Source organism: Garra rufa, chromosome 15 (assembly GCF_049309525.1).
Source record: "Garra rufa chromosome 15, GarRuf1.0, whole genome shotgun sequence".
NCBI lineage: Eukaryota > Metazoa > Chordata > Actinopteri > Cypriniformes > Cyprinidae > Garra > Garra rufa.
Window position 1 is genome coordinate 34,406,248 of NC_133375.1, and position 263,533 is coordinate 34,669,780.

Genomic DNA, 263,533 nt, shown 5'->3' on the forward strand with positions numbered 1-263,533 from the left:
TAATGGTGCTAAAATTGTATATTGGGAATTTACAAATATTCCTGTCTGTATTATTTTTATTACAGTCAGTATTATTAGTAGTAGTATTTTTTATCACTTTAGCAACCCAGGCCTAAAGGCAGTATTTGTTAAAAATATGATCTTTAATTTACATATAATTCTGATACCAGAGAATGTTAATATGTGAAAGTATTATTGTCAAATCAATGTAAGATTTCTCATGGAGGATTTTTAAAGCATGCCAAGTTGAAATTGTGCTTATACTCAGTTCTTATAATATTAAGTATTAACCTGATACTTAAATATTAAATATGTTTTCAAGCTTTTAAAAAGGCCTTGGGGTCTCTTAGAACCCAAACAAAACATGCCAGGTTTGGATTGTTATATTCATTCTGAAATGCATAATAATAATAAAGTGGGGTCTGATTTTAAAATATTTCAAATAAATGTTAATAAATTAATAAATGTAATCAATTTAATAAATATATAATATCAAAAATATAGTAAATGTAGTTTTAGTGGTCGCACCTCTTTATTTGATTGTCATTTTAGAAACTGGAATATTTTTATTAATAAATTATTTTTATTATTAAAGTATTAAAAAATAATACAGTTAAGTTATTATAGTAAGGACAAAAAATATTTGTCTTATATAGTGTGGCAGTAATCTATGATAGCCCGTTTCCACCACTGAATAAAAAATTATTTTTAATCTCACAGTTCAGACTTTTTTCCTTGCAACTGAAGTTTACATCTTACAATTCTGCTGTTTTTTTCTCAGAATTGTGAGATTTAAACTCTCAATTCTAACTTTTCTCAGAATTGCATTATACAAACTTGCATTTCTGATTTTTTTTCTCAGAATTGTGAGATATGAACTTGCAATTCTGACTTTTTTTCTCAGAATTTTGAGATGTAAACTTGCAATTCTGACTTTTTTTCTCAGAATTGCATGATACAAACTTGCAATTCTGACTTTTTTTCTCAGAGTTGTTGGATAAACTTGCAACTGATTTTTTTTCTCATAAGTGCATGATACAGTTTTGCAATTCTGACTTTTTTTCTCAGAATAGTGAGAGAAACTTGCAATTCTGATTTTTTTTCTCAGAATTTCATGATACAAACTTGCAATTCTGACTTTTTCCCCAGAATTGTGAGATATAAACTCGCAATTGCAAGTCCACAATTCTGACTTTTTCACAATGGGTCACTTGGATATTTTTGTCAATGGCACACTGTATCAGTAAGCGTACTGATATTTGTCTTGTCTCCTGGTAATGTTTTTCTCTCTACCTAGCCTTTTTAGGCTGAATGATCACATTCTGAGATGATGTCAGTTGTCAGTTGGGTCATTCACACCATACAACCATCCCCCTTACCTTTGAGACTTCCTCTGACACTTCTCTGCTGCCGTCATGTCTTTTGGCAACACTGACTGAGAGGAAAGAGAGACTGAGGGATCTTGGCAGCGGTGCCAGGAAGACTACAAATGCCCCTTCCACAGCAGTGGGAGTTCAGTGGTTCACACCCACAGGGCATGCACTTCCAGATGGCCCAGTTGGCAGGCCGGAGTGATCTGTCACCGTGGGGGCTAAATCGCTGCCAGGCCCTTCGTCGGACGCGCTTTTCTACGGTGCTCAACAAAGTGTTCAGAAAAAAAAATGGACAGTTTGATGGACAGTTTGTGCATGTGGAAACAAAGATTACAAATTTTGAGTTTGAGAGGTTTTTCCTAATTCGTCTTTTTCTAACAGGAAGAGGACGTTTTTGTCATCTAATTGCTTTTTGTCTTTTTAGAACAGTGGTTCTCTTCAGATTTTATTTGATTTTTTTTTTGAGCATCAAATTCAAAGGACTTTTAATTTTTATCTTTTTTTATTTTTTTAAATGTAGTTTTTATATTATATTTCATATTCATAAGTTTCTGAGTGGTTCTCATTTGATTTGATTTTGTTTTATTTTTTCATTTGCATCCAAATCTTATTTTTATTATATATATATGTATAAGTTAAATAAATATGTAAGAAATATTAATAAAAATAAGACTAATAAAATAAAATAACATTTAAAATAGAAAAATAGATTACAATTTTGTATCTTTTGAATTTGATGTTCAATGCAAAGAATATACATACATATATATATGTGACCCTGGACCACAAAACCAGTCTTAAGTCGCTGGGTAAAATTTGTAGCATTAGCCAAAAATACATTGCATGGGTCAAAATTTTTGATTTTTCTTTTATGCCAAAAATCATTAAGAAATTAAGTAAAGTTCATGTTCCATGAAGATTTTTTGTAAAATTCGTACTGTAAACATATCAAAATGTAATTTTGGTTTGTAATATGCATTAAGAACCTAATTTGGACAACTTTAAAGGTGATTTTCTCAGTCTTTTTGATTTTTTTGCATCCTCAGATTTCTGATTTCAAATAGATGTATCTCAGCCAAATATTGTCCTATCCTAACAAACCATACATCAATAGAAAGCTTATTTATTAATGATGTATAAATCTCAGTTTTGTCAAATTTAACCTTATGACTGGTTTTGTGGTCCAGGGTCACATATAGATATATATATATATATATATAATATTATTTATTTTTGTTTTTTTTTGTTTTTTTTACTTTCTTTGCATTGAAAGTATTTTATTTTGTTATTTAATTATTTTGTTTAATTTTACATTAATTTGGCTTTTCTTTGCATTTAACATCAAATCCAAAAGTCCTTTTATATTGTTTTTATATTATTCTAAATTTTATTTTGTTTAATTTTATTTTTGTTTTATTTTATTAGTGTAATTTAATTTACCTACCTTTTCATTAAATATCAGATCCAAAAGTGCTTTTTTTTAAATTATTTTTTAATTTTACATTTATTTTGGCTTTTCTTTGCATTGAACATCAGATCCAAAAGTCTTTTTTTTGTTTATATTTTATTTTGTTTAATTTTATTTTGCTTTTCATTGCATTGAACATCAGATCCAGAAGTCTTTTTTTATTGTTTTTATTTTAATTTAATTTTGCATTTGATTGCATTGAACATCAGATAAAAAATTTTTGTGTTATTTTATTTTACCTTCCTTTGCATTAAACATCGGATACAAAAGTTTTTTTTATTATTATTATTTTATTTTATTTTATTTTACATTATTTTGGCTTTTCTTGCATTGAACATTTACATTGCTTTTATTTTATTTTATTTTATTTTATTGCTCACCAGTTGAGAACCACTATATTAGAGGTGAACTTATTGTTAGTTTGTGTTTCTGTCCCTTTTCTGTAGGTGTACAAATAGCTGTGAATGCAAGGGAGGGTTAAAACACATCACAATGTGGTACGCATCTGTCTTTTATAACAAGAGGCAATCAAGCTCTCTCCGCAGCAGTGCTGCATCTCTTTAAAATCAGTTTTGTAAACAGGCACGGCTGTGCAGAGTGCGATGGCATTAATTGGGGCACGGGACGGCTCTCTACGGGCAGATTCAGCCTAACAGCCTCGCCCGACCATAATTAGGGGATGTTAATTAGCATGGAAAATGCATCTTTCTCAGGCCCTCTACCTGCTTTCCTTGGCCCTGTAATTCCATTAGCTTAACCTCGCACCCTGCTCCATGACAGTTATTAACTATATGCAGAAGCGTGATGTACAATATCCTTTTTTTTTATATTTATTTTTTCCAGAGCAGTGTAGAGATGCATTTTAGATCTTAAATCTGACTTTTAAATGTGCTGCCACAAACTGGAGCTTGTCACTCCTGCAGCAGTCTGGATCAAAGTGAGATACGTACGTGAAACGTCCCACAGGGTTCTGCCTAAGTTACAGATGTAGAGTGTGTATGGAGATGAACATGCATATAGGCAGTTGCACAGAAATGCTTTTAACTGGCTTCAGTAGAATATATAGTTTCTTTGAAGCCTCTTTACCGACAGTAGTGATTTTGAGCTTTAGATTATAGAAAGGTCTTTCATGTCACGCATATTCATACTTCTGCATCGCAGCATTTGTTTACTACTCTTCTTCTCCCATTTTATTTCTTGTCTCTCTGGAATCTTTGTTCTGATTGGTCAATTATAGCATTCTGGAGTTACTTTTTTTTTTATGTTTGTTTTGTTTTTGACAGCTAAACAGCACAGTTTACACACACTTTACAAAGTCACAATTCCTAGAAATTCGCAATTCTGAGATATAAACTTGCAATTCTGAGAAATAAAATCATAATTCTGGGAAATAAGGTTGCAATTCTGAGAAATAAAGTCACAATTCCTACAAATAAAATCACAATTCTGAGAAATAAAGTTGCAATTCTGAGAAATTAAGTTGCAATTCCGAGAATTAAAATCACAATTCTGAGAAATAAAGTCACAATTTCTAGAAATAAAATCACAATTCTGAGAAATGAAGTCGCAATTCCGAGAAATTAAGTTGCAATACCGAGAATTAAAATCACAATTCTGAGAAATAAAGTCACAAATTCTAGAAATAAAATCACAATTCTGAGAAATGAAGTCGCAATTCCGAGAAATTAAGTCACAGTTCTGAGAAATATATTCGCAATTCTGAGATATAAACTCGTAATTCTGAGAAATAAAATCATAATTGAGTAATAAGGTTGCAATTCTGAGAAATATATTTGCAATTCTGAGATATGAAATCACAATTCTTGGAAATAAACTTGCAATTCTTTAGAAATAAAGTCAGAATTGCAAGATATAAAGTAACAATTCTGAGAAATAAAATTGCAAGAAATTGCAATTCCAAGAAATTAAGTCACAATTCAGAGATGCGATTCTGAGATATAAACTCACAATTCTTTGGAAATAAATTCAGAATTACAAGATATAAAATCGCAATTCTGAGAAATAATGTTGCAATTCCGAAATGAAATGAAGTTGCGATTCCGGGAAATGAAGTCGCGATTCTGGGATATAAATTCACAATTCTTTGGAAATAAAGTCAGAATTACAAGATATAAAGTCGCTATTCTGAGAAATAATGTTGCAATTCTGAGATATAAAATCACAATTCTAGGAAATAAGGTCACAATTCTGAGAAATACATTTGCAATTCTTTGGAAATAAAGTCAGAATTGCCAAGATATAAAGTAACAGTTCCGAAAAAATGAAGTCGCAATTCCGAGAAATGAAGTCATGAATCCGGGAAATGAAGTCGCGATTCAGAGAAATAAACTCACAATTCTTTGGAAATAAAGTCAGAATTACAAGATATAAAAACGCAAATTCTGAGAAATAATGTTGCAATTCTGGAATATAAAGTCACAATTCTAGGAAATACGGTCGCAATTCTAATAAACAATTTTGCAATTCTTTGGAAATAAAGTCAGAATTGCAAGATATAAAGTAACAATTCCGAGAAATGAAGTCGCAATTTCAGGAAATGAAGTCGCAATTACAAGGAATGAAGTCATAATTCTGAAAAATAAAGTTGCGAAATCTGAGAAATGAAGTCAGAATTACAAGATATAAAGTCGCAATTCTGTGAATTTAAAGTTGCAAATTCTGGGAAATAAGGTCACAATTCTGAGAAATACACTTATAATTCTGAGAAATAAAGTCACAATTCTCTAGAAATAAAATCACAATTCTGAGAAATTAAGTCGCAATTCCGAGACATTAAGTCACAGTTCCGAGAAATATGTTCGCAATTCTGAGAAATAAAGTTGCAATTCCTAGAAATAATATCACAATTCTAAGAAATTAAGTTGCAATTCTGAGAAATTAAGTTGCAATTCCGAGAAATTAAATTGCGATTCCGAGAAATTAAGTTGCAATTCCGAGAAATTAAGTCACAGTTCCGTGAAAAATATATTCGCAATTCTGAGAAATAAAGTTGCAATTCTGAGATATGAAATCACAATTCTGGGAAATAAACTTGCAATTCTTTGGAAATAAAGTCAGAAGTGCAAGATATAAAGTAACAATTCTGAAAAATAAAATTGCAGTTCCAAGAAATTAAGTCACAATTCCAAGAAATTAAGTTGCAATTTATGGGAAATTAAATTGTGATTCTGGGAAATGAAGACTCAATTCTGGGAAATAAAGTTGCTATTCTGAGATATAAAATCACAATTTCGAGATATAAATTCACAATTCTTTGGAAATAAATTCAGAATTGCAAGATATAAAATCGCAATTCTGAGAAATAATGTTGCAATTCCGAAATGAAATGAAGTTGCTATTCCGGGAAATGAAGTCGCGATTCCGGGAAATGAAGTCACGATTCCAGGAAATGAAGACGCGATTCTGAGATATAAACTCACAATTCTTTGGAAATAAAGTCAGAATTACAAGATATAAAGTCGCAATTCTGAGAAATAATGTTGCAATTCTGAGATATAAAATCTAAATTCTAGGAAATAAGGTCGCAATTCTCATTAATACATTTGCAATTCTTTGGAAATAAAGTCAGAATTGCAAGATATAAAGTAACAATTCCAAGAAATAAAGTCGCAATTTCAGGAAATGAAGTCGCGATTACGAGAAATTAAGTCATGAGTCCGAAAAATAAAGTTGCAAAATCAGAGAAATGAAGTCAGAATGACAAGATATAAAGTCCCAATTCTGTGAATTAAAGTTGCAAATTCTGGGAAATAAGGTCGCAATTCTGAGAAATAAACTCGTAATTCTTTGGAAATAAAGTCAGTATTGCAAGATATAAAGTTGCAATTCCTAGAAGTAAAGTCGCAATTCTAAGAAATAAACTCACATTTTTAAAATATAAACTTGCAAGTCTGAGAAATAAAGTCAGAGTTATCTCTCGCAGTTCTGATTTTATAACATGCAATTGCGAGTTGTCAGAATTCAGAATTGTGAGATATAAACTTATTTGCAAGAAAATAAAATCAGAATTGCGAGTTTTTAATCTCACAGTTCTGACTTTATTTCTCGCAATAGCAAATGTTTATGGGAGTCTGATCCACACCTGAGTCGTCCATATGAACACTTCACCTTAGTGTGTCAGAATCCGTGCGCTAGCTTGCTAGTCCATGCGACTCTCTCTGGCTACTTCCCTTCTCACTCCCTTGTGTTCACTTTCCACCTTGACTGAATCATTGTGGACTGGTTGTGTCTGGTTGGTCAGCTCAAAGGTTCACACTGGAGCAGAGTCAGACAATTGTTTAATTGAATTTTAAAGTGACCTTGTTCTGCTATTGATCTACATTAAAAATATTTTTCCCGCCTCAAGGTCGCTGCTGCCACGGCAGTCAGAACCTCGGGGGCGGATGGGCGTGAGGCAGCGTTCCGACTGCGGAATATTGACGGTATTCCAGAACGAACGACCTCTGAGTGTGGGATTGTGCTGATGAGGACAGAAGCGGCATGAGGTGGAGAGGTCAGAGCGGGTCGTACTCAGAGAGGTGGAAGAGGCTATTGGAAAACACCCCTCTTTGCACTCAGGGGTGTTATGGTGTGTCAGCTTGTTCCTCATATTTTTTTGATGGTACAGTAAGCTGTGCTGAAAGCTAATGAGGTGGACACTCTCAGAGACCTCAGCAGTGGTGTTCAGATTTCCAGGATTGTCAAAATAGTGCAATTTGTGCACCTCAAAATCTGTCGAACTGACATTTTTCCCTAAAAACAGCTCCCCCCAGTGCTATTTGGAGCACAGAACCCTGTTAGGTATAAGATGAGATGCCATCTTTGCATCTGCCGTTAACATGCGTTCACAATTGTTTCGCATTTGACAACATTAAAAGTGTTCAGGGAATGATTCTTAACACATTTGTCTATATCATGCTCTATTTATTTTGCTGATTCTTCGCTTTTTTTCTTTTTACTCAGTCCCCGCAATGTGAAAAAGACAACATGTGATTCTCCCTTGGGATCTGGTCATCCGTTTTAATGAACAATATGACATGAGTTAGTCCACTGGACTACACTTGGAATCTCTTTATTTATCTCCCCAAATCCTCCCTCACATCTTCATCCTGGTATATTTTTGCAGGATTGCTTTAAAACCTTATTTTTGCCACTTTTCTTCAATTGTAATCCTTTCTAATAAGGTTCCAAAGAATAAAGGGAAAAAAACACTGTATACACATTTTTTAATTGTAGAATTTTGAACAATTCTTTAAATGAAAGAAAGTTTTCAGTTAGTATTTCTAAATAATATTTTTTCCACAAATATTTTATTTTATTTTATCACCCCTAAAATGTTTTTTACATTTTATTTTATTCTGAAAATTATTTATAATTAGCTAAAACTTAATCTAGAACTTTCTTTCTTACTTACTTTCTTACTTTTAAATATTTATTTATTTATTTATTTATTTTTGTTTAGAGAGGTTTTTGTTTGTTTGTTTGTTTGTTTGTTTGATTTTGGGGGAGGGCCCATGTTCTCACATTTTATTTTATTTTTCATTTGTTTTTGCTTTGATTTTTTTTTTTTTATCACCCCTAAAATGTTTCTCACATTTTTAATCTGGAAATATTTATAAATGAGCTAAAACTTAATCTAGAAATTACTTACTTACTTTAGTTATTTATTTATGTTTATATTGTTTTGTTTATTTGTTTGTTTTTTGGAGGGAGAGGCCATCATGTTCTCATATTTTATGTATGTATTTATTTATTTTGCTTTGATTTTTGGTTTTGTTTGCGTTTTTTATTTTATTTTGTATTTTAATTTCACACATTAAAATGTTTCTCACATTTTATTTTATTCTGGAAATATTTATAATTAGCTAAAACTTAATCTAGAAATTGCTTGTTTATGTTTAGATTGTTTTTGTTTGTGTTGTTTGTTTATTTGGGGGAGGGACCATCATATCCTCACATTTTATTTCGGTTTTTGTTTGTTTTTGCTTTGATTTTTGTTTTTGTTTGGATTTTATATTATTTATCACTCCTAAATGTTTCTTACATTTTATTTTGTTCTGAAAATATTTATAATTCGCTAAAACTTGATCTAGAAATTACTTACTTACCTACCTACTTAATTACTTAATTTTTTTTATCATTTATGTTTTTTTTGAGAGGGGGGCCATCATGTTCTCACATTTATTTATTTATTTATTTTGCTTTGATTTTTTTTTTTTTTTTCATTTTATTTTATCACCCCTCAAATTTCTCAGATTTTATTTTACTCTTATTATTACTAAAATTAGCTGAAACTTAATCTAGAAATTACTTTATTTGTTTGATTATGTTTTTGCGGGGGCATCATGTTCTCACATTTTATTTTATTTTATCCATTTATTTTGTTTTGATTTGTACTTTTATTTTATTTTCACCCCTAAAATGTTATAATTAGCTAAATCTAGCTAATCTAGAAATGACTTATTTATGTTTGTTTTGTTGTTTGTTTTTGGTTGGAGAGGGGCCATGTTCTCACATTTTGTTTTATTTTTCATTTTTAGTTTTTGCTTTGCTCTTTCTTTGGAATTTTTCAAAAATAATTTTTTGGAATACATTGATTTATTTCCCATTTTGCACAATAATGTGCAATCAGATGCTAAAGCTAAAGAATAAAAGTGGTCTCATTTCCCCCAGTTCTGCTAAAGTGAATGCCGTCATGTTTTAGAAACAAGCTGAAAAGCGTACAGTAGAACGGTTCGGCTGAAGACGAAACTTATTTTAGTCTCGAGCAACTTGAATGAGGATCCATTTTTCTCAAAGGAAAGGTCATGGGGAGCAGGACGCTTGGCCACGTTCTCGCCTGGCTTCTTTCCTTCCTTGTTCGCAGCTGATTTGAGATCTCACTTGTTGCTTAGAAACTGTTTCTTTTTTGTCCAATCTCACAGTTTTTGCCACTTTCCCCTCCCTCTCCGCGGCCCACTCTCACTCCAAATAAAAAATACCATCTGCCGTCATTGCGATCCAGTCGGTCGGGGATGCACTTAAGATCAGCTAATGAACCTTTCTTTGACGCCTTGACGTTTACCACACTCGAAGTCACCTTCTTTTCTTTCTAGTATTTATGTTCCCCTGGCTCTAAGCCAGAAACATACTTTCCCAATAGCTTATTGCTGAAAAGTGTGCCTAGAAATAGCTATTGACGCTACTAACTGGCTTCACACCTAGAAGTACAGCGAGGGATTTGGCTTTTTTGGTTTCTGTAGATCATGAGAAATTGCTTGAGTCACACTGGCGAGCTACTATTTCTCTTCTGCTGAAAAGTTCAGGTTTGATGAGCGCAAGTTATCGCTTTTTGAGGTTGTTTTTCTTTTAATATGTCTTGCGTCGGTGATTCACGCATCAACGGTGTGTTTTAGGAAGCTGGGATATATTAACCTCGCTGTAGCAGTGCGGTTTCATTCGGAGGCCTTTGATCAACTCCTGAAATCCTGCTTTAAGGGATCACGGTTTTTGGGGAAGGCAATGGAGATCAGTTGTGCTTTTCTGCAAAACAAAATAGTTTTATCATAAATTACAATTTTAAGTTGAGTGCGCAAAAACTAAAAACTAAAGTCATTTACATAATTTCCAGTATGTGTGTAGGTAGAGATGTGTACTTTTATATAAGGTTTTGTATAAGTCACAAAAAGTTTAAGTAATTGTGTATTAAACAATAAGCAGGATGTCATTGTTTGACAAGCAGACAATATGAAAACAGTGTGTGGTGTCCTCTTTCCACGGCCTCTATAAATCAGTTTTTTTTCTAAATCATTTTGTGGTGAAACAAGACAAAAAGAAAAAGATACTCAGCATGTGGGGAAAAAATGTGTGTGGAGTTTCTGTGAAGTTCTGTGCCTCCACCGGCTGGTGATCAGTGGTGGTTTTATTGCTGCAGCGCTCAGCAGGGCTCTCATGAAACGAGAAGAAAGACCAGAAGGCACATGAGAATTCAGTCTATATGAGAATCTAACAAAACACTTTTATTTCTTCCTTTTTTTGTATTAATTTATATTATTAATTAATTTATATTTTATTTTATTCTGTTTTGTTTTTTCTTTGTTTTGTTTTATGTTATTTATTCATTCATATGTCATCCCTGTTGGACCATCATGTTCTCACATTTTATTTTATTCTGAAAATAGTTAAAATTAGCTAAAACTTATTCTAGAACTTATTTTATTTTGATTAATCGTTTTGAGTTTTTTTTTTTTTTTTAAGTGGTCATCGGATGCCCATTTTCCACAAGTTGATATGATTCTTTAGGGTCATAATGAGAAGTCTATATCATACTTTGGTTAAGATTTCTCAATGGTAGTGTAAAAAACACTCTTTTTACCAAAATCAGCCCTTTTAAGAGCGAGCTATTCTGTTGCATGTTCCTTTAAATGCTAATGAGCTCTGCTCGTCCCGCCCTTCTCTGCCGTGGGATGACAAGTCGTAATGTTTGCTTTAGCTTTTAGTTGCAAAACTTGGTAACTAGCACATTATTAAGAAAGGCCATTTGCAAAGATGCATAAAAAACCCTTCTACTCACTTCTGCTGTGGATGAAGCTGCTTCACGAATGATTTGCACAAACATAGACGCATATGTAGATCGGGATTGGCGCTTTTCTTTTGAAAACGAAAGTAACTTTAATCCTCTGCGTCTTCAGCGGCTCAGATGTCGGGAAAATGGCTACTGCTATGTTCATTATTATACATCCAACAACAGAACCCCTCAATCACTTAAGCGGACACATTCTTGTCTTCCCCTGCACCTAAAGCCGGGCGCACACTGTGTGATTTTCGCCGTGATTTGGCCGTCTGAGACCTATTTTAAAAATTCTAAAAGATTCCTATAATCATAGGCTAAAATCTGTAGTCTTTGATCATTAGTTTGACATGTTTACCAGCAGCTGATTATTAGCCATTGCGATCAAATTTTACCCCCGACGAAATTCATTTATATATCATATATATATTTATTTAGGAAATATTTAGAATTAGCTAAAACTTATTCTAGAACTTGTTTTATTTGATTAATCCTTAAGAGTTTTTTTTTTTTTTTTTTTTTAGTTGTATTTATATTTATTTTACTTATACTGTATATTACCTATGTTGGGCCATCGTATTGTCATATTTTTATTTTATTTTTGATATTATTTTATTGTTTTTTTTATTCTATTTTTATATTTTGTATTTGCTTTTTTGTTTTTTGTTTTGTTTGGAATTTTTTTACTTTCATTTTATTTATTTGTATATCACCCTGTTAAGCCATCATGCTCTCTGATTTTTTGTTCTGAAAGTATTTATAATTAATTTAAACTTATTCTAGAACTTATTTCATTTTAATTTAGTCTCTTTAAAATAATAAGTGTTTTTGTTGTTGTTGTTGTTGTTTTTTCTTGTAAGATTCATGTTATTTATTCATTTATATCACTCCTGTTAGACTGTCTTGTTCTCACATTTTATTTTATTCTGGAAAGACTTATAATTAGCTAAAACTTTTTTTTACTTTTTTTTGTATTTATTTATTTATTTATTTATTTTTATTTAACTTATACTGTATATTACATCTGTTGGGCCATCATATTCTCATTTTATTTATATATATATATATATATATATATATATATATATATATATATTATTTATTTATTTATTTATTTATTTATTTTATTATTTTTTTGTATTTGCTTTTTTGTTTTTAGTTTTGCTTGGATTTTTTTTCTTTCATTTTATTTATTTGTATATCACCCTGTTAAGCCATCATGCTATCAGATTTATTTATATTTATAATTAACTAAAAATTATTCTAGAACTTGTATAATTTTAATTTAGTCTCTCTAAAAGAATAAGTGTTTTTTGTTTTTTGTTCTGTTTCATGTTATTTATTCGTTTATATATCACTCCTGTTGGACCATCATGTTCTCACATTTTATTAGCTTTATTATTTTTTAACTGAAACTTATTTTATTTTGATTGTTGTGATTTTTATTTAGATTCATTTGTATTAATTAATTTATATATCACCCACCTTTCAGACATAATTTTCTCATATTTTCTCATATATAGTTTCATATAAAGTTTCATTTTATTTATTTATTTATTTATATATCACTCCTGTTGAGTCATCATGTTATCAGATTTTTCTTTTTCTTTTGTTCTGAAATTATTTACAATTAACTAAAACTTATTTTAGTACTTATTATTTTAAATTTATTTTAGTCACTCTAAAATAATCTGTGATTTAATTTTATTCTGGAAATATAATTAGATTAAAGTCATTCTAGAACTTATTTTATTTTGATTAATTGTTGTGATTTTTTTATTTATTTTTTTATCATTATTTATTCATTTATATATCGCCTCTGTTGGGCCATCAAATTCTCATGTTTATTTTATTTTTATATTTTGCTTTGTTTTTACTTTTATTTTATTTATTTGTTTGGGTATTTGTTTATATATCACCCCTGTTGATCCATCATGTTCTGTTTTTTTTTTTTTGTTTGTTCTGAAAATATTTATAATTAAAATTTATTCTAGAACTTAAATTATTTTAATTTGGATAGTTTTATTTAACTCAACTTTTGCTTAAAATGAACCCAGAATATATTGGAAATTAACATTTATTATTAATTTATTTATAATTTACAACCTATTTTGGGTTCATTTAAGCCAGCCATATAGTAATCTTTATTTATTTATTTATTTATTTAGATTTATTTTATAGTTGAGTTAAATAAAACCCAGATGGTTGGGTTAAACATTTGACCCAGGTAAATGCAGAGTTTGTCCATATTTTATCCAGCACTGTGTAATTCTTTTTAAAGTGTAGAATATTTGTGCTTGTTTTTCTTTACATACTAGCTTTCTTCCCTAAATGAGTGTTTATAAGGCAGCCGTTATAAGTGAACAAAAATAACTGTTTTCGTTTTTGGGCATCCACCCTCTAAGTTGCCTTTCTGGCAAGAAAAATAATATTTCAATTTACATTTGGGAGAACTATGACTTTAAAGGCTGTCAGGGGTAATGGATTCAGGCTGTGAGTGCTGGTGTCGGCTGCCAGCGCCAAGCGGCTCCGGGCAGAGGCCAGGCGTTCAGCTACTCTGACAGACATGAATTTAATAAGCAAACCTTAAAGCGGAAAAAACATGTGTTGTGAGGGCTCACGGAGTACCAGTGCGTCTGAATGGGTGTTTCTACTGGATCTTGACATGATTGATCATGTCTGCAGAATTTCTTTTTTTCCCCACTGTTGAGTTTTGAAGGTCTTGAAGGTGTGTGTGTGTGTGTGTGTGTGTGTGTGTGTGTGTGTGTAGGATACCTGTACTCTCTTGTTTGTTTGATGTTAGGTGATTGAAGGAGCCTTGTGTGGTTTCACTTACTCATGTTGTCTTCAACCCTTATGACTTCCCTTCTTCAGTTGCACACGTTTTTCTGTATTCCCAGTATGTTATTCTTTCTTTGTCTAAAAATGTAAGTGCTTGTTTTTGAGGTTTTTTGTTCTTAATTTTTCCTATCCACCTGTTTCCTGAATGTGGAAAGTCTTGCTGTCTCATACTGAAACGATGCTTTATATTTTTGATCTCTGGTGTTTCTAGTCGAATTAACATATTTTCCGAGCCATGGTTTTACCAATTTTTTTCTATTTTGTATTTGCTTTTTTGGTTTTGGTTTTGTTTGGATTTTTTTTTACTTTACATCACCCTGTTAAGCCATGTTCTCAGATTTTTTTATTTTTTTGAAATAATATTTATAATTAACTTATTCTAGGATTCATATAATTTTAATTTAGCCTCTCTAAAAGAATAAGTGTTTTTTGCTTTTAGTTTTGTTTGGATTTCTTTTTGTCTTGTAAGATTCGTGTTATTTATTAATTTATATATCACTCCTGTTGGACCGTCATGTTCTCACATTTTATTTTATTCTGGAAATATTTATAATTAGCTGAAACTTATTATAGAACTTATTTTATTTTGATTGATTGTGATTTTTTTTTTTTTTTATTAATTTATATCACCCACCTTTCAGGCATACTTTTCTCGTATTTTTATTTTATTTATTATGTTTGCTTTTAGTTTTGTTTGGAGTTTTTAAAGTTTAATTAATTAATTATTTTTATTTCGTTCTGAAATTATTTACAAACAACTTTTCTACAAACTTATTCTAGAATTTATTATTTTAATTTAATTTTAGTCACTCTAAGGATAAGAAATCAGTCTTTTTATTCTTTATATATATATATATATATATATGTATATATGTATATATGTATATGTTTTGTTGTTTTGTCTTGTATGGTTTTGTTTTTGTGTTCTTATTTTTTCCTATCCACCTTTTTCCTGAATGCGGAAAGTCTCATACTGAAACCATGCTTTATATTTCTGATCTCTGGTGTTTCTAGTCGAATTAACATATTCTCCGAGCCATGGTTTTACCACTTTACAGTGTCACAATGACCTTTTTGCAGTAACTCACCTGTAATGGTTTAATAAATGGGTAGATGACATGAATCGACCCACAGTTAATGGCACTGAAAACACATGAGCACTCATATTCTACATACAGCTCTCGGATTTACACATTATGTAATTATTTCACCACAGTATATTAACATAGGCACATGCTTGTTTTCTTATGTCAGCGTAAGAAAATAAGAATCAATAAGAATGCAATGCATACAGTGCCAGACACAGACAGATTTGTTGGTGCACAAAACAAATACTTTACAGGGATTTCTTAAGTTTCTTGCTGTTACTTTATCGTTCCAAACCCACAAGACCTTCGTTCATCTTTGTTCAAAACTAAAACAGGGTCAAAAAGCTCTCGGATTTCTTCAGAAATATTTTAATTTGAGTTCTGAAGATGAATGAAGTTTTTTCAGGTTTGGAACGACATGAAATAGTAATAAAAGACAGAATTTTCATTTTTGGGTGAACTATCCCAGTCTATAAGCAGTGTTCTTATTGTTAACTAAAGCTATTAAAAATATTTTTAATCATATGAAATAAAGCTGATATAATATAAATGTTAGATGATTAACAAAAATAATAAATACTACTAAATTACTAAAACTAAAAATTAAAGCCAAATAGTATAAAATAAATAAATAATAAATAAATAAAACAGTCCTATAATAGTATGTAAATAAGCAGTGTTGCGAAGGTTACTTCGGAAATGTAATAGAATGTTCTACATATGTGACCTGATCTGGCAAAAATTGAGTTGGAAGTCACAACGTTCTATTTTAAGATCTGGCCGACAATGTGGAAAAACAATGAAAAAATCTTTTTTTTTTTTTTTTTAGCTAACTTCAAAGAACAGACATTCAAAAATAATCTCCCAAAGTTTTGTAGTCCAGATAATTGAGTAAAGGTATTCAAATGACTATTAAAGTTGACTTAAAGGTGCCATAAAATGCATTAATACAATGCTTAAAATTGTTCTCTGATATCTACGTATATGGCATAAGAAAAGGGCAAAAATTCTCCAGAAATGGTTTTACAGGTCCATTTACAACCCTAGAATTTGTCCCTAGAATCAAATGGTCTGTTATTACCTTATTTGGAAGGTTCATGAATAATAATGATGTGCTCTGCTCTGATTGGCTGTTTCACAGAGCGGCTCATTTCAGTAGTTCGCTTCAGATCATCAAACTAATTTAAATATTAATCAAAGATAACACAAGTAAACACAACATGCAGTTTTTGAATGAAGTTTTTTTATTATGTTTGCCTCCTGAACTTAACTGGTTGGGCCACCCTTAGCAGCAACAACTGCAATCAAGCGTTTGCAATAATCGGCAGTGAGTCTGTTACAGCGCTGTGCAGGAATTTTGGCCCACTCATCTTGGCAGAATTGTTGTAATTCAGCGACATTGGAGGGTTTTCGAGCACGAAGCGCCTTTTTAAGGTCATGCCACAGCATCTCAATAGGATTCAGGTCAGGATATTGACTAGGCCACTCCAAAGACTTCATTTTGTTATTCTTCAGCCATTCAGAGGTGGATTTGCTGGTGTGTTTTGGATAATTGTCCTGCTGCAGAACCCAAGTTCGCTTCAGCTTGAGGTCACGAACAGATGGCTGGACTTTGTTCTTCAGGATTTTTTGGTAGACAGCAGAATTCATGGTTTCATTTATCACAGCAAGTCTTCAGGTCCAGAAGCAGCAGAACAGCCCCAGACCATCACACTACCACCACCATATTTTACTGTTCTTTTTCTGAAATGCTGTGTGTTACGTGTTTGATGTATAAAAGGGATGATAGCGTAACATTTAAGTGAGACAGTTGTTGTTGCGTTGTGAGGCAGATCAAAAGATGACAGAAACAGAGTACGTTTAAAGTATTTACTAATTAAGTTGTATTATAATTGTACAATTAAGTGCAAGCAGAATGACATTAACATAAATAGCAAAAGAAAAGATGAGTGTCACCCAAATCAAAGAAATAAACAGAACAAAACAGCCTTAGGTCTAACCTCTAAACTGCTTAAAAGAAAAATAAGAAAAGAAAACCGAAATCTTCAGCGTATGCGACGCTCTAACTAAACTCAATTAAACTAAAAAGCAGAAATACAAAAGTGGCATGACACACACAAAACTAACTAACAACGTACAAACTAAACTCACAAGAACAAAACAAACAGGACTATGGCGGTTGACTAATTGTTCTAATTGTCACAAAGGCAGTTATGGTTAACAAACTCAATGCTCAGAAATCTCAAGAAGGTGCATTCTTAACTTTAAACTTAGCATGAGGTACTAAAACTCCATACGGGCAAAACAACCTCTCTCTACATTCGATACAAGTCAATAGCCAAAACAAATCTAATCAATAGATCAAATTACACTGCACAAAGCATTACTTCGAAAATCAGGATACTCTAAGCATTTGAAGATACTGGTGTAGCACACGAGACTGAAAGCTGACCGCGTTGGAGCACAAGGTACGCTGGCGAGGCGCACAAACACAGACTGAGCTCGAGGCCTCAAATGCAGCGGGCAAATCAGCGGATTGGCGGAACGTGATGACGTCATAACGATGACTGACAGTCCGGTCAGCCAATAAACAGAGACCTGGAAATTAGTAAGAAAATAACACAGAAATGGGGAAGTAATGAGAAAAACAAAATATACACAAATGAGGAAACTAAACATACACAAAACACACGTGGAACGTAACACTGTGTTACTTTTACGCCAGATGTAATGAGACACACACCTTCCAAAGCGTTCAACTTTTGTCTCGTCAGTCCGCAGCATTTTCCCAAAAGTCTTGGGGATCATCAAGATGTGTTCCGGCAAAACTGAGACGAGTCTTTATGTTCTTTTTGCTCAGCAGCAGGTTTTCGTCTTGGAACTCTGCCATGCAGGCCATTTTTGCCCAGTCTCTTTCTTATGGTGGAGTCATGAACACTGACCTTAACTGAGGCAAGAGAGGCCTGCAGTTCTTTAGATGTTGTTGTGGGGTCTTTTGTGACCTCTTTTTAAGTCGTCACTGCGCTCTTGGGGTAATTTTGGTCGGCCGGCCACTCCTGGGAAGGTTCACCACTGTTCCATGTTTTCACCGTTTGTGGCTCAAACACTTTTTCACACAGGGCCATGTGCGTTTGGATTTTTTTTTTTCCATTTATAAAAAAACCCCTTCATTTTAAAAACTGCATGTTGTGTTTACTTGTGTTATCTTTGATTAATATTTAAATTTGTTTGATGATCTGAAACATTAAAGTGTGAAAAGCTTGAAAAAGAAAAAAGAAAATCATTAAGGGGGCCAACCTTTTTTCACACCACTGTATATACAAATGTCTTTGGCTGTGAAATATCTGTACAATAAATAGTTTATGCAATAGATTTTGAAAGATATCAACAAAAAAATGGCCAAAAAACTTTAAAAGCGATTTTCTCAGGTTTTCAATTGGAAAAAGAGAGCAGACGACCATAATTCAAATGGACATATCTTTAAAACCATTCAAGGTAGGACATCAGTTTAAAGCTTACAGTCTCCTCTTTCCATTGATACCAAAATTTTGAAATGTGACTGTGACTCATTTTGCTGGGTCAGGTCACATATAGTGGACTTATATGGTGCCCGCAACTTTGAACTTCCAAAATGCAGTTTAAATGTTATTTTCTAAAATGTATATACAATTTATATACTTTTTATTCTCAAATGCTCGTCTTGTCTAGCTCTGTGTGAACTCTATGTATTCCTGTTCATGACAGTTAGGGTATGTCAAAAAATTCTTATCTCATTTTTCCTCCCAACTTCAAAATCTTCCTACATCACTGTTTTACCTTTTTTTTTGTAAAAGCGTTTGACCCTGCTTGTGCGTTCACTTTCTAAACTCTGGGTCAGTACTGCTGCAGCGATGTAGGACGATTTTGAAGTTGTAGGAGAAAATGAGATGGGAGTTTTTCGACATACTCTAACTGTATTAAACCAGAATAAACAGAGTTCATGCAGAGCTAGACAAGCCAAGCATTTGAGGTTTAAAAAGTATATAAATTGTACTTTTTTTTACTTTACAATTGTTTTACTAAATAAGACCCTTCTTACTCTGATGGAAACGTTTATAGCGCTTTGAAGCTGCATTTAAACTTGATTTTGAAAGTTCAAATTTGCAGGCACCATAGAAGTCTACTATATGGAGAAAAACCCTGAAATATTTGCCTCAAAAAACAATTTCTTTACGAATAACATCTTTGTTGACAAGGTGGTGAGTAAATTATCTGTAGATTTTTGTTCTGTAAGTGAACTTCTCCTTTAAATTACATAATTTTGTTACATGCAAGTAGTTACTCCCCAACACTGTAAATAATACTAAAATAATACAGATTGTAAGAGAAATTAATTGAAACTTATTTACTTAGACTGCTTTTTATCTATCTATTTGGAGACCAAATTTACATACAGTAATGAAGGCTGAAAAGTACATCTCCATTTCTCATAGTTAGACCCAATTTCTTCCATAAAAGTTTTCCAATTACCAGGTGTGGGAGTCTAAGGCACTGACATCTCTTTTAACTGATATGGTTTGGTGTTTACAATCAACTCTTTCACCCAAACAACAAATAATTTCATATTCATATTTTTATTCATGTATGCATTGAACCTCACTAGACTCTTTCGTTGGACTTCAGTGACATGTTTGCTTTTCTTCATTGACTGCCAGACAATCCATCCCTTGTAATGCTTGTGGAATCTCATTTTAATTCATTTCTTTCTTTCTTTCTTTGTAACGAGGTTTCACAATAGTACATTCAGCTCTGCCAAACTAAACCCCTCTTTATAATAGGCCTAGCGGTCCCCTCCATATTGCATTATTGGTTTGGCATTTATAAAAACTGTGCTCTGAGGAGCCTGAAAACTCTCCTCTGAATCTCAAATGAACTGATATTTCATTTCTTCTGATTCAGAGTTCCTTTTCATGTCAAACTTTGTCACTCGGGTGTTATTTTAGCTGAACTTTATCACGCTGGTCGCCATTGTCCCTCTTTTTTCAGACCACCTGAGTGCGTTCCCCTTCGCAGTCAGTGGTGGGGTCAAATCTAGCGGCTTCTAAAAACCTCAGAGGGACCACAAAAAGAAACGTCACCACCCTGCCAGCATTCAGACCTGGCCCAGACTTTCCCAGCATCCCTTACTGTGCCTGATACATAAATTATTCAGCAAGTGGAGCTCAGGCGAAACCCATTGCAGTTTTGTTCGCGGGACGGAGTTGATGTTTAAACAGCTTTGACAAATACAGCGAGGGGTTGGTTTAAAGATCCTCACCTCTCTTTCTGTCCATGTTGTACAGTGTCTGTCTTTCTCTCAGAGGTGTGCGTAGTCTGAAACCTAAGTGAATGTGAGGATTTAAGAATATTGTACTGGGATTTCCTTCTTTGCCTCAGATTAAACCCATCTTAAGCCAAAAGACTCAAGCGAAACCCCTCCTGACAGCAGATGGTTTCAGACTGGAGTGTGAACTTTTTTTGGCATTAAAAGGAAAAGCCAATTCTCGGAAGAGAAGAGTTTTACGCTGTGTGTTTGAGTAATTGAGAAAAATTGGGCAATCCAGCCATTTTTGATTCGCAATTTAACTCTAGAATAAAATATTTTGGTTGAATAAATATTAATTACGGGCACCTTTGTGTCCCAAAGGTTGATTGTTATTAAAATGAACAAATTAACTTTTAACATTTTGTTTATGAAGGTCCCATTACTATAATTTCTTTTTGCACATTTTCTTCGTGTTTTATGCATAGATTTATGCTAATTTAAGCATTTTTAAATAAATACTTGACACAAAGAAAAATCTAAATATTTTTTTTTTTATCTGAATATATATATTTTTTAATTTCATAATTTTTAGACAAGCTGTAATTTTGTCAAATAAACCAAAAATGTGATGATATTTAATTGTGTATAGGTGCTCTTTATGTCCCAAAAGTTCATTTTTATTAAAATATTACATATAGTTTATAACTTTATAACTTTTTTTATAACTATTAACTAAAAGTAAAAGTATTTTTTATTATATTCTGTAATTTTGTCAAAAAAGCCAAAAATGTGACAACATTATTTAATTGTGTGTATATAGTATAGATGCCCTCCATGTCCCAAATGTAAATACTTATTAAAATAAACAAATTACATGTTTCTAATTTTGGTTGTAAAGGTCATATTAACATTTTTTACCTTTTAATTTTTTGCATAGATTTATGCATATTTTATGCAAATTTTCTGTCTTAAAAACATTTCAAAATAAAAATATTGCATTTTTATCATTTTTTTGTCATCAACAAAGTATGAAATAATCAAACCCATTTCAGTATGTATCGTGAAACTGTATTTTAAATAAATATTTGACATAATGAAAAATCAAGAATCTTTTTATTTTACTTTTTTTTTTTTTTATTCATAATTTCCAGACAAATTACAGATTTGGTCAAAAAATTAAAAAATGTGAAAATATTTAATTTTGTGTATTTAGTATACATATAAAAAGTTTAGCTATGAAATTTTCCTTAGCAAGAGAAAGGAGATGGCAATTTTATTTCAAATGTCATTTGCACCACAGAATATCAGACATAACACAACAAAATGCATAATTTGAGAAAAATGGTTTAGAAAAAAGTCTCAAAAATTTTAAGCAACAAATAAAGTTATTTTTTTTAAGCAATTAGTTGAGTTAAATAAAACTACCAAAAAACAAAACAAAACAAATCAAGCTTTTGGTTTGTCCATACAGTATTTCACCCAGCACTGGGTTGTTTTTAACCCAGCATTTCTTAGGGTGTATTAGTGTATTAGTATTTTTGTGAATGCCACAATTGAAGAAATGCTCAAATATCATCCACTCAACCTATCTTCTGTTGTCTTTTTTTTTCTTTCCAGGTCACCCTGGGGAAGGTTTTGAAAGCCATCGTGGTAATGAGAAGCCTTTTTATTGACCGCACGATTGTCAGAGGTTATCATGAGAACGTGTACTTGGAGGACAAAAAGGTAAAACATTTGATTTCGATGTCCAAGTCTAGTTTAAAACTCATCTTCGTTCATTTTTTCCCAGCTGAACCTTAAAAATGAGCTTGAGTACTTCTGGCTTAGGTAAGGACGTGAAATCCCTGGATTTTTAGCTATTGATAAAAGTCTCTGCACAGCTGTTTAATAATTCACATGATGTGTTCAGCTCTCCCTTGAACATGAAAAGCATGTACGTATGCGATACCCTCTATCCTCACGTCCCTCGTGTCAGGTTGAGCAGCGTCCTCTCATTCATTCTGAAGCGATCTGTACGTCTCTGCGAAAGCCGCAACGTTTGAACGCTCTTTGGTGACACTAATATGAGGTGGCCATCAAAGCTGCGGAGAGGCTTGATCACAGTTAATTATGGCAGCGAATGTGAATCTTCTGAACTGCTTGCCAGGCCGGTGCTTTGTGCCGTGCGCCGCTGGGCCTCTGCGTCCAAACGTGTGTGGTGAGCAATTGCATATTAACCTCAACTGCTTCATAAAAAAGCTCAAACTGACAGTTGCAGCAACGCTCGCACCAGGATATCAATGGTGTGGCCTAAACTGCTCTCATTATGGTGGTAAAAACACATTAGTTAATTGCTGAATGTAGATGAGAATGGAGTGGAATGAGTGCTTGCATGCTGTTAACTGTATACTGTCCAGTTTACACTGTATACTGCTTATTTTTGTACAAATGAAACTTGCCATAATGGTCACTGCACACTTTTTGTATTTGTTTTTTCCTATTTGTCATCCAGATGCGAAAACTCAAAACCTGATTTAAAATTTTTATGATGGACGAACGTTTCAGAGGCAGCGTGTAAACGTGATTGACACAACTGAGGTTGTATTTATTTTTTAACGTGTGAAAATTGCGGGCAAAATTTTCAGACTCGGTGTGCAATGACCTTAACATTTCTAACCGAGGAGCAGTATGCCAGTATGTTGTTATAAATGTATTATTTGTGGTAATTTTGGTAATAAAACATTGAAAATTATTATAGTTGAAACTGAAACTGAATTAAATTAAGATAAACTAAAATACTGTCTGATTTAGTACGGAGTCAAAAAAAGAAAATAGCATTCCAAGAAAAATTAGATGGTCAAAAATACATTTTAATTACATTTTAAATACAATATAATTTTTTTTTTAGGGTTTTATGATCGTTTAAAAAAGTATGTCATAATCACAAACCATTTAAAATATTTATTGTCAGTGTGTGTGCAATAAAAATTCTGCGATCCATAAATATTCAGTCTTTAAATATGTAAATCCATCATAAAAATATTATTGCATTTTAGCAATATTATGAAAGATTATTGTAAATTGTAATAGTTGTCTGTTTTTAATATACTTTAAAATATATTTTATTTGTGTGATGAAAAGCTGAATTTTCAGCAGCCATTACTGCAGTCTTCAGTGTCACATGACCTTTCAGAAATCATTCTAATATGCTGAATTTTTTGTTGATCAGTTAAAAGTTAAAAAGAACAGCATCCATTTCAGATAAAAGTCAGTTAAAGTCTTTATCAAGTTACTTATCAATTTAACACATCCTTGCTGAACAAAAGTTTTTTTAAAAGAAAGAAAACAAATTCTGACCCCAAATAGTGTATATTGTTACAAAAGATTTCTATTTTAAAAAATGCTGTACTTTTTGAAGTTTTATTTATCAACAAATACTAAAAAAGTATCACAGGTTCCCCCCCCCCCAAAAAAAAACAGCACAACTGTTTCCAACATTGATAATATATCAACATATTAGAATGTTTTCTAAAGACTAGAGTAATGATGTTAAAAATTTTTTTAGAATTATTATAGTTGAATATAGTTGCTGTCTGATTTAGTAATGAGTCAAAAAAAGAAAATAGCATTGCGATAAATTCAATGATCAAAAATCTTGATTCATGTAAATACATCTTTTTTTTTTTTTTTTTGCATTTTTAGGGTTTTATGATCATTTAAAAGTATATCATAATCACAAACCTTTTCAAATATTTATTGTGAGTGTGTAATAAAAATTCTAGTCCAAAAAAAAAGATTTAGTCTTTAAATATGTAAATCCATCATAAAATATTATTGCATTTTTAGCAATATTATGAAATATTATTGCAATTCATAATAACAGTTTTCTATTTTATTATCCTTTAAAATGTAATTTATTTCTGTGATGAAAAGCTGAAATTTTGCCAGTCGGTACTGCAGTCTTCAGTGTCACATGACCCTTCAGAAATCATTCAGAAATCATTTCCCTTCAGAAATCATTCTATGCTGATTTATTATCAGTATTGAAAACATTGGTGCTGCTAAATATTTTTTGGAATAGGGTTTTTTGATTAATTTAAAAGTAAAAAAAAAGAACAGCATCTATTCATTTTTAGCAATATTATAAAATATTATTGCAATTTATAATAACAGTTTTCTATTTTATTTTACTTTAAAATATAATTTATTTCTGTGATGAAAAGCTGAATTTTCAACGGCCATTACTCCAGTCTTCGGTATCACTTGACACTGAAACTGCTAAATATTTTTTGAAAACTGTGATACTTTTTTAGGATGTTTTGATGAATTTAAAGTTTAAAAACAGCATCTATTCAAAATAGAAATCTTTTCTAACAATAAAAGTCTTCACTATCACTTTTTATCAATTGTACACGTGCCTTGTTTGTATGTTGTTACAAAAGATGTCTATTTTAAATAAATGTTTTTAACATTTTATTCATCCAGTATTTCTAAAAAAAAAAAAAAAAAAGTATCACAGGTTGCAAAAATAAAGAAATAATCATAATTGAGCAGCACACCTGTTTCCAACATTAATAATAAATTGGCATATTAGAATAATTTCTGAAGGATCATTTAACGCTGAAGACTAGAGTAATGATGCTGAAAAATTCAGCATTTCATCACATAAATAAATTCCATTTTGAAGTATATTAAAATAGAAAATCACACCAATCATTTCACAATATTGCATTTTTTTCTGTATTTTTAATCAAATAAACGCAGCCTTGATGAGCAGAAAAGACTTCTTAAAAAAGCATTAAAAATCTTACTGACCCCAAACTTAAGTAATGTGTCAAAGAGACTATAGCTGATATTATTTCCTGTTCTTTTGATATATTAGGAGCAATAAGTAAAATATAACATCTAATTTATGGCAAGATATTTATATTCAACCATTGTTTGCAGCTATAAATAAACACGGCAGAGAACAGAAACGAGATTGAGTTTAAGTATCTGCTCATCTTCAGGAAGGAAACTCAGCCTCTCAAAAACAAGTTAACAAACAGTAATTAATTCCACTTCATTATAGATTTAAAATTATGGAGCTTTAAAAATGAGACGAGCTCTTTCTGGATTTTAAAAATACATATTGCTTATTTAAAATTAAACACTGGTTTGAGCAGAAATCAATCAGAGGACACAAACAGCCAGAAACACATCTTGAGGAATTCTGCCCAAAATATTCATTCAGTCCAGATCCACCCCAGACAGTATTAAATTGCTTTTAGTTTTGTTTTATTTTATTTTACAATTATCTGTATAAAACCCTGCAGAAAACTCCTGCCCTTGAATCGACCTCAGAGGTCTTTTTGGGTGTTTTTGCGAGGTGTCGATTCAGAGCAGAATATCGACAGGCTTTTTTCTTTAAACCCCCTCTCTGGTCCTTACAATTCAAATGATGCCACATAGCTTACCATAACCACATGCAAGAGGTCCAACAGAGCCCGCCTGAACCTCCAAACACACAAAAAAAGCGTGAGGAAGGGGTAGGAGAAGGGAAACTATGCTATCAAAGTAGGGCTTCAAAGACTATCTCAGACATCTCTTGGGTAATTTGCGATCCGGCATTCTTTTTACTTCAAAGGGCAGCAGTGTATGGAGGTGGGTTTGAGGACAGAGGGGAGATGGAGTCTGATTTCTCTGATAAATGCTGACACCGGGCCTGTTTGATATTAGAATCAGAGAACATTTTGATTTGTTGTCGTCTTTGAAAACTCTTCTGATGACCTTCGCTCAACGGCTTGATTAGTGATGGGTTTTCTCACCTCTGTACAACAGCCCTGACATCAAATGCCAGGCTAGTCGGAACTGACCTTTAAACTGTCAAATGAAGTGTATACGTTTTCCAGGTCCTTGTAATATTTCGGTACTCTTTATGCATGCTTAATCTACACCTCTGACTTTAATTATTTTTCTGGGTCTTGATGAACAGTGAAGAGCACAAGTCTTGAGCTCTGGTGTTTTACTCTTGTTGGCAGGATTACAAGCCATGCTTGAAACCATGCTAGGCATCACAAGATATGTTGAAGTATAGGGATGGCCTGTATTTCATTTAATCGAACTTTGTTCATTTTTTGCCATTTGGCTTTTGTTTTTATATTAATATATGTGACCCTGGACCACAAAACCAGTCGTAAATAACATGGGTGTATTTGTAGCAATAGCCAACAATACATCGAATGGGTCAAAATTGCCAAAAATCATCAGGATATTGAGTGAATGTTTTATGTAAATATTTTGTAAATTTCTTACTGTAAATATGTGAGACCCTAGACCACAAAACTAGTCTTAAGGTATATTTAAAGCAATAGCCAAAAAAACACTGTATAGGTTAAAATGATTGATTTTTCTTGTGTGCTAAAAATCATTAGAATATTAGGTAAAGATCATGTTCCATGAACATATTTTTTTAAATTTCCTACCATAAATATTAAAACTTAATTTTTGATTAGTAATATGCATTGCTAAGAATTTCCTCTGATCAACTTTAAAGGCGATTTTCTCAATATTTCGATTTTTTTGCACCCTCATCTTCCAGATTTTAAAATAGTTGTATCTCAGCCAAATACTGTCCTATCCTAACAAACCATACATCAGTGGAAAGCTTATTTATTCAGATTATTCAGATGTATAAGTCTCAGTTTTAAAAAAGAAAAAAGGTTTTTGTTTTCCAACGCTTTTGTTACTTTTGGCTTCTGGACACCCTGGAGTCGTTAATTGTAGATTGGGTTTAATTCTAAATGTAATATTTAAATTCTAATTTTTAGACATAATAAATGGTGGATCCTCTGAGATTTGAACCTTTGGACTCTTTTACAATGCCTAGGGTGTTATGGGGCAATAATAGAATTTAGACTCTAGAAAAAAATTGGAGTAACCATCTTGGGTTAAAATAAAAGTAAAATTACAGAGAAAAATGTAACAAACTTCTTACATGTGGCAATGCTATGAAATATGGAGCATGTTGCATGGTGAGCAACAAAAATATGAAAACCTGTACTTTAGTGAGAATCCATGGAGATCAACGCATGCTACTGACTGATCACACGATTCTTGTTAGAGGCAGGTGAAACACTCATCCACACCTACAAAGAAATCAGCACAGGACGAACACAATACATGAATACTGAAAACAGTATTTTAAGGCAGTCTTGATTGTTTGGGTCAGTTTTTTCAAATTATAAGTAAAATAACACTTGATACGATATGTTGAAGGAATAATTCCTTCAAGGAAAAGCAGCTTCTCAAAAACAAGTTAACAAATAGTAATTAGTTCATTCCAATTCATTATAGATTTAAGATGGTGAAGTTTAAAAATGAAATGAGCTCTTTATGGATGTTAAAAATGCAAACTGCTTATTTAAAATTAAACCTTGGGTTGAGCAAAAGACTCTTACACAAACAGCCAGAAATCATCCTGAAGAATTCTGCCCAAATATCATGTTTTTTTTTTTTTCTTAGTCTTTAGATACAGTGGGGAAAGTAATTATTTGATCCCCTGCTGATTTTGTGCGTTTGCCCACTGACAAAGAAATGATCAGTCTATAAATTTAATGGTAGATTTATTTTAACAGTGAGAGACACAATAACAACAAAACAATCCAGAAGACCGCATTTAAAAAAAAAAAAGTTATATATTGATTTGCATTTTAATGAGTGAAATAAATATTTGATCCCCTATCAATCAGCAAGATTTCTGGCTCCCAGGTGTCTTTTATACAGGTATTGAGCTCAGATTAGGATCACTCTCTTAAAGAGTTTCAGTTTGTTACCTGTATAAAAGACACCTGTCCAGAGAAGGAATCAATCAATCAGATTCCAAACTCTGCACTATGGCCAAGACCAAAGAGCTGTCCAAGGATGTCAGGGACAAGATTGTAGACCTACACAAGGCTGAAATGGGCTACAAGAGCATCGCCAAGCAGCTTGTTGAGAAGGTGACACAAAACACAAAATAACTGTCAATCTTCCTCGGTCTGGGGCTCCATGCAAGATCTCACCTCATGGAAATTCAGTGATCATGAGAACAATGAGGAATCAGCCTAGAACTACACTGGAGGATCTTGTCAATGATCTCAAGGCAGCTGGGACCATAGTCACCAAGAAAACAATTGGTAACACACCACGTTGTGAAGGACTGAAATCCTGCAGAGCCCGCAAGGTCCCCCTGCTCAAGAAAGCACATTTACAGGTACGTCTGAAGTTTGGCAATAAACATCTGAATGATTCGGCGGAGAACTGGGTGAAAGTGTTATGGTCAGATGAGAACAAAGTCTAGCTCTTTGGCATCAACTCAACTCTCTGTGTTTGGAGGAGGAGGAATGCTGCCTATTACCCCAAGAACACCATAACCACCGTTGAACATGGAGGTGGAAACATTATGCTTTGGGGGTGTTTTTCTGCTAAGGGACAGGACAACTGCATCTCATCAAAGGGACGATGGATGGGGCAATGAACCTCCTTCCCTCATTGAAAATGTGTCGTGGATGGGTATTCCAGCATGACAATGACTCAAAACCCATGGCCACAGCAACAAAGGAGTGGCTCAAGAAGAAGCATATTAAGGTCCTGAAGTGGCCTAGCCAGACTCCAGAACTTAATCCCATAGAACAGTGATTCTCAACTCCAGTCCTCGAGGCCCACTGCTCTGCACATGTCTCCTTCATTTAACACACCTGATTCAGATAATCAGCTCGTTAGGAGAAAGATCCATGAACTGAAATGAGTGTGTCAGATTCAGAAACATACAAAATGTGCAGAGCAGTGGGCCCCGAGGACTGGAGTTGAGAACTACAAGAAACCAACTACAAGAAACATCTGACCTCTGTGATTGCCAACAAGGGTTTAGCTGTGTCATGTTTTGCGAAGGGGTCAAATACTTATTTCACACATTAAAATGCAAATCGATTTATAACTCTTTTGCAATGTGTTTTTCTGGATTTTTTATTCTGTTTTATAGACTGATCATTTAGTTAGATAGATAGATAGATAGATAGATAGATAGATAGATAGATAGATAGATAGATAGATAGATAGATAGATAGATAGATAGATGGATGGATGGATAGATGGATAGATGGATAGATGGATAGATAGATAGATAGATAGATAGATAGATAGATAGATAGATAGATAGATGGATATATGGATAGATAATCGATAGATTCAAAATTCTATTATAAAACTGCACACATTTGCTGAACAAGCAAACATGTTTGGCACCAGGGCTGTCACTAATTATTATTTTGGTGATTAAGTAGTCTGTTGATTATTCTGGCAATTTAATCAAGTAATTATAAATAATAATTATTAAGACCTTTTTGTAGTAATACAAATAGAGTGAGCAATAGCCTTTAAAATTACTTAAAATACATATAGCAATTAGGCAATAAGAACTACTTTAAAGTATCATAAGCAAGTAATATGGTTTTATTAAACAAAACTGTTAAAATACATAATTTATCATAAACATATGACTGCAGAGGGCGTTAATGGCCAGACAGTTGTTTTTACACTTTACTGCGTGATCTAATCCTTGTTCAATATTGACCAACCAACGTTTAAGTCAAATTTCCACTTAACCTTACCATTTCTTTATGACAGAATTGCTTCAGCCACAGTAATTTCTTGAATATGTGGACATCAAAACATTTAAACTCAGAGTGAGGGTTTGAGCTTTTATTTTGAAATCGCGATGAACAGTTAGCACACTATAGAAAAATATTGTATTGTATTGATATGTATTCTTCTGTGTTTACGGTAAGTTTAAAAAAATTTCACCTTACAAATCTGATGAAATGGTGCACATTGCATTCCCAGATGAATGTTATAATACACCTAAACTCAAGCAATATGCAGAGTGATAACAGTTTGTGTGGAGCAGCATTTACAGTAAACGGAGCTGCTCTGAGACGCACATATGTAACCTACACATCCATGTAAATATTTAAAAGCGCAAATATTCAACCAGCATTGCATAGACTTATTTGATTGAATTGTAAAATTCAAAATAGCATTATTCTTTATTATGATTTTTAATTGGTTTTTACATGTGCAGCCTTGAAAAACAGTCTAATAATTTGTTTCATAGATTCTCGTCCATGGAGTACTCTAATTGAATCGAGAAATCATGACAGCCCAAATTTGGCGCACAAAGTACCTCTAGAATTACCTCTTGAATTTGAAAAGTGGAGTGTAGAATGCAGAGGAGCATTCAGGTCTACACAGATGAAAGACATTTACTAAGAGGTTAAAAGGATTCTTGTAACGGTTTAAGAAGGGTATACTAAGGGTAACATTTTGGTACCATGTGGTTATTTTGAATCAATTTATGACCAGGAAATAAGTATCTGCATTCATTACATGATGTTTACTTTTCTTGTGTGCTTTTTTTTTTTTTAGCTTGACATCTGGTCAAAGTCCAACTATCAGGCATTTCAAAAGGTGAGTAAACCAGCAAACGCATCACAACAAACATACAAAACTCAGTTTAATCATCAGAGCGTGTCTTTCTCATTACCCATAGCGTACATTGGGAAATATCGGAACAGTAATTAAATGATCCTGTGGTTGTCTTTCAGATTGAATTTGAGCCGTGTGATAAATAAATAAATAAATTCAAATCGCGTGTCCGTGAAATCCTAATGAGATCTCTCTTCTCAATGACGGTCGCATTTCTTGTCACCTCTCCACTGCCAATCCTTGCCTTTCATCCCTCAGACATCATTTGTCCCCGTCCCCGTGTTTTTTGATTTCATTTCACTCCAAGCCACTTCGCCCTCATTTGACAGCCCCCTAAACATCTGGGCTCCAGTCGTCTTCTCTTTACCCTTCCTGAATCTCATTAGGCTGGAATTAGAGAGCAGTCAGCCTCTGGGGTGGATGAAACTACCTAGTCCTGGTAATGCTGATGCACCTTTCAAAGAGAGAGAGAGGGAGAAAAACTTGCTTTCCTTTCAAAGCAGAGAGAATGTGTATGACGAGCTGCCTGGAACTTAAAGCGAGAGGTTGCGAGAACCCCCTCGCATTGTAACTGAGCTTATCGCATCTGCACGGGCTGATCAAAGAGCAGGCCTGTTTATTTCTTTATTTCTCTGCTAACTCGAACCCGGGCTGCCTCAAACTGGAGGGACGGGCCGCCTCTCATCTTCCCCTCCCTGCTGTCACTTCTGTATTCCAGTTTTCCGTGCTCGCTTAATTAATCGTTCTTTACTCTTCACATGTCCCCGCTGTCCAATACTTTTCACACAGATATTTTTGTGTTTGCAAAAAAGTGTCACTTTGCTTTTTTACACTTCAGTTGTAACCACTTGAGTTTCTTTTCCCATGGTGCATCACTATTCAGATGTATTAACTGGACAGTTTCCCATAAGGACTTTGGTCAGCATTGGCAGTTTAATGAAACGATGACGGGAGATTGAAGTGGTTCACTTTTTAGTCCCTTTCTATAATTACATTAGTGATGGAAGATGGGATTTTAGGGAAAGTAATAAGGTTATGGTGTTCTTCTGCAAAATTGGACTTAAAAGTTAATCTGAGAGTAGGTAGACTGATGTGAAAATGGATTTTAATTAGGATTTCTTCAAATGTGTGATCATGCATGCAAAGAAAATTTATTATATTTTCAGAACCATTATGCATATATACAGTTGAGGTCAAAAGTTTACATACACCTTGCAGAATCTGCAAAATGTTAGTTATTTTACCAAAATAAGATGGGTCATACAAAATGTGTTGTTGTTTTTTATTTAGTACTAGCCTGAATAAGATATTTTTACATAAAGAAGTTTACATATAGACCACAAGAAAAAATAATAGTTGAATTTATGAATATGACCCTGTTCAAAAGTTTACATACACTCGTTTCTTAATACTGTGCCTGAATGATTCACAGCTGTTTTTTTTTTTTTGTTTGTTTAGTAATAGTTGTTTATGAGTGTCTTGTTTGTCCTGAACAGTTAAGCTACCCGCTGTTCTTCAGAAAATTCCTTCAGGTCCCACAAATTCTTTGTTTTTGTTTTTTTTAGCATTTTTGTCTATTTGAACCCTTTCCAACAATAACTGTACAACTGAGGGACATCATCATTCTGTTCAAAAGGCTCCTAATGCATCATTTTTCCTTCTGAAGCATGAAGTGAGCATTTGAAACTTCTGTAATATGAGTCCCTCAGTTGTCCTCAGTGTGAAAAGATGGATCTCAAAATCATACAGTCGTTGTTGGAAAGGGTTCAGATATACAAAAATGCTTAAAAAAAAAAAAAAAAAAAAAAAAAAAATATATATATATATATATATATATATATATATTTATTTATATATTTATTTATTTAGACCATCAATTATAGACCATAAATGTCATGCTGGCTGTAAAATATATTTATGCCCTTATGACGATTTTGTTAACCGGTTCTTCATATTTGCAGTCATATGTTAATTTACTCATTGTACAGATTCTGTTATGGTTCTCAGTGATCTTTATGTTCTCTCAGGTCACTGATCATGCAACCACAGCCCTCCTGCATTACCAGCTCCCCCAGATGCCTGATGTTGTAGTTCGCTCCTTCATGGTGGGTTTAGTACATTGCTTTTAAAATTCCAATGACTCTCTGCAAGAATTATAATATGCAATTATTACTTTTTTGCCTTTGGCTGTGTGGTGCTGTTTAACGAGAGAGTGTTTTCCACATTCCAAGAATGTATGCAAGTCCATTCTTACAAAAATATTCCTGTAGCTCAACTGGAGGAAGGTAATAACAACATCAAGGTTATGGGTTCGATTCCCAGGGATCACACATACTGAAAATCAATAACTTGAGTGCACTGTAAATACTGTAGCTTTGAATAAAAGCATCTGTCAAATGTATAAAATGGCATAGAATGTACAATAACCTCAATCGCCAACTTCTGCCCTGGAATATGTAAAAAAAAGTGTTGATTTTGTGTTTGAAATATTTAATAGTTTTACAAGTTAACCTTATCGTGACTTGTGTATTTGTGTGTGATGTTAAGCATCGAGTCTGGTCTATCTCTAAATAGTCTCCCGACCTCTGCTCTGAGCTTTGAAAAGAGAGGAGAGATTGATTACTTCTCCGTAAGATCAATGCAGAGCTATTCTGATCATGAATGGAATCGTGTGCTTTCTCCTGTACACGGATTTAAACAGTACAGTTAATGCACTTCACTCCGAGGCCATCCCCAGGACAGCTTATTTAGAAGCTAAAAACCCATCACCAGTCCTTAGTCTCTCCTAATAAGAGCTTTGAGGTTACTTAACTTCATAAAAATATTTTTATTGTTGTTCAGGTAGGATAGATAGTTAGTTAGTTAGTTAGTTAGTTAGTTAGTTAGTTAGTTAGTTAGTTAGTTAGTTAGTTAGTTAGTTAGTTAGTTAGTTAGTTAGTTAGTTAGTTAGTTAGTTAGTTAGTTCAGGTAGATAGATAGAGGTAGATAGGTAGGATAGATCAGGTAGGTAGGATAGATAGTTTGATAGTTTAGTTAGTTCGATAGTTGGGTAGGTAGGTAGTTCAGATAGGTAGGATAGATAGTTCAGGTAGTTAGGATAGATAGTTAGTTCAGGTAAGTAAGATAGATAGATAGACAGACAGACAGACAGTAGGGGTGTGCAAAGCAGCCGGTATTTGTATCTGTATTTGTATTTGTTGAGGGGGGAAAAGTATTTGTATTTGTATTCGAGTAAAATTCAAAATAGGTGTAAAATCCTGTTTTTTGTTTTTTTTGTGCGTTACACTTATTATTTACGTTATAGTGTAAGTATTCTTTAATTATATCCATTATAATAATTATGTATATGCAATATTGGTTGATGTTTTTGAACGTAACAAGGAACGCCATTGAAAAGAAAATAACATAACAGCCATTACCTCATCCATGGTTAAACCAACAACTAATAAAATACCATTGTAAACATTTTCATATTTCAACATCTTTAATAACAACAAGTTTGATCGCTATTGACCACATTCAACATCAGACGACAGTGACACTTATATTTCATTATGTACTTTACATTATACATTATTGCTCTGCAGTAAAGCCATTCAAGCCAGTTGCAGATAATATTATTTGTTTTATGCCGGTAATGTGTTTAATGCCGGTAGCGGTAATTACGAGTAAAAAAAAATCACGCCATCATTATGTTTTAAACAGTGCCACTTTGAGGAATAAATGTGAATTGCGCTCATTGATTCTACAGACGTGTAATTGTTGTTTTACGTTTAATCTTTCTTGCTGTTATGAAGCAGTCCGGCGACATGACAAAGAAAGTTGATCCTGATTGGTCCTCTTTTTTGCATTCGAAGTGCTGATTGGCTCACAGATAGAACCTTATAGAACCAAGTTATAGTTCGACTTTGTAGATAGAACCCTTTTCTTTTCTAAATAAAAAGTCCTAAAATGTACACAACTTAAAAAAAAAACATCACATAATGTAAATAAGGTGTCACAGAATAAGAATATGTGAATAACTCAATTTTGACAAAAATGTCAGATAGAACCTTATAATTCTAAGGCGACGAGCTGTCTTCATTCGATGATCACACTACGGTGACTTACTTTCAATCTCCCCGCTGAAAGGGGAGGGGTTTCGTGACGTTTGATCCAAGGAGGTGTGTAAAGGGCGGGCTTTAGGTTTGCGCAGCGAGGCTACTGGCTCGATAGTGGAAATGCAGCTTACTTTTGGCCTTGGTGCTTGCGACTCGAGGCTATTAGCCCCGCCCGGCACGCTCTTAGCACTGGCTCGCACTGGCCCGACAGTGGAAAAGCGGCTATTATGAACCCCACCACCACCTGTCCTTGTTGGAGGACGCTGAACAGACAGAATAAAAACAAATAATACTTAAAAGAACTGTTCTTCTTCTGAATGAACTTCTTTCCCATGGTGTCTGCCGTTGCTAAGCAACCATGACCTGATCTCTCCATGAAGACTCGGAAGCTTCAGCAAAGCATCAATGGATTTCCAGCATTAAAAATCGCTTGCAGTAGCTCTGCTATTAAATTTATTTTAAAATGGTTATTCCTGTACAGATATGATAAGCTGTTCCTCCAACTTGGCTGTTTTTCAATGTTATTAAGGGAAAGCAGGGGCGCCGCTAAGGGGGAGAAACTTAGGACAATTCTAAGGGCCCACGCACTTTAGGGGCCCCCAGAGATCTGCTTTTGTGTGGTAGGGGGGGCCCAACCTCATATTTTGTCATAGGGCCCAAAATTGCGAGCGGCGCCCCTGAGGGAAAGGGTGAAGCCGATTGGTTGGTTCTGGTCACATGACCTGCGCTGTGCTTGTGGCATTCTGAAAAGTTGAGATGTATTTTATCTGGATGCGGCGCTTCCATTATGAGTGCGCATACCGCGCGTCTACATGTGAAACAACGAACTTGAGCGCGCGTGTGAACGGCCCCTAATGGAATAATCTCCCGATCAAACTCTGCTTCCCAAAAGCTATAAACTACCTCCAGAACCCAGTTAAGGTACAAAAATCTATTCAACAAAAATAGTGATGCAGTGAAGTCTTTTTTCACCCAGCTGAGTCTTCTCTGTTGCTGTGTGGAGCAGCCTGTGTCAGTCATCTCTTTTAACCCCACCCCCCGACTCCTGAATGTCACTCACTCATGCGGGCATGCACTGACTGCAGACAGACAGACAGACAGATAGACAGACAGATAGATAGACAGATAGATAGATCAGGTAGGTAGGATAGATAGTTTGATAGTTCGGTTAGTTCGATAATTGGGTAGGTAGGTAGTTCAGGTAGGTAGGTTAGATAGTTAGTTCAGGTAGGTTGGATGGATGGATGGATGGATGGATGTTTGGTTCACAAAGGTAGGATAGGATATATAGTTAGGTAGGTGAATGGGTGGGTAGGTATATAGTTTTTATAGGATGGTGCTGGACTTTTGTGTGTGCTAATTGGAGTATGAATAACAGGATATCAGTGGAGGGTGGTTTGGGCCGGCAGATGAATTAGGAAAGACAATGCGTCCTGACAGGTGCAGGTAAACCCCAACTGTGCTGAGTGGCCCACTGAAGACGGGTTAGAGAGAAGAGCAGACACACTCCTCCTGCTGTTAATCAATGTCGAGTTGTGACTGCTGCGAGAGCCCACAGACCCTCATGCTGCTCTCACACGTCCCATGCCAGTGTAATGAGGCCAGCCAGAGCAGGGTGAGGGTGTCCGCCACAGCATTGTGGCCAGGAATATATACTGTCTTGTACTATGTTTCATTTTGGCCAAAATGTTGTTATTCAAATCACTTCAGACTCAGTTGAACTCTTAAATATTAATCTTTAAATACATGTTTGGAAGTTTTAAAAAGTCTTGGATAAAAAAAAAACCTTCTGTCAAATTGTCCACTTTATGTGTTCTTTGTTTGATCAGACCTGGCTGAGGAGCTACATCAAGCTCTTCCAGACCCCGTGTCAACGCTGTGGCAAGTACCTGCAGGAGGGCCTTCCTCCAACATGGAGGGACTTCCGAACTCTGGAGGCCTTCCATGACACCTGCAGGCAGTGACGCGGTCACGGATCACACAGTATGCCATGGCTAGGACTCAGAGCTCCTGTTTCCAGCGCCGTGTTTTTGCAGATATCAGTAGTTTGGACAGTTTTGTATTCGCCACGAAGACATTTTCCAGCCTATTGATTTTCACAGCTCTGCTCCACCCTTTTTTAGAAGAACATTATTGTCCCGATAGATATCACATAATGTTTTATTGCATTTGAAAGGAGAAAATGTTAAATGCTAATGGGTTTCAAAATGTAAATAGCTAGAAGGTTAACTTCTGCAAATAGGTCATAATCTTTAATGTTATAGGTGGAAACTGCTCCCTGATGGGATGAAAACTATGTCCATTTTTTGACCTTCAAATAAACTGCCTTTGCATTTCTTTTTCCACATCTTGTCTCATGATTTTTTTTTTCATAACTCTTATTTATTTGTTCAGATCTGGGTTTTTATTATGTGTTTCTTTGGTTCAAATAGGTAAGGTCAGCACTGTATTTGCTGGTCTGAAAATTTCTGCAAACTTTTCCTGCATTTAAATATGCTTGTAAAAACTTCAGAAAGAAATGCAAAATGTACATACAGTTCATGAAAAATATATTGCAAACTGGAGTGTGTTCTTATAAGTCTATGACCCTGAAATCACAGTTGCTTTTTGTTTCTTATCATGCAAGATTTACACAAAGTGACAAATGCTCTCAATGAGTGTTTGCATGGGAAGTTAACTTTTGTTTTCTAACCCTGTCTGACATGAATTCACTTTAGCCATCACACATTGTACATGCAAGTTTAAATTATTGAACATACTTTGTTTGAGCCATCAGGACCAGAAAAAGTGACTTTGAAAGCCAACCTTTCGAGTGTTTCATGTTTATCCAGAACCTCAAGTCAGTTTAGTTTCAACAATGGTGTATGTTACCGTTTTACTCATTTCATGTTTGTAATATGTTGCTATATACACGTTCATTTAAGCTTGTGAGGCTTGAATTTGATCTTTATGGAGCCAAATAGATTCTCATTTGAACATCACCCATAATTTAATCACATGAACTGGAGCTACAGGGCTGACTGGGATCTTAATGTACTAATGTACTCTGAAAGCTTGATATGGCTTTCAGCCTGAAAAGCCAGCCTAGTAGAATCTAAACCATACTGTCTGGCAATGCATAAACATGTATAAAAAATGCTTAAAAGGATGAGAAAAATGTATAATAATACATGAACTGAATATATTTAACTTCATAATTTTGCATTAAGGAGAAATATAGATAGATGGATAGATGCAGTTGTCTTGACATTTTGTATGGTTAATATGCAGGTTATAATTTATATAATTGCTATGATTTAATTCTCGTAATTTTGACTGTTCTCGAAACATTTCAACTTTATTTTCGGAATTTCGACCTTATTCTCGAAACATTTAGACTTTATTCTCGGAATTTCTACTTAATTCTCAAAATATTTTGACTTTATTCTTGAAATATTTCAACTTTATTCTCGGAATTTAGATTTTATTTTCGAAACAATTTCATCTATTTTTTAAAAACATTTCAACTTTATTCTCGAAACATTTTGACATTTCTCGTAATATTTTGACTTTATTCTCAAAATATTTTGGCTTTATTCTCATAATTTGGACTTCATTCTTGAAATATTTTGACTTCTCGTAATTTCGGTTATTTATTCTTGTTATTTCAGTTTTATTCTCAAAACATTTTGACTATTCACAAAGTATTTTGATTGTATCGTAATTTCAACTTTATTCTCAACATTTCGACTTTGTTCTCGAAATATTTCGACTTTATTCTTCTAATTTCAACCTTATTCTTGAAATATTTCAACTTTATTCTTGTAATTTCAACTTTATTCTCAAAACATTTTGACTATTCTCTGAATATTTTGACTTTATTCTCAAAATTTTGACTTTATTCTCAAAACATTTCGACTTAATTCTCAAAATATTTCGCCTTTATTCTCGAAACATTACAACTTTATTCTCGAAATTTCGACTTCATTCTCGAAACATTTTGACTTTTCTCGAAATATTTTGACTTTATTCCCGTAATTTCAACTTTATTCTTGAAATATTTAGACTATTCTCGGAAATTTCGACTTTGTTCTCGAAATATTTTGACTTTATTCTTGTAATTTCGACCTTATTCTTGAAATATTTCAACTTTATTCTTGTAATTTCAACTTTATTCTCAAAACATTTTGACTATTCTCTGAATATTTTGACTTTATTCTCATAATTTTGACTTTATTCTCAAAACATTTCGACTTAATTCTCGAAATATTTCACCTTTATTCTCGAAACATTACAACTTTATTTTCGAAATTTCGACTTTATTCTCAAAAAAATTCGACTTCATTCTCAAAACGTTTTGACTGTTCTCGAAATATTTTGACTTTATTTTTGTAATTTCAACTTTATTCTTGAAACATTTAGACTATTCTCGTAATTTTAACTTAGTTCTTAAAATATTTTGACTTTATTCTCGAAATTTCGACTTTATTCTCAAACCATTTTGACCTTTCTCGAAATATTGTGACTTTATTCTTGTAATTTCAACTTTACTCTCAAAACATTTTTACTTAATTCTCGAAATATTTCGCCTTTATTTTCTAAACATTACAACTTTGTTCTCGAAATTTCGACTTTATTCTCGAAACATTTAGACCTTTCTCGAAATATTGTGACTTTATTCTTGTAATTTCAACTTATTCTCGAAACATTTAGGCTATTCTTGTAATTTTGACTTTGTTCTCAAAATATTTTGACTATTCTTGTAATTTCGACCTTATTCTTGAAATATTTCAACTTTATTCTCGTAATTTCAACTTTATTCTCAAAACATTTTTACTTAATTCTTGAAATATTTCGCCTTTATTTTCTAAACATTACAACTTTGTTCTCGAAATTTCGACTTTATTCTCAAAACATTTAGAATATTCTCGTAATTTTAACTTAGTTCTGAAAATATTTTGACTTTATTCTCAACATTTTGACTTCTCTAAATATTTTTTGCTTTATTCTCGAAACGTTCGACTTGATTCTCAACATTCAGACTATTCTCGTAATTTCAACTTTCTTCATGAAATATTTTGATTTTATTCTCATAATTTTTACTTTATTCTCGTTATTTTGACTTTATTCTCAAAACATTTAGACTTTTTATTCTTCCTGTTGTTTCCCTGTATGATGATAATGATAAGACTTTTCGCATATAGGCTTACTTCCTCGTTGAAGAATTAGGTAGAAAAGTTTATGCGCATATTTTAAGATTTTAAGATCATCTTGGCATTGTGGATGAAAACACAACTAGGGTAAGTCAATGAAATCTTATTTCTTAAGACCTATAGCATAAGTTTAAATTGAATGTGTATGTTAAGCAATTTGGCAGAATTAATTGCAAAACTTTCATGCGTGAGGAGTTTCAGTACAGCGCTGCTATGAAAGCACTGCAATAAATTAAACCATATAGGCTATATAAATGTCTGAATTTTCAAACCTGCTGAAAATCCTAATGAGCAGGCTTATATTCTCACTTTCACTTTATATTCTGAGCTTTTCCGAAAAAACTCGAGGAGCCGCGGTGCTTTTGCATGATCCGCTTTGATCAAGTGAAAATCATCATTGCCTTCAGATCCCACTCGGGCTGCCGCGTGTGAGGCTTTGAATCGAGTTAGTCGGTGAAGTCTCGAATGCCTCCGCAGCCGTGCTGGAGTCACACTATTTCTCCCTTTCTCTCTCTCCGACTGGAAGTGAGACTCAAGGGCTAATTCATACACCTACTCGTCACTCCACAGTTAACATAGCATCTGTTCCTGAAAACAGTTGGTGAGCTTCAGTCTTTGTTACAGCCTAGTAGATTTAATAAGCCTTCAGGCTTCATTCTTTAGAGCGTTTTGCCTTCTTTCATCAATTCAAAGGTGAGAGAGGCTACAAGGGTTAAGGGAATATTATGTCTTTCTACGTTCCAGTTCTTTAGAAAACAAAAAAACAGTACAGTGCTGGTGTCAGTAATACCGTGGTACTTTGATATATGGTATGGGACTGAATTAGTATTAAAGGTCAACCAGTATGTGCTTATCCTCCTAATTTTCCCTCTAAGAGTTGGTGCGGCAATTTTTGTAAAATGTTATGGGTCAGGTTTACGGTCTCATCCGCGTCCAGCTATTTTTAGCTGTACAAAATGGCTTGTTTTGCTGTTTGATATTGCAAATTGGTGTCTTACCATATTATTTTCATGTATTATGTTAATTAAGAACACACTGGTTTTTAGTGCAAAAAGTTTAACGTTGTTGTTATTCTCATTATTTCCATATAGCGGTCAATGAACCTGGAAGTCTCACCCATAGGCTCACTTCTGTGTTGAAGAAGGTGGATAATGACAGACACCAATATCTGGTGGCTCATTTAATGCCAGTTTATTTATTTTTAAATTTACTCAAAATTCTTTACAAATGTGAAAAAGTGTTGGAACTGGCAGAAATAATATTATTATTAATTATTGTACTATTATATATTAATGGTGTTAAACAAATGACATGCTTTACCATGGTCTTCCAGAAGGACAGGCCATTCCTTTGCCTTACTTCCTACAAAACAAAAATAGCACCTCAGTTCTCAAAGCTTTGTTAGACTGTCTATGTTACAGCACATTTTTCAGCCTGACCTCCTTGGGTGTTGAATCGTATGTTTGTGTACTGTGCCTTATAATTGCAGCGTGTGTTCTCTCTTCTCGCCGCGTGTGTGAAGTTTCCCGCAGCGCCGGCCGTTCACCCCTCCCCAGCCCGTGGCCTCATTAACTGCTCCTCGTCACCTCGTCCCACACGCTCCCTCCTGAACGCCTAATTACCGCCCTCGACCCATGCTAATGATTGATTTCGAGACCAGGTGCCTTGCATACTCCCTGTCCTTGCCCCAGTGTAAATTTGCCAAGGCTGCAAATAGGGGGATTACACTCATATTTGGCTGTACTGTTCAGATTTGAGGTGATTGTTGTATTTATTTCAATGATACTGGACTTCCACAGTGAAAATGGTTTCAAAGAGGTTTAATATAGCTGGTGAAAGTGGTCTGATAGCATTAGCGAAGCCATTCATCTCTATGGTAGTTGCTCAACTAGAACATTCAGTCTAATGAATATCCAATATGGATGCTGTCATATTTACCATAGATATGTATAGAGTGTTTTCATAATGCGTCATCAGTCGGCCATATTGGTGACACTGAATTTAAACAATCTGACCTGAACAAAACTTGCTTATTTAGCTGATTATTGCTGCTGTAAATAGTCAGTTATTGTCATGTTTTGGGCTGTACTAATTGGTCAGACTGGGAAAAACATTTGGAGTACTATAGACTGCCTAAAGTTATAACAAATCAAGGAGAAGAGTGCAAAAAACTGTCTGAGGAACTAAACGCGTTTGTGGTTGGTCAGATTGAAGCAGGATTTCCAGGGTAAGAATCTTGACAACATTTGTGTTTGTTCTTATCATTTCTGGTCAGGTAGGTCAAATATTAGGATAATATATGATTTAGCAGCTTCCACACATTTTTTCCGTGATTTAGACAGCATAAATTAGCAAAACAACGTATTTGATAGTACATTAACTGTGCAATCAGTGCTGTTGTTTGACAAAATCTTTATTCTCAATATTTCAACATTATTCTTAAAACATTTAAACTTTTTTCTCGAAAAATTTCGGCTTTATTCTCGTAATTTCAACTTTGTTTTTGAAATGTTTCGGTTTAATTATTAGAACTTTTTGACTATTCTCGAAACATTTCGACTTTATTCTCGTAATTTCGACTTTATTCTCGTAATTTCGACTTTGTTCTCGTAATTTCGATTTTGTTCTCAAAATATTTTGGTTTTATTCTCAAAATTTTGACTATTCTTGAAATATTTTGACATTATTCTCATAATTTTGACTTTATTCTCGAAACATTTTGACTTTATTCTCGAAACGTTGAACTTTATTCTTTAAAGTTAACATTTTGACTATTCTCGTAATTTCGACTTTCTTTTTTAAATTTTTAAATTTTATTCTCATAATTTTCACTTTATTCTCGTAATTCCGACTTTATTCTCGAAACTTTCAACTTGTTATTCTTCTCGTTGTTTGAATTTTCGCCCATAGGCTTACTTCCTCGTTGAAGGATAAGGTAGCAGGATTTCCAGTGTAAGAATTTGTGAAACATTTGTGTTTGTTCTTATAATTTCTGGTCAGGTAGGTGAAATATTAGGATAATATCTTAATTAATACTGTACATATTTATCTTTACCTCTTATTAACTTTGGTTTGTTCAAATGTTGTGCCCTTTCCTGCCTACTAAGTCCGTATTCGATAGTACATTAACCATGCAATCAGTGCTGTTGTTTGACAAAATCTTTATTCTCGATATTTCAACTTTATTCTTAAAACATTTCAACTTTATTCTCGAAAAATTTTGACTTTATTCTCGTAATTTCGACTTCGTTTTTGAAACATTTCGGTTTTATTATCAGAACATTTTGACTATTCTCAAAACATTTCAACCTTATTCTCGAAACATTTCGACTTTATTCTCGAAAAATTTCGACTTTGTTTTTGAAAAATTTCGGTTTAATTATCAGAACATTTTGACTATTCCCGAAACATTTCAACTTTATTCTCGAAACATTTTGACTTTATTCTCGTAATTTCGACTTTGTTATCAAAATATTTGGTTTTATTCTCAACATTTTGACTATTCTCTAAATATTTTGACATTATTCTCGTAATTTTGACTTTATTGTCGAAACATTTTGACTTTATTCTCAAAACATTTTGACTATTCTCGTAATTTCGACTTTCTTTTTGAAATTTTGAAATTTTATTCTCATAATTTATTTTATTCTCGTAATTCCGACTTTGTTCTCAAAACTTTCAACTTGTTATTCTTCTCGTTGTTTTCTTATAGCGGCTAATGAAACGAATTTTCGCCCATAGGCTTACTTCCTCATTGAAGGATAAGGTAGCAGGATTCCCAGGGTAAGAATCTTGTGTTTGTTCTTATCATTTCTGGTCAGGTAGATGAAATATTAGGATAATATCTTAATTAATACTGTTCATATTTATCTTTACCACCTATTAACTTTGGTTTGTTCAAATTTTGCGTCCTTTCCTGCCTACTAAGTCCGTCTCTATTTGATTTAGCAGCTTCTACACGTTTTTTTTCTGTGGTTTAGACAGCATAAATTAACAAAATAATGTATTTGAAAGTACGTCACGACTTCACCACTTTTTTGGAGATATAATGTTCCAACAAGCCTGCTTGATCAATTACTAACGAAGAATGTCAAAATTATTCAGCAAAATAAGATTTTCTTATCAAAGTGATAAAATTTTGTGTTGCAAAAATGAGTACACCCTTCTGAAAGTTACTAAATAAAATAAATAAATAAAAAGTGTAGGTTTAAGGCTATTTTTGATCAACAGGTAAGTGTATTGAACCAAAACTTTTAAAGACAAGTAATTTCCTGACAATTGAAAGTGTTATCTAGTCCACTGAGTCATACTCAGACTTAATGCTGGCAACAATGAAACCACTTGGGAGAGAACTGCCAGGTGACTTAACTCTTAGCATAAAAGAGGACAGTGGTATAAGACGAAAACCGAATTATTGTTTTAAGTGTGAAAATATAGCAGAAGTAACACCAACATTCAAAAACAAAGGACTTGTGACAAGGCTCCTGAAATAATCAGGTCTTCCCTTTAAGTTTTCATTTAGTGATGAGTGAATTCTTGCTAGAAAAAGAGCAGGAGAAATACATGCAAGTGTCACAGAGCCATCAAAAGTTATGAAAAGAGTGACACTTCATCTCAGGGAGTACGACGCAGCAGAAGTGATATGCGTGGTTGTTGTCACAACTAGAATTACCTACTGTAGCCAAAGCACAATAAACTCATTTAACCTCTTCCAAGGTCCATATTCACAAAATATAGACTTCTGGGAATCCATACTCTGATCTCAAGAGGCTAAGTCAGTCATTTCGGATTCAAAAGCATCCAAAATGTTCTGGTGTTGCTATAGGAGGAGTACAGTGACAAGTGCCTGGTTCCCACAGTGTCATTCAGTGGTAGTAAAAATCTTTTATAGGGATGTAGGAGTGCTGAAGGTGTGAGGGAGTTGTGCTTTATCAACACTGTCATGAATTCACACACCACTGTGTGACGTAATACAAAAACCTGAAACAGAAGATGCTACCCTTCCCTCATTCCCTGCATTATTAGGATTTTTTTCAGCATGAAAATTAAGATATTCATTCTCCCAAGGTAGAAATCTTTCAGTGGATGTATTTAACTCAATCTTAAAGCTCTTGAGCAGCTGTGGAGGATTCTGTAGAGACGAGCTGAGCAAAACAACCCCATTAAAGACCAGGGCATTTAAGGTGCTTGTCCTCCAGGAGTTAAACAGGACAGATGTGAAAATTTGTCATGAACTTGTAGTGCCAAGAAGGGTCAGAGTTGTATAAGTTCTGGAGGACATACTAAGTACTAGAATATTATACATTTGCTGAGTTAAATATAGAGTGTACTCATTTCTGCAATCCTTCATTTAAATAAAATTGGCTAATTTAGTTATTTTACGGAAAATATTGGCATGTATTTTGTTGTTTTTATTAAGCATAAGTTTAATACATTTCAATTTTGCCATCTTTCCATGAATTATATTAGTGATCATAAAGAAAATACATCTTTTATATTTTTTCAGAGGGGGTGTCATGTGTATTTCGTGACATATTCGATGTGAAAGGTCCAAGGAGTGGCGCTAATAGAGTGTTTTTTTGGTTTGTTTTTTTTGTTCCACCCCCACCCCCGGGAACAGATTTTTTTTTTTAATGTGATGCTGGCTTTGTACATGTCACCGCAGTTCTGACTTGAAATGTCAGTTGAGTAATGCTTAACTTTAATGGTTGTTTTAAAATAATGTACCACTACACCTAAAATTGTGAAATGTTAGTATTGTGTTTAAATTATGTGGATTTTGTTTAATGGAAATTGGTAGTTTTGATTGATGTTCAGTTGATGCAGTTTGATTAATGTTGAATGGAATGGCTTGTTGAATATTAATTTAACTAATATCTTTATTTGTATTAATGCACATTTTTTGTTTGTATCTAATTTAAAGGTTATCAACCTTCTACTTCTACCTCAATTATTGTGATTCTACTGTTACTTTGCCAGGCCTTTGCAAACAGAATTAAAAGAGACAGTAAAGACAAGTTGTTCTCTTGCGTCCTTCAGTACTTGAAGCCATTTATCAAGTTTGGGCAGAGCTGAAAGGGAAAAAACTTAAGAAACTTGACAACAATGTTCCTTGCATTAACTTAAATCAGGCTACTAATCGATAATTGGGATTTAAGAATTGGTATTGTTTCGTAAAAATGAGAATTGATTGAAAGCGAGAAATCAATATTTTTTACCCAGCCCAAATAATGAAGAGTAAAATAAATTCTCTCTCTAAACTAATCATTTTAGACTTAAGGTCACTGCACACTGAGTCCCAAATTTTCGTACTTTAAAAATATAAATACAACCTCATGTTGTGTCAATCATGTTTGCACACTGCCTCCGAAAAATTTTTGGACTCAAGTGTGCAATTACCTTAAAAAACACTTTTTTTTTTCAGAATTATGTATAGTATTTCACTGAAAATGCAATTCATTATTGTTTATATAGTTACCTGTGACAAAATAAGTTTGAAACATTATCCACAACCAGATAAAAGTATTAAAATGGCATTGTTTTATCAACAATACTGCTTTTTACAAATTTGGAGGCTCCTATTGGATTGATAAAGGTAAATGTTGTGGAACAAAAATATACTTTATGGAGAGCTTATGAGCAAACAAATTACAGAACTAAAGGATTAGTTCACTTCCAGAACAAAAATTTACAGATAATGTACTCATCCCCTTATCCAAGATGTTCATGTCTTTCTTTTTTCAGTCGCAAAGAAATTGTTTTTTGAGGAAAACATTTCAGGATTTCTCTCCATATAGTGGATATGTATGGTGCCCCCAAGTTTGAACTTCCAAAATGCAGTTTAAACGCAGCTTCAAAGGGCTTTAAATTATCCCAGGGTCTTATCTAGCGAAACGATCAGTTGTTTTTGAAACAAATTGACAATTTATGTACTTTTTAACCTCAAATGCTAAGCTTGGCTTGTCTCTGCGATGCGCATGCGTTGCTCTGTGTAATCCGGGTCAATACAGTTAGGGTATGTTGAAAAACTCCCAATTAGTTTTTGTCTTCAACTTCAAAATCAATTTCTTCTTTGGCTGGGATTGTTTAGAGCCCTTTGAAGCTATGTTTAAACTGCATTTTGGAAGTTCAACCTTGGGGGCACCATACATATCCATTACATGATGAAAAATCCTAAAATGTTTTCCTCAAAAAGCAATTTCTTTACGACTGAAGAAAGAAAGACATGAACATCTTGGATGACAAGGGGGTGAGTACATTATCTGTAAATTTTTGTTCTGAAAGTGAACTAATCCTTTAAGAATCGATTCCATATTGAACAGTTTGACGCATTCACACTGAAACCGAATTCACTCCTATTTGTGTTCTTCATCAATGGCCTAATTTCTGGCTCTGCTTTGTGTGCATTTAGTAATTCTTCCTGTTGATTCACACAAGTCTGGCGAAGTGAACGTCTCCAGTTAACAATACCGTGCCGTCATCTGTTTTCATAGACTTAACAGGTGGTGCAGATGATCCAAATAGAATTGTCTTATGGTCATATTTGCTCACCCAAGACAAACGGTCCGTGAATTTCATTGACAGGCGTCTGCGTTTCTCCGTGCTGATGAGCACAGGGGTGGCGGGAGGAGGGGAAGGTCTATGTTGGGAGGTTGTCCTGGGAGACAGATGGTGACTAGATCCTCTTGATGCCAAGAATGTTCTGGAAGATCTCCATGCTAACAGTCCCAGGCTTATGTAGGAGGTGCGTACATCGGCACCATGTTCAGGCACAGGCCACATCCACGTTCCATCTGTTCCCTGCTCATCTTATCTGCATTGTGCCGAATGCCTCTGGGTTTGCAGCACGTACCTGAAAACTGTAGCTGTTTACCACTGTGTGAACGCTTGTTTTCCTGCACTAAACAAAGCTTTAGCCCTTGCTTCAGCGGTGTATCCAAAATCACAGATTGAAAGTAGCAATGGGCAAATCTCAGAGTAAATCCAATGTTCCTAATGCATAGATCTGACTAAAAGCATTACACAAGACAGCTTAAACATTATCAACAAGAGCAGACACGCACAAGCATCTATTTGCACAATTCTCTGGCACCGAATTGTGCTTTGCGCTGATGTGTCATTGATCGGTGCCGGGAACTAAGATTCACGCTTCGCTCTGAAATTATGGAGCTCACCCTCCTGGCATGTTGAATCGCCACCCACTAGAACTGGTAACGAGACCTACTATGCATCAGATGCTCGAAAACTAGCACTTATACAGACAGAATTTTTAACAGCTTATCGCAGATGGCGAGAACTTTCTCATGCACTAAAGTTGAACACGCAAGTCACAGAGACCAGGCGCAGAGTAGTGCCAGCATTACTCATGGTTTTAGTTAAATGTTATACGTGGAGAAAAAAAAAAAGGAATGGATGTTTGACTTGACACTGCTTTGCGTAAATACATGTAGCAAGTGTCACATAGACTAATGAGGATAGAACTGACCCCTTAAAAGCCCTGTTTGGTTGGAACTAGTTTTTTTAACGACCTTTACAATTCTTTAAGAATTCATTTTCTGAAACATTTTAGCTGGATGTTCATCTCACGTTTTATAAATCATACTACTTCTTTCATAACGTTCAATAACATTCAAAAGTAATGCTTGCAAAATGACAAATTGGAATGTTCCCAAATTGGATTAGTTAACTTTTAGAATAAAAATTTCCTGATAATTTACTCACCTCCATGTCATCCAAGATGTTCATGCCTTCCTTTCTTCAGTCAAAAAGAAATTAAGTTTTTAAGGAAAACATTCCAGGATTTTTCTCCATATGGTGGACTTCAATGGGGATCAACGGGTTAAAGGTCCCAATTGCAGTTTCAATGCAGCTTCAAAGAGCTCTACACGATCCCAGCTGAGGAATAAGGGTCTTCTCTAGGGAAACAATTGGCAATTTTCTAAAAAAAAAAAAAAAATTACAATTTATATACTTTCTAACCACAAATTCTCATCTTGCACTAGCTTGACCTCAAGCATTACAAAATCACACACCTGTGATGTAGGCAGGAGTACCAACCCAGTGTTTACAAAGCGAATGTTCAAAAAAGGTAAAACAACGTTGGAGGAGAAAATGAGATTTTTTTTGCTCTACCTTACATTTTTTAACCCAAAGTACACAGATGAAGACCTAACCGTGCGTGACTTTACCAATGTGATTACGCAATATGTGAAAGCGCGAATGCGCATCACAGATTTAGTGCAAGATCAGCATTTGTGGATAAAAAGTATATAAAATGTAAAATTGTGCTGCATTGAAATTGCAATTTGGACTTTCAACCCTCTGATCCCCATTGAAGTCAACTATAAGAAAAAAAATCTTGAAATGTTTTCTTTGAAAACCTTAATTTTTTTAACTGAAGAAAGAAAGACATGAACATTTTGTATGACATGGGGGTGAGTAAATAATCAGGATTTTTTTTTTTTTTTTGGAAGTGAACTAATTCTTTTACTTTTGCATAATCAAGAAAAAAAATAAAAGTGGATTTGTTAGCTGGAATTAAAATACTTAGTCTTAAAGTTTTGATGGTTCTTGCTAATTTTATATTCATATTTCTATTATATTACTTTTTTGTCAGATGACTGTCCTTATTGAAAAATGCAACATGCAGAAGATTAATGTGCAAGCGGTAGGCCAGGTTAAAAACATGGAAAACCGTTGCGATCAGAAATCACAGACATTTACATTTAGACAGAATTAGCTTCCTCATGGACTTTAATGTGATGTAAACTATGATATGATGGCTCATAAATGTGACCCTGGAGCACAAAACCTGTCACAAGGGTCCATTTTTTTTAAATTGAGATTTATACATCAAACCTGAGTAAATAAGCTTTCCACTGATGTGTGGTTTGTTAGGATAGGGCAACATTTGTCCGAGATACAACAATTTAAAAATCTGAGGGTGCAAAAAAAATCGAAATACTGGGAAAATTCCCTTTAAAGTTGTCCAAATTAAGTTCTTAGGAATGCATATTACTAATCAAAAATTAAGTTTTGATTTATTTACAGTAGGAAATTTACAAAATATATTCATGGACCATGATCTTTACTTAATATCCTAATGAATTTTGGCATAAATAAAAAAATAATAATTTTGACCCATACAATTTATTGATTGCTATTGCTACAAATATGCCCATGCTACTTAGAACTGGTTTTGTGGTCCAGAGTCACAAATGTGTTTTGAAACGGTCATTTTAGACAATATATAACACTTATTCTAATGGTAGCAGCATTAGCAAAAAGCACAAAAAGAGAGATTTGATAATGAACAACTTTGTTCCCATCTAAAAATGACAGAGTACTAAAGAATTGTTGGCTCTCTGTCTACATCTGTGGTTGAAACATAAAATTGCAAGTTACTTGTGGAGGGATATTTTATTTCTTCTGCGTGCATTAATCTGATGCTTTGAGACAAATCTAAGTAGCTACGCCAAGAGTCGCTGCTAGAAATGAATAGAAAATGACATGAGAAATACTCCATAGCATACCTTTAAAGATGAGATCTGAAATTGTGGCTTTTAGCTCTGAGGCCATCAATATGCTAGAGTTATCCAAAAAAAAACTAACTTTTAACTGATATAAAAGTAGCAGTTTTCCAGAAAACAAAGCAAAATTATTGATGACTCATCCTGCACTCAGGGGCATTGCAAATGTTTGGCCAATCAAATGCTTTCTAGAAAGAAAATGTCCCTCCCCCTGAATTGTAAATGCCAAATGCCTATGACAAAAAATAGCATATATTTATATTTTCTAATTCTATCATATTTCAAAGAAAATGGGTTCACAGTTACATGAGGCAAATTACGTTTGAAAAATCAACCACCAGATTAACTGAAATGAGTGACTTATTGAATCAATAAAGTAAACATTTTACTTCATGGAAAGCTTTCGAGCTACTAAGCAAGCTTTGCTTTAAGAGCAAACTAATTAATAAACAGAACTTTGCAGCCCTATTTAAGAAATCAGCACAAAACAGAAAACATGCTATTTAATGGGTTTTGAAGAGTGTACGGTTCTGCTGGGAGGATGGAGCTCTTTAAGATGTTCACAGATAATAACATTAGCAACTGGCGACTGCGTGACCTGTCATCCGTCTGCATATTAGAGCATATCATTTCGCAGCGAATGAAAATATCAGCCCTGTCTTGTTGTTCTTCCGAATATTTGTTTTATTAGATATATTCAAATTAAAGTCCCGAGGCCTATCTATTCAAAAGCAATGCATGCTCTCGGTACGCTGCTCTTGTCCTTCTGCTGAAAATAAATGTCTCGTTGTTTGTTGATGGCAAGGATTGCAATATTGAAATAGCAGTCATGCGGTGTGTTTGGACTGATTCAAGGACGCAGAGGTTGGCCAGCTTATTGCTAATGTAAATAAATGCAAATATTAAAATGGAGCTTTGCGCCCATGATACGGCATTAGAGCGCTGTTTTATGTCCGTCGGGGGTTAATAATGTGAATTCCATCGATTTCTGGCTTTTAGAGAAGTGTTCACAGATTTTCTGTCCGTGGCGGGATTGTTGTGCTTGTTAATCCATTTGAGTCAGAGTGCGGTGTGTCTTGCTAGGTATAGGTCATTGCTAATGGGATGCTAATGAGAGCCTGCTAATCAATTTGTGCTTAATCAGCCAATCAATGTTTGCTGGAGCTGGCAAGCACACAGAGCGCAGAACGGCAGCAGAGCCGTGAGAAACTGCAAGACTTCTTGCCCCGGGTTTAAACTCGGTTTGTTACTTTCCTTCACACTGATTCCATTGCTTGAAGGAGGGAATTCAAGTGGTGCTTGTCTAATTTTACACAGACAAAGAGACAAAAAAATGAAAATATATATAAATATCTATCCATATCTACAGGTAGGTCTCTCTCATGTTGGCTATTCTGTTCTAAATAACTTGCTTCATTGGATTGTAAGGGTTCATCCAAAAAACTGAAAATTCATTAACCTAGTCTCATGTCATTTCAAATTACATTCTTTCTTCGGTGGAACATATTTTAAAGAATGTTGATACCTAAACAGTTTTGGGTCTTATTAGCCGCGTTTCCACTGTCGGGCCAAAAGCGGGCGTGCTAGTGCGTGCCAGAGCCAGTCGCGTTTCCACTGTCACTTCCGGGGCCTGATCGTGCCTCGTCGGTGCTTCCTCAGGGCCAATGGCCCGGGTTTTTCGGCCCGACGAAAACCTTGGGCCAAAGCGGGCCAGCCGGGGCTTGAGGCGTGGTCAAAGTGAAAGGCGGAGTGTGTCTGCGGTAAGATGCGCATTTCGCTGTATTACTAATACAGGGCTCTTCTATGTATTTGGGCCGAGGACAATATACAACGCCAGTTTGACGGCGTCTGCAGAAACAAAGACGTGATAAAATACATCGTTGCTGGACTCGCAAAGCTAAATATCCAGCGCACCACAATGCAAGTTCAAGACAAGTTGAAGAAATTGCGGGCGCAGTACAAAGCCATAAAAACGCACAATGGACAAAGCGGTGCCCAGAGAAGACACTTACATTAGGCAGATATTATATGGAAATGCAGTTTTGATGGGCACGTTACTTAAATGGTTATCTGATGGGGCACCTTTTGTGTCCTGTGTAAATCAGGTCCTATTCAGTAAAAGTTACACTATTAACTGTTGTTACAGACAACTATGTGATGAAAACATTTAAATGCATGTCTGATTAGTATCTACTCGTATTTAAATTTTGAAAAATGCAAATAAGATCCTATAAAAATGAGATCTGATGTATAAGTTTTTTACATCGTCCAAAAAACCCCAAAGAAACTCACCAGCACACCTTGATAAATTGTTAACATACACTGTACCTGTATCTGTACCTAAATAAAAGCATAAAAAATTATACTAGAAGTACAACTGTGTAGTTATTTTTTGCAGTAGTGTGTAGATAATATGCAACATTTTGTTTAATGTAATACCAAGTTAGACGAAAGATTTGTGTGTAGGTCATAAAAACAAAGCTTCTTTTCAAGTGATTTATTGATGTAATATATTACAAATATTGCTGCTGCATAAACAACTGTTGCAGAGCACTTCTTGCATCAGAACAGACATCACCAACATTACAAGACGTTTCTGCATTCGCTGTATCCGGCTTCCACGACGCTTTATTGTTCTTTTTCGCCTTGCAGCTAATATAAGCTTTCGCCGTAAACGCTGCTGAGCCTCCGCCTTCGCATCTTGGTTTCGCTGCCTCATCTTCCACCAAGAAAATACAGAGAGGAGCAAACAGCCGCTTCGGCTCTCTTCCTTCGATAATCACACTACGGTGACTTACTTTCAATCTCCCCGCTGAAAGTGGAGGGGTTTCGTGACGTTTGATTCAAGGAGGTGTGTACAGGGCGGGCTTTAGGTTTGCGCAGCGAGGCTACTGGCTCGATAGTGGAAACGCAGCTTACTTTTGGTCTTGGTGCTTGCGACTCGAGGCCATTGGCCCCGCCCGGCACGCTCTTAGCACTGGCTCGCACTGGCCCGACAGTGGAAAAGCGGCTATTGACTTCTTTTGTATAGACAAAAATAATAATGGAAAAATAATGGAAGTCAATGGTAACCAAAACTGTTTGGCTATCGACTTTCTTTAAAATTAATTATTTTATGTTTATGTTACGAGAGAATTTTGATTTTTGGGTGGATTATCCTTTTAAAGCACAAATAAAATCATACGTTTTATGATTTTATGCCATTCAGTTTGCTAAATATTGTTAATATATTGTTGCTTGCCTAAATATGTTAGTTCAAAGTTAATAATGTTCATAAAACATTAGCACATAAATATTATTTAAACCATTTACCCTTATACAGTTTTAGAGGGACATTTTTTTAACATTTAGCTAATAATTGTCTCAAATCATTAGCACAAACATGTTATTGAGGTTTTTTTTTTATGACATGTTATCAATTGGCCATATTGGTGGCACTGAATGTAAACAATGCCACTGAACCGAACAGAACTCGCAAATTTAGCTGATTATTGCTGCTGAAAATGGTCAATTATTGTCATGTTTTGGGCTGTACTAATAGGACGGACCGTGAAAAGCATTTGGAGTACTATAGACTGCCAAAAGTTATAAGAAATTAAGGAGAAGAGAGCAAAAAACTGTCTCAGGAACAAAATATGGTTGTGGTTGGCCAATCTGAACCAGGATTTCCAGTGCAGGAATCTTGACAACATCCGTGTTTGTTCTTATAATTTCTGGTCAAGTAGGTATGGAATTCAGTTTCTGCCACTAAATAAAATTAAAAAAAAGGGTATTGTGACATCTCACAATTCTGACTTTTTTCTCTCAGTATTGTGAGAACTCACAATTGCAGGTTATAAAGTCAGAATTGCAAGATATAAACTCGCAGTTCTGAGAAACAAAGTCACAATTGTTAGTTTATATCTCACAATTCTGAGAAAAAATATATTTTTTTTTATTATTCTGAGAAATAAAGTGAGAATTGCGTGATAAACTTGCGTGATTAACTGTGCTATCTATGCTGTTGTTTACATCCGAGTATCTCCAATATGGCTGTGCATCAGTGACCAAACCGTGATGTAATTGCAAACCCTCTATTCATCTTTCATGGGACTTTTTTGGAATTGTTTCAGTTGGTTTGTTTAACATTTTTTTACACATTTCTAAGGTTCCCATAATACTTCCAAAAATCTAAAATGGAATGTTCCCTTAATGTTTGTACAACCAAAAAGAAAAAAAAAAACATTTTAAAACATTCAAAAAAAAGGAGCGATATTTTGAATGTTCAAAGTAGTTATTATTGACCAATTGTTTTAAGTGATTTTGGTCTATAAAATGGTTATAGGCTTTTTAACCACTTGTGCACTAAATTATAGAGCAAATAGTGCACACTATGTGTTACTGATGCTTTATTTAAATATTTTTTTTTTCATTCATGTGATTGCAGAGAATTGTAGGATATGTAGTTTTCTCACACAAGAATTACGCCTCATAAACTGTCCAGTAATATTTTATTTTCTGACTATTTTTGTTGGTATTTTTTATCAAATTGCACAAAATGCATATAAACTAAGAGCTAGATTTACTAAACAGGGTAAATTAGCGTTAGAGCGCAATTCCATAAAAGCACCGATGGGAAAGGAAAATTCGGTGTGTGATTAACTGCAATGCACACATTAAAAGACACAGATCATTTCCAAAATGACCAGCATTATCTACCAGTGCAAATTACCGCCTGCTTTAAGGGGGGGGGGGGGGGTAAATAATGGCATTAAATATTATTAACTTGACAAACGCAAACATTACTAAATCATGTTGCATGATTCATTTTAATACTCTCCTCCCAAACATTTTGCGTCTGAAAGGGAAACTCCTGCAAATGCATATTCAATAAGGTCAGGTGCGTCCATGCCTTTTAAGCGCTAATTCTTCACTGTGCTAAATTGCATATTCACATTCACAGACTTTTAAATATCAATATCACTTTTCTTTCACAATGATTCTTTATTTACATGCCCCCAATTCATAAAAATCCCACTGGTAATTATGACTTCAATGCTGGTGTCCATCTGCATTCATTGTCTCATTGACATGACTTGAAGGAAGCATTTAACCTCTGTTTGTGACTGGTAACTTTCTTGTGACCTCCAGGCTGTTGTTTACAATTTATTTTCCCAGTTCCATGTCCTCTGAGTTCCTCATGATTCATTTTTTCGTTTATTTTTTTGTAAAACATCAATCTGTACTTCCATTCAACCTCATAAGACATGTTGATCGATTCTAGGTGAAACATTAATCCTTGTTTTAAAAACTCTCAGAAAAATGATGTAAGCCACTCCATTTTCTGCCGAGCTCTTGTAGCTGAAAGCACATTTCCTTGAAAGGAAAAGAAGACAAATGCAAGAACCCACACGCGCACAAAACAAGAACTAATCCCTGACCTGACAGGCGGGAGAGGAAAAGCTATGAATTAATCTAAGAGAAAGATCACAAATAAAATCAGCCTAGTGGTGACCGTTCACTGGCAGGCAACTGTTTCCCATATGTCTCTCTTCCTTTGAAGAAACGGAATGAAATTGCAGAGCGCTATTGAATGTAATCATACATTTGTTAAAGAGTGTGAGAGAGGCAGTCACATCCCATAACACACTAATCTATATCCCTTAAACGCTGCCCGGCTGTCAAGAAAAGGAGGAAATGAGAGCGTTTAGGAATTTGTGCTGAGTCAAGTGCTTTTCTCCATAAAAGAGCCGCGCTGAAGAGCTGACAGCGATGACCTCCACCTGTCACCTGTTATGACAACCAGAGACAGAGTGTTTCTTATTTTGCAGCTGTTTGGAAATGAGTCATGCACTGATTGAAAGCACTAATGTAAAAAAAAAAAAAGAACCACAATTCTCATCACTCACCAGTGCATACAGTATCTTGGTCCTTTCCCAATCACTAGCTAGTTTGCCAGTGTGAATAAAAAGAGTTATTGGTGCCAATAAACAATGTTGATCTGTTCTTCACACAAAGCCAACAAATGATTTGGAAAATCAGAATAAAGTGTTACAGAAGGTCACAAAATAGTTATAGCTATAGTGACTTTATAAGAAATGTATTTATTAAGGACAGTTAGTAGTGACTTTTAATGTAGTCCATGACTAAAATAATCACAAAAATGAGAAAGATTTTACTGTGTTCTGTGCTACTATCGTTTCACAACAACGAACACAGCTGCGCAAGCCATGGTGTCCGATTCATGAAAATTATGAGATTTTGCCCTCAGCCAAAACTATTTGCTTTGGAACAAATAATAGATTAATGAGACCAAAGACTGCCTATTAGATTACCCAAAAACAAATTGTATCTCATGTATAACCACTGACATCAGAGACATCAGAGCCAGTGGCAAATTCCAGAAAATCTGCCCAAGGCAAGGCTGCTCTCGGCAGATTCATGAGTGCTGAACGGCCACTGATGACTTAGAGCTCACATCTCCAAAAATGTTGAAGAAAATTTTCCAAATACACGTTTATTAACAAACCGTGTATTTGAAGTCTAAACAAGTACATTCTTAAAAAAAAAAAAAACTAGAACTACATTGTGTGACACAAAAAAGTATTGTTTATAAAATTATAGTGGATTTGGGCTTTCGCCATGACACTCGCTGTGAGAAATACTGCAAGCAGAGTGATGGTTGGAGTTCTGTTAGCACTAGATTGTCACACTCCTTTTAGCCAATCAGATTTGATGAACAGCAAGAGCTGTTGTGTAAATTGATATTAAAAAATGACATTTACAGTTGAAGTCAAAAGTTTACATACACCTAGCAGAATCTGCAAAATGTTAAATATTTTACCAAAATAAGAGGGATCATACAAAATGCATGTTATTTTTTTATTTAGTACTAACCTGAATAAGATATTTCACATAAAAGAGGTTGACATATAGTTCAATTCAATTCAAGTTTATTTGTATAGCGCTTTTTACAATACAAATTGTTGCAGAGCAGCTGTACAAAAGTTTTAGGCTACTACAATATATTTAGTAGCTTATTAGTGGTGAATACTGTATGTTGAGTCGATGTACATACATATAGTCCACAAGAAAAAATAATATTTGAATTTATAAAAAAAATACCCTGTTTAAAAGTTTACATACACTTGATTCCTAATACTGTGTTGTTACCTGAATGATCCACAGTTGTTGTTGTTGTTGTTGTTGTTGTTTTTTCATAGTTCATGAGTCCCTTGTTTGCCCTGAACAGTTAAACTGTATGCTGTTCTTCAGAAAAATACTTCAGGTCCCTTTAGGGTTTTTCAGCATTTTTCTGTATTTGAACCCTTTCCAACAATGACTGTATGATTTTTGAGATCCATGTTTTCACACTGAGGACAACTGAGGGACTCATATGCAACTATTACAGAAGGTTCAAACGCTCACTGATGCTTTAGACCAGGGGTCCCCAAACTAAGGCCCGGGGGCCGGATGCGGCCCGCCCCCACATTTGGACTGGCCCTCTGAACAATGCCAGAGACATTTCGAAAATGTAATTTTAAATATGTTTTACTTACATCATGTTGGTATTTGATAAAAAAATTTGGCTTTCAAACTAAAATTTCTCTTAGTTATTAACATAGCCTAATTATTTGTTAAATTCACCAACAGAATGGTACATTCAACGTAACGTGTCATCGCAATCGAACAGGTGATGCACGAGGCAGCTAGAAAATTCAGAGCGATGACAAAATGACTCAATAGCATTTGAGGAATTTGACGTGTGATTAAAAAAACACAGTGGACCAACACCAGCAGATGACATTACACCCCAAATCATGACAGACTGTGGAAAATTAACACTGGACTTCAAGCAACTTGGGCTATGAGCTTCTCCAGACTCTAGGACCTTGATTTCCAAATAAAATACAACACTTGCTCTCATCTTAAAAGAGGACTTTGGACCACTGGGCAACAATCCATTTATTCTTCTCCTTAGCCCAGGTATGATGCCTCTGACGCTGTCTGTGGTTCAGGAGAGGCTTAACAAGAGGAATTCGACAACTGTAGCCAAATTCCTTCACATGTCTGTGTGTGGTGGCTCTTGATGCCTTGACCCCAGCCTCAGTCCATTCCTTGTGAAGTTCACCCAAATTCTTGAATCGATTTTGCTTGACAAGCCTCTCAAGGCTGAGGTTCTCTCGGTTGGTGTTTTTCTTCAACACTTTTTCCTTCCACTCAACTTTCTGTTAACATGCTTGAATACAGAACTCTTCTTTGGCAATGAATGTTTGTGGCTTACCCTCTTTGTGAAGTGTGTCAATGTTTGTCTTCTGGACAACTGTCAGATCAGCTGTCTTCCCCATGATTGTGTAGCCTAGTGAACCAAACTGAGAAACCATTTTGACAGCTTGACGGAAACCTTTGCAGGTGTTTTGAGTTCATTAGCTGATTGGCATGTCACCATATTCTAATTTGTTGAGATAGTGAATTGGTGGGTTTTTGTTAAATGTGAGCTAAATCATCAAAATTAAAAGAACCAAAGACTTAAACTACTTTACTCTGTGTGCATTAAATTTATTTAATACACAAGTTTCACAATTTGAGTTGAATTACTGAAATAAATTAACTTTTCCATCTAATTTGAGATGCACCTATATATCTTTTGAAAAAAAAAAAGATCATTTGTATGTGTGGTGCTTAACAAAATAATAAACTATTCTAGCATTAAAAGGTATAAAAAATACAGGTAAAATCATAATAAAATAATAATAATAATAGTAGCCAGTCCGGTCCATGGAATTTTCTTTTATAAACCGACCCGGCCCCCCATTAAAGAAAAGAAAATTATGTGGCCTGCTCAGAAAAAAGTTTGGAGACCCCTGCTTTAGACAAAAAACGATGCATTAAGAGCCAGGTGTGTAAACTTTTAAACGGAATAAAGATGTGTACATTATTCTTATTTTGCCACAATATCATATTTTTTTCATTTAGTACTGCCCTTCAGAAGCTACAGAAGGTACTTACATGTTCCCCAGAAGACAAAATAAGTTAAGTTTACCCTGATCTTCAAATTCAAAAGGTTTACACCCCTGGCTCTTAAAAAAAAATTTCCCTCTGGAGCATCAGGGAGTGTTTGAACCTTCTGTAATAGTTGCATATGAGTTTTTCAGCTGTCCTCAGTGTGAAAAGATGGATCTCAAAACCATACAGTCATTGTTGGAGAGGGTTCAAATACACAAAAATACCTGTCTGAATACCTATCACTAAACAAAACAGTTGTGAATCATTCAGGTAACAACATAATATTAAGAATTAAGCATATGTAAACTTTTGAACAGGGTCATATGTAAACCTGTTTTACTGTATTTAAATTATCTTATTCAGGTCAGTACTAAATTGAAAAAAACATGCATTTTCTATGATCCCTCTTATTTTGGTAAAATAATTAACATTTTGCAGATTCTGCGAGGTGTACGTAAACTTTTGACTCCAACTGTACATATTCACCAATATATTGTAAAATAATAAAAGTAGTTTTTAAACTTAAATTGTCACAGATAAGATATAAAAAAACACCCAGAAATTGCTAGTAAATTTCCCAAGTAATTACAAACATGAAATTTTAAAATAGAAAGACTGAAATTGTATTTTCTTTTTTTTTTTTACAACTTTTTCATCAATCTTTTTTTTTTACCGTGTACGATAGAAATGATACATCAAGAAGCCCTAAATAGTTTTTACACAGAATATGTACAAACTGTGCCCACTTGACCAAAAGCGCTGCCTCGTAATCGTACTTTTTAAAGGTGAAAATCTTTTCAGTGTTTCTCCGCACTATGATTACAACGTGTGCTCCGTCCTATCCATATTGAATAGTAAGCGGGGAGTGAAACCAGCCCTGCAGAGACGGCATTCCGATGAGGGGGAGTCATTACAAATTCTTTTTGATAGGAAATGTATTTGAATATCTTTCAAGCTGTCCCACTCACACCCCACACCTTTTATTTTTTCGTATATTATTTAATCTTAAGTTTGTCGTTGCGGGGTTTGATTTTGCAGTGTACAACGAATTCACGCTAAACAAGCAATTTCCAAAAAAGAAAAATTACCTCTTGGCCTCATATACATCGGAATGTCGTTATGATCTGAAAGCAGCCGCCCACACTGTCTCCGACTGTGATTTTAAACTTCAGGAGATGAAATGTGGGATTGTGGGTGTTTGGATTGAATCCCTGTCCATGTGTCTATTCTTGTCATTTTTAGCTCTGTTTTTTTTTTTTTGTCAAATACAATTAACTAAATTATGCCATCAAAGAAACATTAGATGGTGTTTAACACTAAGAGTAAATACCTAAAAGTAATACAGTATTAGCAAGGCTGCCACATAAGTACATGTAATATTTACATCTAGTCAGCTGAAGTTTTAGCACTATTCTAATTCCAACTAGTTCCAATAAAATCAATACATACACTCTTAAAAATAAAGGTGCTTAAATGGTTCTTCACAGCAATGCCATAGAAGAATCATTTTTGGTTCCACAAAGAACCATTCAGTCAAAGGTTCTTTAAAGAACCATCTCTTTCCTACCTTTTTATAATCTAAAGAACTTTCTTTCGCCACAAGGAACCTTTTGTGAAACAGAAAGGTTCCTCAGATGTTAAAGGTTCTTTATGGAACCATTTAGACAAAAAGGTTCTTCTATGGCATCGCAAAGCACCTTTATTTTTAAGAGTGTAGCCATATAGTGATGGATTTTAATGCTGTCTTGTTTGAGGCTTGAAAGAATCACCAAAATTACAAATTAATTTAGGCCAATGGGGGGCAAAAGTGACGTTTTTATGTACCTTTGAGTTAGTTATTCAGTTATTAGTTATATTTTATTATCAAATAGAGGTCGACCGATCTATCGGTTTTGCCGATTAATCGGCACCGATAGTTGATTGGCCGAGCTATCGGTTATCGGCAAAAACCCTTGCCGATAGTTTTTCCGAGTTGCGTTCTTTGCTGAAGCGCTCATGCTCCGCTGTCTTAGAGTAGAGGTTAAGCCACAGACCAATGTTTAATGTCAGGATTGTTACCATATATTTGTATTGATTTATAGTCATATTTTTAGCCAGCAAAGTTGTAGATTTAAAGACCTGACATGAGAAAGCAAACTGTGTTCATTCAGCCGACAGAATCCTGCCAAGTCACAGCGCGCCATAGTTTTACATTACATCATATCTGTCCAAAATCATTGTTAATGTTCATAAAGACTTGACCCTGGGCTGGAAGATTGAGTATTGTGCATTTCAGCAAAATATTTGTATTGCTGAAGCGCTAATAATGTCTGTATGCTTCATATAGAACTATAATTTATGTTTTAGCCTTTTCTTCAGGCCCTTAACGCATAGGCTTGCATCTTGTTACGCACTTTATTTCACAATCCCATTTTCCTGTTCTTATTTGATTTAAATAACTGATTAACAGAAATGTATATTAAAAATTAAGATAAAAATTATACAAAACGAAATTCGTTTAAGGAGGGATTTTCCACAAATAAAAACGTACGAAGTGGTCAAATTGTGTCTGACCTTCTCCAATTCTCCCGGCGTATTTTCGTCCAATTCATACCACGTCCGACATTTACAAATAACACAAACTTCTTTCGTAATTAATATATTAAACTGAAACAATCACAAACAAATAATATTTAAACATAAATGTAAAACAGAAAATAAATTGTTTCTGAAATGGCTGCAATTAACGATATAGATCGCAGTTTCTCTTTCCGTTTAATCTGTCTAGACTAACCTTTGCTGGTTTTTTGATCTTTCTGGAGGTAAACATTTGCCCGTTTGGTGATTAAATAAACTGTTTTAGATTTCTGCTTGAACTACACGCGACGCGTCTTGTGTGTGTGAGAGAGAGAGATACCTGCCAGTTGTCCGCGCAACGCAGCGCTGCACTTTTGTCCGGTTGAGCTTGTGTTTTTCCCTCACATGGCACGTGTGCGCGCCAGAAACGCGGCAGGCTTCGTTGCACAGAATTTGCACTGTAAGCTACGTGTGCATTGTTTGACAGTGTGAGCTTTCAATCGCAGTGTTTTACTTTAGATATGCCTTCATTTCTGCTGTTTGTAATGCAGTACTATAAGATGCACTAAACTCGCGCACTGACGGACTTTCACTTTCTCTTTGTGTCTGTTCGTCTTAAAAAGCTTGTTTGCAGAAGAGGTTAAATGCACATGGATTTTCGAATACTTTCGATGTACACACAGTCAGTTCTGTTTTCAGAGCAGGACAAAACATCTGATACATCGAAATAAATCTGTGCATTTGTTTGAATGCAGCCGGTTAAAGCAGCGACTGTCCGTGATCTCATCGGTAATAATCAAACGAAAAAGAAAAAACAATAACTATTTTCTGTAAACTTGCCGACACTTAAAGAACGCTTATTTTAAATAAGTAAATGTTTAAAAAAAAAAGTAGCCTGCTTATATAATAAAAAAAAGTAAATTTTGCTCAAAATAAATTTTATATATATGAAAATGGTGCAATGTGCATTGAAAACTGAGAATGTGAGGCATGGTTATATTTAGTTAATATTGAAAATCGTAATTTTAAGATGGCAAATATAAACAAAAAGCGTAGAACCTGCAATTTTACATATTGTTAAAATGTAAAGATGACAATGAGTCCATTTGTAACATCAACTAAGATTAATGAAAGCTGTAGAATAGAAGTGTTGTTCCTTGTTAGAGTGTGTTAATTTCAACATTTACTGATTTTTTTAACATTAATGAACTATGAAATAACTTTAATTATCAATATATAATAAATAATATTTTTATTCATTTACAAAGTATGGTTTAGTATTTAAAAAAAATAGTAGATCACTATTTTTAATGCTGTTCAGTATCCATTTTCAAAAACTATCGGTTAATTAATCGGTATCGGCCAGTGTGGTCCAACCTAGCTATCGGTATCGGTAAAAATCAATATCGGTCGACCTCTATTATCAAATATTGTTTCTTTAATATCTCTATTGATAAATGGCAGAATTTTGTGGGTCTTTACAGAAAAAAAGCCAACAATGTTACTAAGAGGTTAAGTATAATACTTTTTAACTTGCATAAATATAACAGCACAAATTAAATGTTAAAATGTTGTTTTTGGAATGAAACATTAAACTAATAACTGACATAAAAGGTTAAATGTCAAACTATTATACTTTTACTGGTCTATCTCTAATTAAAATAAACTGAAACATTTAAAACAAAAAAGGTTTTTGGGGAAATGAAGAAATTAAAAATTAAATATTAATATAAAATATGAAACAAAAATATAAACATTTGCATTATTTTTAGGTCACTATTTCTACTTGACATAAATATAAACATTAAAATCAACGAAGGTTGATGATGTGAAATTATTAAATATAATAAATTATAAATGTGACCCTGCACCACAAAACCAGTCATATGGGTTTTTTTTTTTAATTGAGATGTATACATCTTCTGAAAGCTGAATAAATAAGCTTTCCATTGATGCTATGGTTTGTTAGGATAGGCCAATATTTCACCTTGATAGAACTACTAGAAAATCTGGAATCTGAAGATGCAAAAAAACTAATTATTTAGAAAATCGCTTTTAAAGTTGTCCAGTTGAATTTCTTAGCTATGCATATTACTAATCAAAATTTAATTCTGATATATTTACAGTAGGAAATGTACAAAATATCTGCATGGAACATGATCTTTACTTAATATCCTAGTGATTTTTGGCATAAAAGAAAAATCTTTAAATTTTGACCCATACAGTGTATTTTTTGGCTACTGCTACAAATATACCCATGCTACTTAAAACTGGTTTTGTGGTCACTTATATAAGTCAGCAAGGTAAACATGTTTGCAGTGGTGGGAAACAAAAGACTTGGTGACTAGAGCTATATCTAGACATACTTTTTTGGGGGCTCGTCATTATTATCAGTATCCAAAAACTAAATAAGAACCAGCCTAGACCTGCATTCTTGCTCTGCGAGCTTCTCTGTAAATGAGCCGCCCCGTGGATCTCTTTCTCTGCCGCCCGTCAAATGCTCTCCGTCTTTCCCAGAGTTACTAAAGGAGCTGTTCTCCTCTGCCTATCAAATCCTGTTTAATCTCTCTTTAAGAACACAGCCTTTCATCTCTCCAGCCCCTCATGGGAAAAGCCCATTTAGGACCATCACCATAGGGTCATTCCAGAAGGTCGAAGAAGACGTGCTGTTCGATGCACACCACTCTCGCCAAAGTGACAGTTAGGACGGCGTGTGTCCTGATATTAACCGGGGACAAAGGACATCTGAAGTGTCATTGGTCTGTGTTCTGATGGGAGGTAAAGGTCATTGTGGTGCATTTCAGCAATGTGCATCTGAAAACTGGAAGAAGATGGTCTTAAAAATCTTCGACAAATTAAGGCCTCAAAGGGATATTTCACTAAAAATTTAAATTCTGTCATCATTTACTCAACCTCAAGTTCTTTCAAAGCTGTATGAGTTTTTTTCTTCATAAAAAATTAGATATTTTGAACCAAACTGTTGTTGGTCCCCATCGACTTCCATAGTATGAAAAAAATATTATGGAAGTCATTTGGGCTCAGAAACTGTTTGGTATGGAAGCCTGTGCAAATTTATATTTCGCATATATAATTAGTTTATATTTTTTTTGATGTAAACTTGCAATCCTGACTTTTTTCTCAGAATTGTGATACAAACTCACAATTCTGACTTTTTTTTACAGAATTGTGTGATACAAACTCGCAATTCAGACTTTTTTTCTCAGAATTGAGATACAAACTGACTTTTTTCACAGAATTGTGATACAAACTCACAATTCTGACTTTTTTTTACAGAATTGTGTGATACAAACTCGCAATTCAGACTTTTTTTCTCAGAATTGTGTGATACAAACTTGCAATTCTGACTTTTCACAGAATTGTGATACAAACTTACAATTCTTACTTTTTTCTCTGAATTGTGATACAAAATGATGTTTCATTAACAAAGTTCGGGAGAAGCGCGTCAGATACTTAGCGTAAACAGCACAAGAGGAGCCCACTCAAGTCAATCAGCGCCATAGGTTAAATACAGCTGACTCACCTCCATTCACTTGATGGTTTATCAGTAACTGGTTCGCCCGTCCGCTACTACGTCGCAAAGACAAACTGCCACAAGAGAAGACGATTCCGACTCTCCTCCGGCCGGCTCCAGGACCGTGTCTTCCCCGCATTTCGCTTCAATTGAGCCCCAGGCCTCATCTCGCGGCCGCCGCTCGGCCCAGACCGCCTCACAACGCCTCGGCCTGCCCTCGCCTCCATCGGCGAGAACACCAGCCGATTCCCCAGCATCATCCGCTCGGTCAGGCAATCAATTCCGCCCATAGACAAACGGACTATGGCGAGTATGAAACTAGCGCTGGCCAAATCCGATGTCCAGCCTTCACGCAAGTTAAACAAAACAGAATTATTTAACTTGTACAATAATCTGCAACTAACTAAACCTCTAACCCCAAAGTCGACCAAAAGGAAACACAAACCTCCGGCCGCGCCGACGCCAATGTCTTTCTCCCGTGCGAGGCCTCTCACAGGGCTGGGAATCGATTCCAAAGAATCGATTCCGAAGCATTAGGAATCGAGAGTCGATTCCAAAGTTTGGAATCGATCCCATCAAGGGGAATTGACTCCTTATTCAGAGCCGTGTTCAGTTCAACAACTTATATCTATGTATATAGATGCCTGTCAAACGAAAGACTGCATCCCACGAAGGCTGCATATCTCAGCTGCTAGTCATCAAATGTTGCCGAACGTTTTCGGCGATTCATGAAAATAAACTGAATGAAACGATCATTACAGAGCTCGTCTGAAGCACCCATTAATTCGGCTCTTGCTCACTGATAATTATTAAAATTCTGTTAGATCGTTTTAATAAACTAGTCCAAAAAAACTATAAGTTATTTTACGATGGTAGTCACCCATGTTGTCCACAAATTTGAGCGCTGCACGACGGAATAGACGTGAGAATGCAGAGAGCACCAATCAGTGGTCTCTAGAACGCACCTGATTGACAGCTAATCCACAAGCTCTAACATTAGTGTTGTTGTTAAAGTTGTTTATTTTGTTTCACTGTATCGTTTGCTAATTTTGTGCGACGCATACTGTTAAAGTAAATATCATTCAGCTGAACTGTGGACATTAGACACTTCATGACTTGTTTTAGTATTGCAATAAATGCATGTCCACTGCTGAGCCCTGGGTTATGACTAATTCCATGGGCAATGCAGACAAATTACAATTTAAAATCTGTCAGAGCTACAAAAATATTGTACATTTTCATATTTTTACAATGAAGCTTCATATTATGAGAAAGCTACTTTCTTTGACTTCAATATCCTGCAGTCATTGCAAAATTAGCTTCATCCAATTTAAATGGCAAGAATTGAAAACAACAGTGAGGAAATCGATTCTGAACCAGGAATCGAAATTGATTCCAAAAATTTCGGAATCAAACAACCCTACGCAGAACAATGGCCGCAGCCCAGCCCTCCACCGCAGCTCCTCCTCAAGCAATGCCTGGGCCCGCAGCCCAAGCCAGCGTTTGGCCGCTTCGTCTGCCAATCGCAGCCCTGGCCACCAACCTCTTTTCTCGTGGAGTTCGCAGCCCAAGCAAGCGCTTGGCCACCAGTCTCAGCTCCGCCGCCCGCCCCCGGCAGCTCGGGGCTCGCAGCTCAAGCGAGCGCTTGGCCACAATGGCCGCCTCACACAGCCCCGCCTCTAGCTGCAGTCAGCTCGGATCTCGCAGCTCAAGCGAGCACCTGGCCGCACTGGCTGTCACACACAGCCCCGCCTCCAGCTCATGTCGGCTCGGATCTCGCAGCTCAAGCGAGTGCTTGGCCGCACTTGCCGCCTCACACAGCCCCGCCTCCCGCTGCCGTCAGCTCGGATCTCCCAGCTCAAGCGAGTACCTGGCCGCACTGGCTGTCACACACAGCCCCGCTTCCCGTTGCCGTCAGCTCGGGGCTCGCAGCTCAAGCGAGCACCTGGCCGCACTGGCTGTCACACACAGCCCCGCCTCCCTCTGCCGTCAGCTCGGGGCTCGCAGCTCAAGCGAGCGCCTGGTCGCACTGGCTGCCTCACACAGCCCCTCCACCAGCCTCCTACAGCTCACTCCTCCAACCACAGTACTCGCTCTTCACTGCAACACCAATGCCCGTGCCATCAAATGCCACAGCTTCAGAGCCTCCCCAAGTGGCCCACAGCATCCGAGCACAGATACTGGCAGTAATTCAGGATGCTGGCTCCAGAGGCGGAACAATCCCCAACTCCAGTTCCTCATTATTCAGGATTAAGATTCCCCTAAACCACCCACTGAAACCCCTCCTCGACGCGTCCCTCAACACCATCCTCCAAGCATTCTCTCCATGAACCCTCCAGTCATACATAACTGCGTGGAAATGCTTCAAAGCTTTCTACCTCTCATACAACACACCCTTCCCGGATTTTTCCCTACTCTCAATCACCTCATTCATCTCTTTTCTCGACAGGATCAAGGGACTCCAAGCCGGGCCCATCAAGGGCTACCTGAGCGCATTCAATTTTTCCACAAGCTGATGTTCGGGGCACCCTCTCCCGAAATAACTCACAAACCTCTCTACTGATCAGGGGTTTCAACGATCCAGGCCCACCCGGCCCTACCCTAGACTTCCCATAATGCTAGACATCCTCACACACACTCCGCACCAGTTACCAGCCTCTCAGTACTGCCCGGACAGTCGATGCCATGTTCATTTTAGCCTTCTTCGGGTTCCTCAGATGCTTGGAACTCACCATCTCTTCTAAATTTGATCCAAATACCAACCCCACCATTTCAGATTTAACAGTACTCGATAACGGTACAATTTCCTTCCTAATTAAACAAAGCAAGACAGACCAAGCCAAAAAAGGCCACCTCATCTACATCTTCAACCTCCCTTCTCCAATCCAACCCTACCAGTCCATCCTTCAGTTTCTCTGCCTCAGAAATACCCAGGCTAAATCCCCCCGCGAGCCCTTGTTCTTAGACGAAGCCAAAAGACCTGCTAATAGCTTCTGGTTCCAAAAACATCTCAAGTCCGTCCTGCAATCATCAGGCATCCCAGCAGGAAATTTCTCAAGCCACTCTTTTCGCATCGGGGCAGCAACATCAGCAGCCCAGAAAGGCCTCTCCTAACAGCAGATCCAAACCCTAGGAAGATGGACATCAGAAGCCTTTCAGAGCTAAATCAGAACTAGCCAGTCACATATCAAAGAAGCCCACAAACCCTCATCGGCCCATAAGCCATCCAAAGTAACCTTCCCACTCCAGGTCTCCCTATCCCCCCCCCCCCCCCGCCTGGTGCAATGCTAGGAGTCTTGATCTCCCATCGTTGCCATGAGAGCCCTCCCAGGCGGGTCTTTTCTCCCTCCCGGCCCGGCGGGCCTAACCCTACACCTTCCCCTGCCTGGTGCAACACTAGGAGTCTTGATCTCCCATTATTGACATGAGAGCCCTCCCAGGCAGGTTCTTTCACTTTCCCTTCCCGCCCGGCCGGCCAGACTCTATGCCTCCTCCCCCCGCCTGGTGCAACGCTAGGAGTCTTAATCTCCATAGCTGCCATGAGAGCCCTCCCAGGCGGGCTTGTCTTTCCGCCTCCCGCCCAGCAGGCCAAACGCTATGCCTTCCTCTGTCCGATGCAATGCTAAGAGCCGTGACCTCCCATCATTGCCACGAGAGCCCTTCGAGGCAAGTTTTCCATTCCCGCCCGGTGGGCCAGACTCTACGCCTCCTCCCCCCGCCTGGTGCAATGCTAGGAGTCTTGATCTCCTATCATTGCCATGAGAGCCCTCCCAGGCAGGTTCGTTCATTTTTCCCTTCTCACCCAGCGGGCGGGCCAAACGCTACGCCTTCACCCTGCCTGGTGCAATGCTAGGAGTCTTGATCTCCTATCATTGCCATGAGAGCCCTCCCAGGCAGGTTTTTCTCCCATCCCCCCCACCCAGGGGCTAAACTCTCCCTTCCCCCCGCCTGGTGCAACGCTAGGAGTCTTGATCTCCCATCGTTGCCAAGAGAGCCCTCCCAGGCGGGCTTTTCATTCTGCCTCCCCGCCGGTGAGAGCCCTCCCGGTCGGGCCTACATACTCGCCGCCCACAAGCGAGACTCATCTATCCAACGCCGCGTGCCATAATCTCCCGCCTATCATCTCAGTAGTCCTTCCGACCCCAAACCACGTACTTCAGCATCAACAGCCGGCAGGGCCTACCTGACTGTAGCCTCAAACCAGAGCACTCTGGCCTGCCTACCTGCCAACTTCCCGATCATCAGCCCCCGTCACATTAGTGCCTATTTTGGGGGGTGTCTTTAATCCGGCGGCTGTCCTTCTATTTGCTTTTTGGGGGGTACTCTGGATTCGGGCCATCCCCGAGCTCGGAGCCCTTCACCGGACAGCACGCCAAACATGCATTTCTATTCTCCGGCTAATTATATGTAAGCGCGAACTCGTGAACTTGCAATTCTGACTTATTTCTCAGAATTGTGTGATACAAACTTGCAACTCTGACTTTTTTCACAATTGTAATATAAACTCGCAATTTGCAAGTTTTAAAGTCAGAATTGCTAGAAATAAACTCTCAATTCTGACTTTTTTCTCAGAATTGATACAAACTTGCAAATCTAACTTTTTTCTCAGAATTGTGTGAAATGCGCAGTTCTGATATTTTTTCTCAGAATTGTGATAAACTTCAGAAACTTCAGTTATAAAGTCAGAAATTCAGAGAAATAATCTCACAATTCAGAGAATTAAACTTGGAATTCTTCCTTTTTTCAGAATTCTAAGAAATAAACTCGCAATTCTGACTTTTTTCCTCAGAATTTTGATACAAACTCGCAGCTGTGACTTATTTCTCAGAATTGATACAAACTTGCAACTCTGACTTTTTTCACAATTGTGATATAAACTCGCAATTTGCCAGTTTTAAAGTCAGAATTGCTAGAAATAAACTTCCAATTCTTATTTTTTTCTCAAAATTTCTTGATACAAACTCTCAATTCTGACTTTTTTCTCAGAATTGATACAAACTTGCAAATCTAACTTTTTTCTCAGAATTGTGTGAAATACGCAGTTCTGATATTTTTTCTCATAATTGTGATAAACTTCAGAAACTTCAGTTATAAAGTCAGAAATTCAGAGAAATAATCTCACAATTCAGAGAATTAAACTTGGAATTCTTCCTTTTTTTCAGAATTCTAAGAAATAAACTCGCAATTCTGACTTTTTTCCTCAGAATTGTGATACAAACTCGCAGCTGTGACTTTTTTTCTCAGAATTGTGAGATATAAACTCACAACTGCAAGTTATAAAGTCAGAATTCTTAGAAATAAACTTTCAATTGACTTTTTGTCTTAGAATACTGAGATATAAACTCGTAATTGCAAGTTATAAAGTCAGACTTGCAAGAAATAAACATGCAATTCTGAGAAATAAACTTGCAATTTATTTCTCACAATTCTGACTTTTTTTCTCAGAATTGATACAAAGTCGCAATTCTGACATTTTTCTCAAAATTGCGAGTTTATATTTCACAACTCTGACTTAATTTCTCAGAATTGCAAATGTATATCTCACAATTCTGAAAAAAAAGGCAGAATTGCATTTTTTTTTTAATTCAGTGACAGAAACGGGCTTCCATAATTTGGTTACCTACATTCTTCAAAATATCTTCTTTTGTGTTCAGCAGCTAACCCTAAGTCACAGAAATAATTAATATCTTCATCAGTATTTAACATCCTTAAATCAAGATATTTACTTCAGATGCAAAATGAACATACTAAAGTCTTTTTTTGTTGTTGTTGTTTTTGAGAAACTGAATAAAGTAAATTTATGCTTAAAACAACAATAATTATCTGTCAGTAGGATATGAAAAAGTGTTTTCCTTTTAAATTAAGTTAATTTTTCATTCAAATTTTAATTTCTCATAATCAAGACTTCTCATATCATTTTGCATCTATCTTGAATTATAAAAAAGTTGACATTTGAACTTGAAAACAAGACAAAAATAAGCTGTTTTTTATTTTTTGCACAATTCTTTGAAAAATTATGGAGATCTGATGGGAGTTGTATTTTCAAAACGTGCTGTTAACTCATTATGTTCTATTTCAACATTTACATTTAGAGAACATATTGTGTTCCCTGTAATTTATTACTTTTTTTTTTTTTTGGTTGGTTGGTTGGTTGGTTTGTTAAAAAAAAAGTCCTAAAAAGTTTTTTAAGATGTTTAAGGTCCTCTTCTCATGAGTAGTTTACTGATAACGCATCAAAAACCGCCTTAATTAAAAACGCCCTGCAATTTCTCCATCAGAAAGGGTGTTTTTACATTCTCTACAGGATTTGCAAGACGGTACCTGAGGGACGCCGCAGAAAACGGGGGCAGAGAGAACGGGCTCTTCATTCATTTTCATCACCAATCAGCACGCCGCCTCTTAAATAATGCATTGATCTCTGGGCTTGCTGTTAATTCCCCCGTTATCAAGATGTGCAAAGTGGACGTGGCAGCGCTTGATGGATGAGAGGTACAGGCCAGCTGTCTATTTGCTTTGACAGACATATTCCCACTGCAGTGGAAGCACAGGCAACCTTTTGAGTATCAACGTCTTATCTGTCTTTCAAAGTGGAGCAGAGGACAGTGGCTCATTAAACCGCAAGCAGCGCTTTTCAAAAACAACTTACAAGTTATAATAGCAATTCACATTTAAAGCTCTTTCCTGCCAAATGCCAAGTTATTTAACACTGAGCTTTTAGGAAAAAGAGATTGTGCATATTCACTTGTCTGTATAGACTGTATTCTGTACCCATCTGCTCACAAATGAGACGATATCATGAGAAGAAATGACTGAGTGAGCATTATGGTTGAGACTAATGAATATCATTTCCTTGATGTATTTTTTACTGACATAGTATGCATACTTTCTATATAGTATGCACAAAAACACTCACTGAGATTATTCAGTGTGCAACCAATGAACACTTTTCTGTCCCACGAGGCCAAGAACTGAGGATTCAAAGATGAAATTCTGAAATATACACTACCATTCAAAAAGTTTGGGGTCGGTATAATTTTTTAAACATTTTTGAAAAAAGTCTCTTACGATCACCAAGGCCGCATTTATTTGATTAAAACACAGTAAAACAAGTAAAGCAATTTAAAATTTTATTTATTTATTTTTTTTTGTGATGGCAGAGCTGAATTTTTAGCATAGTTTTCAAAGTCCCATGATCCTTCAGAAATGATTCTAATATGCTGATTTGATCTTTAAGAAACATTTATTATTATTATCAGTGTTCAAGTTTTTTGTAAAAGTTTTTGCATTTATTTGAGATATTAATAGATTTACTTTTTCTAAACAATGTAAAAGTCTTTTCTGTCAGTTTTGATCAATTTAATGCATAATTGCACACATCTTATCTAGAGTTTCTAAAGAAAAAAGATGAAATGGTTTAGATTTGGCAAGATAATAAAATATATTTCGATAGCTCTGTATTCTGACTGTATGTCAACAATTGACTCATTTGTGTCCATTTTTTTCTCTCTTAAGGAATTTTATGAAAAACAATATTTTATTATGTAAGTAAAATAAGAGTAAATTCTCTTGAAATTTTTGAAAACAATTTTTAAAGAAGTATTTTATGTTCACCAAGGCCACATTTATTTGATTAAAAACACAGTAAAACAATAATATTGTGAAATATTATTGCAATTTAAAAATTTTATTCTCTTTGTGATGGCAAAGCTGAATTCTTAGCATAGTTTTCAATGTCCCATGATCTTTCAGAAATCATTTTAATATGCTGATTTAATATGCTTTAGAAACATTTATTATTATTATTATTATTATTATTATTATTATTATTATTATCATTATTATTATCAGCATTAAAGTAAAAAGTCTGCATTTATCTGAGATATTAATATTAATAGATTTCTAAACAATGTAAAAGTCTTTACTATCACTTTTGATCAATTAATTCATCCTTCCTAAATAAAAGTATTAATTCCTCCAAAAAGAGGATGTACTGGGAGTCAGTCTTAAGTGTTAAAGTTCTTATTTGGGGTTAAACTGTACTTAACAACACTAACCAATTACCACTAACCAGAGAACATACGAGTCAGTCATGCTTACAGTTAATTTCATCTACTATTAGCAATATATTTGCATAATGTTGACCTTAGAGCTAATAGTCTTGGGCTAAAGACCACAAAACTAATTAGATGTCCATGGGGTCATAAAATTTTTCAGATCATCCCTACAACTCTAAACATGAAAGAAAGATAATACACATAATATACAGCGACAAGCTAAAACAACTGGTTGAGTGCCTCGTTTGATTACATCAATAGATTTGTTAGTTATTTTGATTTATACACATACTTACATATATATATATATATATATATATATTTATTAAAGACACCAGGAGAACAAGTCCTGTTATTTTAAAATGTGGAACTGACATCAAACCCTTCCATAATTTTGCATTGAATGTTACCTCATGTTCTGTGTGCACACGATAGGACCAATATGATGCTGATGATGTCATTTTTTAAGCGGTGGGACAGACAGCTCAGATATGGTGAAGGTGCGTCCTCTGCTGGCCACAGACTGAAGTTACACCTAAATAAATTTTTTGAGTTCACTTTTGAAATTTTCAATACAATTATCTAACAACTATTAAGACTTGTCTCTCCTAATTTTTCAGCTGGTTTCTTAGACAGCTATTTGATTAGGAGCGAGATCAAATGGGAACACTTTTGCCTAAGTCTCAGTACTTCTCAAATTTGTGCCTTAGAAAATTATAAGAAAATAATTGCACACATCTTATCTAGAGTTTCAGAAGAGAAGTCAAAATGGTTCAGATTTGGCAAGATATACATTTTTTTTTTTATAGCTCTGTATTCTAACTGTGTGTCAACAAGTGACTCATTTGTGTCATTTTTTTCTCTCTCTCCTAAGGAATTTTATGAGAAACAGTATTATATAAGTAAAATAAGAGTAGATTCTCTTGATTTTTTTCTAAAATAATACAATAATGTATTATATAAGTAAACTAAGAGTAATTTATTTTGAAATTATTTTAATATAATATATGTAAAAAAAAATAAATCTAAACCTTGGTTTCAGACACTTATTTCACACAATTATTTTATATTCATAGATTTATTATTATATTATATTATATTATATTAGAATAATTTCAAGAGAATTTACTCTTTTTTACTTATAATATAATATAGTTATGTAAAAAATATAAATGTCTAACAGAAAATCTAAACCTTTGTTTCAGTCACTTATTTCACATAATTGTTTTATATTCATACATGTATTATATTATATTATATGATTTATTATATTATTTAAATTAATTCAAAATTATAGTATAATATAATATAATAAATATATGTAAAAAATATATAAATATCTGACAAAAAATCTGAACCTTTGTTTCAGTCACTTTTTTTCACACAATTATTTTATATTCATAGATTTATTATTATATTATATTATGTTATATTACAATAATTTCAAGAGAATTTACTCTTATTTTTCTCATATAATATAATATTATATAATATTAAAGAATATATTATAATTATGTAAAAAATTTAAATGTCTGACAAAAAAATCTAAATCTTTGTTTCAGTTACTTGTTTCACATATTTATTTTGTATTCATACGATTATTATACTATATTATGTTATATTATTTAAATTAATTCAAAATTATAATATAATATATGTAAAAAAAATATCTGACAAAAAATCTAAACCTTTGTTTCAGTCACTTATTTCACGCATTTATTTTATATTCTTAGATTTATTATTTTATGATATTATGTTATATTACAATAATTTTAAGAGAATTTACTCTTATTTTGCTTATATAATATAATATTTAAAAAAAATATTATAATTATGTAAAAAATATAAATGTCTGACAAAAACTCTAAACCTTTGTTTCAGTTACTTATTTCACATAATTATTTTATATTCATACATTTATTATATTATATTATATTAATTCAAAATTATAATGTAATGTAATATAATATATGTAAAAAAAAATATCTGACAAAGAATCTAAACCTTTGTTTCAGTCACTTATTTCACACAATTACTTTATATTCTTAGATTTATTATTATATAATATTATGTTATATTACAATAATTTCAAGAGAATTTACTCTTATGTTGCTTACATAATATAATATAATATTTAAAAAAATTATATAATTATGTAAAAAAATATAAATGTCTGACAAAAAATCTAAACCTTTGTTTCAGTCACTTATTTCACACAATTATTTTATATACTTAGATTTGTTATTATATTATATTATGTTATATTACAATAATTTCAAGAGAATTTACTCTTATTTTTCTCATATAATATAATATAATATTAAAGAATATATTATAATTATGTAAAAAATATAAATGTCTGACAAAAAAATCTAAATCTTTGTTTCAGTTACTTGTTTCACATAATTATTTTGTATTCATACGATTATTATATTATATTATATTATATTATGTTATATTGTTTAAATTAATTCAAAATTATAATATAATATATGTAAAAAATATCTGACAAAAAATCTAAACCTTTGTTTCAGTCACTTATTTCACGCATTTATTTTATATTCTTAGATTTATTATTTTATGATATTATGTTATATTACAATAATTTTAAGAGAATTTACTCTTATTTTGCTTATATAATATAATATAATATTTAAAAAAATATTATAATTACGTAAAAAATATAAATGTCTGACAAAAACTCTAAACCTTTGTTTCAGTTACTTATTTCACATAATTATTTTATATTCATACATTTATTATATTATAGTATATTATATTATATTAATTCAAAATTATAATGTAATGTAATATAATATATGTAAAATAAATAAATATCTGACAAAAAAAATCTAAACCTTTGTTTCAGTCACTTATTTCACACAATTACTTTATATTCTTAGATTTATTATTATATAATATTATGTTATATTACAATTTCAAGAGAATTTACTCTTATGTTGCTTACATAATATATTATAATATTTAAAAAATATTATATAATTATGTAAAAAATATAAATGTCTGACAAAAAATCTAAACCTTTGTTTCAGTTACTTATTTCACATAATTATTTTGTATTCATACATTTATTATATTATATTATATTATTTAAATTAATTCAAAATTATAATATAATATAATATAATATATGTAAAAAACATCTGACAAAAAATTTGTTTCAGTCACTTCTTTTCACACAATCATTTTATATTCATATTTATTATTATATTATATTGTCTTTTATTACAATAATTTCAAGAGAATTTACTCTTATTTTGCTTATATAATATAATATAATATAATATAATATAAAAAAATATAATATAATTATGTAAAAAATATAAATGTCTGACAAAAAAATCTAAACCTTTGTTTCAGTAACTTATTTCACATAATTGTTTTATATTCATACATTTATTATATTATATTATTTAAATTCATTCAAAATTATAATATAATATAATAAAATATAATAAATATATGTAAGAATATATATATATATATATATATGTAAAAAAAACTAAACCTTTGTTTCAGTCACTTATTTCACACAATTATTTTCTATTCATAGATTTATTATATTATATTATGTTATGTTATATTACAATAATTTCAAGAGAGTTTACTCTTATGTTGCTTATATAATATAATATTTAAAAAATATAATATAATTATGTAAAAAAATAAATGTCTGACAAAATCTAAACCTTTGTTTCAGTTACTTATTTCACACAATTATTTTGTATTCATACATTTATTATGTTATATTATATTACAATATTTAAATTAATTCAAAATTATAATATAATATAATATAATATATGTAAAAAAAAATATCTGACAAAAAATCTAAACCTTTGTTTCAGTCACTTATTTCACAATATATTGATAGATATTATTTTGTTTTCATACATTTATTATATTATATTATGTTACATTTATTATATTATTTAAATTCACTCAAAATTATAATATAATATAATATAATATACGTTTGCAAAAAATATATAAATGTCTGACATAAAATCTAAATCTTTGTTTCAGTCACTTATTTCACATTATTATTTTATGTTTATACATTTATAATATAATATAATATAATATAATATAATATTATATTATATTATATTATATTATATTATATTATATTATATTATATTATATTATATTATATTATATATATAACTTTCCATTTTGGCTTATATTGTTCTACAATGCTGTTTGATGCTTCTGAATCCACTTTTGCATTCATTGTCAATGTGTGATTTTCGCCGTATGGGGGCGACATTGCTGCAGAAATCACACACTTTCACTCGCCATCATTATCTACTGTTGGCCTGTCTGTGTCTGTGTATATGTGAGTGAGTGTGCGTGCGTGCGTGTATGTGTGTGTGGATGGAGGAGGCAGAGCCAAACACACATACACAGACACACAGACCAGGACCACACCGACCGGTCTGTCTCCTTAAGATGCTGGAATAACGGCGAGAAACGAACATCTTTCGATTGTTGATCGTGACCAGCTCACTAACTGTCACCAAAATGTCTGGAAAAATAGACAGCAAGCAAGGTAAGTGTTTGCATTTGTTTACATCTTTTAATAACGAGAAGATGAACTTCAGCTAGCCGCGTTAGCATTAGCGGCAGACGAGGGTTCAAGGCCACTGACAGGATCAAAGCATCTTATCTTTATCTTATTTTGAAAAGCCAAACGCGACATATAACTGCCTTGGATGATATATTCAGCTCTTTAAATACATTTATAAGAAGATATGGTATTAATCTCTACACGAGTTTGTCACAGCTGTATTTGGGTGTGGACAGAGCTGCTTATAACGCTGTTGTTGACTTTAGCTAGCTGTCAGACTTCTCGTTTTTTTCCCCCCATATTTGCTGTTTATTTTTAATATGTAGTTCGCGTTGTGTGATACTGGTTATCTATATAGAGTTTGTGTTACAGTTGTTTTGTGTTGCTGTCTGGCTCTTTCTGGTCGTGTTGTTGTAATGGTCTGTTGCCTACAAAATGTAGTGTTCTGTGTATTTAAACGTACCCAGTAATTAAAATTAATAATCCGAATGGTTTATATAATACATTCCCTTATATATGTTTTATAAGTGCTCGTGTAGTTTTAACAAGCTGGTGACAAATGACTAGATCGACAGATAGATATAGATAGATATATAGATACATATACTACACGTCAAATGTTTTTGAACACTAAGGTTTTTTTAAAGAAGTCTCTTCTGCTCACCAAGCCTGAATTTATTTGATCCAAAATACAGCAAAAGCAGTAATATTGTGAAATAGTTTTATTATTTAAAATAACTGCTTTCTATTTGAATATATTTTAAAATGTAATTTATTTTTAACTGAATTTTCAGCATCATTACTCCAGTCTTCAGTGTCACATGATCCTTCAGAAATCATTCTAATGTGCTTATTTTCTGTTCTAGAAACATAGTTATTATTATCAATGCTTAAAACAGATGAGTATATTTTTTGTCTTTTATTTATTCTTTGATGAATAGAAAGATCCAAATATCAGCATTTATCTGAAATGAAAAGCTTTTGTAACATTATACACTATACCATTAAATAGCTTGAATTGTTTGGAAAATACATTATAGAAATTACTTTAATTTAGCAAGGATGCTTTAAATTTACCAAAAGTGATGATAAAGACGTTTATAATGTTACAAAAGATTTCTATTTCAGATAAATGTTGTTCTCCTGAACTTTCTATTCATTCAGAAACCTGAATTTAACATAATAATGATAATAATAAATGTTTTTGAGCAGCAAATCAAAATATTAGAATGATTTCTGAGGGATCATGTGTCTGGAGTAATTCAAACAGTTATTTTAAATAAAAAAATATTTCTGAATTGTACTGTTTTTACTGTATGTTGTTTAAAATAAATGCAAGCTTGGTGAGCAGAAGAGACTTCGTTAAAAAAACATTAAAAATCTTGCCGTTCAAAAACTTTTGACTGGTAGTGTAAATAGAGTTTCTGCTTACTATATTCAGTCAAATCCATATAGGATATAGATTCTCTATGTTATGAGATACTACTACTCACATTTACCTGTTAACTTGAAGATTTCTACTCTCTTTTTGTGACTTTTGATGAAATAAGTCACACTGACGAGTAACGATCACTGTCACTTCCTTTCTCAGAAGTTTTAGAGAAGTATGGAACATTTACTATAGGTTAACAGTTCACTCGAATTTTAAGACTGACAGACAGATAAGCAGACATTGTGTATGTTGTGTTATATATCTCTAATGCGCAATATCATGCAATATGCATCTGAGATGCGTTGAAATGGATACATAATGGCATTGCATCATTTTATCAGTCATAAATTTGCACTCAGTCTGACGGCACCCATTCACTGCAGTGGATCTCCTGGTGAGCAAATGATGTAATGCTAAATTTCTCCAGCTGTTCCAATGATGAAACAAATTCATCTACATCTTGGAGGCCTTTGGATGAGTCATCTTTAACAAGTTTTCACTACTACTAGTTAATCAAGTTGATTCAGAAAGAGTTGAATCACTTGATTCACATCAGGTTAGATTAGAGATAGTGGTGCGGAAACTGTTAAATGCAAGTTTTTTGTTTTTATTCTCTTGCATTTACTGGTTACATGTGTGATTTTTTTTTTATGAATAAAGCTAAAGGTCTGTTAACTCCCCTGTGAGGTTGCCAGCACTGTCACTTCCTTTCTATGAGGGTTCGGAGAAATTTGAATCACTTGTGGGTAACTTCTTGTCAGAACATCAGTTGTTCATCTCTAAATGGCCCCTGCGATGTAGATGCTGGTTTGCGTGGGAGAATGTTGGGCTGTGTGTTTTAGTTTCAGACATATCTCTTAAACTTGTTTCAGCTAGTGAAGATGTTTGCATTATTTTAGTAGCAAGAGTCTGAAACTAAAAAGGGAAGTTCTTTTTGCATTTCATGTTTATCAGGTCATGCTGACTATATTTTTATCTTCATTTTTCTTTGTTACACTTTGTAAGATTTAAATATAGAACTGTTTGTTCTATAGTCTTGCACAAATCTGTTTGATTGAGAGTGATTGCTTTGTAGGATAAAACAGTCGAAATCAACGAAAAATTGTACTTTCATGCAACTCTGTGTTTGGTAGCTCATCTTGGTGGTGGAAACTTTAGGTTAAGATGTGGCCAGAGGTTGAGGATGGTTGTTGAACGCGTGAATGAGAGGGAAAAAAGTCAGTTGTGGTCGGCTGCTTTGTTTCAGAAGAGGATATGCAAAAAAAAAAAAGAGGATATGAATTTAGTAGATGACACTTCCCACTGCATGAGGATCAAGAACCGAATGGAAAGATCACGTCCTCTCGAAGCACACCTTATTGGTTTGCAGTGTTTTTATTAGCAGAGAGGTGCTTTTTCTTAGACAGTTGTTCAGGAAGTTGGCTCTCATGGGTAATTTAACCTGTTTAGATTAGCAGTCACATCAGTTTCTGTGACACAAGACAGATATGGCATCCATCATTCTGGGTAATTCCAGTCCTGCGCAATTTTATTCACTTTCAGTAACTGCTGAATCTGCTGTTGTCTTTATTTTTTATTAGAGGTTGGATTACAATAACATTTAAATGTTAATTTACAGTCTTATCGTTCCAGGAAAACAGTCCTAAAATATTCATGATGACTCACCCAATTTCAGATTTCTGATGCAAACCAGAATGTCCTTCCTGTTTTAAGCAGCTGCTTGTAACTAGCTAGTAATTAGTAACTAAAACCCATATTACTTTTCCAGGTTAAACTCCATATTGAATGTAACCTGGATGAAAATGTGGCTGTGAGGGATAGGTTTATAGTGTTTGCACTGGTATTTTGAAAAAAACTATCATCATATCATGTACAAACAGAAACTTAAATGTCTTCACAACAACCAGTCAAAATAAAACTTTGGTTTAACTTGAAGAAATTGTGACAGAAATATATTACTTAATGTAATAACATTACTACTACTACTACTATTACTAAAATTATTATTAAAGCATTATTAAAAAAAAATTTTTTTTTTGAAAAAATATTTACCAGAATTTATTTAGCAGAAAAATTTAAATATTAATTATATTTTAATTTAAAATTATAGTTAAAAATAAATAAATTCATAAAAAAATGATAATAATGCATATTTTTAAAATAAAATCAATTAATTAGAAATGCTTTTAATTTATAACATTCAATAAAACCATTAAAATGGAATCCAGAAAGTAAAGATAAAACTTGATTTGAGAAAAAAAGCATATTTCAATGTAATTTTTTTGTTGAACTTTTAATAAATTGTGAAAGTTTTATGATAAAAAATTAATAAGACATGCTTTTAGTTTAATACAGTATTATTTAACTGTTAAAACAGAGTCTAGGAAAAAAAAAAATTGAAAATCACAGTGTCCTTCCTGTTTTAACCAGCTGCTTCTGACTAGCTATTAATTAGTAAATCATGTTCACGGCTGAGATGTAAACTAAATCCCATAGACCTTATTCAGGTTAGACGGCATATTGAACATAACATGGATAAAAGTGTGACTCCGAGAGACAGACTTACAGTTTTTACACAGTTATTTTGAGGAAAAACTTGTCATGTCATGGTTTAACGTAAAGAAATTGTGACAGAAATATATTAGTAAATAAATTTAGTTTAAATACTCACCACAGTATTTCTGAAAAAAATATATAAATAATTATTTTTAAAATAAAATCAATTAATTATAGATGCTTTTGATTAGTTACTTTTAATGAAACCATTAAAATAGGATCCAGAATTGGTAAAAATAAAACTGAATTTGATATTAATATTTAAAAAATATATATTTCACAGGTTCTTAAAATACAATTTGGTTAAACTTGTAATAAAATGCTGTTAAACTGTGTAAGTTTCATTATTTCTATTAATTAAATATGATTTTTGGTGAATAGAATGTAATTTAATAAAAAAAAAAAAACAGTTTAGAAAAATTCTAGAAAATGTAAAAAACGAAATTTGGGAAAAAATGAAAGGGATTTCATAGGACCCTAATCTATTGGCTGTTTATTAAAAGTGACTTAAACTCTTTGATCCTGCTCCAAATTCCTGTTTCAACATGAAAACGCACAAAGTCCTTTTAAGACAAGTCATGTCACTCGGCGGCCATCTTTGAAACGCCTCTCGGGCATCAAAGTGCAGCTCCTATCTCTTTGAATGGGGAAACATCAAATTCTCCAAAACTGTTCGCCAAACTTACGATTAAATTTCATATTTGAAATCTCCAAAGAAATCCAACAAGAACTGCCTCATAAATATAGTTCCTTGTGCTTGAATAGCGTTTAAAAAACGCTTATTTTTCCGGCTTGATGAGCCAGTGCGCATGCGCAGTACTGAACGCACGTCTTAGAGCGCCGGCTGTTTCTATAGCAACCGGGACTTCTAACGGCAGATGCAGTGACGCGCTGACTTTACTGATCAACGATTGGATCTTTCACTAAGAAGGCGGAGCTTCGCGGCCATGATGACCGTTTCATTGTTCCACATTCAAAACTACACAAGTGACATGTCTTTGGTATTCTATAGTCTTTGAAACGCATCAACATAGAAAGAAAGGCTTCCATCTTTGATATGTGTATTTTGTGTCTCCTAAATACTTAATCTACGCACACCCTGCTTTCAAAGCTAGTATCCACATGAGTCAAAGATCCTGACAAAACTGCATTAAACTCACTTGTCGGACTCTTTCTTGCTTTTTCTGTGTTGTTTGATTTGGAGGTTCATAGAGCGCCCTCGCAAACCCTATTAAAGGAATGCTTCATTCCTTTAATGTGTGTGAGGATAAATTGCCCCTAAATGGTTTTGTGGCCTGCACAATAGTGTCATCACCAAAATTCGTTCCAGAGCGGCACGCTCCAAGAGAGCAGTAAGTCCCACTGTGACCAATTCAGTTTGTAGTCATAGAGGATTTCACTGTACACAAAGGCCTGCGTCTCATCTTGCATATATTCCCAAGATACAGTATAAGGTTGATGTCATAAAGCAGTGAACTGGAAAGCTGCTGCCTAAATTACTGCAAGATGTCATAAATACTTTGGAAATATTAAATTCAGTTTTTTTTTTTAATTTTAACACCAATGAGGAAATGTACTTTGTTGAGCTAATTGAACACATAATAATGTGTTTGTTTTGTCTTCCTGCAGAATCCCAACGTTCCCACTTGACGTCCTTTACGATGAAGCTAAAGGACAAATTCCACTCTCCCAAAATCAAGCGGACACCATCAAACAAAAAGTCCAAACCACCACCAGAACAACCCGTGAAGTCCCCCGAGAAGACCGTGACCAAGGTAGAAGAAGATGTTAAGCTTATTCAAAATTTTACATGGGCTATCTGAAAGCAAATAAGCACTTTGTTATCTTTTGACGTATCAAAGACATTGCTGACTTTCTTTTTACCACATTTAGAGTCTGAGTCGATTAGAGGAACATGAGAAAGAAGTGGTCAGCGCTTTGCGGTACTTTAAAACGATTATCGACAAGATGGCAGTGGACAAGAAGGTCTTGGAAATGCTTCCTGGTTCTGCTAGCAAAGTTCTGGAGGCCATCATGGGCTTGGTACATCTTGATGGCAAGATACTGAGCAGGTAAAATGTCTTTTAAACCTCTTGAGAGAATTAGTTTATTGTTCGACTTTTGAAAAACCCAGTTAAAAGTTTCTGAACAGTAAGATTTTTTTTTTGTTTTTAAAGAATTTTCTTCTGCTCACCAAGCCTTCATTTATTTGATCGAAAATACAGCAAAAGCAGTAATATTTTGAAACATTTTTACAATTAAAAATAACTGATAAATTTTCATCTTCAGTGTCACATGATCCTTATTCCTTCAGAAAATCATTATAATATGCTGATTTGCTGTTCAACAAAGATTATTTATTGTTATTATCAATATTCAAAACAGTTAAGTTGATTTTTTTTCAGGATTATTTGATTAATAGAAAGATCCAAAGATCAGCATTTTTTTTGAAATACAAAGCTTTTGTAAAATTATACACTATATTGTTCAAAAGCTTGGGGTCAGTGTGTGTGTGCGTGTGTATATAGATATGTATTATTATTAGTATTATTAGTATTATCATTATAGAAATCACTACTTTTATTTAGCAAGGATGCTTTACTTTGATAAAAAGTGATAATATAGACATTTTATAATGTTAATATAAATCTGAACTTTCTATTCATCAAAGAAACCTGAAAAAATTATATTCAGCTGTTTTCAAAGTAGTAATAATAATACATGTTTTTTTAGCAGCAATTCAGAATACTGGAGTAATGATTCTAAAAATTCAGCATTGAAATCACAGGAATAAATTACAATAAATTGTAAAATATATTAAAATAGAAAACAGTTATTTTAAATAATAAAATATTTTAAAATGTCACTGTTTTTGCTGTACTTCGATCAAATTAAAAGCAGTCTTGGTGAGCAAACGTCTTTAAAAAACATTAAAAAATAGTGTATATAAGTATAAGTATTTTAATTCCCTGTCCATCTGTCACCAGTTCAAGAGTGTCCTCCTGTCTCAGTCGACTGTATCAAAGTCTTGCAAACCTCATTCGCTGGTCAGACCAAGTGATGCTGGAGGGGGTGAATTTGGAAGATAAAGAAACTGTTGCAACCGTCACCACTGTGATCAAAGCAGTGCTGGACGGTGTGAAGGTATTAATGTTCAGTAGAACTCTGTCTTGACTTGTCTTCTGTCTGACATCTATTCTTTTCCCAGCTGTATTTAGCCATTGACTTTGTTCTTAGTTGATAGTGTTTGTAAAGCTGAGTTTGCCTGTGGTTTCTTGTAGGAGCTGGTTAAAGTTGCCATTGAGAAGCAGGAGCACCCCTCCCCTACAACACCTGTCAAAACCCTGCCTCCTGTCGCCAGTCCACAGCGGTAAATAAAAACCTTTTTGAAAAACAACATTATGCCTTGAGAAATTCTTTGAAATTGAGGTGGAATTTTCAGTCAAATTCAGTACAAGTCAGCAACTGGGCTGTCAACCTGTAATACGGTGTTGTGTGTCAGCGCTGAAATGCTATATCATTCATCTCTATCACTTTATATTGGCAGTGTTCCAGAGCCCCCTGTCATTGAGTTGAAGGAAACCGTCTTAAAAGATACCCCTACCCCAGCCGAGACCACAGAGACCCCAAATGATGTCCCAGATCAGGAGGTGGCCCCTCCTAAACCCCCTCTACCTGGACTCAAAGTGCCTGAACATTGGTATGAAAACAGTGTTTAGTCTATTGTTAATCTTTATGGCCTTTATAAATATTAAATACACTTTAATAAATAAATAAATTAATAAAATTAAAAAAGTATATATAATATTAAACTATTTTCTGTATTTAATAATATATATATATATATTTTTTTTTTTTTTTTTTTTTTACTGACCAACATTCAGTTTTTTCATTTATTTTAATTTTTTTATTTTAAATATTTAATGTAACATTTTATTATTATTTAAATAATGTTTTATTTATGTTTTCTGTTTAATTTAAATTTTAATTAAAACTTTATCACTAGAATAGTGCAAATACACATCAGAGTTGTAAACTGCTTTGAGATTTATCCTAAATTTAGGGGTTAAAAATATGGAAGCCCTTTTCTGCCAATGATTTAAAGAAAAAGTAATTTTTATAAACTTCTGACTTTTTTCTCAGAATTGTAAGATATAAACTTACAATTTAGGATATTAAATAGGATATTAAAAATACAGACTTTATAACTCACAACTGTACATTTATATCGCGCAATTCTGAGAAAAAAAGTCAGAACTGCTAGTTTATATCTGGCAATTCTTCTGACTTAATTTCTCAGAATTGCGTGATATTCTGGCTTTGTAACTTGCAGGTGTGAATTTATATCATGGCATTCTGAGAAAAAAAGTCAGAATTGTGAGATTAAAAACTCACAATTACCTTTTTTTACTTTTATTCAGTGAGGGAAATGGCCTTCCATATAAAATTGGCAAACCCTATAGAAAATAAAAAGAAAAACAACAGAAAATGTCAAAACCTGTTATGTACTGTGTTTATTGAAATAGCTGTTTATTTAGTGTTACAGGCTTCATGCAGTGAAACAAGTGAGTGTGATTGTATGAAAGGTGGTACTGCACAAGGCGAGCAGTTTACAAGAGGAAATATGAAGTATGCTGTTATCTTATCGTGCTATCTTATCTGGATTGCAGGCAGTAAACATTTAGAGATCACAGGTGTGATGTGGTTTGCAACAGCATGTCGTGTATGTTTTAAGTGCTGGGCTTGGCTACAGATGATTGCACAGACCCATCTCGGTTTGCGGGAGGCCTAAAAGAAAAGGTGTGAAAGAGAGATATAAATAGTGGTATTCTTGAGAATTCAGGTCTTTGTAGGGCGCAGCAGCGAAGGCTCTGCTTCCTCTAGCAGAGAGTCATTGACATATGGGCTGTTTTCTGAGAAATGAACTTAACAGTGTCAGCTCCCCTCTGAAGGCTAAAAGAGACAAGAAAGAGAGAGACAAACAGCACGAAGGGATATTCTGATACCAAGTCTAGACAGGAGAGGATTAGGTTGTGCCGCTGGCATAAAAGAGAGTTTGCTTTGTACTCTGAATTATTTGCTGGCATTTCCATGTTTTTGGCAAGTTTCCAGCCTTCCAACAAATCTGTGTCTCCGCTATATAAGCTTTTGTTGGAGATTATTTTGATGCCAAGTTTAGCCTACCAACTGGTCTGTTCACTCAGCAGCATGTTTTTTTTTTCTTTTTTTTTGTCTATGGGTAGGTTCACTTCCAGAATGAAAATTTCCTGATAATTTACTCACCCCCATGTCATCTAAGATGTTCGTATCTTTCTGTCTTCACTCACAAAGAAATTAAGGTTTTTGAGGAAAACATTCCAGGATTTTTCTTCATATAGTGAACTTCAATGGTGGCCAACTGTTCGAAGGTCCAAATTGCAGTTTCAGTGCAGCTTAAAAGGGCTCTACACAATCCCAGCTGAGGAATAAGGGTCTTAGTGAAACGATCGGTCGTTTCTTAGAGGAGTTATCGGATGCAAAACTCACTTTTACATGATGTTTGAACATAAATGTGTGTTGGCAGTGTGTGTACACAGGGCTCTATCCTTACTTTTCTTTTTAGAAGCACTTGTGCTCCTAACTTAAAAAATTTAGGAGTACAGTTCAAATTTCAGGAGCTTCTAATCAGTAGTCAAAAAAACCTGATCAAAAATTTGCTTTCCCATTACGAGGTAATATTGGACTCCTTAAAGTGATTTACAGGGGAATCTTGTTTTTACCTTTGTAATGGCATTTTTGGCAGCTTTATTAAAAGTAATATATTATATATTTTATGTAAAAAAAAAATTCTAATTAAATCAACAGAATAAGAACAAGTAGAATAAGAAATATAGCTGCAAGCAGCGATGACGGGCCCGAGCCGTCAGCGCATTCGCCATCCTAATAGCATCAGTAAAACGTTGCCCAGCGGGCACATGCATTCACAGTAACCCTTTGGCAGTTAGGTTTTAAGGGTTACAGCAATAAAAGGGTTACACTTTAAGATCAACACACAGACACAGACACACACACACACGCATGTTGGGTTTACATGTTTTATACATGTTTACATTCCATAGTCGTAATGGTTTTTATACTGTACAAACCGTACTTTCTATCGCCCTACACCTACCCTACACCTAAACCTAGCCCTCACAGGAGATTGTGCATACTTTTACTTCATCAAAAAAACTCATTGTGCATGATTTATAAGCCTGTTTCCTCATGGGGACCTGAGAAATGTCCCCACAAGGTCAAAATCCACTGGTATTCCTATCCTTGTGGGGACATTTGGTCCCCACAACGTGATGAATACCAGGTACACACACACACACACACACACACACACACACACACACACACACACACACACACACACACAGAGAACAATATATAAAATGTTGGCAACACTTTACCATGCAGTTTTATTTGTTAACATGAACAATAATTAAATTTGATTCATTCATAATTCATTTGATTCGTTTGACCGGCTGATTCATACAGGAATAAAGCAAGTGACTGTCTTTATGAATGGGAAATTGAATCATTGACAAACTAGATTTGTTTAAAAACACACTTTCATTCATAAACGACACAATGCTGTGTTTGAATAGAGGTGCATAGTGGCTCAGTTGTGACTTGTTTCCACCATATTTGATGACGAAATAGAACAAAATCAGAGTGTTATAGTCAGACAATGTAAGTCACTTAATATTAACGTCTTGTTTATTTAACTGTTGTATTAAATCAATATCTCATTTACAAACTCATCTTTTGTTCATCGCAATCCTATGTCATGCATGACCTTTCCAATATCGTTACGTAATGTGCGAGGTTGGGCTGGTGCAAGATGAGCTTTTGTGGTTAAAAAGTATATACATTTTTTTTTTTTTTTAGAAATTGGCAGATCGTTCTGCTAGACAAGACCCTTCTTTCTCAGCTGGGATAGTGCAGAACCCTTTGAAGCTGCATTGAAACTGCAGTTTGGACCTTCAACACTTTGGCCACCATAGAAGTCCACTATATGGAGAAAAATCCTGGAATGTTTTCCTCAAAAACCTTCTTCCTCTAAAATTTCTTTGCGACTGAAGAAAGACATGAACATCTTGGATGACATGGGAATGAGTAAATTATTAGGAAATTTTTATTCTGGAAGTGAACTTCTCTTTTAATATCATTAACATTAATAAGACAGCAAAGAAAATGACTACTCGCTGATATTGATTGTTTACTTGAATAATTAATGGACAATTTATCATCATTGAGAAATAATTGAAGGCAACATGGCATTATTTTAATGTTTATTTAATATTTAGCAACTCAGCTTTAAAAATTTATATACTGAGTGTGTTTCCTAGCATATTTATTGCTACTGAATATTGCTGTATTAAAATTGCCATGATGTATTGTGAAATTATGCTGGTACAGTGAGGGGGGAAAAATTAGATCCTCTGCTGATTTTGTACGTATGCCCACTGACAAAGAAATGATCAATCTATAATTTTAATGGTAGGTTTATTTGAACAGTGAGAAACAGAATAACAACAACAAAATCCAGAAAAACACATTCAAAAAAGTTATAAATTGATTTGCATTTTATTGAGTGAAATAAGTATTCGCAAAACATGACTTCACAACCACAGGCAATCACAGAGGTCAGACGTCCCACTCGAGGGATTTTGTCCCACTCCAGGTCATTAAGGTTTCGAGGCTGACATTTAGAAACTCAAATTTTCAGCTCCCTCCATAGATTTTCAATGGGATTAAGGTCCGGAGACTGGCTAGGTCACTCCACCTGACTTGAGCCACCTGTTTGTTGCCTTGGCCGTGTGTTTTGGGCCATACCCATCCACGCCCCTTTTTTAAGGCCCTGGCTGGTTTCACTGGCTGGCCCTGACGGTACATGGCCCCGTCCATCGTCCCTTTGATGAGGTGCAGTTGTCCTGTCCCCTTAGCAGAAAAACACCCTTAAAGCATAATGTTTCCACCTATATGTGACGGTGGGGATGGTGTTCTTGGGGTCATAGGCAGCATTCCTCCTCCTCCAAACATGACGAGTTGAGTTGATGACAAAGAGCTCGATTTTGGTCTCATCTGACCACAACACCTTGACCCAGTTCTCCTCTGAATCATTCAGATGTTCATTGGCAAACTTCAGATGGGCCTGTACATGTGCTTTTTTTGAGCAGGGGGACCTTGCGGGGGCTGCAGGATTTCAGTCCTTCACGGCATAGTATGTTACCAATTGTTTTCATGGTGACTATGAGCTGCCTTGAGATCATTGACAAGATCCTCTCATGTAGTTCTGGGCTGATTCCTCACCGTTCTCATGATCATTGAAACTCCATGAGGTGAGAACTTGCATGGAGCCCCAGACCGAGGGAGATTGACAGTTATTTTACGTTTTTTCCATTTGTGAATAATTACACCAACTGTTGTCACCTTCTCACCAAGCTGCTTGGCGATGGTCTTGTAACCCATTCCAGCCTTGTGAAGGTCTACAATCTTGTTTCTGACATTCTTGGACAGCTCTTTGGTGTTGGCCATGGTGAAAGGTTTGGAATCTGATTAATTGATTGCTTCTGTGGACAGGTGTTTTTTTTATACAGGTAACAAACTGAGATTAGGAGTATTCCCTTTAAAAGAATGCTGATAATCCCAGTTTGTGACCTGTATAAAAGACACCTGGGAGCCAACAATCTTGCTGATTGACAGGGGATCAAATACTTCTTTCATTCATTAAAATGCAAATTAATTTATAACTTTTTTGAAATAAGTTTTTCTGTATTTTTTTGTTGTTATTCTGTCTCTCACTGTTAAAATAAACCTACCATTAAAATTATAGACTGTTATATACAGTACAGACCAAAAGTTTGGACACACCTTCTCATTCAAAGAGTTTTCTTTATTTTCATGACTATGAAAATTGTAGATTCACACTGAAGGCATCAAAACTATGAATTAACACATGTGGAATTATATTTAATTCTATAAAATATTTAATTCTATATATACTATATATACTTCTGCACAACACAACTGATGGTCCATTTATAAGGCAAGAAATCCCACTTATTAAACCTGACAGGGCACACCTGTGAAGTGAAAACCATTTCAGGTGACTACCTCTTGAAGCTCATCAAGAGAATGCCAAAAAGTGTGCAAAGCAGTAATCAAAGCAAAAGGTGGCTACTTTGAAGAACCTAGAATATGACATATTTTCAGTTGTTTCACACTTTTTTGTTATGCATATAATTCCACATGTGTTAATTCATAGTTTTGATGCCTTCAGTGTGAATCTACAATTTTCATAGTCATGAAAATAAAGAAAACTTTGGTTCAAAGGTGTGTCCAAGGTGTGTCCAAACTTTTGGTCTGTACTGTAGACAACCTCACTGTATTGACTACTGCGATTTTGCTGATATTGTGAAAACCCTGTAGTGCAAAAAAATCAAGCATATGTTGTGGCAGTGTGAATATGCAGAAGTGCAAATGATTTTTGAGAGCTGCTATTTTAATTTAAATGTGTTATTATACATTTATTTATTTAAAACCTACATTTTGACTTTAATGATTGAACTCTATTTCATTAACAAGCAAGTATTTGCACAATCTGTCAAGTATTTGAAATTGAACAAGGCTGTAACATTTACCTGCACACTTGCTGGAATTATTCACATTACAAGAACATAAAGTAAAGTCTAAGTTGTGGTGAAAAACCTCTTAACCACATTGTTCACTCTGTCAATGTGCTTGATGTGACAACCTGACTAAATGAAACTATATGCATTTGGCATGCTCGCATGCTTTGGACAGCTTGCATCGTACACTTTTTTTTCCCACTGCAGCTTCCACTGTTTTTCATTAAAGTGAGTTTTTTTTTTTTTTTTTTATACAGCAAGCAACATCTCTGATGAAAGTTCTGCGTGCGCAGTGCAACGCCCTGATTAATAATTAAATTTGTTTTTTAGTCGTTGTTCCAGCTCTAATATCCCAAATGCACTGTGAAGCACAGTTAGCTCACTGAAATGGCATGTAGATGCTTTCATGGCCAAGAGTGTCTCGGCTCACAGCCGAAAATGAGTTTACATCAGACAGACTGTTAAAATAAATGACCGTGTTAAGACTACGACAGATCCTCCAGGTGTTTTATAGTTTCCCTTCATAGCAAGAACCTTATTTAATCTCCATTCAAGCCTCTCGTCTGGCAAAACAATTTATGACTTCTAGAAAATCTTGGTATGTTGAGACTGGTTTATTCAGAAGTTAATCGGTATTTGTAAATGTCAGCCAGACATACTCTACATTCACTATGAGTCAGTTCTTCTGCTAGTGGCTCTGCTGTATGACTTCAGCGTTAGCAGCTGTTTTGGGGTGACAGAGCAACTAACCAGACTGACTGAATGACTGATTTATGAAGTTGTGGTTTGTGGTTCCAGAGCTGAATTCCACTTTTACTTTGCAAAAATGTCCCTGGTTGCTTGGGATTGGTTGCAGGTTTTCATAACACGGAATTTGTCTGTAGTTTTCTTGATTGACAGCTTGTATGAGACTGATTTACTTTTCAATATGAGTATAGTTAATCTGTTTGATGCTGGCATTGGCTAAACAATCCCTTCTTTTTCAGTCCACCGGCTCTCCCTCCAAAGAAGCGTCAGTCGGCACCGTCTCCCACAAGGATTGCCGTGGTTGCACCAATGAGTCGTACCACAAGTGGATCAAGTCTTCCTATTGGTATCTGTCGACAGGTGAGATTTTGGTGTTCCCTTGATGCTCTAATCTACAACTTAAGAGCCTAACGTGGGACTTGTGTTTTCCCCCTAAAATTTTTCTTTAGTAATCGCTCAGAATTAATCTGAAATTTTGTGCAATTAAAGGTCACTCAGTTGTCAGTAGCTAAGATGACATTTAAAGATAGTCATAGCCATAGATAGTTCACCCAAAAATATATCATTTACTCATCCTAATGTCATCTTAGCAACACAAAAATATGTTTTGGAGAACATTTTAACTGTTTTTGTTGATTAAAATAAGTCATTTTGCTTCAAAACAGCATTGCGCTTCACTGACTTTCATTGTATAGATAAAAAAAGCAAAATAAAATAAACCAAATGGTTTATCAGTAATTACCCACCAACATTCAGTCCCAAACTAGCTGGCACTTACTAGATAAAATTCGAAATACATTTTTGAATTAAAAATAAAATAAAATTAAATAGGATATTTTTTTATATATTTACATTGCCGTTCAAAAGTTTTGGATCAGTAAGATTTTTTTCTGTTCATCAACGCTGTATTTGTTTTATTAAAATACAGAAAAAACAGTAACATTGTGAAATATTATTGCAGTTTAAAATAGTGTTTTTTAATTTAAATATACTTTAAAATATTATTTATTTCTGTGATGCAAAACTGAATTTTTAGCATCACCAGTCTTCAGTGTCACATTATCCTTCAGAAATCATTCTAATATGCTATTTTATTATTATTAATATTGGAAACAGTTTTGCTGCTTAATATTTTTTTGGAACCTGTGATACTTTTTTAGCATTCTTTGATGAATAAAATTTTTTAAAAAAGAACAGCATTATACACTATTGTTCAAAGTGGAAAAAAAATAAAACTTTTATTCAGCATGTCAAACTGATAAAAATGATTAGTAAAGACTTATATTTTTATGAAAAAATGAATAAATGGTGTTCTTTTGTTCTGTTCTTTTAATATTTTTATATTTGTTTCTTTTTTTTCTTTTATATATATATATATATATATCCATAAAATGAAAGTCATTTGGGTCCAGAGACATCATTTTAAAAATCTTTCTTAAGTGAAGAGAAAATGTCATACAGGTGAATAAATATGTAATACTTGGTTGTCTCTTGAGTTGAACTGTTCTTGATTTCATCTAAAGGAATATGAGGCAGATGCCTTACAGAGGCGTTTTTCAGGAGGCAGTCACTCCTATGGAGGAGAATCGCCACGACTGTCCCCATGTGGCAGCATTGGCATATTGAGCAAGTCAGATGAACAGCTGTCGTCTTTGGAACAGGACAGCGGACAGTGCTCTCGCAACACCAGCTGTGAGACTCTCGGTAAGTGTTTTAAGTCCTTGTTGAGAAAGCTACTTTGAAACGATAGCTTGTCTGACTACAAGAGTGGTTTAAATATATTGATGAGTTTTATCTTCTCCGTTCTGTCCCCTGCTTTACTCAGACATAGCAGAGAGCTACGACCCCGACTATGACTTCCTGCATCAGGACCTGTCTAGCATCGACCAGATCCCTCCCGCACACACAGGGGGTTGTCTGAGCCCGCTCCCGGAGTCTAACAATGAATCATCCTCCTTCCCTGTTCAGCTTCAATCGATGCCGCCCGCTCTCCCAAAGAAGGAACGCCGCCCCCCTCCGCCTCAGGTGGAACGACTGTACTCTCAATATGACAATGTTCCTGATGAGGACATGCAGACTCCACCGTTTCCTCTATTTGCTTCCATGCCACTCTCAAACCCTGGAGTATTTATGGGAAACTTTGGCCCTGCTGAGAACGCACAGATCCCTCAGAGCCCTCCACCTCTGCCAGAGAAGAAAAGTCGCCATAGTGAGTATGAGAAATTCAGATATGTTGTTTGTAGGGTCGCAAGTAACAAAATAAGAAAAGCTTTAGTCTAGTCAGAACGATTGCAGTTTAGAAAAAACCTAATATAGTGGTGGCCAAAATTATTAGAACACTAGTATTTACACCAGCTAAAAATGGTTTTAAGTCAGTTATTTCTATATTTTGCTGTAGTGTGTCAGTAGGAAATATTAGTTTACATTTCTGAACATTCATTTTGCCGATAATTGTAATAATCCAGTGAGATTTTTGTTTGCACAAGGAGTCTGACAACAGCCAGTGCTCCACACAGAAATCGGATCTCATCATCATCCAGTCTGTCTGGAATGACATGAAGAAACAGAACAAACTGAGACAGACTAAATCCAGAAGAACTGTGGCAATGTCCCCACGTTTTTTCAAGAAATGACTGACTTAAAACCATCGTTTAGCTGGTGAAAATACTAGTGTTCTAATATTTTGGCCACCACTTTATATTAGTGTCCACATCAATGCATAACAATGTTGCTCTTTATTATAAGCAATTTATTATAGACCTTTTTCTGAGTAAACGATGAGCGCCGAATTCCAATTCTTCAGATTGGATGCTGTTCTGGTTTGGTCTCCATAGGAACTCATTCAAATAGCACCCATCTGTTTTTAATGTAGCTAACATCAGCATCGGCAGCTTTGTGTCATCTACACACTCATTAAACTTTGAGGAGTGAGGCACTGACAAATGACGATCATTGTAACCTTGGGCAATGGGAAGTGATGGTGCTATGAAGCCATGTCCTAAAAACACATTTTAATAGGTTTAACATTAGATTATCAGCTTGGAATATACGCTAATTTTACTAGAAACACTGGAGACCGGAAATGCAAAGCATTCTTCAGGTTAAGAGTTAGACGTGACTTCTGCGTTCAGGAAAAACATCTGTAAGCGACTGTGTTGCAGTTTTACTGTCTTGATGCTTTAATTACTCTAAAGTTCTTTAAAGTAGAATGAATTCAGATTTACTGTCATTGGTTTATCATTCATCATCTGGTCATGTGTCATCTGTCAATCATCTGTTGCGTTTGGACGTCCCGAGTTCGAGTCCTGGTTTGCGGACTTTTCCCGATCTGCGAAAGGTCAATATCTTGCATAATAAAGGCAAAAAGAAAAAAGAAAGGAAAAAAATTATTACAAAATAATAATAATAATAATAAGATCCACATCCTCACGTAATAAAGGCAAAAAATAAAAGTAAAATAATAATAATAATAATAAAAATATCTTATATAATAAAAAAACATTTGTCTCTCTTAGACTGTTTTCCAGTATCAGCACAAGGTTGACATTCAAAATGTAAATATTGAAATGTGAATTTCTAAAACTTTTTAAGGTCTTTTCATCCATATTGTGAACGAAGTAAAACAGATTATTTAACTTCTTCTTTAAAGGGATAGTTCACCCAAAAATGAAAATTTGATGTTTATCTGCTTACCCCCAGCGCATCCAAGATGTAGGTGACTTTGTTTCCTCAGCAGAACACAAAGATTTTTAACGAAAACTGGTGCAGTCTGTCAGCCAAATAATGGGAGTGGATGGGCACCAGACCTATAAAAGTAAAAAAAAAACATGCACAGACAAATCCAAATTACACCCTGCGGCTCGTGACGATACATTGATGTCCTAAGACACGAAACGATCATTTTTTGCGAGAAACTGAACAGTATTTATATCATTTTTATAATATTTTATTATATCATGTGTACGCGCTCTGGCGTAGAATACACAAAGTTTGTTAAAAATCTTCGTTTGTGTTCTTCTGAAGAAACAAAGTCTTTTTTCGTCAATCTTGGATGCCCTGGGGGTAAGCAGATAAACATCAAATTTTCATTTTTGGGTGAAGTATCCCTTTAAGATCGAGGTATGATATATATTGATTTAAAAATTATTAGGTACATTTTTTTTTAAACTATGCCCTGATGAATCATTCACAATAAGATCAATAACATGAATTTAGAAAACAGGGTGAATTTTTATTTCATGCCAACTTAAAAAGCAGCATTTAATCTTCAAGTACCATGACCAAACAAGTAGTTGTAGTCCTGGCTTTTCCATTTGTCTTCAGACTAAGCTGTTTGCACAGTTGAGTTAATTCCTTGTGTAATGTGTGCAAGGTATGACGCAGTATGGCAAAGCCAGTTTTTCACCAGTTTTTCTTTGTAAAGCCCCTCAGTGTTGGGTAGGGGTTGGGAAACAGTGATGTCAGCTTCAATGTGAGGTCAGATGGAATAATGCCTTTGTTGGAGAAATCTCTGACTGAATACAGTTCAAGGCCTCACCCAAGCCAGCAGGAAATGAGCTCTTGCTGAAAGACTCTTGTTTAGAGGGAGGGGCGCTTGGATCATGGCATAATTTGCACATGAGCGGCGTGGCTTAGTGGAAGAATTTATGTGAGGTCACACAGAGGATGCTGAGCTGGTTTTTTAGAATTACACTTAGAATTACAGAGCATTACAGACATGTTCAATTTGTAGGATGGGGTGAATTAAAAAATATAGGCGCTTTTGTCTATCTGCATATTGATTTAAAAAAATAAAGAAATATTTAGTAAATACAAGTATAGATGTTTGTAGGATAGCAAGTCACAGAGTAAGAAAATATTTCAAATAGGAACTTTATATTTAAAGTATATAATATGCAACAGTTCTTTCCTGTCCTGGTCCTGTAATCTGATTGGCTGAGGAGTGCAATATTCTAGTGATAACAGAACTCTAACCATTTCACCATTTGTATCACTCTGTTTGCAGTATTTCTCACAGTGAAATCAACTATAGTTTTATATAGTTTATGTCACACAATGTAGTTCTAAGAATTTTTAAGCTGATAATGTAGTTGTTTAGACTTCAAATATGCGGTTTGTTAAAAATTTGCTTCGATGTTTTCGGAGATGTGAGCTCCAGGGCGTCAGCGGGCATTCAGCGCTCATGAACCCACTGAGAGCAGCCTTACCTTGGCCAGATCTACTCATATGATATTGCTCATATAATATATGTACATAATAGTTTATTTGTATATCAGTGTTGTTTTCGTCAACGATGACGATGACGAAATCATTTCGTTGACGCCACTTTTTTTCATGACGATAACGAGACGATGACGAGATAAAAATGGCTCGTTGATGACTAAAACATGACGAGACGTGTGTGAGTTTTCGTTGACGAGACGAGAATAGACGAAAATGTTAGTGGGTGGTCCGTCAGACGTTTAAAATGCATGACATTTCCGCTTATTGTGCATGCCAATTAAAACTTAAAAAGTATCTGACGCTATGGCAAGCCGTTTTAGCATTAAATACTCTTTGCTATACTAGTATGGCAAGCCGTTTTAGCATTCCATCCTTGTTTGTCTTTTATGTTCTAAAACATTCCTTCATTATTGTAATTATTGGTGAAAATAGTCGATCTGGAAGCTCACATTGTGTTGAACTATAGATCTGCTATTTTCAGAACTTATAAGTGACACTACCAAACGGCAAAATACTTACTGACCTACATTAATTTGTTAAAAGACTACTTTTTTCCCTTTTTTTTGACTAAAACGACTAAAACCTTTTTGACTTTTCGTCGACTAAAACTAGACTAAAACCTTTTTGACTTTTCGTCGACTAAAATTGGACTAAAACTATCACATATAGAAGTGACTAAAATTTGACTAAAACTAAGAAGCATTTTAGTCCAAAAGACTAAGACTAAGACTAAATCTAAGATGGTTGTCAAAAACAACACTGTTGTGTATATATTTATTCATTTTTTTAATAATTCTACATTATTATATGTGGTTATATATAATTTAGTTAATTAAAAATGAATATAATTATTGTGGATATTACAAATAACAATTTCTAAAAAATGTGTACACTACCAGTCAAATGTCAAAAGATTTTTAATGTTTTTTTTTAAAACAATTCTCTTCTGCTCACCAAGCCTGCATATTTGATTCAAAATACAGCAAAATCAGTATTATTGTGAAATATTTTTACTATTTAAAATAACTGCTTTCTATTTTAAAATATATTTTAAAATGTAATTTATTCTTGTGATCAAAACAAAATCTTCAGCATCATAACTCCAGTCTTCAGTGTCACGTGATCCTTCAGAAATCATTCTAATATGCTGATTTGCTGTTCAAGAATTTTTAAAAAAATTATTTAAAATAATTTTTATTTAAAATTATTATTATCAATATTTAAAACACTTGAGTACATTTTTTCAGTATTCTTTGATGAATAGAAAGATCCAAAGATCAGCATTTATCTGAAATAAAAAGCTTTTGTAATATACACTGTACCATTCAAAAGTTTGGAGTCAGTATAATTTTTTTATTGATTGATTTATTTTTGGACAAGAAATTATATAAATTAATACTTTTATATACCAAGGATGCTTTTAATTGATCAAAAGTGACGATAAAGACATTTATAATGTTACAAAAGATTTTCAGATAAATGCTGTTCTTCCGAACTTTCTATTCATCAAATAAACCTGAAAATCTACTCTGTTTTCAGTATAATAGCAGTAATAAATGTTTTTTGAGCAGCAAATCAGAATATTTAAATTATTTCTGAAGGATCATCATATGACTGGAGTAATATGTTAAAAGTCAGCTTTGAAATCACACAAATAAATTACATTTTAAAATGCATTTAAATAGAAAGCAGTTATTTTAAATAGTAAAAATATTTCAAAATTGTTTTTGCTGTACACTGGGTTCAAATAAATGCAGGCTTCTTTTAAAAAAAAAAAACATTAAAACATTAAAAAAAATTTGACTGGTTTTAGCTCAAAATATTAAGAATCATCAGTATTAATTTACATACAAAATGGGAATGACAAAATTCTGCTTAAATTTATAAATAAACAAAATAAAATACTGAACACACACCAGGAAAGACTTGTGCAACAAGTGTGAATTTACCCCATCTCACAGCCTCCCTCGTCATCATAACCTTTACCCTCTTCATGCGTGTGCTAGTGCTCATCACCTGTCTGCCTGTGTCTCAATTTAACCTATTTACTTTTTACCCTGTTTACCCGCAGTCCAGAAATACATGCAGTTTATGGAGGACTATTCTGAGCCGCTTCCTTCCGTTTTCTACCAGACGCCTCAGAGCGAAAGCATTTACGAGCAGCGCAATAGGAAGCGTTTTCAGGAAGTGTACGGTCTTAGCGACTCCTTCAGCAGCAGCGACGAGACCCTCCCTCCGCCAGCGCTGCCACCCAAACAAAGACAACTGGTGAGAGCAAGATCACTGCTGTCATTGCTGCGCCCACACACGCTGTACACACTTTGTCTGTCTCATTCTCATCCTCCCTAGATGTTGATGCAAGGTTTTTCTTCCTACTGAAAGACACCATTAATCACAATGGTAGCCGTATTATATTTCCTGTAGAGTCAGATTATTGCTTATATTAAGTTGCTTATAGCTAAGCATTCATTCTCTGTTGGTCTGACTGAAGTTCAGGAGTTGCCCTAGGCGATCAGTGTCGCATTATATAATCTTCATCTTTCATCATCTATTTTCTCATTGTGTGAACATGTCTGATGTTTATTCAGCTAATGCCTGAGAAACAACTCGAATAAGAGTAAAATTTAGTCACTTCCTTTGAATCTTGTGCTATTCCTGGCTGTGTGAAGCACCTGCCGCTCTACATATCCTTTTGTGGCATCTCAATAGAAACTAGCGACTGAAGTTTATTTTTAACATGACACAGTTTAGAACAGAGACTTGTTTTGTTTTTTGATCCTCTAATGCAGTTTTACAAATAGACTGTTACACTGTTTTTATGTGTAATAACTGATGAAATGCATAAAGGACCCAGAGAAAAATGTGAAAACTTGCAGACAGGCGTGAGAAAAAGGCAGCAAGACACTGTAGCTAATTTGACATGTAAAAAGGGAATTTACATAGAAGTCCTAAAGTCTTGAAGGCAAAGTGCAAGGGTTAAAAATATAGTTTGTTGTATTATACTTATAAGTTTTTAAGTTTGAAGCATTTAAAAGTTTTTGGACAGTGAGATTTTAATTGTTTTTAATAGTTTTTTGATCCAAAGTACAGCAAAAAATATTTTCCCTTTTTAAAATAACTCTTTTGTATATGAATGTATTTTAAAAATGTAATTTATTTCTGTGATTTCAAAGCTTATTTTTTTATAATCATTACTCCAGTCACATGATCCTTCAGAAATCATTCTAATATTCTGGTTTGCTGCTCATAAAACATTTATAATTATGTTGAAAACAGCCGAGTAGATTTTTTTTCTGGTTTCTTTGCTAAATAGAAAGTTCAGAAGAACAGTATTTATCTGAAATAGAAACTTTTTATAAGATTATAAATGTCTTTATTATCACTTTTGATCAATTTAAAGAATCCTGGCTGAATAAAAGTATTCAATTCTATAGTTTCTTAAAAAAAAAAAAAAAAAAAAAAAAAAATATATATATATATATATATATATATATATATATATATATATATGTATGTGTGTGTGTGTGTGTGTGTGTGTGTGTGTGTGTGTGTGTAAATATATATATATATATATATATATATATGTATATGTATATGTGTATATATTTATTTATATTTATATATTTATCTTTGAAAGAAACTATAGAATTTAATACTTTTGTATATATAATCTGGCTCCAAACTGACTCCTTTTAAATGATATAATGTGTAATGTTACAAAAGCTTATTATTTTAGATAAATGCTGATCTTTGGATCTTTCTATTCATCTAAGAATCCTAAAAAAAATGTACTCAACTGTTTTAAATATTGAAAATAATAATAATAATAATAATATTAAAAAACATTTCTTGAGCATCATATCAGCATATTAGAATGATTTCTGATGGATCATGTGACACTGAAGACTGGAGTAATGATGCTGAAAAAAATCAGCTTTATAATCACAGGAATAAATTACATTTTTAAATATATTCAAATAGAAAGCAGTTATTTTAAATAGTAAAAATATTTAAAATTTTTACTCTTTTTGCTGCATTTTGGATTTAATAAATGCAGTCTTGGTGAGCAGAAGGGGCTTTTTTTTTAAACAATACAAATCTTACTGTTCAAAAACTTTTGACTCTCAGTGTAAATATATATTTTATTTATTTATTTAATGAATTTACAGCATGTAAATTGCTATAAATTTAACAAGTGCAGCTTTGCACTGTTCTTGCTTTTTCCCACACTCTTGTCTTGCAAACCCATCTACCTCATTTAATTTGACTTGGTTTCCACTGTTTTCTCTCCCATTCAACGTAACTGAACAGAAGGATTCGCCGAGGTGTGTTGCTTAGTTTTAACCTCAGGTATAAAGTAACTCTGTGTGCCTGTAGCTATATTACATACAAGTTTAGCTCTTTATTTTTGCTCTTAGTTTTAGTAATTTCCTGTTTTTGTTCCCACGCTCTGACTAGCAAGCACAAGCAGTTACCAGGCAAAAAATAGAAACCATTGTTTTGCAATATTTGACACCGTTTTTTCACATAACATTATTCTTTTCTGCTCCACAGTAGACTTTAAACAGAATAGACATCATATTTAACAGGTCATGACTAATTTTTCACAAACCATTTCATTTGCATCACATTTAATATGCCGTCTAAGTCTGACTAAGGTCTGTTTCTCTATTCAGCTCACATCTGCTTGATAATCTACACTGTGGCATGAATCTCTGGCTTTTTTTCTCTTCCTTCCTCTGCTCGTCTCTTCCCTCCTAGGCTTCCTCACACTCTGCGTCTCCTTCCTCCTCCTCTTCCTCCTCTCTGTCATGTCAGCTGCAGCAGTGTGCATCTGGGCCTGGCCCTGGTGAGACAGAAACCGCTCTCAGCCTTTCCGCATCTAACTCATCTCTGAACCGCCAGGGCTCCTTGCCTGCCCCTACGGTGAGTCCCGCTTGCCTTTTGCTAGCCTCTAACATGTTTTCCATGTCTTTTTGAACTAATAATATCATCTTTAAAGCCTAATTTAAAGCCGATTTGTAGAAATTTAGCGTTACATCACTCACCAGTGGATCCTCTGCAGTGAATGGGTGCCGTCAGAATGAGAGTCTGATAAAGTGCTGATAAAAACACAACAATAATTCATATAATCCAATAATTCAATAATTCAAGTAATCAACATGACTCCAGTCTATCAATTGAAGTCTTGTGAAGTGACAAGCTTTCTCAAGTAAAAAAAAAAAATATCTCCTGTTGTCCTCTCACATCAAAATCACCAACATATGTGACCCTGGACCACAAAACCAGTCATAAGTATAGCACAGGTATATTTGTAGTAATAGCCAACAATACATTGCATTGGTCAAAATTATTGATTTTTGTTTTATACCAAAAATAATTAGGAAATTAGGTAAAGGCTATGTTCCATGAAGATATTTTGTACATTTCCTATCTTAAGCATATCAAAACTTAATTTTTGATCAGTAATATGCATTGCTAAGAACTTGATTTTGACGACTTTAAAGGTGATTTACTCAGTATTTAGATTTTTTTGCACCCTCAGATTCCAGATTTTCAAATAGCATCTCTTTCGAATGTATCTCGGCCAATTTATTCAGCTTTCAGATGATGTATACATAAATAAATAAGCTTTTCGTTGATAAATGTTTTTTTAGGATAGGACAATATTTGGCTGAGATGCAACTATTTGAAAATCTAGAATCTGAGGGTGCAAAAAAATCTAAATATTGAGAAAATCGCCTTTAAAGTTGTCCAAACGTTCTTAGCAATGCATATTACTAATCAAAAATGAAGTTTTGATATTTTTACATTAGTAAATTGACAAAATATTTTAATGGAACATGATCTTTACTTAATATTCTAATGATTTTTATCATGAAAGAAAAATCGATAATTTTAACCTATTCAATAGGTTTAAACCGTGCTACTTAAGACTGCTTTTGTGGTTCAGGGTCACATATTTGTTTGGGCTGTAAACTTTGCTTTATATACTGGATTTGTGTGTTTTATTGTTATGTTTTTTTCACCTGTTTGGTCTCTCATTCTGACGGCACCCATTCATTGCAAAGGCTCCACTGAGCAAGTGATGTACTGCTAAATTTCTCCAAATCTGTTATGATGAAGAATCATAAAATACAAATTTTTGAATAAAGCGGTCATCGGATGCCCATTTTCCACAAGTTCATATGATTTTTTAGGGTCTTAATGAAAAGTCTCTAATATACTTTGGTTAAAAATTCTCAATAGTAGTGTAAAAAAACCACTCTTTTACCTTGTCAAAATCAGCTCTGCAAAATATCAGCTCATTCTATCGCATAGGCCCTTTAAAAGCTATACGAGCTGTAATGTTTACTTTAGCCGCATTTGCGTTTATCAGCGAAACTTGCCAACAAGCACATTATTAAGAAAGGCCATTTGCAAAGATGCATAAAAAAAACCTTATACTCACGTCAGCTGTGGGTGAAGCTGCATCACGAATGATTTACACGAACATAGATGCATATGTAGATCGGGATCAGCGCTTTCCTTTTAAAAATGAAAGTAACTTTGTCCTCTGCCTCTTAAGCGGCTCAGATGTCGGGAGTAAATGACTACTGCTATGTTCATTATTACATCCAACAACAGAACACCTCAATCGCTCAATTAGAGTCTTCCTCTGCACCTGAGTCACACAATGGCAATCTTATTCGGATTGTTTCAGCCTGGTGAGGGCGGGTCTAAGGTAAGGCGCTCGTGTCAATCTACTATCATGGGAGTGGCCTCTGTCTGTGTGCCATCACAGCGACAAGAAGCTGAGAATGACCTGATTTAAAAAGGGGATATTACTTTTAAAGATTAAAAAATACCACTGGGTGGATTTTTATCATTGTTGGGTGGTTGTGTACACAAACTGCCAACACACATTAATGTTCAAACAACATGTAAAAGTGAGTTTTGCATCCAATGACCCCTTTAAACTATTCCTTCAATACTATGGTGCAGCATTTCAAACACTGCAGTTATGATTTCATTGTTTTTCAGTTCGTCTTCACATGCTGTGAAGTAGCACAAACATGCAAACACTGCTGATTGTCTAATTATTGACTCTGTGTAGGTGTGTGCCAGCGGCTACAAGAGGAAACATGTTCATAATGGCTCACATGAATCACAGGTGCTGTAGCCTGTAGGCAGTGAATAGTTCACAACCTCAATTAACGGCGGCACTGCCTCGTTAGGGTTCAGTGATATTTTTTCTTTCTTTATTTTTTTTCCCGCACACGCCTCTAGTCTTTAATGGTGGAGATCTAAAGAGTCGAGCTTGCACCACACAGGGGTCCTGCAACTGTGACCTTCTGAAAAGCTCAGGTTAAACATGCATCATCCCGCAGGGACTCGTCAGGCTTCCCGCTGTTAGGTGACTGAGCTGCCTGTTATGATGTTATGTCTGCTGAGCCGTATCCTCTCTGACTAAGTCTCACAGGGAACACAAAGAATCACAGGGAACTTGTTTCAATACCTCTTATTGGGAAAGTGTCTACTAATCATATGTGATCTGTCTCAGGGTTGGTAACTTGTAATTTGTGTCCTATTTCTTTATATTAGATATATGTGACCCTGGACCACAAAACCAGTCATAAGGTTAAATTTTACAATACTGAGATATATACATCATATGAAAGCTCAATAAATAAGCTTCTATTGATGTATAGTTTGTTAGGATAGGACAATATTTGGCCGAGATACATCTATTTGAAAATCTGGAATCTAAGGGTGCAAAAAAATCAAAATACTGAGAAAATCACCTTTAAAGTTGTCCAAATTAAGTTCTTAACAATGCATATTACTAATCAAAAATTACATTTTGATAGGTTTACAGTAGGAATTTTACAAAAAATCTTAATGTAACATGATCTTTACTTAATTTCCTAATGATTTTTGACATAAAAGAAAAATCAATAATTTTGACCCATACAATGTATTTTTGGCTATTGCTACAAATATAACCCAGCGACTTAAGACTGGTTTTGTGGTCCAGGGTCACATATGTGACCCTGGACTACAAAACCAGTCTTAAGTAGCACGGGTATATTTGTAGCAATAGCCAAAAATACATTGTATGGGTCAAAATAATCGATTTTTCGTATTCAATATTAAGTAAAGATCATGTTCCATAAAGATATTTTGTAAATTTCCAACCGTAAATATATAAAAACTTAAATTTTAATTAGTAATGTGCATTGCTAAGAACTTCATTAGGTCAAATTCAAAGACGATTTTCTCAATATTTAGATTTTTTTTGCACACTCAGATTCTAGATTTTCAAATAGTTGTATCTCGGCCAAATATTGTCGTATAAATATCAATAAAAATGTGCCCCTTATGTTGTATTCTTTTAATTATAATTATAGATAATTATTATTATATGAATGATTTTATTAAAATTTTATTTTATTAAATTATTATTATTAAAGAATAGTACTACCCAATACATTTTCATTCATCAAACAAAAAGCTATTTGTTATTATTATTATTATTAATACACTCATTTTATTTATTCATATAGCTTTTTTTTATACAAGAAATGCAGTTTAAAAGAAATTAAAAATAATACAAATAAAAGAAAGCATAATAAATAGAATGCTTTTAAAAAAGTCATTTTTTCTTAAAAGCTGAAGTAAAAAAAAAGATACACTACCAGTCAAAAGGTTTTTTTAGTTTTTTTTAATAAGAAGTCTCTTCTGCTCACCAAAACTGCATTTATTTGATCCATAGTACAGCAAAAACAGTACAATTTTGAAATATTTTTACTATTTAAAATAACAAAATAATAAAGACACTTATAATATAAAAAAAAAGCTTTCTATTTCAGACAAATCTTCTTCTGAACTTTCTATTAATCAAAGAAGCCTGAAAAAATTCTACTCAGCTGTTTTCAACATAATAATAATAATAATGTTTTTTGAGCAGCAGAATATTAGAATGATTTCTGAAGGATCACGTGACAATAAAGACTGGAGTAATGATGCTAAAAAATAAGCTTTGAAATCACAGGAATAAATTACATTTTAAAATGTATTCAAATAGAAAACAGTTATTTTTTAAATAGTAAAAATATTTCAAAATTGTTTATGCTGTACTTTGGAGCAGAAAAGACTCCTTTTAAAAAAACATTGAAAATCGTACTGTTCAAAAACTTTTGACCAGTAGTATATGTTTTTAGCTTTTGTTAAAATATTTGTATATTTTTATTTTTTTTTTGTCTTTCGAAAATCTAATCAGCCAGTGATACCACAATAGTCATTTTAATTAAATTGAATTAAACAGACTCAAACTGAATAAAATGTAATAAGGAAAAACATTCTAATCTACATTAAATTACACTGGAAGCGCACTGCTTATTGCGACTGCTCACATTATAATCAATGAAACTGTCCGCTCACGAGTCTGACGTCAATACACTTATAACGTAGACAGCTATGTTGATTAAAATGGAAGCAGTATAGTTTATTACATGATAAATTATGCCTGCTTCCAGTTTAGGGACTGTGTTAAACTTATAAACGGAGGAATTGTTTATTGTGATAGATGAATGAACGTAATAGGGTATTGAACATTTAATGCCTTTTATCACGTTTATTTTCCCGCAGTTGAGCAGCGAGTCACTTGAGATCTTGCATTACATTGTTTTTATTACAGTTAGGCAGTCAACTTTAACGCAATTCAGCTTCATGTAGAAAAATCACTCTACTGCACAACATCGTGCCAAGTTTCCAGAGGCTGGTCATGCCGTATCTTGCTTTGCTACCGAGTGTCCTTTGATTTCAGGCCCACCAAAGCAGAACACTCCCTCTGCCAAGTTTATTTTAGCTGTTCTTCATCCTTGTGGGCATCAGCTCCGAACCACACCTTTACTCTGACACCTGTCAATGCTTGTGCTGTCCTCCCTCTTGTTTTCCTGTAGAGCGAAAGTGGTAATGATGAAGGTGGGGAGGGTGAATACGTCAATCTGTATTCATCCAACCAAGCCAATGGAGATGTGACTCTCTCCAATGGAGTAAGTAACAGCATGTCAGACATGACGGTGCTCTCACATGCTGCGCTTGTGTCATTTGTCACCGTAATGCTTGGCTTTGCATCATGCGACTGGTTAATTGCAAATTTGACTTAACACCTGTTGTCAAGAAACACTGTCCAAATGCGACAATCAAGAAATCTCTTGCATGAGCTTTTGTCCTAACCAGCCGTGAGTCGTGACTGTCAGCTTTGTTGCGCAAGACAATTTATCGTGCTGTTCCGGGTGGCTCCGCCCATGGTAAAATTTCATTGGTTTAAAATCCTGCTCTGTATTGATGGAAGTTAAACGGCTAGTATGACTGTGTAGGATTTTGCATGCAGTGTGGAAAAAAACTACTTGGGCAAAAAAGCAAGGCCTGTAGTTTTTTGTTGACTTTGTGTGCAGACATTGTTGTGAAATCGAGTTGCTCTAATAGAATCGAGAACTGAAAAGAGGAATTGTCGATTTGATGATTGTGTGCTTTTCAAAAAATAAAACCCGTAAACAGATCATCAGATCCATCTACACTGCTTTTTACAAGGTTAGGATCAGTAAGATTTTTTTTACAGTTTAGTTTTTTTTTTTGTTTCTTATGCTCACCAAGGCTGTGTTTATTTGATCAAAAATTCTGAAACGACTGTAATATTGTGAAATATTACAATTCAAAATTATTGTTTTCTAGTTTAATATAGTTTAAAAATAATTTATTCTTATGTTGCAAAGCTGAATTTTTATCAGCTATTACTCCGATCTTAAGTGTCACATGATCCTTCAGAAATCAGAAATATGCTGAATTATAATTAATATTGAAAACAGTTGTGCTGTTTAATATTTTTTGGAACCTATAATATCAGTTTTAGCAATTTAACACATCCTTTCTGAATATAAATATTAATTTCTTTCAAAAAAAGAAAGAAAAAAAAACATTACCGACCCCAGTAGTAAACAGTAGTGTATATTTATTATTTATATATTTATTGTTATAAAACATTTATATTTTGAATAACGCGGTTCTTTTTAACTTTTTATTTTTTAAAGAATCCTGAAAGAAGTATCACAAATTCCAGAAAACATCCACATTATTCAGTTTCCAACATTGATAATAAATCAGCGTATTAGAATGATTGACACTGAAGACTGAAGTAATGTTGTTGAAAATTCAGCTTTGTATCACATGGATAAATTATATCTTAAAATATATTCAAATAGAAAACTGTTATTTTAAATTGCAATAATATTTCACAACATTGCAGTTTTTTCTGTATTTTTATAAAATTAAGAAAATAAGCATAAGAGACTAATTTAAAAAAACAAAACTCTTAATGATCCCAAAACTTTGAACAGCAGTGTAATTATATAGATGGATATAATGGTATATAATATAGGTCATCTTAATGTTTACGGACAGCTGTGTTGTAATTATACACAGTCATGTCAAGATTGCAGCCTTAAAATATAGTGTGACAAATAAAATTGAGGCACCAAATTTTCAAAAAAAAAAAAAAAAATTCAAGATAACTGTGTACAAACAATTAAAAAGAAAAAGAAACATTAATTGGTGAAACAATAGATTGCAGTGCAATATTTTTGTGTTTGCATATATGTGTATGTAATTGTCTACAGCAGTGGTTCTCAACTCCAGTCCTCGGGACCCACTGCTCTGCACATTTTGTATGTCTTTCTCATTTAACACACCTGATTCAGATCATCAGCTCATTAGGAGAAAGATTCATGAACTGAACTGAGAGTGTCAGATTCAGAAATATACAAAATGTAGTGGGTAGGGCCCTGAGGACTGGAGTTGAGAACCACTGGTCTACAGTATATATACATATTATTAACTATGTATAGACATAACTGTCTTGTAAAATCACAGCGTCTGTTTTCCCCAGAGATGATTTGTGTTTGATTGTAAATTAACAGCTTAACGCAAATGATTTATCTAACTTTGTTTAATAATGTTAGATAATTACTTCATGCATGTCATAGGTATTAAGGCACTTTTTGTAAAGCTGACCTACTACCATTTAAATGTTTGGGGTCTGATGTAATTCTACGAATCAATACGTTTATTTAGTAAGGATGCATTAAATTGATCAAATGTTCCATTAAAGACTGTTTCAGAAATTTTCTGTTTCAAATAAATGCCGTTCTTTTGAGCTTTCTTTTGATCAAAGAATCCATATATCGGTTTCCACAGAAATATTAAGCAGTGCAACTGTTTTCAACATTGATAATTATAAAAAATGTTTCTTGAGCAGCAAATGAGCATATTACAATGATTTCTGAAGGGTCATGTGACAGAAGACTAGAGTAATGATGCTGAAAATTCAGCTTTGCATCACAGGAATAAATTACATATTTTAAATATAATAAAATAGAAAACAGTTGTTTTAAAATGTATTAGTATTTCATAATATTACTGTTTTTACTATATTTTTTGATCAAATAAATGCAGCCTTGGTGGGCATAAGAAAGTTCTTTTAAGGTGAGCCACTGCAGGTGAATAGGGTAAAAAAAAAAATTAACCTTAGTTATCACCTTACTTACTCAGTTGATTGATTACATTGATAATTGCAAATATTTTTTGTATTACAACTTTTCTAAAATGTTAGGTTTTAATATGCAAATGAGGCATTGTTTAATGAAATATGCGCTCATTTGCATACATTTCTAGCACAAAAATCTAAACACTGGATGTAGTCAGTTTAAAATGTTGTTTACATATAGTCAAATGTTTTTGCAGAAGGAATTTTGGGTATCTCATTTTGTCTCTCCATAATTCAGAAAATACTTAGAACAGGCAGAAAATTATATATATATATATATATATATATATATATATATATATATATATATAATAAAATGATGTATAAAATCAATCAAATTATATATGAACAAATCCCTCTGTAAAAACCTTCAGGATTGAAAGTTTGGTGTGTGTGAGTGGCTCAGTGTAGGAAAAACTCATTTTGAGAAAAAAAATATATATATATGTATTGTAATTGAAATCTATTAACACAAATAGATAAAGTGCTATGAATAAATAAAATAAGTGTCTTTTGGATGTATTCTTTCAACTAGACTGAAAAACACTTTATGAAAAACCAAAAAGCCCAAAATCTCAAACTTGACAGGTGCATGAAAAAAAAGAAATTTTTGCCTGCAGTGTCTCCCCTTAAAAACATTTTAAAAATCCTTCTAACCCCAAACATCTTAATGGTGGTGCATATAGTTATTCATTGACTTGACTATATTGTAATGTGTTATCGATATGCCCCAATCCTGTGTTGAATGTTTTGTGAAATGCAGAACTATCACCTTGTGATCTTCCCTGTATTCTATGTAAAATCCGGCTGTCCTGTTCCTGAAGCCTTTTGCTTTTGTTTCTTTTTCACCCAATTCTGGTCTGGAAGAAATGAGTAGTGGACCTAGTAGTGATGGTCTTAAATATTTTCCTGTCATTGCCAGGACTCTTCCTGTGGTGCTGAGGACTCACTCCAGGATTCGGCTTCAGAACACAGCAAAGATCCAGAAGGGTAAGATTCATTGCTTTGAAAAAATACTTTGGGATATGGCATTTATTTTCTCACACCAAAATGCATTTGACTTCCATTTTTTGTATTTTTTCCATTACGTGTCCTCTTATTCACAGCTGGAAGCAGAAGTGTGTGGACTCGGAGTTGACCTCAGACGAGGTGGATAAGCTCTATCTGATAGACCACGATGAGATCATGTCTCACTTAACACTAAAACAAGAGGTAAAACTTACGTGAAATGTGTACAGAAATGGCAAGGTTTACATTTAGAATGTGATGATGGTCAGTTAGTGTGCTCTCTGCTGCCCTCTGCCTGTGATTTAAAGCCACTGTGGTGAACCTCAGTATTGAAATACATGTGAAATACTGCTGTTCACACTGCAAGGTCAGACCTACAGCAGAGAGCATCTCCTCTAAATGAACACATAAATTGGTGATGAGTGGACCACTGCTGTTCTACAACAAGACAGGAAATATATGACTCTAGTGAGCAAACATCCTGCTTCCTGTTCTATTCTGCTTTTGAAAACAAGAACATGTCTTGAAATGAAACATCTTGACATCTCAACCTGTTGGGGTTCAGTAGGGCTTCTATTGTTCAAATAGTAGATTTCGAAAATATCGTTTTGAACATCCCTCTAAGAAGTTATATTTAGGAGCTGATTACATGAAAAACAGCATAATCCTAATCTGTGTTTCCCAGAACGATGACGGCCCTGATGTCAGAGCTGGATCAGGCGATATTTTATTAGTTCATGCCACCGAAACAGATCGCAAAGGTAAGAATAATCTCTTCTAAACTAAAAGAGTCCATTATTTTGTGTTAAATATTTATCTGTTTAATAACACATGCATTAAACAAACTACCGTTCAAAAGTTTGCGATCAGTAAAAAATGTTTTAAGAAATTTCAATTACTTTTATTTAAAAAAAAAACTTTACATTCTTAAAAAACATCAGTTTTATATACATATACATAATTTCTGTTATCAAAGGAATGTATCTCGGTTTCCGCAAAAAATATTAAGCAACACAATGTAATGTTTTCAACATTAATGATAATAACAAATGTTTCTTAAGCAGCAAATCAGCATATTATCAAAATCAAGAAGACTTGAGTAATAATGCTGAAAATACAGCTTTAGATCACAGGAATAAATTACATTTTAAAATATATTCAAATAGAAAACAATTATTTTAAAATGAAATAATACTTCACAATATTACTCTTTTTTTTGTATGTATATAATTTTAAACAGTGGTGTAATTTATTTATTAATTCAATCTTAAATCTTAACCTGTAATTAATTAAATAAATGTATTTTATTTTCTCTTTTGTAGATCGAGTTTTATACTGTGAAGCCTTTTTGACCACATATCGAACGTTTCTAACCCCAGAGGACCTCATTAAGAAGCTCCGCTATAGATATCCTTTCTGAGGCTGCAGGAGGGTGCTTTATGAATCTTTGCATTGCTATCCTTTGTACACTCCAAGCTTCATTTTCGTCCTTAACTCTGAACACATATACCAGATTTTCTCTCAGCTCTGACATTATCAAACAGCGAGCTAGTAAAAACACCTTCTTCGTGCTGGTGCGCGTTGTGGACGAGCTTTGGTGAGCTAAGAGTTATATTTGACTAATATAGTTGAGGTTAAAAGTTACATACACCTTGCAGAATCTGCAAAATGTTAATTATTTGACCAAAATGAGAGGGATCATATCAAATGCGTGTTATTTTTTGTTTAGTACTGAACTTAATAAGGCATTTCACATGTTTAAAAGTACATACACTTGATTCTTAATACTGTGTTGTTATCTGAATGATCCACACAGCTGTGGTTTTTTTTTATTTAGTGATAGTTGTTCACGAGTCCCTTGTTTGTCTCAAACAGTTAAACTGCCTGCTTTTCTTCAGAAAAATCCTTTAGGTTCCACAATTCTTTGGATTTCCATCATTTTTGTGTATTTGAACCTTTTCCAACAATGACGGTATGATTTTAAGATCCACCTTTTCACACTGAGGACAACGCTCACTGATGCTCTAGAAAGAAAAATGATGCATTAAGAGCTGGGGTTGAAAACTTTTGAACAGAATGAAGATGTGTACATTTTTCTTATTTTGCCTAAATATCTTTTTTTTTTCATTTAGTATGGCCCTTCAGAAGCTACAGAAGATACTTACATAGACAAGACAAAATAAGTTAAATTCACCCTGTTTTCACCTTCCAGCTCTTAATGCATTGTGTTTCCTTTTGAAGCTTCAGTGAATAAGTTTAAACCTTCTGAAATAGTTGCATATGAGTATCTGTTGTCTTCAGTGTAAAAAGATGGATCTCAATTTCATACAGTCATTGTTGGAAAGAGGTCAAATACACAAAAATGCTGAAAAAACAAAGAATTTGTGGGACCTGAAGGACGTTTCTGAGGAACAGCGGGCACAGTTCAGGACACACAAGGGACTCATGAACAACTGTGACTAAACAAAAAAAAACACAGCTGTGGATCATTTAGGTAACAACACAGTCGTAAGTATCAAGGGGGTGTAAACTTTTGAACAGGGTATTTTTTATAAATGTAACTTTTATTTTCCTTTATGGACTACATGTAAATGTCCTTTATGTGAAATATGTTTTTCAGGTCAGTACTAAATACAAAATAACATGCAATTTTGTGTGTTCCCTCTTATTTTGGTAAACTAATGAACATTATGCAGATTCTGCAAGGTGTATGTAAACCTTTGACACCAACTGTATGTAGATTACAGTTGAAGCAGCTTGAGTTCTGAAGGCACTAATGCAATCACAAGACACTACATAAATGTAAATCCTTATATAAACCCTTATTTGTCTGTCATCAGTTTGGTGGAGCTGACAGAAGACATCCTGAAGCAGCTTATGGAGCTTGTGTTCAATTTGTTGTGTAACGGTGAGCTCACTCTGGCCCGGGTTCTGCGCAAGAACATCCTAGATAAAGTCCAGCAGAAGAAGTTGCTGCAGTACACTAATTCTCTGAAAACCCTGGCTGCACGAGGTGTTGCCGCCAGGTAATGCTCTTCTAAATCTTGTTTCTTTTTTAAATTGATTGTTTAGAGTGAATTTAACTAATTTTGATTGTTGATTAACAGGCCGGGCACTCTGCATGACTTCCGTAGTCATGAAATCGCAGACCAGCTGACTCTCTTGGATGCAGAGCTGTTTTATAAAATAGAGGTACAGCTTCTCTAGTGTCATTCATCATACTTCCTATTTTGAAAGATTCAGGATTTTCCAACACGTTTTTTCTTGTCACGTCTGCAGATCCCAGAGGTTTTGCTTTGGGCAAAGGAACAGAATGAGGAAAAGAGCCCCAATCTGACCCAGTTCACAGAGCACTTCAACAACATGTCATACTGGTATGATGCTCTAATTCTCAAGCTGGTGTAAAACTTTCAGTTTTTCAGAAAAGAAGCATCAGTTGCCACAGCATAGCCAGAAAACTAAAAAATGTGTGGCTTGCAGCATGAAGTCTGGTCCATATTACAGCTTATTCTGCAAGAACTTCACACATTAGATACTGTTTGTTTTGTATATTTGTGTTTCTAACAAATTAATTGTTCCCACTATTTAAAAAAAACTAGTGAAGGTGATTAAAAGTGGTTGAAAAGAAATGGTGACCACTTACCTATATGATACACAATTTCTTCATGCGTTAATAGAATTTTGAACCTAAAATCTGATGTTGGATGTCGTTACAAACCTGTAACACCTTTGTTCATCTTCAGAACATGGAAAGGTAGTAAGGTCATTATTTGTGTTTTCTTTGTGCTAGGGATGCTCATTTCGGTTCATTTTCCTGACCGACCACCGCTGCTCGTTATTCGAACATTAACCGTTAACTGATAAAATTAGAATAATAAATTAGTTTAAAAATAGAATGCACAAGTATCTGTGATGATACAGAAAAAATACAAGCAAATGTGTTATTTCAACGTGCAAACAGCGGCATACAGAGCAACAACAAAAACTGTATTCACATATACTCAAATTATCACGCATCAGCAACGCTTCTGAGAACAGAGAAAATCAGAATAAAATATATTAAATAGAATAAAATAAATAGGCCTACACTTAAATATATATATAAATTTAATAACTATCTAATTAAGATGACAAAACTAAAACACACTGAATCCTTCTATGCGCTTTGAAGAATGGTACCGGTCTTATTCTTCCTGTCGGACATAAACATATACAGCCTATACCTCAGTGTACCTAGTTTTTAACATGTCGACATGCTGTACGGATAGACCGGAACGCTGCCTGTTAACTGTTAGATCTGCGACAAAAACACCTTTAGAAAAAAACTAACTTACGTATAGCATTATTTTTTTTCTTCACCATGCAGCAAACGTAAAAAAACTATATATATAAAAAAAACCTTTTAAACCGTTTAACTGAATACTTATGGTCGGTTAACGGTTAAACGGTCAATATGAGCATCCTTGTGCACAAAAAGTATTCTCGTAGCTTCATACAATTAAGGTTGAACCAGTGATGTCACATGGACTATTTTAACGATGTCCTTACTACCTTTCTGGGCCTTGAAAGGGTCAGAAAGCTCTTGGATTTCATCAAAAATAGCTTAATTTGTGAAAACAAAGATGAACGAAGGTCTTAGGGTTTGGAATGACATGAGGGTGAGTAAACGACAGCATTTTAATTTTTGGGTGAACTATCCTTTTAGTGAGTATACAGTACATTTGACATTTTTAATCTCTCTTTTGTAGGGTTCGGTCCTTAATAATCCAGCAGGAGAAAGCCCAGGATCGGGAAAAACTTCTTTTAAAGTTCATCAAAATTATGAAGGTACAAACTTTTTTTTATTCTTACAAACTGAATCTAATGGTTTATTTATTAGCTAAATTTCTTTAACATGTGTATCTTTGTATTTTAGCACTTAAGAAAGCTCAATAACTTCAACTCCTACTTGGCAATATTATCAGCGCTGGATTCAGCGCCTATCAGAAGACTGGAATGGCAGAAGCAAACGTCAGAGGTAAATCACATACCCTGTCTCTATATTGTTTTAGTGCTCAGACGATCATCACAGTTACTGATGTTGTCTTCACAGGGTTTGGAGGAATATTGCACTTTAATTGATAGTTCCTCCTCCTTCCGGGCGTACAGAGCAGCGTTGGCGGATGTGGAGCCTCCATGTATACCCTATCTGTAAGAACACATTAAGCATCAAAAAACACATTTTGTATTGTGTATAATATATCACAGTTTTTTTATAACTACTCTTTCCTCTGTTTTGCCACAAAATACAGAGGTCTCATCCTCCAGGACTTAACTTTTGTGCATCTTGGGAATCCTGACCTCATCGAAGGAAAGATAAACTTCTCTAAACGCTGGCAGCAGTTCAATATCCTGGACACTATGAGGCGTTTCCAGCAAGTGTGAGTACTTGGACAACATGAAACATAATTTTATATCCATAATCAAGAGAAAAAAGGGGACATCAGATGCAAAATTCTCTCTTATGTGGTGTTTGCATGTAAATGTGTCTTAGCAGTGTGGACACAATCACTCTCCAATGATAAAAATCTATTTACTCCTTTTTTCAATCCCCAGAAAACCTAAACAGTCTCAATTATCAAGCTCTTTCGATTTTCTAAGCAGTTTAATGTCATACTGCTCAGCATATTTCCGCCCTTAGCCAGTTGTGCGTTGTCCACCATTTTCTCCACGGTTGAGCAGCTGAAGCAACAACATCTCTTAAGTAATGCAGGTGTTTTGTAGTTGGATGTTAAAGTTAAACATAAGTCTTCATTTTCTCCCGACATCAGAGCCACTGAGGACACTGTGGACTAGTTTTGTTTTTGATGGTAACACGCCACCGAACAGATAAAAAACAGAAGAGAGAGGCGGGGTGAGCAGAGCTCATTAGCATTTAAATTTAAATGAACCAAAACAGCTTGCTGTAAACAGCGCTGATTTTGACAAGGTAAAAGGTGTTTTTTTACAGGGTTCATACAAGGTGCTTAAAGTGCTTCAACTTTTTGACATTTAAGGCCATTGAAAATAGCAATATTCCTGAAGAGGTATTTGAAAAGTGCTTAAATTATTAAAAAACAGTGTATCTATGAAGTAAGTGTTTAAATTTTTTTCAATAAGCTTTTAATCTTTTCAAAAACATCATACTTTTTTTATTTTAGTTAATGTCTAGTGAGCAAAGTCTGTAGTTGTACTGACAATGTCATGTAAACATGGCTGAAAACATGAAAAGAGGAACAAATGGTGCAAATTTACGTTGGAATCGCTCTGATTGATTCAAACTTGTGACTTTGATCATTCATTTCGAGCGATTCACTAGCAAAGAACAGATAAAAAATTAAAAGCCGTTAAATTTCGAATTTCGACATCGCTTGTATTGATTTTAAAGAGCACATAGTGATGTGTGAAACAGCTTTTCGAAACTCCAGATCGGTTAAAGCATTGCATTGCAAAATGATTCTCGCTCCAATTGAATCGTGTACAGCAAATTATTAGTTTCAGCTCAAAACTTCAAATCACGAATGATTCACTGTAGATTGAAACTTTACCTATCACAAATCATTGGAGCGTGTATCGCGAATCATTTGATTTAGAATGGAGAAAAAGTAGCTTTTTAAAAAAAAATACTACAAATCTGAAAATTTTGCAGGCTCTCAACTGAATCTAAGACATGAGCCAAGGATTCCAGTGACATAAGACACTTGAGTCTGCGATCGGCAGTTTAGGAGTTATGAGCGATTTTGTACTTTCATTCGCTGTAGCGCCCCCATCAGGCCAATTGGAATGAGCCTTGGTCACATTGTAGGCAGTGTGAGTACTACCATCCTTCCAAGTTTCAAGTCTCTACAAATTATGGTTTGGTCTGCACAATCAGTTTATCGCGGAGATCGCTGATCCTTGACCTGTGCGCCTTGTGCTTGAACCCCTAAAAAAAAATAGTCAAATACAAATCATCGGTGATTTTACTATAGTAAAAGTGTAGTATACTTGGCATGTGCTTCACTGTATTTTTGCCATTTTTTTTTAATCTTTCTTCAGAATTTGATAAGTGAAATCTCTGATTGAAATCCTTGACAATCAAAAAAGTAGTGCTTGAAAAGTCCTTGAAAATCCTGAAATTTCATTTGGCAGTATCTGTACGAACCCTGGTTTTACACAACCGTTGATGAATTTTAACCAAAGTTTATCCAGACATTTTATTAAGAACCCTGAAGAATCAGTTAAAACCTGGCTGTGATTTATATAATTTTGCATGACTTCTACTTTTCTTTCTTCCAGGCGCTATGACCTCAAACACAACGACGACATTGTCTCTTTCTTCAATGACTTCAGTGACCATCTAGCCGAGGAGGCATTGTGGGAGCTGTCTTTGAAGATCAAGCCTCGCAACATCACTCGCCGGAAGACAGAACGAGAGGAAAGGACGTAGCTTACTTGGCCAGAACAACAAACTGCTTTTAAAAGCCGCTGTCCTCCGAAGTTGCAAAACACAGCAATCACAAGTTACTGTAATGGCAGCTACGAGACTGGAAACCATACTGTATTTCTGTTACAGTTTACTGAACCTTTTTTTTTTTAGCAAAGCGTGATTAGATTTTATTTTGTAATTGCACTGCGTCTGAACCTGTGTGTAAATTTGAAGTAGAACAGTGCCAAGTGCAAAGACAGAAAACATGACTCTGATATGTGAGATTACAGAGGTTTGAGATCGTAACCTGGGATTTACGGTGATATTCCGGGACCGTCTCGCCATCTGGATGTTTGCAGTGCAATCTGGAAAAACAACTGCGACTCCAACTGCATATTAATACCGTGATGCCTCAGTTGGCACTTTGGATGTGGAAGTTCCTTGAAGACTGATATTTTTATTTATTTATTTTGTATGTAACAAATGCACATAAAGACTCTGGCTTTTGGGGGATTGCTGTATGTTTAGCTGCTGGATTGAACAGCTTGAAGCATGTATGATAAAAGGTCATTATGAGGACACACAGTCACCGTTATTAATAGCACTATGAGGATTTTGTTGGTTATTCTGCAAGATTAACACAGTATCCGGCTAAATTCAAAAGGCGCTTATCTGGATTTGAGTTTCCAAATTTTGTTTGTTAAAATACTTCAAACAAGAGTGTGCCAATTTTAATGTAAGTAGAGTTTTAATAACTGAATAACAGTGGAAACCCATTTCTGCCACAGATTAGAAAAAAAGGCAGTTGCAATTCTGAATTGCGAGATAACCTCAAAATTCAGATTCTTTTCCCCTCGCGATTACAAGTTTATATCTCAGAACTGAAAGCTTATATCTCACAGTTCTGTCTTTTTTTTTTTTTAATCTGAGTTTACTTCTTGCAATTAATAAAAAAGTCAGAATTGTGAGATATAATCTCAGAATTTTGATTCTTTTTCATGCAATTACGAGTTTATGTCTTAGAATTTAAAGCTTATGACTTTCATTGAACTCTGAGTTTACTCATTGCAGTTCAGTATTTTTCATCTCACAATTCTGGCTTCTTGCAATTGCAATTTAGATTTTTTTTTTTCTTGCAATTACGAGTTTATATCTCAGAGCTTATTCAAAGCTTATATCTCACAGTTCTGATGTTTTTCTCTGAAATCTAAGTTTACTTCTTGCAATTCAGTTTTTTTTATCCTACAATTCTGGCTTCTTGCAATTCTGTATAAAAAAGGTCAAAATTTTGAGGAATTCAGATTTTTTTTTTCTCGCAATTATTACAAGTTAACATTTTAGAATTCAAAGCTTATTTCTCATAGTTCAGTTTTTTTTTCTCTGAAATCTGAGTTTACTTGCATTTCAGTTTTTTTATCTCACAATTCTGGCTTCTTGCAATTCTGAATAAAAAAGTCAGAATTGTGAGATATAAACTCAGAATTCAGTTTTTCTCACAATTATGAGTTTATATCTCAATTCAAAGCTTTTATCTCAAAGTTCTGACTTTTTTTCTCTGAAATCTGAGTTTACTTCTTGAAATTCTATTTTTTTTTATCTCACAATTCTGGCTTCTTGCAATTCTGAATAAAAAAGTCAGAATTGTAAGATATAGACTCAGAATTCAGATTTTTTTTCTTGCAATTATTACAAGTTAACATTTTAGAATTCAAAGCTTATTTCTCATAGTTCAGATTTTTTTTCTCTGAAATCTGAGTTTACTTGCATTTCAGTTTTTTTATCTCACAATTCTGGCTTCTTGCAATTCTGAATAAAAAAGTCAGAATTGTGAGATATAAACTCACAATTCAGTTTTTCGCACAATTCTGGCTTGCAATTTTGAATGAAAAAAAGTATTTTGAGATATAACATCAGAATCGCAGGAAACCATCAAAATTGTGAGATAAAAATTCGCAGTTCACATTTTTTAATTCTGTGGTGGAAACAGGCTTTCATAAAAAATTGCATTTTCATATTTCTGTTTATATCAAATTCATACGTCTCATTTCAGCAATTTGAGGCCTATTTAAAATCAGTTGTCTTCCAATTCCAATGACTTGCTAATAATCAGGGAATCTCATTGTTTTGTTAATCGTGCTTGTTATTTATTTGTATATTTATGTGTAGGTTAACAAAATGCTTTTTAATCCAAAATCATCTGCATCACTTGCAAGAATGATTTCAGGATTTTAGGTACATTTCAATAATTTTCACTTTGCACAACAGTAGCACAAAAATAACCACATTTTCTATAGATCTCCCAGAGCCATCGCAGTGATCAAAGACCTACTATTTAGTGCTTGAAGCTGTTCATGAAGTGGTGTCGGTGTGATTTATTTTATACAATGCAGTTTTCCTTTTGTTTTTTAAAAGGATTTTACATGGACGTTTTGCAGAGAGATTTACTCTGTTGTTGTGAGATGTGATCAAATGTGCACTTTGAAGTTGATTGTGGGAAACAAAGATGAAAAACTGTTGGAGAACAGTTTGAAGTGGACATGCGTATGAGCCTGAACCCCTGCAACGACGCTTACAACGAGAACCTTTTCTTACCTGCCAATTGGACTGAAGTTAAAAAAATTCCAAAGACCACAGATCACCACTGTTTGAACATGATGATAATGATAATGATTCAGTTGCATATAACATACAACTGACATGTACCTCTGTACACATAACCCTGTGAAACCTGGTAAAATAATATACATATCATCAATGTCTTTGTTTTTGTTTTTGTTTGTGTGTGTGTGTGTGTGTGTGTGTGTGTGTGTGTGTGTGTGTGTGTGTGTGTGTGTGTGTGGGATCAGTAGCAGTTTTGGTTAGGGGACAACATAGAATGCAAGAAAACCTGTGACAGTCAATAAAATCTGTGTGTGAATATTTAAAAATGTATTTAAGGGTAGTTTGGGAAGGTTACTTTGGAAATGTAACAGGTTACAGATTACAAGTTAGCCTGTTTAAAATGTAATAAGTATTGTAACTTTTTTCAGTTACTTTATTAAAGTAATGTAACTGATTACATTTGATTACTTTTAAATTAATAAACAAATGTTTCAACAACATTTAACCCAGGTAGGGTTAACTGTCAGGCTTTAAAATCTTTATTCTCTTGAATTAAGATTATCATTTTTTTAAAGCACAGCCATCACAAAATCAGACTTTAGCACCTCTTATTTCTTTGAGATGTTTCTCAGGTTAAGTACAGATTTAAAATCATAACAAGAAATAGTAAATATTAATACAAGTATTATTCAGATGGAACCCCCTTTGTACTGTAACTGTAATTTAATTAAAAAAATTTCAGTAACTTTACAGTTACATTTATTTTGTCATTAAATTACGTAACGCAATTACATGTAAATAGTTGTTTTAATGAGTATATCAAATATTTTTCAATGGTTCTGAAAAGATATAATTCAATTACACATTTTTCTCAGTAACTTTAACAGATTACAGTTATATTTATTTCGTGATGAAATTATGTAACTAGTTTTCTAAAGAGCATTATATAAAAAAATCTCAATTTTTCAATGGTTCCGAAAATATATAATTCAAACAAAAGTACAAATTATTATCTAATGTATGTACATTGTATTCAGTTACACATTTTTCTCAGTAATTTTAACAGATTACAATTATATTTATTTCGTAATTAAATTATGTAACTAGTTTTTTTTAATAAATATTATATTAAAAATCTATTATCTAACGTATGTACATTGTATTTAATTACACATTTTTTTCTCAGTAACTTTAATAATTACAGTTATATTTATTAAGTAATTAAATAACGTAATGCCAGTACATGTAACTCTTTTTTAAATTATTATATAAAAAATCTCAATGTTTTTTCATGGTTTCGATAAAGATATAATTCAAACACAAGTACTAACTGTTAACGTACGTACATTGTATTTAATTACATATTTTTCTTAGTAACTTTAACAGATTACGGTTATATTTATTATGTAATTAAATTACATAACGCCTCACATGTGGGCTAACTAGTTTTTTAATGAGTATTATATAAAAAAAAAAAATCCCAGTGTTTTATTTTTCAGTGGTTCTGAAGATATAATTCATAATTCAAACACAAGTACAAACTATTATCTAACGTATGTACATTGTATTTAATTACACATTTTTCATAGCAACTTTAACAGATTACAGTTATAGTTATTATGTGATTAAATAACGTAACGCCGTTAACGTTACATGTAGCTAGTATTTTAATAAGTATTATATATAAAATCTCGATTTTTCAACGATTCCAAAATAATATAAATCAAACACAACTACAAACTATACGTAAAGTACGTACATTGTGTGTTAAACTTTTTACTATATGTTTAAAACTAACACTGTCTAGAGTAATATGATCATTAGTTCATATCAATAATTAGACGTTTAAAAATAAACATACGACATCAAAAACGAAAATAATAAGAAATAATAATGTTTAAGACAACAACAACAGAGTGAAATCTAAATCTTTGTCAACAACACTTGCAAAGTGAGGAACTTTTCGTTTGGCGAATTGTCCCCACCCGACTTTTATTTTGAAATCGCATCATTTCCTGCCGTTTAAAAAACTCCTCTCTGTAGCATTGCTGCATCTTCCGCTGTGTCGCAGAGCGTTTGTTAACTAAAATTGTGCTTTGTAATTGAAAGCTAATCGTTTGAAGATGAATGTGATCGATCATGTGCGGGATATGGCAGCGGCCGGACTGCACTCTAATGTCCGGATCATCAGTAGTTTACTCCTGACCATGAGCACCAACAACCCGTGAGTATCTCTGGTGTTTCACTACATAAACAGACCTGGAAGCTGTCGGATGTGAAGTGAACTGCGTGTTTGTCCAATGGTGATATTAAAATTCAACGTTTATTAACTTCTTAGTAGCACAACAGGTCGTACAGAAAGACAGAAATGTGGTTTAGTGTAAGTTCATAAGCCGTAAAATCAATTTAAAAAGTAATATTGTTAAGACGGTAGAGCAACAATTCACCATGGTACCCACAGTTTTCCCAAAACACTGTAGTTACTATGTATGTCAGTAATTACCGTAGTTTTCAGGCATATTAAATAAATATTAAAGGGATAGTTCACCCAAAAATGAAAATTTGATGTTTATCTGCTTACCCCCAATGCATCCAAGATGTAGGTGACTTTGTTTCCTCAGAAAAACACAAACGAAGATTTTTAATGAAAACCGGTGCAGTCTGCCAGCCTTAACATGTACATGGATGGGCACAAAACCTTTAAAAGTAAACAAAAACATGCACAGACAAATCCAAATTACACCCTGCTGCTCGTGATGATACATGGACGTCTTAAGACACGAAACGATCGGTTTTTGTGAGAAACTGAACAGTATTTATATCATTTTTTACCTTTGATACACAGCCACGTCCATCTGTCATGAGCACGAGTTTGGCATCAGTCACGTCACATGTGCACGCGCTCTGACGTAGAATACGCAAACGCCGTAAGCGATCTGTTGCATGAATACGACACTCATTGTTTACACAGTGCACAGAGATTGTGGGTATAGCGGCTATTCAAAATTGTAATTACTTGCGCTTATCCTGATTGTTCAAACCGATTTAAAGCTAAAAGATTACGTTTGCTTGCGCAAACTCATCCGGGACTTTTCACTGATTTCCCCTTACGGCGTTTGCGTATTCTACGCTAGAGCGCGTGCACATGTGACGTGACTGATGCCAAACTCGTGCTCATGACAGATGGACTTGGCTGTGTATCAAAGGTAAAAAATGATATAAATACTGTTCAGTTTCTCGCAAAAACCGATCGTTTCGTGTCTTAAGCCATCAATGTATCATCACGAGCCGCAGGGTGTGATTTGGATTTGTCTGTGCATGTTTTTGTTTACTTTTAAAGGTTTGGTGCCCATCCACTGCCATGATAAGGCTGGCAGACTGCACCGGTTTTCATTAAAAATCTTCGTTTGTGTTTTTCTGAGGAAACAAAGTCACCTACATCTTGGATGCATTGGGGGTAAGCAGATAAACATCAAATTTTCATTTTTGGGTGAACTATCCCTTTAAAACTCCTACAAGTTGTGTGAGAAGCCTAATTTTGCCATTTTTATTCTTTTTTGATACCAAAGATACGAAACATGATAAATCCTGTTTTAAATTACCAATAAAATAGTTTAATTTTAATTGTGTGTTTTTCTTTTTCAGGGAGCTTTTCTCTCCATCTCAGAAGTACCAGCTGCTGGTGTATCATGCTGATGCTATTTTCCATGATAAAGAGTACAGGAACGCAGCCTGTAAATACAACATGGCTTTACAGCAGAAGAAAGTGCTCAGCAAAACATCTAAAGTCCGTCCATCCAGCACAGGAGGCACAACATCTGGAGTTCAGGCACAGGTGACCCTTATACAAATTTACCTTGGTACTATGGAACTACACATCCACTGAAATACCACCGTTTAGTACATTAACACTACTTGTACTGTTGTTGTTGTTTTTTTGTTCTGTTTAATCACTCCAGTTTGTTTTGTTAGGTAAGTGCATACTATAGTAAATTAATGTTACTACAGTTAATCTTTTAATAAAACTGAATCTGTATGAGTCAAACACAAAACAGACAAAAACAAAATCACAACAACAACAACAAAAAAACTCTGTCAGTCCCCTTTACAAAAACATGTGGTATTAGAAACCACTGTCATTGAAAATAAGTATATTACACTATAACACAGAAATTTAGTCAGTAAGTCTTTTATGCTCATCAAGGCTGTAATATTGTAAAATATTTATTTAATGAATTTTCAGCATCATTACTTCAGTCTTCAGTGTCACATGATCTTCAGAAACCATTCTAATATGATGACGCTGCTCAAGAAGCATTTCTTATTATTAATGTTGAAAACAGTTGTACTGCTATTAATATTTTTGTGGAAATCGCAGTAAATTGTTTTGATTGTTTAAGAGAAAATGCAAACGAACACAATTTTGTTATATAAAATGCCACTTTTGACCAATTTAATGTTTTCTTGAATAAAATAAATACTTTTTCTTCAATTAAAAAAAAGACGTAATCCTATGCTCAGTACTTACAGTCAAAAGTTTACATACACCTTGCAGAATCTGCAAAAAATGTTAATTATTTTAGCAAAATAAGAGGGATCATACAAAATGCTTTTTTTTTTATTTAATACTGATCTAAATAAGATATTTTACATAAAAGATGTTACCATATAGTCCACAAGAGAAAATAATTGTTGAATTTTATAAAAATGTCCATGTTTAAAAATTTCATACTGTTTATTTTTTTTTTTTTTTGTTTAGTGATAGTTGTTTGTGAGTCCCTTGTGTGTCCAGAACAGTTAAACTGCCCACTGTTCTTCAGAAAAATCCTTAAGGTCCACTAATTCTTTGGTTTTTCAGCATTGTTGTGTATTTGAACCCTTTCCAACAATGATTGTATGATTTTGAAATCCATTTTTTGAGGTTCAAACGCTTACTGATTCTCCAGAAGAAAAAAAAACATGCATTAAGAGCCAGGGGGTGAAAACTTTTGTTGTGCACATTTCTTATTTTGTCTTATTTTTGGTCATATTTTTTCATTTAGTACTGTCCTTCAGAAGCTACAGAAGATACTTACATGTTCCCCAGAAGACAAAATAAGTTAAATTTACCCTGATCTTCAAATTCAAAAAGCTTTCACCCCCCTCTTTAAAAGAAAATAAGTCTCATATTTTTGCAAAGTGACCCACGTTTGGTTTTTGACCACTGAAAACGTGTAAAACTTAACCATTGACTCCTGGAGCCATATTGAAACTTCAATAACTTAAGAACTGAAACATAAAGGGCCTTAAAAATGAATATGCCAAAAGGAAAGTTTGGTAAGACCCAATATCTAAAAGGGCATTAAGATATCTTTAATACTTCTTATAGAAGTTATAGACATCCAAACTAATAGACCTACCAATCTCTGTGTAAAAATGACATTATGATGCTGCCATCTTTCTGAAGTCATTTGTACCCCCTTGTAATTTGGCTTCGATTCTCAGGTGAAAAATGCCATTTTGACCCCCCTCTACAAAAAAGTGGATTACTCGGTAAATATTCATCCATGGCATTTAATATTTTGGCTTTGTCACTATACATGTCTATCTTTCTTGAGGACAAATATTAGCAACATTAAAAATTTGATCTGGGGACCTCTTGTTAAGTTCACGTGGAATGATCCAGTAGTAATACTTGTCTATTCAAATACCACAATTTTTTATGATTTCACACAATTGATAAGATTTGTAGTTGCTTTGGCATTTTGGTGGATTTTTGTAATGGTTACCAATTTCTCATGTTTCTTTTTGAATGAATTTTAATGGAGTTAACCAACTCTGTTTATCAACTACAGAACTTGCCATCAGAAATTGAGGTGAAATATAAAATTGCGGAGTGTTACACTATTCTGAAGCTGGATAAAGATGCCATATCCGTGCTGGAGGGAATCCCTTCACGCCAGAGAACACCAAAGGTACTTATGTGTTTCACATATCTGTGTGGGTATATCTAACAAGTTAAATGTATGTGTAGTTATCAACTTCTAAAACATACACAAAGGAGCATGTTGTTTAATTGTTTTCAATTTCAGATCAACATGATGCTGGCGAATCTTTACAGAAAGGCTGGTCAGGAGCGTTCAGCCGTTACAAGCTATAAGGAGGTGTTGAGACAGTGTCCTCTGGCTCTTGATGCTATTATTGGTTAGTGAAAATACAGCGGTGTTTCTGCGATGCATCTTGTCCTTTCTTTGTCTGAACTCAACATTAAAGCATGGTCCTGTCTGCTCCGCTGCAGGGCTTCTGTCTCTGTCAGTGAAGGGGGCAGAGGTCGCGTCAATGACGATGGACGTGATTCAGAGCATCCCGAATCTCGATTGGCTGTCTGTCTGGATCAAAGCACATGCCTTCATACATGGAGGGGACAATCAGAGAGCCATCAACACTATCTGGTGAGGACTGGATACCGTCAATAAAATATTTGTATAGCAATTTTTGTAGTTGTCTTTACATTAAGAAATGTTTTATACATTTTTAGTTTGTTTAAATAAATCCTTTTTCCTTTGTCACCACTGTAATCAAAAATATGCTAGATTTGAACCAGTGTTAGCTCTTTTTAATGTTAAGTTTTAGTAATGTTATGCACTTGTCTTTTTATTGTTATTATTGTATTTCTGTCTATATCTAGCAGTTTTATTTCAGTAATCTTATTACTTGAATGTATTTACAGTTAGTTGCCAAGGCTACATTTTTTTTCAAGTTTTCATCTAATTTATATTTTTTATTTTATATCAGCTTTATTTCAATGAACAAAATTTTAAAAGATTTAGTTAATAGTAACAATGATTCGATTCGATTAGAATAGCTTCAATGTTATTCGATTATTTATATGCTATGATAGTATTTATTTACTTTAACCTAAACTTATTTTAGTTACTTGCCAATGCAACTTTTAAAAAAAAGTTTTTTTAAGTTTCAGTGTCAATCTAATGTTTTAATTGTTAGGTTTTTTTTTTGTTTTAGCAATTTTAGTGCTTAAACTTTTTTTTTATTTTACTTGCCAATGCAAAATAGAAAAGAAGTTTAAGTTTCAGTGTTAATCTAACATTTATATTTTATTTTTTATTCCAGCTTTATTCACAATAACTTTATTTCATCATTATTTCCATTTTTTAATTTTCAGTTTTTTTAGTTTTAGCAATTTTAGTAGTTTAACTTATTTTATTTCAGTTACCTGGCAATGCAAAATTATAAAAAAAAGAAAAGAAAAACAAGCTTTTTAAGGTTCAGATTTATATTTTTATATTTATTTTTGTTTGTATTTTTTTATTTCATTTTTAGTCATTTTAGTACTTTAAGTTACGCTTATTTTATTTCAGTTACCTGCCAATGCGATTAAAAAAAAGTTATTAAAAAGTTTCATTATTAAATTGTTTTCAGCTTTATTTCTTTTTTAGTAATTTTAATACTTACCGTAAACTTATTTTATTTCATTTACCTTAAATGCAATAGTATTCTAATATTTAGATTTTTTCATAATCTAGATAGAGATACATTTTCCATGCAAAAATGTCTAGAAAGTTGCCCACCTCTGCACAATTTGAGGCATCATTGATATCCGTAGCACTAATTTGTCATCTCTTCTCAGCTCTTTGGAGAAGAAGTCCCTCTTGAGGGATAATGTAGATCTTTTAGTCACCCTGGCGGACGTGTACTTCAGAGCCGGAGACACAAAGAACTCCATCTTGAAGTTTGAGCAGGCACAGATGCTTGACCCCTACCTAATCAAAGGTACATGCCATTAACCAGTCGCGCATTGTATGATGGTTCTTGTTGGTTTGAATGAAAGTATGGTGCTGTTTTTATAGGTATGGATGTATATGGCTATCTTATGGCCAGGGAGGGTCATCTAGAAGATGTCGAGGTTCTTGGAGGACGGCTGTTCAACATATCCGACCAGCATGCTGAACCCTGGGTCATATCTGGGTGAGTTTGACCTTCTCCTAATGTGTCTGAAACGTTTTTCAGATTCAAAAGCAACTGAATGCTCTTCATTTGGTTATGTTTTCCACAGATGTCACAGTTTCTACAGCAAGCGTTACTCCCGCGCACTGTATCTGGGAGCTAAAGCCATCCAGCTGAACAGCAACAGTGTGCAGGCGCTGCTCCTGAAGGGGGTGGCGCTGAGGAACATGGGCCGAGTGCAGGAAGCCATCATACATTTCAGAGAAGCCATGAGACTGGCACCCTGTCGTCTGGACTGCTATGAAGGCAAGAAGGCATTTCATGATAATAGGGATTTTTTTGTAGGGTTTTTAGGAAAATCATGGTAGTTTTATGCAATTTATTTACTGAATATCTGTTACTCTATTGTGTTCTTGTATTCAGTCTGTCCTGTTTTCAATGTTTTCTAAAGGTCAGACAAAGCCCATTGTTATTTTCTGTCATCTCAAAGTGATATGTCCCTTGTTTTCAGGTCTGATTGACTGCTATCTTGCCTCTAATGGTATCCGGGAGGCTATGGGAATGGCCAACAATATTTACAAGACCCTGGGAGCGAATGCCCAAACTCTGACCATCCTGGCCACAGTGTGTCTGGAAGATCCCATGACCCAAGAGAAGGCAAAGACACTGCTGGACAAAGCCCTCGCTCAGCGGCCAGACTATATCAAAGCTGTTGTGAAGAAAGCAGAGCTTCTCAGTATGTCCAGAATTCACATGTGTTACTTTGTTAATTGTGAACTGTATACTTTTTAAAAATTCTGTTTATTATTTATCTTATTTATTTATTATTTTTAATTAATGTAATTATTAGAAATAACAATGTTTGTTTTATATTATAAATTGTATCATTTATTTATTTATTTTAAATAATCATTTTAATGTTTTATTATTAATTTATATTATTGTTATTTTTATAATTATTTTTTTATTTTTATTAACTAGTTAATTATTAATTTCCTATTATTTATCATATAATTTTATTATTACTTTTTTCTATTTATTATTAAATTATTGATATTATTAGTTTTTCTATTTTATTTATTTTTTTATTATATTCTTTATATTGTATTATATTATTTCTATTTTATTATATTATTTCCTGTTTATTAATTATATTATTTTTTATGCATTTCTAATTATTATTACATATTTATTCTTTTGTTTATTATTATTTAAAATTAGTAATAAGTAAATTATTTGTAAGTTATTTTATTGTAAAATAAGCATTATAATTATACCTTTTATTTGTGATTATAAATTATTACTTTATTTTTTATTAATCCTATTATTATACGTTTTGTTTTATTCATTTAACTACTGGTAGTCATTTATTTTCAATTATTAATAATTATTATACATTTTTTAAATGTATTATATAGTTGTATTATTAATTTTTATTTATTTAATTTTCTATTCATCATAATTTGTTTTATTTTTATTATAGAATTTTTCTATTATTATGATTTATTCTGTTTATTATTAAATTATTGTTATTTATTTTTCTATTTCTTGTTATTATTAATTTTTTGTTTTGTTAATTAATTTTGTTTTTGTTTTATTGTATTTAAATAATTTCCTATTTGTTAACTAAATTATTATTTTGTACATTTCTAATTGTTATTATTATTATTATTATTATTATTATTTTTATTTATTCTTCTGCTTAAAAGAAATTTAGTAAAATTAGTAATTGGTCATTTTTTTTAAAGTTATTACTATAAATTATTTTATTTTAAAATATTCACATAATTATTATACATTTTATTTTTATCAATTTATTAACTAGTAGTAGTATTTAGTAGTATAGTAGTTTTAATTTTTCTATTTATCATATATATATATATATATATATATATATATATAATGTAATTGTACATTTTTATTAACAGTAATTTATTTGTGTATTTGTTTTTTTCTTATGCATTTAATTTTTCATTATATTGTTTATTATTATTATTATAATGTTGTTTAACTATTTCCCACATAGCAGAATAATAGCTAATAAATGACTTCCTCTTCAAAATCTGATATTTTGGTGTAATGCTAACACCTAAATCATTTTCATTACAGGTCGAGAACAAAAGTATGAGGAAGGCATAGCTCTTCTCCGAAACACGTTAGCCAATCAGAGCGACTGCGTCCTCCACAGAATGCTGGGGGACTTTCTCGTAGCTGTAAACGACTATCAGGAAGCCATGGACCAGTACAGTATAGCGCTAAGGTAAAATCATCCACACTGTTTGTTAGGGCTGGGCCGATAAACGATATCATATCGAATCGCGATAAAATTTATGTTAATAACGATGATAAGCTATAGACATTTTTTGCTCGATATGGATTAATCCAAGAGCCAATCACACAGCAGAAATATGCGACAGCGGCCAATCAGCGTGCAGCGTGCGTGTGCACGTCAAAGTACAAAGTTCATTTTCTACAGCACTTTGCGAAGCAACCTTACACCAGGACGACAAAAAAGAGAGTGGAAGCAGCAACGAAAGAGAAACTAACCTCGAGTTATTATCCAAAGATGTTGAAGTTGTCGACATAAAAAAAAGGTAGCACGAATTCCGTAAGTGGTTTGACTATCTGAAAAGTGACTCTCAGCTCAGCTGAGAGTTTGGCGCGATTGTTAAAACTGAAACCGAAAGCAAAAAACGCACGCGCATTCAAAAGCAATTTTAATCCTCCTTGTTTAGAGAGTGACTCCGCAATGCGCGCAAATTAGGCTACATGACATATCTAGGCTGTTATCAGCATGTAGACTATAATAGGTTGTGTATGTCTATAGCTCTGTGTCATGCTTGAAATATTCCGTCTCTATTTGCACTTTAAATAATGAGAGAGTAGCCTACTTTGATTATGGCTGAATTGTCTGCACTTAATACAATTAAGAAAGAGCTGTGTCGTAATTTTTTGATATTTATATTGTAGATTGTTTCAAAATGCAGTGGTTGCCTCTAATTTAAATAGCTCAACCTATAATAGAGAAAATAAACAATTGTGTTTATAATAATAAATAATAAAGAAAGAAATGTTACAAATTATGTTTTTACAATAATTTTATGTTCACATTTTGTACATTTACTCTCATTTACCATACTCTGTCACAACTTTTATTTATTTTTTTTCATTTATTTTAGCAAATTATTTTAATTTTTAAGGCCAAATCTGTAATCTGCTTTTGTTAATAAACTATACTTAAAAATGTAATTTAATGAATCCTTTAATTTTTGTGGCTTTAGTCATTGTTGGGATACTATTTTAAAGCTGGCAACATCAACAGCTTATATCGAAATATATATCGTCATCGTTCAATATGGGAAAAAATTATCGAGATTACATTTTTGCCATATCGCCCAGCCCTACTGTTTGTGTAAAATCTTAAACGTGTGACTCGACCAAAACTGACTCTTCTATTCCTCTTCCGTAGCCTCGATCCGAATGACCAGAAGTCTCTAGAGGGCATGCAGAAGATGGAAAAAGAGGAGAGTCCTACAGACGCCACAGTGGAGCTGGACGGCGATGATATGGAAGGCAGCGGGGAGGAGGGAGATCTGGAGGGCAGTGACAGTGAAGCAGCGCAGTGGGCCGATCAAGAGCAGTGGTTCGGCATGCAATGACCCTTAGAGACTCTCAAGCTTCAGCACTTCAGAGAAAAACATCCACACTCTTGGATTTTGATGCATGTGAGTGGATGCCATTATGCTGCTCACTGCTGCCGTCTAGTGGTGAGTCACAGACATTGACTTTAATCCGATTTGTGGATGACATTTAAAGGGATAGTTCACCCAAAAATGAACATTCTGTCATTAATTACTCACCCTCATGTTGTTCCAAACCCGTAAGACCTTTGTTCATCTTTTGAACACAAATTAAGATATGTTTGAGTAATTAATGACAGGATTTTCATTTTTGGGTGAACTGTTCCTTTAAAATTTGTTGGCTTTTTGATTTGTCCTTAAACTTTTCAGTTTGGTCTTATCAGAAACTTACCCTTCTCATATGAGAATACAGCACTGCACAGATTTGACTGAGATCAGAAGCAAACAGTCCAACACCAGCTTGGCCCCTTTGTAGTGTTTCTCCATATAATGCTGCAGATGTTGGACTAAATACACAATTATTCACTCTTAATGCATTTTCTAACAGTAGTTAAACATCATGGATAGTTGAACTTTAGCAGATTTTGGCCAAATACAGGATTAGGCAACTCTGCTACTAATTATTATTTTCATAAAGGCTTTCAGACCTTATTTTCAAACCTGTAATTAATTTTGCATGCTCTTTTGAGCTTGTTTCAGTAAAAGCGATGGCATATTTACAGTAAATGAACCACGATCCCACAAAATCGTTTAGCTTCCTCTAATCTGGTGCATTTAATGAAAGCATGTCTAAGTCTTAGTTCACGCCAAAATCATAAAAGAAAATGTTTTGTGTAGAAAATAAATTCCTAACAGGATTTTTTACGCACATTTCACCTAATTTTTATTTTTTTTTGCTTTAATGAGAATTTTTGTATTAAGAGTTTTGCATTGCTCATGCATTTTGTGCACTTTTTTTCTTTTGGTTTTGGTGTGAATATAACCCAGACATGTTCTTGGCTTAGTTTTGTGATATTAGCCAGAGCATGTAAGCGATGCAATCATTCATTTCTGTAGCCCTGAGTGCATTTTTTCAGTGTTTGTCTTAATTTTATGTTTCTATATTGTTGTAAATAAGACTATTTTTAAATGTTTTGGAATTAAAATCATGGCATGAAAAATGATGTTCTAATTATTACTATAAATTATTTATTATTAAAATACTATAATTATTATACATTTTATTTTTTAAATGTATTAATCAGTGGTGGTAGTAGTTGTAGTAATTTATTTGTTTTTATTTTATTTTTGAAATAATATAATCATACATTTTATTTAATCTATTTATTATCTACTAGTAGTAATTTATTTTAGTAAACGTTATTATTACTATAAATTATTTTAAAAGAATATTATTATGATGCTTCTTTCTATTTATTATTTGGTAACAATAGTGATTGTTTTTGTTCTATTGATCATTATAAGCTATTGTTTTATTTTTAAAATAATGTAATGGTACATTTTTATTAGTTATTATTATTAGTTTTTATTTTTATTATTAGTTTGTTACTATTATACATTTTTTTTATTAAAATATAATTATTATACAGTAGTTTTTCTATTAATCATTGTTATTGTTGTATTTTTAAAATAATATAATTACACATTTTATCTATTTATTAACTAGTAGCAGTAATTTTATGTGTATAAGTTATTGCTATAAATTATTTAAAAATAATACCATTATTATACCTTTTTTCTATTTATTATCTGGTAACAGTAGTAATTTTTCATTTGGTTTTCTATTGATCACTATAAAATATTGTTTTATTTTTAATAAATATAATTCTACATTTTATTTGATCTATTTATTAACTAGTAGTAGTAATACTTTTTTAAAGTTATTAATTTTTGTTATTAGTTGTAAGTTATTATTGCTATAAATTTATTAAAATATAATTACACTTTTTATTTTTTCTATTTATTATTTTGTAGTAGTAGTAATTTATTTATTTTTCTATTGATCATTGTTATTGTTTTATTTTTATTATATCTATTTATTAACTAGTAGCAGTAATTTATTTGTATAAGTTATTACTATAAATTATTTTAAAATAATATAATACTTTTTTCTATGTATTATCTGGTAAGAGTAGTATTTATTTTATTTTTTTCAATTTATCATAATCTATTTTTGTATTTTTCAAACAATATAATTATACATTTTATTAACTAGTAGTAATTTATTTTGTAAGATTTTGTTACTATAAATTATTTTAAAATAATTTACTTTTTTCTATTTATTATCTGGTAACAGTTTATTTGTTTTTCTATTGATCGTTATAAAATATTGTTTTATTTTTTTAAATATAATTATACTTTTTATGAAGTTATTATTAGTTTTACTATAAATTAAAATAATATAATTATACATTTTGTTTTTTCTATTTATTTAATAGTCCATTTTTATTTGTTTTTCTATTGATCATTGTTATATTTTTCAAATATAATTACACATTTTATTTATTACAACAAATTATTTAAAAAATATAATTCTTTTTTTCTATTTATTATCTAATAACAGTAGTAATTTTAATTAGTTTTTCTATTAATCATTATAAAATATTGCTTTATTTTTAAAATAATATAATTCTACATTTTATTTGATCTATTTATTAACTAGTAGTAGTAATAACTAAGTTATTATTTCTTTAAATTAGTTTTTCTATTGATCATTATAAAATATTTATGAACTGGTAGTAGTAATTTTTTTTTAATTATTACTATAAATAATTTTATTAAAATAGAATTTATACATTACATAATTTATTATCTGGTAACAGTAGTGTTTTTCTATTGATCATATTTTTTAAATTAATATAATTATACATTTTACTTGATCTATTAACTAGGATAGTACTTTAATATTTTAAAAAATAATTTAACATAATATGCTTTTTTGTACATTTTATTTGATCTACCTATTAACTAGTAATTTAGTTTTGTAAGGTTATTAATATTATTAAAAAAATGTAAAACTATATAATTATATATTTTATCTATATAATAGTACTGTAACAGTAGTATTTTTTTTTTTTATAAAACTCAAGCATAGAGTAAAGAAACAGCAGTGCAACCATGTAATATCATTTTATTAACCACAAGTCATTGTGATAATTACAACACTGATTCGGCAGCACCCGTCCTCCATTATCATGGGAACTGCTGTAAAAGACCGCCTGTCTCTCAATGTCACACACACACCGAACACCTGAAATGAGCCTCTGCTTTAAAACATATTGCACATCCCTGCGCGAAGCAACACGAACAATCCGTTTTGGTTAATTTACATATCTCACAAAAGGAGAAAACGATGCCTGTTTTCACTAATGGCATCTTTTTTTCTTTTCAAATATTGCAGTGCTATACAAAAGTTCCTAACATAAGGGGACATGCACCATTAAAACTGCTGTAATGTTACATTTTAAGAGTATTTTCAATTTTCACTGGTTCAGACAGGACTATCAGGCCTCAAATAATTTTCCACTCCTAATGTTTGAGCTTCTTCTAAACTAATGACGCAAATTCTTAGGATTTATCACAGTTGACATGCAGGCCTAGAAAGATGTGTGGAGCTGCTCAAAACAACATGCACTAAAGTCAAGAAAACCTCACAGCTTCTGCAAGGTACACAAGAAAGCGGATTGGCTTAATCATCGTGAGCTGGAGAGAAAGAGAGAAAAAAAATAAAGGACACATTAAATGAAAACCAGATACTGTATACATACAGAAATGTGATGCCATGCAACTGTAGTTAGACATGATTAAAAGCCTCATTAGAGTTACATATAAAACATTGTATTACGTCAGTCAATCAAACAAACACGAGGTTGTGAAGGTGTATTATGAGCAATACTCACTCGCTGATGCACACAGGACAAAATTAGTTTTAATACAGCAGATGTAATCATGCATGTCTGTTGGTCACCTGCAGTAAGACACTTTTACAAGAGAACTGATTTTTAAAAAAGAAAAAAATCATAGGACCCCTAGTGAATAAATTGTGCCATTTATAAAGGGCTTTCGCACCGCTTAGTCCTAGGAACTTAGTTATCCACCTTATTTTTTTTTTATGTGGAAGTAAACTGTTTTTTGGTAATGTGTGAGACTTCTGGTTCATAAGAATAATAACGAAGTGCAGGAAATGGTAAAACTGTTTGCACTACAAACCACTGTGTTCATAATTAAGAGAATACATTAAAATAACACCAGTTTGCATTAAGCAGCAAAACAATGCCGTTTTAGTGCAAGGTAAAAAAAATGATCTAAGATTATGAGATTGAAGTCTAAATAGTCTAAAGAAGTCTAATGAAGTTAGTGCTAACACTCTGTGTTTACATGATGTTTTAGAAATGCCAGGTAACTGTTTTTGTTGTATGTGTTTAGCCATCCAGAATACATTTATGGCACTGATAGTTCCTATTTAGCTTATTTTTAAACACGAAAGTATGCCGTTTTCTGTGAATGTGTGTTGTCAAATTGTTTGCAATAAAAACCAGTGGTGTTTAAAGATAACAAATCAAAGTAATATGGTAAGATACTCCAATCTGCAACACCAAACAGCAAAACAAGCCATTTTGTACAGCTAAAAATAGCTGAAAGTGGATGAGACCTCAAACATTGCACATAAAATAGATCTAAGAACTATGAAAAGGTTCCTTCGGTGCGAAAGCCCCTATAGATATAAAGAGGTCTGGCGTATTAATGTCAGGGTTTAAATAATAGAATTCATTCATTATAATACAAAAAAAGAGATTATTTGTGCTCAGTTCATTTACTCAACACCTAGTATGTACACATATACATTACAGTAAAAATAATTCATCTATAACCACTACACTGCCCCTATAAATACATCAGCACATAAAAAAAGTAAACATCTTCAGAGAATTTGCACAAAGCAGATTCTAAACAAACTGTCAGTTTCGTGTTTTTTTTACTTAAGCATTAATAAAATAAAACTGTGAACAGCTAATGTTTTCGTACAAGGGAGCTAGTGCATTTGGCTAGTCTTTTATCAAGCAAAAATAAAACAAATTAAAGTTTCCTAAAAAGGAAACAGGTCCTAAGAAAGCAACTGACGAAACTGAGGTAGCTGAAATCTACTTCACGCAGAGAGGAAATCATTTTGCTTCAAGCGAGGAAAGGAAACTGACATGGGTGATGTTACAGTGGAAAACATCTAAATATAACTCAAATGCACATTCGCTCTTTTTGGCCCAGCCCATTCAAAAGGCTATAAAGACATCTCAGAGCTTTGAGCCAAAAATATCAAAAGCAATCTGATAAATATTGCTGCATCTCACTTTAAGCATCTAAAAAAGGCCATAACGGGACCTGAGAAAATATACACCTTTTTATAAGAAAAAAATGGAATGATAAAAAAGGAACGTACTATTTTCTGAAATATGAGGATAAACATTATATACACACACATTTAAAAAAAAAAAAGCTTAACTGCATGTGCAAATGTGAACGGTGATTGTTGTTCTTTGTTAATGTTTCTTCTCTGGTTATTTGGAGTCGTGTGTTAGCTTGACGGCTGCTCTGGGATCAGTCAGGAGGACCAGAGCAGGTGGCTTATGTTAGTGTCTGTGCTGTACAGCCACACCACTAGAGGGAGTGTCAGAGCTACGAAGGGCCAGGAGATGCCCTCAGTGCATGCAGAGAGGGACCAGCCTCTCTTGTCAGGCTCCAGGTCTTTACCGGGCTCCAGGTAGGTCCTTGCTATGAATTTGAGCAGCTCGTCCATGAGGATGACAGGCAGTGAGATCTTCAGCACAATCATCCACTGGGTTACATTCAGAGGGGTGATCTGGAAGATGACCTGAGGAACACAAGGTACAGGGGGGGGGGGGAAATAAATAATGTAGTAATAACATATGCATACATTCATTTTTGAAAAATGTTTTTAAATGGATTTCTCTAGGTAAAAGTTTTTTTTTTTTTTTCATATAGTAGTGACGATACATTTCTTAATTTAAAAAATAATGGGGGATGATAAAATATAATACAGTGGGTTTTTTTTTACTTAAAAATATGTATTTTTTTTTTATAGGAGTGTGTGTATATAATACATATACACACAAACACACTCATATATATATAAAAAAACAATTTAAAAAAAATATAAAAATTAAAACTAATGTAATTCAATTATATAAATAATTCACATTTAAATAAAATATGTAACAAATTAAGAAAATATAATACTAATATTTATTATACTATAATAATTTATTGTAATGGTTTTATTAAACAATAACTGGCTTTTTATTTACTAAATAATTTAAAAAAAAATATTAAATCTGATATATAACTGTCTTTAAGTAAATATATATATATATATATATATATATAAGCATGAAAGTAATAATTTTCCACACAATTATTTTGAAATATATATTTTTAAGTGGATTTCTTTAGCTATATATATATATAAAAATTGTGTGTGTGTGATATATATATATATATATATATATATATTCATGTAGAAAAACAAACAAACAACAACAACAAAAAAAAAATATATATATATATATATATAAAATTGTGTGTGTGTGATATTATATATATATATATTCATGTAGAAAAACAAACCAACAACAACAAAAAAAAAAAATTATTATATATATATATATATATATATAAATATAAAATTCTATTCTGGGCCCCAAGATTATTTTTGGCATACTCATCTACATAAAGCACTGAATGATCTGTAGTGTTAAGATACATCATGATGGGTGTCATACCGGCAGCGGCTCCACGTAGAGGATGAGGAAATGCAGAGACATGGAGAGGCAGATGGCTCCCAGCAGCCAGATGTTTTCCCAGGGAGGCATGCGCAGCAAAGACTGATTCTCTGACAGACTGCAGGAGAGAGAACCACACATTTACTTGGGTTCAGCACCAACACAAAACTTGTTTTTAATCAGTGTCATGCATGAGTCTGGAAGTGAGGTGGATGGTGTCTGGATGGACCTGTTGAGGGCGTTACACATCTCGATGGTGACCAGCACAGACAAGGCCATGGTCATGGGGTAAGGAGACTCAAACACATGACACTCCAGATCCTGGAAGTCAGGATTATCAGGGGAACACTGCAGGAAATGACTCTGAGAGGAAGAGAGAGCAATAGATGCTTAGTTTAGTAACTAACTACTACTACTACCACCTACCTACTACTACTACAACATAATAAACCAATTATATGTAACAACCATTTTCATTATATAATAAACTATTCAATATTAATTACTTACAATATTAATTAAATACACATAATATTGACCCAACATAGGAAGTAAGGACTTTTATATAATATAATTATATAATTTAATATATATTTTTTGTAACAATTTTTTTTCCCCATCCTAGAAAAAAAAAAATCTTAACACTGTTTTCAAAAAAATATTCAGAAGCACAACTGTTTTCAGAACTGATAAAAAAAAATGTTTCTTGAGTATCAGCACAGCACATTAGAATGATTTCTGAAGGATCTCATTATATAATAAAACTGTATTCAATATAATTTACATAAACTTCTATTTTCTACTGTATTTTTAAATACCTAATATTGCAAATAAAGAATATTATTCTTATGTATATAATGCATATGCACAAAAATGTAATATGAAAATTTATAAATAAATATTTGTATACATAATATTGATCACATTAATACATAATTGTTTTATAAATACACTATTTTACATTATTGTTTTTATTAAAAAAAAAACTATTTTTATTAAAATACATCTTTTTATAAAACATTTTCAATATTTAATAAAAATGTATTTAATATGTGTGTGTGCAAATGCTGTTCTTTTAAATCCTAGAAAGAAAAAAAAAATTATATATATATATATATATATATATATATATATATATATATATATATATAGCTGTTTTCGCAAAATTATTCAACACAACTGTTTACAACATTAATAAATAATATTTCCCAAGTAACAAATCAATATATTGGAATAATTTCTGAAGAATCATGTGACACTGAAGACTGGAGTAATGATGCTGAAAATTCTGCTTTGTATCACAGAAATAAATTATAAAATTGTTAATGTTAAATTAATAAAAGAAAATAGGTGTCCAAAATATTGTGCTGCAATATGTCAAAGCTATGATCATTTTGTTTTTAAATAGTTATGTCAAAAATCTTTTAGGCATTCAAACTTTAAAAATAATGACAACTTTAACATCTATAAGTTTTGATGTGAAAAACGGAGCATTTATATAAGTTACTGTATCAGAATTTGTGCGAACCGGTCTAAAAGCTATAGATTTAGTCACACATGTTACATTTATTTAGAAACAGAGATGTATACCAGCTGGTAAAGTGTGATCATTGGACCATCTTCAGCAGAAATAAACCACCAGGCTGCAGCTCCTACAGTCGCAGCACCCACATAACCTGAGAAACACAGCACACACAAGATAACACTTGACTTAACAGACCAGCAATTCTGGATACATTATTAAATGTACATAAGCCACTAGGCTACATTAGTCATGTTTCTGACTCACAGCCAATGGCCAAGTATCTGAAAAACAGCCATCCAGAGATGAGGGGCTCCTTGGCGCTGCGGGGGGGCTTGTTCATGATGTCCAGGTCAGGAGGGTTGAAGCCCAAAGCGGTGGCAGGAAGACCATCAGTGACCAGGTTCACCCAAAGCAGCTGGACAGGGATCAGGGCCTCAGGGAAACCCAACGCAGCGGTGAGAAAGATACTGCGGAAGAGTCCAACATATCAGCAAGAGGAAAAACAAACAAACTGAACATTAAAGCTGCAAGCAGCGTTGACGGGCCCTCACTGTCAGCGCAATCGCCAATCCATTCACAGTAACCCTCTGGCAGTCTGGATTTAAGGGTTACAGCAGTGAAAGGCTTACACTATAAGATCAACACACACACACACAAACGGAGAGAACAATATATCTAACTTCGGCAACATTTTACCATGCCGCTTCATTTGTTAACATTAATTATATTAGTTAACATGAACAGTAATTAAATAGCATTTATTACTGTTCATTAATATTAATATGTTGCCCTTTTGAAAACTCTCTCTCACCACCTCCTCACTCTCTCTCTCTCTCCCATCCTACACTCACTCTAACACTCAACACACACACACGGATGCAGTGAGATCAGCTGTCTGATAGTTTAATTTTCTTTAATTCATAGAGCTTTGTACATTCATGAAATTAACTGTGTTTGTTTAGAATGACTAGTTCTCTGTGTTAATTTTTTTTAAGAGTTTGAACTTTGCACTTTAAAGATATAATAAAATTAAGGTTGGCTTTTTTACTCTGACTTTAATAAATTACCACGTCAACACCGTTCGTATCACAAATCTGTTTGCAATTTAGCATCTTCAGTATCTTGGCATTATGTTGACAAAGTTTGGTGTGAATTTCATAATTTTTGTACAACTAGTATGCAATAATTCACATTAAAATCTAAATAGCCGACTTCCTGTTGGTCAGCGCTAATGAGTGTAAATTAGAAAGTTGATAGTTGTCCGGATAGATGAGAATAATATATTGTTGGTGACTGTAGGAAAAACTAACCCCACAACTTTTGTCAAAAGGTGGGGCTATAGAGTGCCTAAACCACACCCATTTATGAGCTTTTGCCAGTGTTTAACTATCATTAATACTGATGTGTGTGTCGAGTTTCATGAAATTGTAAGCACATTATCTGCCTCAAAAACACAGGAAACTAATTTTTGACCCTTTGGGCTTGGACCCTAATAATTGAAAACTTACCAGACAACCTCACCCACATTGGAGGAGATGAGGTAGCGGATGAACTGCTTCATGTTGTTGTAGATAGCTCTGCCTTCCTCAACGGCAGCCACAATGGTGGAGAAGTTGTCATCAGCGAGGACCATCTCTGAGGCTGTCTTGGCCACAGCAGTGCCAGAGCCCATGGCGATGCCAATCTCTGCCTTCTTCAGGGCAGGGGCATCGTTCACGCCATCTCCTGTCTGCACAAACACAACCGCTCAGACAAACAAGACAATCAAAGCTAAATCACTATCTATTTACACCAAATGGCCACCCACCATAGCAGTGATCTCGTCAAAGCCCTGCAGGAACTCCACAATCTTTGACTTGTGCGAAGGCTCGACACGTGCAAAGCAGCGGGCATTCATGACGGCCTCGCCCTGGGCGTGAGGTGAAAGGTCGTCAAATTCGCGGCCGGTGAAGGCCATGCTGTTGACATCATCTTCCTCTGAAAAGATGCCGATGCGTCTGCAGATGGCCACGGCTGTGCCTTTGTTGTCGCCAGTGATCATGATGACCCGGATGCCGGCGTGGCGGCAGAGCTTGATAGAAGCGGCTACTTCCGTTCGAGGAGGATCCAGCATGCCCACGCAGCCCACAAATGTAAGATCAGACTGGCAGGAGAGGGGAGTTCAGAAAACCATTAGCTAGATGCTAACTGGCTAGCTAGATACAAAGATGCTTTATTACATACTGTGGATAAATACATTAAGATAGCTAGATATAGGTAAATACTTTTATTACAAAGCCAACTAGTTGGATAACCACTTTATAAATAGTTAGCTAGTTGGATAAATAGTTTACTAGAAAGCAAGTAAAACACACAAAAAAATGACATTAGATGCTGAATGTAACCAATTAAATACTTCATTAGATAGATAACTAGTTGCATATACACAATTAGTTAACTAGTTGGATAAATAGTTTATTAGATGGTAGTGTCGAGCACGAAGGAAACTACAACCTGATAAGTTGATAACCTGATAAGTTCCTTGGTGCTCGACACATCGTGACTAAATTCAAGATGGCGGCGACCGGTCTGTTTCTGGTGGAAAATGTCTGTATAAATCTTCTTGTAAATAAACTACTGGTGCTTTTTCTGAGTTCTCAATGTCTCGTTTTAAACGTCAGGGCCCTTGGAAGTCTACCAATGAAGTGTGGAGCTACTTTGTGCCTCGTAAATGGCGTAAAACAGTGATTTATTTACATGTCTACTTCGATGCCCTATTGACTCTCATTGACAAACTGTTGTGAGCATCGGCTAACTGACCCCAGATTTCGGACTGCAGGACAAAAACCGAGATGAGATCTGCAAGGTACGTCCACACTCGGTATCATGATTCAATACACTTTAGGTCAAAATCACACCGGAGTTCTCCTTTAAGACCTGCAGTGTAAACGAGGCCTTAGAGAGCTAGATGTTACTTCAAATAAACACTTTATATAGCTAACAATTAGATTATAATTAGATTGTTAACTAGCTAACTATTAACACTATAGATGTGAGCATGACACAAAGACCGACATAGTCTCAAAGACAGTATTGTAGAACCCCAGTAACTCACTCACCTCATAATCTGCAAAGCGGGCCGTTTCTGTCAGGACCATCTCTTCTTTCTTCAGTGGACTATCGCGGGTGGCCAGTGCCAGGCAGCGCAGGGTATCACGGCCAGTGCCATAGTCTCTGATCACAGACATGATCTTTTCCTTGATGCCGTGAGTCAGGGGAACCCTGGATCCACCCACACGTACGTATGTGCACCTCTCGATCACTCCTTCTGGAGCTCCCTGAGCAAAACACTCAAAGTTTATCAATCTGGAAAAACTTGTTTGTTATCTACTGAGTTGTTGTATTACAAGTATCCAGTTAGCACCTTGATAAACATCTTAGCAGAAGAGGATTTGGCCTTGTTGGGGGAACAGTACACAGACATGGACTTCCGGTCTCTGGAGAACTCCAGGGTGAACTCCTTCTTCATCAGCTGCTTAATCACCTACACATACATTTTGAGTTATTCAATCAAGATTAACCAAGTGCTTTCAAGATTGTTTACTAATCATATAAATATTTACTGAGTTGCAGGCGTTGGCTTTCTCGATCTTAGACAGGCTCCTGACATCAGTGTCAAAAACGTTCATCTTTTCCACCAGGCAGGTCAGAGCCGTCTCCGTGGCCTCTCCAACCTTCTCATAAACGCCTTTAGACTGAAAAAGAGTTAGCACTTATTTAGGTGCGTCCTCTATGTGTGGAATTGACCATCTGCTAAAGCTTTACATAATGACTGTTCTGTTGCTGCCAATCCAAAAGTCAGTTATCCCAAGAATGATTACATAATGTATTTATTAAAAGTGTATTTATATCTAGTAATCATATTCAAATTATGCCTTGGAGGACTACATTAAACTACAATAAAACATGATACTGGTCAGAGACATTCATGATGACGACATATGTGACCCTGGACCACAAAACCAGTCTTAAGTAGCACGGGTATATTTGTAGCAATAGGCAAAAATACATTGTGTCAGAATTAGTGATTTTTCTTTTACGCCATAAATCATTAGGATATTAAGTAAAGATTGTGTTCCATGAAGATATTTTGTAAATTTCCTACTGTGAATATATCAAATTAATTCATTTTTAATTAGTAATATGCATTGCTAAGAACTTCATTTGGACAACTTTTAAAGGCGATTTTCTCAATATTTCAAATTTTTTGCACCCTCCAATTTCAGATTTTCAAATCTCGCCCAAATCTTGTCCTATACTGACAAACCATACATCAATAAAAAAGCTTATTTTTTGAGCTTTCAGATGTTTTATGACCCTTATGACTGGTTTTGTGGTCCAGGGATACATATATCTCACACTACCATTCAAAATATCAGTAATTTTGTTTTGTTTAAGAAATGAATGAATATTTTAATGTAGCATAAATGCACTGAACTGAGCAAAAGTATAAATATTTGAAATTAAAATATTTCGTAACAAGTGCTCTTTTGAAGTTTTCCACAAAAATATGAAGCAGCACAGCAGTTTTTAACATGATAATAATCAAAAATGTTTCTTGAGCAGCAAATCAGCATATTAGAATGGTTTCTAAAAGATCGTGTGACACTGAAGACTGGAGTAATGATGCTGAAAATTCAGATTTGCATCACAGGAATAAAATTAAATGTTATAATATATTAAAATAGAAAAAGAATATGGAATATTACAATTTAGAATAACTGTTTTAAATGCATTTTAATTAAATTAGAAATGTTTATTGAGCAGCAAATCAGACAGATGACCCTTCAGAAAGCATGGTAATACTGTCCTTTCTATCTATCTACTTTTTTATACTAGTTTCTAGAATAAGTTTGGAGAATATCAGTTTCATAAATATTAATTTTGAATTTTATAAATATAAAGTGATGGATATTTTTGCATATATTATCCAATATAAAAAAGTATAATTAGAAACATACCTCATTATAATCCAGGGAGGAATCATTACACAAGGCACAGATGGTCGCCAGCTCCACCAACCCGTCATACTGGGAGCATCTCACTAGTCGGTTATCAAGGTATCTGAGCAACCAAACAGAATGATCAATAAAGTACATACTAAAACAGAAGCTGACAAAATTGTGAAATCATAGGCATCTGTTTGATTGCAGTACTACAAGCAAATCTGAGAGCCGAGACAGATACTCACACTTCTCCTTCAGGAGCATATGTGGAGCCAGAGATGGTGAATTCAGTCAGTGAGCAGCTTTCCCCCTCAGCCTTGTCTATGACAAACATCTGAAAGACAGTCACAGTGTTAAAGCAACAGTTTTGTCTTTATTTGATGCCATGTGGTTGCAAACTTGTATATTTTTAAAACCTATCCCACTTATTTTTCCCAGTAAGAGCGGGTGCAGCCATTTGTACATTTTGTGGGTCTGGCTTCCGGTCTCATCCGCTCCAGCTATTTTTAGCTGTACAAAACAGCTCATTTTGCTGCTTGATACTGCAAATTAGTGTCTTACCATATTATTTTAATGTATTATTTTAATTACAAATACACTGGTTTGTAGAGCAAAAAGTTCTCATTATTTCCCTATAGTGGTTAATGAACCAGATGTCTCGCCCGTAGGCTTACTTCCGCGTTGAAGAATAAGGTGGATAAATAACAGAATTTTGGGTGAACTGTTCCTATACCAATTGTTAACTGGATGCGTCAGCATGCTGTCCATCAATTTGTTGGAAAGTTAACTAACAGAAGATGGCAGCATAAGCTCATATTAGCATAAGACGATTATATGTACGTGATGACTCGGTGCTGCAATTCTGTCCTGTGTTATTATGTTTAAATAAATACAGAAACTGGCAGAACAGCAAGTGGGAGAGGGGCTGTAAGCACATAGAGACACAGAGACATGAAACACAGCTTGGCTTCTTTTTGTGTCGCAGACTTTAAGTTCAAAATACGCTGACATTCGATGGAGAGAAAAAAAAAAAAAGTCATAATTCGGACACTACAGCCATCTATCACCAAGCTCATTCCAGCATTTCTGCAGAGCGAGCAATTCAGTCCTGTGACAGAGATCTTTATCGGTGCAGTTCAGGAAGCTGCACCAAAACAGTTCATTTCCAGAGAATGACAGAGGATTTTTTTTTACGGACCAAAAAAAAAAAAAAAAAAAAAAAAACTCAAACAGATGTCCTGACTGAGTACTGTGGGAAATATGCAGAAGGACAAAGATGGAGTGCAATCAGCATGTGTTTACAAATGTATTCTAAGTTTCCAGTGACGAGCAATTTTTCCGTCCGCATTAAGGCTTTAATATAGGGCTTATATCATGACTATTAAATATCCATGATATTTAGTACTGACCTGAATAAGATATTTTACATAAAAGATGTTCACAAATAGTCAACAAGATAGTTAAATTTATAAAAAGGACCCTGTTCAAAAGTTTACATACACTCGATTCTTAATACAGCGTTGTTACCTGAATGATCCACAGCTGTGCTTTTTTTGTTCAGGGATAGTTGTTCATGAGTCCCTTGTTTGTCCTGAACAGTTAAACTGCCCGCTGTTCTTCTGAAAAATTAAGGTCCAACAAATTCCTCGTTTTTTCAGCATTTTTATGTATTTGAACCCTTTTCAACAATGACTGTATGATTTTGAGATCCATCTTTTCACACTGAGGACAACTGAGGGACTTATATGCAACTATTACAGAAGGTTCAAATGCTCACTGATGCTCCAGAAGGAAAACATGAGGCAGTAGGAGCCAGGGGTTGAAAACTTTTTGAATTTCACTTTTTTTTTCAGGGTAAATTTAACTTATTTTGTCTTCTGGGAAACAAGTAAGTATTTTCTGTAGCTTCTAAAGGGCAGTACTAAATGAAAAAATAAGATATTTAGGCAAAATAAGTACATATCTACATTCTTCATTTTATTCAAAAGTTTACACCCCTGGCTCTTAATGAATCTCTTTTCCTTCTAAAGCATCAGTGAGTGTTTGAACCTTCTGTAATAGCTGCATATGAGTCCCTCAGTTGTCCTCAGTGTGAAAAGATGGATTTCAAAATCATACAGTCATTGTTGGAAAGGTTCAAATACACAAAAATACTGAAAACTTTTTCAGAATTTTTTCTGAAGAACAGCAAGCAGTTTAACTCTTCAGGACAAACACGGAACTCATGAACAACTATCACACACAAAAAAAAAACACAGCTGTGGATCATTCAGGTAACAACAAAATATTTTTTGAACAGGGTCATTTTTATAAATTCAACTATTTTCTCTTGTGTACTACTTGTACAAATCTTGTGTGAAATATCTTATTCAGGTCAGTACTAAATAAAAAACATGCATTTTGTATGATCCCTCTTATTTTGGTATAATAATTAACATTTTGCAGATTCTGAAAGGTGTATGTACACTTTTGATTTCAACTGTATATGCTAGGGTACTCCTAAAAGTTGATAAAAGTCACTTACATGTGACTATATAGGCTATACAAATGTTCAATATTTATTTTCGAGGACAACAGACAAATGTGCATGTGTCAGAGTTTTTAAGTGCATTTAACCTTCTGCACAAAGCCTAGAATTACTAAACTGTTAAAAGAAGAGCTCACCCTACAGACGGACATCTGGTTGGTGGTGAGGGTGCCGGTTTTGTCAGAGCAGATGACGGAAGTGCAACCCAGCGTCTCCACAGAGGGCAGAGAGCGGACAATGGCATTTTTCTTGGCCATACGGCGGGTGCCGAGAGCCAGGCAGGTGGTGATGACAGCAGGAAGACCTTCAGGGATGGCAGCCACGGCCAGAGCGACGGCAATCTTGAAGTAGTAAACAGCTCCACGGATCCAGGAGCCGCCGTGGACGGGGTCGTTGAAGTGGCCGATGTTGATGATCCACACGGCGATGCAGATGAGGGAGATGACTTTGGAGAGCTGCTCACCAAACTCATCCAGCTTCTGCTGCAGGGGCGTCTTCTCCTGCTCGGTGGAGGCCATCTCGTCACGGATTTTACCGATCTCTGTGTTCACGCCTGTGGCCACCACTACACCTACGGCTTTGCCCGCAGCAATGTTCGTTCCCTGTAATGCACACATTTAAATGAGCATGAACAATACATGTCTTTTGCACCAAAAAGACAGAGATTCAGGTGAAGTCCAAATTTCTTACCGAGAACAACATGTTCTTCTTGTCCTGATTGACAGCACGGGGATCTGGCACGGGGTCGGTGTGCTTAATGACAGAGACGGACTCACCTGCAACATGGGTAAATTAATAGTAAAATACACAGATAAAAGTACTTGACACTTAAAATACAATAAATAAAATAAACTAAATGCCTTGTTACCTGTCAGGATAGACTGGTCCACTCTGAGCGTGGTGGACTTAATACCACAGATACGGATATCGGCAGGTACCTTGTCACCCACTAGATTAAAAAAAAAGAGGAGGAGAAGAAAAAAAAGGTATTTAGAACAAATAATTCAAATCTTCAGCTTCACAGCACAGTTAAAATTGCTAATAAATGCACAGAAAAAATATAAAAATATCATATTTTTAAATTAAATATAAAATATATATTTTGTTTAATAAAAAAAATATATAAAATTTAAAATATTACACTACCAGACAAAAGTTTTTGAACGGTAAGATTTTAAAAGTATATAAAAGTAGTTTTATTTTTAAAATATTTTTCAGGTTTCTTTGATGAATAGAAAGTTCAGAAAACAGCATTTATCTGAAATAGAAATGTTCTGTATCATTATAAAATGTCTTTATCATCACTTTATCAATTTAAAGCATCCTTGATAAATAAAAGTATTATTTTCTATCATTTCTTTCCCCCCCCAAAAAAACTATACTGACTTTAAGCTTCTGAACGGTATATAATGTTATAAATATCTTAAACAGCAAATCAAAATATTAGAATGATTTCTGAAGGATAATGTGACACAGAAGACTGGAGTAATGATGCTGAAAATTTAGCTTTGATCACACGAATAAATTACATTTCAAAATACATGCAAATTGAAAACTGTTATTTTAAATAGTAAAAATAGAGCAAAATAAAATAAAACTTATTTTTTTTGCTTAAATATCTTAATGCTGCATGTAATGCTGCATGTGTTATCCACACATATTGCATTATTGCAAGTGTCAGAGAATGCAGCACTTAGAAAGCATACATGTCCTTTGAAATCTTTTCCTGACTGATGAAACTGCTTGGCAAGATGGACCTTGGTGAACCCAAATCAAATCCACAAGTCTCTTTTGCACATTCATGAATGACTTGCAGGACTTAAAAAGACAACCAGAGAGAAAGAGAGAGTGTGTTCACCCATCAAGAACAAAGTAAACATGTAAGCTCATCTGCACCCTTGAGGGCTGAGAGAAGAAAATAGCATGGGGAGCAACAATGCACCGCGCCAAAAATGGAGAAACTATTTTGATATGTTCAGCGATGCGCTGATCAGGTTTAAACAAAGAGGCATGACAGCAGCTGCCCCGGCGCTCGACAGGAAGAGTAACGAAGGTTAACACCCCCCAAGCTGTCAATCAACTCTCCATGCACGTATAACTCATAGTATAACAATGACATTAAAGAGCACCTTTGAGGAGTACGTTTGTGATGAGATTTAATTGGCCACACTTCATTGTATAAAGTGTCTATTTGCTGATCAGTCCATGGTTTCCATCAGTGAATACTCAGAGAATCTGCTTGGCCAGCATGTGGACTGTGGTCCGCAATGAGAAATGGCAGGGCATGATAACAATGGATGCTGCCTGGCCTTGGCACCGATTGTCATACATGTGTGTGCAACAGGATCTATGCGCGGTGGATTAACGGCTGTGCTTTCACCACGATCTGTGAGGAGCTACGACGACAAGGTCACGCACACGAGACAGTGACGGCTTTTCTCAGAAAGACTTAATGGAGCTCAATTGCAACTTTCAGCCACCTAAATAGGGAACGAATGTACACAATGAGCTCCGGTTCCTAGAAGGTCATCCAGCATTGTTCGCTGGGAACAAGAGAACGAACGAGCTCAGCCAACAAGTACTCTGTTGGAGGAATGGACACTTGATGTGAGGATGATCAGAGGTTGACTTATGGACAAACCATTATTTGGAGGAGGAGAAGTGCAGATGAGGCTATAGATAAATGGATAAATAAAATAACTCTATATAAAAAAAGCAAATAATTACATACATTAATAAATAAAGTTACAAATTAAAACAAAAAAATATATGTAATTATTTACATAATTTAACTACACAACTATAAATAAATAACAAAAAAAGGAAATGCATTTATATAATTTGTTTGTGCAATATTTAAATATTCATTTAAATTCAATTCAAGTTTATTTGTATAGCGCTTTTCATGATACAAATCTTTGCAAAGCAGCTGTACAGAAGGTTACTACAATATATTCAGTAGCTTGCTAGTGGTGACTACTACATGTATTAATTGAATTATCTAAAAATAAATGTAACAAAAATGAAAAATTACACAAATTTAATTTATTTGTGTTTATATGTAAATATTAAAACTGTAAATCAAAACAAAGAAAAAATATACACAAAATAAATACGCATTTATGTAATTTGTGTATTTATTAATACACAATAGTAATATTTATTTAAATAATTACATACAATAATTACACAAATTAATACATAATGGCAAAAAGAAATAAAGATATGTATTTATGTAATTTGTTTATGCAAGGTTTAAATGTTTAACTGTCTAAAAATTAGTGGTGGGCCGTTATCGGCGTTAACGTGCTGCGTTAACGTGAGACTCTTATCGTGCGATAAAAAAAATATCGCCGTTAATCTATTCTCAAATTTGGGTTGGGAGCTGGGTCTAAACTACGCAAGCTATGATGACTTTCACCTTGATAGTTTAACGCGGATGTATACCGAAGACTATAGAATATGGTCGCGCGTTTAAGTCTCCTCCGCCAAAACACAGACGGGGTCGCGTCGTCCTCCATTCATAAAAACCGAATCTACTATAGCGAAATGCCACGTAAATTCGTAGTTTTTTGGATTCATAAATCAAATGTTGGTCTGTCACTTAATTCAAATCGCGATATGGACTAGTGTCTGTGAAAACTGAAATGCAAAAAGACCGTTTTAATATGAATCCGGTATGTTCCGTTTGCCTAGCTGTATGTATGCATTGCGGAGACGAGCTTTTACTACACGCATACTGAAACACACGTGACGCTCCCGGTAATTTTTGGCATTTGCATCTCACATGAACAGATAAACTCAATCTCCAAAACTGCTGTGAGTGTCACTTTTACCGTTTCATTTGAGAAAACTAGCATCATATCATACTGTATACACAGAAACTTCACGGCAACCTGTCAAAATAAAAGCACGGTGTAACATGAACGTAGAAGTAGTGGAAACGTAGGGGAAACACTGGCTACCATAGATATATATACGTAGATGTATATTTTTATCACACTGTACAACAATAATACTGTTTTTTTTTATTACAGTAAGGGCTAAATTTAGGGTTGGGTAGGTGTTGACGTTAAAAAAAACAATCTAATAGGTAGAAAAAATAATTTCATTGTTAGTTAGTTAGTAAACAGTACATCTTATTGAACATAATTTATTTTCATCAACAAATTATCATAGAACAGCTTTATGAGCTTTATGATCCATTCTCAAAGACTTACTTTTAGTCATTATTTGGGTAGCACACATATTCTGAATGCCTTCAGCAGAATTCAAATTAGCCATTTTAATCTAGATTAATCTAGATTAATTCCAAGATTTAATCTAGATTAATCTAGATTAAAAAAATTAATCTATGCCCACCCCTACTAAAAATAAATACAAACAAATACATACATACAAATAATTACACACAAAATAAATGCATTTATGTAATTGTGTATTTATGTAATTTAAATATTTAATTCTATAAAATAAATACATAAATCAAAACAAAAATACACAAAATATACTGTATATACTCATTGAAAATATGGGTGTTTATGTAATTATTTAAATAGTTAAATTTAAATTAATATAATAAATTACACAGAATAAATAAAAACAACTAAATTACATAATTTCTTTCTAATTGTCATCATTTATGTAGTATTTAAATATATTTCATTATACAAAATTAGTTCAAACTATTAAATAAAAATACACAAATGTATTTATGTAATTTTGAATTTAAATAATTTCAATATTTAATTGCATAAAATAAAGAAAAACAATGACAAAATGATACAAAATAAATATATGCACTTATGTATATCAGTATTTATGTAATTTATGTAATTATTTTTTTAATATTTATTTACATAAAATTACACAGAATAAATTATAATAAACAAATGTATTTAAGAATTTATGAAGCATTTAAATATGTATTCATCTTAATAAAATACAAATAAAATTACAAATAAAATAAATGTATTCATGTAATTTGTATTTATGTAATTTAAATTTACATAATACATTAATCCAAAAAAATGAAAAAAGATACACAAAATATGTATTTGTTGCAAGTATTTATGTAATTATTTAAATGAATTTAAATAATTACATAAATTGCAGCAATACTTTTCTTTTTCTCATGTACTTATTCATTCTGTAATTATTTTATGTAGTATTTAAATATTTGATTATATAAAAATAAAGACAAATAAATTAAACGAATTACATATTAAATTACAAAAATACACAAATGTAGTGAATATTTAATAACATGAAATAAGTGCATAAAATCGAAGCAAAAACACTAAAAAAAAAACGAACAAAAAAAAAACAATAAAAATATGTCATTTGTGTATTCAAGTAAATTTTTAAATAATTACTTAAAATAATTACATACGATTTATATTGGAGAATGTTTTTTAAACTTTCAAACAAGGATTTGTAAATCAAGTTTATCACGACAAACTTAGCTTTTCTAGTTTCTCTAGTTTTTTTAAAACATCAGGTAAATCAATCTCAATTCATTTTAACTTTTCAAATCTGAATCACAGTTCTGCATCATGAACTGAAACAGAATATAAAACACAACTTTACATTGCAAATTCCTGAATGAAGCAGTGGATTAGAAAAAGAGGAGCTTCAGACTTTTTTTAACAAAGTTCCCCTCTTCAAATTACATGGACACTTTTCAATGAGATGCTTAATTGTGCTGCTGACTAATGCAGGCCCGTACCACAAGGTGAGAATGACGTGTCTATTCAATTTCACTCTAGCTGAGAGCTGATTCATGACTTAAGAGAGGCCCGATGGCGCAATTCACAAGTGCGTCAACGCTTTCCAGAACATAGCAGCATTTATCAGTGTGCATATACAAAAAGTCCCAGCGATGTGCTATTTCAGGCGTATCTGGCCTCCAGGTAGAAGAGTGACCTCCGAACCCCTGAGTTGTTGGAGTTATCTATCCGCCCACTGTACGCACACAGCCTCCTCATGGGCCCTCGAAGAGCACGGAGAGCCCAGAACAAACCCAGCAAAAGGGACCTATACTCAACACCCACGCAAGGACTCACAACATATTCAGCTCAACTACTAATGGAGAGCTCAAGATCAAGAAAGAACACCGCGGAAAAGAAGATGCAGCATATACATGCATTCCAGCTGTCATATCATAAAGCACTTTAGTATCTTAAAATACCTTCAGCATGCATCAATCAGCAGGGTAAAATAGCTAACACCTAACTCTCCGCGGGAGGACGGAAAGCAGTTTCATTTAAAGGTTTATGCTTCCATCAGTCCCCCAGCAACACAGTCACAGCTTTCATTCCTCTGCTCATTATAGTGACGGCAGGACGCAGGGGTCAAACAAACATGCCTGCTCTTTACTCGACACATGTCATCACAGTATAGACATCTGATTGGCAAGGAACTGTTGAACTGTGACAGTCTCAAGGTCATTGGGTCAAGTTTAAAAATGACACTTGCTGCATAACACTTACTGGGGTGGAAATTTGAGAAAAGAGAATCTAAAAGATAAAATCAATATTTATACAACAGTTCTTTCTGGTCATCGTTTGGAAGAGAGCCTTTTCCAGCAGTGCAATATTTTAGTAATAACAGAACTCCAACGGTTTCACCGTTTGTATCACACCACTTGCAGTGAGTGTCGTGGCGGACCCCCAAATCCACTACATTTTTATAAATAAAACTATATTCCATGACGCAAAAACAGTATTAAGACTTATTAGGCAAGAATGTATTTGTTTAGACTTTGGAAAAAATTTGGTTTGCTAATAAAGATGTCTATTTGAAAATTTGCTTTAATGTTTTCAGAGATGTGAGTTCCAGGGCATCAGCAGCCGTTCAGCGCTTATGAACCCACCTAGAGCAGCCTTACCTCGGCCAGACCTTTTGTCTCTTTACCACTGGCTATGACGCCTCAATAGTGGTTAAACATGAGATATTTGTTTTGGGTAAATCTAACTCATTAATCTATGTTTTAGCGCAAACAGTTTTGGCAAAATCTCATCATGTTTATGTAAATTCAATGCTGTGTATCAGAGCGCTGCCTGTGTACTTTTGACTAAATTGCCTAGCAACATTTATAATGACTGTTGTTGCTTAATAAATAATTTTATTTAATAAATACTATTTTATACAAATAGCATGTATTAATAGTGTTTATTATTGAGAAACCGTGCGTGTGTTTGTGATGATGATTTTAGTTACATTGTTCCACCACTAGAGAGACGAGAGTTTGCGGTAAGGACTTTTATATATAAAAAAAAAAAAACCTGTTGAAAACTGAAGTTATTTTTATTTTCAACAAAAGCTTGATGCAGCTAACAAATGCAATGAGCAGTGCTCTCATCACCCTTAACAGATGAAAGGATAATAACATTACGACAAAAATAACGCTTTCCTTAGCTGACATTAAAACTAATGTTTTATTGTGAATATAAGATTCATCTGAAGAATGGATGCTGTATCAGATTCAGGTAATAATCACACTCCGTTGTTGTATCTAATGTAACTAATGTTGTATCTAACTGTTGTATAAACGCAATATCTCACTCGTAGATGTGAGATATGGCTGTACATCGGCATCACAGCCATGCTGACATACAGCCATCTCTCACATCTACTCCTAATCATTTATACAACAGTTCTTTCTGGTCTGCGAATCTGATTGGCTGAGAGCCTTTTACAGTGGTACGATACTCTAGTGATAACAGAACTCCCACCATTTCACCTTTTGTATTACTCTGCTTGCAGTATTTTTCACAGTGACTGTCATGGTGGATGCCCAAATTCACTATATTTTTATAAATTATACTATTTGTGTCATGGAATGTAGTTTTAAGAGTTTTTAGACAAGAATGGAATGGTTTAGACTTCAAATAAGCGTTTTGTTAATGAAGATAATGTCAATTTGAATATTTGTCTTTGGCTGAGGGCAAAATCTCATCACGCTATATGTTATGTAACTTTAATGCTGTATATCAGAGTGCTGCCTTTATACTTTTGACTGAATTGTCTAACAACTTTTATGATGGCTTTTGTTGTTGTTTATCAAATATTATTCAATAAATAATGTTTAATATAAATAATAGTAGTATTTAATGATTGTATTTAGTATTGGGGAACAGTGTTTGTGTGTGATGGTGATTTTAGTTACATTATTCCATCATTAGATGGTGACAAGAGACTGTTCTTATGAATGTGTCAGCAGTAAAGACTTTTATATTGAAAGAGACTGAAACAGGGTTGTAAACAAGGAAGTTATTTTTACTTTCAACAACACCTTGTAAGACGTACTGCACTGCGCAGCGCTGTCATCGGAAATCACCCTTAACAGACGAAAGGATAGTACGACAAAGATATTGCTTTCCTCAGCGGACAAATGAGGGTTTTTAAAGCCACTCTGTTTGTTGTTTCTTATATATCAGCACGCTGTGATTACCTGTGGCTATATACAGCCTGATATTGTATAATATTGCTCATATATATATATATATATATATAATTATATATTTAAAGGTGCACTGTGTAAAATTTAAGATGATCTCTAGACAGAGGTGCAATATAATATATTATAATATATATATAAAATATAACTTCAGGGGTGACATCATTTTATTGAATGATTAAGTAAATAATTCCTTAAATTATGTTTTAAAAGATATCTCACTATTTGTTGCTGTCAAAAACGGCGAGATTTTAATCCTGCATTGGCTTCTGTAGTTCTGTAAAGGGAGGGGTGTGCGGTGGACTGTTGCAATTCACAACCTCGCCACTAGATGCCGCAAAAATCTACACACTGCACCTTTAATGTTATTATTAAACAATTATTTTTTGTAATTTTTTACCATTTGAAAAGTTTCAAAAATTTCAAACAAGCAGTCATAAAAAGGCAATATCCTCAATCTCTAAACTACAAATCACTGCTTTTGAGCATGATTGGCCACTCAGAGAAGTGTGGTGAGGATTACTGGACACCTGTTCCAACCACATCTTTGATAAATAGCGCTAGCTATCTCCTTTGCTCTCATTCATATTAGCTCAGTCATTCATGGATCCTTGCTGACAGGCTGGGGGCATCAAACACCTGCTGGGCCCCCGCCACTTGCCACAAGGCTCCTCGGTGATAGGAGATGGTTACCAGGTCCAGCAGAATGATGCATGCCACCCTTGGTGCTTGAATTCCAAAAGCACATACTGTGCTGATGGGTAAGGCCAACGTGAAAGCGGCTGCATGAGGGGGAAATGAGGTGGGACACCATGGGCACTTCCCTATAAGGTCATCTCTCTGAGTGAACAATAGGAGCAGCTGTTAGAGCTGGACCCCTTCCACTTGACAATACCTCTGCACTGTACACACTTCAGAGAATTTCATTAGTTTCAAGTATTGTTCTTTCCTCAGATGATCAGCAATACATAAAAATGACTTACGTTTGAAGAGTGGAACAATGTCTAAAAAAAACATGTTTGACTAAATAAGGTCTTTCTGTTTGATGTCGTTAAACACTACATAAACATGTGACTTGATGGGTGTTTGGGCAGAATAAAAACTAATAAATAATCAGTAAAATATATTATATAAATGTAACATCTAATTAAAAGTTTAAAAACTAAAAGTAAAAAAAAATAAAAGTTCTTAATTTTATGCATTCCCAAGGGGATCAAACCCATTATCTTGTTTTTGTTAGTGCCAGTTTCTTATTTACTTACCCATCAATCCAACTTGAAGCTCTAACAATAGATCTAAGAGCTGGTAAGTAAATAAGAATAAAAATCGATGGGTAAGTAAATAAACTAAAAATAAAAAAAAGGTAATAAAAAAAAAAAGGTAATTTAAAAAAGGTAAATAATAAAATCATACATAAAAAAAAAAAAGAAATGATAAAAAAATTCTAAAGTAATAAATGCAGCAAAAAACAAAATATAAATGCAGTGATAAATAAATAAATCTATCTATGGGAAAATAGAAATTTTCTCCATTTTTCGTCCTGTCCAAAAGACAATTCATAAACACAAAAGTGCACTAACATGTGGACAGCCTAAAATCTAGAAACACATGAAACAAAACACACACACACAAAATAAATAAATAAATAAATAAATTTCTGAAAAGTCAAATTTAGATTTTATGGAATCTTATAGGGATAGTTCACAAAAAAAATAGAAAAGAAGAAATTGTTGAATAAAGTCATTATTTTTGTTTTCTTTCCACACAAAAAGTATTCCTAAAATTTCAGAACCATTGATGTCACATGGATTATTTTAGCGATGCCTTTACTACCTTTCTAGGCCTTGAATGTGGTAGTTGTGTTGTTGTCTATGGAGGGTCATAAAGCTCTCAGTTATCTTAATTTGTGCTCTGAAGATGAACAAAGGTCTTACTGGTTGGAACGACATGAGGGTAAGTAATTTATGACAGAATTAGAGATTCTTGCAATTCTGATTAAATTGTGAGTTTATAATTGAAAAATATTGCATTTGAACTGCCCAAATACCAAGAATTATCCTTACATCAAGCATTCCTCAAAGATTCCACCTGAGGTTATACACCAAAGCACCTTGGTTTGGAATAGCAAAGAGCATTGTAAGTTATGCTAATTAAAGCATCAGATGTGCGCTGAGAGGACTGCGAGGTGGGCCACATGCTGAGCTCGGCCCTGTGTGGAACTGATAGGCTGTCAGGGTGCTGCTGGCAGCATTTGTAATTCTGTTCACGACCAAACCGGTTACAGTCCCAGAGTCCTCTGCAGCGGGTGTGCTGAGCCGAGGCTCGGACTGCGTCATGCTCACAACCCACAGCAGGAGCAGAGACAGAGATTCAGAGACAGAGAGAGAGACCACAGGAAAGCACTTTAAACGATCGGCGCAGATGTCACACTACGAAATGCTCTCCAGATTCAGCCAAAAATCTCCAGGTGACCCGCTCTTTCTAAATTAATCACATCCAGACAGTGTCGGATGTGATGCGAATATGTTATCAAGTCCCTATCTGCAAGAATGCACTGAGACATTGTGCAGAACTGCAGATTTTGATAAATTACATAACAAATGCATTAGTGGAAAATGTTCTTAGGCTTATGCCTAACCACTATCCCCCAAAAAAGCACTATTCTACCAATGACCTCTACAAGGTGACATTGCAGTCTGTCTGGATCATATCTGACGTCACAGGCTGCAATTCTGTGGGACGCTGCAGAAGGGGTGGGCGGTGGGCCCAGGGCCGACACCTGTCATCTGCACCATTGTCAATGCGAGTTATAATTAAACCATTCCATAATCTAAACAGCCTATCAGTGCTAAAAATAACATCTACCACTATGCACAAAACATACAGCACCAGTTCTGCTGCAAAAAGGTTAAAACACTCTGCCAGTTCTTTCATGTATCAAATGACCACATCTGTCACCTGAACCTGCTTCCTTATAACACAGGCTCTGTTTTAAGCTTCTCTTAAGTTTTCAAAAACACTTATTAATGCTAGAAACCAGGAGCCCCATCTATAAAACATGTACACGATCAGATCTGATATTATATTAAATGTGAGTGAAAAATAGGCATTAAAAGAGAACTATTATGCCCCTTTTACAAGATGTAATATAAGTCTCAGGTGTCCCAAGAACGTGCCTGCGAAGTTTCAGCTCAAAATACTCCACACATCATTTATTATATCATTTTGAAAATGTCCATTTTGAGTGGAAGCAGAAACACGCTGTTTTCTTGCATTTCTCTTTAAATGCAAATTAACTGCTGCTTTGTTAAACTTCTAATATAACACACACATCAGAAGCACATGCACAGAAAGCGGTATGCGAGTACTAAACTAATTTCTCTTTCATGTCTTATTGCGCTTTAACTGTCAAATACATACAAGTTTATGTTAAAAACACAGGAGTTACAAAAACAGTCAGTTATGTCTGTGAAGGTAAACAGCCGGGAAAGAAATTGCATGTTTATATTAGAGCTGTGCGGCAGCAGCGTAATATACAATTAATAAATCAATCAGTCTTTTTTTCGTTTTCTGGGTTGGTAGATGCATCTGGGACCTGATTATAGCACTTAAACACAGAAAAATCTGATTTTCATGATGTGTCTTCTTTAAAATAAAACTATAAGTGCAATATGGCTGCGACTTCATTAAACTTGTTATTGGGAGTGATCATAAACAAGCTTTAAAGTCACGTTGTGCCACATGAAGCAAATTCCCAAATGAGGAAAAAAAAGGGGAAGGATTTAATTTGGTCCACTGAGAACTGATTGGATCATTGATGTTTGCTATTGCTATGATCTCATGTAATTGACAGGTTGTTTTACTCTTGTATCAGGAAAGAGAATATGTTGTTGCAAGAAGAAAGGAAAGATTTTTTAAATAAAGATTATGAGGGTACATGAATTAAAAAAGTAACAATGTGCACGGATAAATAATTTATAATAAACACTGCAACATACCATAAAAAGGATTGTCAATTTTAATATCATCAGCATTTTCCACCAAAATAAAAGCTTGATGGTTTAGTGTTTGCAGAAAGACATTAAGACAGCCATAGATATTAGTAGTCAATTTAATACTTATAACTTAATTATATTATGTGTCTTAAATACTGCTTTATTATTTTTCAGTGAAATATAACAATAGTAATACTTTTTTTATGTTTAATATTTTTATTTATATAATATTTGTTGCTATAATTTTTTTTATAGTCATATTGATATTTAGTTACAACATTTATATTGTGATGTTTATAATCAGAAATTGTGTAGTCCTACAAACAAGCACAGCAAACCTGGAGCTTTTTTAAAACTGCATTTTTTACAATGCATGCATGATAACTTTTTTTGTAATATTTAATTTGTTTTTTTTTGTAATACAAGGAGTAAGAATCATAATCGGATAATGATGTGGATTCAAACATCAGCGAATTAACCTTTAATTAAATTATCATTTTAAAGTAACTTGCAATCCATAAAGCAGGATGCTTTTATGCATTAACTCTAGGAACATTTGGGAAATCATCATACATTTCATTCTTAATATCCCATTCAAAGGAGTTCACTTTCAGAATAAAAATTTCCTTATAATTTACTCACTCCCGTCATTCAAGATGATCATGTCTTTCTGTCTTCAGTTGCAAAGAAATTAAAGGTTTAAGAGGAAAGAATTGTAGCTTCAAAAGGCTCTACACAATTCCAGCCAAGGAATAAGAGTCTTATCTAGCAAAATTATCAGTCATTTTCTAAAAAAATAAAATAATAATTTGTATACTTTTTAACCACAAATGCTCATCTTGCATTAACTCCAGGATGCGCATCTACAACTTCACGCATTACGTAATCACATGGAAAAGGTCACGCGTGGTTAGTTCTTCATCTTTGTAGGGTAGGGATGAAAAACTCCATCTCATGTTCTCCAATTTCATTGTTTTACCTTTTTTTTTGTAAAGGGCATTTGAATTTATTTGCAATTTGCTTTGTTAACACTAGGTCAGTACTTCCGCCTACGTCACACATAACTTGGGTCAAAATTATCGATTTTTCTTTTATGCCAAAAATCATTAGGATATCAAGTAAAGATCATGTTCCATGAAGATATTTAGTAAATTTCTTACCGTAAACAATTTTATTTTTGATTACTAATATGCGATTTACTCAATATTTAGATTTTTTTGCACCTCAGATTCCAGATTTTTAAATGGTTGTATCTTGGCCAAATATTGTGCTATAACAAACAATACTTTAAGGAAAAGCTTATTTATTCAGCAATTTGAAAGAACTGACGCTTATGACTGGTTTTGTGGTTCAGGGTCAAATATGGAAAAATATCCTGGAATGTTTTCCTCAAAAAGCTTAATTTCTTTAGCCTGGAAATATCCAGACCCTAATCTATTAAGATTTAGGGTCTGGCATCGAGCAATGAAAACTGCCTAACTCGAGGGGCGGCACCAAGCATGCATTTGAAACTCTAACTGCACGCAATTGGATAACGCCACGACCAATCACAACAATACACGCTTAGCTACCAGCAGAGCTAAATGATGTTTCATTAACAAAGTTCGGGAGAAGCGCGTCAGATACTTAGCGTAAACATCACAAGTCAATCAGCGCCATAGGTTTAAATACAGCTGACTCACCTCAATTCACTCGATGGTTTATCAGTAAACCTCCACCACCCCATCTCATCACTCCGAGTTCTCGCTACTCCTATTGGGGGGTAACGTACTCTGGGTTCGGGCCACTCCCGAGCTCGGAGCCCTTCACCGGACAGCACGCCAAACATGCACTACTATTCTCCGGCTAATTATATGTAAGCGTGAACCTGTGAACTGATAGATTAAACTCTTGCCGTATCCAGTCGGCAAAACAGCAAAAACGTCCATCTTGCAAAGGAACGATTCGAGTTTTCGGTTTTCTGTTCCTCTTTTATATGGAAAGCCAAGTCTAACTCGTTCATTGTAGCGGCCAAAGCAGTTTCAAACAACTTGTTGTTCATCTGTAGCGACAGCGATCTTTCAGAGTTTACTACATGATTCGGACGTCGCAGCGCTGTCATCATCAGCTTAGCTCGCCTCTGGCCCGCCTACATCAGATACACCGATTTGCATGGGCGACATTAGGGGGGGGCAAGGGGGGGCAGTTGCCCCCCCTGTGGTTAGTCATGGAATCCTCGACAGCCCCGCTGCAACTGCTTTAGCCAAGCTTAGGCTCGGTTGTACTTGGGAACTAGACGGTGCTATAACCCTCAAACGAAAGCAAAGCAATTGAAGATCTGGCAAACTACCCAACGTGTTTTTGCAGCGTTGAGCAATGTAGCCAATCACAGACATATCTGTTGTTTGCGAACAATTAGAAACACTTGTCAGAATTCACTCACTGCTGAAAGCGCCTGATCGGTTTTTATTAAGTGCTGTGAATCATCTTATGAGTGTAGACGCGATGTAAATAAAATATTAATTGTGTAGTTTAGAGAGCTTTATTAATTATATCGGAATTTTGTGAGATCTCTATGAACTTTTAGTGATAATAAGGGGAGCGTGCTTTGCACTTTCCAGGCTATAATCCATTTAGAATTTGTATGAAACTTTCGTTTTTCGGCACATGCAAGCTGATATGTTTTGGGAGTGACATTTGCATATTTACGCTGGGTTTATTCTCGAAATAACGGTGAAGCAATAGACGGGATAAAAATATATTTTCCCCTTCTCCCAAAACAACTTACTGTTTCAGCTATAAAATAGTTCAGTTTTGTATGTAATGGCAAAATGTTTATATTTAGTTTCGTTTTTTATTTAGCTAATTTAGAAAAACGCTTGGAGCATTTTTTATTCGTTAAATATATATATATTTACCGAACAGCGCCCAGCGGAAGACTGATCATAGTCTGTTTGATCAGTTTGCCTTCTCAAATCATCACGACTTGCCTAAAAGGAAATCTATAGATATAAAACAGTTCAAGTATAAAACAATGGTAGTTTAAACGTTACAGATAAATGTGCGCTATATGCGCATAGTTTGTGCAGAAAGTGGAAGCTAAAGCTTGCAGGACATCGAGGCACCAGCGCAATCACTTGCATTTTTTTCATTGGAAGCAATTTAAAATTATCCGTCATTTTCGCTCACAAAGTACCAGTAATACATCGAAAAAAACGTTACAGCATTTTTATAAAATAAAGAAAACAAAAATTATGTGCTTTCTGCCGTCTGGTTCTTGAACAGGAGTGCTTAACAAAATGAAGCGAAATGCATGCCTCACAGACATAATAAATACATTTATAGAAAGCTTTAAATTATTACTTAACGAAATAAAACAAATCAAAAGCACAAACTCTTTCATGTAATCCGTAAAGATGAATTTCTCTCTAAAGGCGCGTCCAAAAAGGAGATTGCGAGTCAGGATCTTTGCCACACTGACTCAGAATACACAAATTAATTAATAAATAATTCATTTATGTCCTTACTCTTTCCTCGACACATTCATTGTTATTTATTTTTGTCGGTGCTTGGGGCGAGTTTTAGCCTATTGTGTGCGCTTGAACGTGGATTCAGCTGCGCTAAAGCACACTAAACGGTGTCTGAGTCGGTCTCAAAAGTGAAAGTGAAAGTGAATTTCCGTGTTTTTTCCACCAGCGCGGCATTTTTTTTCTTCACCATAATTGATGGATGTCTAAATTATGAAAATAAGGAGAAGCCTAAAACAGGCCCGATGCCGGCCCGGGTCTGAACTATGACGTGAAAATTGGCCCGAAGCCGTAGCCCTGGGGTGTAAAAAAAAAAAGTCAGGGCCCATCGGCCCGGACTGAAGTGCAGCACTTTAATTGACTGCTTTGATGTGCTGCAATACCGTAGGGCACTGTTTTAATGCTTACATCTGATTTTTTTTCTTGCCCCCCCTGACTCAAGAGTCAAATGTCGCCCATGCCGATTTGATTGGTTCCCACAACTGCTTACGTATTGCAGTAACCTGCATCATTGCTCGATGCCAGAGTGTCTTGCAGAGACAATTCAAATTGTGCTCTCGCGAGACCTCTGGATTTCCAGGGTATAATTTCTTTGCAACTGAAAACAAATTTTTATTCTGGAAGTCTTTATCACTGAGGTTTTACATATTTAAAAAAAAAGAAAAAAAAAGAAAAAAAAAAAGAAAAAAAAAACAGAATCCATCTCTGAATGAATACAAAGCAAAACTATGAGAATCAAAAAGGATGATATAGATATAGATATGCTACTAGGTAGAGCATGAGCACTGAAAACATGTGATGTGGACTGACGCACACAGTCCTTTGAGAATCAACAGGTGCAGCCAAAAATACCTATACCCCTAGTGGAGCTGTACAGGGGCCATACAGGGACCGGAGAGTTGAGAGGCTGTAATTACCTCATATAACAAGCCATAAGTGCAATGATCACACAAATAACTGCATTCAGAGAAATAAGTGACTGACACTGTGATCCCATAGACATTATGATATAAAGGCAGCACTTACCAGCGATCTCCACAATGTCTCCAGGCACAATGTCTTTGGCTTTGATTCTCTGGACGGTCTTCCTGTCCTGACGGTACACCTTGCCCATCTCTGGCTCGTACTCCTTAAGGGCTTCAATGGCATTTTCTGCATTACGTTCCTGAGACGGAGAGAATCAAAGGTGAAAAATGTAGATTGTATTCACTTTGAGTTTGGGATGGGACTTTCTTTGTGAGAAACATGTTTGATAACAGTAATGATATTTTCTAATTGTTCAAAAATGACACACTTCAGCTGTAATCATTCAAAATTCATGACTACTGACCTGCCAAACACCTACGATGGCGTTAGCTATAAGAATCAGTAAGATTACAAAAGGCTCCACGAAGGCAGTGATTGTTTCCTCTCCCTCCTCGAACCAGGCTAATACCTGCAATAACAAAAAAGAATCATGTCACAACGCATCCCGTTAGATCTATTCAAGCATTTCACATTCAAAACAGCCTGTGGATATTTCAAGACCAGTAGATCAAGATTCTAGACGAGACACGCCAGTGACATTTGCCGTCTCATAACGGATTCAACACAAACCGTATACAAATGAGATTCTGTTTGGATTGCATAATCTGCATGACTTTAAACAACAAAGTTAAAACACATAGAGACCAAATGCTGCAGTATGTTTTAATGACTAGAAATAAAACTCCTACAACTCACTGCAGCCACAGCACGACATCTGTTATTTCCCTCATTTAGATGCATTATTACATATGAACTCCTTCTAAAAACAGAAGCAGCAACATCTATTTACTTTTCATCACATCATTAGGCATAGACTTTTATAGCAACTTTCAAAACAGTAGTTTTGCTTTGCACCTTTAAAATGGATTTGCGTGATCTTTCTCAAACAAAAAGTCCTTAGATGCATGGCATGAAGGTCATTTGCTGATTGAAGCCCTCCAATCAACATCTTGGCGGTGTTCTCACGAGACAGTGGAGTTACTGGTCTGTCTGTGGTAATGAGAAGCTTGCAACTGAAGGTCAGAGGCCTAATTTGGCCTGCAGAGATGCCCTCTTACACAGCCAACTACGAGACAGCTGTCAAACCACAGACTCCAACACCTCGGTATCACTCCGCTGAGCGATGCTGGCATACTTCTCTCCTTCCAGCAAACCAGCCAGTTTAATCTCATCAGCTATGTAGATGCATTGTAACTAATGATATTGGACAATCAAAGATAGCCTAAAGATCTGTCCTCACTTTCTTGATCTATCATGAAATAATTTATATTATTGCAATATTAAAATAGGAATATATACACTACCAGTCAAAAGTTTTTGAACAGTAAGATTTAAAGTTGTTTTTTTAAAGAAGTCTCTTCTGCTCACCAAACCTGCATTTATTTGATCCAAAGTACAGCAAAAACGGTAACATTTTGAAATATTTTTACTATGTAAAGCAACTGTTTTCTATTTTTTTATATACATTTTAAAGCGTAATTTATTCCTGTGATTTCAGAGATGAATCATTCAGAACACTGCAAAAAAAAAAAAGGGGCTTATTTTACTTAGTATTTTTGTCTTGTTTCTAGTCAAAATATCTAACAATTCTTAAATTAAGATGCATTTACTACATAAGCAAAAAGACATAAGATATTTAGTCTTGTTTTAAGCTAAATGGACTTAATCTAGATTATTATCTCCTGGAAACAAGACTAAATTTTGAACTTCATTTTGCCTATCTAGTAAATGCATCTTAAATGTAAGAGTTTTTAGATATTTTGACTTGAAACAAGACAAAAACACTAAGATAAGGCTTTTTTTGCAGTGAAATGTTGTTGTGATGTTCAAAACAGCCGAGTAGGCTTTTTTCAGGTTTCTCTGGCGAATAGAAAGTTCATAAGAACAGCATTTATCTGAAATAGAAATATTTTTTCCATTATAAATGTCTTAATCATCACATTTGATCAATTTAAAGCATCCTTGCTAAATAAAAGTATTAATTTCTAGAATTTATTTCCCATAAAAATCTTTGGATCTTTCTATTCATCATAGAATCGTGAAAAAAACTGGCAGTGTCTATATAAAAATACATTTTAAAAAATTCTAAATAAAAATTTCAAAAATAAAAACGTGCAATATCTTTTATAATTTATTAAATACAGTAAGCGCTAGGTTATTTACAGTAATAAATATTTTAATACATTAAATATTTAATATATTGATTTGTACCAACAACCTGCTACTTGCTAGGGCAAATCTTTTACCACTATATTAAGCACTGATCCCATACATAAATTTGATTGACAGCCTAACTACACGACCCTTTCAAGCCAAGTGTCAACTATAAACTATCTAGGCTAATTCATCAAGAGGTCCTTAAACCACAGCTGTAAAACAGCAGTGCACTACTAAGACGTCTTGCTTGGCAGCTAGTGACAGGCACTCAATCTCACTGAATGCTGTTGTCACCATTCCTAAGGAGTTCCGCTTCCTCAGCCGTTTAGCCCTTCTGATCCGCGAGTAACCCAAGACGAGGCATGCGAGACTCGAGGAGCTAACAAGACATCTTCACTTTCACAGCTCTACAGGACAGCAATCCGTGTTTATTTCAGTGCATGTATTGCTGTGGGTTGTTTCTAGTGTAAAGCAATCAACACCTTGACACGAATCTGTGCTGAATCACGTCTGAGAAATGGCTATACTGACCCTATTTGCACTTAAGGAATATTGCACCATAACAACAACAACAACAGCAGAAACCTGCCAGAACATGTACTTACAAATGATATACAAGCTGCCAGTAGAAGAATCCGCACAAGTAAATCTTCAAACTGCTCGATAACAAGTTCCCATATAGATTTTCCTGTCAAACAACAAAATTAAATCCATCAGAAACACATTAGTACAACAGTGATAACATGCTATAGTTTAAAATGTAATATTACCTTCCTCAGCAGGCAACTCTGTGTGGTTTGTTGAAAGATATGAAAAAGACAAAGGATAAAGTTACAAAAACTCATGTAAAACTCATTCCAAAGCGGAAACTGATTTGACATCGACTAAAGCACAATTGTCATTACATAACCTATTAAAACTCTAAGATTAAATTAGCCTTTACCTACAAAAAAAAAAAAAAAAAAAAAAAAAAAAAACACTGATAAATGTTATTCTCAAAATTTCACATAATATGTGACCCTGGACCACAAAACCAGTCATAAGGTTAAATTTTACAAAACTGAGATATATACATCAATAATTAAGCTTTCTATTGATGTATGGTTTGTTAGGATAGGACAATATTTGGCCGAGATACATCTATTTGAAAAATCTGAAATCTAAGGGTGCAAAAAATCTAAATACTGAGAAAATCACCTTTAAAGTTGTACAAATTAAGTTCTTAGCAATGCATATTACTAATCAAAAATTACATTTTGATAGGTTTACAGTAGGAATTTTACAAAAAAATCTTCATGGAACATGATCTTTACTTAATTTCCTAATGATTTTTGACAAAAGAAAAATCAATAATTTTGACCCATACAATGTATTTTTGACTATTGCTACAAATATACCCCAGCGACTTAAGACTGGTTTTGTGGTCCAGGGTCACATATCTCAGAAGAGATTTCAAGCAATAACTATTTCTGAGAAGAAAACTTGAACAGATATTTGGTTTTAATCCAAACAAGTGAATATTTGGCCTCTCTTTGAGCACACGCTGTGAAACATTTACAAGCTGTTTCTGAGCCGGGTGCTGACAGGAATATATTCACCCATATCTTCATAAAAGCATGATTCTGTATAACTGATGAAAGAGGAAGACTGGAGACCAGGCTTAGCTATGATTGTTTTGTCCTGCGACATAAAGTGGGAGGGATTTAAACATCTCTTTCAGCTTATTTCTGGCCTGTGTGTGCCTGTCTTCCACCTTGTCAAAGTCTAATGAAAATGTGTATGGCAAGCTGTTTTAGCATTGTTTTCCCCTCATCCATTATGACATCAGCACTTATTAGTCCAACCATGACTAGTATTTTTCAGTTTTACTAGTAGCTATTCATTAGATGAGCTACTAGTGTGTAATATTTAGGAGAATCTATTGACAGAAAGGCAATATAATATAGACTGTTTTCAGAGGTGTATAAAGACCTTACATAATAAACCGTTATGTTTTTATTACCTTAGAATGAGTAATTCTCATCTACATACACCGCAGTTCCCTTTACATGGAAATCGCTATTTTACGCTGCTATGTTTCGACAAACTGCTCTACAGATCACATTCCGACACTGTTTTTTTTTTTTTTTGCAAATAAAAACACTGACACAATGATGAACAAGTAACAGTGGATTCACACTGGGTGTCGGCATTAACGGCTCTCATTTACTTTGAATAAGTGACATCATGCATTGCCAAACTGTACTGTGGATCCATTGCTTTTCAACTTTTCAAACACCAATGCAGGCGTCAGCCAATCGGATCGCCTAATGCAAATACCCTAGTGCAGGCGACACCATGCAACACCAGAAAAGTGCAGATTCCAATTTATTTGTAAGTGTGACCTGTCGATACAGTTTTTTTTTTCTTTCTAAATACAAACAAAAATCAATACTTTTTTCCAACGCAAAAGTATAATATATATATTTACATAATAAATAATTATCAAACATTACAATTCCCCTAATCTGGACTAAGTTACAGATATTCTCTCACTTAAACAACTCGAAAAATGTGTTCAGTGACTGGAAAAAAGGTAGAAATAACAATTAACTGAAAATGTCTTGCTATATAAAACAAAACATTTGCAACAAGGTTTATAAATGAGAGTTTTTTTTCCCCTAACCTTATTTAATGTGTCAGCTTTCACATCAAATTCTCACTATTTCAATTAATTCAGTTAAAATAATAAGAATCTGTAGAGTTGTTACCATTTAAATGAAATCAGTATCAACAAACTCATTTAAACATGACATCTTTTCACTGCAGAGGAAACAGAAACTGCATCTGAAGTGGCATTAGATGTATTTATACAGACTTTTTGATGAAGATGAGGTGCCATAAATGCATTTACACTGCATTACTAATTTTATAAGATTAATGTTTTAAATATTTATTGAACATACAAATTAGAAATGTTGGGAAAAATGCAATGATACTTTTAAATATGAAACCAAACCACCAGCAGGTGGTGGCAAATGACTGTTTGAATGAATGAGTCATTTAGTCCTATTCAACAGATTTGTTCAAAAGGCTAATTCATTCAGAAACTAGGCAACTGTCTTTAAGAATGGGTTACTGAATCACTGACTTTTTTTCTGCAATGTGCATCTAGGCTATAACTTTCTGTGAGAGCTGTTGCGCTCATTTGCTATGATTTCTGCACAAGTGTCTCACAAACACTATATCGGGCTGTGCAAGCCTCATGTGGCATAACGTAAATACATTATCAGCCAGAGTAAATGTGAGGTCAAAACGGACCGACACGGAATCGGCAGACTGACCGCCCAGTCACCAGACAGGGCTGATCATACGGCCTGTCAATCGGTGCATCTCTAGCAATAACATAGTGCTTTACTGAAAAATTAAGTAAATATAATTACCACTGGCTACTCTCTGTTGTCTCATACGACATCTTTGCCCTGTGTTGGCCACCATAGGTTCTTTATGTGCAATTCACAACCTGACCACTAGAAGCCACTAAAATTTACACACTGCACCTTTAAGACAAGTAACTTAAAAATCTTGCCATTCATTTTTATGGGAATTTTTGCTTCCGACTAGCCTGTAGTCCAGTTGTTGCTGATATCTATTTTAGTTTTACTAGTAACTATTCATTAGGCACTAGTACTTTTTTCTATCCCAGTAGTTGCTTCTACACATATTCAAGCTTTGATAGTAGTTATTTATTAGATCGTAGTAGGCCCATCTAATAAATCCCAGTTGTTACTGACATAATTTATCCACTAGCTGCAATTGCTGCATTACTTGTCAACAGGACTTGTCCCCCCACCAAATGCGGGTAGACTTCAGCAGTGGCCAGTAACATGGTCACTCCCACTAGCTACTTTGGCGGGTTGAATTTTATTACAGAGCTTGACCTTAATGTTTGACAGGTTGATTTTTTGAAGGGGCAAGTGAAAGAATTTTACTTGCCCGACCAGACAACTAATCTGATTAAAACATCTAATTAGGGAAGCACCAACATTTGGGGCTAGAATGTTTTCTGATTTTACTTCATTTGTTGTAAACGACAATTGATAATTGGATAATGTATTGACAATAACAAGGTCACACCAGTTGAGGATTGTGCAGCCTGTCTTTGTGTGAGACAATCTTGTGGAAAAATATAAAAATATAATATATAATATAAAAAAACAACTGCACACAGAAGAAATATAGCTGACTGTAGTAAAAAAAGAAAAATAAAAAAATAAAAAATAAAATTACAATGTATACCCTAGTTGACATTGCAACATGACATGACCGTGATTGTAAATTGTAAAAAAAAAAAAAAAAAAAGATCAAACAAGTAGTTAATATACATTTTAGTACAATCTTGTCAGTGTTGACTGTTTTAGCTTGATTTGGTTAACGAAATAGTTCAAAACAAAGATCACAGCAGAACAGTCACTCATCTCTGAGCAACATACAGCAGTGTTTCGTTACTGAATGATTCAGCTTTGCTCAATGATTAAGTCAATGATTCAGTGGTCCATTCATAAAGAGAGGCACTTGCTTCATTCTTGAATGAATTAGCCATCTGAACGCATTGTTTGAAGGCATGACTCAATGATTCATTCATTAGAACAGACACTTGTTGCCACCTATTGGTGGTTTACTGTTTATTTAACATTCATTTTACATTTATATAATTTCATAATTTGATAGCCTATTTAAAAAAATTGGATTTCAAAAACCAAGCTATAACTTTTTTTTTTACTGTTGAAATTTTGCAATGTAAAAGCTTCCATGCTACATTTTAGCTTCATTAAACTGTCTGTGCAAATGGATCGGTTTCTTCTGCAGTGGAAAGATTGGTTTAGTTAATACGGATTTCATTTGAAAATGCCCTTTGGAAAAAGGCACAAAAAAGAAACCTGGAAATCAATTTTAATCAATTTTAGTATGCAGTGTAATTTCCAAACAACAAAATTGTGGCCAGTAAAAATTCTGAATGGCTAGTAATTTTGGAAAACCACTAGCTACAGTGGCCAGTGAGCAAACAAGTTAAGGTCAAGCCTCGCTTGTCAATGACTACTCAGAATGACTACTATTAACTTTATTAATCTTACCAATAAACGTATAAATTCTGAAGGTAACAACTGAAATTCACAACTAGATGATCTACAGAAGGTGAATGAATTTACTGTGAATTTAAACCAGTACTAGCAGCATAAACCCGATACTAGTTAGATTTTATAAAATGAATGTTACTACAGCTTGCCATAAAAACGTGTTTCATGACGTCAGCGATTTCGAACGCTCCAGCCGGCTGATTGCAACAAATGTAACAATTTCACGTCAAGTTCAAAACGACAGTCGCGCGTCTCTAGCAGTGAAGAATATAAAGTATCAGACGTACCGTTGGGACCCCATTTCTCTCTCTGCCTTTTCACCTGGTCTAAAGTCAGTCCCGTGCTTTCGTTGACGCTGAAATAACTATGAACTTCTTCCACACTCTTCATGTGAGCGTTCTCCATGGTTAGATAGGAAGAGGATCCCGCTCAAGAAATCTGCCTTGGTCAAAAAAAATAGATACGAATATGTCTATGAGTGACACATGCATTGACATCCAATGTAGAACATATGTAGAAAGTTGAGACGGGCAAATGCACCTTCCAGGAGCCTTATCCAAACAGGAGTTCGCCTATCTTCTTCTTGTTCCCCAAAGAACTGGGAGTCAGTGGAAGCCAAAAGAAAAGATCCTTGCTTAGTACATCACATTCACCCCCCGTCCAAGCCTCTGCCTGCCTGGAAATGTGACGGTCGACCGCTTGAGCCGTCCTTCTCTCCCGTTCAGTGGTGATGGAAGCGGCGTTTACTCTTGTTTTATCGCAAGAGACTCACTACTGCCTCTCTGCCGCATGTGGACGACGCTGATTGGACAGAGAGTGTCCAAGGAGCCCATCCACCTCCAATCAATCGTCTTTGGCTCGAGCAGCACTGACGTAGATTGACCAGCCGTTTGCTTATTGGTTTAACAAACTGTCACTCAATGCAGCTGATATAACTTTTGCCCCGCCTCAACGCAGGTAGGTGCGTGAACCCACAGGTAAACGATGTTCTTGGAAAGCACACACGTGTATTTATGCAAAATGACAGCAGTTTCTTTTTTATACCCTTGGCAATTGACTCTTTGTGTCTCTATATTTAGTCCATATATATGGGTCAGTGAAGTAACTCACTTGGGATAAATCTTTAAAGAAAATTTTACAAAGACATTCATGTAATGTTTTAATCTCAAAAAAGGCTATTCAGCATATTGGGGTTACTGTCTAAAAAACACATTTTAGCATAGGGCTAAGTTTAAGCTTTTATTGAAAGTGTGAAAATTAAAAAAAAATAATAATCCTTTAGCAGCACTTGTGTCATTAAAATAGCACAGATTCATTATGTACACTTTTAAAATGTATTTTGTTCAGGTCATTAGAAAACATTACTTTTTTAACCTTGAAAATAATGATTAATGTTCACTCACATGTATTCAATGTTAAGCATTTGAACACTTTTAATCATAAGAAGAAAACAATATAAAAATGAAATCAATGTGGATACAATAACACTCTTACAAACTTCTTTATTTTAAACTAATTTCTAAAATATATATATTTTTTCATCACCTCATACATCTTTTTGGAGTGTAAAACATTAGATATTCTATTGTAATTGCTGCTGAAAGAAAATTTAATTGTGATTATGATAAGGCCGTTTAGAATGAGACTGACTCAGTATTTAAGCTGCCAGATGTCTATTATACTGCAGACACAGTGCTACGCAACAGTAAACCAGGCTGCAGTGCTTACACCTACTCAGGGTGACCTATACATATTATTATTATATTAATATATGAATAAATGAATGAATTACCACCCTTGAGCTCTAGCATATCCATTTTTATAGAAAGGATGCATTTATATATGCTTATGGCTATGTTGTAGTGAATTTTAATTTTCATACAAACAATGACGTTCTCAATGGATGAATGCACCAGCCAGAGAAAGAAAGAGAGAAAGTTTACTGGATATTCTAAAAAGTATAACCAGAATGCCACCTGTAGCTTTAGGATCAATATACAGGATCTGAACTGCTAAATATTCTACATTAGAATGTTAAAAAATAACTGTTCAAGTGTATAAATCTTTAATTTACAATGTGTGTTTTAGTCTAGCAGTCTTCTCACTAGTCAATACCGTAGAAGAATATTTTGGTGAATAAGCTACTCACACATCATGATTGGACAAGTCAGTCTGTTTACTACTGTAGCACTACCCTGACAGAGCAACAAAAGGAGATCCAACTGAATTCCTAAATTGGACAGCTCTTCTGCCCAAGGTCATGGCTGTTGTTTCCCAAAATAACCTGGAGCGCGGACACATTCAAAGTGTAGCACTTTGTAGGGCGTTATCTTTGGACACATAGACTGGAGCTCTGTTCTTAAAGATGTGTCAAAACCGAGACTAGGGACTTGTTGGATGTTAGTGTGTCAGAGGGTTTTGAACCCTCTTATCCAGATGACCTTTGAGCTTTTTTCACTTTAGAATACATTTCTTTGTACTAATATACAGTACATAGTTATATATATAATTTATCATTTAAAATATAATTTGCTGAGGATTTACTCACCCTTAGGCTATCTAAGATGTAGATGAGCTTGTTTCCTTAATTGATGTTGCTCACCAATGGATCTGCAGTAAACGGGTGCCGTCAGAATGAGAGTCCAAACAGCTAATAAAAACGTGACAATAATACGTGAGTAATTCACACGACTCCGGTCCAATAGTTACAGCTTGTGAAGCGAAAGGATGCCTGTTTGTAAGAAACAAACTCAACATGAAGACGTTTTAACTTAAAACCGTTGTTTATGATTATTTACAAATACTATTACAGTTGAGGTCAAAAGTTTATATCCCTCTTTCAGAATCTCCAAATTGTTAATTATTTTAGCAAAATAAGAGGGATCATACAAAATTCATGTTATTGTTTATTTAGTACTGACCTGAATACGATATTTCACAGGATGTTTACATATAGTCCACAAAATAAAATAATAGTTTAATTTATAGAAATGACCCTGTTCAAAAGTTTACATACACTTGATTCTTAATACTGATCCACAGCTGTTTTTTGTTTAGTGATAGTTGTTCATGAGACCCTATGATGTTTGTCCTGATCAGTTAAACTGCCCACTGTTCTTCAGAAGAAATTCTTCAGGTCCCACAAATTCTTTGGTTTTTAGAATTTTTGTGTATTTTAATCTTTTCCAACAACGACTGTATGATTTTGAGGTCCATCTTTTCACACTGAGGACAACTGAGGGAATCATAGGCAACTATTACAGAAGGTTCAAACACTCACTGAAGGAAAAAACATGCATTAAGAGCTGGGAGTGAATATTTTTGAATTTGAAGATTAGGGTAAATTTAACTTATTTTGTCTTCTGGGAAACATGTAACTTCTGTAGCTTTTAAAAGGCAGCACTAAATGAAAAAAAGATATTTAGGCAAAATAAGAAAAATGTATCTCCGTTCTGTTTAAAAGTTTTCACCCCCTGGCTCTTTATGTATATTTTTTCCTTTTGAAGCATCAGTGAGCGTTTGAACCTTCTGTAATAGTTACATATGAGTCCCTCAGTTGTCCTCAGTGTGAAAAGATCACTAAACATAAAAACCCAGCTGTGAATCATTATAGTAACAACACATTATTAAGAACGGGGTAATTTTTATACATTCAACTATTACTTTCTCTTGTGGATGATATATAACATCTTTTATGTGAAATATCTTTTTCAGGTCAGTACTAAATAAACAATAACATGCATTCTGTATGATCCCTCTTATTTTGCTAAAATAATTAACATTTAGCAGATTCTGAAATGGGGATGTAAACTTTTGACCTCAACTGTAGTACTCTTTTGCTCTCTCAACTGAAAAAGTAATCTTGTCTGAATCAGGAGAGAAATATGCACAGATCAAGAACTGTTTACAAGCAAAAAATGGTTCAAAACTGTTTTAAACGAATAAGTTGAAGGATTTTGATGTGGGAAGCCAACAGGTGGTAGAGTGCAGGTGTTATTATGCACTTGTATTTTGTTATGGATTATTGTAATGCTTTTATCAGCTGTTTGGACACTCATTCTGACGGCACCTATTCACTGTAGAGGATTCATTGGTGAGCAAGTGATGTTAATTTTCTGCAAATCTCTTCGGATGAAGAAACAAAGTCACCTACTTCTTGGATGGCCTGAGGGTGAATAATTTCTCAGAAAAAGTTAATTTTTGTGTGAACAATTCCTTTAACATACAATTATATATACACCTACAATTGTAAATATACAATTATCTAAACAATTATTTATATAATTCACATATTAATGACCAGAAAGACTTTTACAAGGAAATATCATCACAGAACCAGCATATCCTTGCCAACATCCTGGATGACGTGCCCGATAGGCGCCTGGCTCTGAGCCTTGAGGTAGCACTGCTTCTTACACTCCAACAGTGTCTCCAGGTCCTTCCACATCTTCATCTGTCTCATATTGGGCTCCTGGTTCTCTCGCACCTGCTTCACCTGCTGACGTAGAACCTGCAAGCCCACAGAGACACAATGTTCACCGGCTTTGAAAAACACGCCTGGTGCTACATGTTCCAATGGTAATTGGAGATAAAAACAATCATTTACATATGTTCAAAGCATGGCTGGTACAAAAAAACGGACCCATGATACCTCATCCGAATTTCAAATTCTTGCTGAGCTATTAGATTTATTGTACCCATGTGCCAGCCGTCAATTTTGGCGTAATTCATGGATTCAGAAAGCTTGTAAAGTAGCAGCAGTAAACAGTTAAAGGGCAGGACGGGCAGTTACGAGAGAGTTTGGCATGCCGTCGTCTCTTCTTCCACCGTGCTGAGAGGGTGGTCCACTAGTTGTTCATCAGGGCAATGATTACACAAGCTTTGTTCTAACACTGGCACGATGTGGCGTGACACTGATCGCATGCTCCGCACAGTTTGGCAGAAATATCGCTGAGGCCAGGCTCCCCCGTTCTTAACTAACACCGAGGTGACCCCGACAGATGAGATAAAGACGAGTAAACGACCTGATGGAACTAAGTTATGAGTCAGAGAGGTTTGACAGATGGTCAAAAACAGTCTCCTCACCTTGCCCAAGGACTCCTGCTCTGCCGTGTTTGCAATGTACTTCTCTCTGTAAGGAAAGGATATACAGTGATTCCTTAAAGAAATGCTTATTTTAGTTTAGTTAAAAAATTACTTTCATTTTTTCCCAAACCTGTTTTACTTTTTTCATGTCCAAGCTGTTCTTTTTTATTCAATATAACCATATAGTGGGTCTTTTTAATACAGTAATACCATACAATCAAAACATTATGAAAGTACCATAAAAAGTTCAGATGCAAAGTTCTCAAGTCTTTCAAAGCCTTACTGAATGTGCATATGCAAGGAAATTCAATGAAATCAGTGAATAACAACTTATTATTAGACTGTTCCTCACACAAAACTATTGTATGACTTCTAAAGAGTTGAAATATTGTGCATGAGTCATAATGACAACTTTGATCTTTTTTTTAATCTTGTTGGAGCTTAAGAGGCCCTGTTCATTGTATGCTTTCATTGTATGCAAAATAGCAGCATAAACATTCTGAACATCACTTCTGAACAGCTGCATAAACATCATTTCTGTCCTTTCTTAATTTTTTTTAGTAATTTTGCTGCTATTATTTTTTGAAAGTTTAAATTGAAAGTTTATTTTTTTATGCATTTCAATTTAATTTTAGTTTCCGTTTTTATACATTTTAGTACTTAAAAGGGAAATTAGAAATGTTGTCTTTGCAACTAACAAAAAATAAATTAAGCTTCAGTTCCAGCAATTTTAAAAATCTCTGTTAACAATTAGTTTAAAATTGCAGCAGAAACATTCTGAACAGCAGCATTAGTTATTAATATTTTAAATTTGTTTTTATTATTTTTTATTGGTTTTTATTTTAATTTTAGTAAATATACATTTTAATTAGTTTTATTTTTAATCATTTTTATTATTTTATTAGTTTTTATTATATATTTTTTTAAGTTTTAGTTATTTTGCTGTAATTATTTTTTATTTAAAGTTTTTTTTTATGCATTTTAATTTCAGTTTGATTACATTTTAGTACTTCAACTTAAATGGAAAATTAGAAATAGCAGCATAAACATTCTGAACATCACTTCTGAACAGAACATCATTTCTGTCCTATCTTAGTAATTTTTAATATTTGTATTTTTTATTATTTTTTATTGTAATCTAGTTTTAGTAGTTATAACTTTGAATTAGTTTTTATTATTTTTTACATTTTAAATTTTTTATTATATATTTTTTTATTATAATTGTTAGGTAAAGTTTAGTAATTTTGCTGTTAATAGTTTTTTTTATTTAAAGTTTTCAGTTTTGATACAATTTAGTACTTCAACTTAAATTAAATTAAAAATTTGAAATGTTGTCTTTGCAACTAACAAAAAATAAATTAAGCTTCAGTTATTTAAAATTTTCTGTTAACAATTAATTTAAAAATAGCAGCATTCTGAGCATCACTTTTGAACAGCAGCACGGACATCATTTCTGTCCTATCTTAGTAATTATTAATATTTTAAATTATTATAATTTTTTTTTTTAATTTTAGTAGTTATTAATATTTCAAATGTTTTTATTTTTAATTTTTTTTTATTATAATTTCAGTTTTAGTAATTATATTTTAATTTGTTTTTATTAGTTTTTACATTTTTAATTTTCTATAAGTTTTTATTTTAATATTTAAAGTTTTAGTAATTTTGCTGTTGTTACTGTTTTTTATTCACTTTAATTTCATTTTCATTTTTAATACATTTCAACTTAAATTAAATTGAAATTTAGAAATGTTGTCTTTGCAACTTACATAGATTAGATTTGTTTTCCTTTCACGTTTTCCTAAATAGCTAAAACTAAACTTAATTTATTCTAACAACGGTAAAAGAACGTAGAACTTATGATTACAGCAATTCTCCAATTCCTGAGTCACTCCTACTTGGGATTGAACCTACAACCTTTGTGTTAACAGCTTAAATCCTTAACCACAAGGCTATCACCCGCCTCCACATTTAGCAGAAATTCTGTGAAACTTTTCGAATGTGTAGGCTGCATGGATCAGGAATGGGTGAAGAGATACTTGAAGCATAACTGAAACAAAAGACGTGGAAAATAAACAGCAACGGTTCTGAGCAGTAGGCAGGCAGGCGTGCTGAGAGCTGCCAGCTCAAAAGAGTCTCTCAGGGATCATTTGTTTGTCAGTTATGAAGCATGAATTCATGCGCTGTGCGCACGTCTGTCTTTTCACTGGAGCTTTTAGCAGATTTGTCTCCAGTTTCTTACCTGAGAGCCGTCCTCCGCACATGTAACTCCATTGATTGATTGATCTTACTCTGATCTGCTGCCCTCTGCATTTGACACTCAACAATCTGAGGAGGACAGGGTGGGACGACAGTGAGAGAAAACCAGAGGACTAGAAATCTCTGATGTCTACAAGGAAGATGGTTTTTACCTCTCTCAAGCAGTTAATGTGATGATATCGGCTTTCTTCCTGTGCCGTCTCTTCCCTGAGCATCCTCACTTCCTGTATAACATCAGGACATTAAATCATTGCCTGCTCATGTATATTCAATTTTATTTCATAAGATGTTAAAACAGTCAAGTTGACACCAAGGTTGACTCTCTTTGAATTTATGAATTTAAGTTGGAATTTGAACATCCACAGGATGTTGAACTTTAATCTGAATTGGAATAATAATAGGAAGAATTGCAGTTAAATTAAACAAATAAGATAAGCTTGATTGATGTTGTTTGCATATCAAAACACAAAATCACAAAGGACTATACATTTTTTTTTTTTAATGATGACATTATCAAACACAAGATATGGTATTTCCAGAAATATTAAATTTTATATACTGTAATAAATTTTTTGTTAGTAAGATAATTTATTAATTAAATATGATTTATGTTTTAATGTTGTTTGGCTCAATTTTTAATACAAGAAGCGTTGCTCCATCATGGTGTATACAATTAAAGTTATTCATTAAATATAATGAAATACACTTATTTTATTGAATATAATGAACGTTTATAATTAAATGTACACTACCAGTCAAAAGTTTTTGAACAGTAAGATTTTTAATGTTTTTTTTTAAAGAAATCTCTTCTGCTCACTTTATTTGATCCAAAGTAGAGCAATTTTTTAATATTTTTACCATTTAAAATAACTGTTTTTTATTTGAATATATTTTAAAATGTAATTTATTTCTGTGATCAAAGCTAAATTTTTGCATCATTACTCAAGTTTTCAGTGTCATGTGATTCTTCAGAAATCATTCTAATATTCTGATTTGCTGTTCAAGAAACATTTATTTTTATATTTAAAAAACAGTTGAGTAATTTTTTCATGATTCTTTGATGAACAGAAAGATCCAAAGATCAGCATTTATCTGAAATAAAAAGATTTTGTAAATTTATACACTTTATAGAAATTAAATCTTTTATTAAGCAAGGATGCTTTAAATTGATCAAAAGTGAAGACGAAGATGTTTATAATCTTACAAAAGATTTCTATTTCAGATTAATAGTGTTCTTCTAAACACTCTATTCATCAAAGAAACCCGAAAGCTGTTTTCAACATCATATTAGAATGATTTCTGAAGGATCATGTGACTGGAGTAATCATGCTAAAAAATTCAGCTTTGAAATCACAGGAATAAATTACATTTTAAAATATATTTAAATAGAAAATAGTTATTTTAAATAGTACAAATATTTCAACATTTACTGTTTTTGCTGTACATTGGATCAAATAAATGCAGGCTAGGTGAGCAGAAGAGACTTCTTAAAAAACATGAAAAACCTTACGGTTAAAAAACTTTTGACTGATAATGTAATTAATTAACAGAAACTCTCAATTCAGTATCAATGTTACACAATCCTGGCTGAGCCCCATAATACCTGTTCCAGCTTGGACCTGTTGCTCTCCAGTCCTGCAGCGCAGGTGTCATACTGAGCCTTCTTCTGCTCGTACTCTGGAGCGAGCTCCTGTTTTAACAAGCAAAACAAAAGAGAATGCAATTCTGACAGAGCTGATATGCTGATTGGCTCTTTGTAGTTGATAGCGATTCTCAGTATGAAGGAGAGAAACAAATGGCTTTGTATCTTCAGTATCCCACTTGACGCTAAACAGTCACTCACCGTATGTTCCTGTCTCAGACCTCTCAGGTCCTTTATCAGAGGAGATAAAGCAGTCTTCTTCTGGGCTATTACTGAATTCAGCTTCTTTACCTGAAATGAGCACAAATCTTTATGACAGATGATGACCCGAGAGAGAATGAATGAAATACATACAAATGAGGTGAGTGAGTTAAAGAAACATCTACAACAGAGTTTTAGTATTCTGTTAATACTATATATTAAGTTTGGAAATAATTCTAATATGCTGATTTGGTGATTAAAGGAACCCCAGGTATTAGGACTTGTGGCTTAATATAACATAAATGATGTCTCCTACTGAAATATGTTAAAATCCACATCGTTGTATGCATATTTTAGACTATGGAAGTTTTTTCAATGATGTAAAATGGTTGCACTCAGTGAGCTACTGGCACTTACTTGTTGCTATTTGTACCGCAACACAACTTGGAATTCACAACTCCAAAAATAAAATGCTGATACAATGCCACAAATTGGGTGGCTTTTACAGGGTTCCTGCAGATATGAACAAGTGAAATTTAAGACTTTTTAAGACCTTTTTAATAGCACCTTATATGAAATTTAAGACCTAAACCTGTAATGGAAATAGATATTATATAAATTAAATTATATTATAAATTAAATTTATTACTACGATATACAGTAAACTTTTCGTATCAGCAGATACTATTCCACACAAAATATCCCCATAAAAGTACCACTAGAAATATCTGATGTAAAAAACTTTTACTTTCGAAATGTATGCATTACCTTTGAAATTTATTTGATGAATTTATCACTAAATTCTAAATGGCTGTTAGCAGTGAGATTACATAATTTACACTGCAAAATTAAAAGTGAGATTAATGTTTTAAATACATTTATTGATTTATAAATATATAAATTAGAAATGTTGGGTGTGGAGGCATACTTTTAAACACACTAAACTACCAGCAGGTGGCGGTAAGTCACTTCATGAGCGAGTTATTTCAACTGATTCGAGCAAAACGTTGCTAGGAGAATGCTTCTGCTGCGATCCTTGTTTGGAACTATTTTCGTTGGTGAAACAGAACAAAAAAGTGAAAATAATTTGTCTAATATGTAAGTAACTACTTGACTAACTACTCGTTTATTGAGCTAAAATTAATGTAACATTTGTAATTGTGAGAATTTTCAGCAAAAAGCTCACTTGGTATATTACTGAACTATATCATGTTATAAATAAACTATATATTTTAAATTTTTACCTCAGTGTGTTTCTTTAGAGTGCTGTTACATTCATTTGTTTTAAAGTATGTCACAAATAGACCAGAAATACACTATCCATTATCAATTTCTGTTTACCTTAAATGTATTTAAATAGGAATCTTTCTTGCTTTTCGATGCTTCGCTAGTTGTTTTTGTCACTTCAGTTTTAATCAGGCGGTTTGTTCGGTCGGGCAAGTAAAAAAAAACATTTTAAAAGTATCTCGAAGGCTGGCGGTCAGCTCGACCTATATTTATTATTATTATTGAGAACATTATATACAGAAAAAGGTAGTTTGACCTGTATTCTGCTACTGCGATTCTGTCTGAAGACGCAGTAACTTCCACAGAGGGAGAAAAAAAATCTACAGTTGTTAGCAACTGGCCTTAGCCAAGCCCTATATTCAGTTTTTTCAAGCTAAGTATCGCTAAACTTGCACTAAGTATCGCTAAACTTGCACTTCCCCAAAGCTAAAAAGTTAAATCCATTTTACTTCTGTGGTACAATCCGAGAGAGACTCGTGCCAATAACAGAAAGCTGATTGGCTATTGCATGTTGGTCTCATTTGTAGTTTAAATACAGCAAATTATATTTGGAATAGTGAAATAAAGGACTACAACACCACGGAAACAACAAAAAGAGAATTTAAATGAGCATTAGAGGTAGCGTTACATGGACATCGGAAAAATAAGACCTGTGTAAAATTATTTAAGACCTAGAACAGCGAATTTAAGACTTTTTAAGGCCTAAAATTTTGATTTTTAAATTTTAGACTTTTTAAGACCCCGCAGGAACCCTGCTTTTAGTTGTAATTTTCAGTTGAACAACAACAAGAGAAGTGATGTAAGTCTTCATTGCTTTTCATAGCGATAAGAAGAGGACAAAAGAATGGGAAGATGCCTGTGAACAAATAAAACTTCCTAAAGACCCACGTCTTTGCTCTCTTCACTTTAGCCCTGATGCCTTTGAGGCTTTTAGTAGATCACAGCTACTGAAAGAGCTTACAAATGGCAGAGACAAGAAATGCTAGATGCCATCCTGGCAGGATGTAAACATCCAGACACTTGTCATTACGCCGCAGCCACTGAAGGAGTTTCTCAACGTGGATTTCACTCAGTATCCGGAGTTGTTTAGACTCTTTGTGGGGAAAAATCGATGGTACGGCATTTGGTTTAAGCCCACGCTTATATCCATCGCCACCTGTAAGCTCTTTCAGTAGCTGTGATCTTCATATCAGTATTTTATTTTCTGAGTTATGTTGTGTTAAATATATTAAGTCTTTTGTGGGTTTTTTACTATGCATTTCAGTAAGAGACATCATTTACGTTATACTAAATCATACAATACCCTGAGTTCCCTTTTAAAGGAGAGGTTCACTTCCAGAACAAATATTTTCAAATAATTTTGACCCCTTTGCCATCCAGGATGTTCATGTCTTTCTTTCTTCAGTTGTAAAGAAATTGTCTTTTGAGGCAAACATTTCAGAATTGTTCTCCATATGTGGACTTCAATGGTGCCGCGAGTTTGAACTTCCAAAATGCAGTTGAAATGCAGCTTCAAATGGCTCTAAACGATCCCAGCCAAGGAAGAAGGGACTAATCTAGTGAAATGATCTGTTATTTTCTAAAAAAAAAAAAAAAATATGACAATTTATATACTTTTTAACCTCAAATGCTCATCTTGTGCAACTCTGTGCATTCCTGTTCAAGACAGTTAGGGTATGTCTAAAAACTCCCATATCATTTTTTCCTCCAACTTCAAAATCATCCTACATCGCTGCAGAAGTACCGACCTAGTGTTTACAAAGTGAACATGCAAGGAGGGTCAAACGCCCTTTACAAAAAAGGTAAAACAGCGATTTTGAAGTTGGAGGAGAAAATGAGATGGGAGTTTTGCGACATACCCTAACTGTCTTGAAACGGAATACAAAGTTAACGCAATGCTAGACAAGGCGAGTGTTTGAGGTTAAAAACTATATAAATTGTAAATGTTTTTAGTAATTGAACAGATCGTTTAGAGCCTTTTTAAACTGCGTTTTGGAAGTTCGAACTCGCGGGCACCATAGAAGTCCACTACACGGGAAACATACCTGAAATTCTTTCCTCAAAAAACATATTTTCTTTACGACTAAAGAAAAAAAGACATACACATCTTTCATGAAAGGGGGGTAAATAAATGATCTGTCAATTTTTGTTCTTTAAGTGAAATTCTCCTTCATCATTTCTTAAATTATTGTTATTAATGTTGAAAACAGTTATGAACAGTAGCGTATCTCATAGTAAAGGTGATTCTAATCTGTTCTATTCTTATTAGTTAATTCTAATCTGCCCAAATCACTTCAACTGACTCTTTGTTTATCTGCTTTAGCTTCGAAAAAAAGTGTCAACAGGGAGATGTATAAGAGAAACTGTGCAGCCCTTTGGCGAAATAAACTCCTCTAAAAAGTTTTTGACCTCATTAACATTCCCTAATGTAATATGCATATTGACACATCCTCTCACATTTGGAGGAAACAACACATTTCAAGATGAGAACTAGTGCATCATTATCCAATCTGCCTGGCCCAGCTCACCATTTCAGACATGTCGTCCAGCGTTCGTCCCTTCATCTCGTCCAGCTCGCTTTTGATAGCGGAGACTCTCTCCAGCTCTTCCTGCGTATCGCTGTAGCCCGAGATCCCCCGCTGGGCCTCCAGAGATTGCTGAACACCAGAACACAAAGCACAAATAGAACAAATGTTTATTCGCCTTGTCAATTTGATTAGATTACTTACTGAAATGTTTCTCAGTTTGATTATTTGCATAAACAATCAATGTTACTGAAAAACATTTAAAACCACGAGCTGCATCATTTCAGCCCACAAATCAAACAAGATCTGAACCGTATTAGCCAACCTTTGTTGCAACAATCTTAGAATGAAATCAAAATTGACCCCATTTACTCGCATAATAAATGTCCCTGGTCAGTGTGCATGATTCATCAGAACATGTTGTTCTTAAATATAATCTTTTCATTATATTTCATCAAATTGTAATAATGGTCTCTGGCTCTTAAATTACTTTTCATGTCTGCTTTTGTGACTAAAATTACATTAACCAATGATATCACCGGCAGCCAATAGCAATATAATCAAATCTAAATGGATAAAAACAAGTCCCGCCTTACATTATATGCCATATGAATATCCTGATTATTGCATTAGAAAGTAATGATCATATTTTGATATTCTGAAATATGAAACAACTGTGAATGCAGTATTATCTATAACATAAAAGTTGGATATTACAGAAGCCAGTTTCTGCAACAGAATAAAAAAAATAGGTAATTGCGACTTTTTAATCACACAATTCAGATTTTTTTTCTGCAATTCTGTGTTTATATCTGAATAAAACGTCCAAATTGTGAGATATAAACCTATAATTGTTATCTCACGGTGGAAACAAGCTTCCATAGGATGTGTCTGCAGTGACAGTCTCATAGTCAAGCACTTTCTGAAGGGTCGTGTCTTTACAGAAAGCCATAAATCACAGTGCAAAGCCAAGCTGAAACTAATGGCTATGAGTTTTATAATAGGACAGATATGTGCTGAGCATTATATCCTGTCTAAACACATTTTGACATTTCAGTATGAGTGAGTGAGTTAAAGAAACATATCTACAACGGAGTTTTAGTATTTTGTTAATATATGGTTATGGTATTTTAATAAAAATACCATATTTTGGAATCAGTAAAATTTTAAAAGACGTTTTTATTCTCACCAAGGTTCAAAAATACAGTAAAAACAATATTATTGTTATTGTTGTATTATTACACTTTAAAATAATGTAATTTATTCCTGTGATGCAAAGCTGATTTTCCACCAGTCATTGCTCTTCAGTGTCATTCTTTAGTGTATTGTCTATGTACAGAAGGAACTTTACAGGTCAAGCTGAAACTAACGGCTATGGGTTTTATAACAGGACAGAAATGTGCTGAGCCTTATGTCCTGACTAATCACATTTTGACACTTCAGTATGACTCAACTCAAGTTAGCTTTATCTGGACGTTTTAGACTACTCGGGGGAAATGAACGGGTGTTAACCTACGGGTGTAGCGTTACAACCTTTTTACCGTTCGGTTTGTACTAGTTCTGTGGTCAGTTTCAATATAGTTTGGTAAATACTTGGTATGTCACTGATAGAGGTGCACAGATTAGGAAATAACTAATAATGATAACCTTTTAGCACTATCGGTTAATGCATTTTTACCTACAGTTGAAGTCAAAAGTTCACATACACCTTGTTGCAAAATGTTAATTATTTCACCAAAATAAGAGGGAAAATAATAGTTAAATAAAAATGTTATAAAAATGACCCGTTAAAAAGTTTAACTTTTCTTCTTTATACTGTGTTGTTACCTGAATGATCCACAGCTGTTTTTTTTGTTGTTTTGTTTTGTTTGTTTTTTAGTGATAGTTGTTCATGAGTCCCTTGTTTGTCCTGAACAGTTAAACTGCCTGCTGTTCTTCAGAAAAATCCTTCAGGTCCCACAAATTTTTTTGGCTTTTCAGCATTTTTGTGTATTTGAACCCTTTCCAACAATGTCTGTAAGATTTTGAGATCCATCATCCACTCAAATATTACAGAAGTTTCAAACGCTCACTGATGCTCCAGAAGGAGAAATTATGCATGAAGAGCGGGAGGTGAAAACTTTTGAACAGGATGAAGATGTGTACATTTTTCTTATTTTTTAATTTGGTACTGCCCTACAGAAGCTAAGTTTTCCAGAAAACAAAATAAGTGAAATTTACCCTGATCTTCGAAAAAAGTTTACACCCCCAGCTCTTAATGCATCGTTTTTCCTTCTGAAGCATCAGTGAGCATTGAACCTTCTGCAATAGTTGCATATGAGTCCCTCAGTTGTCCTCAGTGTGAAAAGATGGATCTCAAAATCACACAGTCATTGTTGGAAAGAGTTCAAATACACAAAAATGCTGAAAAACCACAGAATTTGTGGGTTTTTCTGAACAGCAGGCAGTTTAATTGTTCAGGACAAACAAGGGACTCATGAACAACTATCACTAAACAAAAAACAGTATTAAAATCAAGTTTACATAAACTTTTAAACAGGGTCATATTTATAAATTCAACTATTATTTTCTCTTGTGGACTATATGTAAATGTCTTTAATTTGAAATATCTTATTCAGGTTAGTACTAAATAAAAATAACATGCATTTTGTATGATCCCTCTTATTTTTAGAAAATTATTTAACATAATTAACACTTTGCATATTGTGTCAATACTTTATTTCTATTGGGTACAGCCATTATTCATAACAAGATATAAGAGTTTACTTTATTGGCTGATGCATATGTAATGCTCTTGCTCTTGATACAGATGCACTTTGCACATGACATGACATGTGGAACGACCACATTGGCAGGGGTTTGTCTGATGCCCAGGCCTTTTGAGGGGATCAGGTGCCAAAAGGATGGGTGGCCCAGGCTCGTGCAACCAACCGCAAAATGGAGGGGGAAAATTCCCCAACTCAAAAAATAACAGCATAGGACGCAGACAGGGAGCAAATGCCGGGATCATAAATAGCCCAAGCTCAGCCTTTCTGCGTCAAATGGGCTATCAGCAAGTCAGAGACAGGGAGGGTTCAGAGGTGTGAAGTCATTTCCAGGAAGGTGCTGTAACTTCAGAGTTAATGCAATTTGAATAGACAGGGATGGGTACAGGGAAGGTAGATTATGTACCAGTGCATATAAGATGGTGAAATGATAGACGCTGATAGACACAGGCTAAAACACCAGTGATGTAAGCAGAACAAAGGTGGATGTCATTCAAATCTTTGAACTGAATTAAATTGGAATTGGTGTATCAAACAGGATGCAGAATTGCAATTTGGATTTGAATGTAAGGAGGTGGGAATTTACATAAATTGAAAAAAATGTAAGAATGATTAAGCAAGTTTTGTGAAAAGTTAAAAAAAACATTTGAGCAAATTAAGAATGTTTATAGATCTTGCAGACAAAGACAATGACAGAATGATGAATAAATGTGTGTTTACCAGCTGCTGTTGTCCAGCTGTGTGTCGTTCTCTCAAGATCTCTTCAGTCCTCTGTAAAACACCATACTCCATCTTCAGCTCAGCGATCTCCTGACGTTTCTTCTTATAAGTGCTGCTCTTGCCCCGCATCTTGGCCACATATCGCTTAAACTAAAAAAAAAAACAGGATAGAAACAACAACAAATCTTAATCAAGATATGAAAAAGGGCAATAAGAACAACAATAAAAAAATAAAAAACGTCAATAATAAAATTAAAAGGAAAATAAAAAAAATGAGGATAAAATGGACAATATAAATTAAAAAAAGGCAAATAAATATAATTTCAAGGAAAAAGTATAGGCAATAAATACTCATTATCTGTATCTAGATTAAGAAAACATTTATGTTTACCACTTTATGCAAGTTTTCATTATTTTTAATCTCCTTTTTGCCTTCACTAGTTAATTTTAAATGCTCCTGTGGTGTAACAAATTACTTTTTAATGACATTAGCACTCTATGTAGTTTCGCAATTAATCATAGTTTAATTTTAGGTCATCAAATCTGTATGCATAATAATTATCAAAGTGAAATGCTGTTTGAAACAGTTTTACATGAAGTACAGCATGTCACACATTAAAAACACCCATTAAAACTTCCTTAACAGTAAGTACTTATGAATTATAAATTATAGACAGTGAAAACTTGTATGTAGACAACAACATGGAACTCCAATTTCATACAACAGGGTCAGAAGAATCTGCTGTGCAATGAGAAAATGTGACATTGGATATTTCAGAAGACAGAGCAGATAACAACACACAGTGAGCCCCGGTTGAGTGACTGTGTTTCACTAATGACTACAAACAAAGCAAATCCACTGTCTCAAATAGGAAAATGGCAATGACATGCAAGCACCACCAGCTGAACTGCATGTACATATGCAGGGTTAAGGACATACAATGAGACTAAGTCAGGGGAACATTGTGGCCTTGGCTTTGTCTCCAGTAAGGTGAGAATCTTTAGGAGAAAACAGCTCTGAGGAATGAGTGGGTGTGAAGAAGGGGAAAACCAGGGTGCCACTGGGACATCTCAGTGGATCTCAACAAAAGAAACCTGAGCCCGCAGGCATGCAGCCAGAGGGACAAAAAACATCTTCATCTGGCAGCTCGTTCGCTCAGGCTATTCTTTTGTCAGTACTGCCAATGGCTATAAATGTTGATAGGCACCGGAGAGCAAACTCAGAAATCACACAATGTGCCGTATGTCACTTGGGGCACGCGGAGATTGTGTGTGAGAGTTTATGCTTTGTGTATTTTGGGACAGCAAGGGCAGACAAGGTTGGAGCGGTTTGGGAGGGGAGCAGCATTAATGCTGTGCTGTGTTCTCCAGTTCCTACGCAAACGATCGAAAGAGTAACACATGGGCATTTAAATGCATTTAAATGTAAGACATTGTTAAAATAGTCCGTGTTACATCAGTGGTTCAACCGTAATGTTATGAAACTAAAACAATACTTTTTGTGTGCAAAGACAACAAAAATAACATTATTCAACAATTTCTTCCATGTCAGTCTCTGCTGCACATTCAGTGCCACGATGCATGCGTGAGCCGGAATTCTGACATAGAACACGGATGCTACATTTCTACTTCCTTTCTGGGCTTTGAACGTGGTAGTTGTGTTGCTGCCTATGCAGGGTCAGAAAGCTCTCAGATTTCATCAAAAATATCGGGTATCGGGTAAAATTATCTTATGGGTTTGGAAGGACATGGGGGTGAGTAATTAATGATAGAATTTCCTGCTTAATCTCCCAAGCAGGCCAGTTTTTTTTTTTTCGTGCAGACTCAAGTATACCTGAGCCGTAAGTGTCTCACATTAGTATTTAGGATAAGTAGAATTTTTTTTAGTAATTACCATTAAACCAAAAGTGCTGTCAACTGTGGTAAGTTTGTATTGAACCCGGAATATTAATTTACAGTGGTGGCCAAAATTATTAGAACGCTAGTATTTTCACCAATTAAAAACTGGTTAAAGTCAGTCGTTTGCTGTAGTGTCAGTAGGAAATATCAATTTACAAATTGCCATTAATTGTAATAATGTAATATTAATTGCACAAGGAGTCTGACAACAGCCAGTGCTCCACACCGAGATCTGATCTCATCATCATCCAGTCTGTCTGGAATCACATGAAGAAACAGAAAAAAAAAAAAACATCTCTAAGATGCTTCAAGGGACCTACCTGCAAAGCTACCTGAAAAACTATGCGTAAGTGCACACAGGGCAAAAGCAGCTTTAAACTAGGGGTGGGCATAGATTAATTTTTTTAATCTAGATTAATCTAGATTAAATCTTGGAATTAATCTAGATTAATCTAGATTAAAATGGCTAATTTGAATTCTGCTGAAGGCATTCAGAATATGTGTGCTACCCAAATAATGACTTAAAGTCTTTGAGAATGGATCATAAAGCTCATAAAGCTGTTCTATGATAATTTGTTGATGAAAATAAATTATGTTCAATTAGATGTACTTGTGTTTACTAACTAACTAACAATGAAATGATTTTTTCTACCTATTAGATTGTGTTTTTTTTAACGTCAACACCTACCCAGCCCATTACATGTTACACCGTACTTTTATTTTGACAGGTTGCCGTGAAGTTTCTGTGTCATACAGTATGATATGATGCTAGTTTTCTCAAATGAAACGTTAAAATTGACACTCACAGCAGTTTGGGCGATTGAGTTTATCTGTTCATGTGAGATGAAAATGCCAAAAATTACCGGGAGCGTCACGTGTGTTTCAGTATGCGTGTAGTAAAAGCTCGTCTCCGCAATGCATACAGCTAGGCAAACGGAACATATCGGATTCATATTAAAACGGTCTTTTTGCATTTCAGGTTTCACATACACTAGTCCATATCGCGATTTGAATTAAGTGACTGACCAACATTTGATTTATGAATCCAAAAAACGACGAATTTACGTGGCATTTCGCTATAGTAGATTCGGTTTTTATGAATGGAGGACTACGCGATCCCGTCTGCGTTTTGGCGGAGGAGACTTAAACGCGCGACCATATTCTATAGTCTTCGGTATACATCCGCGTTAAACTATCAAGGTGAAAGTCATCATAGCTTGCGTAGTTTAGACCCAGCTCCCAACCCAAATTTGAGAATAGATTAACGGCGATATTTTTTTTATCGCGCGATAAGAGTTTCACGTTAACGCAGCACGTTAACGCCGATAACGGCCCACCACTACTTTAAACGCAAAAGGATGGTCACACCAAATGTTGATTTATTTTAGTTAACAGAAGTTAATTGATAAAGAAAACATATTTATAACTATTTTTTGACAGCATTCTCATTTTACACCATTTTTACACACATTTCATTTAGAAATCATAACTCTAACTGGGTGAGAACATGGGACATTACCTCCCCCCCCCATCATATACCTGTGTTTTTTTTTATTTAAGGAGTAGGTCTCCCACTACTCCAAAAACATTCTTCCATTCTGTTTCCTTGTATATTGTGCCAAAGGTTGACCATACTTGGTTATTGTCTATTTCAGTGGCTTAGACTCGCACATCGCTATCACATCTATAGACACACACTCTCTCTATAGTTTCAGCTATCCATCACTTGGCTGCCACTGTTCACGGTTGGATGAGCCATGGACAGAAGTGAGTGTTATCATGGAGAGGCTGATAAGATCGCAGGAAGTTCAGAATTGGGGGAGGGATGGCGGCTATTTTAGCCAGGGTGCCGCTCTATCTGCTCGGCCTGCCAATATCTCTGCCCAAGGCCAGCCAGGGAATGGAACGTCTGCTTGTTAAAAAAAAAATGCAGACAGACAGCAAAAAGTGAGGACAGGATAGTTCACAGGTCTCAGAAACAGACACAGGCTTGTTCATCACTGACAGTTACTCCAGGAAATCTCCTGGGAAAAAACATTACAGCTCTGGCTCCGGGGCCAGTGTGAGAACGTTTGAGCCAGATGACATAACGGTCACCTGCACTTTTGGAGCAGTGCTGCTTAAAGGGCAATTCACCGCTGGCAAAAAGGGCTTTTAATACAACTTGCCTGTCTATGCAGTAAAAACATAAAAGAAAATGGTGCCATCCTCCTGTCGATATTTCAAAAAAAAAAAAAAAAATCCACATAGTTTAATACATATTTTGGACTATGGATGGCGCAATTATTTTGGATGACTTCAAATGGTTTCACTTTGTGAACTACTGGTGCTACCTGTTGCTATTTTTACCGCAACTCGGAATACACAACTCAGAAAACAAAAAGGCTGATACGATGTCACATTATGTGGCTTTTGGTTGTAATTTTCAGTCAAAGGGCAACAAGAGAAGCGGTGCATGTCTTCACTACTTTCCTAGCGATAAAAAAAGAGGAAAATAATGGGAACATGCCTGTGGACAAATAAAACTTCCCAAAGACCTGCGTCTTTGTTCTCTCCACTTCAGCCCTGATGCCTTTTATGCTTTTAGTAGACAACAGGTACTGAAAGAGCTTACAAATAGCAGAGACAAGAAACGCTGCCATCCTGGCAGGATGTAAACATGCCGACGCTTGTCATGATGCTGCAGCTACTGATGGAGATTCTCAGCACGGATTTCATTCAATATCTGGGTGCGTTTAGACTCCTTGTGGGAAAAAAAAAAAACCTGTTATACTATTATATCCATCGCCACCTGTAAGCGTAGCTGTGGCCATCGTACCAGTATTTTAGTTGTGTTGTGGTAAGAATAGCAACAGGTAGCGCCAGTGCACCTAGTGCAACCATTTTACATCATTGAAATAATGGCGCCCCAGTCCAAAATATGTATAAAACAATGTGATTTTTTTTAACTAACACAAATCTTTGCTGGGTTTTCTACTGCATATTTCAGCAAGATACATAATTTTTGTTGTATTTAGCTATACAAGTATTAATACCTGGGGTTCCCTCTAAAAGAAAAGCCATCAGGTAGAATTTTGCTGATTTTTGACAGCTCCAGGGCTTTTCTTTTAAAGGGAACCCCGGGTATTAATACTCATATGGCTAAATATATCGTAAATAATGTCTCATGCTGAAATATGTAGTAGGAAACCCATGAAAGATTTACGTTATTTAAAAAATTCACATTGTTTTATATATATTATGGGGTTCCCTCTAAAAGAAAAGTCCTGAAGCTGTCAAAATTCTACCTGATGGCAGATTTCCCTGTCACATAAATGGTACAAATAGCACAAACACTGTAGCGGATTCCTGTGGATAACATCATCATGTCGAAAAGAGGCTGTGCTCTGCACTGTGAGGGTAAATTTGTTAGGGTACACTTAGTGTATGTCGAAAAACTCTCATCTCATTTTCTACTCCAACTTCAAAATCATCCTACATTGGTGCAGAAGTACCGACTCAGCGTTTACAAAGTGAGCGTGCAAGGAGGGTTAAACACCCATTACAAAAAAAAAGGTAAAACAGCGATGTAGAGCAATTTTGAAGTTGAGGGAGAAAAGGAGATGGGGGAATTTTTCAGAATTCCCTAACTGCCTTAAACCAGAGAGTGCACAGAGCATGCACATCGCAGAGCCAGGCCTGATAGTGGAAAAAATTCCTGAGCCTGAACTTTTTTTTCCCTTGCCCCCCGAGGTGAGTGGGGTGGAGGTACTATGTATGCGACGCACTTTTAACACATAACTTGTTGGTTCAGTTCAGTCAGATAAAGGTTTTTTTTTTTTTTTTACAAAAAAAGCTTATAGATTGGCATTTCAGCCTTTATCCCATTAAAATGAATAAATCAAGTATATAATGCATAACATTTATTTAAAACAATGTCCTAATTGTTTAGATTTTTAGAAAGCACATTAACTTCTTTCACATTTACAACTCTGTGTTTGCATAAAAAACATTGGTCGAGATTTGCAATAATCTGACCAAAAACAGCTAAAAATTTGGACGTGCAAATTAATTCTATGTCACGAGGGGGCGCTTTAGGAGCGCTGAAATATTACTGTTTCCCTAAGAATGGCTGAAAGCAAAGCAGCATTAACGCTGTTTTATCAGTCATGAAATGAAAATGCCAACGACACGTTTCTGAGGACAGTCGCTTCCCTTCAGATACATTCATATAAAGACAACAGTGCCGCGTTTTGACTTTGAAAGTGCAGTGAGCATATTTATTCAATGAAATCATTGCCTCTTAAAGTTTAATCCAGCTCTATCGCGATTCTCGTCTTTCCGTCCCCAACTGTAAGACCTCTTAAAATAATTAATCCTCTTCTTTTACTATTTAAAATATTTACCACTTTTTATGGCCTTAAATTTGATACAACTAAATTGAGTTTTAAGGACCCCATGAGCCCTCTACTTCAGGATAGCCGTCGGGCAGCCGGTCAAATAATGTTGGTAGCCCGACTGGAAAACCCAATAGCTCCGGGACGTCGGGCTAGCGATTTTGCGAGCCCTGTAAATATGCCTTTATCGAAATCCTTAATGTCTTCCCCTGGCTTCATAAACACATCCATGAATTACGGTTTGAGTTGCCAGTAGGAGACAATTGTACAGTATGGGAGCTAAAAACACCTTCGCGCATGGAGCATTGCCTTAACCTGTATCAATCTATTTGACAAAGACACAAGGCCCGCCCCTTCCCTACTTCTGATTGGCTCATCGGCTAGAATGTGACTTGTTTGAGTCGTTGAGCGTCAAGCTGCTCTCTGACCTGCACATCTCAGAGAAATGACAGATCAATATCCGCGAACCTGATTTTTTTTTTTTCCCCGCAGCCACAGTACGCCGGAAATCCGGCGTGGTGCCGGAACGCTATCACCCCTGCAGAGCTATAAAAGACAAGCAATTGTGGTTAAAAAGTGTATAATTATAAATTTTTTAAAGAAAATGTAAGATCGGTTCACTAGATAAGACTCTTATTCCTCAACTGGGATCATTTAGAGCCCTTTGAAACTACATTTAAACTGCATTTTTAACCTTCAATTCATTGAGCACCATTGAAGTCCACTATATGGAGAAAAATCCTGGAATGTTTTCCTTAAAAAAACAATTTCTTTGCGACTGAAGAAAGAAAGACATGAATATCTTGGATGACATAGGGGTGAGTAAATTATCAGAATTTTTTTATTTTTGAGTGTGGAGTAATCCTTTAAAAAATGTTACTCTCATGTACTCTGTAGCATGCAAAATACGTATTTAGTTGTGCTTTGTGTTCGCTCCACACAGCTTGTAGATCGCTGGCTAACAGCAATATCTGTTCGCTCAAAATTGTCTAGAAATGTATCAATGAATAGTGAATGTTTGTTGTTGTTATTACTTGGAGTTATGATTAAGAATAGAGCAATACGTTGGTGCACAAACTGCAGTGCTTTATTAATATGTTGTTGCGTTGGGCTAACACATATACAATTATAGCTGTTTGAGTGTTTAATGTAATTGAGCGAATTGTTTTGGAGTCATTGAGCAAATAAGGTAAAAAATAAATGCATATTATAAGACAATGAAAGTGTTTTTGACCTTGCATTCATGTCAACCTGTTGTTGGGGACTCTCAAAACCAAAATATGAACCTTTCATAATTCATAATCGGGGCACTTTAACAATACAAAGCAATACAAATTTGTGTTTCTAAGTGTTGTGGATGGTGCCCGTGTATGTTCAGTACCTCATCTCCACGGATCAGCTCTGCTCCACCCTGCTCTCGTGCCTGACTGGTCTTCATGTTCAGTTTTCTCTCCACAGCCGCCAACTCTTCACGGACCTCCTGCAACTCCTCTACCTTGGACTCCTTCTTACGAACTATAATAGCAGCCTAAATGCACAAATTAATTGTATTTTAAATACGTTTTGTTATATACAGCGGATACAGCAAGTTATATACAACAAGCATTTGACACATCAGCATTTTTATCAGTACGGGGATTTCTAAGTGGGCTATTGACACAAAATTTCCACCAGATGTAGCCATCAAGCCAAATATTGAATTCATACAAAGAAATCAGAACATTTAAGTATAAAAGTTGAGTCATAATAAAGTGAAATGACACAGGGAATAAGTATTGAACACATGAAGATAACAAGGTGCAAAATGGCATAGAAAGCCAGGAAATCACCTGAAATCTGTCAGTATTGAAATATAAACCCTGCCCCTATCAGTACTAACTGATATCAGCTGCTTTCCCGCTGTATTTAATTTTTTAAATAACTTTTTACTGTAACCTGTATATAATTTTACTTTCTTACTTTCATTGAATCACAAGATGTTTCAATCATGCTGGAGCACATTTTTAGAGGGACAAACAACTCTAACATAATTTTTTTTTTAAAAACGCATCTCTGAGACCTTTTTCCATTCCACATTTTCAAACACAAAAACATGTTTTGTGTCAATGGCCCCATAGACCTCTTGAAACCCTGTGTTTTTGAAGATCAGTTGCCTTGGACAAAGGTCAATTATACAATCTAGTTTTTATAAAAAATATTTGACCTCAGAAAGCCGCAGCTGACCAATCAGAATCAAGTATTCTAGAGAGCCATGTAATAGGCTATGATAATGGACATCTGGCAATTACATATGAAACAAATGCGCATTGTTCTATTAGCAAATCAGAGAACATCAAACATTCTTTCAAGTTCAAAGACATGCAAGTGCATCGTCTCTCTATACGGGTATGAAGACCACATGGTCACCTATACCCTGTGTTTCCATTTTGGACACATCGGGCTTTAAAAGGCTTAAGGGGCAAACACTAAATCACACAGTACTCAACTCTGCATGAATACAGACTGTTGCTAAACAAAGTTTGGCCAGAAATCTCCTTGCCCAAAATAAACCCGACTGCTCAGGTAAAAAGAACAACACCTGTTTAAGCAAAGTCAAGTAGGTGATAAAAACGAAAGAAAGAGATGACATCTAACCTGTTGTCTGAACAAAGAGAGTTTATCATCCATTGGGTCGTTACGCATCATCTTCTTCTCAATCAGATGGTTGATCTCTGTGTTGGTTTCTTTGATCTAATGAACAAAATGTGTTTTATTACTTTATACGCTACATTAAAAATACTTTTATTAAGCAATGATGTTTTAAATTGATCAAAAAGAATCTTGAAAAAAAAGTGTATAGCTGTTTTCACCCTTTCTTTAAACAGCACAACTGTTTTCAACACTGCTAATAATAAGAAAGGTTTCTTGAGGACCAGATCAGCATATTAAAATGATTTCTGAAGGCTTACACCTACATATTTTTATACTGTTCTCTGTTCAATTTTAACATTAAGATTCAAATCCACGCGCACCGACTGACCTTGTCCTCTAGCTCCCTCAGTTCTGCTTGGCCCATAGCAGGCTCAGACGCCACCTTCTGTAAGTACTGCACCACCTTTCTCATGTTCTCCAGCTCTCTGGGCAGCTTCTCAGAAACCATGTAGGAGTTAAACTTGATGTCCTCCTCGAGTCTCTTCATGAGGCCTGTGGTTTAGGATAACATGCATGTTACCTTTTTAAATAAACGTGATCTTGCTCTGTGCCACAGTTGTCTTTCGCAGTGAGAGTGTAATAAGATTCAGTGAACATTATAAAAAAATAAAAAAAAAACTGTTGTGGAGTTCTGAAAATTGCACATAATTACACATAATATTACAAATATTACATTTTTATTTAGTATGGATGTGCACTAGGAATTGAACCCATGACCCATGATTAAACTTTAAGTCATTCTGGGACAGCTGACCTTAAAGGGATAGTTTTTAATTTGAATTTTGTCATTAATTATGAACCATCATGTTGTTCCAAACTTTACAAAAATTTACAGATAATGTACTCACCCCCTTGTCATCAAAGTTTGTTATCTCTTTCTTTCTTCAGTCGTAAAAAAAAGTTATGTTTTTTGAGGAAAACATTTCAAGATTTCTCCCCATATAATGGTTTTGTATAGTGCCCCCAAGTTTGAACTTCCAAAATGCAGTTTAAATACAGCTTCAGAGGTTTCTAAACGATCCCAGCCGAGGAAGAAATGTCTTATCTAGCGAAATGATCGGCTATTTTCGAAACAAATTGACAGTTTATATACTTTTTAACCTCAAATGCTGTGCGATGCGCATGCTTAATCAGTGTGATTGGGGTCAACACAGTTAGGGTATGTTGGAAAAACTCCATCTCGTTTTGTACCCGTACTTCAAAATCGTACTTCAAAATCGTCCTACAACGCTGCAGAAGTACCGACCCAGTGTTTACAAAGTAAACATACAAAGATGATCAAATGGCCTTTAAAAAAGGGTAAAACAGCATTGTAGAACGATTTTGAAGCTGAAGACGAAAACGAGATGGGAGTTTTTCGACATACCGTAACTGTATTGACCCGGATTACACAGACTACGTGTGTGCATAGCAGAGACGAGACAAGACAAGCATTTGAGGTACATAAGTATAAGGTATTGAAGTATATAAATTGTCAATTTGTTTTAAAAATAACCGATCACTTCGCAACATAAGACCCATCTTCCTCAGCTGGGATCGTTTAGACCCCTTTGAAGCTGCATTAAACTGCATTTTGGAAGTTCAAACTTGGTGGCACCATACATATCCATTATATGGAAAGAAATCCTAAAAATATTTCCTCCAAAAACCTAATTTCTTCACGACTGAAGAAATTAAGACATCTTGGATAACAAGGGGGTGAGTACATTATTTGTAAATTTTAGTTCTGAAAGTAAACTAATCCTTTAAGATATTTTTGATGAAATCCGAAATAGACCGCAATAGTAATGTTATTAAGCTTCGAGAATAAAGAAAACAATTGTTATAATTTTATTCAACAATTAGCTTAATAACATGCACCACTAATGTCACATGGACTATTTTAATGATGTCCTTACTACTTTCTGGACCTTGGACGTTCATAAAGCTGTCTATGCAGGGTCTTACAAGTTAGGAACGACATGAGGGTGAGCAATTAATGACAGAATTTTCATTTTTGGCTGAACTATCCTTTTCAGTATAACAACTTACTCTCTGGCTTTTCGTCTGCGGCTGCTTGCTGCAAGTCTTTGAGCTGGATCTGACATCGCTGCAGTCTCTGCTCTGCCTGGAAGAGCTACACCAGAGATGAAACACAGCTGAGTTATCAAAATGTCTAGTAGACAATGACTGATTGAAAATAGGCAATTGAGCTCCAATGAGTTTCTTTAGACATAAACATACAAACTGACGTATTCAGACTCTCTACCTGGTTTTTCTGCTCCTGTTTCTGATGAGCAAGAGAGTCTTCTCTTTCTTTTTCCACTCGTAGCTGTCTGGCCAGATCCAGCATGCGTTGGTGGTTTGACACTGCCTCCACCTAGTGGACAAGAGCAGCATCACAAAAACCAGGAAACCAGAATATCTATAGCTGTTTTACATTTTCTTCGCTATATCTGTGAATTCTCTTCAGTGGATTTGAATATGATTTATTGGATTGCTAGATTAGAGGAAGCTGCAAGGAGTTCATTATTTGTGTATGTGAAATGTTCACATTGGATTTGAGCTTTAGATGAATTTTTGCAGCTATGAATATTTACACTACCAGTCAAAAGTTTTTGTACAGTAAGATTTTTAACATTTAAAAAAAAAAGTCTATTCTGCTCAACAAGCCTGCATTTATTTAATCCAAAATACAGCAAAAACTAATATTGTGAAATATTTGTACTTTTTACTTTAAAATAACTTTTTTCTATTTGAATACATTTTAAAATGGATTTTTTTTTTTAGCAAGGATGCTTTAAATTGATCAAAAGTGATTATAAAGACATTATTCATTTTGCACAAAAAAAAAATCTATTTCAGATAAATGTTGTTCTTCTAAACTTTCTATTTATCAAAGAAACCTGAAAATCTGAATATTAGAATGATTTCTGAAGGATCATGTGACTGGAGTAATGATGCTAAAAATGTAGCTTTGAAATCACAGGAATAAATTACATTTTAAAATATATTCAAATAAAACAGTCGTTTTAAACTGTGAAAATATTTCAAAAGTTTCAAAACTGTTTTTGCTGTACTTAGGATCAAATAAAATCTTACCGTTTAAAAATTTTTGACTGGTAGTGTATATCAAATTAGTATTAGTACTAGAATTAGTTAATCGAAACATTCTTTGTTTTATTTCAGACACGATGGTGGTCATTTATTATATTAAACGCATTCATTATGCCATTTAGGCCTTTTAAACAGTGACCTCAACAGTCAATCAAGATGACAAAAACAATTTTGATTGTTCTCTGTAAATGTGTGTATTTGAATGTGCAATTCCATAATTTTCACAAAGAAATTCAGTAGGATTCTGTCTTTCTTACCCTCTTTTTAAGCCGCTCTACCCTTTTTATGAGTTGATCCTTCTCCTCCTCCATTGCAACAATGTCCTGCAGCGACACATTGTTATTGTGTATATAATGCGAAACTCTACATGAGCAGATGGGACTCCGGCAACACTGGCTTTCTTACCCGTCGAATCTCAGCGGTGGAGAAACCAGAGCTCTTCAGCTGTTCACACTCCTTGTGGATGTTCTTGAATCCCTCCACCAGCTCCACATACTATAAAATCAATTGAAAGAAAACAGGATAAAGCACAAAAATATGCATATATTAATACAGAATCTATAGAATTCTACAGATGCAAAATAGGCTTTAACATTTACAAGTGACAAAAATAAATAAATAAATAAAGTAAGCAGTCACCATTATTTATACATAACATACCCTTTAAAACAGTATTTTCTTCATACACCTCTAAATACGATATGAGCTGTTTGTTTGTTTTTTTACAAATTTTGCAATTTTGCAAAATATTTGGGACACTGACTTCATTGTTTGATCACTATTCATTATATGCCAGCATTAAATGTTCAAATTAAATGTTTTTAATTTTTGATTAGTTATATTAAGAAATATTCTTTTAGATATAATTAATCAAGGGCTGTCAAACAATTAATCACGATTAATCGCATCCAAAATAAAAGTCTATGATTACATACTATATGTGTGTGTACTGTGTGTAAATATTATGTATATGTAAATACACACACATACATGTTTATCAAAGAAAAATATTTTAGATTTATATATAAAATATTTATAATTCTATATATAATCTAAATTAAATACAAGTATAACTATTCATACATCTAAATATTTTTTTAATCTATACATGTATGTGTGTGTATTTATATATACATAATAAATATACACAGTAAACACACATTTAGTATGTAAACATAAACTTTTATTTTGGATGCGATTAATCGTTTGACAGCCCTAATTTAATCTTTCAAAAAGACACCAGTTTGCACTCTATTTGTGTGAAGTGCCAGAATGTGTTATCAAAATGAAATGGGAAAAAAAACAGAATCTAAAAGAAAAGGTTTTTAAGGGTTTAAAGGAATAGTTCATAATAGTTCATCTGGCCATATAAGATGTGGATGAGCTTGTTTCTTCTTTAGAACAGATTTGTGAAAATTTCACATTAGATCACTTGTTCACCAGTGGATCCAATGCAGTGAATGGGTGCCGTCAAGATGATAACAGTTTTTCACTTCACAAGTTATTAACTGATGTGTTGTGGATTATTGTGATGTTTTTATTAGTTGTTTAGACTCTCATTCTGACGGCACCCATTCACTGCAGGGGATCCATTTGTGAGCATGTGATGTAATGCTAAATTTCTCCAAATCTGTTCTAATGAAGAAACAAACTCATTTACATCTGGAATAGCCTGAAGGTTGAGTACATTTTCAAAAAAAATTCATTATTTGGGTGAGCTGTTCCTTTAAGCCATATGTTCAGTAATCATACCTGGTGGTAGGTCTCAGCAATGATATCATCTTGAAGAAACTCAGCAGGAATCTCTAGTTTGACGAGGAATCTGGCCAGGTATGCTCTCTTCTTCAGCTCTGGAATCCTCTGTAACAGCCAGTGCAGGATGGGGTGCACCACAGGCTTACTGCCTATCACCAAACCCTGGCGAAAACTGCTTCTGTTAAGGAACACACGTCAAAGCTGACTGGATGTTTGAAATTCTTAGAAGTAAAACTTTTTCTGTTTAGATAGTAGAAAACAAACTTGGCACCCAGCTAAACTATGGTACCGCTACACTACCAGTCAAAAGATTTTTTTTTTTTTTTTTTAAGAAGACTCTTCTGCTCACCAAGATTGCATTTATTTAATACAAAATACAGCAAAAGCAGTAATATTGTGAAATGTTTTTTACTATTTAAAAGAATATTACTATTTAAAACACAATTTATGCCTGTGTTCAAAGCTAAATTTTCAGCATCATTACTCCAGTCTTCAGTATAACATGATCCTTCTAATAATTCTAATATGCTGATTATTGCTATTATTATCAATATTTAAAACAATTGAGTACATTTTTTCAGGATTCAGGATAAATAGAAAGTATAAATTATATAAATTTATACAGTATAATTTATACGTTATAATTTTGGGTAAAGAAATTATAGAAATTAATACTTATATTTAAGCAAGGATGCCTTAAATTGATCAAAAGTGATGATAAAGACATTTATTAGAATTTCTATTTCTGAAGGATTATGTGACTGGAGTAATGACGCAAAAAATTCAGCTTTGGAAATTTGTTATTTTAATTAGTAGAAATATTTCAAACCTCAGCTGTTTTTGCTGTACTTTGGATCAAATAAATGACACAGGTTTTTCATGCACTTGTCAAGTTTGAGATTTTGGGCTTTTTGGTGTTTTATGAAGTGTTTTTTCAGACTAGAGGAAGGAAAACACCAAAAATACACCGTTAAGTGTTTCTTTTACAGCACTGAATCTATTTGTGTCAATAGATTTAAATTACAATCCATATTTTTAAAGGCTGTTTTCACAAAATGAGTTTTTTCTCCTACACTGAGCCATAAATCTCCACTTCAGTAGCACTTACACACACCAAACTTTACATTTTTATTCCTGTCTATATCCTGGAGGTTTTTACAGAGGGATTTGTTTATATGTGACCCTGGACCACAAAACCAGTCTTAAGTCGCTGGGGTATATTTGTAGCAATAGCCAAAAATACATTGTATAGGTCAAAATTATTGATTTTTCTTTTATGCCAAAAATCATTAGGAAATTAAGTAAAGATCATGTTCCGTGAAGATTTTTTGTAAAATTCCTACTATAAATATATCAAAATGTAATTTTTGATTAGTAATATGCATTAAGAACTTAATTTGGACAACTTTGAAGATGATTTTCTCAATATTTAGATTTTTTTGCACCCTCAGATTGCAGATTTTCAAATAGATGTATCTCGGCCAAATATTGCCCTATTCTAAACAACCATATATCAATAGAAAGCTTATTTATTGAGCTTTCATATGATGAATACATCTCAGTTTTGTAAAATTTAACCTTATGACTGGTTTTGTGGTCCAGGGTCACATATATAATTTGCTTGATTTTATACACCATTTTATTTCCCCCAAAATTGTAAAAAAATACATTATTTTCTGTCTGTTCCAAGTTTTTTTCTGAATTATGGCGTTTGTCACGTGTAACAATAATAATATTAAATCCCCCCTGTAAAAACAGTTGACTCTAATATGTCAAAAAATTAAACAAGAGTTTTGAAACTGACTTCATTCAGTGTTTAGATTTTTGTATTAGAAATGTATGCAAATTAGCGCATATTTCATTAAATAATGCCTCATTTGCAAATTTAAACCTAACGTTTTCCAAATCTTGTAATACAAAAAATGATTGTAATTATCAATGTAATCAATCTACTGGGTAAGTAAGATGATAACTACTAGTTAATTTGTTTTTACCTAATTCACTTGCAGTGTCTCGCGTACATTAAAAATCTTACTGTTCAAAAACTTTTGACTGGTAGTGCATGTCTTGTGACACTATTTTCAATATTTCTGTCTTACACTTCAGCCATTCCTCCAGGAGGTTTGTATTTCATCATCCCCAGAAGAGTAAACATTCTCTTAGCTGTCTGTTCAGGCATTTCCTCACGTATATCAATGGCTTGCTGAAACAAAAGATGGATTGAGACGAGATAAAGTGTTAAAACAGACGATTAGTGCTGTTTTTTATGCAACATACAAATAAACCTGATAGACAGGCTCTGTACAGCACACCATCTATGTAATATAAATGTAATTTAATATGATATAAATACAGTAATAAAAAAACAGATGACAGGAACTAGTGTTATATATTTTTTTTTTTTCACTGATAATGTTCATAAGTATTAATAAAGATTATTTTCATCTCACCTTTGGATCAACTTCAGCCAGAACATCATTTAAAATCTGCAGTAACTGCATTGGCTCCAGAGAATCGAATGTAATGAGATTGAAGTTTTTCTTAAAAGGCTCCCTGTTCAGCTGCTCAACGATAAATTTGAGCTGTTCGCTCATCTTGAAGAGTTATTGGGAGGCAAACCTAAGACAAAAACTAACTAACGTTAGTTTGCGATGTTTTGGAAAATACTTTTTTAAACTAACATTAGCTAATCGTCGCGCTGATTATCCGAGTTTAACGTTAGCCCTCTGAACGTTGACCCAGAATGCCGTTTTTATTCGACTTTAGCTAAATGAAGATGATAAACACTTGTATATGCGATGTAACTGCGTGTACCGCTAGCACATCAACAAAATCTGCCTAGGAACCGTTGTCACACAAGGCCTGGTTGCTAACAGGAAGTTGGTCATCTGAGGAGATTTCTCGGGTTTTAAAATAAAAGTCTCCACAAAAGACTTTTATTGCTTTCTGCACTGCAAATGCAAATATCGTAAATGACAATATTACATAAACAAAACAATTATAGGACAAAATGCTATAAACACTTAAAAGCTGATAAATACTATCAATTTCTGTGAATGACAGGAATTTTATTTCATTTCATTTTGTTGCCAAATAGCCGCTAATTACTAAATAAAGTTGCTTTACAAAGACTTAACTTGTAACAAACATTACCTCCAATGACATGCTAAGTGTAAGTATATCAAATATTTACTTTAAAACCAGTGGCTTCAACTTGGGATCTGTACTTCGAGCAGTACATTGAAGAAGATATGAGTAAATAATAATAACAACAACAATTTTATAACGTAGTTTTATAATAATGTGTAACTTCTAACAAGTAAATAATAATATCAATAATAACAACAATTACATTTTTATTATATAATTATATTATTAATAGTGATGATGATGATGATGATGATGATGAAAATTGAACAACATAAAAAATTGCTTTCCTCTGCAATATATTAAGCGCACATTATTATTAAAAACACTAACATTTTAACATCATATAATTATGCATCATACATTACATTTTAAACAGTTAAAACAAACATTTTTCAGATATAATTTGTAATTTTTTTCACTAGTGGGTACAGGACACTATAGTTAATTTATGTAAGTGAGGATAGCAAAATGAAGTAAACTGTGACATATTACCCAAAGAAATCTTCATAGATTGGACTACCAGTGAAACTGATAAATATTTGGGACCAGAAATTACTCAGACACTTTGACCTGATCATGTTTTGCTTAAGTGTTTGCTAATGTGACCTTTTTACACCACGGACTAAACAAAATGAAGCATTGCTTGGTAACTGGTCAACTAACTTTTGATAGCTGTGTAAAAATCATAATAACAGTGGTCTGAATAATTTTTGGTTGACTGTAATCAATTACATACATTTCTATCAAAGTTATCTGACATTATCAAGATGAATTTGTTCTGAAACAGTTTAACTCAGTTCTTATCATATTTTATTGCCATTTTCTAAGCTATAGCGAATAAACTGTGATATCGTGTCTGAATACATTTTGGTTTGACTGTAAATATATATTTTTCATGCTATTTTAACTGTAAAAAAAATACAGATAAACATGTTAGTGTTTTTAGCTATCTTTTTATGTTGTCTCAATTTTGGCAATTTATTATTATTATTAGTTACTTGTTAGAAATTGCACATTACTATAAAACTACGTTATAAAACTGTTATTATTATTTACTTGTTGTGGCTTGCACATTATTATAAAACTAGGTTATGTTATAAAACTATTTTCAATCTGGAATCTAAGTACTGTTAAAAAATATTATTTATTCATAAAAAAAACCTTTGTCCATTATACTTGACTGTTTTTCTTTTTTGTTTGTTTGTTTTACAAGAGCAAATTTGCACACTATACAGACCCTAGATAAATTAGGACTAACTAGAGAACCGCTAGTAAACCAGAACTTAATTACTTTAGTAGCCTATTTTTCACAGCTGGAATGGGACAAAAGAAGAAAGAAATTAACAATAAAATTTAAAACATTTCCTTTGTGTCCGAATCTGTCGCATGAATCCACTATCACACACATCTTAGCAGTTTATCTCTGAGTATCTGGTGTTGTGAGGTGGATTTGGCGCTGCGTGCTGCTCTGCGCGTGGCCGTCTAGTTCTGTCTGAGGCGCGTGAATGCACGAGTACATAGGCATTATCTTCATTTCCAGTTTCATCGGCAAATTACAGAATGCGGAGGTGAAAACGGACGGTCTCGCCGATCGAGGCACAAATCCTTGACGGTATACGCTGGTATTAAACCAGTTAGTATTATTTTTCTCATCTGAAAGCTGTTCCTGAGCGAGAATCACGCATGCATTCAAACAGAGGATTATCGCGGAGGAACTGCCTCGAAACCATGAGCTGCAGTTGGGGGACGGAGCTGTGGGTGAGTACAGCCGAGAGACATTGAAGCGAATGCATCTAGAAGATATAAAGCAATATAGTTCACAAAATGTTTAGGATATCCCTTAGTAACATATATATGCCCATTAGTGATAAATAAATAGCCCACCACACCGCCCATTTTACAGTGTTGCAGATCGCAAATTCCAGCTACTGTAACAGGAATCTATCATTTCACGATATTAGCATTGAATCTTATGCATGCACGTTCCAGATATTTTAATGCAAACAAATGCATGCTCGCTAAAGCTCGTTTAATGCAGTTATTAGCCATCAGCGTTGACTAAATACCCTAGATGGCAATAATCCTTGGGCTAATGCTATCCCTAACCACAAGCAACTGAATGAGGCTGAGGCTGGAGCAGGTGCACAGGTTATTCCCATGCATGTCCCTTTTCAGCTTTGATGTTGCAATGTCTATGTAATAAAGTAATAGTGTAATGTCATTGCACCACGTTACAGCTTCTGTTATGATCTTAAATATTTAATATGTTCAAGACTGTCCCTTGTTGGTTGTAACATCATGCAACCTTAACCTAGTAACAACACCACCATAATGTAGGATAAAATATGCATGTAGTGGGCTTGTAACCAAAAGTTTAAACTTTGCAAGGTTTCACTTAATCTTAATTCGTTGTAATAAGTGTAGAAAAGACCAGGGAATCTGGTAATATAGGGTAAGTTATAACATCATTAGTTTAGCCAATTAGAAATGAGTTACGAGGTGAAATCATCTTACATGGCCACCACCCTCTTCAGGTGACAAAGCTGTAAGCCTTTGTAAAATATTATGAGGGTAATATTTTAAAAGGATTTATAGGACTAAAACCTAGTTTATAATTTGATTTGTGATCATGCTAATGGATGTTAAGTGACAGAACTGAACCTGAATCAGCAAGTTTTTCATTTAATTGAATTAAAAGCTTTTCATCATTATGTTTAAAATACATATCAGGGTTGGCAAGGGATTGGATGAATATGAACATGTATATTTGATAACCACACTAAATAATGCATTCTTCGATTAGTGGGTTATGACAACAGCACTCCTTGTAGCTGACAATAACTCAAGTTTGTAGCAGACAAATAAACATTAAACACCAAGTTACTGTGGATAAAAAGACATCAGTTAAATGACTAATAAGTAATAGACAGAGCATTATTCAAATTGACTATGGACAAATATTCTAAAAGCTAGACTATGGGAGTCGCGGGAGATTCAGATCAATATGTTTTGTAACAGTAACCTAGTGGTTAATAGGTTTCAAAACAAGTTAAATGCTCTGTGATGGATGAAGTTTGTACTGTGTATATAGCGATAAGCATTAGGCATGTTACGGCTGGAGAGCCAGCAGTGCTGAATAATGGATTTGACACGTTGCCAATGTCAGAGAATACTGCAAACTCATGAAATTATATGGGATGACTTTCATTCTGAAGGTATTTTGATATCTCTCCTCTGGGCCCTCTTTCACAGTTATATCAAATTTATCAAAGCAGAATCTATAATTTTTATCTCCTAAAGTGTTCTGTTGGCACTCTACCTTCATTGCTATGTCATATTTTGGCAACGTTTTATGAACGTGAGATGCTCTAAATGGTTAGGGCTTCATATGTTAACTGTTCTGTCTTTTGCAGGATCAGTTTGATAATCTAGAGAAACACACTCAATGGGGCATTGAGTTTTTGGAGCGCTACACCAAGTTTGTGAAGGAACGGTCTGAAATTGAACTGAGCTATGCTAAACAGATCAGGTAAGTTAAAGACAGATCTGTATATTTGTAGTTCTTGTATGTTATTACGAAATACATGATCATATTTTGCCAGTTTAAGTCTGAAGTCTAAAGAGCTTTAGGCAGTACAGATTGTTTTAAAGAAGCTCACATTAATAAACAGGAAAATAATAGTGCTATTGTTGCAAAATGCATCAATACTGACTAGGGGTCGACCGATTATGGGTGCCAATATTAAGCATTTTAAGGTTTTCGATATCGGTCATTTTTAAAAACGATTTGCTGATAAAATAATTTAAAAGCATTTACAGAAGGTTTTTGTCCTAGCCCTTGTTATTCTTATTTTGACATTAATTTTAATTTTTTTACACTAGACATATATATTAGTTCAAAATATCGGTTATCGGTCTACTTGATCTTTAATACTTGGTATCGGCATTGGCCCTGAAAAACACCCCCTATGTTATTTTTAATTTTGACATGAATTTTCATATTTACATTAGACATATATATATATAAATTGGTTAAAAATATCGGTTACTGGTCTACTTGATCTTTAATAATTGGTATCGCTATCGGCCCTGAAAAACACCCCCTATGTTATTTTTAATCTTGACATTAATTTTCATATTTACACCAGACATATACATTGGTTCAAAATACCGGTTATTGGTCTACCTAATCTGTAATAATTTTTATCGCCTTCGGCCCTAAGTAACATCCCCTTGTTATTTTTAATTTTGACATAAATTTTCATTTTTACACCAGACATGTATATCGGTTCAAAAAATATTGATTATTGGTCTACTTGATCTGTAATAATTTTTATTGCCTTTGGCCCTGAGAACCATCCCCTTGTTATTTTTAGTTTTGACATTAATTTAAATGTTTACACCAGATGTATATATCGGTTCAAAATATCGGTTATCGGGCTACTTGATCTTTAATAATTGGTATCTGCATCGGCCCTGAAAAACATCCCCTTGTTATTTTAATTTTGACATTAATTTTCGTTTTTACTCCAGATGTATATATTGTTTCAAAATATCGGTTATTGGTCCACTTGATCTTTAATAATTGGTATTGGCATCAGCCCTAAAAAAACATCCCCTTGTAATTTTTAATTTTTCACATACATTTTTTTATTTACACCAGACATATATATCAGTTCAAAATATCGGTTGTCGGTCTACTTGATCTTAAATAATCGTATCGGCATTGGCCCTGAAAAACATCCCCTTGTTATTTTTAATTTTCACATTAATTTTTGTATTTTACACCAGACATATATATCGGTTCAAAATATCAGTAATTAGTCAGCTTGATCTTTAATAATCAGTATCGGCATCGGCCCCTTATTATTTTTAATTTTCACATTAATTTTCATTTTTACACTAGTTGTATATATTGGTTCAAAATACCAACCTCTATTTCTAAAACAGCTTTCGTTTTAGCTGTAAATCAGCTCTACAGAATACAATAGTGTCATTATCCAGCTTAATTCATTTTAAGTTTTGAATTTTAATAAAATATTAATAAATAATAAAATTTTGTAGGGATGTAACCATAGTAAATATATCAATTATAATATAATTATTTTTGGTGGAAAATTAAATAAAAATTATGTGGCAATTGCTATTTTTGGATAATCCAGTGAATTAAGCACTATTTTTGTTGTATGTGATGACAAAATGTATATATTTTCTCAAACATTCAAAATACATTTCAGTCTGAATATACCAGATACCTGCATAACTTCACAGTAAATGACTGTGAAGCCTACAAATATTCATAAAAATTGTGTTTTATGAGGACAAGGTATTATGTCAGCGAGAACAAACATAAAACAGGTCACATGTCCAACGTGTATTACCATGGATACTAGGTTTCCACAGCTCTGACCCACATTTTATTATCCACCACTGTTTCTGTAATATTTCTTACTGGCTGCATTTTGGAAGTTTATTAAGCAGCCGTTTCCTCTGGAGATGTTGACCCCGAGGACACCGTATGACTTACCAGCATCATCTGCGCTCCTGCTCAAAGACATATGCAGAAAAACCTCCACATTTATAATAAACCCCACAGCTGGAGCTCTCAGCGGCGCTGCTGATTTGACCAGACGTGCAACAAACAGGCCCTCTTTTCTGATCGCATAAGAGAAAATCCTCTTTTTGTAGCCGTTGGCTCAATCCGGGCATTGTTGTTATTTTTAAGAACTGTGTCAGACTGTATTTTATTCTCAAGACAGAATCTTTAATTCACAACATCTCCCAGAGGCTGTTTTTTTGTTCAGATCGCAGCCATGGGTGAAAGATTTATTAAGCGCTAAGCACATGTTAGCAGATAAACGGCATCGACCGTAAAAACCGCTGGGTTGGGTTATTCTAATGAGATTTATTTATGGCTTTGTCAACCTTTTCCCATTTGCCGCTGTGCATTGACGCATAGGGCGGCCCATTTAGGCCGATCGTAGGGAAACTAGCAGACAATAAAGCAACTGCATCGGTGTGGTCTTGTCAAGAAACTGCAAGATGGTGATCTGCCTAGCAACACGTCAGACTCCTGGGAGGTACCGTTGGGTGTGTGCGGAGAGAGGGAGAGATAGAGTGAAGGAAAGCTGCAGGAAAAAGCATCGAGGGGGCGGCACCATCAGCATGCGCTCTCACCATCATAATTGATTTTAAGCCATTTATAGGCCCTCTTGAAATAACCACGCAATATTCATGTATAAAGTAGTGATTTTCTCGTTTTCGCTCTGTCATTTGACGTCGTGCTGTAATCAGTTTTCCACTCTGATTGACAGAGGTCAGCCTCATGAATCGGACGCCTTGTTCAGTGGGATGATACGATTATTCTGATGGTGACAATATTAGCTTTTGTTTGTGCCGCAGCCTCGCGTTGCACCACAAGCGCCATTAGATCTTATTTTTCATTGACGTGCACATTTCACTCATTCAAATACTGTGAAACAAAGACATCTTTGAAATCAGTTAAATGTCTTGGTTTTGCTTTGCTTGCTGCAAAACAAATTGCGTTTGGTGGAAGAAATGTTTACTAAATGAATGCTTTTTTATGTTAGGGTAACTGGGAGGATGTGAAGTAATAGACTATGCACCACTACTTGCCAAACTTAATTGCAAGAACAATTAATAAAGCAAACAGATAGTTCCACCCTAAAACACACACCGTTGGTTGAACCAGTCGGGCTGGGTCAAACAAACATAATTTACATGGACTTGTTTATGTTGCTTTATATAATAAAATGTTTTAATATTTGAACAAACTGTCTTATCTGTTTTATTTTAGGAATCTGTCCAAGAAGTATCAGCTCAAGAAGAACTCTAAAGAGGAGGAGGAATTCAAGTGAGTGAGAGTTTGGCATACATAAATCATACACATCATGCATTGATATCTTAAACGGATAGTTCACACAAAAAATGAAAATCACCCTCGAGCCATCCTAGGTGTATATGACTTTCTTCTCTGACAAATACAATCAAAGTTATATTCAAAATGTCCTGGCTCTTTTAAGCTTTATAATGGCAGTGAATGGGTGTTAAGTCCAATAAAGTGCATCCATTCTTCATAAGAAGTACTCTACACAGCTCCAGGGGGTTAATAAAGGCCTGGAGCGAATCAATGCATTTTTGTAAGAAAAATATCTGTATTTAAATCTTTATAAACCTTAATCTGTAGACTCTGCTAACTGTCGTACACATGTTCACAAAAGAGTGGTATTCCAGTGGATGACGTAGGACAGAGATGAACATGGTGATGAAAATGGAAGCACAGTGTAGAGAGCAAAACAAAACACCAGTCACAAATTAGAAGTACAAAACAAGGATTTGTAAAGAAAAATGTCAGAGCATACAAGCCAAGAGGAGACTGGTTTTCCTTTGCTGTAAACAAAACTTGTTTTTTGCGAAACTAGCACATTCTCACTGGAGCCTATGTCCTCTTGTGAACACGTTTATGACAGCGGAAGCTAGAGATTACGGTTTATAAAGTTTTAAATATGGATATTTTTCTTATACAAACACGTCAAATTGCTTCAGAAGTCCTTTATTATCCCCACAGAGCCGTTCTATGATGGATGTATAGACTTTTATTGGACTTCAACATCTTAAACCTCACTTTAAAGCTTGGTAGACCCAGGATATTTTTCATAAAACTCCAATTGTATTTGTCGGAAAAAAGTCGTATGCACCTAGGATGGCTTGAGGCTAAGTAAATCATGGGATAATTTTCATTTTTTGAAAATTATCCCTTTAATTATCCCTATCCCTTTAATGTATTCGTTTACTGATGATGTTTCAGATTTACTCACACAAAACAGTTCATGTCTTACTACTGTATATAAGTTTGGGGTCCATAAGATTTCAGTGTTTTTGAAAGTCTCTTGTGCTCACCAAGGCTGCATTTATTGATCGAAATACAGTAAAAACAGAAATATTGTGAAATTTGATTAGTTTAAAATAACACTTTCTGTCTGTCAAAAAAAAAAAATATGTGACCCTGGACCACAAAACCAGTCATAAGGTTAAATTTTACAAAACTGAGATGTATACATCACATGAAAGCTCAATAAATAAGCTTTCTATTGATATATGGTTTGTTAAGATAGGACAATATTTGTCTGAGATACATCTATTTGAAAATCTGCAATCTGAGGGTGCAAAAAAATCAAAATACTGAGAAAATCACCTTTAAAGTTGTCCAAATTAAGTTCTTAACAATGCAAATTACTAATCAAAAATTACATTTTGATATATTTATAGTAGGAATTTTACAAAAAATCTTCTTGGAACATGATCTTTACTTAATTTCCTAATGATTTTTGGCATAAAAGAAAAATCAATAATTTTGACCCATACAATGTATTTTTGGCTATTGCTACAAATATACCCCAGCGACTTAAGACTGGTTTTGTGGTCCAGGGTCACATATATATAACCCAAACTTTTGACTGATGGTGTATATATGCAAATTTTATTTAGTTTAGGTATAATCAAAGTTGTTGGTTTCATTTTAAGTATCTACTGTGTGAAAAGTGTTAATTGGAGCAATTTTGTGCTTGTCTCGTTTGCTGTTATTAAATTGCATTATTCATTTGTCCAAAAAGTATTTGGACACTTAAGCCAGACTTGCTTGAATGCAAAATACTGAACTTTTAAAATATTATTTAAAAGAAAAACATACTTTTCAAGCTCATTTTTTTTCATAACATGAAATTTATTAGAGTTATTAGATTTATTGGAGTATATGAGTTGACACTTATTGGGTAAAAGTGATATTCAGACATTTTTATTTTGGCTTAAAGGGATAGTTCACCCAAAAATGAAAATTACCCCATGATTTACTCACCCTCAAGCCATCCTAGGTGTATGTGACTTTTTTCTGTCAGATGAATACAGTTAGAGTTATATTAAAAAATGCCACGGCTCTTCCAAGCTTTATAATTGCCGTAAAAGGCTGTTGAGATTCAGTAGTCCAATAAAATGCATGCATACTTCATAAAAAATTACTCCACACAACTCTGGGAGGGTAATAAAGGCATTTTAAAGCAAATAAATGTGTTTTTGTAATTGCAATATCCATATTTAAAATTTAAAACGTAATCTCTAGTTTCCGCTAAATGTTGTACGCACGTTCACGAGAGAGTGGCACAGACGTAGAATGACGTAGGACTTAGGTGTAACATAAGCTCCGGTGAGAAGTGACGAACACGGAAACGCAGAGGAGAGCACAAAACAAAACAGCGGTCATAAATTAAAAGTAAAAAATTAGGATTTGTGAAGAAAAGCGTTGGAGGAAAACTTTGCCTCCTTTGCTGTAAACAAAACTTGGTTTTCACGAGACTAGCATATTCGCGCTGGAGCTTACACTACGCCCACGTCATCCGCTGGAACACCACTCTTAGAGATTACGGTTTATAAATATGGATATTTTTCTTACAAAAATGCATTGATTCACTTCAGACGGCCTTTATTAACCCCCCAAAGCAGTGTGGAGCACTTTTTATGATGAATGGGTGCACTTTATTGGGCTTCAAAATCTCAACACCCATTCACTGCCATTATAAATCTTAGAAGAGCTAGGACATTTTTAATATAACTCCAATTATATTCGCCTGAAAAAAGAAAGTCATATACATCTAGGATGGCTTGAGAGCAAGTAAAATAATTTTCATTTTTGGGTGAACTATCCCTTTAAGGGTCCAAAAATTTTAATATTATGGGGCCACTATGTATTTTGGCATTATATATTGGCCAGCATTCATATCAACACCAGTACCAGACATTGAAAAACTTTAATTAAGTTGACCACTATTGTGTTAATTTTAATTTTACTTTTGATTTTATTTTACTCTTTTAAAAGAAAAACTAACTGATGCCACATCTATAATGTCTCATTTTGCTGTTTTGTCATAATGTCTTAACGTTTTGCCATCAGGTACACCACATGTAGAGCATTTCTGATGACCTTAAATGAGCTGAACGACTATGCAGGTCAACACGAGGTCATCGCCGAAAACCTGTCCACTCAGATAATGGCTGAGCTGACCCGCTACACTCAAGAACTAAAGGCTGAACGGAAATCGGTATGAACGCGTCTTTTTCACACTTTACTTGTCATGACGATGCCAAACAATCCAGCTTTTGGCTTTCTAGAGATCATTTAAAGAGATTATCTTCCGAAAAAAGAATCAAATCCCTCAATAACGTAAATCACCCGTTAAAGGCATGTAGGAAACCGCAAAAATAATTCCCCCTTTGCTCTCCAGCACAGCACTCACCTCTTACAAATCCAGGGTTAATCGCATAGGAATACGGTATTATTTTGTTTATGATTTGTCCCAGCCCTGTGGAATGAAGCCAGAACCAATGTGGGTCATGTATTCAGGTCAGTGGAGTTTGAGAAGGTCGCCCTCCCCCCGCTCTTGGCCTCTCTTGTCTAAAGGTTCTCGCGCGGGTTCAGGAGGCCTCTGTCTGAGGCTGGTGGCTGGAAGTAATATGACAGCGAAGTAAAACGCCACCACGCTCGAGCTGAGGGAGGCTTCGTTCGCCTCCGACCTCCGCTGATGCATTTTGTCTGTCTTTTGTGTTCAAATGTCACGCTGAGAGAAAGTGGTCTTTATGTATTTTTCATAAAGAGAGTCGTGGTATGCCGCGAGTAGGCAGACACAAGCGATCGCCTGTGCTGCTTTGTCAGTGACGTTTACGCTAATGAGAGACACTAAATAAATGATTTGTGTTCCAGTGAGGAATTCTCCAGTTAATTAACATTTATTGTACATGAGTACGTCTTTGCTTCCGTAATTGATTTCTTTATGGAATGACGAGGGATTTGGATTCAGCAATAGCTCTGGAATATAATCTTTCTAGCAGCTGCTGTCTGGCTTGATTGTCTCATATTTCATTTAATCAGCTTAGATTCCAATTAAATGACTTTTCTGCATAATATTTTAAAAGGACATGTCAGTAACACAATAATGAGTCAAACTGTGATAGTTGTCATGACTGTGCAAAAACTGAAATAGAATTTCTTATTTTGAAATGGAGTGTCTTGGTTATTAAAAATAGTTTGTTTCTAGTATGAACAGCCAAATATTTAAAGGCGCTGTTGAAACAAATATTTCAAAATATTAATAATTATTAATTATTAAAGGAGAAGTTCACTTCCAGAACAAAAATTTACAGATAATTTACTCACCCCCTTGTCATCCAAGATGTCTTTCTTTCTTCAGTTGTAAAGAAATTATGATTTCAGGATTTTTCTTCATATAGTGGACTTCTCTGTTGCAGCTTCAAGGGGATCTAAACGATCCCAGCCGAGGAGAAGGCTCTTATCTAACAAAACGATCGGTTATTTTCCAAAAACAATTACAATTTATATACTTGTATAAAAAACGTGTATATTCCGGTTCAAACCAGTTAGGGTATGTCGAAAAACTCCCATCTCATTTTCCTTCTCCAACTTCACAATCGTCCTACATCACTGTTTTACCCTTTTTGTAAAGGGCGTTTGATCTTCTTTGCACGTTCACTTTGTAAACATTTGATCCGTAGGATGTAGGATGAATTTGAAGATGAAGAGAAAGATTGAAGGAGAAAATGAGATGGGAGTTTTTCGACATACCCTAACTGTCTTGAAATGGAATACACAGAGTATACACAGAGCTAGACAAGACGAGCATTTGAGGTTAAAAAGAATATAAATTGTCCATTTTTTTTTTTGAAAATAAAGGACCTTCTTTGGTTGGGATTGTGTAGAGCCTTTTGAAGCAGTATTTAAACTGCATTTTGGAAGTTCAAACTTGCGGGCATATCATAGAAGTCCACTATATGGAGAGAAATCCTGAATAAAAACATTTCCTTATAATTTACTCACCCCATGTCATCAAAGATGTTCATGTCTTTACAGTTTACAGGGTTTTTCTCTATATAGTATATAGGGCTGCAACAACGAATCGATAAAATCGATAAAAATCGATTACTAAAAGCGTTGGCAACGAATTTCATAATCGATTCGTTGTGTCGCGCGACGCAGAGACATTTGGTTGTTATTATATATATTAAAAAAAAATTGAGCGCAGAGCGGAGTGGACACATTCGGTCTCTCTCCCGCACTGATGCCAGCAGAGTTCGGCACCTCATAAGCTGTGTTTCCATCCAAAAATGCGAATTTAACTTATGCGCAAAACTGGAACATTTGAGCATAAAGCACCGTTTCTACATTATATATATATATGCTGCCCCGTACTTTCACAGCAGCCAATGCTCGATCGCAAAACAGCTGCTGTACGGGTCGTTGGATAGTGGAGATGGAGAAAACTACTTCTATAGTTTTTGTAACACTGTCTGTCTGTATAATGTGTCGAAAACATACTGTACCACAACCGTAAGGAGAAAGAGGAGCTCTGCTGAGGTGAAATCGTCTCAGTTTTGAATAGGGCTGTGACGGTGGCACGTTGTTTTTTTATAGCCTACACTTCAGTCAGCGAACAAGCAGCCTAAAAACGCTAAAATAAATCAAAGAAATAATATATTTAATTAAGAAAGTAGCCTAAGAGTATTAAATAGGCTATTAAACAAACATTCCTTGTAAAAATGTCCGACAGCTCATCAATTTTTGGCCGACTGAATTTCCAGTCCGACTGTCTTTTTTTCTCTTTCTCTTCCTCATTACACAGCTGCTGATTTTAATAGCAAAGTGATTACATTTATTTTCGTTCCTTTAGTTTATAAAGTTAATTTAGAGATATATTTGGAACACTTTTTGTTTGTTAAATTCAAGTTTTTGTTTTTTAAAGTTATACCTAGCAAACAGCGGCAGACAGATCAAAAGCCTGCTTAATTCATCACGATTTAAATTAAAATCCATTGATATAAAAAACTTAAAACATATCACAATATTAGTTTAATCATTCAATCAAGATAATTCCAAAGTTTGTGCGGACAGAAGCGCGCTTTGCAGGACATGGAGACGCCAGTGCGATGTGGAATTTCTTTTTTGCTCATAAAGGTAAGAGTAATTTACCACCCGGGCCGGAACTGTAAAGGGTCTACCTTAGTTTGTGTGCACTAACAGTATCAACAAAATGTGCTCTTAAAGAAAACAAACAGAATACGCTTGATATCTTTGGTTTAAACAGGAGCGCTTCACAATAATTAACCGAAACCCAGGTAATTGCCTCACAAACACAATATCTATAGAAAGCTTTAAATTATTATTTTACTATAAAACGAAATAATTAAAATCGAAAACAAAACTCTTTCATTAGCTAATCCATAAAGATGCATTAGGCATTAATGAGCAGATGGCAGAATCGTCAATTTCATCTTTGCAACACTGAATCAGAAAATACTAGTTTATTAATAAGTAATTCGAATATTTTCTTAATTTTTGCCTTGACACATTCATGGTAATTACTTTTGCTGGGGCTTTGAGGCCAGTTTTGCGTGCATTTGAATGCGGAACTCTTCCAGCTGGTCGCTGCTGATGGCAGGACACTAAACACCGCCATGGCAGAATGAATGTAGCAGAAAGTTAGTCAAGTTATCCCGTTCCAGCGTGCAAAGTCACATGACTTTTTTAATGCGCACTGAGGAATTTAATTTGAGAGGCTTCTTGATGGGAAATGCAGCATGTACACCACAGCAATCCGCTGTCTTGACGGATAGTAATTTTAGTTTATTTAGTCTATATATTTGGCAGATGTAAAGCATACATGTGTATGTTTTTTGTGTTAGTCCATTTTTATTTTATTATTATTATTATAACAGTTCAAGGAGCAACATGTTTGTGCACGTTCTAAAGATTTTAGTTCTGTTTTTGAATAAAGGGTTGTAAATCCCTTGTTTTTTTTTATTTATCCGATTCATCGATTAATCGAAAAAATAATCGACAGATTAATCGATTATTAAAATAATCGTTAGTTGCAGCCCTAATAGTATACATCTCAACTGGAGTTTCAATGCAGCTTCAAAGAGCTGTACACGATCCCAGCTGAGGAATAAGGGTCTGATATAGTGAAACGATCTGTCACTTTCAAAAAAAAAAATTTATATACTTTTAACAACAAATGCTCGTCTTGCACTAGCTCTATTTTTAAACTAATTTATTATTCCATTTTTATCAGTTAAAGGGGCTATATGCAATTTTCTGAAATTTAAACTCGCGACTGACACCTGTGGCCAAAAAACGGAACTGCTCTTCCTTTCTGCTTGCTCTCGCAGCGTTCACTCACTCTAGTCCTCACTCGGCGCCGTTCGCTCTCAATTTTGATCTTTTTCGGGCACTTGTCAGGGGTTTAACTTTTTTAGTCTTCTGTGAAGTTACTGTTGGTGTCAGAGTTGTCCTGGGTCTCTTCTGTGTATTCGCACAATCCATTGCACTGCTTGCGAGTGTAGGCTAATTGCTGACTAGCGGTGGTGGCAGAGTGATCTGAAACGTTTAACATGAACGCGCTTGACGTCACATCCGCAGACAGCGCGCAAAAAAACGGACCCGACAGAAAATAGGAAAAATAGGATGCAGGCTTATAGGTGCACCCACTGTGAGCTGACAAGGTGTCAGTATGCTCATCAGGAGATGTTTGAGTCATAAATGGTCAAATAAAAAGGCTATTACGTTTATTTTGGGGAAAAAGTTGCATATAGCCCCTTTAACGGTTAATGTTCGAATAACGAGCAGCGGTTGTCGGTCAGGAAAATTAACCGAAATGAGCATCCCTAGTTGTAATTTTTTTTTTTAGAAAATGGCCAAACATTTCGGTAGATAATACCCTTATTCTTCGGCTGGGATCGTGTAGAGCTCTTTGAAGCTGCATTGAATCTGCATTGTGGAAGTTCAAACCATTGGAATCCATAAAAGTTCACAATGTGGAGAAAAATCCTGAAATGTTTTCCTCAAAAATCTTAATTTCTTTAAGCATGAAAACAACAACTGTATAGACTTTTATGATGCTTTTTTTGACCACAATCCACTTTGTATGGAAAATACCTGCTTTGCTTTTAGGTTTTATAAAAAGAAAGAAAATAATGTGGTTAGGATCATTTTTAGATATGCTGTTAATGTAATTGCTGTCAAATATGCATATATTTACTTCTGCATCTCATCGGATCAGATTTTAGAGCAGTAACTGTTTGTTTTCTAACAAATATTATCCTAATGTAGGCTATCTATCATATTTGTCTGTACTGTTTTTATTAACCTACAAAGGTGCAGACTCCATTGCAACATCGTTTATTTCTATTTTTGTTTTTACAGAACTGTGGCAGTGAGATTTGCACATTTTCTTTGGATTTTATTTCAAGAACTGTAAAATGTAAACATAAAAAATGCTGTTCTTTTAAACTCTTAAAAAAAAATTCTTAAAATGTATTCTTTCAACAAAAATATTAAGCATCACAACTGTTTTTGATATAAATAATAAGAAAATGTGTCTTAAGCAGCAAATCAGCATATTAGACTGATTTCTGAAGGATGATGTGACACTAAAGGCTGAAATACAGTTGTTAAAAATTCAGAATTGGCACAGAAATAAATTACATTTTAAAATATATTCAAATGTAAAACAGTTATTTTAAATTTTAATAATATTTTCATCAAATAAATGCAGCCTTGGTGAGCATAAGAGACTTAGAAACATTTAAATTTTCTGTGTTCTAAATTGCAGATCTATTTTTTCTCTTTTCTTTCCTCAAGCATTTCCATGATGGCCGCAGAGCGCAACAACACATTGAGAATTCCTGGAAGCAGCTGGAATCGGTGAGTCAGTTTAACTGAACAGAACACAGTGTGAATATTCAAATTCTTCCTGATACTGGCCTCTCTTTCATCACCTGTTTAGATATGAGCTAGAACTGGGCCATCTTGTACAATAAACACTTGTTTGAAATGAGCCACAGGTGCCTGTCAAAGACAAGTGTCTTTCATAATAACCTACTGCTACAGGTTTTAATACATGAAAATATAAAACTAATGGTAAATATAGAGTACCTATTTAAAAATAGCACTGCTGCAAGCTGAACTACATTTTTTTAGTCACATGACAGGGATGTCTCTACAGTGAGTAGTGGTATAAAAACTAAAATTTAAATTTCTCATTTTAATGCAAGCTTTTTTTTTTATCTCTTTCAGAGTAAGAGAAGATTTGAGAGAGACTGTAAGGAAGCGGATCGCGCCCAGCACTACTTCGACAAGATGGACGCCGACATTAACGTGACTAAAGCAGATGTGGAAAAGGTATGTATCACATGTGTGCATGAGAAGAGACAGATCCTATCACAAACCCCTCATTCTCCATGACTGCTTTCATCCTTTTCTGTGAGTCTGTGTGGATGATCCCTCTTTGAAACGGGGCGGTGGTGACGGATGCTGATATAACCGATGTCAAGTTCAACTTTTTGAAAGTTAGAGTGAATCTGCCCTCATACCTTATACCTCACCTGCTCCTACCTTACAGTACCTTCCCTGTACTGCAGAAAAAATGCTTTTTTTCAAAGGGAAGTGGGACAGTAAGCACAATAAATCTGTGACCATATTGGTACCCGATAATATGTTTTGTTTTGTTTATTTGCAGCCCATTAGGCAGATGTTTAAAGGGATCATGTTGTATATACTTTCAATTTAAACAAACCAGATAATTTCTAGTTCAATTCCAGGTTTCAAAAATGTAAACAGTGTACCATCTTTTGTACTGTACAATGAAATACGTAAGTAAAATTATAAACTTGAGCTTTAGTATGAAAAACATTTAATTAATAAAAATTAAGCTTAATTTAGATTAATGTACTTTATTTTATTTTAAGGTAATTCGTTTTGTCAGCTCTGCCTGATTCGTTACTCGCTAGTATAAGAATGTAAAGACAGATAAGCTTTAATAGTGTCTCAAATTTAATCTGCAGTTTTATATTACAGTTTTGGAAATTTGGAAAGTTTGTTTAATTTCTGTTTCAGACATTCAATTCAAAAATGATTAGCGATTGTGATTTCTGTGAAAACAAATCTATTTAAAAAAAATAATAAAATAAAAAAACATTTATATTGTCAAAAGGCTAAAAAACGTAAATAAAATGTTCTTTAATTCTAAAAATCTAAAAACTGTTTAAATGCTTTAATTATAAACATTTTAAGGGTACATTGGATGCGCAGTTCACTTTTACATGGTGTTTGCATATACAGTATCTCACAAAAGTAAGTACACCCCTCACATTTCAGCAACCATTTTAGTATATCTTCTCAAGGGACAATACTATAGAAATGAAACTTGGATATACTTTAAAGTAGTCAATGTGCAGCTTGTATAGCAGTATAGATTTACTGTCCTCTGAAAATAACATACAGCCATTATTGTCAAAATAGCTGGCAACAAAAGTGAGTAGACCCTAAGTGATAACAGCAGTATGTTGTTTAACCATGCAAAGCTACATGTCCCATTCATCATGTTTATGTTTTTGTCTGCTTGACAGGACCATACAAACTGTATATCTTGTATTAGAGCAGTTAAAATTTTGTGCTTTAAGTACAATTCTCTCATACTGACCACTGGATGTATAACATGGCATCACATGGCAAAGAACTCTATGAGGATTTGAGAATTAGAATTGTTGCTCTCCACAAAGATGGCCAAGGCTATTAGAGGTTCAGTAACACCGAAAACCGAGTTACACTACAGTGGTCAGGGTCATACAGAGGTTTTCCAAGATGGGTTCCATTCAGAACAGTCGATCGACGAAGTTGAGCACTTGTTCTGTGCGTCAGGTGCAGAGCCTGGCTTCAAAAAACAGATGCATGAGTGCTGCTAGCATTGCTGTAAAGGTTGAAGAAGGAGAAGGTCAGATTGTCAGTGCTCAGACCATACGCCGCACACTGCAACAAGTCGGTTTGCATAGGCGTCTTCCCAGAAGGAAGCCTCTTCTGAAGCTGGCTCACAAGAAAGCCCGCAAACAGTTTGCTGAAGACAACCTGTCCAAGAGCATGAATTACTGGAACCATATCCTGTGGTCTGATGAGACTATAAGAAAAACTTGTTTGGCTTAGATGGTGTCCAGCATGTGTGGCGATGCTCTGATGAGGAGAACCAAGAAAACTGTATCTTGCCTACAGTCAAGCATGGTGGTGGTAGCATCATGGTCTGGGGTTGCATGAGTGCTGCTGGTACTGGGGAGCTGCAGTTAATTGAGGGAAACATGGATTCCATTATGTATTGTACATTCTGAAGCAGAACATGATGCCTTGCCTCCAGAAACTAGGCCGAACTGCAGTTTTCCAACATGATAACGACCACAGACACACCACCAAGATGACAACTGCCTTGCTGAGGAAGCCGAAGGTAAAGGTGATGGGGTGGCCAAGTATGTCTCCAGACCTGAACTCTATTAAGCACCTGTGGGGCATCCTCAAGTGGAAGGTGGAGAACAGTGTTGTTTTCGTCAACGATGACGATGACGAAATCATTTCGTTGACGCCACTTTTTTTTCATGACGATAATGAGACGATGACGAGATAAAAATGGCTCGTTGATGACTAAAACATGACGAGACATGTGTGAGTTTTCGTTGACGAGACGAGAATAGACGAAAATGTTAGTGGCTGGTCCGTCAGACGTTTAAAATGCATGACATTTCTGCTTATTGTGCATGCCAATTAAAACCGAAAAAGTATCTGCCGCTATGGCAAGCCGTTTTAGCATTAAATACTCTTTGCCATACTAGTATGGCAAGCCGTTTTAGCATTCTATCCTTGTTTGGTTACGCTCAACACGTCACATTGTTGTCACTCAGACAGACAGACGATTAACCATGATGGCGGCAGTTTGCACACAGGGTGGTCGCAAACGGTGAGAGGACCTATGGGTGTATTTCAAATATATGTCTTTTATGTCTAAAACCATTCCTTCATTATTGTAATTATTGGTGAAAATAGTCGATCCGGAAGCTCACATTGTGTTGAACTATAGATCTGCTATTTTCACAACTTATAAGTGACACTACCAAACAGCAAAATACTTACTGACCTACATTAATTTGTTAAAAGACTTTTTCCCCTTTTTTTGACTAAAACTAGACTGAAACCTTTTTGACTTTTCGTCGACTAAAATTGGACTAAAACTATCACATTTAGAAGTGACTAAAATTTGACTAAAACTAATAAGCATTTTAGTCCAAATGACTAAGACTAAATCTAAGATGGTTGTCAAAAACAACACTGGTGGAGAAGCACCATGTGTGTAACGTCCAGCAGCTCTGTGAGGAGTGGAAGAGGATCCCAGCTACAACCTGTGCAGCTCTGGTCAATTCCATGTCCAGGATGATTAAGGCAGTGCCAGATAACAATGGTGCTAACACAAAATATTGACACTTTGGACAAGTTAACTTAGAGTGTACTCACTTTTGTTGCCAGCTATTTTGATAATAATGGCTGTACGTTGAGTAATTTTCAAGGGAATCTAAATTTTTACTGCTATACAAGCTACACATCCAAGTTTCATTTCTGAAGTATTGTCCCTTGAGAAGATAATACTAAAATGGTTGCTGAAATGTGAGGGGTGTACTCACATTTGTGAGATACTCTAAGTGTGTCTTAGCAGCGTGTGGACATAACCACCCTACAATGATAAAAATCCATTCACTTATTTTTATAATCCTTAAAAACCCTAAACAGTCTCAATTATTAAGCCATTTTGATTTTCTCGTCATCGACTTATGATGTTATATTACTCAAGTCCCGCCCATAACCGCTGATGGACTATGCCATATTAGCATATTTCCATTTCCCCCCTCAGCCTGTTGTCAGCTGTCCGCCATTTTCTCTCTGTTCAAACAGCTGATGTAATAATGTCTCGAAAGCATCGTGTTTTGGATGGTAACGTGTCACGAAATACACAAAAAATGGAAGAGAGGGGCGGGGTGAGCAGTAGCTCATTAGCATTTAAAGACACATGCACTAAAAAAGGTTGCTGTGAACAGAGCTGTTTTTGACAAGGTAAAAAGTGTGTTGTTTTACATCACCATTGAGGAATTTCAACCAACGTATGTTGCAGACATTTCATGAAGACCCTAAAGAATTATACCAACTTGTGGTAAATGGCCATTCAATGTCCCCTTTAAAAACATATATAAAAATGCAATTTCTGAATTAACAACAACTATTGAATCAACAATTGAAATCTTTAATGATAAAAATAATAAGCTTACACACCACAAAATGTAGGTAGTTTTAACAATGACAAACAAAGACAACTAAAATAAAAGTGACCTGTTTGTTATGAAGTCCAAATGAACAGATTTGGATTTGGTTTTGCCAAATGTGTAGATGTCTTCTTAAGTAACTTCTGTTATTAGTGTGTCTGTGACACTAATCGACTCTGTCTTTGTTTTTTAACATGTCTTAAAGCGGTGTTCTCTCAAGGTAGGTTTGATCCAAGAGTCGTCTTTGTCGGTGGGGAATTTGTTAACTTGTTCGGTGTATTACCCATATCAGCAAAGAGTGTTTGTCGTAATTTTTCTTTGTTTTTCGTTTTTAGCTTCTGTTACGTTCACGTCTATGCTTGCAGCGAATCTTTCCTGTATTCACCTTGTACAAATGTACAGAATAAGACTTGTCATGGAAGACGTTAAAATGCATTTCGACTGCAAAAATGGGCTATGTTGTAAGGGTTACAACGGAGACTGATTTCACAAAATCAATGGCAATTACCGCACAATTTACTGTCAGCCACAAAAAGTCCTGAGTCTGAGAGTCTGTGCACACTGTCTGGTTCATGTACATGCAGTTGTTTATGGACAGTGGCCCCAAAAAGCATTTAGACACTTAAAACTGAATGAATTTCATTGCATTATTTACAGTATTAAATTTAGTGGCAGAAGCACACTTTTCAAGCAAGTTTTTAAATGATTAACTATAGATGTATTGTTCACTTTGTGGTTGTAAAATTTTAGTGGAACATGTTCGTAGTTAATGGGATGAACAATATCTGTAGTTACGGAGCTAGGAGGAGAACTTTTATTAAAAATGACAAAAACACCAGCAAAATAGTTTGGAAAGTAAAGCTTTTAATTGTTTTGCATATGCAACTTGGATTTACAGTATATTTTGTGTTTAATGCAATGATGCTTATAAATTTGTGAATGTGACTTAAGTGTCTAAATGTTTTGTATGGTCTGCTGTGTGTGTTTAGTTAGTATGCATGATGAATGGGTGTCTGGTGCGATTAATTTGGATCATTTTGACATTTTGTTTTTTGAACTTTCATTGTCATTTTTGTGTGCGTGTGTTTGTGTGTTTGTTTTCTCACACACTGTTGGCCATCATGTTCTTCTTGTCAAAGTCTTCTTCATCGATAACACACAACCATACTACTTATACTACTTCTGGATTGTATTGTTAATATGTAATAGAGTACTTAACCATTAGCCAAAAGTGATTTATACAAGCAGAGCGCAGTGAGTAAGATATCCCACAATGCAATGCATTAAACTTGACCTTCTATTTCTACAGAGGACATGCCGACAGTGGTGGCTAAAATTATTAGAACACTAGTATTTTCACCAGCTAAAAAAGGTTTAAAGTCACTTATTATTATTCTGTTCTTTTGCTGTAGTGTGTCAGTAGGAAATATCAGTTTACATTTCCAAACATTCATTTTGCCATTAATTGTAATAATCCAGTGAGATTTAAGTTTGCACAAGGAGTCTGACAACAGCCAGTGCTCCACACAGAGATCTGATCTCATCCTCATCCAGTCTGTCTGGAATCACATGAAGAAACAGAACAAATGGAGAACTGTGGCAGAAGAGACCTACCTGCAAAGCTACAGTACTGTTAAAAAGTTTAAAAGTTTAAAAATGCTGTAAAATGAGGATGCTGTCAAAAATAATGTCATAAATAGATTTTCTTTATCAATTAACTTCTATTAACTAAATTAAATTAACATTTGGTGTGACCATCCTTTGCATTTTAAGCAGCTTTTGCCCTAGCTGCACTTGCACATAGTTTTTCAGGTAGCTTTGCAGGTAGGTATTTCTTGAAGCGTCTTGGAGACGTTGCCACAGTTCTTCTGGGTTTAGTCTGTCTCAGTTCTGTTTCTTCATGTCATTCCAAACAGACGATGATGATGAGATCAGATCTCTGTGTGGAGCACTGGCTGTTGTCAGACTCCTTGTGCAAACTAAAATATCACTGGATTTTTACACTTACAGGCAAAATGAATGTTTGGAACAGCCAACTTTTTTCAATGGAAAGTAGCTAAACCCAGCTTGAATAGTCGCCAAATGTCACTAAATGACGTCATGCGTTAATTAGCATATTCATGACATCAGTGCGTCGCATTGTCTTGCCTCTCTGTGCTCACATACTGTATTTTTAATGCAACCAAATTCTCAAGAAAACGGTTTTCATTTATATATTTCATAGATATATTAATACATTTTTCTTTTGTCAGACAACGGGGTAAGTATGAAATAGTGACTGAAACGCAGCCCATTAAGACTACATAACCAGCTCTCGAAGATATTAATCTATACTAAAATCCTGATTCATAATCACGACATTGTCTAATGAAATAAAATACACATACGATTAAGACAATGGCTGTGCTGTGATTTCGGCTATACTTGCATATAAAATAGAGTTAGTTTTTATCTGAAAGTGCTGCTCCTCTGCCGCTCTCTGAACAGAGCAGACGCAGATAGAGAAAGAGAGAGAGTCTCATGAACTAAATAAAGTTTGTCCAAGAAGTCGCTAGATTTGTCGCTAGGCGTATTTTTGGAAAAAAGTCGCTAAGGTGGTCTGAAAAGTTAAATCTAGTTAGCTTGGCAACACTGGTTTTGAAATGTAAACTAATATTTCCTACTGACACACTTCAGCAAAAGATAGAAATAAATTTATCTTGTGAAAATACTATTGTTTTAATAATTTTGGCTGTATATTTAGCATGGCTAATATGTTAATCAAGAACATTTCTTCATTTAGTCAAGTTGTGGGAACAATTTGTTTTATTTGTGACCACAATTTTTTAAATTCGGACCACAATTTATTAATTTGTTCCCTCATTTTAGTAAACCGTGGTCAAGTTGTTTTGTTCACTTGTTTGATTTAATTAAAACGAGGCAAAAAAAAGTGTGTATAACGTGGCCACAATTTACTAAAACGAAGGAACAAATTCTTAATTTGTACCCACACTATACACTGCCGTTCAAAAGTTTGGGATCAGTAAGATTTTTCTTGCTCATCGAGACTGTTTTTATTTAATCAAAAATGCAGAAAAAAAATAATATTGTGAAAGATTATTGCGATGTAAAATAATGTTTAATATACATTTAAATCTAATTTATTCTTGTGATCAAAGCTAAATTTCCATCATCATTACTCCAGTATTAAGTGTCACATGATCCTTCAGAAACCATTCTAATATGTTATAATTTTTGTTATCAGTGCTGGAAACAGTTGTGCTGCTTAATATTGTTTTGGAACCTGTGATACTTTTTTCAGGATACTTTGATGAATGAAAAGTTAAAAAGAACAGCATTTATTTAAAATAGAAATCTTTTCAAACAATATACACTACTGTTCAAAAGTTTGGGGTCAGTACATTTTTGTTCTTTTTTTTTTTTAAAAGAAATTAATACTTTTATTCAGCAAGGATACTTGCACTTGTACTGGTATGTCTTTTTTTTCGTAATTCAAACTGTTTTTAACTGGTTTATCGCCCAGCACTATATGAATTTTTGTATATGAAAGTGTTCAACAATAACATCTGCTTAACTAAATAAATGTACTGATGCCATCACATGTCAGTTAAGCTGTAAATTAACTAACAGGCATGTTTTTGGATAATGCACATTTTATGTGTTCATATATATATTTACTCAGTAAATATTATGTCAAGTGAATTATTTGCATCTAAGTGAAATTGTCTACTAAAAAACAGTCATATATCAGTTAAACTCTATAAAAGATAACTGTGATTTACAAATCTGCTAAATGAATTACTGATAAACAGATCTTTAGCTGTGTAGTACATCATTTGATTATATTTCTGTTTGATCTGTGATGTTTGCGTTGTTTGTCCTCTCTCACTCTTTTGCACAGAGCGTTCGGTTAAGTGTGTCGATTACTGACTGTATCGATCTGAAGTTGACACCAGACTACGCTTATATCTTTCTGTAATCTGCTAATTGACTCTCTGTGTTTGTTGACTTGTGTCATGTCATAAAGGTGATCGTTTTATTTGTCAGTCCTTGCCCTTTACGTTCTAATGTCATCCTTGTAGAAAGGATCCTAATGTGTTTTTCGCTCTCTGTCTCTTGTGTTTTCTGTCTATGTAGGCGAAACAGCAAGCTCAAATGAGGCATCAGATAGCAGAGGACAGTAAAAACGAGTACCTGACCTACCTGCAGAAGTTCAACAAGGACCAACATGAGCACTACTACACGCTTATACCACATATCTTTCAGGTAAGAATGTCTCTTGATCAAATTAAAATATTCTCATATTTATAAAAAAACAAAAACAAATGTGATCTTGGACCACACAACCAGTCTTAAGTAGAACCGGAATATTTTTAGCAATAGCCAAAAATACATTGAATGGGTCAAAATTATTGATTTTTCTTTTATGGCAAAAATCATTAGGATATTAAGTAAAGATCATGTTCCATGAAGATATTTTGTAAATTTCCTACCGTAAAAATATAAAAACTTAAATTTTGAGTAGTAATTGCTAAAACTTCATTTGGATAACTTTAAAGGCGATTTAGATTATTATTTAGAATATTTCGATTTTTTGCACCCTCAGATTTCAGATTTTCAAATAGTTGTATCTCAACCAAATATTGCCATATCCTAACAAACCATACATCAATGAGAATGATGTATAAGTCTCAGTTTTAAAAAAATGTACCCTTATGACTGGTTTTGTGGTCCAGGTTCACAAATATGTTGGACCAGATGGAACATAAAAGGCATATTGAGTGTTCATAATGTAATCAAAATGTGTTTTCTGTCTTGCAGAGGATACAGGAGATGGAAGAGAGGCGGGTGGGCAGGGTCAGGGAGAGCATGAGGGTGTACACTGAGGTCGAGCGTAAAGTATTGCCCATCGTCAGCAAGTGTCTGGATGGCATGACCAAGGCAGCTGAATCCATCGAGCCTAAAATGGTACGTTAAGTGCTGCGACTCCTTTGTGCTGAAAATGCACCACAGTTCCGGATTACATAGCCATCTGTTGATCAGCCTACTGCTGGAAAATCCTATTCAGCGAAAATCTTTTATAAAGCCATGAAATACTTTTTTTATCAGCGTGGTTGAGAATCAAGGTTCTTGTTTAGAATTGTTTTTGATTAAAAAAAACACACAAACACACACACACACACACACACACACACACACACACAGCCCTGTCAGTGATCGTCTGAATTCATGAACTAATGACTCTTTTAAATCAGTTCTTTTAATGAGTCAGTTAAAAAAAATATTTGCAAATGCATATTTTTTTCTTTCTAGAGCATCAGTGACCATTTTAACCTTCTATAATAGTTCCATAGTGTGAAAAGATGGATCTCAAAACCATACAGTCATTGTTGGAAAGGGTTCAAATACACAGAAATGCTAAAAAACCAAAGAATTTTTGTGGGACCTGAAGGATTTATCTGAAGAACAGCGGGCAGTTTAATTGTTTAGGACAAACAAGGGACTCATTAACAACTATCACTACACACACACACAAAAAAAAAAATAGCTGTGGAGCATTCAAGTAACAACACAGTATTAGGAATCAAGTGTATGTAAACTTTTGTATACCTACTGTATATTGTGTATAATTATATACAACTGTAGTGTGGCTATTTTCCTATTTTTAACCAGGAGATTTAAATGCTGAGGTGCCTTGTAAATTTATTTTTACAGACATCCGCATGAGACACAATTACTGTCCAAACAGGGCTTTAGACTTAGAGAACTACTTAAATCTGAAGTGTAATATCTGTGCTACAAATTCCTATCCATAAAAATCACCAGTTCTAAAAATCTGTAAAAAATCATTTTTATTTGTTCAAGAGCTTTTCATATAGTGCTGTTTAAAATGTGTGGTTAGTAAAATGTTATGTTTTTTATATATATTTTATGCTTACCCAGGCTGCATTTACTTGATCAAAAAAAATATTATTATGAAATATTACTACAATTTAAAAGAACCTATTTTAATATATTTAAAAATAAGAGTTTTCCGGCTTCGGGGTGAATTAAGTTTTTCAAATGAAGCAAGTGGATGACTAATATACCAGACTGGATTTCTGTGATTATCGCTGGCCCACTTACAAGCTAACGAGCGGCGATCGTCACAGAGCGTCGTCGTCCAGGTTACCATCAATAATTTACAGCTGCGGGGGAATTGCTGGCAGCTAACGGGGCTGATGTGCTTGTTGTTTGTCTCATCTGCTAAATCCCGTTCCAGCGCTCATGTGGCCATCACCGTCCTGTCCAAATATGGCAGATGGGGAGTCTAATTTCCACCGCAGCACTAATTGACTCATACAAGCTGGGTTTTGCAGCAGATTTGAAGTGGCTTAGCAACAAAGACTTAAGCCTCTCTGTGGCTGTGTGTGTGTGTGTTCTTTCAGAGACAGTGTGCTGGCCATATGAAGTGGACCGCCATAAAAACATCCTCCTGTAGAAAGTTTGTTTACATAGTAGGGTTATGCCATGTACAGTATATGTATATTAAAATAGGTCTTGGTCTGACCTGAACACCAGTAAAGGGATTAGATGAAGGGGATTTGCAGCAGTCAAAAAAAAACATACACAGACAAAATCAAATTAAACCCTGCGGCTGGTGACAATACATTGAGGTCTTAAAAAATGAATCAATTGGTCTGTGCAAGAAACTGAACAGTATTTATAGAATTTTTTACCTCTGATACATTGCAATGTCCAACTGTCCTGGGCGCATTCACAACAGTCTGCGCGTGACGAAGAACAAGCAACCATAACTCGATCAGGCTCAAAAGTTGGGGTCGATGAAAAGTCAACATTCCCAGATGAGTTTGCGCAAGCAAACATAATCTTTTAGTTTATAATCGGTTGCAACAATCAGGATAAGCACTAGGGGTGGCACGGTACATGAAAAACAACCGAACCGTTCGGTTCGCTTGTCTCGGTTCGGTGCGTGTGTGCGTCGCACGGTTCAGCGGTTCAACGCATGCGCAATGTAGCCTCGTGAGTGTCCTTTTTGCGCGAAATAAGAGGTGTGTGTAGACATAGAGACAGTAAAAGTGGAGTGCTGCAGGTTACGTCACGTGTAGAAATGGCAAGTGGGAGAGATAAGGAAGGCTGCCCGGAGTTGGAGGATGCACCAGCTATGATACGCTGTTCATCCAACTTGGCTGTGCTTTCAATTTCATTAAAGGAAAGGATGAAGCTGATTGGTTGGTTCATGTCACATGGCCTGCGGTGAGCTTGCGGAATTTTGAAAAGTTGAGATGTTTTTATCTCGATGCGGCGCGGACGCGCCTCGAAAAAACGAGCGTGTTGCACCGCGTCGCTTCCATTACGAGCGCGCATACCACGCGTCTACATTTGAAATAACAAACTTGAATGCGCAAAAGAGGCTCCATGTGAACGGCCCTTTAGCCAGGTCAGTTGTGTGGGAACAATTTGGATTTCATGTTACCTATGATGAAGACGGGAATAAAAGAATAGATCGAACTGAAACTGTGTGCAAGCATTGTGGAAAATGCATATAATATGCTAACGGCAACACTTCTAATTTGTCAGTTCATCTGAGAGGACATCACACCAGTGTGTTGGTAGACATGCAAGTTAATTCTTCAGTTCAATCTTTATGTGCTAAAAAGTCACATAAATTCCTGTGGAGATACACATTGTCCTGTTTTTGCCAAATAAATGAAAAGCATGTCATCAATGTCTTCTCTATTGCTGTATCAAATCTCCCCTAGCTTTCCTCAGAGATGGTCTCAATAATGTGCTTAAAGTCAAGTCCAATTCAGTTTGTGCATGATTACATGATAAAACTTTTTTTTTTAATAATGTATCCTAAATTGTGGATAATCAAGCTACATTTCATGTGCCAAAACAAACTTCTGGAGTGTTAAAGATTAAAATAAAAAAAATAAAAACAAGAACCGTACAGAACCGAAAACCGTGACCTAAAACCGTGATACGAACCGAACCGTGGGTTTTGTGAACCGTGCCACCCCTAATAAGCACAAGTAATTACTATTTTGAGTAGCCATCGTACCCACAATCTCTATGTGTAAACAATGAGTGACGTATACAAACAATAGTTCACTTCCGCGCATCCGTCTACTATGCCAGAGCATGTTGATGCATCACGTGCCGGCTGTTGTGAACGTGCTCAGGACAGTTGGACATTGTGGTGGATCTGAGGTAAAAAATGATATAAATACTGTTCAGTTTCTTGCACAGACTGATTGTTTCATGTGTTAAGACCTTAATGTAACGTCACGAGCCACAGGGCTTAATTTGGTTTTGTCTGTGTATGTTTTTTGACTCTCAAAGCAGTGGGTCCCATTGACTGCCATTATATAAGTAACAAACTGCAATGGTTTAAGTTAAAAATCGTTTCTGTTCTGCTGAAGAAATAAAGTTAACTTCATCTTGGATGCCCTGGGGGTAAGCAGATAAACATAAAATTTTCATTTTTGGGTGAGCTAAACCTTTAATATTGATTTCAAAAGGTCTTACATTTGGGGACGGAAAGGCAAGAATAGCGATATGGCTTGATGTGACGATTAAACTTTAAAAGGCTATGATTTTATTAGATAAACATGTGCCCTGCATGTTTCAAAGTTAAGACAAAGTAACTTCTATATTTCCGCGGTTCCAAAAGTGCCACCTGCTGGCAGAAAATGAATTGGTATTTTCAATAAGCCCTTCAGCTGTTTTTGTTCAGACCTATGTGAAAATCAACATATGTTTTTACACTCCAAGCACTAAATGTGAACTGGTGGATCGACAAGATGATAATGCATTATAATAATCTCAGCAATTAATAATAATTCACTCATCCATTTTCTTAAAAATGGTTTAAAGGCTGAAATGTGAAGTTTATCATATTGTAAGCATTTTTGTTTTTTATGAAAACCTGTATCTGAACTCATTTTACAGTTTAATATACCATAGACATTGCCCTATACTCCACTTATATGGCATTCATTTTATTTCTGCAGATCATCAAAAGGTCTTAAACAGTCTTAGATTAGAGCCTAAAAATCCTGCAGATACCCTGAAATAAAGTGCTTTTTAACTAGTTAAATAATTTAAATAACTATATATTTTACACTATATTTTTATTTTAAGATTTAACATTGCTTTGCACAGACTTTAAATTCATTTAGGTTGAGGTTTCATCCTAATCTCTCTCTTCTTTTGTTATAGCACAAAGCCTGATGTGTTTTTGTCACTGTTTTTAATCTCAGGACAGCAAGCAAGTTGTAGAATCATATAAGTCTGGCTTTGAGCCACCGGGTGATGTAGAGTTTGAGGACTACAGCGTGTCAATGAAGAGGGCAGTGTCAGAATCAAGCTTCCTGAACGCTCGCGGAGAGAGCAGACGCCGGAGCAGGAGCAAACTGTGGCCTTTACTCAAGAGAAATAAGGTACGACATCAAACGGATCATAAAAACCTGCTGAAATCACAAATAAGCAAACAAAAGAACGAAAAACTATGCTGTTCATTATTGGCTGGTTAACAATTCATTCATTGATAAAATAATTCATGCCATTTAAATTCAAGTAGTTTTATTGCTATTAAAGAGTGTTCATGCAACTAGTTTCATGCAGCTTGTTATAATGGAATCTTGTAGTTTTAATAATGTAATTCATTATCTGTTTATGAATTAAGAAAGCAGTATTTAAACTTTAAAATATTGATGGGATAGGAAAAGTATTTTAATGAAACAATTCCAGGTATATAATGAATATAATGAATGAATAAGCACATAAAAGAACTGAAAACTTTGTTGCTCATTTATAGCTCGTTATGATAGAGTCATGAAGATTTATTGGCGAATATAAATGTAGTTATTTATATTAAAGTAGTTTTATTGCTATTAAGGAGTGTTTACAATGGCAGTTTTTTGTAACTTGTTTCATGCTGAATGTTATAATAGAATCTTGTTATTTTGAATATTTATGAAGATTAATAAATTGTTTAATATGTTGGTGGTTGTTTTGATGGTACCAGTTTTCAAACGTGGAAATATTAAGATTGGATAAGAGAACATATTTTAACAAAAAAAATTAAACACATCCCCTTAAATATACACTGCCAGTCAAAAGTTTTTGGACAGTAAGATTTTTTATGTTTTTTTTTTCTGTTCACCAAGCCTGCAGTTATTTGGTCCAAAAGCAGTATATTGTAATATGTTTACTATTTCAAATAACTGCTTTCTGTTTGAATATATTTTAAAGTGCAATTTATTCCAGTGATCTAAGCTAAATTTTCTGCATCATTACGCCTTCGGTGTCACTTGATCCTTTAGAAATAATTCTAATATTCTGATTTGCTGTTCACGAAATGTGTTTTATTATTATTATTATCAATATTTAAAACAGATGAGTACATTATTTTCAGGATTCTTTGATGAATAACAAGATTCAAATATCAGCGTTAAAAGCGTTTGTAACATTATACACTATATACCATTCAAAAGCTTGGATTCAGTAAATTTTTTTGCTTTAAATTGATTAAAAGTGATAAAGACATTTTTAATGTTACAAAAGATGTCTATTTCAGATAAATGCTGTTCTTCTGAACTTTCTATTCATCAAAGAAACCTGAAAAAGTTCTACTTCGCTGTTTTCAACATAATAATAATTGTTTTTGAGCAGCAAATCAGAAAATTTGAATGATTTCTGAAGGATCATGCGGCTGGAGTAATGATTCAGCTTGGAAATCACAGGAGTAAATTACATTTTAAAACATATTCAAATAGAAAACAGTTATTTTAAATAATACAAATATTTCAAAATGTTACTGTTTTTGCTGTACTTTGGGTCAAATAAATGCAGGCTTGGTAAGCAGAAAAAACTTCTTTAAAATCTTACTGTCCAAAAACTTCTGACTGGTAGTGTAGTTTGCAGGGAGTTTGTCATAGCGTGAGCAGTTTTTAACATTGCCCTTGGAAGTTTCTCTCTCCTCATCTTCTCTCTTCCTGTCTTCCTCCATTCCATTTCTCAATGTGCTCCATCACACCTTCATCTGTAGCTTATGTCTTTGTTAGCGTCACCCCGCCAGCCCCCTCCCCCTCCCCCCACCTCCCCGTCCCCGGACGGCCTCCCCAACGGCCCCCAGTCCCCACAACAGCCCAAGGAGCCCCTCAGTCAGCGCCTCAACGACTTCATGGGCACCAAACACAAAATGCACTGCCTGCGGAGCCTGAAACGAGGGGTAAGTTCACGAGCCGCCATGTCACCTTTGTGTCTTTCGTATGGATCTGATTGGACGACTCCAAAGACTAAAGCACCATCAGCTCAGTCTGGATATAAAGTGATGTTTGGATGTGTAACATGGCTCGTTCTCATGCTTTTTGTCAACACCATCCTAAACATATCTGTCTTAACAACTACATAAGTGTGTGTATTAACCGCTTTCCCTAACACGTTTTTTGTCTTAACATTCACAGCTTTCTCTAAAGCTGGTAAGTCTGACTTGCTATAAAATCCTTTTGCTTTAACAATTTTCATAACAAATAACTATACAGAGTTTATTTTAGTTGGACTATTTTTCCAGTTTCAACGCTTGAGGTAAAATAAGTTATTAAAAATGAGTAAATAAGGTTTGCTAATATGTGCTGGGCAGTCAGTGGGTGTGTTTTCCTTGGTTATATCCTGTTTATTTAATGTTTTTAATGCAGGTTTTGAATCTGTTTGTGTTTGGTTTGGTATTTTTCACTCATAACTGTCTGTCTCTCTGCAGGGAACAGGCCAGGAGGACTACAGTCATCTGCCCCCTGAGCAGAGGAGGAAGAAACTACAAGCCAAGCTCAATGACGTTAACAAGGACATTCAGAAAGAGATGGATCAGAGGTAAATCATCCAGTAGCTGCCATGCTGGTAATAGTATCAGCCTTTCTTTCTGCCAAATACCTAATCATCATGCGCCAAAACTGTTTATAACAATACTACAGCTCAAAGTTTGGGGTCAGTAATGTTTTTTGAAAGAAATCAATACCTTTATTCAGCAAGGATGCCTTAAATTGATCAAAATTGACAGTGAAGACATTTATAATGTTCTATTCCAAATACAATCTGTTCTTTTGAATTATCTATTCAAAATCTCATGGTTTCAACAAAAATATTAACTGCACAACTGTTTTCAACGGTGATAATACATGTTTACTGAGCATCTAATCAGTGTATTAGAATGATTTCTGAATGGTCATGTGATAGTGAAGACTGGAGTAATGGCTGGTAAAAATTCAGCTGGTAAAAAGTATTCATACCCTTTTCTGGGACACTCGAAATTTAGCTCAGGAGCATTCATATTGCTTCTAGATGTTACTACACTTCTAGTGGAGTTAAACTGTGGCAAATTGCATCACAGGAATAAATTACATTTTAAAATATATGAACATAGAAAAACTTTATTTTTAATTGTAATAACATTTCATATTACTGTTTTTACTGTATTTTTGATCAAATAAATTAAGCTTTGGCAAGCATGAGAGACTTTATTCAAAAACATTAACAAAATAACTTACCAACCCCAAATTTGAGAATGATAGTGTACATAATTTAATATACATTGCAAAATTATTCATACCCCTTTATTTTTTTCACATTTTGTTTTGTTGCTGCCTTATGTTAAACTACTTTAAATTACTTTTTTCCCCCACATCAATCTATACTCCCTACTCCATAATGGCAAAACAAAAAATAGGTTTTTAACATTTGTGCAAATGTATGAAAAATAAAAAACTGAAAAGATCCAGTTGCATAAGTATTCATACCCTTTTCTGGGACACTCGAAATTTAGCTCAGGAGCATTCATATTGCTTCTAGATGTTACTACACTTCGAATGGAGTTAAACTGTAGCAAATTCATTTGAATGAGTTTGATTTAGAAAGGCACACACCTCTCAGAAAAGGTCTAACAGCTGAAAATGCATATCAGAGCAAAAACCTGAGGTCAAGATAACTGCCTGTTGAGCTCAGTGACAGACTTGCGTTAAGGCAATGATCTAGGGAAGAGTTCAGAAAAAAATCTGCTGCATTGAAGGTTCACAGAAGCATGTAGCCTTCATTATCCATAATGGAAGACGATTAAAACAATTAGGACTCTAGAATATGTCTTCCAGCCCCTATCCAAGCTGACAGAGCTAGAGAGGTGAAAAGGTGAGGCAAAGAATGGCAGATAATTGCCAAATGCAGATGTGCAAAGCTTGTCACATCATACCCAAAAAGACTTGAGGCTGTAAAGTTGCTTCAACTATGTACTGAGTTAAGGGTATGAATACTTATGCAATGTACTTATTTCAGTGTTTTATTTTTAATAAATTTGTAAAATTTGCAAATCTGGTTTTTGCTTTGTCCTTATTATGGTGTATGGAGTGTAAATTGATGTGGGGAAAAACTAATTTAAAGCAGTTTAACATAATGCTGCAACACAACAAAATGTGAAAAAAATGAAGGGGTATGAATACTTTTGCAAGCCACTGTACATGACCAGACATAATGCAACAAACTGTCACATGCAGTTCAAATGCACATGCTTCTTGTTTTTACTAACTCTTCTTATTGTAATTATTTGCAGGGACGCCTTGACTAAAATGAAAGATGTTTACATAAAGAATCCTCACTTGGGCGATCCAGACAGTATAGATCCACGGTTAGAAGAAATCACACAAAGCTTGGAAAAGTTGCAGCTTGAGGCACATAAATTTGAGGTGAGGCCCTCACAAATTCAGTCCTCAGATACCTTCAAATGTTGTTTTAAAATATGGATTTTGAGATCCAAGAGACTAATAATGAATGTAAATTATGCAGTTTGATCACTGGAATGATTGATGATTACAAATTAACTGAAAGATCTGTTGTTTCATGTCTTTTCAGGGCTGGCTGACAGAGGTGGAAAGGAAGTTACTTGAAAAGGGATCTGAGTCTCAGAGAAGACAGAGCAGCCATTTTGACTCGCAGGGCAACACGCCTCTTACAAACAACTACGGTCAAAACCGAGAGAGGTACTTAAGTCCCTAGACAGATGTCCTGAATGAGATTATATAAATATGATTGACGGTTACATGTTTTTATGTCTCATGTAATAAGTTTATTTTCAAAATTTCCCAAGCTCAAATTTTTTGACATTGGCAAATTAGACATTAGATGGATTGTGAGTTCAGTACAACCTCATATGAGACGTTCTGACATTAACTGTATAATCTGACTATAACGTCAAAGTTAATTTGGTCTGTTTTACGCATTGCATGTCTTCTGCACATAGTCCGGATGGCAGCTACACGGAAGACCCCAGCACAGAGACCACGATGCAGTTCAAATCTCGCAGTACTGAGTTCGATGACGAATTTGACGACGAGGAGCCTTTACCTACCATTGGAACATGCAAAGCACTTTATCCATTTGAAGGTAGCGGAAAACACTAATTGGATCATTTTCCAGAAAGACAATTTGATAAAAATTATGTTAGAAATTCATGATTATTAATTGGTTATGGAGCCTTTTTGCAGTTCTCGGGATAAGAAGTTAAACTACTATCAACCAAAATGGGTTAATTTGAGAAATATATTTAGTCAAGTGTGCCTAAACTCTTGCCTGCCGCTATATATATATATCAGTATATAAGTTTCATAATGGATAAATCACAAAATTATACACAATTTAAAACTTAAAATTAATAAATAAAAAACTAATAAAAATAAAATTAAATAAACAACAATAAAAATAATTTAAATCACATTTAAGAATTAAAATTACAATTTTAAACTTATTTTTAAAAAAAACTATAAAATAAAATGTAAAAATTAGTCAAAACACCTTTTTACACCTACATACAAAAATATACAAAATTTAAAACTTAAAAATTAATAAATAAAAAAAATATATAAAAACAATTTTAAAAAAATAAGAATAAAAGTGCAATTTTAAACAATTTTTCTTAACTAAAAATAAATGAAAACAATAAGATAAATACATTTTATTTATTTTAATATCAAATAAAATGTAAAAATTAGTAAAAACACATTTTACACTATTATATACAAATAAATATACAAAATTAAAAACGGAAAGTGAATAAATAAGACAAATGGAAATAAAAAGGTAAAAAAATTAAATAATAAAAATAATTTAATGATTATTTTATGAATTAAAAGTGCAATTTTTAAACAATTTACTTAACTTAAAAAAAACAAAAACAAAGTAAATAAAATGTAAAATGAGTAAATACCTTTTTTACACCATTATAAACAAAATATACAAAATTTAAAAGTGACAACAATAAATGTAAATCATATTTAAGAATTAAAACAATTTAAACAATTTACTTAACTGAAAATAAATAAAAACAATAAAATAACTATAAAATAAAATGTAAAAATGAGTAAAACCATATTTTTTAACAAACCATTATTTTTTTAACAAAATTCAAAACAAAATAAATGATTAAAAAACAGAAATAAAAATAACAAAATTTAAAAATCAAATAAACAAAAAAAATAATTTAAATTACATCTAAGAATTAAAAGTGCAAACACCAGTACAACTTTTTACAATATTATATACAAAAATACACAAAATTAAAAATTGAAATGAATGAATAAAAAACTAATTAAAATGAATGTTAAAAAAAAAAACAACAATAACAAAATTTAAATTACATTTAAGAATTAAAAGTGCAATTTCAAACTAAAAATACATAACTCGAAAATAAAATTTATAAAAAAATGAATAAAAACACTTTTTTACACTATTATTATTTAGGATAAAAAATAATGAATTCAAAATGAAAAAAAAAAAACAGAAAGAGTCAAATTGGTTATTAGATGAGGCTGATAAAATTATTAAAAAGTTCTCATTAAAAAAAAGTGATTATTGTAATTTTTATAAGTTGACATGCTTGTTTTGGAATCAAATACACATTTGTGTTTTTGTGTGTATAGGTCAGAACGAAGGTACCATATCCATGGCGGAGGGTGAGATGTTATACGTAATCGAGGAGGATAAGGGTGACGGATGGACCCGTGTTCGCAGAAACGAGGACGAGGAAGGATACGTGCCCACATCCTACATCAAACTCTTTTTGGACACGAATGCCAAAGGTGCTATGACATACATATAATCCCACGTCACAGAACACCCGGAAAGCGTTTTTAGTGAACGCTGTTTTACTGTACTACAGACAGTGCACTTCCTGTTTTTACAAGTTCAAGATGCCATGTGTCATTTGTCTGTTTGGTCATTGATTAGGTTTTGAATTATTGCTCCCTTAGACTTTATCAAGTTCTGCATCCTCAAGGGTACAGCGAATTAGGCAATAAAGACACAGCTGCAGTGTAATTTTGATATATCTGATGGAAACGGCTGCTTTACCAACATATCATGTTCACGTTTAGCGTTATAGCGTTCTGCTATAACCAAGATATGTAGATACTCATGTTCATATTTCTAATGATCTACAAGCAATCAGATTAATTCTACTTTTAGATTAAGAATGATTAGAAAATGTCAAAAGCAAATATTCTGAAACCTTCTGGCAATAAAAAAAAAAAAAACTATTTACTAATATTTTGACCTTAAACCTACAGAATAAGTAGCAATCCTGCATTTTAACTCTAGTCAAAATGTGTTTTTAATTATGATGATTTTTTAAGACGTTGAAATATCTGACTTGAGAGATTTTTTTGCATGAGAGATGGAATAGGATATTTTCTCAGGTACGTTTACTTTGGTGTACATCCTTGTACCTCAAAAAATCCTGAATGTACAGGATTTTTTTTTTCTTTCCCCGACGGCAAATCACGTTCGATTTCAATGCATATCATTAAATGTGAAGAGCTTAAGTAATTTATGCATGCATCTGTGAGACTTCTGCTAGCTTTGCATTTACCGCTGTACAAAAACGATCAGCTTTAGACGTAAAAAATATACTCATGAACCCATAGTTAACGCGATGCCTTTCAGTGTAGTGAGCGTTGAAGCAATAATTCAAAAGATGCATGTTATTCGTACACTGACCAGCATGGAAAACTAATTGAATAGAAATTTTCCAGAAGGTCATCGCAGTGTGTAGTAGAAAACTTACAGCATGCTATAAAATCAGACGGCCTATTTATTGCTGCTTAACATATTCATAATTTGTCCATAGCTTTATCAGCAGCTGTTAAATACACTTGATAGTGTCGCAAGCTAAACATATGAACAATTTTGTATGTTTTTATACTGTCCCTGTCTTTAGTTCACACTTCATAGTGGGGCTGCGCTCTGAAGTGGAGCTTAATGAACAGTTTTAACCCATTGCTGTCTGTGAATCAACGATTGTACAGGAGTTCTCGTGCAACACCTCTAACATGTCTTGTGTGATGTGTTTTTTTTATTTGTTTCTTTTTTGCTTTTTGTTTCTGTTCCTTTCTTTGCAGATCCCTAAAAGTGTTTGGCTGGCACAGGAGTGGCAGGGCAAGCGTCCTTGCGTGAAACATCCTCCTCTTGTAACTGTAGTCAGAGAGCTGGCAAATGGGGGACTAACTGAAAGGATATTCCATTTTTAATGCAACCACTTTCACTGAACCCTCTCGTCTGCCATAGGAACGCAAACTGATCTTTTTCATGACTAGCGTGCTGATTATTTGCAAAAGCTTGCTTCTCGTATGGACCTAGAGTATTTAGCCTTGTGCCGTAGCTGCTTGCCGTCAGAGCCGAGCCTTTAGGTTTGTTTGCCGAGGCACAGAGTAAGTGCCGCGTACATGTCTTGTTATTGCCTGGCTTGCTTCAGAGCCAAGAGGAGTTTCTCATGAAGACATTAGACTTAATGAATATTTGTCAGTGCAGACTGTTCAGTAATGTGAAAACTATAAAAATGTGGGGGATAAATGGGACTCATTTTATACGTCATAGGCTGGCATTGTTTTTTTAGTTACTATTACAGTGTTTGCAAGGCAGCAGTGTATTTAAATCCTGCTTTTTTCATAGATTTAAAGGTTCATAGATTGTTTTTTTAAGTATAAAGATATCTTGAAATGGACTGATGAATGCAGTTTTATTTCTAATGATGACGTATTTCCTATTTAAGTCAGGGATGTTTTCTTGGTTTCAAGGCTTGTTTTCTTGCCTACACTACTATTCAAAAGTTTGGGGTCAGTAAGATTGAAAAAATCAATAATAAATGTAGTAATAAATAAAATAATGAAATTAATAGTTTGCTCAGGAAGCATTAAAAGCAATGTTATAACTCTTTGTCACCAAGACGCCTACTCTAACAAACTTGGTTTACAAACTATATGTGTCCATGGACCACAAAACCAGACATGTTAAATTTTACAAAACTGAGATGGATATATCATATGAAAGCTCAATAAAATAAGCTTTCTATTGATATATGGTTTGTTAGGATAGGACAATAAAGATATGTTAATAAATAAATAAATAAACAATATTTGGCCGAGATACATCTATTTGAAAATCTGGAATCTGAGGGTGCAAAAAAATCAAAATACTGGGAAAATGACATTTAAAGTTCTCCAAATTAAGTTCTTAATGCATATTACTAATCAAAAATTACATTTTGATATATTTAGAGTAGGAATTTTACAAAAAATCTTCATGGAACATGATTTTTACTTAATTTCCTACTGATTTTTGGCATAAAAGAAAAATCAATCATTTTGACTCATACAATGTATTTTTGGCTATTGCTACAAATATACCCCAGCGACTTAAGACTGGTTTTGTGGTCCAGGGTCACATATATGGTCCCGATTTCGAATCCCACCTGGTGAACCTTTCCCGTTCCGCCCCCCTCTCAACTGTCCTATCATGAAAAATGCAAAAACTAATACAAAAAATAAACAAACACAAATCAGACATTACATTACCATGGAAAATGTGCATGAAAATCATATTACAAAATGCTGTGGTTCATGAATTATAAAAAATTTACTCTGAATAGTGCATTTTCACGTCTATGTTAAAAATAGGGAGTGACAGTTGAAGGATTAGTTCACTTTCATAACAACAATTTACAGATAATGTACTCACCTCCTTGTCATCCAAGATGTTTATGTCTTTCTTTCCTCAGTCGTAAGGAAATTATGTTTTTTTGAGGAAAACATTTCAGGATTTCTCTCTATATAATGGATATGTATGGCGCCCCGAATTTTGAACTTCCAAAATGCAATTTAAATGCAGCTTCAAAAGGCTCTAAACGATCCCATGCTGGTCTTGTCTCATCTCTGTGATGCGCATGCGTAGTCTGTGATCCGGGTCAATACAGTTAGGGTACGTCGAAAAACTCCCATTTCGTTTATGTCTTCAACGTCAAAATCGTCCTACAATGCTGTTTTACCTTTTTTTTTTTTTTTTTTTTTTTTTATGTAAGGGGCATTTGAGCTTCTTTGCATGTTTACTTTGTAAACACTGTGTCGGTTCTTTTGCAGCGATGTAGGGCGATTTTGAAGTTAGGGAAGAAAACAAGATGAGAGTTTTTCGACATACCTTAACTGTATTGACCCAGATCACAGACGACGCATCGCAGAGACGAGACAAGACGAGCATTTGAGGTTAAAAAGTATATAAATTGTCAATTTGTTTTGAAAATAACTGATTGTTTCACCAGATAAGATGCTTCTGTTTAGAGCCTTTTGAAGCTGCATTTAAACTGCATTTTGGAAGTTCAAACTTCGGGGCGCCATACATATCCATTATATAGAGAGAAATCCTGAAATGTTTTCCTCAAAAGAAAAAAAAAATTTCTTTACGACTGAGGAAAGAAAGACATGAACATCTTGGATGACAAGGGGGTGAGTAGATTATCTGTAAATTGTTGTTATGAAAGTGAACTAATCCTTTAAAGGGTTAAAAGTGACAGCAAAGACAAATCTTTTTAAGTTTAATTCAAAGATTCCTAAACAATATACCATGGTTTCCATACAAAAATAGCAAAAACGGGTTTCAACAACAATAATAAGAAATGTTTCCTAAGCAGCAAATGATGGAGTAATGACGCTGCCAAATTCAGCTTTAAAGGGGTTTATTCACATTAAAGGGTTAACGTTACTCCACCCCAAAATGAAAATGTTGTCATTAATTACTTACCCCCATGTTCAAACCAGTAAAAGCTTCGCTCATCCTTGGAACACAAATTAAGATATTTTTTGATGCATTCTGACAGCTCTCTGACCCTCCCATAGACAGCAACGTAATTAACACGATCAAAGTCTAGAAACGTGGCAAGGAGACTACAAGACTACAAGAATACTTTTTGTACGCAAAGAAAACAAAACTTTATTCAACAATTCGTGTTGTTCGCGTCACCCTACCGCCATTTTGGAGCTTTTCCACCGTACAATGTCAGCTGCGTTGCGGATACGCTGTTTACGTCATTTACGCTTTGATTTGAACGGAAACAAGGTAGGACGCAAACGACACGAATTGTTGAATAAAGTTTTGTTTTCTTTGCGTACAAAAAGTATTCTCGTCAGAATGTCTGTCAATATGCTGTCAGAATCGATCAGAAATATCTAAATTTGTATTCCGAAGAAGAACAAAGCTTTTACAGGTTAAGTGATTAATGACAAAATTTTCATTTTGCGGTGGAGTAACCCTTTAAGCAACAAATCAGTTTATTAGAAAGATTTCTGAAGGATCATGTGACACTGAAGACTGGAGTAATGGTGCTGAAATCATCTTTGCCATCACATTAATAAATTACATTTTAAAATTTACAATTTTAAATTGTAATAATATTTCACATTTTTATCAAATAATGCAGCTTTGGAGAACATACTGGATTTTTTTTTTAAAATCTTACAAACCCCAAACTTACTTATGATAGAATGTTTTTTAAAACAGCGAATATCATTGTATTTGCGTACTGAATTATTTATTTTTAAGCTCTAATGTTACCTTAACACTTTTGCTGCCTTGCAAGCACTGGTATTTCCGTCAGGAAATGCAAATCCTAGTTATTATTATTTTTAACATGATGATGAATGCATAATCATCCCCTACATTTTGTGTGAGGTGCTGTTGTAGATGAATAGTTCTCTATGGCAGGTGAAGCGGTAAGCATCTTTTTCTGGTTCTCTTACTCTTTCCTCCCAGAGAAGAAAGAAGTGTCACCTCACTCACTCACTCATTTACACTTTCTTCCTGCGATGTGCACACACGCCACAGCTGCTCCCTTCTTCCTCTCGCTCTCTTTCTCACCTCCTCTTCTGTTTCTCTCACTGTCGCTGTCTCAAACGCTCTTTTTGCCTCCTCTCTCTCAGGCATATTTTCTCTTTCTGCTCTGTCTCTATTCTTAACCTGTTTTTCTGTATCTGCCCTGTTTTGACAGGCTGAAATTAGTGTTTCACAACTTAATCACATACGAATCAAACTGTAAATTTCCAGAGCAAACTACCCATGTTTTTTAGCTAATTTGTGATTTACTGTATATTCTTGTTTCACAAATAACCTAACTATCCCATATATTCCATTGCATCTCCTGGTATATTCAACCTACTTTATAGGTAAATAGTTAGTAACAGATGAGAGCAAAATCTCAAATTTAAAAGAACAGAAAATTGCACTCACACTGCTAACTTGAACAGAATTTGTACTCAGAAATTTCTAGCAAATTTCACAATTAATTACAAAGAAATGGCAAGTAGCACATTGAATTAAATGGATTTTTAAGTAGAATAACTAAAATGCTTTCTTGTAAAAACATACTACAGTCATTTTCAATTTACAACTTTGAAAAATCATTTTTACACTGTACTCTGGTTTAAAAGCAACAACGCAACCATGTCTTGAACATTAAGGGGGCTATTTTTAATGTTATTTATTTAGTTAGTAATTTTTATTTTTATGGTGTTGTATTTTTGTATTAGTCTTTTTTATTTAAAGGAATTAAGTAGACAAGTAAAATGAATTTAAAGGAAAGAACTATTCTGAAATATTTGTAATAGGGCTGCAAAACGATTAATCGCATTTAAATATACACATCACACACACATATAGTATGTAAACAAACTTTTATTTTGAATGTGATTAATCGCAATTAATTGTTTTGCAGCCCTAATTTGTAACAGTGCTGTCAAATTGATAAATCGCATCCAAAATACAAGGTTTGTTTACATAATGTGTGTACAATGTATATTTCTATATATATATATATATATATATATATATATAAATACACACACATACATGTATATATTGAAGAAATATTTACATTTATATTTAAATTATTTATATATAAATATATATTAGATATATTTCTTAAATATGGCAATGTATGTGTGTTTATATATACAAATAAATACACAATGCACACACGTGATTAATCGATTTAAAGCACTAACTTGTAATTTAAAAATATGTATCAAAATTGTTTATTCCAAGTAAACAACATCCCTAAAATCAAACAGTTACATGTATTAATAGGCTAATATTAATACAATAAAATTCCATACATCTCAACACTCATGTTTTTCCCGGGAAACTCCCATATTTCCCACCTCCCTTCGAATTTGTTATTTTTCCTAGGAAACTCCTGTAATAATTCATATTACTCAAACCTCGTTATATGAATAATCTTGGCAATATATTATTACAAGGTTGTCCAGTTGCCAGATCTTGTATGAAACGCATCCTACTCACATAATCGACACATCATACAAATTGCAACCATTTATGACCTCAATCTGGCAACCTACAACCCAGTTGCACTATTAATATATAGAGTATAAATACACACACACACACGCATATATTTAAGACATATTTACATGTAAATATAAACATTTATATTTAAATGATTTATATATCAATTTAAATATATTTTAGATATATTTCTTAAATATGTAAATGTATGTACGGGTATTCATATATACAAATAAATATACACAGTACACACACATTATGTGAAGAAACTAATTTTGGATGCGATTAATTGTGATTAATCGCGATTAATCAATTTGACAGCGCTAATTTGTCATTTAAAATATGTACCAAAATTGTTTATTCAAAGTAAACAAAATCCCAAAAATCAACGTTGCATGTATTAATAGGCTAATATTAATACAATAAAATTCCATACCTCTCAACACTTACGTTTTTCCCAGGAAACTCACATATTTCCCACCTCCCTCCAATTTTGTTATTTTTCCTGGGAAACTCCTGTAATAATTCATACTCAAACCTCGTTATATGAATAATCATGCCAATATACTTTTCCAAGGTTGTCCAGTTGCCAGATCTTGTATGAAACACATCCTACTCACACAATCAACACATCATACAAATTGCAACCGATTTGTGACCTCAACCTGGCAACCTACAACTAACTTGCGCTGTTGATACCTGCGCAGGTATACTAAGCGCAATAACTTGAATGAAGCATCACTGGTAGATAATGGATTTAAAAGCAAATAACTATTTTGAACTAATATTTGTAATAGTGCGATTAAGTCAGATCGATTAATCGCGATTAATCACTTCCTAAATAAAAGTTTGTGTTTACATAATATATGTGTGTGCACTGTGTATATTTATATGTATATATATATATATATATAAAAATACACAGACATACATATATTTAAGAAATATTTACATGTATATATACATTCATATGTGACCCTGGACCACAAAACCAGTCATAAGGTTAAATTTTAAAAACTGAGATATATATCAATAAATAAGCTTTCTATTGATGTATAGTTTGTTAGGATAGGACAATATTTGGCCGAGATACATCTATTTGAAAATCTGGAATATAAGGGTGCAAAAAAATCTAAATACTGAGAAAATCACCTTTAAAGTTGTCCAAATTAAGTTCTTAATGCATATTACTAATCAAAAATTACATTTTGATAGGTTTACAGTAGGAATTTTACAAAAAATCTTAATGTAACATGACCTTTACTTAATTTCCTAATGATTTTTGACATAAAAGAAAAATCAATAATTTTGACCCATACAATGTATTTTTGGCTATTGCTACAAATATACCCCAGCGACTTAAGACTGGTTTTGTGGTCCAGGGTCACATATTTATCTATAAATATATATTAGATTTCTTAAATATGTAAACGTGTGTGTGTGTGTGTGTGTTCCTATATACAAATAATATCCATAGTACACACATATATTATGAAAAACTTATTTTGGATGCAATTAATTGCGATTAATCGATTTGACACCTTAATTTGTCATTATGTGAATGCATAATATGTTGAAAACACAAAACGTAAACGTTTTTTGTCTCTCCATAATTACATGAGTAACATGAATCACTTTTTTCATCCTAACAAAAAACTTAGTGTCTATGGTGGTGCAACCTGGCAAACTTTAAAAACTCTTACTGCTATTATACTCTATGGAATGTCGCTTGGCCAATCAGATTAGAGGACTGCAACCAGCTGTTGCACAATCATATACTTGGATTCCATCAGAATCAGTTCATGAAATCCCAGACGTCCTCTATTAATAAAAAGAGCTTAATTGGCATTTAGAAAAGCATCTGAATAGCACTTCAGCCTCTTTCTGTCTCTTTTCCTTTCTCTCTCTCAGCGCGGTGGATGTGGCTGTGTATGGTGTAGCTGTAGTGGTGCAGTCCAGTAGATGTTGATGGTGGTCCTCAGCTGGTGCTGTGTTTCGACGCATGCATGCTTGCCCTGTCTCTGTGTGTGTGCCAGTCTTAGGGGGTCCAATTCTCCATAAAGTTCAAGCCTTCGACTTCTGACGGTTGAACTTAAGCTTTTTTAAATTGTGTTTGTGCCTGTTTTTTTTTCTTCTCTACTTTTATCTTCTTCTTTTGGAAAATATATGCATGGTCTTGTGTCTACATATCCCCCCTAAGTTATTCTTTTGAATTGTTTACACTATTTTAGATTCTTTTGTTGAGTCTCTCTGAATGATTGCTACCCAGGGTCCAAGATTAACAATCACCAAGTGCCACATGCAAGTAAAAACTGGCTTTGGTGAGTAAATAAAATGTTACTTGCCTGTATTGAGAAATGCAACATAAGAAATAGGTCTTGCTTGAATATGTAACACTATTAATAAGATTTCTCTTTTTTCTAGAACTACATGTTTTTTTATTTGTTGCACTAAAATATAAGAAACAAAAATCACAACTGGTCTTTGTAGCTTTTACACAGTGATCTAGCAATATAACACTGGAAAACAGCCTACTTCTATTGGCAAAAATGTATTTTAAATAAAGTTTTTGAATTTCTTAGCGCATAAGAAATATTTATGGCTGGTAAAGTCGTCAAGTTGTTAATTTTGGGCCCTGTCAATATCATTCTGATTTCATTTTTTGATGTTAAACACAAGTATTTACCTCATTCAGGATAGGTTTGGGCTGCTCTTCAATAATAGGTTCTGAACGTGACAAATATTGTCGTATCCATTCATGAAGAAACACTACTGCAGAGCTGAAATGTCTGTGTTTTTCTGTATATTGTGCTTTTGAACTTGCTGGATCCCTTCCTTCGAAGACCTCATAAACATAAAACTGCCAAATCAAGTGTGAAAGGCTTGTGACTTTTTTGCAAATGCTAACCTGTATAGTAGACACTGAGTTGAGTTTTATTTCAGTTCAATTCAAATCATTCATATTGTAAAAGTCTAAATTGTATGTCTGTCAAACTGGGCAGTTTTTATGTAGAAGTTTAACAAATTAAAGGCCATTTTAAAATGTTTCCATTTGTCCTGTTTATGGTTGTGCAACTTCATGTAGATGAGCAACTTTCAACTGGTTTTACTTCTGGATTTATACAATATTTAATACAATAAAATTCCATAACTGTGGCCTAAACCCTTATTTTTTCACGGGAAGTAAGTTGTTTTCTGTGAATGTGCCGCTATAGGAAAATACACTGTTCATAATGTTTTTTAATGCACTGTGTTCATAATTAAGATAATACATTAAATTAATATGGTGAGACACCCGTTTGCAATATCAAGCAGCAAAACAAGCTGTTTTGTCCAGCTAAAAATAGCTGGATGTGGACAAGACCGGAAGCCTCATACATAAATTTCACAAATGGCTATGCCAGCTCTTACGGGAAAAATAAGGTGGATATGAATAATCATGTCAATATATTATTCCAAGGTTGTCCAGTTGCCAGATCTTGTATGAAATGCATCCTAACCCCACAATAGACACATCATACAAATTTCAACCCATTTGTGACCTCAACCTGGCAACCTACAAGTCAGTTGAGCTGTTGATATACATAAAAGTTACGATAAAGTTTGTAGACAAACTTTAAGTTGGCTTGAAAAAGCCTAGCCAGAAAGTTTGAAGTAGTTTTGAGAGCTTTAACCTTGAAGGTTTTCAGTTTGAAATAGTTAAGTTTATTTTAGTTGTTTTAAAAGTCAGCTAGATAGATTGATATATAGTTGATTTATAGGGGGAAGGGCAGCTAAAAAAAAAACTAGTTGCCTCAAAATCAGCTAAAACCACTTAAAACCAAACTGATTTAGCTAAAACCAGTTGATTTAGGAAAAAAAGCAGCTAAAAACCAGCTGATTTAGCAGAAAAAAAGCTAGAAATAAACAGCTAAAACCAGTTAATCTAGCCAAAAAAACCCCAGCTAAAACCAGTTAATCTAGCAAAAAAAAACAGCTAAAACCAGTTAATTTAGCCAAAAAAAACCCAGCTAAAACCAGTTAATTTTGCCAAAAAAAAAAAAAAAAAAAACAGCTAAAACCAGTTAATTTAGCTAACACAAGTTAAAACCAGCAAATCCAGTTGTTTTAGGGAAAAGACACCTAAAAAACAGATAAAACCAACTGATTTAGGAGGAAAAAGCTAAAAAAAAACAGGTAATTTAGCTAAAAACCAACTAATACCAGTTGATTTAGGGGGAAAACAGCTAATTTAGCAAAAAACTATAATAGAAACAGCTTAAACCAGTTGATTTAGCAAAAAGAATACAGATAAAAAAAAACACTAAAACCAGCTGATTTAGCTAAAATCTGATTATTTAGGAAAAACAGCTAAAACCAGCTGATTTAGCTAAAAGAAAACAGCTAAAAACCAACTAAAACCAGATAATTTAACAAAAAAACACTACAACCACCTGATTTAGCTAAAACCAGTTGATTTAAGGAAAAAACAGAAAAAAACCCCACTTCTAAAGCCATGTGATTTAACAGAAATTAGCAAAAAAAAAAATGCTATTAAGAGCAGCTTAAACCAGTTGATTTAGCAAAAAGAAAACAGCTAAAAACCAGTTGATTTAACAAAATCCAGCTAAAACCAGATATAATATCAAGTAAATAAATAACCAGCCTGCTGTCTGCAATTCTTTTAAGAACTGAACTGACCAGTTGACAACTGCTGATGGTAATATGACCACAAGAGGGCATCAGATCCCAAATCAACTGTTCGGAACATCCTGTGTTCTTGATCTGAAGTACTACAGTACAAAATGTGACATTTGACTAGAAATGAGGCATCAAATTGGAGATAGAAGAACTGCTGCTTTTCTGTAAACACTTTTTTTAAACTCCCTCAGAAAATGTCTTTAACCATCTTGAGCTCTTCAAATGCTCATATTGCTAAAGTCTAGGTACATTAACTCATTTAAGATGTACAATAACAAATGCAACAACAAAATGCCAAATATGAAATGCCACAATACGTTCCAGAGTTGTAGATATAGATGAGATGTTGTGAGACAGCAGAGAAAATGTAAATGTATTTTTTTAAAGGTTTGTTCTGATGGATTTAAAAAAAATAAAAAATAGGATGCATGTTATCCAACTGTGCTGGGAAGAACAGTCTAAATTGAGTAACTGAAGAGTAAAGGTCTCAACTCACAGTTGGTTATGTCATACAACGGCCATTCATTTGATTAGATGGTTTGCAAAACATCATTACATAAAATCTCAGGCTCTTCTCAGAACTTTGAAGAAACCTTGTACACCGTGTAACAGGTCATATCCTCAATCGAATGGGAACCTACATTTCTAAGCAGTGTTTTGCCTGACCACTCTAACAGGAACCCAGAGCTTCAGATGAATGGCTTCCTCTCACTCCTAAAAACGTACCCAGCGGTCTAAAGCTCAAAGTTGAGGAGTCTTCGCGGGGGGAAGAGGGGGTGTGATTGGTTCAGCAGGTGAGGGCTGGGAATGCCAGATAAAGAACAGAATTTCTTGCATCACTTCCGCTGTTTGTTCTTCTCTCTATTTCGAAGCGCTGGAATGCTTTGCCATTCAGGAGGCGAGGAATTCAAAACAAGTTCATTAGGTTTGAATAGCGTCTTCTTTTTAAAGCCGTGTTTGACCACCCCACCCTAATATCACAAAGGCCTTTCCACAATGCACATCCTTCAGCCTCCAAGAACTGATTTCCTGCCCTGAAACCCCTCTTCATTTTAAAATATCGGATGGTACGACAACACGTTTGCTTTTGCTTAAGTGTCGGTTGTGGGATTTGTTCACATTTACTGTAAATAGGTAACGGAGAGTGGCACTGCCATGTGGCCAAACACTTACAATAGCCATTTTAAGGAAACATATTACATATACGCCCCCTGCTGTTATGGAGGAATGAGTTCTATCCCTTTAAAGGTGACCGGCTTTTTTCTGTGGCAGGTCTGAGACTAAATTATTTACAAACAATTTTACAAATAAAAGCTTTTCTGAAGGTCCAGGACTTTATAGAAATTGCATCTGTAACAGATTACTGGCATATTAAAAGTAATAATGACAATATATAATGTAATATTTTTGAGTCCTAGAATTTTTTTAATCACCCAGCTGTCATAATTATTCAACCCCTATTAAACAATACTGTTTTTAAGTCACTTGAAATGATGCAAAGGACATCAAAACATACGATGTGACAGCATTTAAAAAACACAGATGTACAGTTGCAATCAAAATTATCCAAACCCGTTGACCTGCAATACATTTTGCTGCAGAAAACTAAATTTGGAAAAAAAAAAACATTTCAACGAAGACATTATTACACTATTAGAGAAAGATTTTTTTTTGTAATTCTGAGAATGTAAGTTGATGAATAATGAAAAAATCTAATTGGCTCTAAATGTTCATGTTCAAAATTACTCAACCCCCAAAAGTCAAGGACAGTCAAAAGACAGCTATGTCATAATTATTCAACCCTTATTCAACATCACAGTTAAGTCATTTATTTGTATGGTGGAAAACAAAATTGTTTTAAAAACACAATTAAGCCTTTAGAAACTCTATAGAGAAGTAATAGTTATATTATATTAGAAAGTCTAAGGCTACATGAAGACTTCCAAGACATTAAAAGCTGGCAGCCCTATTCCTTAGCTTAAGATGTGTTGTGTGTGTATATATATATATATATATATATATATATATATATATATATATATATAAACTTTAAGGGTGTTACAGGAAAAGCACAATATCATAAAATGTTTTATTAAAAACCTGAGGAAAAACCTGCAATGTAGACTTTCAAGATTGGCCTAATGAAAGGAGGAAAAACATTTCAAGATGCAAGATGTTGGGGCATCCTGCCGAATGACACTCTTGTTTTAGAAGAACAAAACGCTGACTTGAATAAGCTAAAATGAATTTAGATAGACCGGTGAAGTTCTGAAAAAATGTTTTATGAAGTGATGTGGCTAAACACTTTTTGGACCTATAAATCAGAGGCATATCTGGTGCAAAAAAAGGCAAAACTTAAAAGCAGAATATCACCATCTCCATAGTTAAACACTGAGGTGGATCAGTCCTATTATGGGGTTGTTTTACTGTTGCAGGAAGTGGAAATCATGACTGTATGAAGGGCATCATGAATTCTTTGAAGTATCAGGCCATTTTGGCAAGAATTGTGATGCCTTTGGTGCAGAGACTGAAGCTGATGATCAATGGACTTTCCTGCAGGACAATCATCCCAAAGTATACATCCAAAATCTACTTATGCTTGGTTCAGGGATCAGTCATAGAATGAGTGAATAGAGTGGCCTGTTCAAACTTCAGATTTGATTCTCATGGACATGGTTGAATTTGAAGACAACAGTGGCAAAGTGAAAACCAAAGATTATTAGTGATCTGAAAGCTTTTTCAGGCGAGGAATGGGCCAGGATTGCAGTAAAGAGGTGACAGAAGCTTCTAAGCACTTCCAAGCAGCGTTTACTGGTGGTTTTAAAGAATAAAAGATTCTGCACCAAATTTGACTTTTGGGGGTTGAATAATTTTGAACATGAACAGGTTTTTTTTTTTCATTATTCATCAACTTACTTTTTTAGAAGTACTCAAATATGTATTAATAAACTTTCTCTAATAGTGTACTAATGCCTTTGCCGAATAGTTTTCACAAAATTTTGTTTACTGCAGCAAATTATCTTGCAGGTCAAAGGGGTTGAATAATTTTGATCGCAACTGTATATCAGTGTTTTTTAAATGCAGTCACATTGTATTCATTGCATTATTGCTTCATAATTTTTTCAGCGAGTTGGGTCTACTCTGTAGTTTTAAGTTAAATGACTTCTCTCAAAACTGACTTTACTTCTCTGCATCATTTTGGACATTTAAAGGGATAGTTCACCCAAAAATGAAAATTCTGTCATTAATTACTCACCCTCATGTTGTTTCAAACTGGTAAGACCTTTGATTATCTTCAGAACCCAAATTAAGATATTTTTGATAAAAATCTAAGAGTTTTTACACTTGCATGAGGTGGTTGTTCAGGAATATTTCACCAAACTGCAATAGAAATAGCTTTTTTGCATTTACAGGTCACATTGCGTATGTAAAAGTCACATGAACATTCTTTAATGTACTATAATCTCAAAAAACACCTTAGTGACCGCTTATAGGGATGACCGATATGGGCTTAAAAAATGATCAAAATTATTTTCTGTATTTTCAATAACAATATCAAATGACTATAATTCAGGGAATCCTGTGTCTTTGGAGAAAAGCGTTATCTTTCCTATTATCTTATCTTTAGTATTATCTTTCCTACCAACATCCATTGCCATGACGTATTGGGAGAGGAAACACTGGCATTTTGAGTTTTTTATTGAAGTTTATGAAATATTGCAAACGCTTCATGCAAATCTGTAATGGAAACGCACCTCATGTGACTGTAGTGGTAACTGTAAATTTTCTGAAGCGACAAGAATAATTTTTGGGTGCAAAAGGTCTTACAGGCTTGGAACGACAGGGTGAATAACGAATGACAGAATTTTAATTTTTGGGTAAACTCTCTCTTTAATCAGCTTGCATTTTTGATATATTTTTAGGCTATCTGATGTCTATTTTAAGCCTAGTTTAAGTGTCCGCATACTTTGGGAGCCTAAATAATGTGTTAAAAGTTTCAAGGAAAGGGTTTGTATTTGGGAAATAACGTTTGACCATGCCTACGGAAGTTTTTCATAACAGCGATTCCAAAGTGGAATTTACTTTCGACGAATATAAGGAACGCAGCATTGTGCTTTTGAGGTCTTTAAGTGAAACACTGATTTTCTCCCGCCACTTTGGATTTGGCACCATTTTGTCTTTCTAAAATCTGTCACTCACTGCTGACGCAGATCCTTTTCCTGAGCGGGTGAGATTTTTATTGTTTGGATGAAGCAGACCCTGCTATCTTCATCCACCAGCAGCTTCCTGTTTCCTCCGACACTGGAAATGCTGCATTTCTGTCCCCCCTCCTCATGCTAACCTCCAGGCAGAAATTAAAACCCGATGGCCTCTTTTTTTTACTTTATTGACAATGGTTTACTTTCGTGTTAATGTTTTGTGATATTTTATTAAATGGATGGATCACCCTGGCTTCTGATTAGCTGTTTGTTGCTAACAAGAAGTTATTTGTTGCTCTGGACCACAAAAGCTGTCGTAAGTTTCAGGAGTATATTTGTAGCAATAGGCAAAAATACATTTTATGGGTCAAAATGATCAATTTTTCTTTTATGCCAAAAATCATTAGGATATTAATGATGTTCCATGAAGATATTTTGTAAATTTCTTACCATACATATAGCAAAACTTAATTTTTGATTAATAATATGCATTGCTAAGACAACTTTAAAAGTGATTTTCTCAATTTTTAGATTTTTTTGCAACCTCAGATTACACATTTTCTAATAGTTGTATCTCGGCCGAATATTGTCCAACTTTCAGATAATGTATGACTGGTTTTGTGGTCCAGGGCTACATTTAAAATAACCACTGAAAATCTAAAAAGCAGAAGCTGATTCCAAATGCATAGATACTATAATATGCATGTTTTCAGAGAACAGCCTTTTCATTTTTCATATTTCAACAGGCCCAAGCAGAACTACATGAACCCTGTGTACCTTCATAATAGAAAGATGCAGTAATTCTAAAAACAGATTTTTTTCCACTTCAAAAGAATGCTAAATTCTTCTCAGAGTTCCCTGACAGACTCCAGCGGTCCTAGAAGGATGGAGTTTGTTCTTTACAGCAGTTTTATCAGTTCCAAACACACACAGGAATTCCGGTTTGGGGAATGACCATCCTGATTCCTCACTTCCACAGGAAGGTGAAATAAAAAGAACCTCTAACACGACAAAGGCATTTCATTTCTGCATAGGCTACAATGAGCACATCACTAAAGTTTCTGGAGCTCAAATGTTCGTCTATGGACCTCCTCACATCTCAGGTTCACAGCTGGACCAGCACATATTTGGAAACAGATCCATAAATTTCAGGTAGAGTTTATAGAACTAACGTTTTTCTGAGGATTTTGAGTCATACTTTACATTATATGCAACTTTGGGATTCGAATAAGCTGCTTTAATAATACCAAGTTATTGTTAATATTTTAGTTAATTACGGTTTATATAATACATGTAGATACAGACACTGCAATGAAAAATATTGCAGTATTTTTCAGTTGGGTGTTGGCTTTACTCCCAAAGTTGTCCTAATGCATTATTGACAGTATAAAACTAGATTACGTGAGAGACTTTTCCCATTTTGCTTCATATCTGTTGTTATTAAAACAACATTTTAGAAACGGTTTTGTAATTTGTTTTAAACACATTAAGTCACCTGATCACACGACATTAAATTGCGCCCTCTGTTGGCCAATTGTAATATTAAGAAGGGCGTTGAAGTGTTAAATGCATGCATTTATTTTTTATATACAGTAGTTTGCGTACTGCATGTTTATAATCGTTTTGCGGCCTTGTTAGACAGACTTTTCAGCATTATGTCATTTCTGAGAAGCCTCTGTTAATTAGTCTAACAATACTGAATTGTTTAAAGTATTACATCATGTTTTTCCTACTCTATCACTGCAGCAATAGATGGATTTAACCTCTTGGGATTATTCGGGCACCTCTGAGGGCCACTAATGAAGACAAAGATGTAACTTCTGCAGGCTGCAAAAGGTAAAGTCTACAAAATTGTAGCAAATCATGAAGATTTAAATTCTGTATGCTTTAAAACAATATAAACTGTTTCACTTTACAATGTCATGCCTTGGTGAGAAGAAAGGAGACCTTTTTAACTGCTTCACAGTTCATTATTACTTTTGGTACGCGCTAGGCCAGACTCAAACTCGTACCGTGAGTAATAATGCACCGTGGCAGTGTGTTTATCAGCGTGGAGAAACTCAAAACAGGTTTGGAAGCAAATGAATGAAGAGGAAATATTTTAATATGAATGTTAACACTTGCATTAATGCGTAAATGAAACTTTACACATGCATAAAAAAACTCTTCCCTGTGGCATTTGAGACTACTTGATAATGGACCTACTGACATCTGTATTGTTTTAATTTTAGGTTTGGAATGAAGTAAACTGCATGCAATCAAAGAAGTGGAAATTCTGGATTACAACTCAAAATGTTCATAAAGGGTATGCAGCATTTAAGATGGTTCATGAAGCAGTTGGAAAATCGAAACATCAATTCCAGCTGAAATCAAGAGTTTGCCTAGCTGTAAATCTGGGTTTTACTATTATTTCCTATGTGTTATGTACTGTAAATGTGTTAAAGGCTCATTTAGAAGTGGTTGCATGATATCCAAATAAATTAATCTCAGAATAATTCATTTCGTAAAGAAGCCATAATGGTTGAATCGGTTGTTCTTTTGTTGTTTTTAGGTTGCGAGGTCCGTGGACGTCTGACAAACGTGCTAACTTCAACGTGCATTGTAATTTGCTCTTGCATTAAAAGTTTCTTCTCAATGCAATATGCAATTGATGTGTAGATAGATCAAGAAAAGTGTACATTTTTTATTCCTTTACTAAATAAAATTATATAAAAATTGTCTACATTATATTAATCAATATTTCTTGTCATTAACGTTTGAGTTTGAATCCTATTTTTTGTTTTATAAAAAAAAAGCTTTTTGGAAAACCACAGTTCAGGCATGGGATTGTAATGTCTTGGGTTTGAAGTATTGTCTTATGAAAGGGTAAGTTACCTTAGGTATGTTTTAAACATAATGACAATAAGGTATAGCCCTGATAGCACGCAAACATCACGGATTTACTAAATAAATATTTTGTAATTAACTTTAAGAATAAAGACAAAATGTGACCCTGGACCACAAAACCAGTCAAAAATTCTAATGCCTTTAGAAAGTCCAAATGAATATTACTATACGGCAATGCATATTACTAATCACAAATTAAGTTTTGATATAGCCTATTTACGGTAGGAAGTTTAATTTTGACCCATACAATGTATTTTTGGCTATTGCTACAAATATACCTTTTGTGGTCCATGGTCACAAATAGTTAACGTGTAATTTCACTAAGCAGAAGTGTGTTGTTTCTATATTTTAATATATATCGTACTTAATAAAGAGTCTTATAAACTTTTGATAATTATTTTCCATCTTTTAAAAAAAAGACGCATGACGTCACACCGGGGTTAAATTGGTTTTGTTTTTGATATTCGTGACACATTCAGCGATAAACACCAATAACTTTAAAACGACTTGCCCTAAAAAAGTCTAAACGGTGTGATAGCCAAAAGGGCATAGCTGATCATGTTTCACAGCCTTCATTTTCAGTATTTTCGCTCTGTATAATGAGCACTGCCCCGCACAAGCCGTCGCAATGTGCATTAAGCCGGGAGAGCTCGCTCTCAGCGGAGCGTTCAGTAAGGGACCGTGGGGAAAGTGCAAGTTTTCTTCGTTTTTTTTTTTTTTTGCTGTAGCTCAGTGAGCGTTGTTTTTGTGATAGCTTATTTGTAAAGCCTTTCATGCATGGTACAGATGCTATAAATTGTATTATATTGTAAAATAACAAATATATCAACATAAATAACCATTTAAAATGAATTATTATATCATTAAATGGCAACTTTACACATACATATGGAGACAAATTTACATTTTGCCTGCCAAACATGTACTGCACAGGTCAAGGAGTCAGTACAGAATAATTTAGAATATCCAGAGGACAGTGTAAGTAATACAAGGATGAAGTATAATAAGTTCATACAATCAGCTATTTTTTATGTTTGCCTATATTGCTAACAGGTTTCTGCACATACAGTATGTAACTATTGTTATTGTTCCTACAATGTGTTTTATTAATCATATATATATATATATATATATATATATATATATATATATATATATATATATATATATATATATATATATATATATTGTCAGCTGTGGCTTTATGTCCCATTTTACTCCTTTGTTGCATGGTTTCCACATACATGGACAGGTTAATCATTTTTTAATGGAACTGAATTTTATGAAAATGGAATTCAATTTTAGCGTCATGTTAAAATTATAAAAAAAATAATTATTATAATAATTATTATAATAATTTAGATAATGTTTTCCATAATTCATGCATGAAAGGGTTAAAGGGCCTATAGACATGAGACCACTGTCAATCAATAGAAGGGGACAGGAGACAGCCATGGCTGATTAGGGAATTGCATGTCCAAAATTAACATTCTTTTTCAAATAACTTTCATCAGCAGGATCATAGAGACATGAGACCAGTGTCAATCAATACAGGGGGACAGTGGACATTTTTCACATCCTTCCAATTTACCCCTACTGCTAGAAAAGGGAATTGCATATCCAAAATTAACCCTTTTTTTGTAATAACTTTTTACAGCAGGAAGATTGACACTGGTCACATGTCTCAATCAATAGAGGGGGACAGTGGACATTTTTCACAACCTTCCAATTTACCCCTACTGGTAGAAAAGGGAATTGCACGTTCAAAATTAACTTCCTTTTTGTAATAACTTTTTACAACAGGAAGATAGAGACATGACTCCAGTGTCAATCAATAGAGGGGGACAGTGGACATTTTTCACAACCTTCCAATTTACCCCTACTGGTAGAAAATGGAATTGGACG

The 263,533-nt window shown here is 34.3% G+C and overlaps 6 protein-coding genes and 1 long non-coding RNA gene across 9 annotated transcripts in view; 5 read left to right on the plus strand and 2 right to left on the minus strand.

The window, feature by feature from the left end:
* The window catches only part of med27 (mediator complex subunit 27), a 98,198-nt gene extending 60,667 nt beyond the window's left edge, over positions 1-37,531 (plus strand). The window contains exons 5-8 of the mRNA XM_073819448.1: positions 22,220-22,327; positions 31,025-31,066; positions 33,112-33,189; positions 37,014-37,531. Coding sequence (XP_073675549.1) covers positions 22,220-22,327; positions 31,025-31,066; positions 33,112-33,189; positions 37,014-37,148 — 363 coding nt within the window. The 3' untranslated portion in view covers positions 37,149-37,531. The remainder of the gene's footprint in view (positions 1-22,219; positions 22,328-31,024; positions 31,067-33,111; positions 33,190-37,013) is intronic.
* A 40,935-nt stretch (positions 37,532-78,466) lies between these two features.
* Positions 78,467-122,011, plus strand: rapgef1a (Rap guanine nucleotide exchange factor (GEF) 1a). The gene is made up of 25 exons (XM_073819123.1): positions 78,467-78,605; positions 84,241-84,386; positions 84,505-84,683; positions 85,599-85,755; positions 85,893-85,981; positions 86,159-86,311; positions 93,257-93,377; positions 94,541-94,721; positions 94,843-95,226; positions 100,312-100,508; positions 103,002-103,166; positions 108,185-108,277; positions 111,749-111,816; positions 111,933-112,038; positions 112,520-112,595; positions 113,157-113,241; positions 113,339-113,431; positions 114,675-114,860; positions 114,942-115,026; positions 115,114-115,208; positions 116,583-116,661; positions 116,750-116,851; positions 116,927-117,024; positions 117,126-117,254; positions 119,131-122,011. Exons 1-25 carry the CDS (start codon positions 78,578-78,580, stop codon positions 119,279-119,281), a joined length of 3,246 nt encoding a protein of 1,081 aa, XP_073675224.1. The 5' UTR covers positions 78,467-78,577; the 3' UTR covers positions 119,282-122,011.
* Positions 122,012-123,892: 1,881 nt separating this feature from the next.
* Positions 123,893-134,612, plus strand: anapc7 (anaphase promoting complex subunit 7). Its single transcript, XM_073819469.1, has 11 exons — positions 123,893-124,085; positions 125,507-125,696; positions 127,696-127,815; positions 127,933-128,044; positions 128,139-128,292; positions 129,489-129,631; positions 129,709-129,826; positions 129,915-130,111; positions 130,317-130,541; positions 131,915-132,065; positions 133,275-134,612. The coding sequence occupies exons 1-11, from the start codon at positions 123,985-123,987 to the stop codon at positions 133,462-133,464; spliced, it is 1,701 nt and encodes a 566-aa protein (XP_073675570.1). The 5' UTR covers positions 123,893-123,984; the 3' UTR covers positions 133,465-134,612.
* Positions 134,613-136,559: 1,947 nt separating this feature from the next.
* Positions 136,560-174,304, minus strand: atp2a2a (ATPase sarcoplasmic/endoplasmic reticulum Ca2+ transporting 2a). Of its 3 annotated transcripts, XM_073819468.1 has the most exons (22): positions 174,080-174,302; positions 173,827-173,977; positions 169,193-169,210; positions 169,028-169,110; positions 166,570-166,674; positions 166,266-166,404; positions 150,146-150,226; positions 149,968-150,053; positions 149,415-149,879; positions 146,996-147,084; positions 146,766-146,868; positions 145,368-145,499; positions 145,169-145,288; positions 144,864-145,082; positions 143,573-143,908; positions 143,274-143,494; positions 142,030-142,232; positions 141,831-141,916; positions 140,470-140,603; positions 140,241-140,358; positions 139,192-139,312; positions 136,560-137,148 (listed from the first exon to the last, which is right to left on the minus strand). In XM_073819468.1, the coding sequence occupies exons 2-22, from the start codon at positions 173,942-173,944 to the stop codon at positions 137,135-137,137; spliced, it is 2,991 nt and encodes a 996-aa protein (XP_073675569.1). In that variant the 5' UTR covers positions 173,945-173,977; positions 174,080-174,302; the 3' UTR covers positions 136,560-137,134. The 3 variants fall into 3 exon arrangements, with proteins under 3 accessions (XP_073675569.1, XP_073675568.1, XP_073675566.1); XM_073819467.1 differs by having other exon boundaries at positions 136,560-139,312; positions 173,827-173,981; positions 174,080-174,304; XM_073819465.1 differs by having other exon boundaries at positions 136,560-139,312; positions 174,080-174,303.
* Positions 174,305-174,947: 643 nt separating this feature from the next.
* On the minus strand, positions 174,948-206,669 carry ift81 (intraflagellar transport 81 homolog). The gene is made up of 18 exons (XM_073818984.1): positions 206,288-206,669; positions 205,937-206,040; positions 203,835-204,015; positions 202,488-202,577; positions 202,340-202,405; positions 201,235-201,345; positions 201,018-201,102; positions 199,315-199,478; positions 198,930-199,025; positions 197,677-197,823; positions 190,021-190,170; positions 186,539-186,667; positions 182,724-182,813; positions 182,484-182,570; positions 181,033-181,104; positions 180,864-180,949; positions 178,625-178,670; positions 174,948-178,049 (listed from the first exon to the last, which is right to left on the minus strand). The coding sequence occupies exons 1-18, from the start codon at positions 206,429-206,431 to the stop codon at positions 177,867-177,869; spliced, it is 2,031 nt and encodes a 676-aa protein (XP_073675085.1). The 5' UTR covers positions 206,432-206,669; the 3' UTR covers positions 174,948-177,866.
* A 2,001-nt stretch (positions 206,670-208,670) lies between these two features.
* On the plus strand, positions 208,671-243,339 carry fnbp1a (formin binding protein 1a). The gene is made up of 17 exons (XM_073819436.1): positions 208,671-208,745; positions 210,401-210,516; positions 213,805-213,861; positions 216,952-217,099; positions 222,709-222,771; positions 223,144-223,248; positions 227,401-227,415; positions 231,333-231,461; positions 232,017-232,163; positions 236,462-236,641; positions 238,252-238,434; positions 238,670-238,684; positions 238,963-239,072; positions 240,799-240,931; positions 241,098-241,225; positions 241,486-241,628; positions 243,161-243,339. The coding sequence occupies exons 1-17, from the start codon at positions 208,671-208,673 to the stop codon at positions 243,337-243,339; spliced, it is 1,926 nt and encodes a 641-aa protein (XP_073675537.1).
* Positions 243,340-259,776: 16,437 nt separating this feature from the next.
* LOC141287485 (uncharacterized) lies at positions 259,777-261,469 on the plus strand. Its single transcript, XR_012339476.1, has 4 exons — positions 259,777-259,894; positions 260,489-260,578; positions 260,974-261,047; positions 261,294-261,469. It is a non-coding gene; the product is annotated as an uncharacterized lncRNA (long non-coding RNA).
* Positions 261,470-263,533: the final 2,064 nt, after the last annotated feature.

Bases quoted from the DNA above. Each gene is read 5' to 3' on its own strand.
- rapgef1a (XM_073819123.1), top strand. From the start codon at position 78,578: ATGTCTGGAAAAATAGACAGCAAGCAAG. The intron at 78,606-84,240 runs GTAAGTGTTTGC...GTCTTCCTGCAG, and splicing joins AAAAATAGACAGCAAGCAAG to AATCCCAACGTTCCCACTTG. The intron at 112,039-112,519 runs GTAAAACTTACG...TGTGTTTCCCAG, and splicing joins ACTTAACACTAAAACAAGAG to AACGATGACGGCCCTGATGT.
- anapc7 (XM_073819469.1), top strand. From the start codon at position 123,985: ATGAATGTGATCGATCATGTGCGGGATATGGCAGCGGCCGGACTGCAC. The intron at 128,293-129,488 runs GTGAGGACTGGA...ATCTCTTCTCAG, and splicing joins AGAGCCATCAACACTATCTG to CTCTTTGGAGAAGAAGTCCC. The intron at 129,827-129,914 runs GTGAGTTTGACC...TGTTTTCCACAG, and splicing joins GAACCCTGGGTCATATCTGG to ATGTCACAGTTTCTACAGCA.
- atp2a2a (XM_073819467.1), bottom strand. From the start codon at position 173,944: ATGGAGAACGCTCACATGAAGAGTGTGGAAGAAGTTCATAGTTATTTC. The intron at 142,233-143,273 runs GTAAGTTTTCAA...ACTCTTCCGCAG, and splicing joins AATGTGGGTGAGGTTGTCTG to TATCTTTCTCACCGCTGCGT. The intron at 140,604-141,830 runs GTATACATCTCT...TCTTCCTCTCAG, and splicing joins TGATCACACTTTACCAGCTG to AGTCATTTCCTGCAGTGTTC.
- ift81 (XM_073818984.1), bottom strand. From the start codon at position 206,431: ATGAGCGAACAGCTCAAATTTATCGTTGAGCAGCTGAACAGGGAGCCT. The intron at 201,346-202,339 runs GTAAGAAAGACA...CTTGTCCACTAG, and splicing joins TAGAGCGGCTTAAAAAGAGG to GTGGAGGCAGTGTCAAACCA. The intron at 180,950-181,032 runs GTAAAAACCATC...TGTCCTCCTCAG, and splicing joins ACATTAACTGCTTGAGAGAG to ATTGTTGAGTGTCAAATGCA.
- fnbp1a (XM_073819436.1), top strand. From the start codon at position 208,671: ATGCATTCAAACAGAGGATTATCGCGGAGGAACTGCCTCGAAACCATG. The intron at 208,746-210,400 runs GTGAGTACAGCC...TGTCTTTTGCAG, and splicing joins GTTGGGGGACGGAGCTGTGG to GATCAGTTTGATAATCTAGA. The intron at 231,462-232,016 runs GTAAGAATGTCT...TCTGTCTTGCAG, and splicing joins TTATACCACATATCTTTCAG to AGGATACAGGAGATGGAAGA.